At 47.2% G+C, this 288,358-nt stretch overlaps 1 protein-coding gene across 2 annotated transcripts; it reads right to left on the bottom strand.

Annotated features, from left to right (window-relative positions):
* Nucleotides 1-50,127: 50,127 nt before the first annotated feature.
* Nucleotides 50,128-258,186, bottom strand: TMEM19 (transmembrane protein 19). 2 transcript variants are annotated; one of them, XM_085652532.1, is made up of 7 exons: nt 258,089-258,186; nt 216,252-216,402; nt 202,372-202,485; nt 176,699-176,836; nt 122,060-122,314; nt 108,457-108,666; nt 50,128-52,273 (listed from the first exon to the last, which is right to left on the bottom strand). In XM_085652532.1, the coding sequence occupies exons 2-7, from the start codon at nt 216,379-216,381 to the stop codon at nt 52,110-52,112; spliced, it is 1,011 nt and encodes a 336-aa protein (XP_085508658.1). In that variant the 5' UTR covers nt 216,382-216,402; nt 258,089-258,186; the 3' UTR covers nt 50,128-52,109. The 2 variants fall into 2 exon arrangements, with proteins under 2 accessions (XP_085508658.1, XP_085508656.1); XM_085652530.1 differs by lacking the exon at nt 258,089-258,186 and adding an exon at nt 226,517-226,793.
* Between the last annotated feature and the right edge of the window lie 30,172 nt (nt 258,187-288,358).

Below are 288,358 nucleotides of genomic sequence, written 5' to 3'. Positions count from 1 at the left end.
ATAATGCAGCCTATACCCACAGGCTACACTGTCCAGTACTTCAACTAGAATTCCACCAACATCCACAAACAGCACTGCCTGTCCAGCTTTTCTCCACATAGGAAAAAACCCTGCCTCTACCAGCAAAAGCCTCTGGAATGATAGAGAGGAAGGAATGGACAGACAAGCCCCATAGGCTGCCATTATGTGGCTTAGAACAGGATACTGTGCCTTTAAGAAAACTTTCCAGATTTCCAGAACTTTCCCAGTATCCCAGAATGCCCAGCAGGTCCCTTTTACTTTCAGTCCTTTTTGAAGGCGTAGCACGCCAGACCTGTAGCATTCCTTACAAGAATAATTATCTCTCCACCGGGGAGGAGGGCAGGCGCTTATGACTATAACAGAGATACCCCTACTACAGAACTGGAGTTACAGAAAAGAAACTACTCCTTCTGTAGTAGGGGATCTCTGTGTATAGTCATAATCTAGTGAATAGAATGGCAAGCCCATCCCCACACAAGACAGAACCACTACTGTGCGAACAAATTTCGCAGCAAAGCCTGCCCAACCTGAGCATCTGCCCAGGCATCCGTGTCCAGACAGTAATGCGCAGCAAAGGTATGGACCAACTTCCAAGTGGCTGCCTTGCATATTTCCGCAATAGGAACATTACGCAGCAAAGCCGTCGTGGCAGCTTTGCCCCTGGTGGAATGAGCCTTAGGTTTACCCCCTAAGGTCTTATTAGCCTTTTGATAACACAATTGTATGCAGGACACAATCCACCGAGAAATGGACTGCTTAGAGGTCGCGAGACCGATCCTGACTGATCCATAATTAACAAACAATTGGTCTGACCTACGAATATCCTTGGTCTTTTCCAGATAAAATTTCAACACCCTCCGAACATCCAGGGAATGGAGAGACCTTTCCGCTGGCGAAGAGGGATTCTGAAAGAACGTAGGCAAAGTTATGGTCTGGTTGACATGAAAATCAGAAATAACCTTAGGAAGAAATCTAGGGTGAGTACGCATCACAACCGTAGCAGCATGAAATACAGTATAAGGTTCTTGACAACATAATGCCTGAAGTTCACTCACCCTGCGGGCCGATGTAATGGCCACTAGGAACGCCGCCTTCCAGGATAGGTGCTGCAATGAAGCCTTGTGAATGGGTTCAAAAGGCTCCTTCATCAGTCTGGACAGCACCACATTCAAGTCCCAGGAAGGCGAGGGAAGTCTGACGGGAGGAAACACTTTCTTCAAGCCTTCCAAAAAATCCTTGACCACAGGGATATGAAAGAAGGAAGTCTGTGAAGGGCATTTCCTGTAAGCAGTCAAAGCAGCCAGATGAACCTTAATGGAATGGAAATTAAGGCCAGACTGCGGCAAATGTAAAAGGTACGGAAGGATGACATCTTCCTTACATGTCGTAGGATCAACGGTCTTGGACTTACACCAGATACAGAACCTCTTCCACTTATAGGCATAGGACGTCCTAGTGGAAGGTCGTTTAGACTCCTTCAGTATGTCCATACAATCTTCTGGGAGATTCAGATGGCCATATTGCACTATTTCAGGAGCCATGCCGCCAAACTCAAAGACGAGAGGTTGGGGTGCACCATCCGCCCCCCGAACTTCGTGAGAAGGTCCGGCCTGCACGGCAACCGCATGTGAGGAAGGAGAGACCGGTGAAGTAGGTCCGTGAACCACCACTGTCTGGGCCATTCCGGGGCGATCAGGATCATCCGCGCCCCGGACTGGGACAGCTTGATGAGCACTGCCGGAATCAGGGGAATGGGTGGAAAAGCGTACAGAAAGCTGTTCGACCAATCGATCCATAACGCATTCGCCAGCGTCCCCCGCTGGTAGTACCTGGATGCGAAGCCTCGGCATTTGCTGTTTTCGGCGGTGGCGAACAGATCTACGTCTGGAGTCCCCCACCTTGCGAAGACTTCTCCTAGTACTTCGTCGTTTATGACCCATTCGTGGTTTTCCTGAATCAGCCTGCTCAGTGCGTCCGCCTGAGCATTCTGTACCCCTGGCAGATGCGTGGCCATAATCGTCAGTCCTCGGGCCAGAAGCCAGTGCCAGATCGCCTGCGCCTCCTGCGACAGAGTGCGTGATCTCGACCCCCCCTGCTTGTTGAGGTAATACATCGTGGTTGTATTGTCCGTCCGTACCAGCAGCGAGTTGGTCTGGAAGGACGGAAGGAAGGCCTTCAGTGCCAGGAAGACAGATCTGAGTTCCAGGAAATTGATGTGGTACGTCGATTCCAGAGTGGACCACTTTCCTTGAATCTGCAAGTCCCCGGAATGCGCTCCCCAGCCTTGGAGAGACGCATCCGTCACGACACTCTTCGTGGGAATGTCCTTGTGGAAGGGAACCCCCCTGAGGAGGTTTTCCGCCGAACACCACCACTTCAGAGACTGGAGAGCATGTAGAGACAGTCGTATCTTGTCGTCCCAAGAACCTGTCTTCTGATCCCACTGATCCTCCAAGCACTCCTGCAGTGGTCTCATGTGCAGCCGTGCGTGAGGCGTGAGGAAGATACAGGAGGCCATCGATCCCAGCAGCGAAGACACCTTCCTCACTGTCGTCGATGGAGCAGTCCTGAGTTCCTGAGCCTTCCGAAGGAGTGATAACCGTCTCTCCTCCGAAGGAGACACGCTTGCCGACCGTGTATCGATGGAGGCCCCCAGGTACTGTATGCACTGGACCGGAGTCGGGACCGATTTGGACATGTTGACGTGCAACCCCAGCTTGTGCAAGAGAGCGCACGTCCACCGGAAGTGTTCTTGCGCTTCCGAGAAGGATGATGCCTTGATCAGCCAATCGTCCAGATATGGGTAGACAAACACCTTGTTCCTCCGCAGGTGTGCCGCCACCACTGCCATGCACTTCGAGAAGGTCCTGGACGCAGACTTTAGCCCGAATGGCAGTACTGTGTATTGATAGTGATTGGCGCCGACTTGGAATCGCAGGAACTTCCTGTGCTTCCGTGCGATGGGCACATGGAAGTACGCATCCTGTAGATCTATGGCACAGAGCCAGTCTCCCCGTTGCAGCTGAGGGTAAATCTGATGCAACGATAGCATGCAAAACTTCTCTCTGCGAATCCACTTGTTTGCCTGTCGCAAATCCAGAATGGGCCTGAACTCGTTCTTGTCCTTCTTGCGAACGAGGAAGAACCGAGAGTACAGACCTCTTTGTAGTAGAGTAGGGTCTGCTTTCTATGTTCACCCCCACTTTTTGCTTTTGCTTGACTGGTTTTCGACTTAGATGTGGCTGTGGGCCTGCTAATCAGACCCACAGCCCTGCTGTTCTCTCTCTAAATTGATACTATGTACTTTAGGTGCATAACCCATTTGGATAGGATCACCTTATTGGCCCCTGTACAGTGTACCTTAGGTACCCAGGGCATAGGTGTACCCTAGGCCTACCAGGGGCTGCAGCATGTATTATGCCACCCCTGGCCTGGCCTTCCATTATGACACAACTGGCTGATCACTCAGCTGGGGCAAGGTTGTGTAATCACTCCTTGCTTAGGTGTAGTATTCCTATACCTAACTTACATATAGACACATGTGTACCTATCAGCCACTCCATTGGCAGGCCTTAACAGTCCTGGAGGCAGAGTGCTTGGTAACATGTGAGATGGTGCTCTAGCATGAGCTGAGCCTGTCTGCAGCTTTCGGAACCATGTCCTTATAGCTGTTCTATGATATAGCCTACCATATACTCTTAAAGTGCCTTATAATCTTAAACGGTTATGGTAACTATGGTTTGGCTTTATCAAAACATGTTGTGTAAGGTGTCTAACACTTTGGAATAATACCCCCATCCCATTTCTGGGGATGAGGATATTATCCCTCCCTTCTAGAGGGAGAAGACATGTTGTAACCTACTTACCCGGTTAAAGTTAACCAGAGCCCCAGCATCACAAAATGGATGCTGCTGCCACAGACACGAGTCTGACCTCCTGCTGCTGGGAGTGATCCCGGCAAGGGAGGCTTGGACAATAGGTTTCCTGCCTTGGGAGGTGCGAGCACCACCCCAGACAGGCCTTAGTGTATTGGGGCAGGGAGGGATGAAAAGAATGAGACATGCCTGGGGCACACAAGGTGTCCCGTGCATAGTCCAGTTCAAACCGGTGCTGGGGCACTCCAGCCCCAGTCCTGGCGCAAAACTGGACAAAGGGAAGGGGGTGTAACCACCCCCTCCCAGGTCCCACCCATAAGGCGTGACCTAGCAGGTAACCCAGCCCCCCAGATTAGTATAAGAGTGGTAGCTGGGCCCCAGGAGATTAGATTATCCTGAACCTGCAACTTGAACAGAAACTCTGGACCTTCGACATTCGACGAAAGAAGAAGACTGAAAAATCTTCCTTGTGGCCAAGGAGTGGCTACCCTGTGCAAACAGGCACCATCAAGAGACTACCCTTTGCTTTGCTGAAGTTCTACGAGGGACCGACTGCAGAGCCCGACCAGAGCCTTGACTTCCAGACTTCTCCGACCCTGATCCACATCCACAGCCGAGCTGAGATCCGTGGAGGCGACGAGCGACGTGGGACCGGCTACCTGGGAAAAGTGGCTAGTATCTTCCAGCGCAGCTTCTGAGACACCCTCGAAGTTGTGCACCGGGGATTGAGAAGCCCCAACCCCAAGCACCATCTGCACCGAAGATCAGCCCCCCACACTCCACGAGTCCTGCGTGGGGCCCTTCTACATTTTCCTGCTTGCCGCGCCTGTCCGGTTGCTTGCCCGTTGGCTAGTGGCCTCTGTGACGACGCATCCTGAAATCTTCACTGCTGGTTTGGCTCCTCCAGACTGGCTCCCGCTTCCTTGCAAAAGAGAAGCACCCCAGACCTTCCTGGTCTGCACCAGAAGCAAGTCCTCCATTCTTCGTGGGTTCCGCTTGCCAAGGCTTGGTGAGTCCTAGTTCGACTTCGACACCGCCGACAGCAAGAGCCTTCGTGGGACAGCTCGCCTCCTGGTCCTGGTCATCCTCGACATCTCCTGGTACCCGTGGCTGCAGCGACAAGCTTCACCTTCACCTGCAATCTTTACGACATCGCCTGGTTCCTTCCTGGTTCCACGTGGTCACTGGCTAGTGACCTTGACTCTGTCCCTTCTGCTTGCAGGTCTCCTCTCTTCTTGATCCCAGCCTTGGGATCCACCGGACACTCTTCACTGACTGCCTGTCAGCAACTTTCCTTCAGGCATCCATAGAAGTCCACGACGAAACCCGACGCAAGTTCACACCTATGCACCCGCAGCCCGTGGGCTAGGTAACTTGGGTACTTCGGTGCTCACAAGGGTAGTGACTATCCTAGGGTCTAGTTTCCGAGTCTCGACTCTCTAGCTGCTTCAGAAGTGTCCTTAAACAGTTATTTTCTAACTGCTAGTAATTCTATCGACTTTTACGCATTACGCGTGAGTGTTTCCACTCCGCACCTGAATCCCGTGGGCCTCCCACTTCCTAACTGTTGCTAGTGTAGTGTAGCCCCAGCGATTCCCTAGGCCTAGGCCTATTCTATTTCCGTGACAGTGGTCCTTATACCACTTCTTTAGTATATGGTTTGCGTGGCCCCTAGGGCCTAACTGTATTACTTACCTGTGTGACTTATTGTGTGCTTAAATAAGACTGTGTTGTACTTACCTCTAATCTCATAAAGAGTGCTGAGGGTTTTGACTAGAATAAATACACTTTATTTTATATATATATTTGTTGTGGTGTCCTTTCATTTGGTATTCAAGGGATTATACATGGTATCACAGCTGGCTTCACATGCCATTCAGAGTTTAGCCAAAGACTGCTCTTGTCCATGCTACCACTAGGATAGCTGGTCTATAAGGTTGACTTTACAACCAATCACCATAAGGGTTGTTTGGACTGATATAAGGTGTACACTAGAACTAGTGACATCATACATCAGGCCAACTTCTCACATTGGTGAGCAGCGGTTGGGATCTGAGCTTGCTGTTGTAATACCATTGTAATCTTGAGATACTAAATTGAAAGATCACACAGATATTGTTTAGGTACATATAACATAGATTATAATACTTAAGTCCTACTGGACTTAGTGGTTGTAGGTTGAAGGGAGTAACACACCCTGACTACAACTACCAGAGAGGTTTAGTAGAAACAACTAGTGTAGGTAGGTGCACACACCACACCCTCACTAGATCATGTCTCTGGGAGGAGATCAAGTAGATGCTCTCTCAGGAGGGGCAGGTCTGAAGAAGACCCCCTCTAGATATGATACCCTAACTTTTCAGGAGATGAGACAATTGTGTACCTCCAGAAAGTTAAAACAGGGTGCAAACCCTACCCTCCTTCAGCTGGTACAACTCCTAGAGGAGTATGATACTTTGAGGGCCTCACAGGCCAGTACCCTAGGTACAAAGGAGGGTCTACCCACCACAGATGAGTCAGATGGGACTTCAGATGAAGAGGTAGACAGCCAGGGCCAAGTAGGAAGACTTAGCCAGGCTAACCTAAGCTTACATGGGAGTTTGCATGGGGTCCCCCCATACAGACCCCCAAGTGGGCTTACACAGAGAAGCAGGAGGGACAGATCCCCTTAAAGGGAATCCATCCACTCCCATGTCTCTAGCATCTCTAATGCTTCCTCTCACAGGGGAATGACTTCCCCTGAGAGAAAGGAGCATGAAGCCAGAATGAGGGAAGCTAATCTGAGGATTCAAAGGGAAGAACTTGCCCTTGCCAAGGAGAAGCTTGCTCTGGCTAGAGAGCAAAAGTTAAGTGGGTCAGAACCCACTGGTGGCAGCAATATCCCTAAGGATAGAGACAGGCCCTATGATAATAGAAACCTGAGCAAGATTGTCCCTCCCTACAAGTGTGGGGATGACATCCACAAATGGATAACTGCTTTGGAGAGAGCTTGCAAAGTACAGCAGGTACCCCAAAGTCAGTGGGCAGCTATCTTGTGGCTCTCCTTCTCTGAGAAAGGTAGAGACAAGCTCCTCACAGTTAGTGATGAGGATGCAGACAATTACACTGTCCTGAGGAGTGCTCTAATTAATGGGTTTGGCCTAACCACTGAACAATACAGGTTGTTTTTCAGAGATACCCAGAAGACACAGACTCAGGACTGGACTGACTTTGTAGATTGTGCCACTAAGGCTCTGGAAGTCTGGCTAGTGGGAAGTAAGGTTAAGGACTATACAGGATTGTATAATTTGATCATGAGAGAACAAATCTTTAACAACTGTCAAAACCAGCTACTGCATCAACACCTGATTGATTCTGATCTGACTTCTCCCCAAGAATTGGGAAAGAAGGCAGATAGATGGGTCAGGACTAGAGTAAAGCAGAAAAACCAGAACCAGGGCGGTGATCAGAAAAAGGCAGACCAGAAGGGTAATGATCAGAAACAAAAAGACCAGAAGTCTTCACCAGGCCCCTAAAAGGCTCAGGGGGAGGGTGGTCCCAAAAAGGATAAAAAGAAAGATGGCCAAAAGAAACCATGGTGCAACTATTGTAAGTCCAACTCACATTGGTTTAGTGAGTGCACCAAAAAGGATAAGCCCCCAGCCACCATTGCCCCTAAGGCAACTGTACCCCCTAGTCCAGCTGTAAGTGGTGGTTCCCAGCAAAAGGGTGTAGTAGGGTTAACCCTGGGAACTGAGGAGGACTCTGGCCTAGTCAGAATACCTACTCAGGCTGTTCTGATCTGTGATGGGGACTTAGCTTTGTCCTCTACTGTAGGCCCCAGTAACCTGGGCAAGTACAGACAGACTCCTTTTATCAACCAAAGAATGGCTCAGGCCTACAGGGACACTGGGGCTAGTGTCACAATGGTGACACCTGCCTTTGTGGACCCTGGACAGATCATACTAGGTGAGAATTACCTAGTGACCAACGCTAGCAATGCCACTACCTCCCATAGTGTGGCTATTGTTAACTTCTCCTGGGGAGGGGTAACTGGCCTCAAGAAAGTTGTTGTTAGTTCAGACCTTCCTATAGAGTGTTTACTGGGCAATGATCTTGAAACTTCAGTTTGGTCTGAAGTGGAGTATAGGACCCATGCAGAAATGCTGGGGATAGATGCACATGTCCTTGCTGTGACCAGGTCACAGGCCAAAAAGTGCACCACTGAACAAGTGCTGGATCCTGAAACTATGGACCAGTCACAACCCAAGAGAAAGAGCAGTAGGGTTAAGGATGTGTCTTCCCCCCTGCCTCAGGTGGTGGATCAGCCCTCCCAGGAGGATGATTCTGAGAGCCCTGAAGGAACTGTCCTAGAAGAACTTGAACCTGATCAGGTTGAGTTTCTTGGGACAGGGGGACCTTCAAGGGCAGATATGAGGCAGGCTCAATTAGACTGCCCCTCTCTTGAACCCCTCAGACAGCTGGCTGCTGCTGAGGCTGCAGGGAATGCTCAAGGTACCCATAGAGTGTATTGGGATGAAGGGCTACTGTATTCAGAGGCTAGAGACCCCAAGCCTGGTGCATCCAGGAGGTTGGTCATACCACTGAAGTTCAGAGGCTTCCTGTAGGAGAGTAGGGTCTGCTTTCTATGTTCACCCCCACTTTTTGCTTTTGCTTTACTGGTTTTCGACTTAGATGTGGCTGTGGGCCTGCTAATCAGACCCACAGCCCTGCTGTTCTCTCTCTAAATTGAAACTATGTACTTTAGGTGCATAACCCATTTGGATAGGATCACCTTATTGGCCCCTGTACAGTGTACCTTAGGTACCCAGGGCATAGGTGTACCCTAGGCCTGCCAGGGGCTGCAGCATGTATTATGCCACCCCTGGCCTGGCCTTCCATTTTGACACAACTGGCTGATCACTCAGCTGGGGCAAGGTTGTGTAATCACTCCTTGCTTAGGTGTAGTATTCCTATACCTAACTTACATATAGACACATGTGTACCTATCAGCCACTCCTATGGCAGGCCTTAACAATCCTGGAGGCAGAGTGCTTGGTAACATGTGAGATGGTGCTCTAGCATGAGCTGAGCCTGTCTGCAGCTTTCGGAACCATGTCCTTATAGCTGTTCTATGATATAGCCGACCATATACTCTTAAAGTGCCTTATAATCTTAAACGGTTATGGTAACTATGGTTTGGCTTTATCAAAACATGTCGTGTAAGGTGTCTAACACTTTGGAATAATACCCCCATCCCATTTCTGGGGATGAGGATATTATCCCTCCCTTCTAGAGGGAGAAGACATGTTGTAACCTACTTACCCGGTTAAAGTTAACCAAAGCCCCAGCATCACAAAATGGATGCTGCTGCCACAGACACGAGTCTGACCTCCTGCTGCTGGGAGTGATCCCGGCAAGGGAGGCTTGGACAATAGGTTTCCTGCCTTGGGAGGTGCGAGCACCACCCCAGACAGGCCTTAGTGTATTGGGGCAGGGAGGGATGAAAAGAATGAGACATGCCTGGGGCACACAAGGTGTCCTGTGCATAGTCCAGTTCAAACCGGTGCTGGGGCACTCCAGCCCCAGTCCTGGCGCGAAACTGGACAAAAGGAAGGGGGTGTAACCACCCCCCTCCCAGGTCCCACCCATAAGGCGTGACCTAGCAGGCAACCCAGCCCCCCAGATTAGTATAAGTGTGGTAGCTGGGCCCCAGGAGATTAGATTATCCTGAACCTGCAACTTGAACAGAAACTCTGGACCTTCGACATTCGACGAAAGAAGAAGACTGAAGAATCTCCCTTGTGGCCAAGGAGTGGCTACCCTTGCAAACAGGCACCATCAAGAGACTACCCTTTGCTTTGCTGAAGTTCTACGAGGGACCGACTGTAGAGCCCGACCAGAGCCTTGACTTCCAGACTTCTCCGACCCTGATCCACATCCATAGCCGAGCTGAGATCCGTGGAGGCGACGAGAGACGTGGGACCGGCTACCTGGGAAAAGTGGCTAGTATCTTCCAGCGCAGCTTCTGAGGCACCCTCGAAGTTGTGCACCAGGGATTGAGAAGCCCCAACCCCAAGCACCATCTGCACCGAATATCAGCCCCCCCCACACTCCAAGAGTCCTGTGTGGGGCCCTTCTGCATTTTCCTGCTTGCCGCGCCTGTCCGGTTGCTTGCCCGTTGGCTAGTGGCCTCTGTGACGACGCATCCTGAAATCTTCACTGCTGGTTTGGCTCCTCCAGACTGGCTCCCGCTTCCTTGCAAAAGAGAAGCACCCCAGACCTTCCTGGTCTGCACCAGAAGCAAGTCCTCCGTTCTTCGTGGGTTCCACTTGCCAAGGCTTGGTGAGTCCTAGTTCGACTTCGACGCCGCCTGTAGGAGAGTAGGGTCTGCTTTCTATGTTCACCCCCACTTTTTGCTTTTGCTTTACTGGTTTTCGACTTAGATGTGGCTGTGGGCCTGCTAATCAGACCCACAGCCCTGCTGTTCTCTCTCTAAATTAATACTATGTACTTTAGGTGCATAACCCATTTGGATAGGATCACCTTATTGGCCCCTGTACAGTGTACCCTAGGTACCCAGGGCATAGGTGTACCCTAGGCCTACCAGGGGCTGCAGCATGTATTATGCCACCCCTGGCCTGGCCTTCCATTTTGACACAACTGGCTGATCACTCAGCTGGGGCAAGGTCGTGTAATCACCCCTTGCTTAGGTGTAGTATTCCTATACCTAACTTACATATAGACACATGTGTACCTATCAGTCACTCCTATGGCAGGCCTTGACAATCCTGGAGGCAGAGTGCTTGGTAACATGTGAGATGGTGCTCTAGCATGAGCTGAGCCTGTCTGCAGCTTTCGGAACCTTGTCCTTATAGCTGTTCTATGATATAGCCTACCATATACTCTTAAAGTGCCTCATAATCTTAGACGGTTATGGTAACTATGGTTTGGCTTTATCGAAACATGTCGTGTAAGGTGTCTAACACTGTGGGATAATACCCCCATGCCATTTCTGGACATGAGAATATTATTCCCCCCTTCTAGAGGGAAAGACATGTTAAAATCATACTTCAACTGTTAGCCTCTGACCAAAGCCTCAGCATCACAAAATGGATGCTGCTGCCACGACACAAGTCTGACCTCCTGCAGCTGGGAGTGATCCCAGCCAGGGAGGCCTGGACAATAGGTTTCCTGCTTGGGGAGGTGCTAGCACCTCCCCAGACAGCCTTTAGTGTATTGGGGCAGGGTGGGCTGAAAGGAATGAGACATGCCTGGGGCACACAAGGTGTTCCTTGCATAGTCCAGTTCAAACCGGCGCTGGGGCACTCCAGCCCCAGCTCTGGCGCGAAACTGGACAAAGGGAAGTGGGTGTAACCACCCCCTCCCAGGTCCCACCCATAAGGCGTGACCTAGCAGGTATCCCAGCCCCCCAGATTAGTATAAGAGTGGGAGTTGGGCCTCAAGACTTTAGATTATCCTGAACCTGCAAAACTGAACAGAAACTCTGGACCTTCGACATTCGACGAAAGAAGAAGACTGAAGAATCTCCCTTGTAGCCAAGGAGTGGCTACCCTGTGCAAACAGGCACCATCAAGAGACTACCCTTTGCTTTGCCCACGTTCTACGAGGAACCGACTGCAGAGCTTGACCAGAGCCTTGACTTCCAGACTTCTCCGACCCTGATCCACATCGACAGCAAAGCTGAGATCCGTGGAGGCGACGAGCGACGTGGGACCGGCTACCTGGAAAAAGTGGCTAGTAACTTACAGCGCAGCTTCTGAGGTACCCTCGAAGTTGTGCACCGGGGATTGAGAAGCCCCAACCCCAAGCACCATCTGCACCGAAGATCAGCCCCCCACACTCCACGAGTCCTGCGTGGGGCCCTTCAGCATTTTCCTGCTTGCCGCGTCTGTCCGGTTGCTTGCCCGCTGGCTAGTGGCCTTTGTGACGACGCACCCTGAAATCTTCTGCGCTGGTTTGGCTCCTCCAGACTGGCTCCCGCTTCTCTGCAAAGAAGAAGCACCCCAGACCTTCCTGGTCTGCACCAGAAGCAAGTCCTTCGTTCTTCGTGGGTTCCGCTTGCCAAGGCTTGGTGAGTCCTAGTCCAACTTCGACGCCGCCGACAGCAAGAGCCTTCGTGGGACAGCTCGCCTCCTGGTCCTGGTCGTCCTCGACACTTCCTGGTCCTCCTGGCTGCAGCGACAAGCTTCACCTTCACCTGCAATCTTCACGACATCGCCTGGTTCCTTCCTGGTCCCACGTGGTCACTGGCTAGTGACCTTGACTCTGTCCCTTCTGCTTGCAGGTTTCTTCTCTTCTTGATCCCAGCCTTGGGATCCACCGGACACTCTTCACTGACTGCCTGTCAGCATCTTACTTCAGGCATCCATAGGAGTCGACGACGAAAACGACGCATCTTCACCCCTATGCACCCGCAGCCTGTTGGCTAGGTAACTTGGGTACTCCGGTGCTCATCAGGATAGTGACTATCCTAGTGTCTAGTTTTCAAGTCTCAACTTCCTAGCTACTCCGGAAGTGTCCTAAATCTACCGTTTTCTAAACTGTACTAGTGCTATTGACTTTTATGCATTACGCGTGAGTGTTTCCACTCTGCACACGAATCCCGTGGGCCTCCCACCTCCTAACTAACGCTAGTGTAGTGTAGCCCCAGCGATTCCCTAGGCCTAGGCCTATTCTATTTCCGTGACAGTGGTTCTTATACCACTTACTTAGTATATGGTTTGCGTGGCCCCTAGGGCCTAACTGTATTACTTACCTGTGTGACTTAATGTATGCTTAAATAAGACTGTGTTGTACTTACCTCTAATCTCATAAAGAGTGCTGAGGGTTTGACTAGAATAAATACACTTTATTTTATATATATATCTGTTGTGGTGTCCTTTCATTTGGTATTCAAGGGATTATATATGGTATCACAGCTGGCTTCACATGCCATTCAGAGTTTAGCCTAAGACTGCTCTTGTCCATGCTACCACTAGGATAGCTGGTCTATAAGGTTGACTTTACAACCAATCACCATAAGGGTATTTGGACTGATATAAGGTGTACACTAGAACTAGTGACATCATACATCAGGCCAACTTCTCACACCGCCGACAGCAAGAGCCTTCGTGGGACAGCTCGCCTCCTGGTCCTGGTCGTCCTCGACGTCTCCTGGTCCCCGTGGCTGCAGCGACAAGCTTCACCTTCACCTGCAATCTTCACGACATCGCCTGGTTCCACATGGTCACTGGCTAGTGACCTTGACTCTGTCCCTTCTGCTTGCAGGTCTCCTCTCTTCTTGATCCCAGCCTTGGGATGGAGTAGTTTCTTTTCTGTAACTCCTGTTCTGTAGTAGGGGTATCTCTGTTATAGTCATAATCTAGTGAATAGTCCCGCCCATGTGCGCGGACCCCGGAGCAATAAAAAATAATCTCTAAAAGGTGACAAATCATGCAGACCTGCATACACCTTTAAGAGAGAATTTAATTTAAAGACAGATAATGCAGCCTATACCCACAGGCTACACTGTCCAGTACTTCAACTAGAATTCCACCAATATCCACAAACAGCACTGCCTGTCCAGTTTTTCTCCACATAGGAAAAAACCCTGCCTCTACCAGCAAAAGCCTCTGGAATGATAGAGAGGAAGGAGTGGACAGACAAGCCCCATAGGCTGCCATTATGTGGCTTGGAACAGGATACTGTGCCTTTAAGAAAACTTTCCAGTTTTCCAGAACTTTCCCCAGTATCCCAGAATGCCCAGCAGGTCCCATTTACTTTCAGTTCTTTTTGAAGGCGTAGCACGCCAGACCTGTAGCATTCTTCATATGAATAATTATCTCTCCACCGGGGAGGAGGGCGGGCGCTTATGACTATAACAGAGATACCCCTACTACAGAACAGGAGTTACAGAAAAGAAACTACTCCTTCTGTAGTAGGGGATCTCTGTGTATAGTCATAATCTAGTGAATAGAATGGCAAGCCCATCCCCACACAACAAAAGCGGTGGAGAACACACAAGACACTACCACTACTGTGCGAACAAATTTCGCAGCGAAGCCTGCCCAACCTGAGCATCTGCCCTGGCATCCGTGTCCAGACAGTAATGCGCAGCAAAAGTATGGACCGACTTCCAAGTGGCCGCCTTACAGATTTCCGCAATCGGAACATTACGCAGCAAAGCCGTCGTGGCAGCTTTGCCCCTGGTGGAATGAGCCTTAGGTTTACCCCCTAAGGTCTTATTAGCTTTTTGATAACACAACTGTATGCAGGACACAATCCACCGAGAGATGGACTGCTTAGAGGTCGCAAGACCAGTCCTGACAGAGCCATAATTAACAAACAATTGGTCAGACCTACGAATATCCTTGGTCTTATCCAGATAAAATTTCAACACCCTACGGACATCCAGGGAATGGAGAGCCCTTTCCGCTGGTGAAGAGGGATTCTGAAAGAACGTAGGTAAAGTTATGGTTTGATTGACATGAAAGTCAGAGATAACCTTAGGAAGGAACTTAGGGTGAGTACGCATCACAACCTTAGCAGCATGAAACACAGTATAAGGTTCTTGACAACATAATGCCTGAAGTTCACTCACCCTGCGGGCCGATGTAATGGCCACCAGGAACGCCGCCTTCCAGGATAGGTGCTGCAATGAAGCCTTGTGAATAGGTTCAAAAGGCTCTCTCATCAGTCTGGACAGCACCACATTCAAGTCCCAAGAAGGCGAGGGAAGTCTGACAGGAGGGAACACCTTCTTCAAGCCTTCCAAAAAATCCTTGACCACAGGAATCTGAAAGAAGGACGTCTGTGAAGGGCACTTCCTGTAAGCAGTCAAAGCAGCCAGATGAACCTTAATGGAATGGAAATTAAGGCCAGACTGCGCCAGATGCAAAAGGTATGGAAGGATGACATCTTCCTTACATGTTGTCGGATCAAAGTTCTTGGACTTACACCAGATACAGAACCTCTTCCACTTGTAAGCATAGGATGTCCTAGTGGAAGGCCGCTTAGACTCCTTCAGAATGTCCATACAATCGTCTGGTAGATTCAGATGACCATATTGCACTATTTCAGGAGCTATGCCGCCAAACTCAAAGACGAGAGGTTGGGGTGCACCATCCGCCCCCCGAACTTCGTGAGAAGGTCCGGCCTGCACGGCAATCGCATGTGAGGAAGGAGAGACCGGTGAAGAAGGTCCGTGAACCACCACTGCCTGGGCCACTCCGGGGCGATCAGGATCATCCGCGCCCTGGACTGGGACAGCTTGATGAGCACCGCCGGAATCAGGGGAATGGGTGGAAAAGCGTACAGAAAGCTGTTCGACCAATCGATCGATAGCGCATTCCCCAGCGTCCCCCGCTGGTAGTACCTGGATGCGAAGTCTCGGCATTTGCTGTTTTCGGCGGTGGCGAACAGATCTACGTCTGGAGTCCCCCACCTTGCGAAGACTTCTCCTAGTACTTCGTCGTTTATGACCCATTCGTGGTTTTCCTGAATCAGCCTGCTCAAGGCGTCCGCCTGAGCATTCTGCACCCCTGGCAGATGCGTGGCCGTAATCGTCAGTCCTCGGGCCAGCAGCCAGCGCCAGATCGCCTGCGCCTCCTGCGACAGAGTGCGCGATCTCGACCCCCCCTGCTTGTTGAGGTAATACATCGTGGTTGTATTGTCCGTCTGTATCAGTATGAGTTGGTCTGGAAGGACGGAAGGAAAGCCTTCAGTGCCAGGAAGACAGCTCTGAGTTCCAGGAAATTGATGTGGTACGTCGATTCCAAGGGAGACCACTTCCCTTGAATCTGCAGGTCCCCGGAATGCGCACCCCAGCCCTGGAGAGAAGCATCCGTCACCACATTCGTCGTGGGAATGTCCTTGTGGAAGGGAACCCCCTGGAGGAGGTTTTCCGCCGAACACCACCACTTCAGAGATTGACGAGCATGTAGAGACAGTCGGATCTTGTCGTCCCAAGAGCCTGTCCTCTGATCCCACTGATCCTCCAAGCACTCCTGCAGTGGTCGCATGTGTAGGCGTGCGTGCGGAGTGAGGAAGATACAGGAGGCCATCGATCCCAGTAGAGACGACACCTTCCTCACAGTCGTCGATGGAGCAGTCCTGAGGTCCTGAGCCTTCCGAAGGAGTGATAACCGTCTCTCCTCCGAAGGAGACACGCTTGCTGACCTCGTATCTATGGAGGCCCCCAGGTACTGTATGCACTGTACGGGAGACGGGACCGATTTGGACATGTTGACGTGTAACCCCAGCTTGTTCAAGAGCTCGCACGTCCATCGGAAGTGTTCTTGCGCTTCCTCGAAGGATGACGCCTTGATCAGCCAATCGTCCAGATACGGGTAGACAAACACCTTGTTCCTCCGCAGGTGTGCCGCCACCACCGCCATGCACTTCGAAAAAGTCCTGGGAGCAGACTTTAGCCCGAATGGCAGTACTGTGTATTGATAGTGATTGGCGCCGACTTGGAATCGAAGGAACTTCCTGTGCTTCCGTGCTATGGGCACATGAAAGTACGCATCCTGTAGATCTATGGCACAGAGCCAGTCTCCCCGTTGCAGCTGAGGGTAAATCTGGTGCAACGATAGCATGCGAAACTTCTCTCTGCGAATCCACTTGTTTGCTTGTCGCAAATCCAGAATGGGCCTGAACTCGTTCTTGTCCTTCTTGCGAACGAGGAAGAACCGAGAGTACAGACCTCTTCCCCTTTGAGACAAAGGTACTTCTTCTACCGCCTTTTTTCTCAACAAGATGTCTGCCTCCGCCTGGAGCTCCCTCAGCTGGAAGCGAGAGCTGACCGGCGGAATCGCTGGAGGCGGGCTGATGAACCGAAGACTGTATCCATTGCAAACAATATTCAGCACCCACTTGTCCCGAGTAATTTTTCTCCACTCTGCCGGAAAAAGTTGAATGCTTCCCCCCACTGGAGTGGGTAACGGTTGAGGGGGAAGTAGTCGCTCAGGGACGAGACCCGGCCGGGCCGGGCCCTTGGTAGTGGTAGCAGCCTGCTGGCCTCCTCTACCCCTCTGGCGTTTCTGGAAGGGCTTCCGGAACTGCTGCTGTTGGTGCTGCTGCTGTCCCGAACCCTGCCCTCGCCCTCTGCCCGTAGACCCGAACCACCTCTGGAACGGGCGCTTCTTCTTCTCGGCCTTCTCCAACCCGACAGCCGTCAGGGTCTCCGCCTCCGCCTTCATGCGGGCCATCTCATCATCCGCATGTTTTCCAAACAGGGTTTCCCCCGAGAAGGGCAGGTTGGCTACTCTGTGCTGAGCCTCCGGCTTGAGCGACGTCAGGCGCAGCCAAGAGTGATGCCTCTGATGGACACCATGACCGTAGGAGTGCGCCGCCAACAAGGAGACATCCGCTGCCGCACTGATGACCTGATTCGAAACCAGCATGCCCTCTCGCACTGTTTCCAGGAAGTCCTCCTTCCGGTCCCGGGGCAGCAGGTCCGCATACTGTTGGAGGGACTCCCACAGGGCCCGGTCGTAACGCCCCAACAGTGCCCCCGCACTTGCCGCCTTCATGGTGGTAGACGCGGTCCCACACACCTTCCTGCCCGCCGAGTCCAGCCAGCGGCTTTCCTTGTTGGGCGGGGCCGTCGATGAAGGAGCAGTCGCATGCTGCTTCCTCGCCGCCGTCACGATGACAGAGTCCGGCTTCGGGTCCATCCGTAAAAAAGCCGGGTCCAAGTCCGGGGCCCGATACTTTTTCATGAGCCGTGAGGGAGCGGATTTCGTCACCGCGGGGGTGAGGAACAACTCCAACGCGGGTTCCACCAGTCCCGGCACTAGAGGCAGCTGAGGGCGAGACAGGTGTTTTTTGTGGAGAGTCTCGAATATTACGGATGTCGTGGGCGTCGGTACCGTCACCGAGGTGCCCAACTTGGCTGCCCCCCGCAGCAGCACCTCCTGGAAGGAGACCAGATCATCCACCGGAGACACCCTAGTCCCCGGTGAGTCCGACAGCGTCGGCGAGAAGTCCCTGGCCGAGGACCGCGTGCGTGACCTGGACCTGTGCCTCCTATGGCGCCGTCCCGATGTCGACGACGACGACCTCCTATGGCTCCGCGGCCTTCTCCTCCTGCCGGAGCGGGAGCATGACCTCCTCGGCTTCGGCCTGTCCGACGGTCTAGCCGGGCCCGGCGACCGTGGGCGACGCGGCCTCGGTGTCCCCTGCGGTGGAGTCGGATACCTGGGCAGGGAGACCGACCTCGGTGGAACTGCAGGTGGCCCCAACGGCGTGCGAGGTGGCACAGAACGCGGAGGGGGAGGTGGCGGTGTCGACACAGGCCGTGGTGGCAGTGGTGGTGGCGGTGGAGGCGGTGTTGGTGGTGGCGGTGGTGGTGGAGGAGTCGGTGGCCGTGGTGGCGGCAGCGGCGGTGGTGATGGCGTAGGGTCCCGAGGGGGTGTATACACCACGGAGTACCCCGATCCCGGCGACTCCGTTTCCCTCTTACTCCTGGTCACAGGGCTCCCCCTGCGCCGTCTCGACGTCGACCGTCTCGACGTCGATCGTCTTCTCGACGCCGATTGTCTTCTCGACGTCGATCGTCTTCTCGACGTCGGTCGTCTTCTCGACGGCGAGCGTCTTCTCGACGGCGATCGTCTCGACGTCGATCGTCTCGACGTCGATCTCCATGACGTTGATCTCCATGACGTCGATCGCTTCGACGGCGACCGTCGCCTCTTCGCCGACGGCGAGCGGCGCTCCCCCTTCGATGGCGAGCGTCGACGCCGGGCTTGATCTCGGACGTCGACGGCGTCGTCGCAGAAGATGCCGATGTCATCGACGGCGGCCTGTTCAGCTCCCTCGACGTCGATCGTCGACGCCGCTTCTCCCCAGAGCCCTGGGGAGATGGCGAACAGACCGTAGTCATCCCCCTCGACGCCGTCGTCGATGCCCTCGACGTCGACGGGGAGAGGGGACGCTTGCTGGTCTTCCTGCCCCTGGGGAGCCCCCCAGAGGCCTCAGCATGGGCAGAATCAGCCCCTCCAGACCCACCTCGTGCCTTCAGCTTTCTGTCCTCCAGGACCTGGAGCCTGATCTTCTTCCTCTCTCTCAGGGTCCTGGCTGAAAAGGATCTGCAGATCTCACACTCCTCAGGCACGTGGGACTGGGGAAGGCAGACTATGCACACCCTGTGTGTGTCTGACTTAGCCTTTTTTCTTCCACAATCAGAACACTTGTCGAACAAGCCAGTCATTCTGATAACACCAGAAGGAAAAAGGACTTTCTAACACTTGAAAATTAACCAATAACCCTTGAAAAGGGAGAGCTCAATGCTCCAGGATCCTGCTAGCAGGAGCCGGAAAAAAGAACTGAAAGTAAAAGGGACCTGCTGGGCATTCTGGGATACTGGGAAAGTTCTGGAAATCTGGAAAGTTTTCTTAAAGGCACAGTATCCTGTTCTAAGCCACATAATGGCAGCCTATGGGGCTTGTCTGTCCATTCCTTCCTCTCTATCATTCCAGAGGCTTTTGCTGGTAGAGGCAGGGTTTTTTCCTATATGGAGAAAAGCTGGACAGGCATTGCTGTTTGTGGATGTTGGTGGAATTCTAGTTGAAGTACTGGACAGTGTAGCCTGTGGGTATAGGCTGCATTATCTGTCTTTAAATTAAATTCTCTCTTAAAGGTGGATGCAGGTCTGCATGATTTGTCACCTTTAGAGATTATTTTTTATTGCTCCGCACATGGGCGGGACTATTCACTAGATTATGACTATACACAGAGATCCCCTACTACAGAATCATGGCTGCACCTTCTATGCTGTTGCCCAGCTATAGCAAACGAAAAAAGAATCCTTCTTAGTGAACTATTACACCCAAGTGAAAAAGCAAGTACCTTCCTAGAGCCTTCGGAAATATGTTTTACTCAAAAGGACTCTACATCCTGGCTCGCTGGGGCGATTTATACAATAAGGGAAGTTCTCAAGCCTTGTTCCGGGCCCCAACTTCGCCCTCGAATAGTCCAAAAGGTGATTCCGGATTACTTTATAAAGAAAGCCAGCATGTACCATAGATAAGACCAGATTAAAGGAATATTCTTATCCCCCCTCTGAACAACACAACAGCAGCCAGAGCATCCAGCATTACGTTAGACCTCCGTCCCCACCCTGGAGGAAGGAATTGAGACTGGAGTTTTCCAACAAACGCTACTCACCAAAAGGTTCCTCAAATCTGGACTAAATCATAACGCATAAGCACTTTACCCGGGATTTAGTTCCAAGGATGGATCATGGGGAATTCAAGGGGAATGGGAGGAAAGGAAGACAATGAACATCAAGTGGCAGCTGGGCGTTTGGGTCCAGTCAGAGCTCAAGACAAACGTAAACACGAAAATAAGGACAGTGCCAAACCAAGGCATTAACATTTGCACTTTATTACAATGTTTAACTCTTACGTTTGGGCACGTTCAGATCTGCGACATTCCTTTTAGGTCTCGCCTGACCCAGCGCATGCGCTGGTCTGGCGAGACTTATTGAGAGGGCTCCAAAAAGTGCTACCAGCCAGCCCAGAGCTACAGTGCATGTGCGCGGGCGCGCGTGCCGCGATTACTTTCACTTTCGCAGCCGCACGGCCGCTTTGATGTTTGATCGCGATCACTTTCGTGACCCCACGGCCGCTTGGCATAGCCAATAGGTCTCGCTTTTGGGACCTTATAAGTATTTAGTTATGCAACTGTCTCTTGGCTAAACACTTATAAGGTCCCAAAGGCGAGACCTATTGGCTATGCCAATGCTTGTTTATAATGCTCTTAATTTTCGCTATTTTTATTATTGTATTGCATTGGCTTTAAATAATTTATGCAAATAAATAAGTACTTAAATACAGATGGGCACACTCAGTATGCCCCCAGCAAGGGTACCTCTTGAAAGGGGAGAAAAGGTTTCCCATGGACACCCCCAGGGTATTCCCTTGTAGGCAGGTTTAGTGACTCACTGCACTTGCCTGCAGGGCATCCTTGCCTTCCTTTCAAGTGCAGGGCTGGCTTGTCACCTTCACAATGAAGAGCGGGCCGCTAACTTAAAAAGCTGGTCCGCCTTCCTTATTGCACGGCTACCATGCAGGTACTGGTTTAGTGCCTGCACTGAGAACAGCACATTTGATGTGATATAGCGCGCTGTCCAAGTCTGCGCTCAGCACACAGATTTAAGTGGGTTTATAGTTGTACAGTATTCAAAGTATGGCCCCTGGTTCCCAAAAAGAAAAGATAAAAGCAGACCAGCAGAGTGTAACCTTCTTTTTGTCTTTCTGCATGTGCTCTCGCTTGCTAAAGATAGTGTATACACAGGGCTTACAGCCCGCCTGTCGTGTAACATTTGTTGGCTTGACTGTCACTCTTATTTTCTACCTTCTAATTGGCCAGCGCATGCCAGCTTCACTTTCTCTTCTTTTGGCTGTAGCATGGACCACGTACTGGTAGATTCAGCTTGAATGTTGTCCTTCCACTTATCATACTTTGATTTAGGCACTACTTTTAGTTTTTCCTTCTTCAATGTCGTCCTTGTTGAACCTCTTGCTGTTTGTAGCTATGTTTTAATATGCCACACCCACTTCAGAAGAGTCATTTTCTCCTTTGAAATAGATGTTTATTGTGACAACAGATGTTTTCTGCTTTTATTGTAACAGATGTTATCTGCTTTGACATTTATTTTCACTAAGGCATGAACATGGTGCAATTGCTTTCATTATGTGATAGGATTGTTTGCCAAATTACATAATTTTTAACTTTTTCACACAAGGGGGGAGTAACGGATTAACTCAGAATCAAAGGGGTGTTGTGCTGAGACCTAAAAAGCATTGACAAAGCCAATAGGTCTCACCTTTGAGACTACTGGCTCTGCCATTGCCTTTTGTTCATGCTGTATAGCAGGGACTTTGCTGACTTTGTCAATAATTTGTAGCCATGCTGTAAAGCAGCGTGGCTGAAAATAATTTAAAAAAGGACTATGATACATCCAGCGATAATGCACATTTAAATTTTTAAACAAATGCGCATTCACTCTGGCTGCATCATGGTGCTTTTTTATAAATTAGTTTTAGCCACACTGCAAAGTATCTGTGGTACTGTACAGCATGGCAATAAAACATTACCAAAGCCAATAGTTCTCAATTGTGACAGACGAGGTCTAATGGCTTTGCCAATGCTGGTTTACTAAATGGAGGTTTAAGAAGCCTTTTTTTCAAATAACAGATGAGACGATGGAGTGGAACTTTCTAAACAAATACGGTCTCACGTACAGAGACGAAGCTCTGAAAAGATAAAGAAACATATGGAGGGTAATTCCTGGTCGTAGTTCTCCACCTGTTAAAGAGATGTGTGAAGTTCCGTAGTGAATCAAATACCCACATTTCCTCAAATTTGCACTATAATTAAGACAGAAATACCAGAGACACAATGTAATGGTGACACTGAAATAATTCACACGCAAGGCAACTGGAGTCCTAACAGGACATAGTAAGCGCACAATGTGACATTCCCTCCTCCCCAAATTCCATTCACATCAATCCAAGTAATTCACCGCAGACCATTGCCAGAGAAAAGTATCCTTCTTGGATATATACAATTATTGACAGCATCACTTTTATCTGCATCGGCAGTAAGTGAATTAGGTACGACATTACACTTTAACTTTTTAACTCGGCCGTACACTAGAAATTGGCTGTACATTTGAACTGGGCCGTACTGGCCCACCAATCTTCCAATCTGCTGCGCACATTGTGCCGGCAGGCCCCAACGCACTACAGCCAACAGTAAGGAAATTAGGTAAGACATTACACCTTAACTTTTTAATTCAGCCGTACACTAGAACTTGGCTGTACATTTGAACTTGGCCATCTCGGCCCACCAATCACCCACTCTGCTGTGTTTGCTCTGCACACATTGTGACGGCAGGCCCCAACGCGCTACAGCCAACAGTTGTATTACTTGACATCCAGGGCATGCATACCGCACCGGCCCACCGGGGTACCTGAACACATGCAGTCTCCCAAGATTCTACTCAGTCCATACATTGTGGGTTAGGGCAGTAGAGTCCAGGACTACCGGCAGGCCAGTCCCTCCTCCCCACCTACCCAGTGCACACGAGGAATCTACACCTTTCTGGACTCCATCGAATGGCTGCACCTCCATTGTTGTGCATCCCCCTTTGTTGTTAACTGTCAGCGCTCCGCCTCCGTGAAGCCTTGCTCTTCTGCCGGGTGGGTGGTTGGTCGACGACGCTCCTGTAGGTCTGCTGTGGTCCGAGGGGACAAAGAACGAAACCCCCCAGTCACAGCCTTAAATACCTGCTACATTTAGTTTCTCTGCACCGCCTACCGATGACATCCAACAGCCAGCTCTTCCATGACCAGCCCCCCATTCTCAGGGCTCCGGAGGAGGCTCAGCCCCATGGCGCTACTAAGGGCACCCCTCCATTAGGCGTGGGGGGGCGCCTGCTCGAGACGGCCAGCCAGAACAAAAGGCCTTTTTGCATTGTTATGCTTGTAGCCAGCTATATGTCTGAAATGACACACCAATTTTTCAATTGGCCAGAATGTGGAATACAGATTACTTAAAAATGTTGCTTCATCAGCAGCATACATAGTTTGCCAATAAGATGCAGGTGGAGAAAATGTAGATTATGATAACTGGCTAGGAACGAACATATTAATGGCCGTATACAAGCGATAACATGATAGTAAACAGGAATTTGATTTGACTTGTATGTATGGGTTCAATAAGTAGTCCTTTTAATTTAGATCACACTGCATTTAGCTAATAAGACGCGGGCACAGTGCCCATTATCAACAACCCTGTTATCCTATTATCTGTTCTGAAACAAAGAGGGCAGGGATATTCTTGATACATTGAAATATTATCAAGGATGCTATAAGTCATACTTAAGTGAAAGCAGAAAATATTAACATATGGTGTGGAAAGGTACTATTAAGAGCCTTTCCACAACAACACAATACTCGAAGCGCGTCCATCGTGTCGTAGATGTCCCTCTCGAATAACAGCTCTACATCTATAATGTGTGGAGGCAGCATCTACCAAAGACTGGCCATATTTGATGCAGAAAAACGCGTGAGGGGACCAAACATTCCTCTGAGCCTTTCCTACAAAACATTTCGACTTATGTCGCGCATTCCCTTGGCGAGGAAAGCAAGGGACCTCATCCAAACCGAGAATCTTAGGGGCTCCCTGTAAGGTTTGGGAATTCCACTTACGTCCACTAAGCTCGGACAGCTTAATTTGTATGTGGAAAACAAGGACTATCAGTGTCAGAAAGCCTGAAAAAGACTCGTTCGATTTGGTTACAGTAAAGAAAACAATTACCTGGTGTTCTCTGCGGGAACTAGAGTGCAAAGTTACAGTACTTTTGATGAAACTGGTCCCACTGCAACTGTCGACAGACATGTAGGATTCTAAAAGGACGTCCATTAAGGCGCCTTTTTATGCTATTTTAATCATATGCTACTGCCGAAAGGATGTTGAAACTCTTATGCCATCTTGCACTTCTCTGTTGATTTGGTGACGCATTTCTTGTGTCTGCAAGAAGTTCACTACTAACTCCCCCTCCCCCCACAGTAAATAGTAACATCTAAGAGCTCGGTCAATTGTAGTTCCTGGAGGTGCACTTTTTCACTCGTTTCCCTAAGCGCTTTGAGGTAGGCCCGGGGACTTTTAACCACATGAGAGAACCATCCACTCTGCCCTCTTCTTTTGAGTTTGTGGTTTAAAACAGTAATCACTGAAGCAGATTAGACGGCTAGATTAGAGGTATTTGTATTCGCGACATTATCACAATTGCCTCTGGGTCATAAAGTGGATCCTTCACAACATCAGGCCCAGAGGTAGATTGGATTCCAAAATTGAGTGCATCGCCCTGATGAAAAATTAGAAAAAATATACTTTATGTCAAAATCAAAGCCATGTATTGTGGGTGTCAGTTTGAACTGACGCCCACCATACAGGTAAAAAACAGACATGGACAGATAATTCAGAAAACGCCTTAATTAAATGTTAAGGCAGACAAATTGGATTCTTCTGTGTGGTTAAATAAAGTTCAGAGGCAAGCTGGAGAAGTTTCTATCAAATCCCATTGCATTGGGGATTTAGACTGCTCGAACATAGTTACAGGAGTAACCCAGCACTGTACAAGCAGGATCGACCGTGGGGCAGGAAAGAATTCAGAAATCAAGTCCTATGCTACGACTATCCCAGTAGGATTGGGACTTGGTAGAATATTGTTTGGGAGTAATGACGGAAAAGTTCCTCAATGTATGAATCTCAGCTGTGTGTGAGATGTCAGCATCTCAGTTGGACTTTGTTGAGGTGCGGGACAAGGCAATCTCCAGACTGATCTTCCCATCCTCACAGCATATTACCGCTAAATTGGCCCCAGCTCCCCCAAAATGTTATGGTGCTTTTGAGGACAGCCCCTATATGTACTGTTGGACTTGGCCCTTTTTGGCTAAAGTTCCCTAAACTTTGTGCCTTCCCCCTAGACCTTTTTTCTAACATGGTGTTGCCTACTTAGATGCTTTGGACACTTTGCCACTGCTGATCACTGTCAAAGTGCAAGTGCTCCCTGTGTAAAGTGTAATGGTAATTGGTTGTCCATAATTGGTATGTTTGTCCTACTAGTAAAGTTCCTAGTAATGTGCACTATGTGTGCCAGGGCTGGTAATAGAAATGCTACTAGTGAGCCTGCAGTACTAATTGTGCCACCCACATAAGTAGCCTTGAAAAGAGATTTCAGGCGTGCCACTGCAGTGCCTGCGCGCAGTTTGTTAAACTGCCTTGTTGTCCTGACAAGTGCACCCACTTGCCAGGCCTTACCCTTCCCTTTTTATACACATCAGACACCCCTATGGTAGGCCCAAGGTGCCCACTGGGCAGGGTGCAGTTTATGTGAAAGATAGGACATGTACTAAGGTGTGTACCATGTCCTGACAGTGGAAAACTGCCAAATTCGTTTTCACTGTTGCAAAGCCATCTTGCCCATAGGACAGAATGGGGGAGGCTGTGTGTTAGAAACGGGGTAGCCTGGTGCGGAGCGGGTAGGCTAAACTCCGGAGCAATGTGTAAAGCATCTGCACAGTCCACACTCACAGGCGACACACTAGGCACACTAGACTCCACACCAGGTTGTGTAAAAATAACTTGTGTATTAGGAAAACACATTAGAGTCAGAAACACAGGCACATATAACACTGTGCCAACTGGCACCAGATAGCAGTTCACAGGGGATTATATACAGGGCAGGGCCAATCGGGCCGCTGCCAAAACCATCACAAGCGCAATTAGAATAAATGTAAGAGCATCAGTAATAAATGTGCAACAGCCAGTAGTTACTGGCGAGACCATGCACTGAGCAACCTTGCGGTAAGCATAAATCACTTTAGGCATTTATCAGAGTAGGCCTAAACATGAAGCATAAACCTCATTAGCCTGGAAACATTAACAGCATGACGGCATCATCTCAGGCATAAGAGCACATTAGGTCAGGCATAAGCCTAAAACAGCATGGCATAACAGCAGGCCTGACCATCAGCTTCTTAATGGCATAAACATGTGGGCATAACCCATGAGCATAAATCACATTTGCATAAATCGGAGTAGGCCTAAACATATGAATGGGGCATAACACATTAGGTGGAACACCAACCAGGTAAGCATTAGGGGAAAAGAAACCATTAGGAATAAATCCCATTAACATAAACCGCATTAGCATGCAACACCTCATTAGTATGAAACCATTAGGAATCAATATATGTTATCCCACAATCCTGGAGCATCACTGACATTTGGCAAGCACGGGCATGAATACCCTGGGCACCCTCCTATTATAATGGGGCATAGATGATGGGCATAAAGGCACCCTCGTTAGGCATGAAAATCCACTAGGCATAACATTGGCAGAGCAGGGCACACATAGTACCATCTACAATAAATGCCCAATCGTTGCAACTGCCCACTGTCCGGTGGGGCAGTTGAGTAAAGGTAGGTCAGCCTTGGGCCCGTTGGAGCAGCCCTTTTCCCGGGGGCTCTGGAATCACAAATGCCCCAAAAGAGTACTGGCACCCCCGTGTCCTTGGGAGCCCCACTCTGGGACTATGAAGGAGAAGAAATACTTGGGCCCAACTGAAGAGGGGGGAAAACGTTGCAGCGGCCCGCACCTGCGGCGCCGCCGTGTGGCCCCCGGGGCACTGTGGCCCAGTCCGTGCAGGTTCCCCACAGGGACTTCAAAACAACGGTGGCTCCAACATTGGAATAGCCAGAGCCCAGCCCCAGTCATCACTCCTTTGGGGCTGGGCAGATGAATCCGCCACCGGTTCGGCTCACTGGCACCAAAGCAGTTTGGCTTGGTGTCCCGATGCCTCCGGGAACACCGACGCTGCACCCGGGGAGCTCCCCACTCACCGGAGCTCCCGGGGACTCCTCTCGCCGCTCCTCCTTCGCCACCAGACTTCTTCCGGTACTGCCCTCGACTCACGGGGCTCTCAGCAGCACACCAGAGCCCCGCCCGGTGCCTCATTTCATCTGGGCCACCCCTCGTGGGGCCCGGGACTTTGGCTTTGCCACTTGCGGAGGCGGGCTAGGCTTCTGTCCTCCCTTTCTCAGCACCACGCACGGGGCTCCCCTCTGCTCACGGGGAGCCTCCACCTCTGGCGTCCTTTTCAGCACGGTGCCAGCGCGGGGTAGGCTCCCACCAGGCTTCTTTGTAGACACGGGGCACCCTCGGCACCACAGGAGCCCCTTTCCTGGCTTCCGGCTGGCTTCGGGCGAAGCCCCTTTCCCTTCCGGGTCGCTGCAGGCAGCGCGGCGGCTCCTCACACGTTCTCGGCCCAGGTTGTGGCGATGATTTTGGTGGTGACACGCAGGGTAGGCTCCCGCGAAATTAGCATAAAGGCCGCGGGGTGGGCTCCTGCTGGTTTGAATAAGTCAAAGGGCACACAAACGTGGGGTGGGCTCCCGCTGTTGGGAAAGACACCAAAATGCGGCGAAAACGCAGGGTAGGCACCCGCTGCAGGCTGCAATCATGCAGGTAGGCTCCCGCTGTATTTTCCCACTAAACAGCTCTCCCTGGCAGCATGCGGGGTGGGCTCCCGCGAAGGCAAGCAGGTGGGGGGGGGGGGAAATCCCACACGCTGGGATCCCCTCGCAGCGCATGGGCAGCCCAGCGCTGCAGAAACCAGATCTTTCCACTCCTGGGCAGTAAGATAAAGCGCTCTTCTTGGGCATGAATAAAGTTGTAGCGCTTTGTCCAGGAATGCAGAGTCAAGTAGTAGCGCTCACGAGGCGCTAGGGCAGGAGAGCAGGCAGGCAATACTGGGCAAGATCAGCAGGCAGTGGGCACTTATCAAAACAGGACAGCAGTTCCTAGGAACAGTCAACCCCCATAACATGGCACTCTTCCTGGCACAGCAGTCTTCACTCCAGTAAAGGGCTCTCACTGGCCCTGTGGACAACAGAGGGGGATAGATGGGCACAGGGGCCAGCACACAGGCCCCTGCGGCGGTACCTCCTGGGAAAGTGTCCCCTCTCAATCAAATTCCATGCAGAACTCAGCACATGGAGGCTCAGCTCCTCCATACATACACTCCTCACGCCACCTACCAGAAAGGGCCAGACGCTTCTAGAAGGTTCTCTGGGGAGACTGGTCCCAACTGGTTTTGGGGAAGGTGTAGAGCACCCTGTCTGCCAGGCTTTCCTCCAAAAGCTGGGGGTGTGTGAGACGGACACACCCCAGGGGGCGGAGTCAGCCTTGGTCACTTCGAGCACTAGACCGGCAACCCACCTCAGGCAGGCACAAGCACCCAGCTATGGTGACAGTTTAAAAGTGACATTTACACACTGGTCAAAATAAACCTACATACACCATTGTGCAGCATTTAACATTTGCATTCCAGACACACCAAACATGGCATCTACATTTTCTAACATGGAGGTCCCTAATGCAAGCCTATGTGAGGCAGACAACCCACACACTGCTAACCAGCGCTGAAGTGTTCAGAATCCTGAACCCACCAATTCCATCAGAGCAAAAAGGCTAGGAGGAAAGGTAAAAAGTTTCGGGATGACCCTGCAAGCAGGGACAAGTCCAACACTGTAATATGTTTCCAGTTTATCTTCCCATAGGTTTAAGATGGAGAGGTGAAGTTTAGTGTGCCTGAAGTCACAATTTGATAACACATCTTTTTGTGAAGGTGGTTTTTGAATTGAGTGTTTAGAAACCACGCTTTTAGAAGTGGCTGTTTTTTTTGTTCTAACAATTCTGTGTGTCTCTGCCTGGTTGTGGATAGACTGTGGATTTGAATGTGATAGGATCTGGGAAATGTCTTGACCCAGTGGAGGAGTAGGTGAGACAGCCACGGTTGACCTGCATGCGGAGTGTAGGGGGAGGAGTAGCCCCTGGAGGTGAACAGGCCTGGGTTGCTGCCATAAAATAATTGCTCCATCTCCTGAGTGATTGAGGATACAGGCCCCCACTATCAAAGGAAGAAGGTGTGCCTGGCAGGGAGACACCCAGAACTGGTTTGGACAGGGGTCAATGCCCCCTGAACACAAAGACTTCAAAGACATTTAGGGTTATAACTATGAGAGCTGAAACACATGGACTTTGGACTGATCAAGACTGAAAAGGATTGAAACTACTTCGTGGTCAAGAGGAACCTCTGCCAAGGAAGAAGAGCGGAAGAGAAGGACTGACCCTTGCTGTGTGTTCTGATTTCATTAAGGAGAGGCTAAGTGACTTTGCTGTGTGCTGTGTCCCCCGGCTTGATAGGACTTTGCTGTGTGCTGTGTCCCAAAGTAACGTGTCTCCAAGGGCCCGAGGAGAGCTGGCTCCCTGTTGTGGAAACTCAGGAACATGAGTTTCCAAGTGTGTCTCAGCAACGCTGTGTGCGTGTGCTTTTAGCAGCCTGAGTCCTTTGTAAGAATTGCAGCGTGTTCGTGTGCACCCGGAGTCCAAGTGAGGCTCAGTGACGCTGTATGCGTGTGCTTCGGGCAGTCTGAGACCTTCGTGAGGATTGCCCTGTGATCGTGAGCACCCGGAGCTCAAGTGAGTCTCAGCGACGCTGTGTGCGTGTGCCCTGTTGCAGTCTTAGACCTTCGTGAAAATTGCCCCGTGACTGTGTGTCCCAGAGCAGTCTTGTTCTCTGCTTCGATCGACAGCGTGCCCAGAAGTGCTGCGATCGTCATTGCCATCGGCCCGGACTGGCATCCCCAGAGGAGCTGTGAAAAGTCACCGCCGCCGGCCCGAGCCTGCCTTTGCCAAGGAGAGACCTTGAACCATCACCGTCGGGGGGGCCGAGTTCTACTGCCCAAGATCAACAAAGTCACACCAGAGGCCCAAGTCGAGAGGAGAGTGAGATCACATCCCCCAGGTAACGCTCAGTAAGCGTGCGTGTGTCACCGCCTGGGGTGGGGTGCGGGCTACGAGAGAAATGCTCTCAGCCTTTCCAATCTTTGCAGCACAAGCCTCTGCTCAAGACCGGATCACGGCCCGTACTTGCCGAAGAGTGGCAGTACTGGGTCCGGAGTGTGGAGCTGCACTTTGTTTTCCATCATAATAGTGTTGAGGGCATATTTTGGCAGTAGCTGATCACAAGTCAGTAAGAGTGGCATAGAGACTGTCCAGAGCACCGCGATCAGTGCCGAAGTACATTTATTTTGCATTACGAACTGCCTGATTGTTGCATTACGAATTGCATTATTTTTGCATTACGAACTGCCCGATTGTTGCATTACGAATTGCATTATTTTTGCATTACGAACTGCCTGATTGTTGCATTATTTGTGCATTACGATTTGCCGGATTGTTGCATTACGAATTGCATTATTTTTACATTACAAAGTGCCTTATTCTTGCATTACGAACTGCATAGCATTGCATTAGGACTACATTGGATCATCTAGAATTGCTCATTAATACTGCGAGAACCTACAAGTGCTTGCTGACCTAATAACCGGCAAGGTGAAATACTACAAATATGCATATGTTGGATTTTTTTTATCATGTGGTCTCATCGTATATCTTTTTTTAATATAAACATATAATTGTTTTTATGAAACTCGTGTGGAGTCCATTTGTGGTGTTATCACTGTGTTACACATTTGCCTTTGAGATAAGCCTGGCTGCTCGTGCCAAGCTGCCGAGAGGGTGAGCAGGGGCTATCTGAGAAGGTGTCCCACCTTTCCCTGACTTAGAAGGAAGTGTCCCTATTTGGACTAAGGTACCTACATCAGCCAACTAGAGACCCCCAGTGAGGGGGGCACGACCAAGATGGCCGCACGCCTGTGAGACTCCGGACGCTTGGCTCCCTGTTTTTTCATTTATCCTAGGTTAATCTGCAGAGAACATCCCCACATGCACTGACAGAGACCCTATTACCTGTCGCTGGCTGCTGATGGTGAGACCGGCTCGTGAAACCGCCGCTGGACGCGGATTTGTCACTGGAGAGCTTTGCCTGAGGGGGGAGGTGGAGCCCTGCTGCGATCTGTGGGCGGCTGTGCTGCTCAGGCGAGTGCCGGGGATGCCACGTGCCGTCTGGGCCGTGCAGCCTGTGTCGGCGCTTTGCTTCTGGCCTTCCCTGTTGCCTGGAGCGCTACGCAGTGGGGGTCTGTTGGAGATGTAAGCCGGGCCCTCCAGTGCCGCTGATCTTCTGTTTGGCAATCCAGATCCTGACCCTATACGACGCTGAAGACAACCGCGTGCCTGTGAGCCTGCCGGCGCGGCTCTTGCTTCCTGCCCACAGTGCGCGCCTCCCGCATCCGGGGTTTTATCTCCCGCTGGGGATCCGGGGGTGGCCTGCGAGCGGATTGGTGAACTAGGAGTGGGCCCTCTTCAGAATCTGCCGCATTTGAGACATCTCCGGGCCCACCTCCTCTGGTGCACTTCTGTTTTCGTGCTACGCACCCTGCTATTATTTCGGTGTGCTGGAGCGCGACGCAGCGGGTGCCTGTTGGAATTGTGAGCTGGGCCCTCCAGTGCCGCTGTTCCTCTAATAGGCAAGCCGGACCATGCACTTCTGTGAGGCTGACCTCGCTCCTGTGAGCCACTCACTGCGGAGCTGTTGTAGACTAAGCCGCCTTCTCCCCCTTAAATATCCCAGGCCGCAGCTTCTTCATTGCATCTCGCCTTCCTGGCCGGCCCCGTTTGCCCTTATCCCCTGGTGGTTCGGCTCCTCCTGGACTTTCCCGCCCCTACGTCTACTGCTGTCTTTCTTTCTTTGGATGGGGAGGGCCTGAGCCACTGTCTAACGTCCTTGCTCCCTTCCTCACTACTCCCTGCTCATCTCAAGCCTGAGCTGCCGTCATACCCTCCATTGGCGCCTGTTGCTCTGGTTTGAGCCCTACAGCGCAAGGGCTCAATCATATCTTCTTTTGTTGGGTCACTTTCTTCTCTGCACGCAGATGGTCATGGGGAAGCCCGATAGCCGTCAAACTAGGCTCCCTTTTGATGCTAAGAAGGTAACCAGCCGCTCCAGTGCAGATGATACCTACCCTCCAGCTGACATGTCGTCCTCCACCAACACCAGCAGACGAGGTTAAATCCCTTCTTCTGGCCATGCAACACAGCCTAACAGACCTCTCAAACAAGATGGATTCCATGAATCCTCGCATGGATTATATAGTCCAGAAGGTGGATAAGCACGATGAACTTAAGGAAGCAGAACGGCGCATTTCGGAGACGGAGGATGCCACCTCTCAGGTGACACAGCAGGTGGCACAGATGGACAAGCTCCTTAAGATAATTGCCGCCAAAAACGAGGACTTGGAAGCCCGAAGCAGATGCAATAACATCCGCGTTACGGGTATCCCTGAAACTACAAATACCGGGCAGATGGAAGACTTCCTTGAGCGGCTCTTACGCACCACCTTTGGAGAGGACGTTTTCTCCACCCAATTCATCGTGGAACTCGCTCATCGATCCCTGGGCCCCCCCCACGGCCCATAGTCGCTCAACTCAAACTATAGGGACCGCAACAACGCCTTGAAACTGGTCAGAGACCACCAGACCCTACAATTTGAAGACACCAACTTCTCCATATACCCCGACTTCACCATGGCGGTGCAGGATGCCCGACGTAAGTTCTTGCCAGCCAAACAGAAGCTTCATAAGCTGCAGATCGAATACGCTCTTCTTTATCCCGCTTGTTTGAGAGTCACTTACCGGGATAAACACCATTTCTTTACCAACAATCAGCAAGTAGATGACTGTCAAGAATACTCCACCTAAGGAATCTCCGGACCGCCTGTCCCGGTCTCCATCACGGAGAGCTGACTGAACAAACCGAACCTCGGACGTGGCTGGTTGACACTCGCTGGAGTGCCTTGCTTCGCTGTTACCCACACTCGCTGCCGTTGTGCTGTTTTAATCTGCTGTGCCTTTACCTCCAATCATTGCAGCCTTGGGCAGGAGGCGAAATCGCATGTCTTCCCCCTTGCCATATGTCCTTCTGGGACGTTCTGGACCTCCTTTTCCACGCTCCTCCTCCGCTGGCAGACGAGCGCCACGATTGGATGTTTTTTCTTTCCGGTCCTTAATGCTGTTGGTGCCTGTTACAGCTTCTGTATTCTTTTTTCATTGACGCTGTATGAATTTTTCACCATTTGAACACTATTCACTCTGTTCTCCAGTGCATTACTGTAGGAGTGTATATTAACCTCCAAATCCTGCTGGGCCAAGCAACCCTCCCCCTCTCTATGGTCCCCTGGCTCCCCATTCCAACGGGAAGGGGCCTAGCATCTCAATTGGGGGAATTTACCGTTGCCCACTAGTGTACCTCCACACGGGAGTTCCCCCAAGGACAATCCCTAGAACTATGACTTTTCCCTTATTGCACTGTTGCAATGGGTTAGTGGGATTGGGTAATAGTGGCAATTCCGGCACGATTGGGGTGCCGATGTGGGTGGGGGTAGTGGGAGGGTCCGAAGTTGTTGTTTGTATTGTTCCTCTCTCTCGGCAGGCAGAAGCAGGCTCTCAATTGCAGGGCACACTCTTTACCGATTTGTACAAGGCATATAACACTCTTCCTAACCTAAATTGGCATGTCATCTCACACTGAGTCCTCACACCTAAACTTAATCATTTGGAATGTCAGAGGCCTTCGTGATCCCTGTAAATGCAGGCAAATACTCACATACCTGGATAGACACCATGTGCACTTAGCGGTGCTACAGGAAACACATTTGGATCCAGCCCGTTCCCCCACATTTGCTAGTAGATGGGCTTCCACACGAATCTTCTCCTCCTATTCCACGTACTCTAGGGGTGTGATGATACTAGTAAACCAGAACACTCCCTTCTTCCTGGGTGTTTCACAGCATGACTCCCTGGGGCGTAGCTGAATATTTTGGGGCACACTGGGTATGCAGTCAGTCACGATAGTGTGCTGTTATGGACCAAACGTTGACGACCCAGACTTCTACACCACACTATGGGGTCGTATATTGCAGGTGGGCTCTACTCACATTATGGGGGGGGGGGCAGATTTCAATACCGCTTTTAACCCGGCAGTAGACAGATCTAACCCTTCCCCCTTACACTACACAAAAACACAAGAGGCCCTACAAGGAATCCTCAACGCTCACGGGCTTACTGATGCGTGGCGACATGTTCACCCTGCAGGCACAGAAGGTACCCACTACACTGCCCTACATGCTTCCTGGGCCCGACTGGACTACTGGGTGGTCTCCCGGGGGGGCCGTTCCCTGGCTCAAGCAGGCCACTCACCTCGCTAGAACTTACTCAATCACTCACTGGTGCTCATAACGATTGCCCCACCCAGTGCGTTATCCACTCTTAGTATTTGGAGACTCATGCCACAGGCATTGCTTGATACGGTGTTTAAGGCTGAGATCGGAGAGAAAATTACCAATTTCTTTCAGACCAATATCGACTCCGTCTCCTCAATAGGGGTTGTCTGGGAGGCCTTCAAGGTCACGATCCGTGGAGTTTGCATGGCCAAGAGCTTTGGGGTCCTGCGTGCTCTACGCCGTACCCTCCACAGATGGGAAGGCGAACTCAAGCAACTAGAGGCTAACCTCTGGGGAGATAACTCTGGTCCACGTCTTGCCTCCTTTCGAGAAAAACTCTCTGAATTTAAAGAGACTGCTGACTCAGAGGTGCACTTTCGGGGGAAATACCATGTCGCACGCAGATACGGGGAAGGCGAGCGCCCTGGGAAGCTGCTAGCACAAACTATTCAGCTACCTAGATTTGCCAATTACGTCCTTGAAATCATGGATTCTAAAGGGGCGTGACATAGGGATAGTCAAGAAATTCTTAATACTTTCACGGACTTCTATGCTGACCTGTATAGCACACGCAGGGAAGAGCCCACCGATTTCAGCCCCTTCTTTCAGGCTATCACCCTTGGCTTGCGCCCTTTGAGCACAATGAGATACACGAGGCAATAATGCAAATGAGATCTGGTAAGGCTCCAGGCTTTGACGGCCTCCCTATCAATTTTTACAAGGCCTACATCGCCCAATTAATTCCAGTTCTTCAACTTGTCTTTAATGAGGCACAGGAGCTGGGCTGCCTCCCGCCATCCATGAGGTTGGCATTGATCTCGTGGTTTCTCAAACCCGGCAAGCCAGCAGAGTGCTGTGACTCTTACAGACCCCTATCCCTACTCAATATACTAAGATCCTTGCAAAGGTCCTCGCTAACCGCCTCAGTTTACTAATGGAGAAATTGGTCCTCCCAGACCAAGCCGGTTTTATACCTGGCCGCACGACCTCCCATAATATCCGCACACTTCTCAGCCCTCCACACAATAGACCCGAAGATACCATTGGCATCTGTTTTTCCTCGATGCCACAAAGGCATTCAATTCTGTTGAGTGGGACTACCTCTTCGTAGTACTCCAGAACATGGGCATGCCGAAGTCCCGAGGCAAAAGTCCTTCTTAATGGCCATTCCTCACCTTCCTTTCCCATTTCTCGTGGCACCCGTCAGGGATGCCCGCTCTCACCGCTCTTGTTTGCCCTCGCGGTTGAGCCACTTGCTGCCAAGATTCGACAATATCATCACGATAAAGCTCTCCGATGCCCACTTCGGCATATTCTAATATCCCTTTACGCAGACAACATCACACTTTATGTCAGGGAACCTCAAATAAATCTTAATCTGCTGCTTCGTGAATTTGTGAGATTTGGGGTCCTATCCAGGATTCATATAAATTGGTCTAAGTCCCAACTTTTCCCTCTCTCCACGTCAGTCGTAGAGTTTACCCCAGACTTCCCGATTGTATGGTGCCCTGAAAAGGTGAAATACCTCGGCATCTATGTCACCGCAAATCGTGACGAATTACTGCGGCTAAATTACAGTCGTGCCCTTGATGGAATACGGGACAGCTTCACACGGTGGATTGCCCTACCGTTGTCCATTGCAGGACACATATCCCTGATCAAAATGGTTATTCTCCCCAAACTCCTTTATTTATTTCTGAACATACCCATGACCACGGTAAAGCCTTCTTTACTATGCTAAGATCAGAACTTATCTCCCTTACAAGGGGCGGCAAGCAACCCAGAATACAATGGGATGTCCTCACCAGACCATACTCGCAGCGTGGGTTTGATATTTCAAATTTTGAGCTCTACTTCGCGTGCGCGCAGGCTCATTATGCCCATTTCTGGTTCCACCCCCCCAGATACATACCTCCGGTAGCAGCTGAACACTGGCTATCCGCTCCCATTCCTCTGGAGGGTGCCATATTTACCACCACTGCCCCTCGCACTGCTGGCCTGTCCCCCATCATCAGCACGGTTAAGGCATGGCAAAGCATTGCTACAAGAACCCAGGCCCCCATGCTCTATTCTCCCCTGCTCCCCCTGGCCTATCACCCGAAGATGCCTGTCTTTCAGGAAGGTGTCTTTAAGAAAACCGCAGGCAAATACGGTATTAAAACCCAGGGGGATCTCTATCTTCATGGTACATTCCGCACCTCACAGCAACCTTTTTCCACACCACCACCTTCCTCCATGGACATCTTTTTATATATTCGCTTGCGCCAGGGACTCAAGGAGCATACCCCTACCTTCCCTAGGGAGCCTCCGGAGGTCACCCCTCTGCGCCTCATATTACAGAAAGTGCAGCGTCTCACTTGGTCTCTTCCCTCTACCACACTTTGTACACCACTCAGAACATCACACAGAACACAGCTAGGGTCAAATGGCCCGCAGAATTGGGGCTGGCTCTTTCTGATGCTCAATGGGACTACTGTTGTAAACAAACGGAGCAAAGCACGTCCAGTAGCAGACTCCACATTCTACATTACAAATTCCTCAACCGAACATATTACACTCCAGCCAAGCTCCACCGCTTTAAATTCCGAGACAATGACAGATGTGAACACTGTGGGCTTTCGGGGGCTGACTTCTTACATCTGGCCTGGGACTGCAGTGCAATACAGGAGTACTGGTTTTTGGTGTTCAAAGCCCTGAACCAAATGACATAGCTGCACCTTCCGTTCACTACCCTTTTGGCCCTTCTTGGTTTTACCAAGACACTGGCAGTGACACACCGGAAATTCGTCTCATTCAGTCTCCTCCTCGCCAAACGGCGTATAGCATGTAGGTGGGGTCGGGGCAGGGCACCTAAATTTAAGGAATGGATTCGAGACATGGTATTCTTGCAGGAACAAATGTATGCCTTTGCCGAACTGCTTCCCCTCACATCCCGTCCTCATGACAATTGGGGGCCCCTTACGGTGTACCTACTTTCTCATCCCCTTGATGGGCCCGGCAGCTCAAAAGACTAATACTGCGATGCCCGCTTGTACCCCTCTTTTTACATAATGTATGCCACCTCATTCCCATCCTCCCCCCCCCCCCCATGGATTCACCTCATCCACCAAACATTGTTACTGTATGCATATTACTACTGTTGTCATGGTACTGCCTCTGCGGTTTTGTACAGATTTATTGCCCACTGTATGGTTCTAGCCTACATGCCTACTTTGTCAATTTCATTGTCTTTACCTACATTTGTTCACTTGTCAAGATAAATTGCCTGCACTTTCCTTTTTGTTCTGGAAAATGCATAAATAAATTTAAAAAACTAGAGACCCCCCCCCCCCCCCCCCCCCCAGTTCTAACATGAATGTATTGTGATCTCCATTGCCACCCATGCAATGGTCCATTTCACACATCCCGGATTCCAGATCGGTTGGATGTACCTCTCACAAGTGGTGTGAGAGATGTCAGCAACACATAGGACATTTTGCACATAAAATATAGGAGCTTAGTACTATTTCGACATCCATTTAAAAAAAAATAATTATGTGTTCTGAACTAGATGGGTACCTCAGTTTTATAGTTTAGCACATTAATGCTACTTCACACCACACTTTCTGCTACACTATTATTCTTGTACCACCTGACTGAGGAGTCGTTTTTTTATTTTCAGATCTGCTCTCATAATTACTTAACACACCAAAATGTGCATTCCCTGACAATCGATGGAATAAAAACTATTACAAATGCATAAAAATGTTTTCCCCCCTGTATTAACTAAGTAGTTTTGAGGTGAACTTGCCACTTTTAAGGACTGGCGTGTTCATGTGCCAGTGGTTTGGGTAACAGAATGACTGATACTTGGCATGTTATAGTTTGTTTACAGTACAAAGCATAATTGTAATAATTATGATTTAACATGGGTGTTTTAGGGAGGAGCCAAGATGGCCGACGGGACGGACGCTTGAGCTCCCGGCTCCGTGGACCGTCTGGCTTCCTTTGATAATCCTGATCAATTCTCCTGACCTGCGCCGCTCTACCGCCGCGGATTACCGGCACTGAAGTGACTGGCGTTCTCCTGACACCTTTGTCGGCGGGTTTGGTAGCAGACTCGGTGTTTGCTTCGACCTCCGGCGCTCCCCCTGGTCCCTGCGTGGATGGCCGCCGCTGGACGCCGAGGGATGTGGACGGGGTGCTGAGCTGGATTACTGCGGGTGGTCGCGGGGGTGACAACGCTGGCTGTGCGACGGGAGTCGGACCCTTACGTCCGGGTCGGACTCCCCCCCGCGCTGGCAGTGGTGTGGACGACGTTGGAGCCCCCTAATACTAGCTCTCCTCAGCCACCCTGAAGGAAAGCGAGCGGACTCTATTTTGAAGTGTCTTCCTGCGGCGAACGGCCGGTCCGCACGGCAACCGTGGGGCGCTCTCGCCCTGTGCAGTTCCCGAGTGGAGCACGAAGTTTTTCCGGTGTCTACATCCTCGGATCTCCGGTATACATGGTCGCTTTTGTCCCGCTACTAAGTGCCTGCAGTGGAGATGACGATGGCGCCTGTTCTTCTTGCTGAGACGCTGGCTGACCCTGGACTCGCAGGGTCTGCGCGCCCATGTGCCCCGGAGCTGATTGCCGCATCGGAGGAGCAGCGGGATAGGGCGGACCGATGCTTGGTACTGAGAGACCCGACCTGTGGGGATGTACTGGCCGCCCTCGTGGCGTTAAAAGTGGCAATGCAGAGTACTTGCTGGGCGCTGACCCGGAGAATCGATGAGGCACTGTTCGCAACGGGACGTCCCCGGCTGGAGGATCCCCCGCCGCCCATGTTTTCTCCTGGAGGTGAAACAATGTTGCAGAGCGGAGGGGCGGTGGCGCGGAGTCCTCCTGGCTACAATGTAACGCATCAACCCATCGACACGGATACAGTTGCAGGGACACCCTCCATTTTGAACGCTGTGACTCTGCCTACGAACTACCTGTTGAGACCTAGCCTTTCACCTCCCTTGCCAGATGTTACCCTGAAGGCACCTATCGCTGGAGCTTCTGTGGCATGTTACTGCGGCGTTTGGGACCCTGCGGTACGATACGGCTTTATGGTCCCCTTTCCTCGAGAGCGGCCATCTTGTCTCTTTGTCCTGGCTGAAGGTGACTCGCAGCAATGGACGGGCCTGAACCACATCTGCCGGTCCGGACAGGGGTGATGGCAGGCTCGTTGTCGCTTTGGTTGGATCGGCGGACGGAGACCTGGACTGATACACGTTTTGCTATATTGGCTGAGTAGTTTTTAATGACCTGTTTTTTGCTACATGTCGCTGTGATTTCGCCCCCTGTTTCCTTCTTCTGCCGGGGGGCAGACTTGTGAAGTACTGAAGTGCTGGGGGGTATTGCTTCGGGACCACCGGGTTTACGTGGGTCTTTAGATACTGTGCTGTATATGGCGCAGGAGGTACGGGCGGCGCGGGAGTCCGGGAGTTCGGCAGTGGGGTGGGCTCCTCCCCGCTTTTCCTTTTCCTGGGAGTAATAGGGTAGTGCACTCTTCTTTTTCTATGGTTCTTTTTCCTTTCTTCTTTTCTTAATTCTACATTTCGGGTTCCTATGGGGCGACAGACACGTAGCTAGGGGGGGGTAGGCCATAGCCTCGGCATGCGTGTAGGGTGGGGGGTCTTCTTCGGCACTTTTTTTATTTCTATGGGCCTTCTTTTTCCTTTTTCCGTCCTTTTCTCACGTCTTTTCTAGGGTCAGTGGGGGGGACTGCTGTTAGGAGGGTAGCGGCTGGGAGGCACACCTCCCGGCGTTATTATATCCTGGTATTATAGTTTCGTGCCGCCATTTTAGATGTGTTCACTGTTAGTTGACTCTCCTGTTGGCTGTTACCCATTTATCATATGATCGTCTGTTCTGTACACTGATCCGTTCTAGTTTCTGTCTCTCCTTACAAAAAAAAAAAAAAACATTTTTTAAATTAACCTTGCTATCTCCTGCCACTCGGTGCACGTGAATTTATTGTAACATAGGTCGTATGCTTCTATGTGCTGCCGTGCCACCGAGTGGACATATACTTTGCTATCAAGCTTCAGAAGTGTCGAGGCCGGCCGGATGGTTGTAGGCCCGTATTTGTCTTGTACATAGTGCTAAATAAAGGTTTTTAAAAAAAAAAAAAAAAAAAAACATGGGTGTTTTATAAAGTAGACTTTGTTTAGATAATACTGAAGGGTTAATGTAGCTATGACACCGAAGATAAGTACATTGAAAATGTACATTGAACTGATATTGTGGATCTTGGTATTTGTTGGAAAAAAATGTACATCACACTATGTTTGCATATAAAAAGTTCAACGTAAACAGTTTAGTTTTCAGTATGAATTCCAAGAGACATTGTGAAATGGGATGCTGTGCTATAGCCTCTGAGCAGATAGCTTACTTCCAGTTATTTTCTTATGATTTTAAAGCTAGTATAACGATATCCTAGTGCCTGTGGTCGCAATAGGCAGTTTCTCTGTTAATTAACAATGGTGATTTTATTACAGGTTTATAGGAGATGCAGCTTGTCTTGAAGATGTTGCTGGCTTGCAGAGGCAGCTATTTTAGCTCAAACAACAGGAAGAGACAAGCCATGTGTGAGAGAACTACTACAAAATATCCAGGCGCATCTAACACTTAAAACAGAGTATTACATCTTGCACGTTCCTGGCCTATTTTGCTAGTTTTTCAACTAAGGAGACGTCCTAATGCTTGCTCGAAAATAGTCAGAAGCTGATCGTTTTGCTCAAATTGTTAAGCCAGACTTATCTAAAATGATAGCACATAAAGGATGGAAACTGTATAAATATATTGACAGCTTTAAGGGACAAGGTGGTTTCATATTTGAAGTTCCATGCCAATTTTATGTCAAGACCTGAGGCTCCTACTATGCTTTCTAATCTTGCTTTATTGCAATAGCAGCCAAGATAAACGATAAAACTACACTTCCCAGAAGGCCAAGCAATGGATTGATCAATGGGAAAACATGGAATCCACAACAAAAACCAATGAATAGGCAGTCCCAAGCATAACGTTAGCTCTGACAGCGAACAGCCCTCTTTTCTTGTTGCTCCCAGTCAAGATAAGTACATGCGCTTCTTTCTTTTCACGCTGTATTTCATTGCTGTTTTTCATGTTTGCTAGTTATTGTTCTTGGTTTCAGGTGCCAATGCCTTCTGTTGCGCTTTGCACTCCCCCGGCAAATAGTGCCCTGCTCTCCGATCGCGTTAACGGTTTCTTCAGCGCGACACGAGGCAGCCATTTTATGCTATTTCAGGCTGTTTCCTCACCTCAGCTGTGTGCCCGGTGCTTCAGGTTTTCCACGCTCCTCACGCTGGAACTTGGATTTCTACTGCTCCGGTGGCGTCCTGACCCTCTGGGTGTGGCTTTCTTTCTTGTCTAGTCAGGTTTGTATTAAGCTCACGCCCAGGGGCGGTCCCAAGTCTCAGGCTCTGTTAACCCTTTACTGCCTCGTTTGTTGCCCGATTGCATTTTGATTATGGAGCTTGACAGTTCTCAAGGCTCGGACATGCAGAATGAAGGAGAGGCACTTAAAAACGATTTGAATGTTTTTATTAATTCCTCTGTGGAACATGCTGCTGAAGCGCCTATGAAACGTTTTTCCAAGGTAAGGACAATTCTATGTAATCTTTAATGTCCAAAGCTTTGGCCCATTCTGTGGGGGATAGCAGAAAGAGAAAATTGGTACCTTACAGCTCTAAATTTGATATTTAATATGCGTCACGATTGTCAAGATAGGTTTCCTCTTGTAAGTTTGAGAACGTGGTGCCTCTCAGGCCTCCTTCTACGGAGGGGATTTCTATTTCTGATGGTAAATGTAAGGCGAAGTCAAAAAACGCTGAGGAACCTAAAAACTGGTGATTTCCCAGATCTTGGACACGGATGATGATATTGGTGACGCAGATGATTTGTTTGATATTTTTGATGCCAATGGGTCAAAAACCGGTTCTTTCTCCTCCAGACCTATTCTGGATTCGGAAGGTTCTCCCATGTTTGATCCTTCTTCTATTCGCCATCCAAATTCCACGGAATGGTTACCTGCTGTTCATGTGGGCAATTGTATTTTAGCTAGACTGCGCCTGCCTTTAGACAAATCCACCAGGTCCAAACTCAAGTCGGAATGTCCTAAGCCTTCCCTTTCTTCCAATATTACTGTTACTCCGACTATCGACCAACTTTTGTTAACCTTATTTTCCAAATTTTGTAAATACGCCCCGTAAAGGAGTGGATTAGGCTTGGTCTGCTTATCAAGACAAGTTGTTGGATGTTGTAGGGCATTTAGCTCTTATTTTTGACATGGCGGAATCTGCTCGTTTGGTTGGCACCGACTTGGATCCTCAGGATATTTCCTTATGGGTCCAAAGAGCTTTTTGTGTCCTTGGTAATGCCAACTCTGCCATTATCCACGAACGTCGCAAAGGTCTCCTGATAAAGTTGGATCCCAAGTTGGCTAACTTGGCTGCCCTAGACCCTGGCATCAAGGCAGATGGACTTGTTTGGTGACTCTTTAGCCAAAGATTTAAGCAAGTTCGTCACCACCTTTGCTTCTATTGATAAAGATCAACAATCTTTAAAGAAAGTTTTTTCTCAACTGGTTTTTGGACGGGCCGATAGAGGCAGAAGTCGCTTTGCTGGCCGTTCATTCCATGACAAAGGCTTCCAATGATCTTTTAGTTTCAACTCCAATTATCAGGAATTCAAGCCACAATTTTACCCCCAAAGAAGAAAAGGCTTCAGAGGTTGTCGACAAAAGAACTTCAGAAACAATTCCCAACAAGGTAAGTCTCAGTTCCTCCCCCCGTTGGAGGTCGTTTTAGTCTATTCCTTCCAAAATGGCGAACTCTGACTGCAGACCCTTGAATTCAAAACTCTATCCAAGGTTATTTTATAGAATTTTACTCTCCACCTTTCCAGACAGTTTTCCCTCCTCCTCTTCGCAACCAACATGTCAAATTTCATTTCAATAGAGGTTAAATCCCTTCTCCAAAAACAAGAAATTCAATTTGCCCCTCTAGATCCGTCAGGGTTTCTCAGTTCCATCTTTCTGGTTTGCAAGAAAATGCATCCTGTCATAAATCTGAAGTGGTTTATCGCCACTTCAAAATGGAAACCATTATTCATCTCAGAGATTCTCTTCGCTTACACGACTGGATGGTCAGAATAGAATTACAGGACTCATATCTCACAATTACGATTCTTCGTGCTCACAGAAAAGGTCTTCAATTTCAATAGCTAGGAGTGACCTATCAATTTTGCTCCCTCCCCTTCGGTCTGTCGTCAGCACCATGGTGCTTCACGAAGATTATAAAACCGGTTGTGACGTATCTGAGGTCTTTCGGGGTCAGATTAATAATATATCTCAACGACATCTTGATAATGAATTTGGACAAACATACTCCTTTCAGAGCTGGGTTTTCTTTTAAATCTCGATAAATCCATGCTCATTCCTTCTCAAAGAATCGAGTTCCTAGGTTTTCTCATAGATTCTTCCACTGCTTCTCTTCACCTTTCTCTGTCAAAAGTCTCAGCTACAAAAATCAAAAATCTCCCTAGTGCTTCGGACTACTCGATTTCCCTAAGGTCTCTAGCAGAAGAATTGTAGGTCTGTTGTCCGCCTCCCTTCAGGCAATCTTTCCCGGGCCTACATTACCGAGCACTCCAGCACCTACAAATCCGTCATCTGCGTCAAGGCCTGGCTTATTCCAATCTGATTTCTTTAGATCAGGAATCTCGTCTAGAACTTCAACAGTGGATAGACCATTTAGATGCGTAGAACAGCAGAACAATCTTTGCCTCAGCCCCAGGTCTTGTATTAGATACCGATGCAAGCCTGACCGGCTGGGGCACCCGTTGTGGAACAATCTCAACTGAAGGGACATGGTCACTCGAGGAGTCGAAATTGCACATAAATTGTTTAGAGATGCTGGCAGGTTCCTTTGCAAGTAAAGAGCCTCGCAAAGAATAAAGTTCACTGTTCTATCCTTCTTCGCATGGACAATGTTTCTGCGGTGCATTACATAAACCATCTCGGTGGCACCAAATCAAAACTCCTTGCGGAGTTAGCAAAGAACCTCTGGGAATTTTGTCTTCTCAACAATATCTCGGTCAGAGTGGAATACCTCCCAGGCAATCTCAATTCCATAGCAGATTGGCACTCTCGTTAGCTACGGGACTCCAGTGATTGGAGGCTTCTTCCATCCATCTTTCAATCTCGGTTTCAAAAATGGGGCCCTTTGCACATCGATCTCTTTGGCCCTCGCCTCCATCAATCAACTTCCACATTTCTTCAGTTGGTGTCCGGATCCTTTGGCTATGGTCACAGATGCTTTCCTTCAAGATTAGTCTCCCCATCTCAATTACGCCTTCTCTCCTTTTTTCATGATCTACAGGGTTCTTGCTCAGATCAGACGCCAACTTGCCTCTCTGGTGATAGTGGTCCCCTTCTGGCAATCACAGATTTGGTTCCCATCTCTGCTGGAGATGGCTCTGGATTTCTCGGTTCTCCTTCCTTCTTGCAACAATCTTCTGTTAGATCCCTTGGATCAGCCACACTATCTCATTCTAGACAACTCTTTGGATCTGTCCACTTGGAAGGTTTCGGGTCTAACCACTCTGACCACATTTCGCAAGTTTCCCTCTTCATTAGCAGAGACTGGTCTCCAGGAACAACTGAAGCCTACAAGTCAGAATGTCCTTTATGGGCAAGCTGGTGTTTGGGAAAACATATCGATCACTTTTCAGCACATTTAAATTTTATTGTCAATTTTCTTGCTTCTGAAGCCAGTTCAGGTAAGTCTTACAGAACGGTTAACCTGTACAGATCTGCGATTTCCCTTAATTACAGTCCTATTGAAGGCAAACCAGTTGGTGAACATCCCCTTATTTGTCGTCTCCTATGAGGTGTTAAGTTCTCGAAACTTCCTTTAGCAAAGTACTCCAAGTTATAAGACGTGAATTTGGTACTCAAACTTTTTTCTGATTGGCTATATAATGCAGTACTTTCTTTGAAAATGCTTTCAGCCAAACTTACTATGCTTTTGTGCTTGGTTTCTATCAAACATGTGTCTGATGTCAAAGCCATCTATGTTTCCTCTAGTCAGTTTAACCCTTCTGGTGTGATGTTTCACATTAATAAGCGTACAAAAAATAATTTGAACACAGTCCTTTAACCCTATTTTCCCTCTCAGCTTAAACTTTGTGTGGGACAATGCCTCGAAGTGTACGAACAACAGACCTTTGATCTTAGAACGTCCTCCCATTCACAACTTCTCATTTCTTTCCACAAACCTCATAATCCTGTTTCTTCTGCCAGTTTAGTCCGTTGGGTTTGCTGGGTGATGTCCCTTGCCGGTATTGATGTTTCTGTTTCTGTCTTTGGGGCCCATTCCACCAGTGGAGCCTTGGCCTCCAAAGCTTTTTGGGCAGGCTCCAGATTGGAGGACATTCTGAGATTGGCTGATTGGTCCAATGACAATGTGTTTTGGCTGTTGTATTGCAAACCAGTCATTACTGCTGCTTCTTTGGTTATTGATATGCTTTGAACAAGCATAATAGGAGCCTCAGGTCTTGAAATAAAATGTAGATTTTCCTAGTAATTTATGACGGAAAGTCTTAATTTTATTAAAGACACGGAGGCGAGTAATATCCCACTGCAACACCTTTTAGTGTGTTGTTCTCCCTCCCTACAGCGGCTCCAGCACTATCACCCACTTCTTCCTGATTGGAGCCATCGTCCTCGAAAGGATTCTGTTCTTCTACGTCCTGCTCCATTGTTCAGCAATGATTCTTCGATCCTCGCTCCGGCTTCAACTATGACTCTCAAGAGTTTTTTGTTTGAACTTTAGCCTTTTGTATTGTTCTCTCTACTTTGCCTCTGTTTATGGACAATATCTAATCTGCTTGGGTAAGAAAAGAGGGCTGTTCACATTTAGAGATATTCTTTATACTTGGTTCATTAGTTTTTGTTGTGGATTCCATGTTTTCACATTGGTCAATCCATTGCTTGGCCTTCTGGGAAGTGTAGTTTTATTGTTTATCTTGGCTGCTATTGTAATAAAGCAAGATCAGAAAGCATAATACTCGCCTCCGTGTCTTTAATAAAATGAAGACTTTCCGTCATAAATTACAAGGAAAATCTACATTTTAAGTCCATGTTGCGATCTGTTTGTGTGGGAGTGTGTGTGATGACATAGGCCTAGCTCTGGCAAAGTGGTCTTGTTGGACTTAGAAGGGCACCCAAAGCACTACTCTTACAGTGGTGGAACACTACCGCCTTCACCAGGTGTTAACCAGCGCAGGCAAAGTGGTGGCAGCATACCATGCAGTGATCAGTAGTAATGAACAGATCCTTCTTAACCTCTGTCACCGGAGTAAGGCCAACAGGCTCCCTCACCTTTTTAAAAGTCCCCCCCTGTGTGTTTAATTCACCCCTTGCCTACACTAGGTTTATGCCGAAGTGCATGCGTGATGAAAACATGTGCTGGGTGCATACGTGCTTGCAAGGAATACACTACACCTAGGGAGAAGTGTGGTTCAGTGCGCACATTGTAAAAATGTGTATGGTGACAGGGTGTTCTTTGAAAATGGAGAGTAGCAAAGGAAATGTAAGCCTGTCCCCTCCAGATGTCACCCACTCTTTCCAGACCAATTGACTCCCATTTCGTGAAGCCCGTAACTCTCCCACCCTCGCAGAAAGTTGCTGTCTCAAAGTGGAGTCATCTCTGTCAATGTATCCTCTCAACCCAGTTATCATGTGGCCTCCCTCCACACTCTCACCACTGTGTGTATGGAAAGTCAGAATCCACTCCATCTTTTTATGGTATAGGATAAGGGTATCCCCTGTCAAGCGAGGCCATTTTGTATACTCTAAAAGCCAGATCTACTTGATCCCCAAATACCCAGTCAACCAGCGAGTGACTATGTGGCCCAATAATATTTCTTATTATCAGGCACCACCAACCCTCCGTCGTAGACTCCTCTCTGCAACATTTGTAATGCTATATGGGAAGTACTGCCGCTCCACAACAATAGTCGTAATTCTGAGTTGATCTTTTGAAAAAAGTCTTGCAGGATTCAGAAGGGCATATTTTGCAAAATATATAGCAGGAGTGGGAGAGTCATCACTTTAATAATGGCTGCCTGACCCATCAGCGAAAGCAGAAGCATCCGCCAATGCTGGGCATCTCTGCGGAATCGGTCCAATTGTGCTTCCAGGTTCTTAGTGTGAAAGGTCTGTGCATCCCTAGTTACGTACACCCCCAGGTACTTGCAGCCAACCATCTTGAATAGGAACCTACATCTAGATGTCAATCTTTGTACTCCCCCCACCAGCGGGAACAATAGGGACTTTTCTCAGTTTATTCGATACCACGAGTAGTTCCTAAATGTGTGTAAGATCTGTAAAATCCTATCGATGGAGTGCATGGGCTTCGGGACTTATAAACAGACATCATTTGAGTAGAGTGAGATTCTTTCATCCCATTCTCTATCCACTGGAATGCCCCATGAGGGGATCTTGTCGCACCAATGCCGCTAATGGCTCAAGCGCCAAGGCGAAGAGCATTGGGGATGAGGGGCAAACCTATCTTGTACCCTTTTGGAGAGAAAACACCCTGACACAGAGTTATTAACTTTTACTTGTGCCAGAGGTTCTACGTAGAGAAGCATAACCCACCCAATGAACTTGCGCCCGAAACCAAGACGTTAGCACCGCAAATAAATAGCTCCACTCCACGCTATCAAATGCCATTTAGAGTCAAAGGACAGAAGAGCCGCTGTGAACGAGGTTTAAGTCATGTGCATGATCCCATGTAATCTTCAAAGATTTAGTCATGTCCCCCAATGCGGCATAAATCAGAATTGATCTGGGTGAATCACAGATGTAACCACTGTTCGCAAACGAAATGACAGGGCTTTGGTCAATACACTGGCCTCATAATTAAGCACATGTTGTATTTTATCCATTAGATTTTCCTCTCCATTGATAGCTCCCTCATCCCCTTTTACCCTCTCCCATTGTCCTTAACATACAACTTTCCAAGAGCTGTCAATCACATAGCCATTGTTTTTGTAGCTGACAAAGAGCAATTTTGCACTGGAAAGTGCGATGTTTATTAAACCTAATCTGCATCTCACGTGGAAGGAAGTTTCTTCATTATACCACTAGCAACGAGTTTTGTGTGAGGACAGCATTGACATCACCCCTCAAGCAGTGCCCAGTCAGTCCCTTCATTTCTCCAGAGGATGTCAGCCTTAACCTGATCCTGCTCGCAGTCCTGTCAGCAGAGGATTCGGCGGAACCTCGCAGCCCGCTGTACTGCAAATCTACTTTATACTGAAATATGCAGCTTGTTCTCCAGGATTTAGTGCTGAGCAAGACTTTTCTCGTCAGCCTGAGTGGAAGGAATCTTTGTAAATTACTAGCTTCCAAGTTGAGTTTGGCTAGCCATGAACAAGTGCTTAGCAAGACATCCCTGCGTCAAACTGGGTGGAAGGAACGCTGGTGCGTTGCTGGCTATTGGCAGCCCAGCTAATATCCATGACCTCACCATAATGTTTGTTGAAAGCGCCAAGCCAAGCGATAGCAAACACAGGTTTCCCTGTCCTCAATAGTATGTTCAGTGAAACCGCTACATAACAAGAGCCCCGCCCTGGGGGAATGGGATCCCCAAGGCCATTAATGGCTACGGAGGGGGGACTCTGTGGCCCCCCTCCCTTTGCAGTGCACTACCGGCCTCATTGGATAGGGTCCCCCGGATCAAACTGGGCCCACAGAGGGTGGGCGCACAGCCTCCTTTCTCCAGTATTTCAATGGCTGGGCCTCGGGGACAAAATTGGTCTAAAACTACTGGCCTGATTTACACCAATCAAACAAGCATGCTTTTGGAGTAAAGTTATAAATTCATACCACGTATAGTGTAATTCTGTTTAGTATTTTTTGCTTCATCTTTCAGTATAATTTCCATGGGAGCGAAAGTGGTAAATTGTAAACTTTTACCCCCCTTTAACTTTTTTTGCTGAGGACGGATCTTCATGAAACTTGCCATGCTTAAACTTAGCTGACTAAGGTGATAGATTGTCACGTTGCAGGCAAATCGGTCCATGGGGTCAAAAGTTAGAAGCAAATCAAAAAATGCTTTTTCAAAAGAAAGTGTGACTGAACAGTTTTTCCTAAAGAAGTGGTTAAGAGGAACTGCCATAGTAGGCAATAAACTTTTTTTCTTTTAAATGCAGTTTCCGTTTATTGGCATTAGTAGAGACACAGTAGTGTAATAGGAGTTGTCCTTGTCTGAAAGAGAAGAGACACCAGGCTCATCTAAGTCTGCATGTTCTCGGCCTATATTTAAGGCAATAAATGGTAATTGTGTATACTTTTACTCATGTAGTACAAATACAATTTATACCAGCTTATGAGAAAAAAGTTACTGTATCAATGCAAATATACACAACTGATTCACGAAAAAAAACAGCTTTCTGAATGACATTTTTTATTATTATTGTTGGGTACTCAAACTGGACCATCTGTGAAAATGGGTGTAAGTGATTACAATGACCTCTAACTGAATTTCTTCTCAGTAGAACTCAATGAAGGGTTTAAGTAGGTCATCGTTATCTTTACAATGATGAACAATAAATAAAAATTGATCGTGAAATGATGATGAAATCAAAATCACATTTCTTTAATAAAAAAAGATTAAGAAATTGCAGAGTGCATCACTGGCACTGAGCAGCATTAGGTAGGTTTAAAGGCTTTCCAGTTATTCACAGAAAAACAGTAGGTTCACATACGCACACAATAACACAATAGTACCAACGTAGGTTTCAGATTCCTCTATAGTTCAATTTCAGAGTTTAATTTGGATCTACAAAAATACAGGCAGTAGCCATCTTCTGACAAATCTACAAGCAACAATCTAATAAATGAAGCTTGCACAAAATGTACCCAAAACTAGTCAACTGACAGACCTTTTCCTGACTGTACTAAAGACTAATAACACGTACACAAATGATAAACTTATCTGTGCTAAGTTAAGATGACATTCAAGCAAAAGCTAATAAAAACAAAATCACAAACACGGATTTAGTACAGGCTGTCTATTAGTGTGTACACATGGAGCATGGTCACTCAACCTCACCCTATAAAAACTACAAGGTTTGCTAAACAGGTGTAGATTTTTCATTTCTCCTGAAAAAGTGGTTAAGAGGAACTGCCCTTGTATCCAAGAAACTGTTTTATTAATCAGTTTACCGTTTATTGGTATTAATATGAAAATTCATGTGAGCAATCTGTTTCAGAACACCCACTTCATACCAGATTACAGTCGCAATTAAAGGTATCACTATTCCAAGACAAAACATATGCAATGTGGCCACTAAGGAGCACATAGTTTTGTTTTTTAACCAGAAACAAAATATGGTGAACAAGTGAATGGTACCTTGACCAAACAGTTTGACGTTCACTTGCTAAAAAGATATTAAGGGCCAATTGGCTTGCAACCTTCCACCGCCCAAAAAACACAAAAAGGCAAATAATGCATCTGCTAACGTGTATGTACCGGGTTCTAAAAACAGATGGCGCCCTATTCACTCCTATGATATGCAACAGGTTTCTCATGCTGAAAATCATGGGAGTAAACAGTGGAAAGTTTCACACCAGTTATAATCTCGTTGTGTATGCAAAAAGGACTTTGCATCCAAAATAGGATTTGCGCTGAAGTATGTTCAACATGATATAAGAAGTGGTACAGGACGTACTTGCTGTGAGCGCTATAATAAATGGTCTACTCAGTTCTTTGGCATACACATTTTTAAACACTGTCACTTCTTGGCAGACAACAAATCTGGCATTGATTATACAATATTTTAAGCTATTGTCCAATTTCGAAAAGTCATTTTGCAAAAAAATATATTTTTGTTGAAAGTCAAGCAATTCCGAGACTATCTCTTGCATTAATGTACAAGGTTTAATACAAAACCTAAATTTATATTAAGCACTCATTTGAAATGTGTTATTCCTTTTCACACAACTGCTAGTGGAAAAAACCGTTGCCAAAATATATACATCTGCCCTGGCCATACAGTTTAATTTAATTACAAGAACCATTTTGATGCTAGCATGATGCACCACAGCCATTTTAATAGTATAAAATATCCACTGTGAAGGTAAACACTGCTTCATGAGACTTTAGATAAATGCTATAAAACACTAAAATCTAACAATTTAAAACAATCTTAACACAAATTGAAACCGTAAATTAAATGGAGGACCCGGATATGTGGACTTTCAGGAGGTAAAGTTTTAAAATACCTCTACTATCAAACACAGATTAAAAGTATGTGTTACAATGATATGTAGAAGAGCATGTATCTAGGCTTAGTGCAATATTAACTTTCAGATTAATTTCGTTAAAGGGACTCCGTTGGGATGTGAAATGTGCTTTTATGAAAGGGGTTCAGGCTCTTGGCCAGAAAGCCCAGGCAATGCCAGGAAATATCAGAGCCACAAGGATAGATGAAAACAGATTCACAGCATTGTTATCCAAAATAGGTTTCCCAGATATGAGTCTTGCTCCATTTATTGGGTAGTTTACAACTTTACCAGTGCCTTCGTCAAAACCTGTGGATATAAAATATAGGATTAGGCAGGTGGTTTCTTCAATTACAATTCCCATCTTTTATACAGCACCATTCACTCTTTGTTCGACTAAAAGTTTCCAAGATAAAATTTGCATCATGAAATAAAAAAAAGGATTATACACAAGAATTTCGATACACAAGAATGTCGATTAAAAATCCAAGATGTTAGAAAATAGACTCCCCCCCCCCCCCCCCCCCTTTTTTTTTAGAGAGAGAATTTATAACTTTTTCGGATTTTGGTGTTCTAAAAGAAAAACAAAATGGTTAAATAAATGCACTAACGACATGAAGGCATGGAAGACCATCTTCTACTCACCTGACATTTTCACAGCACTGCTAGCCTTACACAAGCATAATAAGTCAACTTTTCACAATGCAAGACTGATGATAAAATAGTGCAGCTGCATGTAGCAAAAGGTCATGCAAATTGAATGGCCCATATAAGAAAGATGATGTGTTGAATTCCTAATGGATTCTCTAGTCTAAAATAGGCTTCATCAGGAAAATCTCTTTCTGGATGAATTCCTTTTTGGATTCACCAGATGTTTGTGGAACAATGCACTGCTATGTTTGTTAAGAGCATTCTTCTGGAATCAGTAAATGCCAGAGGAAATGTATGTATAATGGCCTAAAGAATATGCGTAAATAACAGGGAAAGATAGAATTTTTTTTTTGGTCCTTTTATAAAGATGTGCTTTTTTTTTTTTTTTAAACAAATTTTATTGCGTTAAGTGTCAAATACACTGCAGCGCTCTGTAACCCAGCGGCTAACTGCTACATTTAACAACACAGATATTGTTTTGACGTTCAAAACATAAATTCTGTAGAAGAAAACATAATAAATCACCAACAAAACTCCCCCCCAAATGCACTGTATTTGAAGTCGTGCTTGTTTTAGCCACAAAAGTTAAATTTTCAAATGTGCAGTAGCACTGCAGAGAAAGTAACTAACATTTTTTAAGAATGAGTAAAAGCAGCAACTAATATGTGGTAAGAACCTGAGCAAACATCCCTAACAATTCGAGACTAACGTTATTTGAAATAAAATAGTGTTGAATGAAGAGATTAAAGACCACACGTTTGTGAAGACTGTGATAAAGAGATTAAAGACCAAACTTTAGTGAAAAATAAGATAGAAAATACCTATATTTTACATTTGAGGTCGCCACTGTGTAGGTATAGTTACAACCTAGTAACCATACGAAGAGCTTTTAGTGGTTTGCGAATAACGCTGTCTGATGAAACAGTCCCCCCCAAAAAAGAGAAAAATAATAAATTTGCCATGCAGTTAACTGGATTTTTTTATTTTTTAACAGCGCTGCAGCACAAGCAGCTGAATTGAACAACAACAAATTTGGCAGAAAGACAGATCTCGGTCCAGAAAGTATGCGGTTTGTGATTTGGTGTAAATCAGTTCAGTCGTTTTTGAGTAATCAGGGTTCATGATTTATGGATACATGGATAATTGGGTTTGCGGGTCCCGCGAGCATGAGACTTTAAATAAATGGGCCAAGAGGGTATCTTTTTCTGTCAACCGTCTCGGTCCAGTGAGTCCCATTGGAGCTCGTCCACTGAGTGGCTCCCACATGAGGAGAAATGTTGCATCTGACATTTCAGGACACATGGACTGAAAATTTAAAAAAGACAAGAAAATAAGGCATAAGAGAGCAGGGTAGGTGTACCTTGACCACCTGAACTTTGGGGGGCCCCAGAGGCCCCCATGGCTAAATAAAAACTTGAGGGTTTTCGGGATCTGCAGCATTCTCGAGGGAGCCAGTGGGATCGCCTGGTCTTGCGAGACTCCCACAGGGCCATGGTGTCACCTGCTAACAGATCAGTGGGATCCAAAACCTATTTAAATTAAAAAAAATAAAAAAGAAGGGGGCATGTCGGAGGTAGGTTGGCAGAGCACAGGTGATGACCCTATGTCTAACCCAAGACAGACACAGCCAAAGGCTGTGCATGGCAGGGGGTTGGTCACACACGAGGGCTGGGCACAGTGGCCAACACCACGCTGTGCATAAATAAGGCCAGGCCTGGTGGATACCCTACACTGCACACAGTGGAAGGATGTGTGCGAAGGGTGTTGGTTGTGCATAGAGGGTGTTGGCTGTGCAGAGGTGGTTGGCTGCCTGCAAAGGGCTGAAGCAGGGCCTGGCCATGAGGCCAAGCCCACAGTGTGCATTGCTGAAATCTGTGAGTGATGGTGGGAAGTTGGCGTCCTGAAGGGCCAGACCAAAGGCCAACGTCATGCCCTACACGGCCAAAGGCTGTATGCAGGGGGGCTTGGCTAACCACAGGGCTGGAGGGGGAGGGCTTGGGTGTGGCCAGGCCCCTGAAGCCAACCCCACGAGGCACACACCTTCTGCATTCTAGTTAGTGGAGAATGTCAGTTAAAACATAACATTTTAACCTAAAATAAACGCTGAAATTCACTTGTTATAATTATTACAACTAACTATAGCTCATGCCCTCGCCACACGCTGCTTATGACCATACACATCACTCATAAAATGTTCTCTGTAATCCTTGATAACATCAACGATGACATTGGAAATGACTAATTGAACTATACCTGGTGAATTTGTGTTCTTTTAGTTGAAAATATTTTGCTTGCACAGACATTTTCACCCAACTATAACGTCACTTTAACCTTTTTTTCAGTGAATTTCTGAGTTTTAATTTTTTATGCAAAGAAAGATATTACTACAATACCTAACTATAACGTCACTATAACCTTTGGATTTTTCAGTGAATATAAAGACAGAAAGACACACACACACACTAGACTATATTGTTTCAATATCAGACTACTCAACAGCTACCCTTATTAGTGGGGTAAAAAACCTTGGTTCATTCTGTTGGTGTATATAAACTATCCCAATTAAACCATTAAAATAAATACACCAACCACCATTAGAGACAATTCATTGTATGCTTCCGAGAACCTCCTCAAGGACATATGCCTAGTGAATCACAACATTCATAGACTAGTCCGATAGAAATTCTCCCCAAATATATTCTAAAATACCTGGGTGTGATTGTTGAACCTGTACATCAACTTTCAGGTGCCAGCACAAACATCACTTCAAATTCAGTCACTCTGTCAGGATCTCTATTACCATACATTGCAAATTTTGATAACTGCCCGGCAAGTACCCATTATCGTCCACTGTTAGTATTCCAACCAATTAATTGCAATATGTGATAAATTATTGCTAAAGCAGCAGTGAGTATTAAAATTAGCGTAAATTTGTGAATATCATTCTCCAATGGCCCATCAGTAATTATGTAGGGGGCACATGGCTAAAATATATGAACGATGACAGTTATTATGGCTGCACCACTGTATTTACAGTTAGACATAGGTCAGTCTTCTATAAGTGAGACCCTCTGGGAAACATTACAGAACTGTACCTGCAGTAAATGTTACCTAACCATTTGCAAGGAAGCATCCGGAGGGCCTGGAAAAGTGACGCCATCTCTTTCAAGTTGCCCCAATATTTTAGGTATGATACTACTGAAGAGTCACAAGTGACACTGGGTTGCATATTGCTGGTTAAGAATGTGACAGATGAAGGTAGCTCCATTTCTAGTCACCTGTAAAGCCCAAATCTTCTTGCAGTTGTGAATGATTGAGAAGTTCCTTTGCCAAGTTAAAAAAAAAAAAAAAAAAAAACAATAATGTATTGACTTTTTAACAACAATCAAGGGAAGAAGTAAACAAGAGGGAAGGTGGGGAAGAAGGGGGTCATGACTTGCATACAAAGCAGTATCATGTCATCGCAACAGAAAGATATGCACAAATTATAAGCTCAGTAAGTTTAGCGCGCACACATCTACCATTGGTAATCTGGTGCCACTCACAGTTGCGGTAAGAGGGATTTGCAGGGCTATGGGGCAGGACCTTAGGATCGGCCACCCGCAATCAGGAAGCATTAGTCCAAAAAAGCGCCAAGGAAGTCCCAGGCAAGGTGTACAAAAGTGGCAGAGGGAGTAGCGCATTGCAGGCATTGCAGGCACTCCACAAGTCCCATTCTATGCATTGTTATGGGTGTATGATACATCCTATGCAAGAATTTAAACTGTATTGATCGGAGTATGTAGTTTGGAGAGAGGGCGCTGGATTGGGCACAGCAGTAGTTGCATTGTCCCTCAGAAATAGGGGAGCAGGGAGGGGGTCGTGTATGTTTCCCAAGCAGCCTGGGCCCCAGGGGTACTCACAGGATCTTTCCCCTGCATTATGGCACATAAACGTGAAGGAAAATGTTACTTACCATTAGACGTCTGTTCTTGGCATGTAGAGCTGTACATTCTCATGCTTAGCATACTCCAGCCATCTAGAGTTGGGTCCGGATGTTTGCAAGTTGTCTTTGTTCGAAGAAGTCTTTTCCAGTCATGAGTTATGGTGACTACTCCTTTCGGTGATGGTGCGCATGGGCATTGACTCCATTGTTAGATTGTTTCCCATTAGAGGGTGAGTATGGAGTCAGTAGGATAGATTAGAGAAGTCCCTGCATATGCATGTCATAAATGATTAAGTAATTAACTGCAACATGTATAGCTATCCTGGGGGGTGGGTGGGTTCACGTAAATCTACAGCTCTACATGCCAAGAACAGATGTCTACTGGTAAGTAACATTTTCCGTTCAAGGCATGTGAGCAGTAGATCACATGCTTTCCATTGACTATACAGCAGTTTGCTCCCAACGCGGTGGCTAACCTGTAGCTGTTTGAAAAAGTGTTCCAAGTACTGTCTAGCCTACATTAGCTCGTTGTCTTGCTAACGAACAAGTTACTTACCTTCGCTAATGATATATATCTGTAAGAAACATTAGTTATTTATAGATTCCTTACCTTAGAATTACCCCAAGGCGTCAGACTGGATCCAGAAAGTTTTTTCTTCTGCAGTACCTCTGCTCGTCAGAAGGTGGAAACGGTCGGCTCCGCGTCCGTCGGTGGCGGGATGACATCACGGCAGCTACTTAGACGCCGCCCTCATGTGCTGACGTCAGTTCTGTGCACAACTTTCCGCGGCAGAAACGCAAAGCCATGCAAGACACTGACGATTGGTGCACAAAACTAGGGCCCTGAAAGGATGACCTTAACCCAGTTCGCAGGACGGGGAGGACTGGTGGGGCGGTAAGGAATCTATCGCTAACTAATGTTTCTTAGAGATATATCGTTACCGAAGGTAAGTAACTTGTTCATCTGAAAGAAACACGTTAGTTATAGATTCCTTACCTTAGAATAGATACCCCAGCAATACAAAAACCGATGGTGGGACTGCAAACCAATATCACACCAGAAAATGCTGGAGAACAGAACATCCAAAGAAGCTGTCTCTCCGGACTTGGCTGTCCAGGCAGTAGTGTTTTGTAAACGTGTGCAGCGATGCCCATGTGGCCGCCTGACAGATGTAATTTAGAGGAACGCCTCTTCCCAAGACACTAATGGCTGCCGTCGCCCTGGTGGAAAGGGCACGTAGCCCGACCGGAGGCTCTTTTTTAGCCAGAGAATAGCATGCCTTAATACACAGAACGACCCATCGGGAAATGGTGCGTTTGTGTACGGCCCGACCTTTCTTGGTGCCCACATAGCCAACAAAGAGTTGGTCATTCACACGGAACGGGTTTTGTGCGATCCAGATAGAAAGAGCGCATGTTTTGGGTCCAGACGGTGGAGCCTCTCTTCCTCCTTCGAAGGATGCGGAAAGAAGGTGGGCAAGTAATGGTCTGCCCGTTGTGGAAGGCAGTGACCACCTTAGGAAGGAAGGATGGACGGTTCCTGAGAACCACCTTGTCCGGATGGACAGACGGAAAGGAGATTTGGAAGAAAGGGCCTGGAGCTCACTCACCCTTCTAGCAGAAGTCTTGGCTACCAGGAAAGCAGTCTTAAGAGTCAAGAGTCTTAAAGGACTGTTATGAAGCAACTCAAAGGGAGCGCACATTAAATAGGTAAAAACAAGATTCAAGTCCCACTGAGGCATAACAAAGAGGATTGGAGAAAAAGATGCGTTAAGCCTTTTAAGAAACGGTTAAATAACGGGGACTTGAAAAGAGAAGTCTGATCTGGCAACCGAAGGAAGGCAGAGATGGCTAAAAGATAGCCCTTCATAGTGCCCAGAGCAGAGCCCTGCTGGGCTGAAGAAAGAAGGAACAAAAGAACTTCAGAAAGAGGGGCAGAAAGGGGATCCACAGCCTTTGCTGTGCACCATGCCACAAACTTGTTCCACCGGCAAGCGTATACCGTTCTAGTGGAGGGACGCCTGGCTGCCAAGATTACACCACAGACTTCGGGAGGCAGGTCAAAAGACATAAACTGCCGCCGCTCAATCTCCACGCAAGAAGGTGGAGACTGGACAGGTTCGGGTGGAGGACAGTCCTGTGCGGCTGCGACAGAAGATCCTCCCGAAGAGGCAGTCTGATCGGAGGATCGATGGCCATGTTGAGCAGCTCGGTATACCAGACTTTTCGTGCCCAATCCGGAGCCACATGAATGACTTGGGCCTGGTCGCGCCTGATCTCCAGCACTCTGGGCAGAAGTGGTATAGGCGGAAAGGCGTACAACAGATCGCAACTCCACTCGCGACGAAAAGCGTCGCCTAGCGAGTGCCGCCTTGGAAATTCCAACGCCCAGAATTGTGTACATAGCTGGTTCTCTTCGGTGGCGGACAGATCTTACCAAGGCTCTCTCTACTGTTGAAAGAAACCTTGTACCACCTCCGAGTGAAGACGCCATGCGTGATCCATCATGCACCTGCGGCTGAGTTCATCCGCCCTGGCGTTCAGAGAGCCTGTCAGGTTTTGAACCACCAGGGATATGCCCGATGTTCCAGCCATGCCCAGAGGCACAGGGCCTGTTGACATAGGGTCCACGACCTCACCCTGCCCTGTTTGTTGCAGTACCACATGGCGGTGTTATTGTCCGTGAACACTTGCACTACTCTTCTCGGGACAGAGGGAAGGAATGCTTTCAGTGCAAGATTAATCACCCGGAGCTCCAGAAGGTTGATGTGAAGCCTGGACTCTGCCGGAGACCAGAGGCCTCTGATCTCCGCCTCTCCCATGTGGTTGCCCCATCCCAGAAGGGATGTGTCTGTCCCCAACAGTGTGGTCTGGTTGGGGAAGGGAGAGGGATGTGCCATTGACCCAATCCTTGTTCGTGAGCCACCACTGCAGTTGTCGTGCAGTGCCCTCTGAGATCTGGACGCAATAGGACAGATTCCCTGATGCTGCGCCCCCTGGAACTTCAGGTCCCACTGCAGAGCCCGCATATGCCACCTGGCATGATCGACCAGCAGGATGCAAGAGGCCATGAGGCCCAGCAGCCTCAAAGTCATTCTGACCTAAACCCGGGATAGAGGCTAAAAGATCGGAATCATAGCCGGAATATCCCAGACTCGCTGTTCGGGAGGATAGACCCGAAACCACGTTGTGTCCAGAACCGCTTCGATGATGAGGAGCTTCTGAGAGGGAATCAGGTGACACTTCAGCACATTGATGGAGAACAGCAAATGCAGGAGGTCCGCCGTAGTCTGGAGGTGGGTAGTCTGGAGGTGGTAGATGATTGCCTGGAGCGAGCCCGCCTTTAACAGCCAGTCGTCCAGATAGGGGAACACTGAAACCCCTGATATGCACAGATGAGCTGCCACCACCGCCATCACTTTCGTGAACACCCGAGAGGCGCTGGTAAGGCCAAAGGGGAGCACGGTAAATTGAAAATGCTCGTGGCCTACCGTGAACCGTAGGTAGCGCCGGTGGGCCGGCAGGACGGTTGATGTGAAAATAAGCATCCTGCAAGTCCAACGTTACCATCCAGTCTTCCGGGTCGAGGGCAGACAAGACCTGAGCAAGCTTCAACATCTTGAACTTCTCCTTCTGGAGGAAGCGGTTGACGTTCCTGGGGTGCAAGATATGATGCAGGCCCTTGTCCTTCTTGGGGACCAGAAAGTAGTGGGAGTAACAACCACAACCTACTTCTGGGTCAGGAATGCGCTCAATGGCTCCCTTATCCAAGAGTGCCGTAACTTCCCGCTGGAGAAGAGCCAGATGATCCTCTGACATGTGGTGGTATCTCGGTGGCATGGCTTGAGCCATAGTCTTGAAGGGGAGGGAATAGCCCCTTCGGACTATTTGCAAAACCCACCTGTCTGACGTGATGGTGCGCCAGTGGAGGAGGTGATGCCCAATCCTGCCGCCCACTGTCGTTTGATGGCCCTGAAAGGTCGGACTAGGAGGGTTTGGAGGCTGGTGCAGAGTGGGGGTTGGTGGACTGGCCAGCCCGCAGGCCCTCAGAACCACGACGGTTTATCCCACGTCCCGGGCCGTGCAAAGGTTGGGTAACTTGCTGCGGCCTGTGGCTCTGGGCAGGACGTAGCGGGACACCCCTTCCGTAGTCACGAAAGGGGTGAAAAGCAGACTGCGCAGGACGGGAGGAGAGGCCCAAGGACTTGGTCGTAGCCCGCGAGTCCTTCAAACACTCTAGAGCGTTGTCTGCTTTGTCGCCAAAAAAAGGCAATGGCCATCAAAGGGCATGTCCATCAAGGTGTTCTGGACATCCCCTTAAAAGCCAATGGACCTCATCCAGGTGTAGTGACAAAGCGCTATGGACGTGGAAATGTTTCTACCCAGAGAGTCAGAGGTGTACAGTCCACAACGAATTGTAAACTTTGCTGCATCCTTCCCGGCGGCAACAGCCTGGGAGAGCACTGCCCGGGCCTCCTCCAGACACTGAGGTGGCACCTGCACCACTGTATCCCACACTGAGTGGGAATAACGGTCCAAGAGACATGCGGTGTTTACAGGCCTTAGTTACCAAGGTGGTCCAGCTTCTTGGATTCCCTTTCCGGTGGAGCAGTAGGGAAGCGCTTTTGGAAGGGGAGGCTTGGACTACCTAGCTCTCCGGGTGGGGTGTTAGGAGAGGAATGTGAGGTCTCCCAGGGCCGGGCGGTTGTGTCGGGTAAACATCCGGTCCACGGGAGCCCCCGTGCTGGGCTGGACCACGTGCCCAAAAAGACATCGGTGAGGGCCTCATTAAACGGCAGCAGGGTCTGCGAAGAGCTCGCAACCAGCTGAAGCACCTTTGTCAGGAGGTTAGTCCTGACCGCCACTGTAGGAAGCTCGAGGTTAAGTGCCTCAGCCGCCCTACACACCACCACTGCGTACGACGCTCCTTCGTCCATAGCCACAGTAGGAGGAGACAACATGCAAGGTCAGGGGAAGTGTCAAGACCACTGGCATCCCCAGTTCCTCTCTCCAGTCCTGGTCAGAACAAAGCTGATCAGATAAAGGGTCACCTGACCCCTTCCAGTCCTCCTCCTCATCGTCTGGATGCCACTCAGGTTAAAAGGGGCACAAAAATCCAAGGGGGGGGGGGGGGGGGGGCCTGTGGCGCCGGAGCAGCCGGCAGCGAAGACCTAGGCCCTCCAACCGAGTCCGTGGGGTCCGAAGGCACGCAGGAAGGGTCGGTCTGCCCAAAGATGGCATGCATCGCCTCGTAGAACGTACGAAGCTGGGCGGGAGTCACTCCGGGTCCCGGAAAGGGAGGGAAACTCAGTCGTCTTCAGGAACCGCACGCGGAGCCGAGGGAGGGGCACCACCTGCGGGCCTAGTCGGATCGGCCGACTGATGAGAAGTCGAAGAGCGACTATACTTCTTCGACTTCTTCTTATGCTTCGACTTACCCGACCCAGAGTGCGAAGACTTCGAAGATTTGGAACCGGAATGGTGGTGGCCCTGCGACCAGTTCCTCAACCTCCCTCACGACCAGGACCTCGAACGGCGCAGAGCAGACTGCCAGTGCTCAAGCAGCTTTCGGGACCGCTACCGCAAACCCTTCGGCACCATCGACCGGCAGTCGGAGCACAACTTGGGAGTCGTGGTCTCGCTACAGGCAAAAAAGACACGCGGTGCGGATCCGTCACCGACAACATGCAATGACAGGCACCGCAGGCAATGAAACCGGGCATCCCTTGTGCACATTAGGAGTCAAAGACTCTCAAAAAGAAGTCGACATAAGTCTAGAAAAACTCAGTAAAAAAATTACTGGGGGTACCGCTCTCCCCGGATCGGTGCTGGTTGGCGCAGAAGAAAGAAAGAACGGACGTCAGGGAGCGAGGGCAGCGTCTAAGTAGCTGCCGCAACGTCATCCCGGCAACCTCCATGCCAGACGTGGAGCCGACCGACGCCAGCTTCCGACGAGCAGAGGTACTGCTGACAAAAAAAAGTTTCCAGATCCAGCCGGACGTCTGGGGGTAATTCTAAGGTAAGGAATCTATAACAAACAGGTTTCTTTCAGATACATCTACACAATAATGCTTGGTGAATATGTGTGGTGTAGACCATGTTGAAGCTTTGCAGATATCTGCAATGGGAATGTTCCCTAAAAATCCATAGTAGTCCCTATTTTGCGGGTTGAATGGTCCCTATGGGGGTATTGTTAATCTTCTTTTAGCTTTTGCATAGCTTCTTTGAATGCATTTTACAATCCACCTTGCAATGACCGATTTTGAGATAGCATTGCCTTTGTGCGGTGGCGCAAAAGCAACGAAGAGTTGCTTTGTGTTACGAAAGGATTTTGTCCTTTCAATGTAGTTTAGTAAAGGTCTTTTAACGCCTAATGTGTGAACAGCTCTTTCTGCTACAGAACCTGGTTGAGGGGAAAAAACACTGGTAACTCAACAGATTGTTTTATATGAAAGGCAGATACTACCTTTGGTAGGAATTTGGGATTGGTACGAAGAACCACTTTGTCTTTGTGCAAGCGAAAAAAGGGTTCTTCTACAGTTAATGCCTGAAGCTCACCTACTCTCCCAAGTGATGTAATGGCAATGAGAAAAGCCACTTTCCAAGTGAGAAATTGTTACTCGCATTTGTGCAATGTTTCGAAGGGTGGACCCAATAATCTGGTAAGGACAATATTGAGATTCCACGCTAGTGCATGTGGAAGTGTTAGAGGAATTATTATTTTTAGTCCTTCCGTAACTGCTTTGATCACAGGCACTCTGATAAGGGACAAATGTTGCCTATTTTGCAGATATGCAGCAAGATGTAGTCTTATGGATGTGTAAGCTAGATTTGAGCGTTGTAAGTGCAACAAATAGCAGATATTTTGTATTGAAGCATTTAATGGGTTGATATTGTTGGTATTGCAGTAAATGAAAAACCGTTTCCATTTAGCTGCATAGCAAGCCCTTGTAGTAGGTCTTCTGTCTTCTTTAATTATATGCATACAGTCAGGTGGGAAGTTCCGATAACCAAACTATGACTTCAGGAGCCAAATCGCAAGGTTCAGCTCCTTTGGATATGGATGCCTTATGCCTCCATGGCTCTGAGTGAGGAGACTGGGTGTGAAGCTTAGTTTGTGAGGCAGAACTACTGAAAGTTTTAACAGGGTTGTGAACCATGGTTGCCAGGCCATTGTGGGAGCAACTAGGATTAGTGTTAGGGAGGTTTGCTTGAGATTCCGAACCACTAGTGGAAGGAGTGGGAGAGGCGGAAAAGCGTAGACATATATCCCTGACCAATTCATCCATAGGGCATTGCATTTGGATAATGGGTGTGGGCACCTTGCAGCGAAGCTTGGGCATTTTGTATTGAGGGGAGTCACAAACAGATGTATTTCTGGAAAACCCCACATTTGGAAGAAAGGGAGGAGAACCCGAGGAAGAAGTGTAGGAACTTCATCCTCGGGTTCTCCTCCCTTTCTTCCAAATGTGGGGTTTTCCAGTGGATCTGTTGATTTTGTCTGCTGTTCAGATCTGCGATTTGATTGCATTCTCTTGGTAGGTGTTCTGCTAGGAGATGGATGTTTTGTTGAATCGCCCACCTCCAAATGGTCTGCGTGAGGTGTGACAGTTGGAGAGTGTGTCCTCACCTGTTTTTGTATATAATAGATCGCTGTCATTGTCTGTGCAGACAGCTTTGCCTATAAGGCGGGTCTGAAATGCTTTGAGCGCTAGGAATATTGCTAGCAGTTCCAGTTGATTAATATGAATCTGTTTTTGCTTCTTACTCCACAGCCCCTGAAGAGTGAGTCTGGAGAGGAGCTCCCCAACTTGTGAATGATGCATCTGCCATTAGGATCGCCTGTGGAATCGGACGATGCTAGGCATTCCTGAAGGGGCATATGGAGTCTTGCGTGTGGAAAGATTACGATGCAAGAGGCCATCATTCTGAGTAACTGCATGAATACTGGAGCTTGAAGGAGTGATTGGATTGAAACTGTGAGACCAGAGATTGAACATTTTTGATTCTGGTTGCACGTGAAAAGGCTAGGGCTTTTTGAGTGTACAGATTGGCCCCCAAATATGTTTGTCATTGAAGGTTGTAGATGTGACTTTAACAAATTGACTGTGAAGCCTAGACTGTGCAGCAGGTGCAGTGTGCCTCATGTGTGCTGGAGATACCTTTAGTACATACTGGTTTTGAGGAGTAAGGCGTCCAAGTATGGGAAGACATGGATGTTTTGTCTTCGCATGTGAGCAGCGACTACTGCTAGGCATTTTGTAAACACTCTGGGAGCAGTGGTGACTACGAACGGAAGCAGTTTGAATTGGTAGTGTTTGCCCGCTATGACAAACCTGAGGTATTTGTGATGAGGGGGATGTATTGGAATATGGAAGTATTCATCCCTTAAGTCTAGAGTAGACAAAGTTGCCTTGCTGTAGGAGAACTTGTTGGAGAGCGACCATATGGAAGTGATCTGAATGAATGTATAGGTTCAATTCTATGAGGTCATATATGGGCCTGAGAGAGCCGTCCTTTTTGGGGGGAATGAGAAAGTAAAGGGAGTGCACACCTGTCCCTTGATTATGTAATAGGACCGATTCTATAGCTCCTTTTTGCAGAAGAGATTGAACCTCCTGTGTGAGGAGGTGTAGAGACAGTTTGTGTGATCGTGGAGGAATGTTTGGAGGGTTGGTGGTAAGCTCCAGGTAATAACCAGTCACTATTTGTGGGAGGGGAAGTACGGGGGCTGTTAGTTTTACCTCTTCCCTTGCCATGGTTTCCTCGAAAACTTCCTTGAAAGTAACCTCTTTAAGAGGGCAATTGTTACCTCTAAATGACGTGGAGGGACGGTCTGTTTGCATGGTCTTAGAGCCTCCCCTGTAAAAGAAGCGGCTAAAAGAACCCCGATTAGATGTTGTTTGTAAAGCTCCCATGGATTTGGCAACATCTGTATCTTTCTTAATTTTTTCTAAAGAAGCGTCTAACTCGGGTCCAAATAGGTGTTCCTTGTCAAAAGGTAGGTTTAAGATAGAGGATATCTAGCTAACAGAGCCTGGGTGTTAGCTATACGCCAATTATTGGCAGCCTGTGCCGCAGCTCTTTTGCCCGATGCATCTATTAATTTTGATTCCTTATCAGGAGGAGGTGCATCTCCTGCGGTTTGTGAATTTGCCCGCTTACGATCATTTGAAATCACTAAGGAGTCTAACGGAAGTTGACCTGTAAAGTAAATTGGGTCTGTAGGTGCGGCCTTATACTTTTTGTCTACTCTTGGTGTGATAATCCTTGCTCGCACTGGGTCTTTAAATATGTTATCTGCATGTTTAAGCATACCCTTGAGCATAGGCAGTGTAAGTGTTTTTTTTTTTAGAAGAACTTAAGGATTTGAATAAAAAGTATTCTTCAAGAGCCTCTTTGTGGAGCTCTACTCCATGTATTGAGCAGCTCTGTTGACTAGTTCTATAAACCCTACGTTATCGACAGGCGGAGAAGGTTTTGAAGGGTATAAATCTGGGTTGTTGTCAGTAATAGGATCTGTATTATAATCGATCCATGGGTCAAGATTATTGTCCTAAAGTGCATCTCCATCCCCATCATCCTGGTGATCAGGTGGTGGAGGTAAATTTGTGGGTGTAATAAGCAAATTTGGCTCTATTGGTGAAAAAGGGAAAAGGGGAGGTGGAGAAGTATTAGTACCCATATTCTTTCTTTTAAGAGGAATATGGTAAGAGTCCTCGAGGTCTGGCTTACGTTTTGCTGGTAGATTTGCCTAAAGATGGGCAGTCTTGGGGTTAATGACAAGTTTGCTTTGGCTCCTTGTTGGAAGGCGGGGCATCCAACTGAGGCTCTTTGGGTGGAGGAGGAGCTGTCTTGCCTTTAGGTGCCAACATTTTCGGTGCCGATTATTTCGGTGCCGATTATTTCGGAGCAGAGGATCAATCAATCAAACATTTGTAGAGCGCACTACATACCCGTGAGGGTCTCAAGGTGCTGTGGGGGGGGGGGGGGGGGGGGGGGGGGAGGGGGCCCGCTACTGATCGAACAGCCAGGTCTTGAGTAGCCTCCTGAAGGTCAGCAGGTCTTGGGTCTGTTGTAGGCTCAGTGGTAGGGTGTTCCAGGTCTTGGCAGCGAGGTGGAAGAAGGACCTCCGGCCGGTGGTTATTCTTCGGATGCGCGGGTCGGCGGCGAGTGCAAGGTCGGCGGATCGGAGCTGGCGGTTGGGGATGTAGAAGGAAAGCAGTTTAATGAGGTAGGCTCGGCCTGTCTTGTGGAGTGCCTGGTGTGTGTGAATGAGGAGCTTGAAGGATATCCTCTGGTTGACGGGCAGCCAGTGCAGGTTTCTCAGGTGAGGGGTGATGTGGCCGTGGCACATCGAGGATCAGTTGTGCCGTAGCGTTTTGGATGCGTTGCAGTCGTTTGATGAGCTTCGTTGGAGCTCCCGCATAGAGGGCGTTTCCGTAGTCGAGTCTGCTGATGACAAGGGCCTGGGTGACTGTTCTTCTTGTATCTTTAGGGATCCACCTGTAGATCTTGCGGAGGGGGTTGAAGCAGGAGGAGGAGATGGCGTTGACTTGCTTGGTCATGTAGAGCGTTGAGTCGAGGTTGATTCCCAGGTTGCGTGAGTGGTCGTTGGGTGTCGGGGCTGCCCCCAGTGCCGTCGGCCACCAGGAGTCATCCAAGGCTGAAGGGTTGGAGCCGAGGATAAGGACCTCCGTTTTGTCCGTGTTCAGCTTCAGTCGGCTGGTCTTCATCCAGTCGGCGACGGCCTTCATTCCTTCGTGGAGGTTGGCTTTGGCGGTGATGGGGTCCTTGGTGAGGGAGAGGATCAGTTGAGTGTCGGCAGCGTAGGAGATTATATTGAGGTCGTGCTGTCGGGCGACGTGTGCGAGCGGGGCCATGTAAATGTTGAACAGCGTCGGGCTGAGGGAGGAACCCAGGGGTACGCTGCAGATGATCTCGGAGGCTTCGGATCAGAATGGGGGGAGGCGGACACTCTGGGTTCTGCCGGAGAGGAAGGAGGTGGTCCATTCCTGGGCTTTGTCTCGGATCCTTACGGCGTGGGCATAATGTGCGGTGGCAGACGGTGTCGAAGGCGGGGGAGAGGTCCAGGAGGATGAGGGCCGTGGTCTCACCGTTGTCCAGCAGTGTTCTGATGTCATCGGTGGCGGCGATGAGGGCGGTCTCGGTGCTGTGGTTGCTGCGGAACCCTGACTGGGAGGGGTCCAGGATTCTGTTTTCTTCAAGGTATCAGGTTAGCTGTCTTTTGACGATCTTCTCGATGACCTTGGCCGGGAAAAGGGAGCAGCAAGATGGGCTGGAAGTTCTTGAGGTCTCTAGGGTCTGCCTTGGGTTTTGGGTAGGGCGTTGATCTCGGCGTGTTTCCAGCTCTCTGGGAAGGTCGCGGTCTCGAAGGAGAGATTGATGACGTTGCGCAGGTGGGGTGCGATGGAGCTGCTGGCTTTGTTGAAGAAGTGGTGCGGGAATGGGTTTGACGGGGAGCCGGAGTGGATTGTGCTCATGGTCTTGATGGGGTCACGCTGGTCCAGGCTAGCAGGGGGTCGTGGTCGATGGTGTGCAGAGAGTCTGTTGTGTTGCTGTCTGTAGGGGCTGTCTAGGTGTTGAAGCGGTCGTGGATGTCTGCTATCTTGCGGTGGAAGAAAGTGGCGGAGGGAGTCGCAAAGGGCTTGCAACAGCGGGATGTCGTTGGTGTTGGAGCTGGGGTTGGAGAGTTCCTTTACGATGTTGAAGAGCTCCTTGCTATTGTGTGCGTTGTTGTCGAGGCGGTCTTTGAAGGAGGTCCACTTGGCAGTCCTGATGAGTGAATGATGGTTGCGGGTGGCGTTCTTGTGGGCTGCGTGGCTGTCCGGAGTTTGTTCGCTGTGCCATTTCTTCTCTAGTTTCCGGCAGGCTAGCTTGGAGGATAGAAGTTCTGGGGTGAACCAGGTGGCCCTCTTGCTGGTGTCTCTGTGGGGGCATTTCTTCAGCGGGCGAGGGTGTTGGGCAGTCGTCAATCCAGCGTCTGAGGCTGTAGGCAGCGTCGTCGGTGTTGGAGGGATCGGTGGGTGGGCTGAGAGCGAGATTTGCGTGTAGTTGGTCTTCGGTGATTTTTCTCCAACAGCGGCGAGGGATCTGTTGGGTGCGGTGGTGGGTTTCTGGAAGGAGAAGTGGATGCAGCGGTGGTCGGTCCAGAGGAGTTCGGTGGTGTGGCTGAAGGCGACGTGGGGGCTTGCGGAGAAGATGGGGTCAAGCGTGTGGCCGGCGGAGTGGGTTGGCGTTGTGACGAGTTGCCTCAGTCCGAGGTTGGCAAGGTTATCGATTAGGGTTGTTGAGTTGTTGTCGTTGTTGTTCTCCAGGTGAAAGTTCAGGTCTCCGAGGAGGATGTTGTCGGTGGAGGTCAGGGCGTGCGTGCTGATGAAGTCGCTGAACTGGGGTCAGGGTCCGGGGGTCTGTAGATGAGGGTGCCTCTGAGGGTGGAGTTGGGAGTATGTGTGGATCTGGAAAAGCATGTGTTCGGCGGTGCTGAGGGTGTCGTCGGTGCTGGTGGAGACCCTGATGCTGTTCTTGTGGACGATGGAGATTCCTACTCCAACTCCGTTGGTGCGGTCTCTGCGGGTGATCTTGTAGCCGTCTGGGATGGCTATGGCGATGTCGGGTGCGGAGGAGTCGTTCATCCAGGTCTCGGTCAAGAAGGCGACGTCCGGGGATGTTGTGTCGAGCAGGTCCCAGAGCTCGACGGCGTGTTTGCGTGCGGAGCGGGTGTTCAGTAGGATGCATCGGAGGTGGTTGAGGTCTTTTTGGCGGGTTGTTCGGCGGCTCTGAGGCTGGTGTAGCTGTAGTAACGGCAGGTGAAGGGACCATGTGTGCGTTTCGGGGCGGCCTTGAAGCAGGTGTGGGTCCGTCCGGGGTTGAGAGCGTTGAGTGTGCTGGCATCGTAGCGGTGGTGGTCGTCGTGGCGGGTGCGGGGACCAGGGGTTCTGGCGCAGCGGCCGCCATATATGGGGATTTGGGAGGGAGGAGCGGCGGGAGGCAGGGGCAGCGAATGGGCAGTGAGGGGGCGGGGCCACAGGGGACGCAGCGGTGGAGCGGCTAGGGCACCTGAAGGCAACCGGGCACATATCATGGGCAGCGAGGGGGAAACAGAAGGTAAGAGGGCACAGAAAAGAATGCAGGCAGTACAGAGAAGACAGACAGCGACAGAGATACAAACCTAAGGCCTACCACTGGCCACCAGGGATGAGGTGCAGGTGGTAGCCTGCGGGTGGAGGAGGGCCTCAATTTCTACAGCAGCGTCGGGACACACAGGCGGAGCGGTGTGGTGGGGGAGCGACCTACCAGCAAGGTGTTGGGTTTGATTTCGGTGCTGAGGATTTTGGTTTGGTGCCTGAAAGTGGCCGACTCGATCCCGAGCCAGAAGGCTTCAATGTATGTTTCGGTGCCGGGCCCAAGGGCGGGGTGTTCAAAACCTTTTCTAGGAGCGGACCTTGGCCCAAAGGCAGAGGAGGGCCCGGAGCCTTTTTTATGGATGACATTTGGGGCAGGGGAGGTATCTTTACTCTGCTAATCCTGCGTGATGTCCTCTTTGATGTCGGAGTCTTTCCTGGACACGAAGGTGTGTAGTTCTTCATCCTCGGCTCCCTGTGTTTCGGAGATTTCCTGGTCGGAGCCTTCTCCAAAAAGATCTGGAGCGGAGCTGCTGCGTTGTGGATACATTTTGTGACAATTGCGCCTGGGGGGCATCGGAGTGCCTTTTTGGATCGAAACGATCGGCAGGCTTCGCAGTACTCTTCGTTGTGTTTCGGTTGATAAACACAAGTTGCACACTTGGTGCAAGTCGGCGCGGGGGTATTTTGCGTGACACCCAGAATTGGAATGGAGTCCGTTGCATCTACTGCGAGCTGGTCCAACGGCCTTCCACAAAGTTTTCGACCGAAGATTTTGGAATCGATATGATACACTGAGATGGGAAAACGCGATCAAGAAACAATACCATCGGGGGTAGTAGATTGCGCTTTGAGGGGAACAGAAGGACGGTGTTAAACCGGAGCGCAGCAATACACGGCCGAATGTGATGGAAGAAAAAAAACAATCCAACAATGGAGTCGATGCCCATGCACACTATCACCGAAAGGAGGAGTCACCATGCATCGTGACTGGAAAAGACTTCTTTGAACAAAAACAACTTGCAAACATCCGAACCCAACACTAGATGGCAAGAATATGCAAAGCATGTGATCTACAGTTCACATGCCTCGAACATGAGCTTTCTAGAAGAAGGGCTGGCTTTAATGTGATCTACAGCATTAAATGTTGAGGTGGTTTTGGGAACATGGTTAGCAAAGCGTGAAATGTGTCGCAGAGTTGATGGTAGAGGAGGATATCAAGTGAGCAAAAAGTTGTCCTATATATTATGTGACTGTATGAAATGCTCATCACAGTATAGGTCGCAGAGTGTGGTGAGCCCCAGCTCATGGGCCCTCTAGCAGGAGCCCTTATCGTTCATTACAGGGCTTTTTGACTAGTAGCATGTTGGATGCATAGAGGGAATTGATACAGGCTCGCCGTCGTAGACTGTCCCATACCAATTAAGTGCATGCAACTTTGTCCATCTCAGCATGAAGGGGCCTAATTCTCTGGCACAATACAGTGGTCAGGGAGCCACACTGTTCGCCTCCACAGCCACATAAAGCTGGAATAGTGTAGGATGCAACCAGAAATGTGCAAACTAGGCCAGCGCGCAGTAATAATAAAGATGCATGTTGTAGAGATTGAGGCTGCCCTGTTGCAATGGTAGAGTCAGAGTTTTCCACGTCAATGTGGATGGGGAATCAACCCATCGCTCATTATAGGCAAAGAATTCAAAGATCGGTGTCCGATATTTCACTTCGGAACAGTGCCACAAAGAGCATAAAAGGGCCAGTTTCCAGGTGAAGGACCGGGTGAGGGTATGGGGAGAAGTGACTTCCAGCAAGACCGGGGAAGGATCAGATAGAGTTATTGGGAGACGCAATATTTAGGTATTCAAGGTAAGCGCATCTGGTGTGATCAGCCAGTAATCTATTCTGGACCAAGTATTCTGTATAAACGTGATGCATGTACCCTCGGCCTGTTGCAAGCGCTAATTGTCTTGAAGATTATTGTATCATTTAAGTGTATGGAGTTGGGCAGTGGCTGCTGTGTCAGGGTGCCTGGTGTCACTTGACCTATCGACATCGTGGTCCAGTATCACACTGAAGTCGCCACCCCAAAGGATTGCACCAGGTCTCATTTAAGTGATCAAGTGCCTCACCTCTGCAAAGAAGTCAGCATGGTCCACATTAGGAATGTGAATTGAGGCTAGAGTTAAGGAGAGGTCACGTAGTGTACCTTTTATCATGACAAATCTACCCTTCGTGTCAAAGAGTGTCTGAATTGTGTGCCATTGTAATCTCTTTTAAAGTAGGATGGCAGAACTACGAGTGTTGTTCGAGTATAGGGAGGCATGTGTCTCCGAGATCTGCCCCACCCGGAGGCAAGGGCCAGTCGCCTTAGTCAGGTGAAATGCAAGACAAAAGCAGATGTCTATATGGTGCCTATTAAGGGATTTGTGGACTAGCAGAGCTCTGCACCTATCATTAAGGCCCCAAATATTTCAGATAGAGCATCTCATAGACGTCATCGGGTACAATGGGAGTGCAAGTCGTGTACGTGGCAAATGCGGGACTCATGCACTGAAGATGCATAGCTGCAGGAGTAGGTAGGTCTATGCGGCGTTAATTCCCCAAGTTTGTTTCCCTACAGACATTTTGTAAGAATCCCAGAACAGTCATCTCACTGGGAAGCTCCAATTTTAATATGGTCCATAGTGGACCGTTATGGTGGAGCAAGACTTGAATTTTCAACGATTTCTGAACTGTATGCACAGTAGCATATATTGCATGGAACACTGTTTTTCCAAGCCAGTAGTGATTTATATTATCGTGCATTCCTAGCCTGGTCTGCATGTATTCACTAGCGCTCTTTGTAGGTGAAGGCCGAGTGGAATAATTTAAAAATGACAAATGTATAACTGCAAACATGGAGCTTTCTGTCTCTGATGTGCACTTTCAATTCAACGGTAGAGTGTTACATTATGAGGTAGAACTCTCTGTAGGTTTACCAATGTTGCCATATTTAAGCTCATTCTTTTGGGCAAGCTCTGCCTTCCCACATGTGGCACCAGTCCATGTTCTGTTTCCAGGTTTTCAAGTCTGGTGGCATGGGCCTCCCACTCGTGGGCGACATTTCTATTGACGATCATTAACCTCCAGGTTAATGAACAACTTTGTTTCGGTGGGCTCCCTTCCCCCCAGATATTCAGTTGAACCACCAAGAGTGGATCTCCAATTTGTGCTCCAATGACCAGTCTCAGGAAGGCCTGGACACCATCCCAGAACGGCCTCAGTGCGGGACATGTCCGAAGCAAGTGGAAGAAAGTCCCCATTTGACCACATCCCCTAAGGCAAGCATCAGAGCTCTCTTGCCCCATCTTCAAAAGTGTAGTCCTAGTATAATAAGACCTAAGAACGAGCAGTAGTACTGGGCTAAAACCTCCTTGTATTTCTTTTCCTCTTCTTCGATATCTCCAATGTCTGCCTCCCAGTTTGCTAGCTGTGACATTGGTTTGTGAGAAATTAACAATTTTCCTATATGTACACCAAATGGCCTTTTCCAAGAGGGTTCTGGGAGCAGTCAGTCTTCTAGTGGTGAGGATTCCTCTATCCTAGTTCCCTTTACTACTTTTGATAGTAGGGCACGTCTAATCTGTAGATATCTATAGTGATCTGCTTCCTGCAATTCAAACTAAGTTTAGAGTATTCCCAGGGATTCAGGCCCCACCTTTCCAAATATCTCCCATTTTACTGATACCAATTCTGACTCAACTGGTAAAGCCCTTATACCAGGAGGTCCCTGTCCCATGAAAGGTGATCGGTTGTTTGTTTCTTGTTCCACCCAAGATACTAGCTAGTCACTTTTCTGGCTCTACCACCGCTCGTGTGAGGTGATAGACTCCTGATAGGTGCTGCTGTATAGAGGGCATTCAGGTAGCCTCACGTCTCCATGGCCATTCCATCTGCTATCAGCGAAAACTCCTCCTGGGGTGCAAATGCCCATTCAATGACCACTATCAGTTGAACGACCAAGTACTATTTTCTAATTCTTGAAAGTGCCAAGCCTTCCTCGTACACACCCCTCAATCTGGTTAGTACTATACCTATCCCCCCCACCCCACCTCCATGTTCATAGTTGGAGCCTGGGCTCAGATTCCAACTTCCCAAAGAAATCAGGGGGGCTTTTGAATGGTGTGTTTTTTAAGCACATAATTGTTTATGAAGGGTAATAATTTTAAACAATGCTGCTTTGCCTTTACAGCGACAGGAAAAGGGATCTCTAATGCTTCACATCATTTTTTAATTGTGCCATTACGGAGTAATACTTCAGGTTCCTTAGCCACATAAATGCCCAGATGTCAGAAGCCCTCTGGAGAAATTGTAATCTGGTCAATTTCGGGATACCCTTGAGCTCACTGTTTTAATAGGTATAGAATGGATTTCCACAATTAATTCTATAGCCAGAGTAATTGTCAAATAACTGGAACATCTGTATTAGTCGGTGTATAGTGGCATCTGGTGTTAAATGTACAGAAGAATGTCATCCACATAGAAGGAAATATGCTCATCCCACCAAATTTCCCACTGTAGCACCCACACCGGATTAGTCCAGGTGGACTAATTCGGTAATTACCTTTTTAAGCTTATTTACCAATATTTTTGCTAGGATCCTACAATTTACACTGAGCAGCAAGATTGGCCTATGTAAAGCACAATTGCTGGGCAGTTTGTCTTCCATTATTATGGTTATTATAGTGGCCGGGCACAATTCCCAGAGAAGGGCCCAGCGCTTCCTGGGTTCATTGAAAATGCAGATTTCTTTAGGCAGGCCATTTTGACCTGGAGCTTTACCCTTTAATGGCCTTATCTGATTTTCCCTTATGTCTCACCTCTCTTTTCCCTTCTCCAGCGAGAGCATAGGCGTTTTTAGGTCTCGCCTAGCGATGCAGCGCATGCGGTGCGCGCCTTGGCGAGATGTCTTGTCGTCGGTTTTGTGTTCAGAAGGGGGACAGGAGCTGTGCACGCGCCCGGACAGCCTGGTGGTGTGCACGTGCGTTTCCTCTCAGACGATTTCAGCTGCGACTTGTTCTGCAAGTGAGGCGCGTGCGTCACTTCACCCTGCCTTCAAGTGAGCAGGCCTCTGCGCCTGGACAGGCGTTGTGCATGTATGGTATGTTACTTTGTGTGCAGTCTGTTTGATCGTTTGTGTACATTGTTTTGGGAAACACCTTTAAAATAACATTTTAATAAACGCGGTGAAAAAACGGACTACTTACGTTGCATACTGTTGTGTTGATTGTAGCGCGCAGCACAGGTGCGGAGCGCTTTTGAATGTAAACTTGTTTGGGCACGGACTGTTAAATGGTAGCGGCAATTTCAGTCGATAACCCTTCAAGTATTGCCCGGCGGTAATCGCCTCTCATACCACTCGATAATTTACCAATGAAAGAGGCAGGCGCCAGAGACTGGAAGGCAGGAAACAAAGTTTTATTCCGTCGGAGCAGAACACATCAGATCAGACAGCAAGGTATCGTCACGAGGTGCTCTCACTGCATCTCTGAGGCCTGGCCTCTTATACACAGGTTTATTGCTTTATTACACATGGTACATTCTTATTGAGACTTTGATGTACGGAAAGACATTCCTTGGAACCCCCACTTCGAACTCGTTCCCACACATATCTACAGTAGGAGATGGCTATCACGCAGCTGGACATTCCGCCAATTCCCGGGGATGTGTGCAACCGGCCGGGTCTCAGGGGGGTAGGGGCTTTGATCCACTGTAATCCCTTTGATGTGGGGTGTTTCCCTTACAGTAGGGGCAATAAACTGCATCCGCAGGGCTAGGTGATGGCCTGGGATCAGTTCGGACAATGAGGCGCAGAGGAAGGGGGTTATCAAAAGAGATGCGTGACCATATATGGGATGTCGGTCAGGCGTAGGATGTGGTTCCATGGCAGGGTCGCGCAGAAGGAGAGGGTTCATGGCCCGTATATGAGAGAGCGGGGGTGGCCGGCGCGCGGGGGATGCTCGCAGCGCCAGGGGAAAGCGCTGGCGATCGAGAATGAGCGGGGAGAGAGTGGGGTGCCTAAAATGGCTGTCGTGTGCTCGCTGTGCGTGGCGCTGGGGAGAGGCAAGATGGCGCAGATAATGTTTAGTTTGCAAGCTAAATTTCCACACGGACCACAACTGACCTTATTAGATAAAAATTGTACACCATTATCAGTGATCACACGTATAGGTAATCCCTCTTCTGTGAACACTTCATCTGGAAATAGTAAAACCGTGTCAGATTTTGTAACTTTTATCCAAAAGAAGTTGTATCCATAGTTTAAGAATTTATTTATTTAGGTTTTTTTGTTCTATTTTTAAAGGGAGGAAGATGTGTTGTGTTGATTGTAGCGCGCAGCACAGGTTCGGAGCGCTTTTGAATGTAAACTTGTTTGGGCACGGACCACAGCTGACTCATGTTCTAGAGTCTGGGTCCGTGCCGGGGAGAGTTCTGGGGAGACTGTTGGAAGCTTGGTGGGAGTTGTTAGCGGACGTGTATCCAGGTGGTGCTGTCTATTCAATAAATCTACGTTTCAAACTCATTTGGTACGAGTATTCATCGTAACACATACACTTCAGAATGAGATACTACAGTTGGAACGAAAATTTAACAGGGGGCAGGAATTCCATACTGGCTTCCTGTGGCACTGCCCCTTTAAGAATGTAAGGTCTAGCTCCAGAAGAACTATATACTCTATGGTTTCGAATCTGCAGTTAGACAGAGAAGCTGTCAGGCAGCTACAAACACCTAGGCAGCTGTCAGCGCTTCTCTCCCAAGTTACTGGGTTTGGTTGTGAAGTGCGGGGTCCCACTCACTAAGAAGTTGGTTTCACCCAGCTACTCTGCTGTGCTCGGGGCGTGTTCGGTGAGATAATACAAGGGTCAGATGAGGAGCCGAGAAAGTGAAACCTGCGAGCTACCAGGCGCAGCGTGGACTGGAGAGTCAGATAGAAGACAACAGCTGTTAGGCAGAGGAGAAATCAAAGCAGATACAAAGAAAATGGCGAGTACGAGAGAAATGTGGACCCTTTCTCGCTTCTTGTTATATTTCTTTAACGAGTTGAGCCCAAGACAGGTAGTTCTTTGCACAAGCTGCAGGGCTCTTCTGTTTCCTGCTCTGTAGAGTATCAAAGCAGCCAGATGACAAACACGAGTCATTCAGTCCCGTGCTCCGCAGGACGTTCTGGTGAGTGCAGTTTTCATTCTTCTAACACTTAGGGATTTATTTGGGGTTGTGCAAGCGGGTAAGAAAGCGACCGCCCGGGTTATTTGGTTTCTGCTTGTGCACATCTCTTAAGTTTTAAGTTTGAAAAAAAACAGAGTGAGAAGCATGCTTTCTCTGTAACCTTTGGTGAGGATGTTCTGTTCTGCAAACTTTGTTAAAGGTCTTAGATGAAAATGCAGCGTGGGGCACGGCGTGCACGGTCTGCAATCAATGCAAGATTTTCGGATCATTAGACTTTGTTTTTTTTGGCTATTATTATTTTTATTTTTTAAGCAAAGGTAATATAATCTCAGATGGTTCCTTAGTAGTAATTACTGACAGTGGGTGACCTTGTCTACAAAAATGAGTTTGTGTTTGGGGAGGGAGTTGTATTTAAGGGATGCCCTCATCAAGGTGATAAGTCTCAACATTTAAACATGAAATGCACTCCAGTCAGTAATAATCGGAGGATCCTCTAGCCAAGTGAGGTGAAAACAAGACTAAAGCAGCGATGGTTAAAAAAAAAAGATAACTTAAGCAGCAGATGTGTATATGCATTCTTGTATATTTTTTTCAGGGCACAGAGGATTGTTTTGTGTCAAGGGCAGTAAAACGCACCAGGCCGCCTTTCAAGTGCTGGTTCTACCATGTGAGAGATAGATACCCATAGAATTGGGGCACGCAGGACTGTATATTAGTTCTCTTTCGAGAGGGGGGGGGGGGGAAGAGGGCTGAAAGGAGAGTAGTGGCTCCCATCTGTCTAGGCCACGAAGGTCAGCTCACATCTGAGCAGTAGCAGGCACTGCACATGGGGCCGGCCACGCTGTATTGCCTACGAGCAGCAAACACCTTGGTCCCACTGCACAACTCATTTCAACCCATGTGTGCGAGTATATAATTGCGTTTGAATAAATAAAAAGGCATTGTCATTTATAATGCCAATAGCTCAAACTCTCAAATGCGAGACCTATTGCATTGCAAATGCTTGTTATATCTATTAGGAATTTCTCAATGTCTGTTGGACTTTTTGAAGGGTGTAAACTATATAACTGGGTGTAATAACTAGCACATGCTGCTGCAATATGTAAATCCCCTCTAGTCTTTTGTCCTGAATCTGAGTTTAGTCCTTGAACTCAATCTTTATTGCGTTCCATTCTGCCAAGCCATGCCAGGAGCTTTACTGTTTTATTGCCAATCACATCTAATTTCCGCTGAGAGGCGAACGCTGTAGCTCTGGATGCATTCTACACCAGGTCTTGATATTCCCTTTGTTTCAGCCATAGTTGGTGCCATATCACTGTATTTTGTATTGGATCTATGTTTTGTTCAAGCTGTAGTATTTCTTGCTCAGGTTTAATGACTTTTTCTCTCCTACGTTTTTAACCCCAGGTTATTAAGAAAATGATTGTCCCGCAAACCTGATTTATATGCATCCATACCGGGTCAAAGGGTCTTACTGTATCCCCATTCTCCTGGAAGTAAACGTTCGTACACTCCTTTATTTTATCAGATTTTCTCTATTTCTTTAAGTACCAAAAGGTCCCTACTGTAGTCCCTGAATTCCCACCCAAGGGATGGAGTATGATCCAAGATCCTCCTCATGAGTATCCTGCAATTTCAGAAAAGACCCAACGGCAAGTGATACCTCGGGTAATAATCTGTGTGTGAGAAGGTGCAGTGGGCACTCAAAGAAAAGGTATATTGTTATATATAATTTGTGTGTGCACCATATGTCTGTAAGGCCCATAGCTTCCAGAAATCCTGCAAGTGGCGGCTGCACCCGGACCCCTCTTAGCCGCGTGCGCCTGTCTAGGTTATCTCTTAAAGAGAGACATTTCGGTAGCCCCCCATAGTTATAACACCCAGGGGTAGCTGCAGTTACAACTTTTTCAACACCTTCAATATTTTTGTGCCATGTTTGGGTTAGATAAATACAGAATAGATCACTTGTACCTGTATTACCAGGGTCAGGTGTGGTAGCCAACTTAAAAACCCTCATTCACGTACAGGAGTGGTAAAGCGGTATATCTTGGTTCCTCGCTTTTCTTAGAACTTGAAAGCTTCTGGCCTGCAGGGGGTGCGGCCGGCGGTACAGTTGCGGCTGCTGGAGGGGGGCCATGAGCGGAGTCGCCCTGTCTGCCCCGCATCGCCCATACAATAACTGACAGCGAGAGGCCGGGATTGACTCCGGGGAGGCCTGGACGGCTGGGGCTGTGGGTCTCGGCCCACCCTTGCGGCGGCCTTTCGCCCGGACTAGGTTGGCACCCTTTCTCCCCTCTGGGCTTGGATATGCTCTACCATTAGACTGGGCCGGAGGTTGGCGGTTTCTTGGACGCCTGCCCGTACGGGGTGCGGACTCTGGGCCCGGCTTGGGGCCTGATTGGGCTTCTGGGGTCGCTGGAGGCTGCGGGGACAGGCCGAGGGACCCGCTGCTTGTGCCGGGGCGGTTCTTCGTGAACGGGGTTGGGGACTGGGGGATCGGCCACCGTGTCGGGTGGCGGGGCAGACGGGTGGCTTGGTGCCCCTGCCCCCCCTCCTCTTCCTTCCTGTCGCCTTATGCCTCTGCTCCCTCTACAGTCTGCGACCAGATCCATCAGAGCCGGTAACCGGCTAGCTCTTTGATCACCACTGGCTACGCTCGCCTGGACCCGCTTCCCGGCGCTGGGGGGCTCCCAGTGGGCACTCCGGTGCTCTCAGATCCTCGGGTGCCTGGGATTGGGGGTGCTTCCCGTGACCCTCAGCTGGTGGAGGCCTCTGAAGGGGAGCGCTAAGGCGGATCTCGGCCACCGTAACGGGTGGCGGCGTGAGGGCGTCTCCTGCACCTCCTGGTTGGTCTTGCGGGCCTTGCTTCCCTTCCCCAACGTGGTCCAAGGGGGGGGGGGGGGGGGTGCTCTCCTTGCACCGGATGGTTGGAGTTTGAGGATCCCCTTCACACCTGTCTCTGGGCCTTGCCCCCTGGAACGGCCCGTCTGTTCCTGCCCCTCGGGGTGGGGTTGCTCCGCTTGAACAGGGGGCCTGGTCTTAGACATCGCTGCCACAGTGGTTGCCTGTGGGGGTGGCCCATTCCCGCTGGAGCGCAGCCTGCCATCCATCGCAACACTTGATCTGTCGGGCTGAGCCGGCCTTCCCAGGGTTGGGGGGGGGGGGGGGGGGGGGGGGGTTCTTGGGCACCCGGGCCTGAGTAGACTGTCTGGGTGTCGGCGGCTCCCCCCTCCTCCTCCGTGGGCGGATTGCTCGTTCGGCCGGTGGCTGGGGGCTCTGGCGGCCATGGGCAAGAGTCGCACCCTACAGGCTTCGGCCACCCAAACGAAAATGGACCGATTCACCACGATGGACAGAGATCCTAGGGGTGGGGCAGCCCGCCGGGTCAGGTGTGCCCAGGGGTGACCTCACCACCATCTCGCAGGCGATCGGCGCATCGCAAACATCGGTTGAGAATAAGATTGGAGAAGTAAGGGTCGATATGGCCCTCCTTCGTCAAGATCTGCGCAATGCACCGGCTCGGGTCACGGAGGCAGAGGCCCGTATTTCTACTGTGGAGGACGACATCGGCCACCTTAAGACCCAGGTGGCACGCCTTCAGACCCAGGCCTCGGAACTCCATCGCCGGGCTGAGGATGCCGAAAATAGATCAGGCGCAACAACCTCCACCATGTAGGCTTTCCGGAGGGAGTGGAACAGGGTCGCGTGGACACGTTTGTGGAAACCTGCCCGACCCATAGTCCTCAACTTCCGGGACAGAGATGCCATCCTGGGAGCGGCCAGAGCACGAGGCCCGTTGCAGTTTCAGAATGCCCACATCATGGTTTTCCCGGACTACACCAGGGAGGTGCAGGCTCAGAGACGAACCTATGACGAGGTAAAACAGAAACTCCAGAATATGGGTCTTCGCTACGGCCTCCTCTTCCCGGCCCAAGGTCCTCTTTCAAAACAGCGATCTTCTTCGATACCCCTCAGGCGGCCTGGACCTGGCTCATGGAGGAGCGGCCCCTCTTGGATCGGCCATCCTCCTCTCCCATCCAAGGGGCTCCGTCCCTCCCGTTCCCGCCTGCGCCCTGGCCTCAGCGGCGCCGGACTAGGTCCCTAGGAAACATGCTAGTCGGGGGGAGAGGGGGTCCCCGTCACCGGATGGGTCGTCTGGGCGCCCTTGCTCTCGGGCTTCGACTCGGGGCTCCGGTTCCCCCGACCCGCCGCCAGACTTGAGCGACAAGCCAGGCCCCGCAGAGGTTCCCCGTCTGGTAATATCCGACTCTGACCTTTCCAGGAGCCCCTTAAACTCTTGTGTACGACCGCTTCTACAATCTCTCAGGCAGAGGCAACGTGGCCTCAGGACCATTACTGGTATTGGGCCAGTCCTCTAACTTACTCTTTGGCCGACTGGCAGCCATCATAGCTCGCTCTTCTTATTTGTGCTGGATGAGGGGGGGGGGGGGTGGCTTTGTTCCCAAGGCCCACACGGGTTGACTGTCTTATTTCTTCTTCCTTTCCCTGGACTTGCTTGCCATCCATGATGTATGTAGTTCAAGGTGTCATTGCAGCGAGGGTTGTTTCTGTATCCGTACATAAGGAGGGGGGTCCATCTTCACCATGTTCTTGTTTCGCTACTCGTTTTAGATTAGCACCTAGTTTGTTGTGAGGTGGTTGTTTAGAACTGTTTCTATCTAGGGCGACAGATGCTTCCTTTACAGAAGTGTAGGGTGGGGGAACGGGTGGGGAGGGACCGTTGTCCTCCGGATGTTTGATGTTTTTAGCCGCCCACGGGCCGCTGTTCCTTGTTTTCATTGGTAGACACGCACGCACAATTGCCCTCGACGAGGTCACGTGACTCACCAGGCCACGCGTCCCATGCCCTGCGACCCCGGACACAAATCGATGTCCCCCTTGGGTTCTGGGGGTGCCAGCGCGATTGCCATCTGTCCCACATACTACCCACCAGGATGGCGCCCACCCTGCATAGGACCCTACACATCCTTTCCTGGAACGTTAATGGTCTGTTGGACCGGATTAAACGCACCGCGGTTCTTCGCAGCGCCCAGCGGCATGGCCCCGACATCCTACTCCTGCAGGAAACGCACCTTCTGGGCTCCCGATGTCACTTCCTCGCCTGATATGGGTTTGATAGGGTTTGGCACTCTGGCTTCACTCGAGGCTCCCGAGGGGTGGCCATACTGCTTCGGGAGGGGCTTCCCTTCACCTTGACGCGGGTTGAAGCGGATTCGCAGGGCCAGTATGTGGCCTCGACGGGTATGATCGAGGGGCTCCCCATTAACCTTCTGTGCACCTACATTCCTCACGCCTGCTTGGCCTCCACCCTTCATCACCTAACGCTGGTTTTCACCTCCCTTCCGGAGGGTCTGACAGTGGTTGGGGGCGATTTGAATGCGGTCCTGCGGCCCTCTCGCGACGTGACTGGCGCCCCATCGTCTTCTCGTTTGTCTTCCGCGAAGCAACTATCTGACCGGTCCTCCGCCCTGGGCCTCTGCGACACCTGGAGAGTGTGGAATCCCCGTACGGAACAATACACGCACACCTCAGCAGCTCATCACATGCACTCTCATATTGATTTGCTTCTGTTACCCGCCACAGACTGTCCGTTGCTATCTGGGTCCGCGATTTTACCGAGGGGCATCTCGGACCACTCCCCCGTCTCCCTCCGTCTTGGACACCTCTGTAATGGCACCCGCACGGTATGGCGAATGAATGCCTGGTTCTTGCAAGATGCGAACTTTGTTGACTCTCTCGGGCAAGAATTGAAACATTACTTCTCCAACAATGTGGGCTCAGTCTCTTCACCGGGGACCCTGTGGGAGGCCGGCAAGGCGGTGCTGCGAGGGGTGGGTAGGGGTCTAGTCCACGCGCAATGTGCGGAGCAGTCCGCCCGGCTGGCGTGATTGGAGGCCCAGGCGGCGCGGCTGGAGGGCGCCCAATCGGATCATGATGATGCTGACTCCACTCTGCAGCTCAATTTGACCCGGGAGGATATCCGCCAGCTCTCAATGGAATCTGCCAAAACGCTCTGGCGCTCCTCGGTCGCGCGAGTGTATGGGTGGGGCGACAAAAATGGCAAACTGTGACATAATTTAGTGTCTTACTCCAGGGCCAACCGTATTATTCCGGAGATCCAGGGTGAGGGTGGAGCTCTTTGCGTCACCTCCCCAGACATTGCTCGCTCGTTTGCTGACTACTATGCAACGCTTTACACAGCCCGGGCCCCCCAGTCTTCCCACACGGCCCTATTGGCTGACACTGGGACTTGCTTGCCCTGTCTTTCCCCGACGGATTCCGAATCTCTCGACCGCCCCATCTCCGCAGATTTGATTCACGGGGCGAATTCGCTGCTGCGCTCCGGCAAGACGCCCGGGCCCGACGGTTTCCTCCAGGAATATTATGCGACCTACCGAGACGCTTTGGTTCCGTACTTGGTAGAGTTGTTCAATCATGTAATGGAGGTGGGGTCCTTCCCCCCTCCTCCCCCCGAGACGGATGTGGCCACTATAGCAGTCCTCCCAAAGACGCAGCCGCCCTCCCTTGCTTGTGCAGACTACCGCCCTATCTCCCTCATTAATACAGAGATCAAACTATATGCTACTGTAGTAGCTCAGAGACTTGGTCCCTTCTTGAGAATGCTGGTGCATTCTGATCAGTGTGGCTTCATGCCGGCCCGAGGTACTTGGCACTGCATACGTCGCCTCCACCTTGCTCTGGCACACCGTCACCGCCTCACCCCGTATCTGGCCCTACTCTTCCTAGACTTCGATAAGGCCTTGGATACGGCTGATTGGAGTTATCTGGCGGACGTGTTGGAGAGGATGGGGCTCGGTCCCATGTTCCGACGTCTCATCCGGGTCCTATACTCTACTCCTAGGGCTAGGGTCCTTATTAACGGCGTGTTCTCGGAGCCATTTCCTATCCAGAGGGTTACTCGCCAGGGCTGTCCGCTCTCCCCGCTTTTTTTGTCCTGGCGATGGAACCTTTGGCTTGCCTCATCCGCCAAGACCCCCTCATCAGGGGTTGGGTCTGGGACTCGACCCAGACTGATAAAAGAGCACTTTATGCGGATGACGTTCTCCTCTTTCTCGCGGACCCTGCGTGCTCTGGCCCAAGATGTTTGGATGTTCGAGGCCTTCGAGCAAAGTTCCGGGCTCCGACTCAACTCTGCAAAATCCACGCTGGTCCCCTTGCACCCATCACGCGAGTGCTTCGATTGGCAAACATCTATCCCTTTGCGTAGGCAATCCTTTAAGTACTTGGGGATATGGATTGCTCTACATCCGGAGCTTGAGTGGGCCTGAATATCACCCCTCTAGTTACTAGGGCGAAGGCGGACCTTAAAAATTGGCAATCTCTTCCTCTTAACCCTCTTGGCAGGAGTGCCCTTTTCAAAATGTTGGTCCTTCCCCACTTTCTCTATATACTACAGAATGTTACCCTGTACCTGCCGGGGAGTTGGTTTCGGGAGCTGGAAGGGGTCCTTATCCGGTTTTTATGGGGAAGGCAGAGGCCGCGGATATCTTTGGCACACTGCTGCATACCACCGTACAACTGGGGCATGGGGGTGACTAATCTTCACCTTTACTACCTCGCCACAAGGCTTATCGTGCTCCATGACTGGTTTGCGGGCAGCTGGTCTGATCCGGCGTACAGAGTGGAGCTCCGGGCGTTGGATTTCTCGCAGCTCCAAGCCTATCTGTATGGGAGCCCAGTGCCGCAGGCTCTCCCCCTTGTCACCAGGGCGGTGCTTGTGGCCTGGCGTGCTGCGCTAAGACATGTACAATGGGACCGGAAGTTGACCAGACAGACGCCTCTGTGGAGTGGGACGTGGCTGGCGGAGGTCTCCTCCCTCCGGGACTTCCGCAAATGGGACCTTATAGGGATTTCGCTTTTGGGAGACGTTTGGGTGGGGGACCATGTCAGATCCTCCGCAGACCGTTTGGGTGGGGGACCATGTCAGATCCTTTGCAGACCTACAACACTGTCACTCCCTCCACTCCTCCCAATTCTACAAATACTTACAACTTAGACATGCCCTTCAGGTCCACATCCCCTTCCCCACATCTTTCCCAGAATTCAGTCCCCTAGAGGCCCAAGTGATGATGGGGAACCAGGGTAGAGGGGGGGGGGGGGGGCGGTGTCACGGATCTACCGATCTCTAGTGAATAACGGTTCCGCTGGCCTGGATCTCCTTCGGGCTCGCTGGGAGGGATGGCTGGGTCCCATGGAGGACGTGGATTGGAGGGATGCCCTTATGGCCCCCAAAACGCTGACGACCTCCTCCAAGCTGCGTCTCGGCCAACTTTACTATTTCCATGCAGCTTACCTCACTCCCGCGCGCTTGTACAGGGCTCGTTTGTGGACCTCTTCATCATGCGCACGTTGCCAACAGGCCCCGGCTGAGATTTTTATCACATGGTGTGGCAATGGCCTGCTCTTGCGCCATTCTGGGCGGGGGGTGGAGCTGGAGCTCATGCAGGCCCTTGGGTTGTGGTAAATATTTCTCCTTTACCGGGACTGAATTTGATACAGGAACATAGTAAAATAGCTCAATGAAATGAGAGGCAGAATCCGTGGTATTAGAGGTTCGGAATGGGCTTTATTCCGGTGATCGATTATAATCGGATGCTTCAAGTTCCATCACCACGGGGGTTCAGGAAGTGAAGTACCCACTTTATTGACAAGAAATGACTTTTATAGTACATACATGACAATGAAGTAAATGCAGTAGGCGTAACAATTGATAAGGAAAATGACGAGTTGTTCTGCGTAACCAGAAATGGGTGTAATAAGGCGAAAAAAGGAACATAATTGGGTGTGATGTCATGTATAGGTGGATCTATAAGATAATACTTGGCATGGATGCGCGCGCAGCAGTCTGACGTGTAATTGACGTGTAACTAGGGGGTGAAGGGGACTTGACATTTAGCTCTACGTGTGGAGACAAGAAGTCTGGGGGGTCAAGTCAACCTAATCCCAAATCATATCTAACATCCTATGTTTAAAGAACTATGTTATCCATAAAAGAAGGACTCTCGGACAGAATCTATTCTATACTGACTGTGCGTGCATGTACAAGCGTCTAAGTGTCTACACTGAATGCGAGGGGGTAGGAATATTCCATGGTAACAGGGCTATGAATTACTTGCATGAGGACAGAGAAGATAGGCCTTTTTTGCTTGGTAACTGGAAGAATGTTTACTTAAGCTACTAGGCAGGAATGCATCGGCTGAGGGGGAAGCAGATAATTCGAAGGTGAAATACAGTTCTTGGCAGAGAATAGTCTGATGTCAGGCTTCGTGAGCCGCGCAGAGAATGAGACAAAGTTCATGGTCACAGATGCAGGCTCGGACTGGAGCTTTCAGAGGCAGAAGGCAAGAAGAGTTTGATGACAGAATCAGGGCCTACTTGCCTGGACTGTAAAATGGCATAAGTGAACCATATGAAGCCGGTGGCCTTTCATATTTAGGAATGGAATATCCGGCCTATTCATGGCGGATCTGTCAAAGGACATGTTGACGGTGAACGCACATGTATTTGCGTCTTCATAACTGGAACTGGAGGGAACATATATGTACTTGTGATATGCACCTGGAACCGTTGGGGTCCAAGATAGGGGACATAACTGATCAGGAAAATCCATATTTCCACATTCCCTCCTTGTCCCCTACTTGCCCTTCAAGAGATATCAATCTTCATTAATCCATTGATCTGTTCATATAGCATCATTTGTTCTTCTTTCTTCTTCCGGGATCTTGAATGAAAATCTTGATGTGGAATGCACGATGTGGCACACAGACCACAAATCGCTGGTCCACATTGTAGACATAGACAGCAACTGAATAGTATGAGAAGGCCAATACCTAGGAAGGATAAAACTCTCCATCCCCAGGCTGATACCGCATTCCAAAACCAACTGGACCAAGTCCAAGTGCCTGGGTTCTGGTGTATCTGGCTTACAATCTTATGAAGGCGAGTGATGGCTTTATATACAGATGGCGAATTTTCTGGTATGAATACGCAGCAGCTTGATCCGATGACCCTACAAGCTCCGCCCCTATCAGCCAGGATGACGTCAAGGACAAGACGATTTTGAAGCACAACAATCCGCATAGCAGACTGCTCTTCTGTTAAATTGCCTAAGGCGGAAATAGTTTCATTCACTACTGCTTCAAGGGTTCTAGTTAATCTACGTATCAGCTTACTATTAGTAACAGTACCTATATAGGGAAAGATGCCTTTATTAAAATCTACATACTTGTCCCATGCCGTCTCAGTGTAATCGACAATGGGGAGATCTCTCCGTTCTCTGTTGTGTACTAAATGAATATTTCTATAATAATCAGGAGGTGCTAGGAAAACAGGTGGCAAAAGGAATGCTATGTAGCAGGTACCATCCCAATCTAGAGGTAGACGCATATATGCAGTCTGACCACATATAAAGTAGGAGTGGCGATAAGCTCTGAATGAAGATTTGCCTTGATCACTGAATTCTACTGTAGTAGTGCATTGACTATGGCCCATATGTATGGAACCAACCTTTCTTACACATAATTCACCCCTCGCTGGGAATACTGACATGGTGGGTAAGACTAGTTCAATTTCAGATACGACATTTAGAATCATGAGATTAGGTGTAAAATTACCTAATCCATATACTTCATTTTCTAGATCAATTCCTGTTCTTTTGGGGCGACCCTCCTTGTCAGGGTAACAGACCTTGAGTAAGGCTAGGTTCAGATTTCCCCATACCCAATGATCTTGGTAAACTGCTGTGTCTGAGTCTATGGAATTAATTAAACTAAACCATGCTCCACAGGAGCCATTATGTGTAAATGGATGTGGAAAGAAAGGCAGGACTCCTTCATAATTCTGATAGGGAGGGAGTCGGCCACACACCCAACAATTGGTGGCGTTACTAGTCTGATGGGAATGATGTAACATACTAATGAAAGTGTTATTGCGCAGCGCAAGTCTATAAGACAATTCATGCGGAGGTAAGTCACTAAAAGAATGTTCAGCAGCAACATTATAAACATGTCTAGAAATAGGGTAATATATGTGCAACAACATACTTGTAATGATTATTAAAAGACTCAATAAAAACAAAATTAATAATGTCACTATGCAGTGGCTACGCAGTGATTTACAATACGCCTGTCGTTTCAACATTTTTCGGGTATTTTCTCTACTCAGGTCCAAGGGATACATGTCAGAGACAATTCAACCGCTTCACCTTGGAGAGGACTTAAACAATCAAATTGCTCGACTTGGTGGGCCTAAGCTTTAGTTTGTAATTTTCAGATTTGTTAGGTTCAACAAAAGGGAGTTTTGTATCAATCTGTGAGGGAGTGCAGGGCACAATGTCTATATCCGAAGATAGTCCATGAAATTTCTTGATGTGGCTTGAATGAATCCAGCCCTTGCGGCCCTCGATCTTCACGGCTGTTCTTGTGGTGAGCAGAACCAACGTGGGTGCTTTCCACCTGGGCTCCAGCTGAGTCTTTCGGTCGAAATTCCTCACAAAGACAAGATTACCCGGAACAACGTCATGGGGTTTCACCTCAGTGTTGTCGGGAAAGGCTGCAGCTACCTGTGAACGAGAAGATTGTAGTGCAGACATCAAGGAAGCCAAGTAATCTGTCAGCATATTACAGTCAATATCAGTTATTTTACGTGGTATAGGCGTCCCCCACATATTCGGTGGTCTACCGAAGATCACCTCATACGGGGATAGCCCTGTTCTAGAGTGTGCTACCATTCTCATGTAAAAAAGTGCAACTGGTAATGCTACTATCCAGTCGACCCCTTTCTCTCTGCATATTTTGGACAGTCTGATTTTCAGTATCTGGTTATGTCTTTCTACGAGACCTGCTGCCTCGGGATGTCGGACACAGTGAAATTTCCACTGATATCCTAGCAGAAGTGAAACGTGTTTCATTAATTCGGATGAGAACGGCTGGCCGTTATCTGAGTAGACAACACGTGGTAAACCGTATCGTGGGAAGAATTCTCGAACCAACTGTTTGGCAGTAGTCGGGGCAGTGTAATCTGAAACCGGGTACGCCTCTGTCCAACGGGACAGAGCGCAGACAACTACAAGAACATATTTGAATCCTCGACATCGTTCCATCTGGATATAATCCATCTGTAGGACTTCAAAAGGGTGATCAGGAGGATGAAATCCACCCTGTTCTACGGGAACACTTTTTCCTGGGTTGAACTGGCAACAGATCATACAGGTACGGACCTTTTGTTTGGCTGCTGCTCGTAAATGTTTATTAAACCAAATGTGTTGAATGCTGTCTAGCATAGCTTTTTCTCCTAGATGTGCCGGACTATGTATAGTGTTAATTACAACTTGGACCATTGAATCAGGAAGGAACCATACAGACCTTTCCTTCATCATCCATCCTTGGTCCGTTTGGATCCCTCCTAATTCAGTCCATTTCTTTATTTCGTCTGGTGTAGCATGTGTCTGTATGTCAATTACGTCAAGAGTAGGATCTTTAACTGTCATACAATGTGTCGGTGTCGGGACTATTGTCTTAGTCATATCGGGTGTTTGAGTTTGAGCAGTCAGTTTAGCTGTTCTGTCGGCTAGATCATTGCCTTGGGAAATGGTATCAGTAACCTTTGTATGGGCTTTACATTTCATAATTGATATTGCAGTGGGTAGATGTATTGCATCTAATAATGCATGAATGAGGGGTCCGTGCTGAATGTGGGCACCGTGGGAAGTTAAATAACCTCTCTCTCGCCACAGCACGCCGAAGTCATGTACAACTCCGAATGCATAACGTGAATCAGTGTATATGTTGACTTTTTTATTCGTGGCTTGAATACAGGCTTGTGTCAGAGCGATGAGCTCTGCGGCTTGAGCTGACAAAGTATTTATACGATTAGTGTCAATGACTTCAGTATCTGTTGTGACTGCATAAGCGGCTACTAACTCTCCTGTATTTGTTCTCATGCATGAACCATCGACATAAAATGTCAGGTCTGGATCTGACAATGGAACATCGGTCAAGTCTTGTCTGGGTTTTGTCGTTACAGTAATAACTTCAATACAGTCATGGGCTAGTGGGTCTGTTCCGGTTACTGGCAAAAGTGAGGCAGGATTCAATGTGTTACAGCGTCTTATTTCTATATGTGGCTGAAACAATGTAAGTTCATACCCTGTAAGTCGTGCCACGGTCAAGTGTTGTGTTTGTGTTCTATTTACAAGAACCTCTACTGCGTGTGGTACTTCAACTGTCAATGGATGTCCTAACACTATGGCATCGCTTTGTCTGATTGCTAAAGCTGTTGCTGCCACTGATTTCAGACATGCAGGCAAAGCCTGAGCTACGGGATCTAATGTACTAGAAAAATAAGCACATGGTTTGTGTGCTCCTGCTTGTTCCTGTGTGAGTACTGACAAGGCAGTACCTTCGCGTTCTGTAACAAAGAGTGTAAACTGTTTTCTGTAACATGGTGTTGCTAAAACTGGTGCTTGACATAAAGTTTTCTTTAGGCTTTCAAAAGCTTGTGTGTGTTCCTGAGTCCAAGGGAGAACAGTCGGTGTGGCTGCCTCCTGGGTTGTCAACTGAATGAGTGGTTTTGCTAGAAATGCATATTGCGGGATCCACTGTCTACAGTATGAAGTGAGGCCTATGAAAGCCCGCACCTCCTTTTGTGTCTTGGGTATTGGCATGTTAGCTATCAACTGAATGCGGTCGGGTGTAAGCTGCCTTCCCTCCTTGTCCAGCGAGTGTCCAAGATAAACAACTCGCTGGACACAGAATTGCAGCTTAGAAGGGGACACCTTGTGCCCTTTTTCGGCTAGAAATTGTAAAACTGTCAGTGATGCTTTCTCACATTCAGGTTCGCTTCTTGCGGTGATCAGCAGATCATCGACGTATTGAAGCAGAGCAGTGTTAACTGGCATGTGGATACTGTCAAGTTCTCGTTTCAGTGCTTAGCTATAGATGCTGGGGCTTTCTGTAAATCCTTGAGGTGCGCGTGAGAATTTAAAGCTACGTCCATTTAAACTAAATCCGAACAAATATTGGCTTTCCGGGTCTATTGGGACGCTGAAAAAGGCATTCTTGAGATCGATTACAGTGAAGAATGTCGCTTCGGAATCAATAGCTGTCAGTAATGACGAGATATCTGGGACCACAGGGAATTGTGGCACAATGCATTTGTTTAACTCGCGCAGATCAATAACCAATCGATATACTGGCGGGGCCTTCGGATCTGTTCGTTTAAGAATCGGTATTATCGGTGAATTAAATATATTGGAGTCTGTTTCCACAACTACTCCTTGGGCAATGAGCTCGTCAATGATTTGTAGTAAAGCCACTACAGCATCTGGTGGTAACTTGTATTGTCGCATTCGTGGTAGCACCACTCCTGCCTTTAATGTGACTCGATATGGTGTAATATTCATGCATCCAACATCAGTAGGGCCTTGTGCCCATAGACGTGTAGGTAAAATCTGTAATCGGGGATCCATGTCTTTAGACACATAGTGACCTTTAAAATCACGTAAAAACAATCTTACTCCTTCCGGAGAACAACATATTATAGCTCCTAGAGCTTTTAACATTTTTATTCCTAATAGATTTTCTGGACATGATTTAGTAAGTAATAAATCTGTAGTTCGGGTCAAAGGTCCTATCGTAAGTGGCAGAGGTTGTGACACTTCATTAACAATAGGTTTTCCTGCAAAACCAAGGGAAATATTCTGTGAGCCTGAGAGGGGTGCCCCTGGAACTTCACTACGTTTTATGGTCGTTCGACTTGCCCCTGTATCGAGTAGAAATTTTCTATCTTGGCCTAATAATTCACTATGTACATAAGGTCCTTCTTGGTCTACTGGTATTTCAATAAGGGGTAAGTCAACTTCCCTCTCGAGGCTTGTTCATGCGTAACGCTGATACTCGGGATATTCATACTGTGCGGTCTGATACATTTGTCGTGTTGTTGTTTGTGTGGCAGCAACAGGCAATGGGGGTGCAGCTGGCACAAACTGTATTGGCTGTTGTGCGGCTGGCATGGCCTGGGCATGCTGCATAGCTCCTTGTTCATTCTGATCTTGTCTGAGTGGCCGTGATCTTTCTTGTGTTTTACCTATGGCGATATTATGTTTTAAAACTGGACAATCGTGTACGTAATGACCTGGCTTTTTACAATAATTGCATGTCCCTTTTACAGGTCCTGCTGAATCGGAATGTGTCATACCCCTTTTATGTCCTTCAGCTGGAACTGTCTGGGAAACTAACATTTTCATTTTCGTGTCTTTCATGCGTCTGTGTTCATGTTCTTGTTCCTCTCTAATTCTATTGTGATGGTACTGTAACATTTGTAACATTTGTGATGGAGTGTTACCTTGCCAGGTACTCTCGAATTTTAATACTCTATTCTTTACTGGGGGCAGAGCATTTTCTACTAATTTTGTTACAAACAGATGTGGGTATGATTCGCTACTTGCTTTTATGCCACTATTTATACCAAAACATTTTTCAAAACGGGCATAGTAATCACTAGTGTCTTCATCTTGCTTTTGCTTACAGGCTGAAATTGTACCCCAATCTTCCTTTTTCGTAGTTAATAAACGCGGCAGTACCTGTACTAGTAGTCCTGGTAATGCCTTAGTTTTGTCCCCAAGCCCTGCACCTGGACCTCGGGCCCTTTCTTCTGCTTCTAATGCTGACCATTCTATCTTTTGATCACCTACCTCCCACTCTTTTTCCTTGAGTTTCTCATAAATGCCAGCAGGCATCAACACCTTTAATATTGTCATAATGTCGGGGTAGGTATACTCTCCCATGAGTAGGAATATGCTACTTACCAGTATGCATCTGTTCTTGGCATGTAGAGCTGCAGAGTCACACACTGAGGATAAGATCGCCATCTGGTGTTGGGCTCGGATGATTGCAGGTTGTTGTTGTCTTCGGAGAAGCCTTTGGTCACGAGGTTGGTGACTCCTCCCCTGGACAACAGTGCGCATGGGCATCCACTCCATCGGCAGATTGTTTTTCGCCATGTTGGGAAAAGATGGAGTATATAGAAAAGAAAGAAAGGATGTCCATGTGTAATGTCTAAGTAAGACGGATGCTGGAACAGATACAGGTCCCGGGGAGGCGGGCGGGCGTGTGTGACTCTGCAGCTCTACATGCCAAGAACAGATGCATACTGGTAAGTAGCATATTCCGTTCGAGGCATATGAGCTGCAGATCACACACTGAGGATAGATTATATAGCAGTGCTCCCCTTAGCGGTGGTCGCCTGTATCCGTTGCAGCAGTTTGAAATAAAGTTTTTAGGACAGCCTGGCCCACGGAGGCCTGTTGTTTGGCCTGTACGTCAACACAATAGTGTTTAGTGAAGGTATGCGTGGTAGACCATGTGGCTGCCTTGCAAATGTCTTCTAAGGGAATATTGCCTAAGAAGGCCATAGAAGCCCCTATTTTACGCGTGGAGTGCGCCCTAGGGGGAACTGTGAGTGTACGTTTAGCCTTGAGGTAGCATATTTGGATGCATTTAACTATCCACCTGGCTATTCCTGATTTGGAGATCGGGTTGCCTTTGTGTGGTGGCGCGAAAGCAACAAAGAGTTGTTTTGTCTTTCGAAAAGGTTTTGTTCTGTCGATGTAATAAAGCAAAGCTCTTTTAACATCTAAGGTATGTAGGGCCCTTTCAGCTACCGAGTCTGGATTTGGGAAAAAGACCGGTAGTTCTACTGATTGGTTAAGGTGGAAAGGGGAAATCACTTTTGGAAGAAATTTAGGGTTTGTCCTAAGAACCACTTTGTTACGGTGTAGTTGTAAGAAAGGTTCTTCAAGTGTAAGGGCTTGTATTTCACTTACTCTGCGCAGGGAAGTGATTGCGATAAGGAAGGCTACCTTCCATGTTAGGAATTGCAATTCACATTTGTGCATAGGTTCAAATGGGGGGCCCATGAGTCTTGTTAGAACCACATTGAGATTCCACACTGGGGCAGGTGGCAATCTTGGGGGAAGAATCCTTTTGAGACCTTCCATAAACGCTTTGATGGCTGGTACCTTAAAAAGGGACAGGTGTTGCCTATTTTGCAAGTAGGCTGCCAAGGCTGCTAGGTGTAATCGTATAGAGGAATACGCTAGGTTGCATCTTTGCAAGTGTAGTAAATAGCAAATGATGTTTTGGATGGAAGCATCCAATGGGTGTATGTCATTATTAGCGCAGTAGATGGCAAATCGTTTCCATTTAGCGGCATAACACGCTCTAGTAGTAGGTCGTCTGGCTTCTTTTATGATATTCATACAGTCTGGAGGGAGATTGAGGTAACCGAACTCTAGGACCTCAGGAGCCAGATCGCTAGGTTCAGTGTTCGAGGATCTGGGTGTCTGATTTCTCCATGGTTCTGGGTTAATAGATCCGGGGAGAGGCGTAGCTTTTGATGTGGAACTAAAGATAGTTCCAGAAGTGTGGTGAACCACGGTTGACGTGCCCAAGTGGGAGCCACTAGTATTAGTGTTAGTGACTGTTGTTTCAGTTTGCGTACCACAAATGGAACTAGTGGGAGAGGCGGAAAGGCGTACGCAAATCTGCCTGACCAGTTCATCCATAGGGCATTGCCCTTCGACTGTGGGTGTGGAAACCTGGCGGCGAAGGTTGGGCATTTTGTGTTTTCGGCGGTGGCGAACAGGTCTATGTCTGGTTGTCCCCACTTTTGGAAGAAGGGGAGTAGAACTTTGGGGTGTAGTTCCCATTCGTGGATCTGTTGTGTGTGGCGACTTAGGAGGTCGGCCACTTGATTGTGGATCCCTGGGAGATGTTCTGCTAACAGGTAGATGTTTTGGGGAATTGCCCATCTCCAGATTTGCTGTGCCAGTTGGGACAGTTGGAGAGAGTGTGTCCCTCCCTGTTTCTGTATATAATACATTGTCGTCATGTTGTCTGTGCGTATGAGGACAGTTTTGTTCTTTAGGTGAATTTGAAAGGATTTTAGTGCTAGGAACACTGCTAAGAGTTCCAGGTGGTTGATGTGGAGCAGTTTTTGTTGGCTGGTCCATCTGCCCTGAGTGGTATGGTGGAGGAGGTGGGCTCCCCACCCCGTGAGAGATGCGTCTGTAGTTAGCACAACTTGTGGAAGAGGCTCTAAGAACGGTCTCCCTTTGGACAGGTTGATGGTGTTCCACCATTTCAGTGATCGAAGTGAGCGACTGTCCACCAACACCAGATCGGTAAGTTGTCCGTGAGCTTGGTTCCACTGTTGTGCTAAGCATTCTTGTAAGGGACGCATTTGAAGTCGTGCGTGTGGGACTATGGAGATGCACGACGCCATCATGCCTAGGAGCTGCATGAACACTCTTGCTGGAAGAGATGGATGAGTTTGAAATTGAGAGATGAGATTTTGTATACTGGCTATCCTGGCTGTGCTGGGATAGGCAATGGCTTTGGATGTATCTATGGTTGCTCCTAGATACTGATGTAAGTGGGAAGGTTGTAGGTGGGATTTGGGGTAGTTGATAGTGAATCCCAAATCGTGGAGAGTTTGAATCGTGCGATGAGTGTGGAGAACGCATTTTTGGTATGTATTGGCTTTTATGAGCCAATCGTCCAGATAGGGGAAGACATGGATCTGTTGTCTTCTGAGATGCGCTGCCACGACTGCTAGGCACTTGGTGAACACTCTGGGTGCTGTTGTTACTCCGAATGGGAGAACTGTAAATTGATAGTGTTGCCCATCTACCACAAATCGTAGATATTTTCTGTGAGCGGGATGCATAGGGATGTGAAAGTATGCGTCCTTGAGGTCCAATGTGGCGAGGAAGTCTCCCTGTTGTAAAAGTGGGAGGACTTGTTGGAGAGTGGTCATGTGAAAATGATCCGAATGTATATACTGGTTTAGTAGTCTGAGATCCAGTATGGGCCTTAGTGTTTTGTCCTTTTTGGGAATGAGGAAGTATAGAGAATATACCCCTTTTCCCTGATGTTGAAGGGGAACTGGTTCTATCGCATGTTTTTGTAACAGGGATTGAACTTCTTGTTTGAGGAGAGAGAGATGATGCGAGGACATTGGACGTTGTTTGGGCGGTATGTTTGGGGGGGATTGTATGAGTTCGAGGCAGTAGCCAGACTGGATAATTTGTCTTACCCACCTGTCTGTGGTGATGGAAGTCCAGACAGGCAGGAATTGTTGGAGTCGTCCCCCGACCGGAGTGGAATGGTCTGGGGGGAGTGGTGGCAAGTCACTGTTTGGTGGCTGGTGAGGTGCGGGTGTTGTTGTTATTGCCCCGTCCTCGACCTTTGTTATTGTTTCCCCTATAACCTCCCCGGAAGTAACCTCTGTTAGGGGATGTTTGTCCAGAATTTTTAAAGGTGGACGTGGTCTCAGTTGATGTGTTTTTGGAGCCTCCTCTATAAAAGGAGCGACGAAAGGAACCCCGGTTCTGTTGAGACTGCAGTGCTCCCATAGACTTGGCAGTTTCATTATCCTTTTTCATTTTTTCTAATGCAGTATCCACTGCAGGGCCAAATAGCTGCTCTTGGTTGAAAGGTTGAGCAAGAATTGCGGTTTGAACCTCCGGTTTAAAACCGGAAATACGGAGCCAGGCATGTCGTCTGAGTAAGACGCCAGTATTGACCGCTCTAGAAGCAGTGTCTGCTGCATCTAAGGCGCATTTAATGGAGGCATTAGATATTAATTTGCCTTCTTGGATGAGGTCAGAGGCCTGGGACTTAAAAGGTTCAGGCAGATGCTGCATAAGGTCCTCAAGTTGGTCATAATGCGCTCTATCATACCTGGCTAACAGGGCCTGGGTATTCGCAATACGCCAATGGTTAGCCGCCTGCGCGGCGACCCGTTTGCCCGAGGCTTCTAAAAGCTTAGACTCCTTGTCTGGGGGAGGCGTTTCTCCAGTTGTCTGAGAGTTAGCGCGCTTCCTGGCATTTGATACGACTAGGGAGTCTAAAGGGAGCTGGGCCTTAATGTATGCAGGGTCTTGCGGGGCTGGTCGGTACTTTTTTTCGATGCGTGGGTTGAGCACCCTAGCTCGAACAGGGTCCTTAAAGACTTCAGTAGCATGCTTTATAACCCCTTTGATCATGGGCAGTATGTGGACAGTCTTTTGTGACTGCTCAAAGGTATCAAGGAGGAAGTCCTCTTCAATGGCGTCTGTGTGCATTGTAACGCCGTGGAATGTTGCTGCCCTATTTATAAGTTGGCCGTACCCTAGGTGGTCATCAGGAGGGGAGGGCTTGGAAGGGTAGGTAGTGGGGTCAGGCATGTCAGGTATAGGATAAGACCAGTCATCCATGGGTGCTGGGTCTGGGAACGTAAAAGGGTCGTTTGGATCAGCAGGATCATCAAATAAATCAGGGTCCGCCCCTCCCCCTAAGTCATCATTATCATCCTGTGGAGGAGGTGAATGATAGGGAGATGGTAAAGGTAAAGGTAAAGGTAAAGGAGAAGCAGGAGGAGGAGGGGGGGACGGGTTAGGAGGTAAAACAGGAGAGGAAGGACGAAGTGGTGAAGTAGCACAGTCCTTTTTCCGTATGGGAGCTGGGGGAGGTGTAGTGTCCAGCTTCCGCTTTTTATATGGGATGGCAGTCACATGTCCCGTTTTAGGATTGATGTAGATCCGCTTCTGAGTAGGATCTGGTCGAAAAAGATCATCTGGCTCCGAAGGTGGTGTCTGTGACGTCCGCTTCGGGTCTTTATGAGCTTGTTTCGGCGGGGACGCAGTTTTCGGCTCCGATGATTTTTTCGGGTCCGATGGATTTTTCGGTGCCGACTGATTTTTCGGTGCCGACTGATTTTTCGGTGCCGACTGATTTTTCGGTGCCGACTGAGGTTTCGGTGCCGATTGAGGTTTCGGTGCCGAATGAGTTTTCGGTGCCGATGGACTTTTAGGCATCGATGTTGAAGAACGTTTCGGTGCCGGTGGAGACTTCGGTGCCGAGGAACGTTTCTGTGCCGAAGGAGATTTCGGTCTTGGAGCCTGTTTCGGTGCCAACAATGAGTGTTTGGGTGCCGAGGGTGTTAAAGGCACAATTAGGTGAGGTTTGCTCGAGCCCGAGCCACCCACAGGCTTAGATGTCTTCGGAGCCGGGCCCGAGGGCGGGGCTTCTGAAGAGGATTTCCGGTCGCGACTGGGCCCAACTGGCGGAGTCTTGACCACTGCTTTTTTGGATGGGGCAGGGGCAGGGGGGGTGGTACTCACACGCTGCCCTGGAGTGATGAGGTCATCGGAATCGTCGGCTTCGGACACGATCTCGAGATCTTCGGTGTCGTCTTCGGGAACATCTTGAGCAAAGATGTCCTCCGGTTCTGGAGCTGGTTTGGCCATAATATGGCGTCGAGCTCTTCGGTCCCGGAGGGTCTTCTTCGAACGGAAAGCGGAACAAGCTGGACAGGTGGACTCGTTGTGTTCCGGCGACAGGCAGAGGTTGCAAACCTCGTGGTGGTCACTGTGGGGGAACTTCGCTCCACACTGGGGGCATTTTTTGAAGGGTGTCCTGTCCATCAGCCGCTTCCGGAACCGGTCCGAGTTGATGTCGACGTCGATGGAATACAAATCAAAGAGTTAAATCGATTGCTGGAAGTTTTCTGCTGGAGCGGAAAAAAGTTCATCCGAACCCAATGGCGGAAAAAAACAATCTGCCGATGGAGTGGATGCCCATGCGCACTGTTGTCCAGGGGAGGAGTCACCAACCTCGTGACCAAAGGCTTCTCCGAAGACAACAACAACCTGCAATCATCCGAGCCCAACACCAGATGGCGATCTTATCCTCAGTGTGTGATCTGCAGCTCATATGCCTCGAACACATGTCTTTAATTTCTCGGTGAAAACCCGCTGGGTCTTTGTCATGACTGGGTACCACTTTCTTCATTTGTAACAATTCTATTTTTGATATAGGCGTATATACAAATACGCGTTTAAACTCATTGTCCTCACCCTTTATTGGGTGCACTTCTCGTAAGGGATTCTGTCTATCTATGTGATACGTAGTTCTTTCCTTGACGGACAATGGAACATGTTCTGAACATACAAAAAGAATATACTGCTTTCTTGATTCTAGAATTTCTTTAATTAATTCAGTACCTGGACCTCTCCATTTATTCATAAGTAATTCAGTCAGTATGTCAGGCAAGGGACCAGGGTCCGAATGCTGACTCCGATATAGTATAATGAGTTGTTGAATCATATAAATCCCAGCTAACCTTTGTTCATCTGAGGTAAGATTCAAAAATGTGCGTACTACTGTATCATCACTATATTTTCCGGGACTGTCCACCCAATGGACAGCTGCCCTGGCTAAATCTTGTTCATCCATAGAATCGAGGAAATGATAACCCCTTCGTTCTCGGAGTAGTTTGTCGGCGGTTTGGAACGAATGCTCGTTAGACCTTATATTAATTATAGGTATTTGAAAATTCCTGTTATTATCTGGACATATCGGATGTATTGAGTCAGTATGATATCTAGTCTTATTCCTATTACAAGATCTTCCTCTACCTACATAGGCTATGGTGTCCGACTGTCCTGTGGGCAGTCCTGACCCTTCTTCCTCGTTTTGTTCGAACTCGTCTACCTCTAATCGCTCTTCGTGTAGGCGTTCTATTTCTTTACGGATCTTACGGCACATGGCTATTATACAATTTTGTTTATCATGTCTCCCTTCTGATATATTCTGGCTCCATTTTGTAAGAATTTTCATGGCTTCCGGGTCTACCCCCGGTCGGTCTTGATTTCTGATCACACAGTTTATGAGGAAACGTAACAGTTCCCCCTGTATCTCTACTTTCTGGTATTCCATAGCTCTGTAAATACATTCTGGATCTCGCCCTGTTTGGACAAAATGATATATATTATCTAGATGCGCAGTCATTCCTGGTAACTTCGCTAAATACACTGCGGCTCGTCTGATACGCAATGATGCTAGGGTCATTTCGTCCTCCTTTCCAGGCACCGGGTCATATCTACAATCTATAAGAAGTTCCTTAAGCGCACGGGCACCAAGGAGTTTGGGTGTACGTGAATGCGCTGACTCTTGAAAAGTAAGTTTATTTATTCTGGGTGGCGTAGAAAAGACATTGGTAGCTCCTCCCGCGGCCCCATCTGGGGCGTCGGGTGTAAAAGGATTCGTCGAACGTGACACAGCAACTACAGGTGTGGACACAGCCATAGAAGTAGCTGTAGGAGCGGATACAGAAACAGATGTGCTTGCCGGAACTTGTGACTCGATTTGTTGCTGTAGGGATACAGGCACTGGATCTTGGCGTTGAACCTCCCTGGTATGCGGTCTATGTGGGGCGGAATTAGCATACTCGGGAGCTGCGTCATCTAAATATGAGGAAAGAAAAACATCTTCTGCGGTTCTAGGATGCCCCTTAGGATGTACCTTTATTGGGAACAATGGGTTTGGCAAGTCTTTTGGTGTTTCTGGAGTAGCCTTAGGTAATCCTTCGGCCAGAAGGGGATACATACCATTCATAAGGGCATTTCTTTGTCTGTCTACTTGTTCTGATTTCACTCGGATACCTTCCTCAATTAATAGATTCTCTCGAACTTTATTGGAATTCTCTTTACTCTTCTCTTCCTGTCTACGTGCTTTTTCTGTTCGTCTATGTGATTCTTTACGCCATAATTCAACGGCGTCTTTCTGTGACTGTCTGACTTTCCTTTTCCATAACTCTTCCTCGACTTTCATGATGCACTCTGCATCCCAGGTCCCCGCTGTGGGCCACCTCTGACTTTCTGGTAATCCCTTGGTATAGTCTACCCATAAATCAAGAAATAATATAGCGTCTAAGCCATGTTTGTGATACATAAAGTGCCCTGGGGTGTCCCTAGGAGGAATAGGGACGGCTTCTTCGAGAACCCCTTTTCTGGTAGTGATCTGTCTTAATTTCGAAAAGAGCGGCATATTGAGAACTGACCTTATACTTGATTTTGACCTGATACTTGAATTTGAACAGACTTAATACAATAAACACGATAATGAACAGTCATTCATACCACGATATACTTAAACACTTTAAACATTAAACATTAAACCTTTAACTGAAACAACAATGATGATCGTCTGCATAACTAATCACCAAGCTTAATTCTCGATAATAACTAGACAATAACTAGACACTTCGGAATACTTCGGAATACTTGATATACTGCTAAACAGTACAGATACACTGCTAAAACAGTGCAGACCGGATTTGTGTACCCGAACCCGTCTTGACCGGCACAACCTATGTGCACGTCGGAAATGCCTCCCCAGCAATGGTACTCACCGGGTAGCTTCGGAAACGGAAGGCCTCAGTAACTTGAACTTGACTCGGACTGGACTCGACTCGACTCGACTCGTCGGACACTGGGCTTGACTTCGGACTGGTGGGTCTCTGTATACCTCGGATCTTGCTCTCTCAGCTAGGCTCTGGTCGGGATACTTCGCACTTCTCACCGCCTCGTCTGGGTGTTGATCGCAGTCTCAGTCGCCCCCGCTTGACCGGAGGGAGATACAGGAAATCCTGCTGGTACGCGTTATTGTCCGTCCAGCTGTGGCAGGAGACCGGGCCTGCAACGCACCGCCGGCGCGTGAGATGAGAAAGTGTCCCTGTTCGGGCGCCATCATGTGGTAAATATTTCTCCTTTACCGGGACTGAATTTGATACAGGAACATAGTAAAATAGCTCAATGAAATGAGAGGCAGAATCCGTGGTATTAGAGGTTCGGAATGGGCTTTATTCCGGTGATCGATTATAATCGGATGCTTCAAGTTCCATCACCACGGGGGTTCAGGAAGTGAAGTACCCACTTTATTGACAAGAAATGACTTTTATAGTACATACATGACAATGAAGTAAATGCAGTAGGCGTAACAATTGATAAGGAAAATGACGAGTTGTTCTGCGTAACCAGAAATGGGTGTAATAAGGCGAAAAAAGGAACATAATTGGGTGTGATGTCATGTATAGGTGGATCTATAAGATAATACTTGGCATGGATGCGCGCGCAGCAGTCTGACGTGTAATTGACGTGTAACTAGGGGGTGAAGGGGACTTGACATTTAGCTCTACGTGTGGAGACAAGAAGTCTGGGGGGTCAAGTCAACCTAATCCCAAATCATATCTAACATCCTATGTTTAAAGAACTATGTTATCCATAAAAGAAGGACTCTCGGACAGAATCTATTCTATACTGACTGTGCGTGCATGTACAAGCGTCTAAGTGTCTACACTGAATGCGAGGGGGTAGGAATATTCCATGGTAACAGGGCTATGAATTACTTGCATGAGGACAGAGAAGATAGGCCTTTTTTGCTTGGTAACTGGAAGAATGTTTACTTAAGCTACTAGGCAGGAATGCATCGGCTGAGGGGGAAGCAGATAATTCGAAGGTGAAATACAGTTCTTGGCAGAGAATAGGCTGATGTCAGGCTTCGTGAGCCGCGCAGAGAATGAGACAAAGTTCATGGTCACAGATGCAGGCTCGGACTGGAGCTTTCAGAGGCAGAAGGCAAGAAGAGTTTGATGACAGAATCAGGGCCTACTTGCCTGGACTGTAAAATGGCATAAGTGAACCATATGAAGCCGGTGGCCTTTCATATTTAGGAATGGAATATCCGGCCTATTCATGGCGGATCTGTCAAAGGACATGTTGACGGTGAACGCACATGTATTTGCGTCTTCATAACTGGAACTGGAGGGAACATATATGTACTTGTGATATGCACCTGGAACCGTTGGGGTCCAAGATAGGGGACATAACTGATCAGGAAAATCCATATTTCCACAGGGTGGGAAGTGCCTCATGACCCGCTGCGCTTGATACTGGGGGTGTTTGACGGCCTTGATGGCTCCCGGGCTGAGAAGCGTTTCCTGGGCACGGCGTTGGCAGTGGCGAAACGCGACATTGCGGCAGTCTGGTCCCAAGCTCAGTCCCCAACAGTGCGGAGATGGAGGAGGGGGGTGGATTGGTGCGGTACTCAAGAGGAGCCTCTTTTCGAGGCTAGGGGTTGTCCTGAACTCTTTGGCAGAAACTAGGGCAAATGGTTTTATCTACTGCCGGCCTGAGGTGGTCTTATCTATCCTGTATATGGTCGTATATAAGCTGGTGAGTTCTCCATCCCAGGACTGTTTTTACAGATCTCTGTCATTCTTAAGGGTTGCATTGTGCGTGTATAATGAGTATGATTTGCTACAGATGAATTTTTTGTTCTCTTTGTTTATAATAACAATAAAGTTGATTTTAAAAAAAAAAATGCCTTTTCATCATCTAGGGTTAGTACAAATAACTCTTCCTGGTTATCATAGCTTTGACGTGGAAGAGTGTGGAGCATATGATTTTGGGGCATCCTGCCGAAAGCCAACAACTGATGGGTGAACTAGCACTTTAACAACTCTCCTTAATCTAGCTGCGAACACCTTAGAAAGTATATTCATGGTGGAGTCAAGTAAAAATATCAATCTTTAACTGGCACGGGCTAACAGGCCTTTTCTGGATTTTGATAATAAGGACAGCCCTATTGAACTCATCCTGTGTGGATCCAGTTTCCTCAGCTTCCTTAAATACTTTACACAGAAGGTGTGTTCTAACAGCTATGTTAGTCTCCAAATTATACAGGCAGACCATCATCACCGAGGGCCTTGGAAGTCAACAGGGATATATTCACATCACTGATCTCCGCTTCATTTAAGTCACTGGTTAGGTCAAGGGCTTCTTTCACTTCTGTCAATCATGATGGAAGCTTTAAGTCTGCAAAGATATTGTTTCTCCTCGTCTAGAAGCAGGTCAAAAGACATGGCTTACAGAGATGTGGTGGAATTGATACTCCAAACCCACTCATGCCGAATCGATCTCAGGAGAGGGTAGGCCAATGGCCCATGCAAAGTATCGGCATTGTGTGGTGTGAGGCTTTGCTCGTGTGGAGAATGCACTATGCAACGATGAAGAACATTTCTCAACAGACAATTAACTCTGAGTTTGGAGCCAGTGGCAGCCATCTAGGATATCCAGGTAGAATGTCCTTCCTGTTTCACTTTGCTAGCAATCATGATCCAATCTTGCTGCAACCATGACCTTGATACACAGATCTAACATTCGTTTGTAAGAACATTTGCTGACTTTGGAGGTTGTGTGGAGGACATTTGGGAATAAAGAGTGGAGTAGTGTTGTAAAACAAACTTTGAACTTTTCTAACCATTTAGTAGAATTTTCCTAATGACCGTAAAGATTGTTGCATTGCACTTGAGGTTACCCTTTAACAGAACAGAAAGAACTCTTAAGACAGACTATGTTACACATGCTATGCATATATGATTATGTATAAGGCATTCAGATTTCTAGTAATGCACGTGAGTTGCTTTAAGAAGAATCACAAAATATCACGGTTTGCTTATTACCTTGCAGAGGAACAAAGGTCAGGCAGAAACTGTCACTTATCTTCTGCAGAGAGTATATTGTGACAAAGCTTAAGGTTTGGTATTTTACAGACAGGGGTGTTGATGAACGTTTAAGATAGACATCTTTTTAGGTTTAATCTCAGAAGTAACATTTCACACCCAAGTACAAATAGTGGGATACACAAATATATCATTGAGGTAAGCATGGTGGCAGGGTGTATAATGCTGCATCAACTAGCAGCGTTTGTTATAGTCAATTCAAACATTGCTTCGTATGACACTTTTCCCGCAACTCCGGAAGTGTTACGAGTCTCCCATATGGCTGCATGAAGAGGCTGACGATTAAACACACAACACACTTATGTTGTATGGAGGCAGTTGGTCAGTGGATGGTTCAAAATTCGCTTAAACTGAATGGGGAGAAGACTGAGGTGATGGTGTTTGGAGGGAATCAGAACACCTGGTCAGCCAGCTGGTGGCCTGACTCGCTGGGAGTATGCCCTTCCCCCACGATATCTGCTAGGAATCTTGGGGTGATGATAGATCCTGCCCTGAATATGGGCGGACAGGTTAGTAGAACCATCTCTACCTGTTGGGGCTTAATTCACACCCTGTGAAGAATCAGGAAATATCTTTCCCTACAGTCCAGAAAGCAAATTGCTGTCGCTCTCCTCGGCTCACGACTGGACTACTGTAATGCGCTGTATGCAGGGCTAAATAGGAGCCTACTGCAGCGCTTGCAGGTAGTCCAGAATGCCGCCGCTAGATTTGTTCTGGATGTTCCCAGATGCTCCTCGGCCACTCGGGCTAGGAGAACACTGCATTGGCTACCGGTAGAATATCGAATACGGTTTAAAGTTTTATGTATGACCTACAGAGCCATTGCAAGGAATAATGACATGGGAGTTGGCTCTATCATCTCCCACTATATTCCTGGAAGGGACTTGCGTTCCTCCAGGAAATTGCTCCTGACAGTCCCCCGTATACGAAGAGCCAAGTGGGGTGGCAGGGCTTTTTCCACTCTGGCTCCTAAATGGTGGAATGATCTTCCTTTGGATCTCAGGTCGTTGCCTTCCCTACAGAGATTCCGAAGCGCCCTCAAAACTCGCCTCTTCCTGCAAGCCTATGTGTAAGGTGGTAAACTTATATTTCTATTTCTTTTTAATAGGCGCCTTGATACCTGCGGGTTATTGTCTTGCGCAATATAAATTCTCTATCAATCAATCAATCATGTTCCTGAAGGGTACAAGTTATAACGGACCAACATATATTGGATACACTTTTTAAGACTCACCGCCCAAAATTTAAGACGTTCATAAGTGCCGACCGAATTGGGCCATTACTTTTAGGAGATTCTTGTCAAGGGTGTGAACATAATTGCTTGCCCTGAAGAAGCCCGTAAGGGTAAAACGCGTTGGCTGCTGTGTAGTTAATTGTGAATAAAAGAATCTTCAGAATCAAATAGTTGAAAGACTGGCCTTTTACGTCATCACCGTCCTCCATCATTTGTGGGATTTGAACCCGAAAAAACGTTTTGTGAATAACGATGCCTTTCTCATATTGTGTGACATCATTGAGGTGCATACATTTTCTGTTACAGTCTGATACAGAACCTTCATGGCAGATTACTAAGATATCGCATACACCATGTAAATACCCACTATGCACTGCAGACAACAGTTTGCAATAGACTAAATGAGTCAGAGGTGGAATACAGTTTCTGTTTTATCTCTCAACCCAATTCCTTTGTCCTTTTCCACTTTCTACCACTGGGCCTCATTATCTTGTGTATATTGTCAATTATGTGAGACGTAAGAGTGCATTGCTATCATTTGATACAGAATACAAAAGTTAGTGATTTCTTACATTCCTCTTGCTAGGATGCCCAAAAATGTGCTGGATAGTTTTGTGCATATCCCAAATGATTCAATGCAGGGTTAGGCTCTTGAATAGAATTATCTGCAATCAAAGTACTGTCACATAAGAGGAAGTATACATGCAGTATGCATTCCACTCTGGGTAGGAGGAAAGAATCTGCAGAGAAGCTTATAGGCATCTCATAATCTATATAACACATTTAAAGGGAAATAGTAGTGTTCCTCATGGTATACAATTATATTTGGTGACAGCAGAATGTTTTACACTGTGGGCAATGTTGGTTCAAGTAGGGACATATAACATAGAAGATAGGCATACAGTAGTGCCATGTTAATTCTCAGTTTTTTGATCTGGAGACCTTCAGGTACCCTGTGTGGGGTCCTGTGTGGCAGAGATAGCCATCAAAGAGTATTCGAGCACGAGTAAAAAGTGTTCCAAGGAATCTGAGTCATATTTTGAGTGACTGCCCATTGGCACCCCTACCATTGCCTGTTCCAGGAGTCTGGCAATGGGTAAAGTCCCAGAAATGTGTGTCTTGTAAGTAATTGGTGGAGATAGGACTCTTACAGCCCTCACTGGAGATGGGGCCATCTCTTTTGTCAGCTGTATGATCTGTGTTCCCTGTTTGTGGCAAAACGCATGTGCTTTTACAGAGCCGGATGCCTCTTTCCTCTGTGGATTATGCATTTGCACTCCATGTGTTCTCTGAAAGTTCTAATAGGTGGGAGGACTTGGTTTGTAACGATTCCTGAAGTAAGCAAGAAACAACAGAATACTATGCTCTTCAGCCTCTCCTGGAACCCCAAAGATACGTATACTGCCACTCCAACTGCAGTCTTGGAGTTCACAGACTTTCCTATGAAAGGACATCTCTACCCGAGTCAGATATAGTTTGAAAACTGGCTTCATTTGCAGTCACCATGAATTATGTTGCCTTCTGTCTTCACTGAAATGCCACCATGGCAGAATGCATGTGTTTGAGTTAACTGTTGGTTTCTGTAGTAGAGTGTTCCACTCTGCTGATGGATGATTTAATGCTTTGGAGAGATGGAGACCTGATAACTGCAATGCTTTATATGTACAGCACCAGTGATGGTATTTCCTCCTATCTGTACCATGGGTAACATGTGGAATACCTGGACGTAACATGGTATACTTCTTGTAAGCCCAGTAGTATCAAACATGAAAGCTTTTAACTTTATGAATGTCAAAATCACAAATTATAAGCTGAAGAAACCTGAGCTATTTAGGATATACACATAGCCTATTAAAGGTAATCCTGTAACTTAAAATCAATACAGATCCATTGTTATCATAAATAGAAGTGAGATGTCCACTCTGGTAATGCATCTACTTTACTGATCTATGAAAATCTTTCAAGTTCTAATTTACACTAAATTCATAAGCTAGTCTAGACGGAGCATGTGAACCAAAGCATGATTTCAAAATTCATCAAAACATCTAGTAATTGAATGATATAAAAGAAACGACATGCAACCCACCCCCTCCACCCCCAAAAATGATAAAAGACGAAGAATCAGATCTTTAAAAATGAGTATTACTGTAAGGCACTGTAACACTCTCAAAGCTAGAAATTTTGTTCAATGACCTCTCTAGCTACAACATTCCTGATAAATACAGTAAGCGGAGAATCAAATGTGAAATAACAGTGGCTAAAACATTTGCCTTTCCAGCAGGTAAAACTGCTCAAATATGCAAATCACATCTGTATTTAAGGATCGGAGTTTTGAAAAGAGAAATGGAATCTTCAAGGCAATATAGACTAATTTCATATAATGATATGTATAAAAATCAGTTCCTGTAATCATAGTGGATCCAATGTATCAGGGTGTAACTAATATACAAACATAAAATACCTACATCTTTAAATCTTCAGTAAGGTACCCTGTTTTTCTGCTTTCCATCCAGTGGTCTACATTAGTATTTTATTTTAACCAGGCCTGATGGTTCGTATACTAACTATCCAATTAATAAGTGGGTGACATTTGTGGCCATCAAATGGCAGAAAGTTAAAAAGAATAGTAGGGGCTGAATTAATATGGTGGCAATGAAAAGGAATACACCTATTTGTCTTATAAATGGATCTGGTGCCAAGTATGACATTTTAAAGGAGCAACAACATTTGCTGCTAATTTATTCCCATCAGCGACCACTGTAGTTGCATGAACTTTATCGTCTCAGTCTAGTGCTGTATAATATTTAAAAAGCAGAAACAAATAAGTCAAAAACGTAAGACATTCCATATTCAATCACACGTGTTGTATAGGAAGAATATACCATACCTGAATATTGCATTGTAGCCCCTATATAAGAATCTATCATTGATCCGAAGAGCCCAGCAAATGCTCCATACAGAATTAAAGGCCACTGGGGAACTGCAATTTCCAGATCAGTCACGAAAAGCAGTTGGGAAATATAGTAGGCTAATCCCACAGCCAAACCACCAAGAAAGCTTACAATAAGACCCACGAAAGTAACACCTCCATTGGTACCTGCATTAAACAGAAATGAAAGAAAGAAAAGACTTAATTTGTATACAATTGTTTCGCAATATTTTTTATAAAAACAGAAAACTCAAAGTACAAGACAATTTTTCAGAGACTTTAACACCAAATCTCTGAAAGTGTCAGCCACTGAAAGGTATTGCATTAATAGTCTCAATGACTCAGTTAAGGAGAGACAAAAACATGTTTTTCATGTGCAATTATTGAAATAGCTAACATTTAAAGAAAGACGTGCTGCCTTTCGTATGCATTTGAATGAGTGCAGCCACTTTTTTGTGTTTTTACGGAGTTTCATATAGCGCGAACTCGACCCGAAGGTATCGGGGATCAGAGCGCTTTACACAAGCACCAGTTGCGTTACATGAGAACATATTCATTTGTGTTAGGCACGGGGAGATTAAGTGACTTGCCCAGAATCACAGGAAGTTGTGCGTCGCAGCCGAGACTCGAACCTGGTTCCCTAGCTCCGAGGTCACCAGCCTTTGCCGTTAGGCCAACTCCTCCCCTCACCTTGAATGGTATTCCTAACTTTCGTTTAATCCATATATTTATGGTATTTACATCTTGCCTGAAATCCCCACGTAGTATATACAAAAAATGCTCATGGCACATTAGTCATTAACTAAAAATTAGCTTTCAAGATTCACAATGTCACTGTAATTTGATCTGATTTCATGCAACAGCACTCTTTGAGGGTTAGGAAAGGGTATGCATAACGTTTAAGCAATGTACATTATAATTATTAATGTAGTGTGCCTCATAGGAAAGGGTACAGCTATCTACGAAGTACTTGCACAGAAGGTACGTTACAGGGTTACTTTGATGGAATCTACTTTGGAATCAGAAGTCAAAGTGTCAAATGTGGACCTAATTGTTGCCTTTTTCTCTGGAAAGTTTTGATGGAGTGGAAGGTGGTGAATTAATGGCCTGTGTAGAATTGAAAATGGGATGTTTAGTTTTTTTTCTCATGTTTTTGTGTTCTGTGCTTGGGCTGTGATAGTTTGCAGCTTCAGTGATGTTTGAGGGTAACCAAGGTGGAGGATATCCAAATGTTGAAGCAGGTTTCTTTTCAGTGATGCAAGGTTTGACCCCCTGGTTATTATTACCAGGCAGATGGGAACACCCAGGTCTTTAGTGACTTAAGGAAAGTGAGATGGCCATCCACGTTGCAATTATGTTTATGAACAACATTCCAAAGTTAGGTTTGGAGTTTAATATGCCAGGCTTGTACTAGTTTATCGGTCTTCAATATTACCATGCGCACAAACCACCGGGTATTTGAGCATAAGCATTTAAGGACATGCTATACTGAGAATAATGTACAATTGATAAGGAGTATTGCCCCTTTATGTGGGCAAAAAACGGCAACAGGCAGCATTGAAATAAAGTGTATACTGGCGGCCCCTCCCCCGCCACACTTTTTGCCAAGTTATAATTAGAAGAATGCTGTTTTACCTTTTTGCTCTCTGTGCTCAAAGGTACTGTTACATTACATGACAAATAGATTTATATTTAGCGGTTTATTTTTTATAAACGCCAAAGAACTTTTTCAATATCCCATGTGTTGTTTTATGCAGATACAGCTCTCTATAGGAACCATTTTATTTTGTGTTTCAGGTTAACAAGTTCACACTTCCCATGCCACTCTCTTTAAGACAATATTTGCCAGGGAACTTTCAAACCTAAATACACTCTTGACTGTACCTGTCAAATTTATTTGCCAAATTTATTTGCCTTTTTCCACACCAGTGAGGTCATGAATATTTATGTATGAATGATAGTAACCAATTTATTAACTAGGGCTGGCTTTTGGCATAAGGAGCAAGACCCAGGCCTGTGGGCCAATATTTAGCAGGGCTAAAGAAAACTGCATAAAAGTCCTACAAACAGCAACGCCCCTCTACCTTGGCTCCAGTGATTTCCTTTAAAATGCTTCTAATCGTTTTTAACATGCCACAGCTGTTTTTAGCATCCTTCCAGCCCCCTACCTTGCCCTCCTTTCATGGTTGAGTGCGATCCTTGCCCAACACAGCGGACACCCAAATGTCTGAAGGCATATTGTGACTTATGCAAGCAGAAGTTTGTCATAAACTGAACGTGCCTATTCACAACCTGAGAAAAAGTTTAGCAGTGGTGTGGGCTTGAGAAAATGTCCACGTATTCTTATACGGAAAGCCTTTTACTATTGTAACATATCATTAAACCTTGCTTACCATCTTTGGCAACTCAAAAGCCAAGATGCCTCCTAGAATTGAACGTTGGGGTTTGCGACTACAAGAACACGACTACATTATCGTGCACCGACCGGGGAAAGATAAAAACCCTGCTGACTATTTTTCATGAGTGCCAGTATAGTGTCATGGTATCCCTTTCAAAGCGGCTGAACCCTACATGAACTTCGTTGTAAAATCCAATACACCAACGAGCAAAGATAGGGACATGATGATAATAAAAGACATTATTGCTTATCAACTCTGAAACCGCACACTCAACCTCTCACACCTGATGGCGAATATCAGATGTTCAAAAATTTGAAAGAAAACTGTCCGTTACTCAAGAAGGTACCGTCTTAGAAGGTTCGGGAATGGTCATACCCGTGAGTCTGCAACAACAAGTAATTGAAGTGGCCCATGAAAGACATTGTAGAATTTTTGACACTAAATGAGCTCTCCAAGAAAGAGTTTGGTTTCCTTATCTTGACGAGAGAGTTGAAAGAGTTAAACCTGTCATCTGTGCAATTGCTTGTCTTCCCAAATCACTCAACATACCTTGAACATGCCGGATTTACCAAAACATGTATGGGAGAGACTCGCTGTTGATTTATTTGGTTCTCTTGACAATGGACATCACCTGATGGTGGTTATCGATTAATACTCCTGCTTTCCACTGGTAGATAATCTTTCATCTATTACTCCCAAAAGAGTCAGAGGTTGGATGGCATTTTTTGCTACATAGGGTGTTCCTAAAATTCTAAAGTCTGACACTGGCCCGCCTTTCAACAGTCGAGAATTCAGAGACTTTCTTAATCATCTCAATATGAAGCATCAAAAAAGCATACCTCTGTCCACGAGCAAATAGCATTGTCAAACGCTTTAGGAGCACCCTTAAAAAGACTGTTCAGTGTGCTAAGTTGGAGAAGCTTGATCTGACGTCAGTTCTACATGCTGCTCTTGAAGCTTACAGGTCATCTGCGCATTCAATGGCAGGTGAAAGTCGTACTACCCTCATGTTCGGGAGAGCCATGATGACAAAGTTAATACAATGGACCAACAGAAGATCTACAACAGATGGAGAACTTTGACAAACAGACTTGAGCTGTAAACATAGGATGAAAGTATATGCCAACAAGCGCTGATGTGTCAAGAACACTAATTTCAATGAGGAAGATAAGAGTATTGATGTGACAACAGAGAAAACGCAAATCTGAAGCTCCCTTTGATGCTGAACCCTTCAAAATTGTGACTGCTCACCATCCTGTAAAGTCCATTACGCAAGATTCTTTGCACTTCAGACATCTGCCTCATCCTTCATCAGTTCTCTAGATCAGCCTAGCTTGAGACTGTAGAGCACCCCCTGACTGCATCTGTCCCTACAATCCCAGTCATGGACGCTTCTCTTCACTCTCCACAGCCTCAGAGGACATGATCTGGATCTTTGGTCAAAGCTACTCAAAAACTTTAAGAAGAGTTGTAATGTACATATATTTGCACAAAAAAAAAGTTTCGTTTTTTTATTTAACAACGGAGAAGATGTCTTGTGAATTAGCGATGATGGGACCCTTTTGGTTCTTGTTGGACTTGGTAGAACTGTGACATAAGTGATGGGTGTGGTGAATAGAATTTATGTTTAGAATGTCGAGTTTGCAGTTACACGTAGAGCAATACATATAAGACCAGGCGCCGTGTGTGGCGTATTCATGTACGAGTACCCAGGCTGGGGAGGACGCTACAGATATGAACATCTGAAACTGAACAAAAAAAATTAAATTATGCAATTCGACGAATGCAGGAGGTCTACAAAATCATGTTTAAAGTATAAATTGTTGGATTTAGCCTTTCAAGTGTACACCATCAAAGCAGCTCAATCAAATATTAAATGCAACGCAAGTGATAGTCTGGCTACATTTCGAAGAATATCGCTGTAGTTGTAGAGCAAATATTAATACTAGGATTGACAAATGTACAGGTAATTGGGGCAACACTCACTACAACCATGCCGTTACAAAAAAAAATACAGATTTTAAACATATTTTACTTGAATCAGGAATGCTGATAACTTAGTGAATCCTATTTTTGAACAAATTGATGCCATCATCACTGCCAGTTTGCCAAGTCTGCATTTGTTAGATGCTCCTTGTTTTCTTTTTCAATCAAAAACCAGTGTCAAAATGGTACTATGACCAAGATTTGGCAGATCTTAGGGTTGCACTCCAGCCAAAATTAGAAATGTCTGTTCAGATATCAATTTTTGTTATTTGCTGCCAAAGTCTCTAGCAATGTTTGAAACTTTAAATAACGCTGAAGGGAGGGCTAAAGGGCAAGCCAATTGTTATGAGCACTGTTACCTAGGATCACACAATTTGGTTAAATGGAGAAGTCCGGGGTATGCTTTGTTTCCCCTACCCCACCTTAAAGGATATAACCCCTCCCCGCCCCCCCCCCACCCCCCAACCAGCCCCGACCGCACACCTGGCTGGCATCAATGCCCTCACATCACTGACCAAACTTTTTGGTCCCTGGGAAAATGTTTGCGCGTACCCATCCTCTTGAGCAGAGGTCTTCAATCTGTGGGGAACGACCCCCAGGGGGGCCGTGGAAGCATGGGAACGGGGTCGCGCTCTTCATTTGCTGAAAAAAAAATGTCCCAGACGCATTTGAAATGCTTTCCCTGGAGTTTAATTCAGGGACTCTCCTGGGAAATCGAAGCCAGACAGACATCAAACCACGCCTTTCTACCAGTGTGTTGCTGGCCTGAAAGAAATGCAAATGTGCACAACGAGTTAATCTGCAAATGTAAAGGATTTGCAGATTAACTCGTTGTGCACATTTACATTTCTTTCAGGCCAGCAGCACACTGGCAGTAAGGTGTGTTTAGCTGTCTGCCTGGCTTTGATTTCTCAGGATACGAGAGTGCTGTTCCAGTTAATAGAGAGTGGCGTAACAAAAAGTGAGGGGGGGCCTCCTGCAAGATATGTTCAAGGGGCCCTGTCACATGCGGAGGCCTTTGTTATGCACCTGGTTGCTATGAGTAGCATACGATCTGCAAAGCAAATGATGGCAGCAGGTACCAACGTTCAGTCCAACGCTGCGCCAAACCCCACATCCTTATATAGGATTATTTTTGGCGTTCAATGTTTTGTGAGGAGCAATTATCTGCATGCTGTTTATTTATATTTGGCCACTTCTAAAGCGCTATATCCAGGTAGGTACCTCAGAGCTCATTCTTTAAAGACCATTTCTGCAAATCACTAACCAGTCATAAAATCACAGGAGCCTGGTAGTGGAAAAGCCAGTAGCTCTATAGTCTACATCCCAGCAAGGAGTATTCTCTTCTTAGATTCAGTGTAAGCCAGTTCTAGAGCATTGCTGCAGCCACTGACAACCATCTCTCCCCATAAAGTTCTCTGAAACTTGGGAACCATGAATAACCAAGCTTTTTCTTGGGGTATAGGACCTAGATTTGTGGGTAAGAGGGCTATGTCTACCGCCATATAATGCTTTATGAACTAAACATATGTATTTAAAGTTAACCCTCTGAAAACTCTGAAGCCAATGATGTTTATTTAGGCACTTTGAGAAGGACGTGTGATTTTAATATTTAGTATGAGTCACGTTGTGGCATTTTGTACTAATTACAGTTTATTTGAGGCTTTTGCAGGATCCCCAGATATACAGCATTACTGTAATCAAACCTCAAAGTTACAAAAACATTGAAAATCTGTATTCTTTGCTGGATGTTGAACAGAAACCTAACCCGTTTTAGTATACTTAATTGTAAAAAACAGTTCTTAGTCATTCAGCAAATCTAGTTCTACAATGGTAGGTCAAAGTTAAATCTGATTACAAGATTCTTTATCAAATGTACAGGGGGGACTCTCATCTAAAGAGACAACTCCCATGCTATTCACAGAGGAAGTGGTCCCAACATTTCTACCTGGTTTCCCTACTATTCCTATTGTCCAAATCTTGTCTCATGTTTTGTAAACACTGAACCAAAACGGTACGGTAGCTCAGTGAGTTGAGTGCGCATTGCTGAGAGCTGTGAGACCTGTAAATTGCTGGATAAAAGCAAGAAAACGTAATTGAGTTTCATCCATCGAAAGTTGTTAAAGGCAGTGGCATTTTAAAAGGATAACACTATTAATTCTTTACTAAAATGTTCTATGTAAAAGGGCAGAAGAATTAGCAGATTGTTATACTGCTTTGTGATAATGAGAAAGGAATGTCTTTGTATGGTTATGTAAGCATATCTAAGTCCTTCCGAGCATGCACCTGACGTACCGACATGGCAGAGTTAAAAAGCAAATTGTAAAATTGTAAGATAATAGTTTCTGACTAAAGAGGGGGGTCCTTCCACCTAAAAACCTTTGATGGGGGGTCTCGGCATCAAAAAGTTTGAAGACCACTGCTCTAGAGGGACATTGATATAACCTGGGAGGGTATGCCCAACTGACCCTCCTATACATGGGCGGCAATCAAATGGACCTGATCGAACGGCGGTGTTTTACACGGCAGGGACGGAAGCGTAAGAAGAGTACACCAAGAAGGAACAGTTCGTTCCCTTCAAACAGTGGCAGTATTTGAAGGCCTAGATAGTTAAGATGGAACCGTGAAAGCGTGGAAAGCTTCCACTCTTACTGTATCGGATAGGTTCCAATTTCGACAGTTGAACCAGTTTGCAGATAGTATGTACCCTTGCCCTGAAGAAATTGGTGGCTGAAACGCGACCGCGTCGACAGCTAAAATTGAGGAGTCCAATCATTGTGAATATGGTTAAAAGCTATATGCGCACATATGGAATAGATTGAGAGGTGCGATCCCTCTTGTGCGAAGGGGACTACCACTCAGTGTATCACTTAGATTTATGAGTGTACACATATATGGGTATTCGTTAGGGTTTGTTGACATGGTGTATTTGTCCATTTACATATGTATTGTTTAGATGTTTTATTTAGGTTTGTGATTTGTTTGACAAAACTAATTGATGTGACTGTGACCTGCCCAATGGTATATGGATCTGATTGAATTAAGAATATTTATATTTGCATAAATTATTTATAACGTCAGAGTAATTTATGGTGCCTCAGACAAAAATAAAATAGTGATTCATCCCTCCAAACTTCCTTGTTATTGCATCACTAGAGGGAAATTGAGGCACAATCAACCAAAAGCGCTATATATCTTCCAATGGGGGAATTCAAGAAAGATGCGCTTGCTCACTGAGACCAGATTTTCACAAAATCCTTTCAGACCTCAACCACTCATGCCAACAATTGGTGAATTGAGTGGACAAAATTAAACTATGCACAGCAGAAGGTGCACACAAGAGGGATTAGTTGGACATTAGAATAGAGAAAAGAGATGACAGGTGCTTGCCAACAAAGTTAATGATGGGGAAGATAGTCGATGGTGGGGGGTGATGTGCGCCTCCAAGGAATCCCGGATTCTGTCACAGATTCTGAACTTGAAGAAGATCTACAGACTTTGTTCCAATCTCTCTTACAGGCCAGAGGACACAGTGGGCGAACTATAAAGGATCCACAGGGTTTTCAAATTACTACCTAACAAAAAAACAAGCTAACCCCAGACGTTCTGGGGAGGATTAATTTCTTCAGAATAAAAGAAGATATAATGAAGACATACCGAAAGACTGATGCACTCTTTAAAGGCTCAACAGTCCCTCTTTCTCAGGATGTCTCAGCTACAACTTTGGTAAAATGAAGCTCTCTCAAGGCAGCTATGGATTTCCCAGGAGTGAAGCAAAACGTTATAGATGGGGTTTCCCTTCAGGCTGCTTTTTTTATTTAGCAATAAACCAAAAGCAATATCTTCTAGAGAGGAAGCAGTGAATATCTTAAACCTAGAACTTGAGCAATAAAACACAGCCTAGACGTCCAGAGAAACATGATCACTTGGCAGAGACGATCTTCAAGAAAGTCAATGAGGAGAGAAAAACAGCAAAGACAACAAAAGAATGAACAGGCTGTGATAACATCCCGAAAGACAAATGACTCCGTGCACAACAAAATGTCATATTTCCCAGGGACGAAATCAAGATGGCAGCTAACGGAGAGACCTCCGTGAATCGCCTCCAACTCCCAATTTGTGCTGGAGCCCGGAGCCGCCCCATAAGTGCCTATTCCACAGATCCTGAGTGGGGAACGCCAGTGGCACTTTCGAGGGGGTGCGGCAGAGTATGAGAACTAATGAGCAGTGACAGCAAGGACTAGGTCCCAGACAGAGCCGCGATGCCCAAAATGGCGGGCAATGGGGTGGAGCTCTGAAGCCAGTCCAACAGCTGTACCTGGCAGTGGCGGCTGAGCGGTATTATAGCCCTACGGCGGCACGGCACTCCTGAACCTTACACCGGAAGGGCAGAGCATCTTCAATCACAGGCACAGAACAAAGAAAGGGTCCCTATTCTGCTGGTGAGGGTACACAGCCGCATCGCAACTCTCAAGAAGGCAGGCAAAGGGCTGAAGTGCTGAAGTCCTGAAGTTAGCCTGGTGTTCTGGCTTGACAGCGGGGACTGAGATGAGGTTTAGCTCCGAGGCGAAGTGGCTTCACAGGGTCTGACACCACGGGCAGAGCACCTGCAGGCACCAGCGTGGATGGCTGTACAGGACACTCAAAAGCAGCTGAATGATCATGGCTGTGCCTCTCCAAACGGCGTCCGGTGACTGAGCCCTATGCTAACATGGATAGTGCCCACATGGGAGAGCTCCAGTCTTTGTGTGCCTTCATTGCCAGGTTATAGTGTACTCTCGCAATGGTGAGGTGGTGACCAGCCTGGAAGGGGTGCTGGCACTCCCTGGGGGCTGCATCCTGTGGGGTGAGGATGCTCTAGAGCGCTGATAACCTAGGGGATTGCCCATGTGAACAGCGACCATTGGGTCTACACATCTTTCCTGCGCAACAGGAGACTTCTTGTGATGAAGGGCACTTACCCTAGAAACAAACAGTCGGGGCTTGGTGAGACTTCATGTGGATTCACCAATGGGAGTGCAAGCCAAAGAGCTCCTTTACTTTCTACAGAGGCCATAAGCAGTGAGGGGCTGCGAGATGCCATTGAGAAGGGCCCATGGACTTGAAGACCTGTAGTGGCTTGGCAGACCCACAGATGAGGTAACAACGAGCTGGGGGGCGCACCAAACCTCCCAAGGACATGTCAGAGCAGGCCCACCTGGCATTGGAGATGGGCAAAGTCAGGAACTCCCCCACCAATCTCTGGAACCCCCTGATGAGCTGGACTTGATATTTAATGTAGCTAATGCAGTACATGAGGTACTGGAGAGCAAGATAGATAAGTTATCTATGGACTTGGGGATACTATGAGATAGCCATCAGTAGCCGGCAGACAAAATCAAGCTTAAAACCGCTACCTGGAGAAGTGGAATCTACAGTCCGAGGTCTACAGTTCAGTTGCTGACCTGTACCAGTGGGTGGACCTACTGGACTGTCAGACAGAGGAAGCAGAGGGCAGGAGTTGCCAGAACAACATCAGAGTAATTGGTCTGCAGGAGAATGTAAAGGGAACAAATATGGTGTCCTTTCTGGAAGCGTGGCGGATTAAGGATGTTGCCCCCAACGTGCTATCGCAATGGGCGCCTCCGCAGACAGGGATTGTTCGCCTGTTACACTTCTGGGATACAGACTTCATACTCAAAAGGCCAGACACTTCCATGTGGAGGATGCCTCTGTGGCAATTTACCTGGGCTATGCGATGTTAGTGCAACAGGGAACAGCATAGTTTCTTGCCATCAAGGAGCAGCTAAGGACGCTGGTGTATAGCAAATGCTGATATTTCCGGCGCACCCTAAGGTTGTAGGTACATGACCATGCAACTTTCTTTGAGGACTCCCCCCAACAGCATGGGACTGGTTGTAGGCATATAAATGGGGCTACAAGTGGAAACAACACCCTAGGCCCCCCGAAGCAAGGCCAGGGTGGGGGTTGGGGACGGGGGACGGGGGAGGACGACGATTGAGCAACATTTTAATCTTTATTTGTTGATTGCTAACTACAAGGTGGCGAAGGAGTCAGTAAATCTGGCTTTCATGGGCCTCAGCACAGCCTTTGATATAGTGGACAGACAAACTATGGGCAGTGCTGGGGGATTTGGTTGTGGAGATCCCTCTTATATCCTTTTTGTGTAATCTACATGCTGGATTGATGGCCTCAGTTAGATACGGCCCTTTAGGGAAATGCACAGAGCTCTTTGGTTTGGATCGAGGAGTCTACCAGAGATGTACGTTATCCCCCATGTTTTTTATTCTGTATATTATTCAGTTGCAGCAAATTTTAGTGGATAGATGTAAAGATATCTCATGGGTATTTAATAGGCCGGTTCCAGCATTGTTGTACGCTGATATAGTGCTTATGCCACGTACAGTGAATGGCCGACAGCTCTTATTCGAAGTGTTTATGGTACTATGGGAAAATGGGCCCAACAACTATTTTTTTCTAAATCTTATTCAAAGGTGATCGGTTCTAAACATGTCAAAACAAATACGTTTATGATTGAAAACACAAAATAATTTTGTTATCTTGGTATTTGGCTGGACGGTGAATTAAATTGGGCCACTTTAATGAGAATTAAAGTGCAATATTTTACTAGGGTTACCCACAGCAATGAGGCCTTTGCAAGATGGAGTCATGTTCACGTAAAATCCTTATTAGATCTGTATAGAGCCATGTGTGTCCTATCGGTGACTTTTGAAACAGAAGTTGGAGTGTACGTACTTCCATCCTATGCAAGCTGAAAACACATTTCTGAGAAGACTCCTGAGGTTGTCTCAGTGTGCGCCTATGGAGATAGCACATGCAGAGTTAGGAGCAAAGGTTATTTTGGATCTTATTAAAATCTGCCCAATACTATTATGCATGAATAAGTGGTTAAAAGAAACTGGATCTAAATAGATCAATTGTGAAAGATTGCCCAACGTCATCATATTCCCAGTCTATATGATGTTCAAAGCACCCTAAAGCGATCTGGGTTATTCACATTTATTCTCCAATCCTGGGCAAATTACCAGGGTAGATGTTGGTCGGATCAAGGAGGCATTTCGAGCAAAAACCTATAAATTAAGATATAATAGCTTGTTGGCGAAAAAATCTGGGGCCCACTATGTTATGGTTAAATCCATTTGTAATACAGAAATGTATTTGACTTTAGATAAGTCAATTTTGCACAGATGTTTGTTATCTTATTTTCACCTGAATTTGTACCCTCAACTATTAGTAGGCTGGCAAAGATCTCCTAAACTGCCAAGTTGCCCATGTGATACGGTCAGTGAAATTGATACCTTACACATAGTTTTTATGTGTCATAGATAAGCACCCCTACGATACAAGTACATTTGCGCACTTTTTGTAAATAAATATTTTAAACAAGTCTGGCCAGCAACTGCTCCATTTGCAATTTTTGTCTAATGTTAAAGCCTGTTTTTATGTATCATGTTTTTTAGATTGAGTTTTTCACTCTGAAAGGCGACATCTGGATTTATGCTTTTATCAATGAATTTTGTACTTTTATGATTTATTGTGTCAAATCGAATAAAGTATTTTGAAATGAGTGAATGAGTCAACTTTACAGAAAGCAGAATTCATATATGTAAAAGTATTTACATACTGATCCGGAGGTTAAAGGAATATTTAATGATTAAAAGATCTCCCAAAAATCAGAAATGTATCCAGTGCAGAGTATATTTGCAGTCTTTTTAATAATGTGTTTACGATTTAGTTCATGTTTTACTTGTATGTGCAAACCTTACACCGTATCGTCGGAAATTTAGAACCCCCATATTCTTAAGAAATGTGAAGTGCTAAAGATGCTTATAAGTTAAGGCCATCGAAATCCGTTAATACACGTTATCGTTATTTTAAAACTTTTTAATGGATTTTTAGATGGATAATTCATTTAATATTTCTGGTGTGTATGGAAGAGCGACTACATTTTTCCGATAAATCACGAGATGGTATTCCAGTAAATCAACCTGCGTATGCTGGTTAATTGCAAACAAGGCCCAAAATTATCTTTGCTTCTCTTAAAACTCATTGTCTTAAGTCCCCACTGCAACAGAGAGCAGCGATGAAGTCAACAGGATTGAGGTTTGTATAAAACATGCACAAGGATAAAAACGCACTGATACACATACAGACCACACAATTTCTTTTCCCACTGTCACACACGCACACTATAGATGGCACAGCCAAAAGTCATTACTAGAAATGGAGGCACTTGTGAACATTGACAAACTATAGACAAAAGCATTGAAAGCGAACTACATCCCTGCACCTCAGAGATCATTAATATGCAAAACTTTATTGGTGAAATGGGAACACACTACCGGCCTCATTCAAAATTGGCCCAGAGAGAAAAATCGGTGGTAAATGCATTGTGGTGCTCACTTTTCCCGTAATCAGTTCATTAAAAGATCCCATATCAACACTGTACCCAAATCTGATTGCATAAAGCGCCATTCACATCAAAAAAATATTACAGCACAAGAAATTACAAAATTATGTGCAAACTGCTACATCAGGATTAGATGATTTACATGGGAAGAAACACAGCAAAATGCAAAGGTTGGCTCCGCAGTAGGAGACCATGACGCAATGCATTTAGGGTCTGCCCGTTGTGACGACACTTTACGAAACAAAAATGACAATGCGCTCTTCTAGTCGTATACTGCTGTTGGTCCCACAAACGTTTACAGCATTGCCTTACCACATGATGGCCATTGGATGGACGGAATTTTATTTAATACGATGCAATCATATCACTAAAAGCCATATGTGCAACAGTTTACTCTCCAAATTTTGCAACACACTTCCATTTACAGCAGCCATCAATCACAAAGGTTACAATTTTACATTTCAGATCAGTCATCTTTCTTAAATATCAACTAATCATTCTGATCAAATGAAGTAAACACATAACTAAAAAATATTGGGAATTGGAACATGAATTGAGACCAAAGAATTTTCAGGCATACAACTCATGTATACATGTAACTAGATGGTAACTCATAGACGACTGGACTTACACAGCAGCAGGCAAACATTAAAAACATAAATTAGCTTAGTTGTGCATAACAAGGAACTAATTAAAGCTCTTTGGTAAAAACAGATGATATAAACAGATTAATAGTACTGCTCACCAACTGGAACCTTTTTCCAGGATGTTATTAATCGTGGCTCATTCTTATTGAAGACTGGCCCAATCTCAGATGCCCATGTGTCTCCAGCCGAACATGCTAATGCTCCTAGAAGGGCCAAGCACATCCAAGAGGCAGTATATTGTTTTGAAAAATCAACTGGAATTTCCCCTGGTCCACTTTCTATCATGTACAGAAGTGCAAGTTCTGTGGGCACACCCCCATTGCAGAATACTTGTACCCAATTTCGCTGTCCTCCTATATAAAATCAAATAATAAGTACAATTAGAATAAAGCAGAGCACATACAAAGTAAAAGAAAATCACTTTTTTAAAAGCATCTTTTTATTGAACATTATCACATATGTCGGATATACAGGTCTAGCGCCCGCTACATTTCAAGCAACATCTTCATTACATTATATGTACGCATTCTCGGCGAAGGCCTGACTTTTACAGAATGAAGATAACACTTTAAACTTTTGGTCAACTTTTACAACAACTGATCCAAGCAGGTATGTTAGTGGTGCATGTGTACTCAGTGACTTGCTCTAGCGTATATTGTGTGGGGTCATATGCAGCTCAGTGAGGGGAGGCCAGTGTGAAGACAGGATTTCTGTAGTTCAGCCTTCTGTGTGTTCCAACAAAGATGGTGACCTCTGTGTGTGCTGCCCTGTATGCCTACTTCTTTCACGCTCTCTATGTCTCCACTGTTAGGAAGTTGTCCACCACCTCTTGCCATTGATCTGCTAGCGGTTTCCTACGTATCCCCTTATAATTCTTTAGGCATGTGGCAGTACCAACCACCAGGGGAAGGTCCACCGGTGTCTTCCAGCGTCTTGCTACGTCCCTACTAGCTACGCCCATCGCTAGATCGAGAAACCAGTTGAACGCTTTCCTGGTAGCAAACAATCACTTCATTACATGGATTTTACTACATTACCATCATGTCATAGACCTCACTCCGTGGCTAACGAGAGTCCGAGGTCTCAACCCTTGTTTTCCTAAAGCATGCAGTCATTACCTAAAAACTGGAGGAAAGGAAGATACTCTTCCCTTTTGATTAATCATGCGTTGGACACTTGATCTGGCAGGACCCAGTCTCACTCTTGCTTTAGTGAGGGTGAGAAGATAACAGACACTTTCCCACAGTAGTGACTTTTTGTTACTGCTTCCTGGTTCATTGACAGATTGTGAAACTGCCAGTTCCAGATAGCACAGATGCAGGACATTTCCTACAGAAAAAAACATCGTCAGCATTGAGAAGCACATAGACCAACACCTGTCAGGCAGGGTCCACTGGTGCCGAGCTTTTTATTCTGGTGTACTTTTCGGTATCACGCGGTTTCAACTTACCACTGTGCACATGGCAACAGGGAAAAGGGGGAGGAGTGAGGGTGCACTTAGGTGCGTAGTCAGCTGGAACTGTTTCTTTCTGGCAAGGCAATTTTGGTTTACAACGTGAGCCAAGATATTAGAAAAACAGACATGAAGCTCTGAGAGGTGGTGGCTTGAAACAGGAGTCAGTTTCTGAGTAGCCAGAGTAGAGTAAAATGTGCATCAGCAGGAACCCCTTTGCATGTTTCAACAATATACACATTTTGCATCTATCTTTTTTTAATATCTTTACTTGTCATTCAACTATCTGCCCCAGGTCAGCTGGCTGAGATTACCAGGAAGACATATGCATTTTTCTTGTGTTATGTCATGCCACACTAGGAGAAACTTCTGTCTTAATTGAACTACGCATACATTCGGTCCATTATCAAAAAGGACATGTTATTGTGGCACAAAATAGGTTGTATTTCTTTAAAATACAAATTTCTCCCCTCACCACACACATCACTTTTTAGTAGGCCTAGCCTGCTCTACATAGAATGGTCCCCCTAAAAAGCTCGTCTATATACAGGCGTCCTTCTAAGCAAAGCTAAGTGCCAACATGCCAGTTTCCAGTCCAGTGCATTGCAAATAGTCTTCCCCATTATTTTTGCAAGCTTCTTGTGTGTGTGCGTATATAACGCGTCATGACAGACAAAAGGGAGTTTCTAATAATTTACATAAAGAAGTATTTACCGACGAAGAGGAGTTTGTGCATTCTTTTTCCTGGGAGAAACTGACGAATGCTCTATGTTCATATATTCATATATACATATATACACACACACACACACACACACACACACAACACACACACACGTATGGATGTCACGGCTCTAAACAAGAGTATTAGGCATGAGGATGGTATCAGGGCGCTAAAACACTACTTGGGTACAAGACTTATACACTTACATCAGCATACACATATGCTTATCAGTATGGCTGGGAAGTATCTCAAAAACAACCTCTTCATGTTTGAACAGCACACATATAGACCGATGCAGGGGACTGCCATGGTTACCTGCTTCACCCCCAGCTATGCGAATCTGCATATGGGCTGGTGGGAGGAGCAGGTATTAAACCAATTAAGATGGCCTTTGTTAAATGGCTGTCACAGTGATGTCTGGCACCTCAAAGGTTTGTTTAGAAAACCCTCACACACCAACCTAGATGGTGTAATTTTTTTTTCTTTTTTTTAAAAACACTTTATTAAGTTTCTCCATGAGAAGGAGCAATGAGTTACAAATTGCATGAATCACATTAAGTATATATAGGGCAGAGGAGACAATGCAGGAATCATGTGCAAACCTGTAAATAATGTAGAACACTCGTCAATACATTCCTAAAATGCCTCAGGACGACCTGAAGTCCTCCAACCATGTACATTGCTATGTATTGCATACCCATCCTTCAAGATAATTTACCTGCGGGGAGCAGTGCCCGCCCAATATTCCCCCAATCCCACCCTGAACCTACCCACCATACCAAACCATGCCACAAAAATTCAGTCTGAGGGCCGTAGAGCATTCACCTGGGGGAGGGGGGGCAAGGGGGAAAGAGAAGAGGGGAGGAAATCACACCCCACGCGTGCGGTAGGGGAAGGAAGACAGCTGAACAGCGCAGCAAGAGGGGAGAACTAAATAAATGAAACCAAGTGAAGTACATGGGGGGGGGGGAAGGCGCAGATCACCACCTCAATCATTCGGGACACATCATCACCCAGTGCCAGGGGACAGGTTCTAGCAATCACCATGCATCACGGCTCATACGGGGGGATTCTGGGGAGCGTCCCCTGCAGCCCCCTCCACCTCCCCCACTTCACTCCTAAACAGCTCAGTCAGGTGTGCCCATTCTAGGGATATAGGACGCTTGCGCAGCCCCCGACTCTCCTCGTGGTGCAGGGCCTCTCGCTCCGCCACCGACCATCTCAGCACTTCCTCTCCCCAGGGCTCTACCCGCGGCGGGGCACGAGACTTCCAACGCTGTGTTATCAGGCGCTTTGCCAGCATTAATGTCAGATTGGCAAAACGAAGCAACAGTTTGGCTTTAAGGCGGAGCGGTAAAAGGCCCAATAAACAAGCCTCTGCTGCGTCCCAGGAGGGGCGCTCGGTGATTGTACTTAAGATTTGCGTTATCCTACCCCAGTATCCTCGCAGTGCCTGAGGAAATAAAAATTATGAGGCCTATGTGTCCCCATGTGCCCCCCAACGCTTATGTGCACATGCATGTATCCTATGCATTTCCCCTCCATGGCCTGTCTATCATGATGCTTATGCTATAACGTGGCCTGCCATCATCCAGTCTCCCATGAGAGAAACGACAAATCTGAACTGAGGCCTACACGTTTTGCATCATGTTTTCCTGTACTCGTGTCATTTCATGAAAGCCCGTTTTAGTGGCTCAGCCAGGGCCTCAGACGCTCAAAGCTGCAGCTGCGTATCCTTGGCCTTGCACACTTGGGCCTCATCCAAAGGGGCCCTGTCCGAGGTGCCGAGACAGTATTGAGCACGGTTATCTGCTTACTCCTACTGAAACCACATTCCTGCCTGGAGAAGGAGGAATAAACACGACCCGTCTGCAAAGGAGAAAGCCTAGCCTTTCTGTCTCTTTTCATGTGATTACAAAGCTCACGTCAGTGAAAAGCCCATAGCCCCCATGTAAGGCCTACGCAGTAAATGAAGAAATAGATGCCACATTGGCTCTTGGTGATGGGCAACCTATGTCACAAATCAGTCCCTGCTCCAGACTTCAGATATCAGATAATACAAGATGTGCTGGTCGTCCTGACACTGAAGGCCTCACTTCCAGACTCCCCGATTGCACAGCAGCCCTTCCCCGCGTCAATTACACGTCATGCTCGAGTTGAGCACAAGTAAGGCAAAGTTCCAGTAAAGTTCCAGCTGATCACGCAACCCCCTCCAGGTATCCACCCACCTATGACACTCACCTATGACTCATCAAGTGGACGCCCACATGGACGCCCACCTTCACGCCTACTTACACGCCCTTATCTCATTCTCTCTTGCTCCGCCTGAAGCACTCCTGCTTACGTATAATATAGAATGTATATATACTGTACTCTGTGAATAAAAGATTTAGAATATTTTGAGAATTCTGATCAGAAGACCTGTCCTGATCCCTTGTGGTGATGGAACTATTCTCCCTATAACTCGAGTTATTGGAATAAAGCCCTTTTGAACCTGATACCACAGACTCAGCCTCTTGCTTTATGCATGATCATATTGATATTATAGAAATTCTGAGTGCGTAATACTTTATTTACGACATTTAATGGCGCCCGAACAGGGACAAATCTCTTTTCCCACACGCCGGAGATGAAGGTCCAGTTTTGCCCCCTTCCACAGCCGTGACGGACTTCAAGTGCGCACGTCGCGGGTTTTCCCGCCAACTCCCTCAGGCCAACGAAGGAGACGGACTGCGACCAGGCATCCATACGAGGCGGTGAGGATTGCGGATCGTCCCGACCCAGAGCCCACCCTGCGAGAGAGCTGTGTCCGAGGTTTCTAGAGATCCACCTAAGATACGCCATTCCCTGCGCAGCGTCAAGTGTCCGAGGCCTTCAAGTTCAAGTTCAAGTTCTGCTTCCCGGTGAGTTTTTCATGGGGGTTGCAATAAAGACGGGTTCATTTAATGAACACGGTAAAGACGTGTCTCACTTGTGAGACCGGTATGTTCAAGAGCATGCATCAAGAATTAAAGAATTAAAGTCCAAGTTTTCAGGTGCACCGATATAACTGTATGAATGTTATTGTCTTAGTCAGTTTCAGTTAGGTTTGAATGTGTCAGGTTAGTATGTAAGTTTGTTTCATTGTGATTTTTGTTTTTGGGTCATTGTGATTTTTGTTTTCGGTTACATTCCAACATGCCGTTATTTTCGAAACTGCGTAAGATATGTACCAGAAAAGGTGTACTAGAGGAACCAGTTAACATTCCGCCTAGAGACACACCTGGACATTTCATGTACTGTAAACATGGTTTAGATGCCGTGTTGTTTTTGGAGCTATGGGTAGATTACACGAAGGATTTAGAGACACAGTATAGATGGCCCATCACGGGAATGTGGGATGCGGAATGCATTATGAAGGTAGAGGAAGAGCTATGGAAGAGAAAATGTAGACCTGCTCAGAAGGATGCCATTGAGTTTTGGCGCAAGGAGTCACATAGAAGGACAGAGTAAGTGTTTCACAAAGCAGAGAGAAGTAGACAGGAGTCTGAAAAAGCCAAAGAAAAGAAGTTACAGGAGGAAGGGGAACGGGTAAAAAGAGAACAGGCTGAAAGAGAAAAAAATACTGTTGTTGCTGGTATTTATCGCGTCCTTTCAGAGGAACTAGCAAGAGTGGCCCCAGTAGAAAGACCAGTTAGAGTGCCACCGCAAGTACCCCGATACATATAATAATGATATAGTAGCCCAAAGGTTCTTGAGCCTCCCACCAAACGAACAGCGCATAGCTGGTGTTTACATGGTCCAACATTTGATTACGTTGTCAAAAGGAAATTGAGAGGGGTGTAGCTAGAGAAAGAGCAACACCTGTGATTTGATGACACCCCTAATGTACAAAGTGTTAACGAAGAATAATTAGTGATCGGTTAAAAGTTTAGCTTGAGAAAAATTGTGGGTATTTCGAAATTGCAAATTGTTCAAGAATACAGGTTTGTGTTCTTGGTGGTTCAGTGAGCCAATGTGCTGGGTCCAGACGGTTGTGGGTCCTGATTCACGCTGAACATGCAGAGACTCCCACCTATTAGAGGTTGATAAAATAAGTACCATTGTGCGAAGTAATACCCAATCTCTGCCCTGTACTAGTAAATTATGTGCAGTACATTATTCAGAGTGAGCGTTTCTACAAAACTGAGATTAGAAAAATAAGATTACGACCCCCTGAGAACAAATTGTATATAAAAACGATCTTTCAAATAGGGCGAATTATTGCAATTTATATGGAATTGAGAAGACTTTTTGTCTTTGACCGCTTCAGAGTGAGGTCCGTGCGCACCGCAGCGGCCCTCCTACTCGTCGCGGCTTAGCCCCCGCTTCAGAGTGAGGAGAGGGTGGGGGCTGAATAATGCAAAGCTATGCAGAAATCGGAGACAGATTCTGACCTTGAAGCCAAAGTGGGGGCCGGAAAAGGAGCAGAACAGAGACACTGCTTAGAAAGCTTCTCTGACATAGCATCTGTGTAATGCCTGCAGCCGGAGAGCCTTGAGTGCCAGGAGTAGATAAAAAAAAAACAGATGGCTGGCAGCCCAGGCTCAAGCCGCGCTGAGGGGCTATTTTTAGCTTCTCTGATAAGACAGGGCAGCTGAGAAATGAAAGTCGAGAAACCTTCCTTTGTTCGATTCTGTGCAAGACCAGTGCCCCGAGGAAATGTCTGTTTTATTTTTTAGCAAATGTTACATTGCTTCTAGACAAAAAGTAAAATGATGCTCTTGCTTGAAATTTTAAGGGCTATATGCCTATATAAAAACGATTTTCAAATTCAGACTATTTTCACAGTGGAAATTGTGGCCCAAAGCTGCCACCAGTTGGATTGGAAGAATGATCCAATGGTTACAATGTATGAGAAGAAAGATGAGATATGCGCCTTCAAATAGGAAATGAGGGTACATTGTGTTGAAATAAATGTATTTTTTTTTGTCATAACACCTTTCCAAAAAAAAAATGTTCGTGTGTTTTTCATTTTTGATTATTCTTGCTGGTCCTATGTGTTAGAAATAACGCAGTCAGTCCAGCTGACAGCTGCTCATCATTAGGATGAGCTTCTGTCAGATGGGGGTGAATAGGGCAGGAAAATCAGTTATTGATAATAAGCCTGACAAATTAAGCAGGCCAGAATGTTCGCCTCTGAGCTGTAGGTGCGGTAATTGCGCATCACTGCTCATTTATATATGTTATTGTATGTTATTGTAATTTGTCTATGCTTTCTGTGCTTGGTATACTGATGGCTTGGCATATGTATTTTATATATGTTTTGTTTTTGTGTCGTATTGACCAGTCTGTTTAGCATTAATACAAGTTCTCCTGGGCGTTACAGAGATGGTCGTGACGACGTAAATCTTTGCGCAGCGCTTGGCTGGAACTTGTTCACAATTACTAAATTTCACAGACATGATATTACCATTATCATGCTGTCAAAATAGCAGACAACACGTTATCAGTGTATGTCTAATTGGTATTGGAGATGAATAAAATAAAAAAGGCTATGCAAGACTAAAATATGTATCACATGACTGCCTTTCTCTTATAGACAGGAAGCCTCGGTCATATGTTTCCAGATTGGTCATTATGGAACAATTATGATCTGTACACTGGCATCTTAACACTTGAAATGCCTGTTTTAAATGAGGACTGCCACCCCAGAGTGACAACTCTGCCTTTTAGAATGTTGTAAATGGGTTTCCACAAATGAGGCTTGGTACTTAGGGTAATGAGAAAATATCTCACAGGATTTCCTTTTTAAAGTTTGCTTTAGTAAGCTCATTCTTGTAAATGGTGGCGCCACAAGTTGACATGTTTTTAAATTAGGCTATTAGGTTTGAGCTTCTGAAGGGAGACGTTTGAATATGAAAGGCGAGGGATGCAGCTTATTGTATGGGTGGCAATTATTGCAAAATGACTGGTTTCTTTAGCAGATAAATTATTAATTATGAAATTATCAACATTAATAAATGTTCTTAAACTTGGTTTTCTAAATACTTAGGAAGCTTAGCATTCCTATTAGGGCCTCCTAGCATTAATATTGACTTCAGGTTGGTGTAGGTTCACATAATAGGGACATTTGCATATGAGATGTCATTTGGCCAGCTTATGAGCTGACACAATGAGGTTTGTACATTTGCTAGAAGGATTTCTCGCCATTTCAAATGCGCTGTGTATCTCCTATAATTTTGCTTACGCCCAGTAGCTACACACAGGGATTAATAGTGTTGACAAGACACAGGGTTTGATAGTGTTTGACAGCAGTGAAATCTGTTTCAGATTTCCTCCTGTCAAAAAGGGGGGAAGGTGGAGAATATTGGCTTCTTGAGGAGAATATTGGCTTCCTGCTGGCCCCTGAGGAGGTTCGCTTCCCGCTAGCCCCTTAGAAATTAAGCCCCTTGGAAATTAAATTAGCCCCCTTAGAAATTAAGCCGAGGAAATAGGTATGTTGCTCTTCCCTTTTCTCATGTTTTATTGTGATCTTTCAGGGGAATTAGTTGTGAGCAGTTTTTTTTGTTCTACTAAGCTTAGGCGACTGACACCAGAACGTATTCAATTGATTTCTGGCCTTTCACAGCCCAAGACACAAAAGGAGGTACGTGCATTCATTGGCCTCACTTCATATTGCAGGCAGTGGATTCCCCAGTATGCTTACATAGCCAAGCCCCTAAAACAGTTGACGACACAGGAGGTAGCTTCTACTAATGTCCTCCCTTGGACACAAGAACACACTGTGGCATTTGAAGAATTAAAAAGAGCTTTATGTCAAGCACCAGTTTTAGCAATCCCTGATTACAACAAATCTTTTATGCTTTTTGGGACAGCACTATCTGTCCTAACACAAGATCATGCAGGAAAACACAAGCCCTGTGCTTATTTTTCTAGTACATTGGACCCAGTAGCACAGGCTTTGCATGCGTGCTTAAAATCTGTTGCAGCAACAGCCTTAGCCATAAGACAAAGTGACTCAATAGTGCTGGGCCACCCCCTGACAGTACAAGTACCGCACGCAGTAGAGGTTCTCTTGAACCGGACACAAACACAACACCTGACTGTAGCGAGAATGACAGGTTATGAGCTGACGTTATTTCAACCACACATAGAGATCAAACGATGCAACATATTGAATCCTGCTACTCTTTTGCCCTCCAGTACAGAAAACGTTTCCCCACATGACTGTGTTGAAGTGATACATACCGTGACTAAACCAAGACAAGACTTGACAGACGTTGCACTCCCAGACCCTGACCTAACACTATATGTTGACGGCTCATGCATGAGGACGGGGGCGGGAGAATTAGTAGCAGCATATGCAGTGACCACTGCTACTGAAATCATAGAGACTAAAAGAATCGACATACTGTCAGCCCAAGCAGCAGAGCTCATCGCCCTGACACAAGCGTGTATAAGAGCTAAGCACTTGAGAGTAAACATTTACACCGACTCACAATACGCATATGGGGTAGTTCATGACTTCGGAGTACTGTGGAGAGAAAGAGGTTTCTTGACCTCTCATGGGGCCAAGATACAGCATGGCCCCCTTATACAAGCCCTTCTGGAAGCGATACATTTACCGTCAGCCATAGCTATCCTGAAATGCAAAGCACATACTAAAGCCACAGATACCATTTCTCAAGGCAATGATCTGGCAGACCGAACTGCTAAACAGACAGCTCAGACCCCACTAGACATGACGAACTCACAGATACTATCACTGTCCAAAGCCATGACAGTTAGGGATCCTTCCAGGGATGTACAAGACATACAGACACATGCTACTCTAGATGAATTAAAGAAATGGTCGGAACAAGGAGGGGTACTGACTGATCAGGGTTGGATGACTAAGGGCAAAACAACATGGTTTCTTCCTGATTCAATGGTACAAGTGATAATAAATACCGCACATAGTCCTGCACACTTAGGAGAGAAAGCAATGCTAGACAGCTTACAGAATATATGGTTCAACAAGCACCTGCGTGCAGCAGCGAAACAAAAGGTCAGAACATGTATGATCTGTTGCCAATTCAATCCAGGTAAAGGCATTCCGATGGAACAAGGTGGATTCCATCCACCTGACCATCCTTTTGAAATCCTTCAAATGGATTATATCCTAATGAACAGATGTAGAGGTTACAAATATGTCCTGGTAGTAGTATGTTCACTGTCAAGGTGGACCGAAGCTTATCCAGTCCCTGATTATACTGCTGTAACTACCGCCAGACAATTGGTGCGAGAGTTTTTCCCACGTTATGGATTACCGCGTGTCGTATATTCCGACAACGGTCAGCCTTTCTCCTCTGAACTCATGAAACAGGTGTCCCTTCTGTTAGGGTATACCTGGAAGTTCCACTGCGTACGACATCCTGAAGCAGCAGGCCTTGTAGAAAGACACAATCAGACCTTAAAGATAAAACTAGCAAAGATTTGCGCAGACAAAGGTGTAGATTGGATGGTAGCCCTGCCGGTTGCCCTCTTTTACATGCGAATGGTAGCCCATTCTAGAACAGGCTTATCTCCCTATGAAGTGGTCTTTGGTAGACCACCGAATATGTGGGGCACTCCGATGCCTAAAAAGATTACTGATGTTGATAGTAACATGCTGACAGATTGCCTGGCTTCCTTGATGTCTGCACTACTCTCTTGTAGTTCGCAGGTTGCTGCCGCCTTCCCTGACAACACCCAGGTCAGGGAACATTCCATCGCTCCTGGATGGAAGGCGCCGAAGTCAGTGCTCTGGACCACGAGGACAGCCGTTAAAGTCAAAGGGCGGAAAGGATGGTTGCACCTTCACCACTCTTTTACAAAGGAAAAGAACTTTTCAGACTTTGAGCACCATTTTCTAGAGGAGACTCCTCAGCAGGAGTACAAAGCTAAACTTAGATCTAAAAAGTCAGAACCCGTTTGATCAATTAAGTCCACTAGGTGGTGAAGCGGTTGAACATGTATTCTGGCTTGCATAAGATCTTGGACAATGAAAATGATAAAAAGAGCAAGATGAAAATGATAAAAAGAGCAAGATGAAAAACAAATACTGTAAAATATTACGTGGTAGATGTATAGTGACTTTGATTTTTTTATCTCTTCTGTGCATCACGATAATATGTATCAGCTTAATACTACATGCTATTTTTCCTCCTATTGCCTCACTCTTACACTCTTCCACTAATGATACCATAAAGCACACATTTAGTGATCTACCATCCCATGAGCTATCATATCGACTTGCCTTACGCAACAATACCTTTATTCAGATGCTGCATCATGCACATCAGACTAACAATGCTACAGACTGCTGGGTCTGTGGCCGACTTCCCCCGTATCAGAAGGTGAAGGGAGTGTTGCCTCTTTTCCCTTTTCCATTCTGCCATAATGGTTCTTGCGGAGCATGGTTTGCCTTAATGACATCCATCAACGGTGATGCCAAAGAATGTCAAGACAAGGAGTGTAGAGGCGACTGGGTATGGGGTAACTTGAATAATGTCATGAATGAAGCATGTTTCCCAGATGAAGAAGGTCTTCCCCAAAGGAAAGGTACAGATCTAGAAAATGAAGAGTATCTGCAAGGAAATGCGACCCTTGACTTTATAGTGTTGAATGTCAAGCCCATACACAATTTAGGTCCATCCTCAATTGCAGTCCTGCCAGTAAAAGGGAACTTGTGTGTCAGAAAAGAAGGCTCAGTACATTTGGGGCACAGCGAGTGTGATACTATAATAGTGTTTAAAGACAAAGGAAAGTCCTATTTCAGAGCATCACGACATACCTACTTTATTTGTGGCCAGACAGCCTATGTATAGCTGCCCTTGGACTGGGGTGGGACGTACTACATATCATTTCTTTTATTCCTAATAACGCACCGTCTGTATACAAAGCAATAACAAGGCTCCACAAGATTGCCCAAAGCATACACCAAGACCCAGGCACGTGGACTTGGTCCGGTTGGCTCTGGGGAATAATATCGGCATGGGGATGGAAAGTGTTGACCGTCTGTGGGTTAATACTACTAAATGATATTCAGTTGTTGTCTATGTCTGCAGTGTGGCCCGGCCATTGCGGCCTGTGTGCTACTGCATGTGTTCCACATCCCCATTTACAGAGCATTGAAAATGGAAAAATAATGCTGCAAGAACAGATCAACTGTCTCATGAGAATAGATGTGACATGAGGGTCCACTAGGGGACAAGGAGGGAATGAGGAAATAAAAATTATGAGGCCTATGTGTCCCCATGTGCCCCCCAACGCTTATGTGCACATGCATGTATCCTATGCATTTCCCCTCCATGGCCTGTCTATCATGATGCTTATGCTATAACGTGGCCTGCCATCATCCAGTCTCCCATGAGAGAAACGACAAATCTGCACTGAGGCCTACACGTTTTGCATCATGTTTTCCTGTACACACAACACACACACACACGTATGGATGTCACGGCTCTAAATACGAGTATTAGGCATGAGGATGGTATCAGGGAGTTAAAACACTACTTGGGTACAAGACTTATACACTTACATCAGCATGGCTGGGAAGTATCTCAAAAACAACCTCTTCATGTTTGAACAGCACACATATAGACCGATGCAGGGGACTGCCATGGTTACCTGCTTCACCCCCAGCTATGCGAATCTGCATATGGGCTGGTGGGAGGAGCAGGTATTAAACCAATTAAGATGGCCTTTGTTAAATGGCTGTCACAGTGATGTCTGGCACCTCAAAGGTTTGTTTAGAAAACCCTCACACACCAACCAAGATGGTGTAATTTTTTTATTTTTTTTTTAAAAACACTTTATTAAGTTTCTCCATGAGAAGGAGCAATGAGTTACAAATTGCATGAATCACATTAAGTATATATAGGGCAGAGGAGACAATGCAGGAATCATGTGCAAACCTGTAAATAATGTAGAACACTCGTCAATACATTCCTAAAATGCCTCAGGACGACCTGAAGTCCTCCAACCATGTACATTGCTATGTATTGCATACCCATCCTTCAAGATAATTTACCTGCGGGGAGCAGTGCCCCCCCAATATTCCCCCAATCCCACCCTGAACCTACCCACCATACCAAACCATGCCACAAAAATTCAGTCTGAGGGCCGTAGAGCATTCCCCTGGGGGAGGGGGGGCAAGGGGGAAAGAGAAGAGGGGAGGAAATCACAACCCACGCGTGCGGTAGGGGAAGGAAGACGGCTGAACAGCGCAGCAAGAGGGGAGAACTAAATAAATGAAACCAAGTGGAGTACATGGGGGGGGGGGGGGGAAAGGCGCAGATCACCACCTCAATCATTCGGGACACATCATCACCCAGTGCCAGGGGACAGGTTCTAGCAATCACCATGCATCACGGCTCATACGGGGGGATTCTGGGGAGCGTCCCCTGCAGCCCCCTCCACCTCCCCCACTTCACTCCTAAACAGCTCAGTCAGGTGTGCCCATTCTAGGGATATAGGACGCTTGCGCAGCCCCCGACTCTCCTCGTGGTGCAGGGCCTCTCGCTCCGCCACCGACCATCTCAGCACTTCCTCTCCCCAGGGCTCTACCCGCGGCGGGGCACGAGACTTCCAACGCTGTGTTATCAGGCGCTTTGCCAGCATTAATGTCAGATTGGCAAAACGAAGCAACAGTTTCGCTTTAAGGCGGAGCGGTAAAAGGCCCAATAAACAAGCCTCTGCTGCGTCCCAGGAGGGGCGCTCGGTGATTGTACTTAAGATTTGCGTTATCCTACCCCAGTATCCCCGCAGCGCCGGGCAGAGCCACAGCATATGCATCAGGTCGGCTTCCGGCGCCGGGCAACGAGGACAGGCCGCAACTGCTGTATTGTATATCTTACTTAGTGAGTGGGGTGTAAGGTAAGCCCTGTGGAGAACAAACAATTGAATAGTTTTCAACCTGCAATTGCGGGACACTTTCTTAGGGTATTCCAGTATAGAGGTCCACTCTCTATCACTAAATGCCCGGGACAAATCTGTTTCCCACCGCAGCCTGAGAGGAGCCAAGGAGATCTGTGTGTGTTCCCGGAGGCCCCGGTACAGCCAACGAACCAGGAAACGCCCATGGCCGATTATGTGAAGGGAGCGCAGGAGGTGGAATGTTGAGGGTTCTACAGGTGTCGCCTGCCACTGCGCCCGGATATACCGGGAGATCGCCGCATGGAGCAGAAACTGGGTATCGGGTACCCCACTTACCCTCACAAAGTCCACGTGTGGCATCAAACTGCCTTCCTGAAAAAAGGCTCCTATTGTCTCCACCCCCTGTTGTGTCCAATTCCGTAATCGCCCAGCACTCAGAATTCCCTGCCTCGTGGGGAGGCCACACAGCGGCATATTGGGAGAATATGGATTTTGGATTTTAGCATACTTACATGCCCTCGTCCAATAGTGAAGCGCTACCTTCAGTAGGGCCGGGGGATCCGATGGCCTAGGGGCACAGGGGCACAACAGTGACTGCAAGGTACCACGCGCTAGTTGGGTCGGGGTGTAGCCAATTTCAAACAGGTTTTTCCCGGCCAGCCAGTAGGCCAACCACTGCAGCTGACCAGCAATGCAATATGCCCTAAAGTCTGGTGCTCCCACACCACCAGCGCCGCTCGGGAGCCGCAGCTTAGCTAATGCCACCCTGCGCCTCCCTGGACCCCAGACCAGCGAGATCAGCAGTACATCCAACTCTCGAAAGATCCAAGCGGGGTATACCACCGGGATGTTGACGAAATGGTAAAGCAGGCGAGGCAGCATCACCATCTTAGATATTGCTACTCGTCCCGCGATGGTAAGGGGCAATGTATTCCAAAATGTAATTTGGGACCGTATGGAAGAGATTGTGCGTACCAGATTACCTGCTATGACATCCGGCACTGACCGAAAGATATTAATACCCAAGTACTTAAAAGTGACTGGTGCCACCCTGAAGGACAAGGGCCCAAAACGGAGCTTCGGAGCCATGAGCGCGCCACTGAAGGAATAGGCTACGGACTTAAAAGCATTGAGGTGCAATCCGGAAACCTCCCCGAAGAGAAGAAAAAAATCCGCCACTTCCCTCATGTCGGCCTGAAGATCCCGAAAATACAGCAGCATGTCGTCTGCGTAAAGCGAGACTGAATGCAGGACACCCTCCATCAGAATGCCATGGGGGATCATTGCCCGCCTAAGGTTCTGGGCCAAAGGCTCAAGCGCCATAACAAACAAGATAGGCGATAATGGGCAGCCCTGGCGCGTACCCCGAAAAATAGGGTAGGCTAAGGAGATTATCGAACCTGTCTTCGCCCTGGCTGTGGGGGCGGTGTAGAGCAGCCGAATCCAGGCACATAGTTCTGGGGGGAACGCCCATTTTAGTCAACACTGCCAGCATATAGGACCAACTTAGAGTGCCGAATGCCTGTGATATGTCTAAGGATAGACACCCTGCCCCCGCTGGACCGAGCCCGGAGGCATGCAGGATGGCGTGAAAGCGCCGAAGATTCAGCGACGTATTCTGCCGTGGGACAAAGCCGCATTGGTCTGTATGGATCAGCCGCGAAAGAAGCGGGAGAACGCAGTTAGCAAGGAGTTTACTAAGAATCTTATATTCTGTATTCAGGATTGATAGAGGGCGGTAGGATGACATATCTAAGGGATTTTTATCTGGCTTTAAGAGGGATGTGACGATCGCCTCCCGAGTGGTAGGGGGCAGTCTCCCCTCTGCGAGTGATGTCATATAGAGTTGAAGTAGTTTGGGGATTATTGGAGGAGAGAAAGTGGAGTAAAATTCGATGGGTAGCCCGTCAGAGCCAGGGTTCTTCCCACGGGCTAAGGACTTAATAGCTACTCTGATCTCGGCCGGAGTAATCAGCGCTTTTAAGTCGTGGATTTCTGCTGCGGATAGCACTGGTAAGTTCGCCTGCGCCAAAAACTCAGTCACAGCGTCTGCGCCTGGCGCTGGATGCGCCCCATAGAGTGTCTCGTAATGGGTCCAAAACGCCAAGTTTATCCCCAATTGGGTCTGGATTTGTCCGTGTTGTGCGGTGTTAATAACCAGGTTGGGAGTAGGGCAGGCAGGGGGGGCAATCAGCCGCGCTAATAATGTGCCCACCCTGTCAGCTTCCGAGTGCGTACGCCGAGTGTACGCCCTGTAATCTACTAAGCGAAGACGCTCTAGAGCCTCCGCATACTTAACTTTGGCCGTCTGTAAGGATTCCTCAGCCTGTTCGTCCAGTTGGGCCGCTACTTCATGTTCCTGCAGCGTTGCCTCCAGTTCGGTCAGGTCCCGGATCACCTCCATACGGGCCCCCACCAAGGAGCACAGGGACACCCCCGTATAGAGACCTTAAAGGCTTCCCATTCTATGGAACGTGTCGAGGCCGTGCCCTCGTTAACAGTGAAGTATGTGGTGATCGCCTTTTGTAAGGCATCACAGAAGACCTGGTCTTCTAATTGAAGGGGTTGCATCCTCCAAGCCGGTATCGGCGCCGGGGACCGGCCCCACTGAAGGCACAATTCAATAGGGTTGTGATCGGATAGGGTTTTGCCCAAGTAAGTGCAGTGTGAGACCGCAAAGGACAAAGTCGGCTAGCCCAAGAAGTAATCCAGGCGTGTATGCAAGTGATGAGGATAAGAGTAAAAGGAGTACTCCCTAGCAGTCGGGTGTTGTGCTCTCCAAAGATCTAGCAAGTTCCAACCCTGTGCCCATTGACCCAGGGCCGCGGCACGGGTTCTCGCAGCAGTACCAGCCAGTGGAGGGTGAGATCGATCTAGCTCAACATAAAAAACAGCATTCAAATCTCCACCAAGCAACCATGGACAATCACTCCAGTCAGACAAGGCTACGGAAACCCGGGAGAGGAATTGGACATGATCTACATTAGGGGTGTACAAGGAGCCCAGCACTACGGGCGATCCATCCAATAGGCCCCGCAACAACACATACCTACCCAGATCACCAATCCGGCTCTCTAACAAGGAAAAGGGGACTCCTGCCCAGAGCCATATTGCAGCCCCTCTAGAAAAGGCGGAGTATGAAGTGGCATAGAATTGACCCCTCCAACGTTTTTGCAATTTCAGGGACTCGGCAGTGATCAGGTGAGTTTCTTGAAAACATACTCTGAGCCTTGCGGCGGTGCAACTGGGCCACTACCCTGTGGCGTTTCTGAATGGAGCCCATTCCCCTTACATTCCAGGAGATGAGAACATACGACCTTGGGACTGTCATCGTATCTGGAGAAAATCAACCCCCAACCCCTTGCCCCTTCTGCCCCACCCCCATCCCCCTGCCCCATCCCCACGCCACCCCCTCCCAGACTGTGCGGCAAACCTATAAACAAAAACCTTTGTTACCCAATACTGGGTCCAACGCCCCAACCGCGTCCGACCAAACTGTAAACGAATCATAACTACAGAACCTGAACCAGTGCTATCGCCTAGTGGGGGAGAAGGTAAACTTCACACTGAGTTATCAGAAGCGTGTACAAATCGTGGAAGTGCCCAAGGCAGGGCAGGCCGGGGAACTACCCATACATGCCCGGATTATACAACATTGTCCAATGGCCCACTGAGGTGAGCAAAATGCATATGAGTTGCCTCAAACAAAGAGGGAGGGGGTGTTCACTCCCAAGCGCACCTCCGGAGAGCAAACCCTGCAATACTGAGAAGAAGTTCGAATGTCAGTCCGGGAGGCTCTCCAGGGGGTCCTTGCTCAGGTGAGTGGAATCCGACGGGAATATTGCCACGCTTCCATCCGTGTCCGAGTCTAAGGAATGTCCTACGGATGGACTAGTGCTGATCGGTGGCCGGGTGGAGCGAAAGGATGAGGCCGAGCACAGTGCCTCACGTTGGCTCTCTCGGATTTGTTGCTGCCGCGGAACACTGGAGGTCGTGCTCTGCGTTAGCATAGTCTTTTTCCGCCTACGTGGGAGTCGCTGCGATTGCGGCTGTGAAGAATCCAGCCGCCTAGCAGGGAGAACCTCCGGGAAGTGTCTGTCCAGCCAGTCCCATGCACTATCTGGCGTGTCGAAAAAAATAGCCCGGTTTTGATGGACCACCCTCAATTTGGCCGGGAAAAGCAGCGCAAAGGGGAGGCCCGCAGCTCGGACCCGTGCCTTCACCTCCATGAAGGAGAAGCGCTTTCGCTGAACTGCCTGCGTATAGTCCGGGAAGATGAGGACGGTGGTGTTGTCCACAAGTAGTGGACCACTGTCACGGGCAGCTTGAAGTAGGTGATCACGATCCCTATAATTGAGGATTCGTGCCAATATAGGGCGGGGGTTGGCTCCCGGCGGAGGTCGTCTCGCAGTGTGCCCTTTCCACAGTAAAGTGGGGGGATAGACCCGTAGGGGCCACCACCATTCGCAGCCAGTTTTCAATGTGTGTCGTGGGGTTCGGGCCCTCCACGCCCTCCGGGTATCCCACTATCCGGAGATTGTTGCGGCGTGCGCGCCCTTCTGCATCGTCAGCCCGCGCCAGTAGGGCATCGATCTGCTGGCGCATGGGGGTAAGCTGTTCGGTATGAGTCGCCACCTGGGATACCAAAGGCTCCACCGTCTGGCCCGTGTGCCGCACCTTGTCTGCCAGCTTCCTGTGATCATCCTTCAGGAGGTTCAGGTCTACCGAGATCACTCCCAGCTGGCCCTCCAACGCCGATCGAGTGTCTCTGATCTCTTTGAGGATCACATCCAGTTTGTCCGGGGACGGAGTCGGTGACCCCACTCCTGCTGATGGGCCCGGGCGTCCTTCCGCATGGTCCGGGTGTTGTGACATAGTGCCCTCATCAGACGGCTGCACAGGTACCCTGGGCCTGCCCTTACCCATTGCGGCACCAAGGTGAAAGGGAGGCAACAATCCGGGAAGGCCGGACGTATTCGTGAGGACTCCCGTCCCAGGCACTATGCCCCGCGATAGGCAGAGTGAAGAGCAACACTCCGGGCCCCGATGCGCACCTCCGTATCCGCCCCCGGATAAGGCACAAGTTCCCGTAAGGAGGGCAGGCTACCAAGCAGACACGGTATTCTGGCACGTAAGGAAATGTAAGATGGGAGCCTCTCAGCATAAAGCTAGTCCATCCAGGGTCCCCAAAGTCTCACCGGTATTAGGGCTCCACTATGGCACCACCGATACCGCTCTCCAGTTGGCAGGGTTCCAGGCGGTAACCACAGATAACCGCCCCAGCCAACAACTCAACAGCACCGATCCGCCGGTCCGCAACCGGTACGTGGCGCGAAGAAAGCCGTTGGTTTGAGGCCTGCCGCCGCCAGTGCCGTCCCCACGCGCTCCTTCCACAGCATCCCCGCACAGATACTCAGTCCAGCATAGTTCTCCAAGCGGGTGTCTACTCATGGGTTCCAGGGCCGCTACAGCAGTCCCCATCGCAGCCAGTCGTCACCCGGCAGGTGTCTTGCCCCGGAGATCTCCATTACCACCAGAGGGCACCCAGCAGGCGCACCCCCCTGCGGGCGAGCAGCGGAGCCCGGGGGGGCCCCCGGCGGGTCACCCAGACACAGCAGGTCTCCGGAGGTAACCCTCGCCACCACAAGTCTACCCAGGGCCTCCGGCCCTCCGCCACCGACCTGTGGTGCGATGGGGTCCCAGGATCAGTACGCCAACAGGGTCATCTCCGCCCAGCACGCTATCAGGGTACTCAGCGCGCTCTTGGGTACCTCAGTCCAGGCGGGCAGGACAGGTTGGACATTGCGTCGCCGCAGGCGGAGTCCCCAAGGCGGGTGCAGGCACACCGGGCACCCCAGCCGGCACCCAGGGAAGCACCCCAGAGGCGCAGCAGCGGATCAATAGGTGGGCGCAGCGGAAGCACTCGCAGGGGGGCCCGGGTCGCCCGGGTCCAATCGCCAGCCACCCTCCACCAGGCCGCAGTCCGGGAGGTCGAGTGCGATCTGCTGCCGCTCGCCGCCTCACGTCAGGGGGCCTCCGCCGCACTCCAGCCACGCGGCCGCAGCTCGCCACCATTGTGCCAGGCCCGGATTGGTGCGAAGTCAGTCACAGCACCACAGCCGGCGACGGCTGTAGGAGAGTGCTTCCTATGGTCACCCCCACTTTTTGCTTTTGCTTCACTGGTTTGACTTAGATGTGGCTGTGGGCCTGCTAATCAGACCCACAGCCCAGCTGTTCTCTCTCTAAATTCATACTATGTACTTTAGGTACATAACCCAATTGGTAAGGATCACCTTATAGGGCCCTGTACAGTGTACCTTAGGTACCCAGGGCATAGGTGTACCCAAGGCCTACCAGGGGTTGCAGCATGTATTATGCCACCCGTGGCTGGCCTCCCATCATGACACAACTGGCTGATCACTCAGCTGGGGCAAGGTCATGTAATCACCCCTTGCTTAGGTATAGTATTCCTATACCTACCTTATATATATATATATATATATATATATAGACACATGGGTAACCTTTCAGTCACTCCTATGGCAGGCCTTAACAATCCTGAAGGCAGAGTGCTTGGTAACATGCGAGATGGTGCTCTAGCATGAGCCTGTCTGCAGCTTTCGGAACCATGTCCTTATAGCTGTTCTATGATATCGCCCACCATATACTCTTAAAGTGCCTTATAATCCTCGCGGTTATGGTAACTATGTTTTGGCTTTATCAAAACATGTTGTGTAAGGTGTCTAACACTGTGGAATACTACCCCCACACCATTTCTGGCGAGGAGGATAGTATTCCTCCCTTCTAGAGGGAGAAGACATGTTGAAGACCTACTACCCGGTTAAAGTTAACCAGAGCCCCAGCATCACAAAATGGATGCTGCTGCCACAGACACAAGTCTGACCTCCTGCTGCTGGGAGTCCTTCCAGCAAGGGAGGCTTGGACAATAGGTTTCCTGCCTTGGGAGGTGCTAGCACCACCCCAGACAGGACTTAGTGTATTGGGGCAGGGAGGGATGAAAGAATCGAGACACTGCCTGGGGCACACAAGGTGTCCCATGCATAGTCTGGTTCAAACCGGTGCTGGGGCACTCCAGCCCCAGTCCTGGCGCGAAACTGGACAAAGGGAAGGGGGTGTAACCACCCCCCTCCCTGGTCCCACCCATAGGAGGGACCTAGCAGGTAACCCAGCCCCCCAGATTAGTATAAGAGTGGGAGCTGAGTCCCTAGGACTTTGGATTATCCTGAAAAACTGCAACTTGAACAGAAACTCTGGACCTTCGACTACGGAAGAAGACAGAAGAATCTCCCTTGTGGCCAAGGAGTGGCCACCCTGTGCAGGCACCACCAAGCGACCTACCGTTTGCTTTGCCCAAGTTCTACGAGGAACCGACTGCAGAGCCCGACCAGCGCCTTGACTTCCAGACTTCTCCGACCCTGATCCACATACACAGCAAAGCTGAGATCCGTGGAGGCGACGAGAGAGGTGGGACCAGCTACCTGGGAAAATTGGCTACTAGCTTCCAGCGCAGCTTCTGAGGCATCCTCAAAGTTGTGCTCTGGGGATTGAGAAGCCCCAACCCCGAGCACCATCTGCACCGAAGACCAGCCCTCCACACTCCACGAGTTCTGCGTGGGGCCCTTCTGCATTTCCCTGCTCGGCGTGTCTGTCCGGTTACTGGCCCGTTGGCTAGTAGCCTCAGTGACGACGAACCCTTAACTTTCCACCGCTGGTTTGGCTCCTCCAGACTGGCCCTTGCTTCCCTGCGAAAGAGAAGCACCTCAGGCCTTCCTGGTCTGCAACAGAAGCGAATCCTTCAGCCTGCGTGGGTTGCGCTTGCCAAGGCTTGTTGGGTCCGAACTCGACAACGACGCCGCCAACAGCAAGAGCCCTCGTGGGACAGCTCGCCTCCTGGTTCTGGTCGTCCTCGACGCCTCCTGATACCCGTGGCTGCTGCGACAAGCTTCACCTCTTCACCTGCATCTTCACGACATCGCCTGGTTCCTTCCTGGTTCCTTCCCGGCTCCTGGCTGGTGACCTAGACTCTGTCCCCTCTGCTTGCAGGTACCCTCCTTCTTGATTCCAACCTTGGAATCCACCGGACACTCTTCACTGACTGCCTGTCAGCAACTTTTCTTCAGGCATCCATAGGAGTCGACGACGAAACCCGACGCAAGTTCACACCTATGCACCCGCAGCCCGTGGGCTAGGTAAACTGAGTACTCCGGTGCTCACAAGGGTATTGACTATCCTAGGGTCTAGTTTCCAAGTCTCTAACTCCTAGCTCTTTCCGAAGTGTCCTAAAACTCTTTATTTCTAAACACCACTATTTCTATTGACTTTAACGCATTACCGAGTGTTTCCACTCTGCACCTGAATTCCGTGGGCCTCCCACTGCCTAGTAACTGGTAGTATAGTGTAGCCCCAGTGATTCCCTAGGCCTAGGCCTATCCTGTGTTCGTGACAGTGGTCCTTATACCACTTCTTTAGTATATGGTTTGCGTGGCCCCTAGGGCCTAACTGTATTACTTACCTGTGTGACTTATGTATGCTTAAATAAGACTGTTGTACTTACCTCGAATCTCATAAAGAGTGCTGAGGGTATTTTGACTAGAATAAATACATTCTATTTTCATATATATCTGTTGTGGTGTCCTTTCATTTGGTATTCAAGGGATTGCAAATGGTATAACAGCTGGCTTCACATGCCATACAGAGCTTGGCCTAAGACTACTCTTGTCCATGCTACCACTAGGATAGCTGGTCTATAAGGTTGACTTTACAACCAATCACCATAAGGGTTGTTTGGACTGATACAAGGTGTACACTAGAACTAGTGACATCATATATCAGGCCAACTTCTCACAGCGGCGACCCGTGCAGCATCCACGGGAACACCGGAGCAGTCCACCGGCCTCCAGAAGCAGTGCCCAGGAGTCCGACACTGCCCCAGCCCATGGAAAGTTAGTGAATTGCAGGATAATGGAGCCCCCGGCCCGGAGCTCGTCTAACAGTCGTCTGCCATCTCCGGCTGCTAGCCACGCCCCCCCTAGTTGGTGTCATGCTTCATCAACGGGTCCCAGCTGAGTAGCCAAATGCTACTCAGCTGTGCTGCGACACCTGTTTACAGTGGAGCGGGTTTGAGGTGTCAGTGAGTGTGATGAAGTGAGTGCCAATTAAAATTACCTCTGAGTTTCCACCTACTAATATGTATTTCAGGCAACTCAAGGTATATTAAAAACATGAGTGGATAATGCATTAAGGCTACTGTTTGTATCTTAATATTATCCTTTCATGGTCGACATGTTTCAGCCTTTATGAAAAATATCAAGGCTTTCTTCAGGACCTCTCAAAAATAAAGTGTAGGGTGAATATGGTGAAAAAAGTGAGTGGTAAAAATAGACCACGTGTTAATGCATCTTTAGTACCCACGCTAAGGAGTACTGTTTATGCTGGGAGGACTAACCGTATTATGGGTCCTCAAAAGGCTAGTACCTGTAATGAAAGAGAGACCTAACACAAGACAACATATAACATATAGAGGAATCCTGGTTACGCCATAGCCATAAAAATGAAGGTGCTCTGTGAATCTGATACAACATCAATCACTGTCAGACATACGTGCAGTACACGTTCATACGCAATTTCATGCATCCAATAAATCGTGCATATGTGATCTTGCCATACTATCAATGAATATAGGCGCTAGATTCATGTCTAATGTACTAATTCGCTTTGAAATAGTGCCGGTGAAATGCAGGTGGAAGCACTATGTAAATATGAGTGATAGTCACCTTAACGGCGGTTTTTAAACCGAGTGAGGCCGACTTGGGTGCGCCGTGTGTAAAAAGAAGTATTTTAGACCTTAAACGTGACTTTGAGAAAAACAAGCGTAATTTGGTTTATAATTACACTAATTTGTTGACTGTCTCACATATCTGGTCCTGGGAGCCATATAAGTCACATACTATAAAAGAAAACGGAAGAGGACAAGGGAGAGTCACGATAGATATCCTGGCGCTAACATCATGAAAGTAATGAGGTAGAAAATGGTTAAAACAAGATACAAGGTGCAACGTCAAAGTGCGCCACTGCACCGGATAGGGGAACGGTCTTACTTGATCTTATGGTCTCTCCCGCCTAGTAACCTATTTCGGTGTCCTCAGGATCAGGCTGGTGTTATGGCGAGGAGCTGAGATGGTTTTTAATAATTCCCGGTGAACCGTGATTGACTTCCAGTATACGCGTCATCACCTACGTGACGTGAAACGTGTGTGGGAACTAGAATGTCAACTCAGAGCCGACTGTATACAAGTAACGGCCATCTGGAGATTATGCTTGGTTGACATAAAAAGTGATTAGGTTACATATGGTGTAGGCGATAAAATCATTTTATCATCGGAAGAGACAGGTCCATCGCGCAGACTTGAATAGTCATTGCTATAGCACTTATATAACCAGAACGCAGATATAAATTGGTTACATTTGATGCGGACGAAAAGATCATTTCTTCATCGGAAAGGAAAGCCTATCGCACTGACTTGCATAGTTTTTTGCGATAGCACTTTTTATACTCGGGGTGCAGATTTTCAGTGAAAACAGGGGATATTTGTGTTTCTGTGGATAATTTAATCGAAATTTCTCAGAATTGCCAAAAAAGTAGGAGCTATGTTTTGGTGTAAAAAATAGTTCTATAAAGAACATTTCATGACCATTCACAAGTAAAACTCACATCTTGTTTATGAGATCTGATTTTCATCAGATTCTTGATCAAGTAATTGACATTCCTTGCTTAACATATATTGTTTATCGATTAAGGCTGTTCCAGGGTATATTATCATTTAGTCCATTGATGTTAGTGGACATTCGGTAGACCCATCTTTGTTCCTCATCTAACAATTGTTGTTGTATATTGTTAGTGTTAAGGTTTAATTGTTCAATTATTACCCATTGCATGTGATTTGGGGTATGACCTTGTTCTAAGAAGTGGTTGGTCATTCTGGTTGTATTTCGCTTACATCGGATGTTGCTTCTGTGTTTGCAGATTCTCGTTTTTACCCTGCGACTCGTCATGCCAACATATCTTAGGCCACACGTGAAGGTAATCAGGTAGATGGCATTCGAAGAATTACGGTTTGTGTGTCTGTGTATTTCCCAAATCTTACCAGGTTCTAGATTTAGTATCTTAGTTGGTTTAATCAGGTAGCACACACTGCAGTCTCCGCAAGGGTAATGTCCTGTTATTTTAGGCAATCCCCATGCGTTGAGTACCGTATTTTCATTGTGGGTTGGTAACTGTGGTCTCGTGTGCACCAGACTATCCTTAAGACTTTTTTTTTTTTAATAGGAGAACAGAGGTTTTTCCCATTGAAGGTTGCCAGTATTTAGTATAGTCCAATGTTTTTGGACAATTTGGCCACTTGATTCGACACAGCATTATAAGTGGTCACACAAGTTAATGGCATCGAGGTTTCTGGAGGATTGTTGGTATCTAGGAGTCCTTCGCGGTTTTGGTTTCGTGCACATTTTTGTGCTTTTTTATTAATGGTTTCAGGGTAACCACGATTTTTCAGTTTGGTAGCAAGTATCTGTGCCTGGTTTTCGTAATCTTTAATATTGCTACAATTCCTTTGTAGGCGTAGATACTGTCCATAGGGCAAATTTTCCCTTAAAGATTGTGGATGGAAACTTGAAAAATGTAGGAGGGAGTTCCTTGCCGTAGGTTTAAAATATGTCTTGGTCTCAAGTCTGCCATTGTTATGTGTTATGTCTAGGTCAAGAAAAGTAATGTTTCTCTTACTCTTGGTGTGAGTAAATTTAAGTTGGAGTCACAACTGTTGATCAAAACAAAATATTACTCCAGTGATTCTTCTGAACCTTCCCAGATGAGAAAAACATCTATATATCGTTTATAAAACCGCACGTTGGCTGTGAGCAGATTGCAGTGATTTAGCAGGAACTTTTGTTCAAAGTTATAAACATACAAACCTGCCACACTGGGGGCAAATGTACTCCCCATCGAAGTACCGTATGTTTGTAAATACAGTTTCCCTTCGAACTCGAAATAGTTCTCATTCAGGGCCAACTCCGCACATTTTAAGACAAATGTTTTGGGGGTCTTGTGGGGCCAGATGATACTGTTCAAAGATGTATGTAGAACTTCCAAGGTGTCATCTTGAGGTAGGCTCGTGTCGAGACTAGAGACTTTCTATATCTAAGCTTACTAGGAAACTGGTGTTGGAATTAAAAGATAGGTCCTTGATCTGTCCTAACAGATCCTTTGTGTCTTTTAGGTAGGTTGTAGTTGTTTGTACTATGGGTTGTAGGAAAGAGTCGCCAAACTTGGAAAGGAGGTTCCAGGACGGAACCTGTGCCCGACACTATTGGGCGTCCTGGGGGAGGGTAAATATTTCGTTACCGGTACTATTTTTTATGCGGTAAAGTCTATTAAGAATAACTCAGTAAAATGAGAGGCAGAATCCGTGGTATTAGAGGGTTTAAAAAGGCTTTATTCCTATACAAAGGAATACAATTCGAATTGTAGGCGTTCTATTCCATCACCACGAAAGTTCAGGAAGGAAGGGCATATATTATTGACAGGTAATCATTTTTATAGAAAAGGCATTACAGTGAAACAGATGCAGTAGGCGTATCAACTGATAAGACAAAATAGAATATGCATGCGTAACTAGAATAGGCGTAACTAGAAAACGTCATTATACATGATGTCACAAGTGGGTGGATCCATAAGAGAATCCTGCAATGTCAGCAGAAATATTTGGCAGAGATGCGTGCGCAGCCGTATGACGTGTGATTGACGTGCAACTAGAGGGAGAAAGGGACTTGACATTTAGCTCTACATGTGGAGACAGAAGTCTGGGGTTATGTCAACCTAATCCCAAATCATATCTAATATCCTATGTTTAAAGAACTGTGTTATCCAAAAAGAGAGGTCTCTTAGGATAGAATCTTATTCTATACTGACTATACTGACTGTTAGTGCGTGTACAAGCGTCTAAGTGTCTACACTAGATGCGAGGGGGTAGGAATATTCCATGGTAACAGGGCTATGAATTACTTGCATGAGGACAGCGAGGCCTGGCCCTTTGCACGGTAGCTGGAGGAATGTTTACCTAAACTACTAGACAGGAATGCATCGGATGAGGGGCGGAGGAGATAATCTTGAAGGTGAAATACAGTTTTTGGCAGGCGAAGGGCTGGATCAGGCACCGTTAGCCGGGCAGGGAGTGAGACAAAGTTCATGGTCACAGATGCAGGCTCAGACTGGAGCTTTCAGAGGCAGAAGGCAGGAAAAGGCTTGATGACAGAATTCGGGCCTACTCGCCTGAATCTGTAAAATGTGGAAAGTGAACCACATAAAGTCGGTGGCCTTTCATACTTAGAAAAGGAATATCTGACCCATTCATGGTGGATCTGAAAGAGGACATGTTGACGGTGGACGCACATATATTTGCGTCTTTAAAACTGGAGCAGGAGGGAACATACATGTACTTATAGCATGTACATGGAGCCGTTGGGGTCTACGATAGGGGACATAACTGATCACAAAATTCAGATTTCCTCAGGTTGTCAAAAATTGTGCTTCTTTTTTGGAAACGTGACCAAGACATTCAGCCTCTGTAACTAGATCAATAATCTGGTTCTTGAGTCTGTTAGTAGGATTTTCTTGGATAGGTAGTTAGTTGAGTCTATCATCCAGAAGCCTGAGGCATTCATTTATGTAGGTTTCCTTATCCTGTAACACTATACCACCTCCCTTTGTGTCGGTTTTATAACCACATCTTTGTTGTTTTTCAGTGTGGTCAGTGCTTGGAATTCTTTTTTGGAGGTGTTGTTGAATGTTCTTTTTTCGGTCAATGCTTCAATGTCTTTGAAGACTGCTTGCTCGAAGGCGGCTACCTCTACAGGTATGGTGGAGGGGGGAAGGTATGAATTTGGATTTGATCTTCAAGTTTGTATCACTCTCCTCTCCTGTGTTCTCCATATCCTGTTGGTTTGAGAAAAAGGCTTTTAACTTTAACTTCCTGAAGAATTCTGCCATCCCACAGTGGAGACGGAACTGGTCTAGGCGGGCAGTTGGTACAAAGCCTAAACCTTGGTTAAGTATGTCCCTTTTGGTCTGGTCAAGGTTGTGTTTAGAGTAGTTGGTGACTAACTCTTGCTCGTGCTCGGTCCCGCACGTTGGTCCTTTGACATGCTCCTCGTGTGGGTCCCTGGCTGGGAGTAGTCTTCCTAGTGTACTTGCAGTTGTCCTCGTCGTTTATCTCGCCCTCTGCGGCCATTCCCTAAAAAATGAAACCTTTGATTCGGATTTGTGTAAGGGACTTGCGGTGGAGGGTAAGAGGGATTCCAGCCATACATCATTTGAGGGGGCATTTGTTGAAATGGTTGTTGAAACTGCATCCGATTCATTGGTGGTCCTTGCTGCCATGGTTGTTGCCAGTTATTGGATCTTCCCCGGCCTCTAGATTGGTTACGAAAGCTCCCAGTGCTGGAGTTACTGCTGGTCGACGAGGCATCGTCAGAACTTCCTGATGTGTCATGATGTTTGGTCGGTTGGAAATCTGGTTCAGAACGCGGATAGGTTTTAGCATAGGAACATTTCTTTAAATCTTTCTGGAAATTTTGTATTTTAGACTGTGTGAGGTTTTCTTTGTATTCTTGCATTTCTTTATTAACCTCATCTAGTCTCTTTTTATATGCTGTTAGATTCGTTTTGAAATGGTTTTCAGTTGTTTGTATTTCTAACACAATTGCATCTGATAGTCTTTTTGCTGTTTGGATTATCAGCACAATACAATCACTGGTGCAGTGCCATGCGATCTTCGCCCAATCCCTCCGGAAGGCTGCTTCCTCAAGAAATATTCTTGGCTCGTTGGTCACTATTAGTCCCCGTGGTGCTGTGTTTGCTCGTAAATATTCTGTTAGAATGACCCCATGTAGTATTGTCCTGATAAGATTTTCTTTCATTTCTGTTAAAGTTTCCCAATCTGTGCTTTGAGCAATTGTTTTAGCGATATTAAGATCTGCCAAGAGTGGTGCTGCTGCCAAAATATCATTGACCGTTTCCTCAGAAAAAGTGAGGCCTAGATTTTCAGCCATGGTGTATGGCCCTTGGTTAGGCTTACACCTATTGGTTGTGGCTCTCGTAGCTGTACGCTGCCTATTAAATCAGATCAACAAGAAGGGAGAGCTAGGACTTGGAAATGACCGTCTCTGTCCCTGAACTATGTATTAAACCAATGAAGACGAACTTTGTTAAATGGCTGTCACAGTGATGTCTGGAGGACCTGGAGGAGCAGGTATTCATGTTAAATTATTTTTAAGAATGGACAGACAACATTGTCTTGTGGACCAGGTTTATCGATTACCCGTTTATCCTGTGGAAGGGGTCCCCGAGTCAGCCAAAATGTTTGCACAGGGACTGAACAATGAACTGAACCTCTCGTTTACAGTAAAGATGAAGTACCCTTCATTGACCTACTGGTTTACGTTGAGGGCAATAGGATACATACCAGAACATACAGAAAACAGACATCGGGTAATTCTGTGTTACATGCCGGCTGCTTTCACCTGACTAAATTGAATAGCATTCCTTATGCAGAAAGTTTGCGCATGAAGCGCAATCGTAGCAGCGAGGACACACTGAGGGTGGTACAGAGTGATCTGTGTACTGACATTGGTCCCGTTCATCTGATCACGGAGTACTCAGCTTAATCAATCAATCAATCATAGCATTTGTTAAGCGCACTACATACCCGTGAGGGTCTCAAGGCGATGGGGGGAGGGGGAGGGGGGGGGGGGGGGGGAACGCTGCGACTGTATGAAGAGCCAGGTCTTGAGGCGTCTCCTGAAGGTTAGGAGGTCTTCGGTCTGCCGTAGGTGGATGGGGAGGGTGTTCCACATCTTGGCGGCGAGCTGGGAGAATGATCTGCTGCCGGCGGTCACTCTTTGGATGCAGATGACGGTGGCGAGGGCGCGGTCTGCGGAGCGGAGCTGGCGGGTGGGGGTGTAGAGGCTGAGTCGGCTGTTGAGGTACGCTGGTCCGTGTCGTGGAGTGCCTTGTGTGCGTGGGTGAGAAGCTTGAAGGTTATCCTCTTGTTGATGGGGAGCCAGTGTAGGTCTCTCAGGTGGGGTGTGATGTGGCTGCGGCGAGGGATGTTGAGGATCAGGCATGCGGAGGCGTTCGAGCTGTTTCAGGAGTTTGGCCAGGTCTGAGGTCCTTGGGGTCCGCCTTGGGTTTCTCGAGTAAGGCATTGATCTCTGCGTGCTTCCAGCTCTCCGGGAAGGTTGCTGGTTTTCCGGAGGTGGGGTGCAATGGTGCTGCTGGCTTTGTTGAAGATGTGGTGTGGGCAGGGGTCTTCCAGGGATCCGGAGTGGACGGTGTTCATGATCTGGATAGCTTATCATGCTTGACTGCGTAACATCCTACACAGAAACTGAAAACTTATCAAAAGCGACCAGGGATGGGACCAGACATTACCCGCGCTCCCCCCATATCATTTAGAAGGGCTAAGTTGATGCGTAGGGACTGGTGCATAACTCCTCCCAGGCCAGGAGTGGATCTGATTTGCTGAGAGGAAGCAGAGGCTTCCAAAAATGTTCTAGGTGCAGGGCTCGCCGTCATGGTCGCAACACCAAGACCATACAATCACCCTTACGAGAGACACCCATTGTGATTCGAGAATTGTGTAACGGTAAAAGTTAATTCACCGTCTACTTACTTGAACATACCTGTCAGAAAGGCTATGTGGGAAGCACTATCCACATGGTCCATGTTAGGATCCTGCAACACTTTAGGACCATATCCTACGATGAGAAAAGCTATCCAGTGTCAAAACACATTCTAGACCACCACCAGGTCAATGCTAAAGATCTGGTGTATTTTGTCATTGATGTCATCCCCAAAACACCATGGGGGCAACAGAGCTCCAGCTTTGGAGACTTGAATCACAGTACATACTTCTGCTTAATAGCAAAATCCCACATGGATTAAATTCTCATGAAGAGTTATTATTACATCTCTAAGCTTGTTGCACCCACTTCAGCAGTCTTTAGGTGCACAGTATATTTCTTATTTTACTTGATTTAGTGTGTCATGGTTAATCTGCAACGTTACACAGATCAGACAATTAACATAACAGTGGTTTAAGTACTTGTTACAGCTACACTGACCTGAAGGTGATATATTGGTGTGGTTTCTGACCAAGCTGCGTGTATGCTTGTTTTCAATCTGCTCTTGATATGTAGCAATGGTGAAGTTATATAAAAATCAAAGACATTTCATTACTATAAATCATGTGTTCATATAACTTTGTAATTTAATGCCTGGACAGACAACTGTTTAATAGTGTGGCCCGGGGTACCTACCCGAGTGCTCATCAGTTGTGCATTCAACAGTATGGTTATATTTGGAATTGATTATAACCTGTGAGTTAAGCGTAACATTGCCGATTGAAAGTCTTAATTTACATGTTTTATTTGATATAATTTTGGCTAACAAGTGTCATTAACATGCTTTCTATAATTTTGCTTTACTTGTCTTCTATGTCCATGGCAGCGATATGGTTGCCATGACAACCCTGTATATAACCACTAGTTTGAATGGCGGCAGGCTATGTGATCAAGGTGGTTTGTCCACCGAAACGCGTCAGGAGCCTTCTGTTGTATTAAATCGGTTAAGAAAACCTCCAGAGTGTCGGTGCTTGCTTCTAGTATTGGGGAGCGGGATTGCCTTTTATATATTTATATTCTCGATTGAGGTGATCATGAAACTAGTCAATGGTTACACCACAGCACCAAGAACATAACATTTTAACACTGTGTACTTTTATGATAAAATGACAATGTTATTTATTGAACTATTTTTGATTAATAGTATTAGTAAAAATATACACTATATTCAACACGTTATCCTATTGAGTCATTGCTGTTCTGTGGGTGTTTAACACTGTTCACAATGCATACTAAGCACCAAGAGAAAAAGATGAAACCTGAATACTACTTGAAAAGGCAGACATTACAACTTAGAACAGTGTAAAAGGCACCAGAAAAAAATATACATGTGTGCAAATATTTTTTATAAAAAAAATATTTAACAAAAGCAAACTTAGAAATGAAGGTGTAACCAAGAAAGATGGGCATGCTGCATTAAAATTAGGTGGAAGCAAAGCGTGTAAAGTGGAGAGTATTCTGCACAAGAAATATGACCATTGTAACATAAGGAACAAGAAATTCAAGGAACTTTAACAAATGTTTTTCTGCTAAAGGGTCAAAAATAATACTCTAGGTGGCCAGGCAAGATGGCCGAACGGACGTGATCCATCTCGGCTCCCAGTCCGTGCCAGTGTCTCGGGGCGATAATAGCTACTAACCGTACCTGTAGTCTATGCTGTGATCGCGGCAAGACTTCGGCAACACCTTGTTGGGCGCTCGAGAAATCCCCTAATGACGACCCGGTGCTAACGGAAAGACTACCTTGAGCCATCACCGCAGTAATCCTGGGGTAACCGCACCAGCAGCCGCCATCTTGGGTCCGCCCGCGGCGCCTAGTGACTTTCGGCGCCCTTTGCGGGGCGATAACGATGCGGCGGGCAGTACGAGGATCGAGTGCTACTATCAGCTGCTGCCTTGCAATGAGCACATCAGGAGGAGCGGGTATTCCTCACCCACAGCTCTGAAACGGACTACCCGACTACAGCCACCCACTAGAGGTACGAGAGTTGCTTGCATGTATGCCACAAATTGGACCAGCACTATTGGACCGCCTGCACGGGCGGGGAGAGGCTGAATGCTGGTATATCCCGGAGGAACAGTGTCTATCAAGTGAGCGGAGAGATCGAGGACGCCGATGTCTGACCCTAAGATGGCGGCTATGTAGCAAGCTGGGCCTCTCTCTCGATCTGGATTGAGCACCACATGGGTTTTTCCCCCCCAGATCCAAACGCTGCATCAGGGCCCTATTGAGCGCCCTTCGCTCCCCATTGGAGATTACATAGCGGCTTTACAGGTGTAACTGCGAGGACCATCAATCCACAAGGAGACTGGGCCATCCTCCCAGGAGCTCCTCTTGGAACGCTACGCCATGGACGAAGACCTCAGCAGTGTGGAGAGGACCAGGTGAGAGACGCATGTGGTGACGGCGGCGAGGGGTGTTCGGAGAGGCGCTGCAAGTCCGGCAAGCGAAGGGTTTGGCGCTCTAAATGGAAGACCTGGGCCTTCCCCGGCCCCCCCCTCCCCCCCCCCCCCCCATGATCGATGGGACCTCCAGCTGCGATACCGGCTGCACGACGGAACTGCTGAAGGGACAGGCACGCTGTAGGAGGCTATGATCGCCCTGAACTAACTTGCTAGATTCCACAGTGCGACACCGACGGTGGGCTGAGGCGCCGAATGAGTGGAAATCGGTGGACTTGCCTCTATGCCGCCTAAGAAAGCTCCAACAGACAAGCCCCCTTCCGCGGACTGTGAAGACCACGCTGACAACATGGCCTTTACTAAAGAAGACCTCATGGCTTCACTACGAGACTTCAAGTTGGAGCTTCGGAAGGAACTAAGCCAGGACATTAAGGGCTCTATTGATCAGCTGAAAAATGACCTGAATGAACGTATGGCCTCCCTTCAGCGCAATGTGGACTCTGTGGGAGTTAGAGTAGTGGAACTAGAGGAACAGACCAATACGCGCTCCTCCAAAATGCAGCATACGATTTACGCTCTCCAGGACGAGTTGCACCTCAACCAACTGAAAACAGAGGACCTTGAAAACCGAGCACGCAGAGATAACCTACAGATTCTGCACCTGGAAGAGGGGGTATAAGGGCCCGGTCTGGAAGCTTTTCTAGTAGGCCTCTTTGCAGAAATCTTTAGTCCACAGGTACTACAAATCAACCTTGAAAGATTACATAGAGTTGGGGGGCTAGCAACTGAGGACCGGAAGCGCACGAGAGATATTCTTGCGAAATTTCATTCCTACAAGGTGAAAGAAAGCATTCTTGCAGCCGCCAGAAAAAAGAACTCTCCTTCCAGGGGCACGAATGCAGCATATTTCAAGACATGGCGCCCGTGACGTTAATGCGGTGGCAACAGTTCCGACCCATCACCTCCAAGCTGCGGGACGACAACATTAGATACCACTGGACCTATCCCTTTGGCCTGAGTTTTGAATGGCATAACAAACAGTGTCACATCACCGATTTGAAGGAGGGCCTGAACCTATTAGGTCTCCCCGCCAACCCTGAACTCACAGCGGACACTACACGAGGCTCCGGCCGTGGAGCCTCCTCCTCAGCAGGGTGGGCCACGACCTCAGGAGGGCACCACAAATGAAGTCTCTCGTATCCTTATGCTCCACATGCCTTAACCACCGGTATGGAGGAATCCTTTGGTTGCCTCAGAGCTCCAAAAGACTTCAACCCTCGCCCAAGACCTACGTTTAGTGCCCTGAACGACTAGATCTGCAGGACAGCGCCCCGAGATAGGGGGAGATGGGATTACTGGTCAAGCCATCTGCCATCCCTACTGTGTGGGTGGTCTCACCCACGGTTGGAAACCATCTTCTATACAACACGAGTTCCAGTTGGTATTGTTGGGGACTGGTTATTTTTCCTTTTTTTTTTTTATTTGATGGGAGGGAGGGAGGGAGGTGAGATTCTGGTGGTGGAATTACACACTGACTACAAAACGTCTGGAGCTGTTGCATGTCTATTATGGCTTTTTGTGGGGCGGTCGTGTTCTTAATATGCATACGGAGGGGGTGAATTCCTATTGACAAGATGGTAATCACGATAGCATTGTGGAACGTCAGGGGCCTTAACTCACTGCAAAAAAAGCAGAAAGTATGGAAATACCTTACGGATCACTATTTCGATATAGTGGCGATCCAAGAAACTCACCACCAGAAGGCCGACGAACTGAGGCTTAAAAACAAACAATATCCACTTATATTTAGATCATCAGCACTTACCAAACACCGGAGTGGCCCTTCTCTTCCACTCCTCAACGAAGTTTCAACCTCTGGATGTCCAATCGGATAAGGAAGGCAGGATGATCTTAGTTAAGGGAACCCTAAAGGGTACACTGTGCACCTTTGTTGCTACATATGCACCCAACACGGGCCAGATGAGCTTTCTTAAGCTCCTGCTAGACAAATCAGATCACTTTGTGGAAGATCCTTTCATTCTGATGGGGGGACTTTAATCTCACGTGGCAAACGGACCTTCGTAGCACTCAATCACACAGGGCTGACAATGGCTCCTGCACTGGAGACTTAAAGAAGAGACTGCTTGACTTGGGTCTTCGAGATGCTTGGCGGACCCAGCACCCACAGACCAGAGACTATGTTTTACTCTCATGTGCACCACACCTACTCACGATTAGACTATATTTTTATTAATCAAAGATTATTGGGCGCACTTCAGGGGACTAAGCTCAACTTCCACAACAAACCCTAAATGGTACTTTCCAGTTTCCCTAACACCTGACAGGGTACTCAGAACTGAGCTATGAGAAGCGATTACGGTCCGTTGTTGCAAAGTGTAATCACTCTCTAGAACTTAGAGAAGCACACTTAAAAACCCTAATGGACTGGTACAGCTCCAATATGCATTACCATGGCGGTGCGTGCCTCACGGCGGGACAGCCGTATTTATGTTACCATCAAAGTCCAAAGAACGAGGTCGCACTCTGCAGAAGATTTCTCCAAACCGGAGCTTTATTATACACGCGTAGAACTGGCCTTGACATCCAGATTGTTCAGAACGCCCGGAGGCCCACTGGAGGGCTTTTTACAATACTCAATATTTTGAAGAGAAGGTTAATCGAGCACACCCACTGGAGGGTAAAAAGTAAGCGCTATCGCACTACATGTCCCAGCATGCCAAGCGAAATTATACTCACCTGAGAGGCCTCACTGGCGGGGTTATTTGACAGGAACATGCAGACAATGTGGTGTTTTAGAGGCTGGTGCTGCGACTCCTCTTCTGTGCCTGTGAACAAGAGCCGTGTGGCTCGAAACGCGTCGGGAGAAATCTTCTGCAGAGTGCGACCTCGTTCTTTGGACTTTGATGGTAACATATATATCTCAGAGCTTCAAGTCTCTAGTTCCTTATAATATATATAACGTACTTATAGCGGTCTCTCTATGCACCCCTTAGGACCAACGAGCCACTCCACACCATATGCACCTTCTTCTAGTAGGCTAAACCTTGTGTATGTACACTTTTTCGTGTAAACAAAAGTGTGCATCAACAGACCACTTCAGACCACTTTAACAGACACATCTGTTTTTAATATGCATAGCCTATTTTACATGCATGTTTTCCTTTAACCAAGATCAGCCTTAAGAGTCAACTATTGCACCACACATCATGTACAAGAAAGTGTAATGTTTTCTATATAGAGACTACTTAATAAAAGATTGTAATCAAAAATGTCAGCTGTGCAACACATACTTTCAGTAGGGCAATTGTCATAAATATTTAATTGTTCCTCTAAGGAAAGCAGTCCATCAACATGTCACCACCCTTATAAAGACATTATATAGTACCAACTCAAGTTGCTTCTACATGCAACTTTATTCCTGAATAAAGCTCATGCTAAGCACTTAAGTACCTCAGTAAACCTATCTGGTAATGGTAATCCAAAGCTGTTCTACATGGCACGTCCGTATGTGATATTTAAACAGGTAATGAAATATGTTGTGAAATGTATTTACACCAGTTTAGAACAAGCATTTGCAATGCAATCGGTCACGCCATTAGTACCTTATATGTATTTAGCTAGGCAGCACATTAGCCTGGGTGCTGAAACATCTAGTGTTCTTTAACATGCAGTGAAAGTAAGCACCAGAAATGATCAAAGCAACAAGTGGAATACAATCAAGTTAGCAAGTCTTCCCCTCAGTTTCAGTGTCTAAGGAAGTTCAACTGAAAAGTGACGCCCTCCATTTCAACCCCATGGAAAACTTTCAGATAACTATTAAATCAGAAGTCAGATGCATAACACAAACCCCGCCTCAAGTGTTTCTCATAAAAAAAAATACTCGATAGGTAAGTATCTCCAACTCTTCAAAAGGGTTTGATACTTTCAAATCGAATAGGAAGGAAAATGTTAACAACAAAAAAACTTGCATTAGTTGCCAATCAAAGGCCATCAAACCATGGACAGTCTGTAGGGCGCTGGCTTGTCAAGACAATCAAAAAGGGGAGGCACGAAGGGATGACATTTTTGAGAAGAAGGCCATAACAGACTTATCATTATGCCTCTTCCACTATAGCATTCTGGGGTAGAGTGGCCAGCAATATTCCTCTGTTCAGCTTACTATTAGTTTGCCAGACACACTGCTTGCCACCTACAATCATAATCTCGAATTACATTCACTTTACTAAACTATTGAGACTAGCACCCGCTTAGCTGAATGACATTCTTGTACTAGTAACTTTTCTGTTTGACTCCTTTGGCAGCACACTGCTGACGAGTCTTTCTTAACGCCCTCAATACTGTCAGCTGGATGAATCATTTCGATATGAACGAAATTATTTGGCCCAGCATGATCCTCAGGTGCATTACAACATGTAGTGGCGAAATAAAAAGTATAAGCAGAATTTAGGACGGGAAAACGTGTCAAATATCGGCCACTGAAAATGTAAGGATTCTGAACTGACAATGATGCGGAACATCGCAGACATAACACCAGGAAAATAATTCCATGAAAACCCAAATGAGTAGCCGATCTATGTGGGGTGCTAAACTTAAAAGTGCTGTGAGCTAGATATTTGGAAACACGATTAAGAACCATCGGTCTACAATGCTCTCAGTTCAAACGTGCATTGTGCGGCCTTTCAGGGACTGCGGCAAGGCGGCTGCTTCCGCTGGCGTTAGGGGCAGTAGTGGGAAAGCGAGGAGCTCAGTGCCAACGTCTTATTCATTGGTTGGATCTAATAGAGCCTAGAAGGCAATGTGCTACACAAGCTCGATTTCCGTGGGATGAACATGTAACAGTTTCCTTTTCTCAAATAGTATTCTACTTTTTATTCTTGATCAGATTGTTTTAAATTTATTTATAAGACCCACGAGGATGGCATCTTGAGCAGCGCGGCGCTTAAGATAGCTTTTGGTTGGTGCTGGGATGTTGGCCACCTCCAAGAACTGTTGATTGAAGCCGCTGGGTACCCGTATCTCTATCCTTCGGTATCCAAATATATAAGAAATGTTGGCTTTGAGTTTGAGGTGAGCAGTCGGGGTGCCAGAAAAGTGTCAGACTGAGCTGTCAGAATAGAATCCCGGGATGCCAACGCCATTTCCAAAGCGTGGACACCATGACTTTTAACAGGAGAATGAAAACCAGCAATTACGGGTGCCGGGGGCTGCGGCAGCGCTCCCAGCTTCAGCGGGATGAGTCTGCGGAGAATGGCAGAGCAGAGGAGCCGAAAGAAAAACAATAGAAATCTCTATCAGAACCTATATTACTTTTGGAGAGACCTATTCAGGTTCATATCCTGCCAACAACAAGTCTATTGATTAGAGATACATTGACTACAAAATAATTTTTAAACTAATTTTATTTTTTCATTTTTTTAAAAAGAATTCATCTATAATAATGGCATCAAATGCTTTATACATAGTAGACAATTTCTGCATATAATCCACAATAACAAAATTATGTTCATAAGTATACATACACCCACCGCTATTAACCCAAATATATTCTCATCATACTCACTTCTCCAAACATACATCAGTCATCCTCATACTTTTAAAAAATAACAAAAAATACAAATGCTATGTAAGGTCCAACAAAATCAAATGGAGAAAAAACAAACACAATAATGGTTGTTTGAGGATACTGTATCTCCTGGGACCACTCCTCTATGGTGATAGTTTTAAGGTCTTGGCCTACGCGCGTTTCGGTGGATAACCACCTTCCTCAGGACCACAAATAGAGGGATTAGAGAACCCTTAAAATGACGGGGGAAGTCTGTAAGGAATTAAATAAAGTAATTAGGGTTGGCAGGAAAAAGTGAATTTAAGTTTGATAATGTATATGACTTCATATAGAGCAGAGGAGCCGTGCACGGTGTGACCTGTTTGCCGGAGATGATCATGGTTTCTCAGCCCCAGTGTAGGGAAGAAGTAGAGCCTGCTCCGAGCTCACCCCAACTCTGAGAAACCTCGGGGGAATCCCGGATCACTGTACAGACTACCGGCACTGCCAAAGTAGCCATCTGAGCTTCTGACCAACCATAGCCATCAGTGGAAGCTAAGGGGACGTTCCACTCCTGCGATACAGTTCCTCTTTCCTCATACAACCACCAGGGACGGCACTAGGAATAGGCAGAGTGGGCAGCTGCCCAGGGCCCTGCAGCATTTTAACAACAATGGGGCCCCCCCACGAGCCCTTCATCCTGTTGAAAATGTGCCATTGTGCGCGTTCCAGGTGGGCAGCAGTTCCCTTGGGGTTCGCAATAATGCAGGTATTAAATATTGGGATGCATATCATTTGATATTAATAAACCAGGATTTCAAAATCACTCACATTGTTATCATTACTCAAATGAGATTGTATGAACTAGCAAAGCGCTGATAGCAGAACACTGGACGTGGTTTCTCTGACGTACTTTGGCCAGCTCTACAGAGGAAGAAATCAAAGAATAAACCACAAGTTAAGTAAAGCACGAGTGACCATCTAATTACTTCCTCGAGCTACTCCACCCAGTAGCTGGAACCTTTTGTGCATCTGGCAGCACACACACATATAGTGACTGACTCACTGTGTCTCCCTTAAAGTTGTTGAAGGTGAAAGGAGTATTGCCCACATTCACACCCTTGTCTCTTTCTTCGATTTGTATTATTTTACCTGTGCAGCTTCCACTCCCCTCTTAAATGCTCACGTCGGGTTACGCATCCGAACGGTACCTTTCCCACTCTAGCCTCACATTGCGCATTTGTTTTTGCCCTCATAGTTTTGGTTCCGCGTGCAATCAAAAATGTATTAGACTGAGAGCAGCAACCAGGCACAGTGCATGGCTGTCTCCGGCACTCTGTCAGTGTGTACTCCATTTAGCAGCTGTCAGTCATCAGCAACATGTCCTCTACCTGTATCTGGGTGCTTTGCATCTATCTACATCAGCAAACAGTCCTCCTAAAGAAAGCTACCCAGCAGCAGCAGTTTGCCCATCTCCACATGTGTCTCATAACTACACACTACTGCCAGGCAGCGGCTGCACACTATTTTTGGGATCTTAACTTTTACCAACTTTTCCTGCATTCTACGCTAGACACGGAATTGCAGGAGTTACCTTTTTTGGGGGGGCTGGTCTCACTTTTTCCCCCTGCTGTGATTTCCTTAGTGATGCAGCGATGACAAATGGAATCACCGCTCCCCCCTCCCCTCCCACTCCTATACTGTACCGGGCAATGGGGGCGACAAGAGGTAAGCCAGCTGTGATCCGAAACGTAAACGCTTTTTAAAGACGGGATATGGGGTTAAACAGCAGACGCAGCGTTTCAAAGATAACTTTGCTGAAATCCATTTAATTCTTTCCTCGTAGTTACCCATGCTTGTCTCACCAGAAATAGGGATTTGACAGTAAAGCAAAGTTTGCATTTTTTGCTTGTTTCGCTGTACCGTTTATTTCGTGGAATGCGCAGATGTGGTTCTGTCCTCCCAGACTTAGCGGTAGTAACAGAGGCCCACTTTGTCATGGGATTTGGAGCATAAACAAACCGTCTCCCTTTACCGCCGCCCTCGAAACAACCAGTGCTAGAGGATAACCCCCAAATAAAAACAACTGGAGTTGGAGGATACTTGCCCCGCGCAAACTGTATAGTGTAAAAATGTGCGAGGTGCGTGTGTGTGTTGGGCTAGGGTGGGGGAGGTAGAGTTGGTGCCGTGCTTGTGATCGCTGCTCACGTGTATTATTACCATTAATATTGTTTAATTCCCCTGCTCTATTGTGTCGTATTTGTATAGGGCTGTGATGATTGATAAGAGGCGGACGTGTGCCCATGGTAATAAAAAAAGCTAAGCGGCTGCACCCGAAGTCGTGGCGCTCCGCGTTAGTCGGGTGTGCAAATTATTTTAATGAATAGATGCGGAGGTGTGCTCTTGCACTTTCTTGGTCAGGGGCGGTGTTTAACAAAGAACTGGCCAGTCAATTTCATAAATTCACTCGTGCCTACGGCAGACTAGCCTTGCAGGCCAGCGTCTCCTAGAAGCATGCATCATACAAGCCATACCTGATGCTACTGCCTTCGTCTCACAAGCTGACCCACTCTTTATTATACCTCCTTTGCCGTGCACAGGGCGGGCCTGTCTCAGCGCGGAGCATGAACCTCTCCACTGCTGAGCAGGAATCGGAGCGTTGTCTGAGTAATATTTGCCATCAGAAACGAAAGAAAGCCTACCGCTTTACAAAACGCATGATACGGAAAATGCTCTGCCACCGGAGACAAAACAAAGGCTAAAAAAAAAATCCAACACCGCTACCGAATGTCTTCAGACCACGAAGTGATACGAGTAAAAGGGCCAATAGCTGTAGGCGTAAACAATCTCCAAAAGGAGGGACTTTAAGACTACTTGCACCAACCACAACTCGAACGGAACTCGGGCGGTTTAAGTGACACACCAACAAAGGAATCAAAAGTCCGAGGAAGAAAGAGGCGGTTATCAACATCACATAGTGTAGACAGCATCTCTCGTCGAGACAGCGCATGCGCTGCCTAGGCGAGACCTAAAAATAGAGTTCCTCATACAATAAAAGTGAAAGCAACTGAAGAAAGCTCTACTCTACTTACAGGTTGTTCTTCAAATGGTAAAGAATTTTATAACAATTTTTTGAGTTCTCACATTTCATTTTATGTATTTTTCACAGCTCTAAAGATCCTATCACATGAAGCACAGAACATAAAGAGCTGCCTTTTTTTCTATTTTGCATAGATACAACATTTAAAAATAAATGTTATGATGAATGTTATTTTTTAATGGTTAAAACAGTGGTAACAAAGAAAACAAGCATTTGCAATGCAATAGGTCTCGCATTCACACGATTTCGAGCTATTGGCATTGTAAATGACAATGCCTTTTGTTTATGTTTCGGTTTTAAAACATAAATACATGGCATTGTTATTTACAATACTAATAGCTTAAACTATACCAACAGAAAGGGCGCTTCAGATATATTCAGGCCAAAGAGCAAACACCCCGACTGGCACAGATGAAAGCACCTTAGAATAGTGAACAGCAACTTCACCTGAACGCAGACATCGTTTGTCACAAAATGAAGGGACCCATGCACTGGCAGTATTTCATCTCAATGGAAGAAACAGGAGCTGTTAATAAAGTGCACAAACAGCAGCTGCTCTTCACACAGTTGTGCTGGTGCTTTTATTGGCAGCACTGGCAGGGGCAATAGGTGGTGCAATCTGCAGTGGCCTCCTGACGAGGGCCCTGTAAAACTGCACATTCTAAGCTGTACTGTATAACACACAAGCTGCTGCCGTTGGCTCTGCAGTAAAGCTGGAAACCTCTACCCTTCCCATAGCCAACACAATTAATGCCCAGCTCCCATAGCACAGTGTCTGGACACCCTCTGCAACTAAGGCACAAGAGGCAGTAAAATAGCAAAAGAAAAAAAACATGGGGAATAGCAAGGCAGGAAAGACAAGAAATCTTGAAAAATAAAAAGAATGAACACACTGGTTCTTCTCACCAACAGAAAATGTGATTGACACACACATACGTTCGTCTCATAGACGGGTGAGTTAATCTTTGTGAACAAGTAAATACATCCCTACTGATAACACAGATGCTGTAGATTCTTCATCACAGGCAAATCAGTTAATCTTCACAGATACACAAGCACATCCTCACACACATGCAAGTGCATCCTCACAGAGACATAAGTGCATCCCCACAGGCGCGTATGTGCATCCATTGATACACATGTGCATTCTCACAGACACAATATGTAATTAATACAAGTGCACAAATTCATCCCTGTTGTCGTAGTATATAATCATCACATGCACACGTGTTTGCTACCACACACCAACTGTTTTTCTCTCATATATTCACCTTTGTAGACACACGAGTTCATCATCAGAGATGCACAAAGTTCGCTTCTATGCACGCAGGTTCATCCTTGCAGACATTCCTTGGCACGGTCACAGAGAAGCACACACGAGTCCACTGTAATGGGTCATCCAGCTCTGCTCGAGACAGATACTTGTCTTCAATGCACTGTATGTTATCCTCACAAGCAGGAATTCAGTCTCAGAAATGCTTTACTTCACAGATGCTCACGAAAACCGGCCAGACGTGGGCAAGCACAGCGTCTGCCTATCTAATATGTGAAAATACAGTACAGTAGCACGGCACAATTGTGTACCACCATAACACAACCTGCACTGCACTGGGTAGTGGTGTCCCTTGGGGGGTGGGGCAGATGGGGGCCCTTCCCCATAAGCATTGCTCGCTGAACAGCCCCAGCCAATCGGAAAGAGCAAAACCATAAACAAGCAACACAAGCATTTACAATGCAACTGTCTCGGCATTGTTAAAGTTAGAGCTATTGGCATTGCTCATGACAATGCCGTTTCTTTACATGTTTTAAAAACAAAAACATAAACAAAAATAATGTCATGAGCAATGCCAATAGCTCTAACTTTACCAATGCCGAGACCATTGCATTGTAAATGCTTGTTTTTGAACGTCAGGGTCCCCGGGCCGCTGGATCTGTATTGCCAGGGCTGGTGTGCGTTCGTAGTCCGGCCCTGTGAGAATGAAAGAGGACTATCGGGAAAAATGCAGGGAATAGGGGGAGGGCGATGACAAGGGGAGGGTGAGTAAGGTTGGAAGTGTGAGCGAGTAGAGGAAGAGGGAGTCCAGGAGAAGGACAGAGGAAGAGGGACTGCAGAGGAAAGAGAAAGTGCTGCCTTACGAAGCTGTTGCTAAGGTAACCATCTGGACCTCACGAACATACTGAAAACCCAGATGTTCTCTGCTGGGGAGTCCCATTCAGTACCCGGTGCTGTTCACTCACCCATCTTATGTTTCACTTTAGAGGGTTGTGTTTGCTAAGAGACCTCCACATGTGAGTTTACTAAATTAGTGCAGCAGAACCTCATCAGTGCTACATACATCAAAAGTCCGTTTGCACAGCTATCTATACACGTAACTCACTGCAATGGTTTTTGCAGGAGTAAACTCATTTTATTTTCATACTAACCTACATGAATCAGTAAACTGACATTTAAAAGTTTCTGCTAGCCAAACACGGGGATAGTTGGGAATCCCAAAACCGTACGAGGGTACTCAGATTAATTAAGCGCTTAGGTGCCATAAGCAATGGTAAAAGATGTTTTACAAATGTCGATGACATCATTTGTTTCCATTGGTGGAATCTCACTCATCCTTCCATACCTGAGCCCCCAAGCCCTCCGCTTGCCAACCTCGCAAGGACGACTCAAGGAGCGCGCATGTGCCCCTCTGGCACAGGACACACTGCTGTGCGCCAGCAACAAAACACCTACCAACACACAGACCTGTTTAGCACTCTACCCTATGAGTCCCCGCAACTCACAAACACACACACACCCAAAACATAGACACAGATATCAGTGAATCCGTCCGTGTCTGACTTGCAGAAATGTACTGCAGATCGAAAATACACCCCACTTCGGATGCACCGAGCGCACATAAAGTCTTCAAGATCTATACGTAACAAAAATGTGACTGCGGGAGCTGTTATGTATTTGTTTTTGAAAAACACACACACAGTAGGAACCATAACTTTCTCTATCAGGAAGGAGAGCCGAGCCGCGCGAGCTGTTAAATGCATTAGGCAATTTACAATTAATATAGAAGTCATTTCAGAGATATCTAGCCGAGAGTACAACAGGGCAATTAACCCGCTAATACACTAGGCTATTACATCGCTATGTCTCTTATTTTAGCCCGAGGTGATTTGAAACGCACTGGATTAAAGGATATTACAGGCGATAGCATGAGAAATAGCTTAACGTAATGAGCCGTCCCATGATGGCTGCTATTAAAGACGATTTGCAGTTGAAAACTACAACATACCGCGGTTCAGCCATCTAGAGGCAGAAGTGTCTTTAACTCTTTAAGTCTTCGGTCCTTTCAGACACACAGACATAACCAAGTTGTATCACTCGCATGCCGCGCTCTTCAGAGACCGGCAACTTAAATTGATCCAAAAAACAGTAATCTGGCCAGCAATTTAAAACAAGAAGGGCTGGGCGAGAAGGGAGGGGGGAATGCCAGCAACAGAGGAGCCCGCGAAAGTGATCGTGATTACGATCGCTAGGGAGGAAAGACACATGGCGCTGCGCGCGTGCACGTTCACGTGCACTGTAGCTTTAGGCCACGGCAGCACTTTGAAAAGCCCAGATATAAAATGTCTCTTCGAGCCTTTGGCTCACGAGACCTAAAAAGATTAACGAGGTAGACGAAAAATGGTGTTTAAAGAGGATGAAGAAATGGTGATACAACTATAAACATTTTTTGTCTAATACTGTTTTTATTTTAACTACCTTTATGTACTGAAATTGCAGAAATTATAAGCACATAATTAAAACAAGGTGGATGATATTTGAAGAAGTGCCACACACACATACCCTCACACAGTCAGAAACAGATACATCCACCCAGTCACTCGCCCACATAAGCATAAATACTCATATGAATACTGTTACACCCCCAAAAAACAAATATACGCACGTCTGCATAGATTTACTCACACTTACACATGCACAAGTACAACTATACGCACATACTTATACAGACACCCTTCCTTAACATCAAGTCATACATATTCACACATACAGAACCACATACTCTGGTACACATACACTCCAACGCATACTTACTAAACATCCTTAAATGTTCACACACACACAAACATCTACATACCCAAACACGTACACTCATACTCCGAGTCACAAAAAATAATGAAACAGTCAATTCCGGAAAGCAGTCATGGACGCATGCAGTGAGCTAGAACTCTAAGAGCACATGGTCACTCAATTATGTCCTAAAGTATCCCTGTATCATTAGTACTGCTCAATCCAGTTTCGTCAATGGATCAGGGATGAGGGCAGAATTTCAGAGCAGCCAAATTTAGCCAGGGTGATATAGAGTATACAATGCGTCGGGAGACCATGGTGTTGATCATGGCAAATACAGATCCGTTTTCCGTGTCCATCCAGTTCTTCATGATGTGATGGGGTAGAGAACCTTTAGAAAAGAAAGGTCATACAGCATTTTCTGGAGTTACGGGTGAACAGGTGAGCAGACTAGGGGACTGGATGATTCACTGGATACCACCTTGACAACACTCTCTCGATTGAAGTTTTCAGATTAGAATAGTGAGGTATGTGTCTCCCGGAGAAGGGAAAAGTTCACCGATTCGGAGGCAGCTTACTCTAGAACTTTTCTTCATCTAATTTAACATAAGAGAATTTACATTCAAGAAAATCCGGTTCAGGGGCAGGTCAGGGTCTACTTGAAACCAGGGAGAATTGTATCTCAAATTATGGACAGGTTGGGAATCCAAAGGGGAAGATCCAGTAAGGATACAATCAGTATTTATTCCTGGAAGTCAGTTTGAGATGTACAGCATGAGGAAAGGGAGGGAAATGTGTGCAGAAGTCAGGCACCAAGGGTAGAAACCAAAAACAGGGCGGCGTGGGTCTTGGGCGACAGACCTACGAGGGAAAAGAAGCAAGGATTGTAAGAAAATGTGATGTATGTATTAGTGCATATATGGCATGACAATGATGTTAAATAGGTTGAAATTGTCAAGGCTTGGCAAGTGTCTACTGCTGAAGCCACAGCTGGAGTCATTCCATTCCCTTGCTCGAAACACAGTCATAACTCCATAACTGTATATTCCAGGAAATCCAGGTCAGTATATTCCTTCGGTTTGATATCAATTGTGATCAGTATTAGCACAAACTCAAGTAGATCCACATTGGATGCCCCATTTTGGAGAGGAAGATTTGGCAGAATCTCTGGGCTGGATCCTGTGAAAACAACGAAATTTGAGTGTTGAGGGTGTCAAAGCCCTATTTCAGAGAATGTCCCGGACTGCTTCCGATATCTTTCCCTCTAGCTGTGATCAGTTGAGGCAAACTTTTTTCCCGAAAGCTCTGCTTGAGGTGGAGGTAGTCATATCTCCTCACATCTACAGGCACTCTCGATGCCAAGGAAGTTCTATCCCTACAGAAGACATCCCCCCTCCTCTCCAGTGGGCGCTTTTCAATTGCACAACAGACAGAAAGCTCTTTGGTTGCTGACGATGTCCCTCTTGGTATCCATCTTAAAGGCTCGTCTGGCTGAGAGAGATGCGCTCAACTGAATGCTTTGAGCAGGAGGAGACTGATTCAACACACGTGGAAGCTTAATCATGAGGTGTTGAAGATGCTCTTTGTGCCCACTGAGGAACTTCGAGAAGAAGCTTTTTGTCTCCACTGCAAATAACCGATGGGTTCAGTTTTGTTAATGTTAATTATTGACATTTCTAAAGCGCGAACTGCTACCCAAAGGTGTACTGGCGCTACATGAAGTCCTACAGGGGTCCTGAGCGTTTTACTCCACAGAGCTGATATGATCTTCATTGGTTCAGACTGAACAAGATCTGCTTGAGTTCCGCATGTTGTCACCGAACTAACTTGCTGTTTTAACGGGCTACATTACAAGTATTGGAGCCCATTTAGCGTTTCTCTCAGAGGAGGTATTGTGCTTACATCCACAAAATCTATCACGGAGTAGCACTGGCGGAGGTTTGCTTTTTGGTTGGGCTTTCCCCTTAGTATCACTCCTATGCAGTAGACCCATTTTATTGCAACGCTCTGCAGAGTTTTGCAGTATGTGGCAAAGTGGGGGCTAAATGTAAGTTCAGCGAAATTGTATAAAAGAGGCTCTCTTTTTGATGGGTGTTCCCTACAAACCCATGGATAACTTCTTGAAAACACCGACATTGTGGCAATGTTTATAATAGCCTGTAAGTGCTTTTCAATTATCTCTCTTTATTTTGCCTGGAAGTAGGTTTTTGTGTGTTAAGAGCTACAATTTTACCAATGGTAATTTCTGTGGTCCATTTGTCACAGAAAATCAATTTACCTAGTCTTTATTTTTCTCCTCTTGCCTTAGAAACAGATAGGAGACATTGGTTCCAGAAACACATATTGAGAGTGCTGCTGCAACACAATCGGTGTGTCTGGATTAAGAGAACTATACGGAAGAGCGGTGATACCTTTTCTTTTGCTTGTATTGGATGCCTTCAAATGATGGGAAGCTTACATTCCCTCAATCCTACGAGGCGATTTGGAGTAAGGACAAGAAATGTGACTGGTATTCTGGGCCGCCACGCTAGTCATCAATGCTTTTGGTGTACATTCTGGCAGAAGAATCGGAGTGAAGTAGAGGCCCGAATTCAGCCAACATATGCACCTATAGTGTGATGCAGGCATAAACATCAGATTGTATGTCAGGGCCTGGAGGCGAGGATTAGACATTCTTTCTTCCTTTATTTTCACATCAGCCATTTTAGAACTTAAACTTTGACAGAAGAAAAAACTTAATTTCCCAAGAACCATAGGGAATACGTGTAACAGTCAAACATAGTCCACCAATCAGGAGCCAACAGTCCCATTAACTAATCCTGCCCCTCGTCGGAATCCCTTTCTTCACTGCTGCAGCGTTCAGTTAAGCCTGGAGTTCGCTCCTCCCTTTTCTTTGTAGATTACTGGTGTTACACGAGTTTCTGATAATGTTTGTGGTATTGTTGTGGTCCTGAGTAAACAAAGCTTCCGCTTCACCCCGACGGCCGCGTATGTTTATTGTGCCCGGGGCTGGAGTGCGTGGCGGTCTGCTGACTGCTAGAGGGCACGCCTCCCTTGCTGACGCTGTGTCAGAGACACGGGCTGAGAGCACGTCAGTTACGGCCTCCAGCCAAGGCCCAATCTACAGATAAGTGCATTTTTAACGCTCGTTTTTCCCTCCGGGGCTGGCAGTGGTAGAGGGTGCTAGGCTGGCCGTTCCTCTCAAGGCGCCTCCAGCAGAGGCTAGCAATCACAGAGAGGACAATGGCAGGACTCCTAGTGCTTCGGAGGTTTCTACCCAACCAGGGGGCGAGGTCGACAGAGGGGACAACGGAACAGCCCCCGTTGGGTTGGCAACACCACTTCCCACGGTGAGTTCTTTTATTATCCCATGTGTTTGCTTGGTTGAGGGGGGGGTTTGGGGCGGCGATTGGCTCGCTTTCTCGACAATTGGCCGACCCTTACCAACTATGCATGGGTCTTACAGACAGTACAAGATTTCTGCACCCAGTGGTAGAACACCTCAGAGCGCAGGGAATTAGGGTGATAGTTTACCTAGACGATATGCTGTTCATGAATCAGTGCCTAAAGGCTCTCTGATGGCAGGTGCGATCTGCGGTGTTACTTCTCCAATCCCTGGGATTCGTGATCAACCATGCCAAATCAATCCTCTTGCCTTCCTCCATGATCACATTCCTGAGATTTGTCTTAGACTCTGTAAAGGCCATGTGGAGTCTCCCGTCCAGGAGGATAACTAAGATTCGACAATTGCTAAGGAAGCCTCAGACCTCTCTTCGCAGTATTGCCAGAGTGGTCAGCCCCTTGTCTGCCTCGATTCAGGCTATATTCCTGGGCCCCTTCACTTTTGTGCCCTCCAGAGGCTCAAAGCTTCTCACTTGAGGAGGGGTCTCTCGTACGCCCAGCAGGTGCTGTTGTCGGAGGAAGCCAAGGAAAAACTCAATTGGTAGCTGGCTAACATGGAGGCATGGAATGGCTGTGCCATCTTTGGTTCCCAACCGGATTTAGTCATAAGAGTCCGATGCCAGCAGCTTCAGTTGGGGAGCACGCTGTGGAGAATTCACAACCGGAGCCGCATGGTCCACCTCGGAAAATCCCTGCACATAAACTGCCAGGAACTAATGGCAGGTTCTTTCATGCTCGGCTATTGAACCAGAGACTGGGTGAAGCCTGCGCCCTTCTCAAGATGGACAACGTAGCAGCGGTCCGCTACATCAACCATTGGGGGAGGCACGCGCTCCAAAGCTTTGGTGGATCTGGCCAAAACTTCTGGGAGTACTGTCTTAAACACCAGGTTTCAGTGACGGCAGAACACCTCCCGGGGTTGGACAATCAGGTGGCGGATTGGCACTCTCGTTATCTGCGCGACTCCAGTCTGTGGAAACTGTTTCCCCCGGTTTTTCAGGCCTTGTCGGCACTATTGGGGCCCTTCTTGATCGACCTGTTTGCATCACAACTAGTTATCCAACATAGGGATTCTACCATGTATTATGTGAATATATATGCACCCATGTGTGTGCGCTATTTTTATTTGAAGTGTTTAGTCATACGGGAAAAATGGTGCAAAAAGATCAGAGCTCCTTCTCTCAATTTGTGGGAAGGGCAATGTTTCAAAAATTGTACAATACCCCTCACACATGCATCTCAACTAGACCATCAACTCCCCAGATACTTCAGTTGGAGACCAGATCCAGGGGCGACGGCCACGGATGTCTTTCTCTAGGAGTGGGCGTCGGAGCTGGGGTATGCCTTTCCCCCTTTCGCCATGGTCATGAGATTGACGAGTCAGGTTCGCTGGCAGAAGGCAAATCTGGTGGTGGTCACCCCAGTGTGGAAGTCGCAAGTGTGGTTTCCAGTTCTGATGGAACTTTCCTGGCCTTATCCAATCAGTCTACCCCAGCTGCCTCATCTCCTGAGCAATCACGCAGGCTATCCTCGCCTGCTTGCGGTATCCGGTTCCCTCCCTCTCATGGCGTGGAGGATTACCGGACTCTATGGTAAGTTCCTGGCCTTTCGAAAAACGCTGCAGACCTCGCGAGTGTGGTCGGACGGAACAATCAAGAGATATCGTTCAGTCTGGGCTTGCTGGATGGGTTGGTGTCTGCAATGAAACCTGGATCCCGTGGGGGCAGATGTTGCCCATATCTTTTTGGGCGTATTTGGCCTCTGAGGGTATGGCCTATCGGTCAATCATCACCTTTCGTTCCGCTATTTCTGCTGGTCATGCCAATGTGGCGAACCTCCCGCTAAGTGAGCACCCGCTGGTCAAGAAACTCCTCCGGGGGATTCAGTTATCTCTTCCACAGGAGCCACGGTATTCGGTCCTAAGGGACGGGAACAAGGTTCTAAAATTGCTGTTGGGTTGTCAGAGTAACAAGTATCTTTCACGCAAACAATTGTCTGTAAAACTAGCAATGCTGCTCTGCTTAATATCGTGTAGATGAGTTTCTGATGTTCGGGCTCTAGATATCACAGGTCGTTCCCTTACCCCTGATGGGGTCACCTTCTATGTGTCATGCAGGACTAAGTGCCAATCCTGGTTCATTAACTACCCAGCCTGGTTGAAGGTACCTAAATTGTGTGTGGTGCGATGTATTAGGGCTTATGAATCCATGACAGAAGAATTACGACCCCACAAGGAACATCAGTTGCTGATCGCTTTGAGAAATGCTTTCAGAGCAGTGTCATCCCAGACCATTGTCACGTGGGTTCGATGGCGGATGTCGGAGGCTGGCACCGACCCCAAAGTCTACGGGGCACACTAGACACTGCTTCAAAAGCATTTGTATTGGGAGCTCGCGTGGAGGACATTCTGAAAGCGGCAGACTGGTCATCAGACTCAACCTTCAAAAGGTTCTACTTTAAACCAGTCTCCCCCATTGCGGTTCTAGTAATGGACAAGCTTTGAACTTGCCTAATCCTCGCCTCCGGGTCCGGACATAGAATGAAAAATTTCCTAGCTTTCGTAACGGAAAGTTTCAATTCTATTAAGGACTCGGAGGCGAGGATAAGCTCGCCCGAGATCAAGAATGACCCACCCGTGTTATCGGATCGACGTATGAATGTTGGTAACTGAATTGTCAAGTTTGTTTTCTCTCTGTAATGACGAATCATACTGATAGGATTGCTTACAGGGTTTTTTTCCTCAAATCTTCCCGGCAATCACAAGTCTCTCTTTTTTAGGAGCAGAGTCCGCGAAACCGGAGTAAAGATCTTCTATGGTCAGCATGGTCGCAGAAAGAAAGAGGGATTCTGGCCAGGGACAAGATTTGTTAATGGGACTGTTCGCTCCTGATTCATGGACTATGTTGGACTGTTACACATCATGTTTTCCCTGTGGTTCGTGGGAAATGAAGTTTTTTTCTGTCAAAGTTTAAGTTCTAAAATGGCTGCTGTGATAATAAAGGAAGAAAGAATATGCATAATCCTCGCCTCAGAGTCCTTAATAGAACTGAAACTTTCCATTACGAAAGCTAGGACATTTTTCATTCCTACACCTAACTAGGGGATTTAAGCCAGAGGTAATATATTTACAAACAGACAAAAATGTTGTACATTAAATAAAGACCCCCCAAGAGGAAGGGGGGGGGGGGGGAACTACTGGTGCACCACATCTGCAGTGCATAGCAAAAAAGAGACTGACACATTGACAGGAGGCAGAGGCTTTATGCAGTGGGTACATCACATCAGGACTCCACCGTCACTTTCATTCTGGTGACATGTAGTGCCCATTACTGGAATTGAAGTGTTTTTCAGATCCAGTCCGATTTATTGGGATTTTACATTAGATGAGAAACCGGTAGTAATAAGTATCTATTAGAATGACAAGTTAAAATTATCAGTGCTTCCCATATGTAAAAGGAAATTCTCTAATTGACGCAAAGACAAACGCATGCAGATGGCAACTCCTAGTGATAAGGACTCAGGTCTGAGACTTTACAACTAAAAAGTTCAGTATAAACAAGCAAATCGTGATAATTTTCATTTCTATTGTAAAACTGGATGCCCAGATTTGAAAATTAAATGGCTTGGACTTGGCATCTACCACCAAAGTATGTATGTATGTCGGCTTTGAAGGCAATCTTTTTGTCCCTGGTATCTAATAGAGATATACTGGTCTGGGATATTAAATGCTACTTGTGGATTGACGGTCAACTAGTCAAATTCGTTATGCCTGTTGTTGACTGCTAGCAAGGGCCATAATTTCCTACCACAACCACCCCCTTAAATATGCTTGCTACAATCAGTTATACAATTGCATAACTGCAGGACTTGTGAGGAAGATACAACTATTATAAAACTCTACCACTTAGTTGATCATACAGGGCAATTCAAACACAGAGTCTGGATCTTAAAATATCTCTATTAGATACCAGGGACAAAAAGATTGCCTTCAAAGACGACATACATACATACATACATACATACATACCCAACAGTATCACAGGTTTCACTGTGCCAGTCAGCTAACATAAGTGACTACAAACTGTCCCATATTGTCAAAGATCGGCTACTACAGGTTTAAAAAAGATCCTGGTTAAGACTTACTTTAAAATGTGATGCCCACAAAACGTATACGGAATGAAAAATTCTATGTTGCTCATGAAGGTCCAGAAAACCTATCTTTTATACAAAGGGTTTAATGCCCCACGCTCTACAATATAAGTCTACAGTGCACATATTTCTTTAAAATATATATTTTATTGGCATACTGGCACGAAAAACAAGACCTGACAGTCAAGGGAGCATGGGAAAAGCATGTAATAAAACAACTGTATTGACAAAAATTCCGAGTAATACTTATGCACCCCAAGTCTAAAATAAACTTCTCTCTGTCGCCACGCCCTACTTGTGCACCCATAGTGCTCTGAAACAAAGCATAATGCTCCCCTGATTGTACTGGTCTAAGCGACGGCTTAAGTCAGGAGACCTCATGGGGCAACGTGTGAGAGTGCTCTGCTATAACCGTAAGAGATCATGGGATTCCCTATTAGTGGTAGCATAAACCGGCTCACCCATCTGGGGTCAGAGATAGTACTGTAGAGCCAGAACATATATATATATATATTTTTAAAAAATGGAGGGGGTCGACAGAAAAGCAAAAGTCAACAAGTAAATGAAACTATGTTAGTGTGCAAACTACTGTTCCAGGGGGTATCACAGTGTCATTAGTACATTGGGGGGGGCGAAGGGGGGGAAAGAGTACAGCATAGGAGAGTGTGGGCAGGGCCGTGAGAAGAGCCCCAACCATGGTCACCATCTCCCAGGCCATTAGTGCTTGAGGATTCGAAGCCGGCAATCAGTTGAGGCAGCCCTGAGCAATACTCACTCAAGTCCGCTAAACAAGGTCAAGCAGTCGCCCCAACCCCTTCGGTCACCATTATACTGGTAATCTGCACTGTGGGAGATTCACGTTCATATACCACCTCCGACCACAGGGAAGCTATGGGCCTACGGCGGACCCCACGTGCCTCTCTGCAGTGCACGTATGACCAAGTTCTTATCATGGTTCTGTATTTCAGGAGTCTTATGTTATATTGCTACAAAAACTTTCAAACAAAATAAACTAAATGTCTAGGCTTAGAGCAATAAATAATTTTTATCAATTTCAATCAAGAAACCGTGAGTTTTATAACAGACTTAAGATGAAGAGGTTGTGTTTTCAAAAGAAGGGAGGTTCACAGGTACCCAAATAGTACTTAGAAACTGAGCTCAGAAATTACATTCAACCACAAATTTTCCAAACTGTAGGGTAGAGTTAAATACTGTTTTGTAGATTATTTGGTTTATCATTAATATACTTTGATATAATTGTGTTACCTTCCTTGTATTCGGAGTCGAAGCGCTTCTTAACATCACTCTTCCATTTAGTAAGAACAGAGGATGTGACAAAAAAGGCCATCAATGCAGAAAAAAAACTGTAATTTGCAACTGTGAGGATGAAGCCAATGATTAATCCTATAAAGTAAAATCAGATGAAGGATAACATTATGAGCAACATCAAAAGCATGAAAGAAATGATCTGTACAATGACATTAGTATGTGGTAGCATATTTATCCGTTCATAAGGAAAGAAACAAAATCAATAATGTTACATTTTGTAGCTTCACATAGATTATTGTAGACCTGCAAGGTTGTCAAGGCGTATTCTACACTGCATTAAAACAGAGTTTCCGCATCAACAAGAGTTTGAAAATACCAAATATTTTGAGTTATACAGAACGAGGAAACACACAGTTAAAGTTGCGTTACTTAAACACCATCAGACTAAAGGAAGCTGGATAAATCATTGACTGAAAATTTATTAAAAATATGCGCATTTAGAGTGGAAGGTTTAATCTATTTATATAATACACGAAGACATACCACCAGGTTTTCGAAGACTTTACAGTAGATTTTAAAAACCTTGTACAAATTTGATTCAAGAAACTTTTGTTATTAGAATCAGTAAAATATGTTAGAAATTTCACTTTAATTGAAGGAGAGGGTTTCTGTAGATAGTGCAACATTTTCATAGCATTCCAAGTAGAATCAAACAAACACAGAATTTCTTCACACCGAAAAAAGTCTCAAGATCATTTCTACAAACTAAGGTTGATTTGGCCAGACTTGATAATTTGCTAGATGCAATACAAAAAGTATCTTTATAATCTTCAGAGTTAATGAAGAAGCTGTTGACCTTGAAATCCAGTCTGGTGCACTGTTTTGTTATGCGTGGCAATTCAAATGCAAATATTTCTCATTTTGTGCTTTGTGTAGCATCAAAGGAAGAGTCATCCCAACTATGTCATTTAGACGTTAGTTCTCAGTCCTAGAGGCCATGAATGCCATATTATCCATGTGGCGACGGTTTACGGAATTTTTGCTTAGTGATCATGCCAAATGCAAGAAATGTGAGTATCTTTCCTCGCATATGGATACTGATGTGCAAAAAAGTACAGTCTACTGCATTCTTAGACAAATACAGGAAAACATGACTGCTGTATTGGACATAACCAAAAAACTAGGGTCTGAAAACACCCTTGTCTACCAAATGTTCAGCGTTATTGGTGTGATGTGAAACATCTCCTTGAGAGTAGGCTGGGCGACACTTTTAGTGACTTTGGCACTGCAACAAGTTCCAAGTTAGAATTCTTGCCCCTTTATAAGCAAAGAAATGTTTAGGCAGTAATTTAGGAAATGTTATTTTACAGTGCATGAGAAATGGCTTGCAATGATGTACAGAAATGCCCCTTCACAAGCCATGGCCTTTTCACAGATAAACATTTACATGGGAAGTAAAGAGCGAGTGCATGATCAAAGACTCACTAAAGAAGTATTGTATGGTGTACTACAATAAGTTTGGTTTGTAAAAATGTTTTTGGACATCCTATACCCTGTACACACAATGTCTATAGACATGCAGCATCAGTGCAGAAAGCAAGCAATAATAAAAGCAAAACATTTTATAAACACTGGAAAGGAAAATATTACTTACTCAGTAAGCATCGGTTCCTGGCATGTAGAGCTGTAGATTCACATGCTTTCCATACTCCTGCCATCTAGTGTTGGGCCCGGATGTTTGCAAGTTTTTTTTTCTTTTTCCGAAGAGTCTTTCCAGAAACTTAAGGTGACTCCTAATTTCGGTGATAGTGCACATAGGCATCAACTCGATTGTTTCCCGCAGAGGGTGAGAATGGAGTTAGTGAGTGTAGCATAGAAATGTCCATGCGTATGAATGTAACAAACTACAACAACCACAGTAGACCGGGGAGGCGGGTAGGCGCATGTGAATCTACAGCTCTACATGCCAAGAACACATGCTTATTGGGTAAGTAACATTTTCCGTTCGAGGCATGTGAGCTGTAGATCACATCCTTTGCATAGACTATATAGCAGTATACTCCCAAACCGGTGGCTAACCAGTAGTGGTTGTAGTTGTTTGAAACAGTGTTTTAAGTACTGCTTGGCCTACATTTACTTGTTGTCTCGCTATCACATCTACACAATATGTATGGTGAATGTGTGCCGTGTAGACCATGTTTCTGCCTTACAGATGCCGGCTAGGGGAATATTCCCTAAGAAGGCCATAGTAGCCCCTATTTTGCAAGTGGAATGTGTTCTAAGGGGTATTATCAAAGTTCTTTTTGCTTTGGAAAACATGTTTAGATACATTTTACAATCCATCTTGCAATATCGGATTTAGATATGGGATTGCTTTTGTGTGGTGGAGAGAAAGCAACAAATAGTTGCTTTGTTTTTTCAAATTCTTTAGTTCTTTCTACATAATATAGTATAGCTTGTCTAACATCAAGTGTGTGTGTGTATGTATAGAGCTCGCTCTGCTACAGAATCAGGTTGAGGAAAAAACACAGGTAACTCAATTGATTGATATGAAAGGCAGAAACTACTTCAAGGAGAAATTTAGAATTGGTTCAAAGAGCCACACTATCTTTGCGAAGTTGAAAGAAAGGCTCTTGTATAGTTAATGCCTGAAGTTCACCAACTCTCCTTAGTGAGGTTATTGCAATGAGGAAAGCAACCTTCCATAAGATGAATTGTAACTGACTTTTGTGCATTAGTTCATAAGTTGGACCCATTAGCCTTGTAAGGACTATGTTTAAGTTCCACTGTGGTGCAGGGGGAACTCTTGGTGGTATCACCCTTTTTTTATTTTTTTTAAACTGTTTATTGTTTATAAAAACATAACAAGGTCACATATGAAAATTTGTTTCACCAAAATAGCAGGGTTGCCGCAGCACCGGCGACATAAACGACAGTATAGGACTAGGCATATGTACAATAGTTCTGAGAGTAGGCTAGAGTCAGTCCTTGATCTCCAGGCCGGATAGTCGGGCCTGCGGAGGCTCACATATGTCACCTTTGTAGGTGTTCCAAAGCGACCACACCTCCCCCCACTTTCTGGGGCACCCCCGTGCCATGTATACGGTCTTCTCCTGCAACATGCACCAGTCCATGTCTTTTTGCCAGTCCACCAATTTCGACAGCGTCGATGCACCCCACAGACGGGCTATGTTCCTTTTCGCCACCATTTGCCCAAGCGTGACCCAAAGCCTCCCCCGTGTAGATAAGTCCGTGGGTTCCCATATGTTCAATATACATCGCTTAGCCTCTGTGCGAAGGTCAACCTCCCACACTTCCCGCATGCAGGACACAACTCGCCTCCAGTACCTCTGCACCCCCGGGCATTCCCACAAGATATGGAAAAAGGAGCCAGTCGCCCCACACACCCGCCGGCAGAGACCCTCCCCCCCCTGAATTCTTGTGCAAGAAACGTATACTCTGTGCAATATTTTAAGCTGCACGAGCCGGAGTCTAGCCGATATCGCTACCTCCCTTGGGGACGCCAGAGCGGTAACCCACTCCTCGTCATCAATCTCGAGTCCATCAGCCACCCACTTCTCTTTCAGGGAATCGAGTGGATCGGGGGGGCTAATTTATCAGTTTTTTTGTACGTGAGCGAGATGGCATGCTCCGGCATGTGTCCGTCAAGCAGCCGATCCTCGAGCGGGGAGGCCTGCGGTGGTCGAGTCCCCGGTGGAATGTTCGCTTGAAGGGAGTGTCTAATCTGCAGGTATCTGAAATACTCTGTGGGCGCCAAGTCGTACGTTTCCTGTAAGTAGGCAAAAGATCTGACCCCCTCGGACCCCCACAGATCCCTCACCTGGGAGATCCCGATTAGGTCCCAGCTACGGAATCCCTTTGTGTGTCCCAGGCTTCCCAGTCTCTCCGACGTCCACAGGGGGGTGGCCATGGTCAAAGTGTTGGACCAGCCCAGCTTGCGGTGTGCAGCGTGCCATATTTGCACCGAGTGCTTCGTCGGTCCGGTGAGCTGAAACCTGCCGGGTTTAGAGTAAAGCGCGACCTCGTAATTCCCCCCCGGGAGCAACCACCTGTCCATCCCGTAACCTGGGTCGTTTCCAGCACTATACTTTCCCTGATTGATCGCCGAAAGGTGAGCGGCCCAATAGTACTTGCGGATATCCGGGAGGGCTATCCCCCCATCGTACCATCCCAACGTGAGTTTCCGCAGCGCTATTCTAGGCGCACCCGACCAAAGGAGGGCTCGCTGCGCCGCCTCTATAGCCACAAAGTAAGAATTGGGCACCAAGTCTGGGTAGTTTTGGAAGGCGTACAAAAATCTAGGGAGCGCCATCATTTTAAAGAGGGCCGCCCGGCCCAGCAGCGACAATGGCAGTCGCTGCCACGAAGTTGAGTCACGTTGGAGCCGTCGCAGTGGCAGCAGTAAATTCTTTTCATACCGGAGAGTCTTATCCAGAGTGACAAACACTCCAAGGTATCTGAAGCCGTCCTCCGCCACGGTAAGCGGGCAACTGTTGGGGAGCCTGGGAGGGCTGCCATCGAGGACATAGAGGATGGATTTGTTCCAGTTAATGCGGAACCCCGAGTTCCGCCCAAAACTTGTAAATATATCCATGGCCGCCACTATAGATCTCCGCGGGTGGGATAAGTAAAGGAGGATATCATCGGCGTATAGCGAGATTTTGTCCTCCCAGCCTTCCGTCCAGCGAATCCCGGTGAGGTAGATGTCCTGCAGGATCCACACCACCAGCGGCTCAAGGGAGAGTGCAAATAGGAGAGGTGAGAGCGGGCACCCCTGTCTGGTGCCCCTCCCCAGGGCGAAAACCTCAGAAACCTTGTTGTTGACCACCACCTGGGCCAGGGGCTCCGAGTACAAGAGGTGAACCCACGCCGCAAAGCGGGGGCCGAAGCCCATTTTGCGGAGTACCGCCATCATGTAGGGCCATTCGAGGGCGTCGAAAGCCATGGTAGCGTCAAGCGACACCACCACCGCATCTTCTTGGATCGTGTGGCACCTACCCAATACACCATTCAGGCGGCAGATATTTAGTGCCGTATTGCGATGTGGCATGAAGCCGGACTGATCCGGGTGTACTAGCATGGGAAGGACGGAGTGAAGCCTATTGGCGAGAGTTTTTGCTAGTATTTTCGGCTCTGCGTTGAGCAGGGAGATCGGTCTATACGATGAGCAGGCCTCTCTCGGCTTCCCTTCTTTCGGTATTGACACTATAGTGGCCAGGCGCTGCTCGCACTGCAAGCTCCCCGTCGCTGCACTTTCCTCAAACATCTGGAGGAGGTGCACGCTAAGAACGTCGGGCTTCAGCTTGTAGAGCTCAATCGGCACACCATTGGGTACAAGTGCTTTACCCGGGCGAAGGTCCGCCATCGCACGTAGCAGCTCATCCGCGGCGAGAGGGGCCTCCAAGGAGTCACGGTCGGCCTCCGACAGGCAGGGCATGCGAATATCTGCGAGCAAGGCATCAGAGTCCTCCTACGGACAGTCTGATACCTTACTGTATACCTGCCGAAAGTGCCCCGCAAATTCCGCCGCAATCTCTCGGGGCTCCGTTATCACGTCTCCCGATGCCTTAATAATCTCCGGCACCACGGTAGTGGCCCTCTGTTTTTTCTCGAGCCAAGCAATAAGTTTGCCCGCCTTGTCGCCCTGGTCATATATCCTGCCTACCTTGTGTTGAATGGCAGTCTGGGCAGCGTGCGCGACCAGCTCCCTATATTCCACGGTTTTAAGGCGCAACCGGTGCTGCACCCCCGGTTCAGCGTCCGCGCACGCGGACTCTTCAAGTGCCCGAAGATCCGTTTCAACCGAGGTGATCTGCGCCACCCGTTCCTTACGGCTGCCGGAGATGGCCGAAAGGGCATCTCCCCGCAGCACCGTTTTAAAGGCCTCCCACAGGGTGACTGCGGAGGTAGTCGACCCGACGTTGAGCTCGAAGTACTGCTCAAAAGAGCCGGCCAGCTTTTTCCGCATGTCCTCACTCCTGAGGCGTCAGGCGGGTATAGGCAAGACACATCCCTCCCGGCCCCCCTCCCGCACGAGGTGCACGTATACCAGGGAGTGATCAGAAATGCCGTGCGCCAGGAGTGAGGCCTCCCGTATGGTCATGTCAGGCTGTGAGGAAGTCAAAATATAGTCTAAACAGGAGAAAGAGCGGTGAGGGCCAGAGTGGAAGGTAAAGTGCCTACTCGTGGGATGCAGCAGCCGCCAGCTGTCCGTGAGCCCGAAGGCGTCGAGGAAGTCCACCTTTGCCCCTGAGGCGTTTCCCTGGGGGGCTGTCTGTCAAGGGTTCCGGAGATCGCTGCGTTAAAGTCACCCCCGATGATCAACGTCCCGTCAGGGAGGGAGAGCAGGAGCCTACCCAGGTCCACATATGCTGGAGTCTGAAGGCCGGGGGGGATATAGGCAGAAAGGAGATTCAACCGACGGCCGGCCCATCTCCCCGATAGACCTGCAAAGCGGCCCAGTGGGTCTGTTTCCGTATGATCAATGTGGAGTGGCAGGGAACAGCGAAGCAAGATCCCCACTCCCCGAGAGCCAGAGGTGAAGCCAGAGTGTACCGCTAGAGTGTATCCCCATCTGTTGAGGGCCTGACATGTGTTTCCCATTAAGTGCGTTTCCTGCAGTAATACTACATCCGGGAGGTGGCGTTTGATTAACTGTAGGACAATGGTACGTTTGAGCCCATCTCCCAGACCATTAACATTCCAGCTAAGAACCCTAAGGCTATCTTCCCAGCTACTAGCCATACTCATTACTGTAGGAGCCAGCCTGTCTTAGAGTACCGGCGCCGCCCGCCAACCCCTCCATACTATCAGTGTGTGACCATAACAACCCTCTAACCACCCCCCCTCCCGGCCACCCCCCCAACAGCTCAGAACAATATACATAGCAATAGGGACTACCCATCGTGGATCCGTCCCGGTCTGGCTTCCCAGCCCGTCAGTAACCACTGTAACGTCCCTCCAAACAGACCCCCCCCCACCCTGCTCCGCAGGTTTTAAACTACCCACTGCCCCAATTAGCAGAGCGCCTGTCGCCCGACCCACCCCAGAGAGAGTAACCGCCCCCCCGGAGAAACTCTGTTAGGGAGAACGTAGGCCGTCCCCAACTCCAGCCGCCATAACTGTGTGGCCCCAGACTGATGGTCCCCTAAGTGCGTGGTTCAATCAGGGGTCCATCTCAATACCATTAAGGGAGGGAGCGGCCATGCCTGCAGCCCATCCCAGCCACGTCCACCAGGACCCCGGTGCATGCCATATACATTACTGCTCGGTGTATCCTGACCCCTTGGTCGGAAGTCTCATCGTGCCGCTGCGTCCGGAAGCGAGTCCCAGCGGGGGCTGTTCGATCTGGACCTCCACGACCCTTGACTCTGCTCGGCTCTCTCTGCTCCTCCGTCCACTGAACCAGGGGATGCCGCTCCCCCCTGCCGTGTGTGGTCACGATCGTGCCCCCTTCGCACCTCCGTCGCATCAAGCCACTCCTGGACCGCCGCCGGCGAGGTGAAGAAATGAGATTTGCCTTCCGCGATGATTTTCAGTTTGGCGGGGAAGAACATCATATATTTTATGCCCCGTTCCCCGAGTGCCGCCTTGACACCCAGGAACGAGCGGCGCTCCTGCTGAACCCGCAGCGTGAAATCAGGGAAGAATCGGATGGTGGCCCCTTCGTGCTGGAGATCTCCCTGTTGCCTGGCCACCTGTAGGATGGCTTCCCGGTCCCGATAGTTCAGTATCTTAGCAATAATTGTCCTCGGCGGGGCCCCCGGCCTAGGTCTAGGGAGCGGGGCTCGGTGAGCCCGCTCAATGGTGAAGAGCTTTAAGAGCCGTCTGGGCTTCAGATGATGTAGAATGAGGTCCTCCAGAAAGCTCTACGCTGCGCCCCTCCATTCCCTCCGGCACACCTGCGACGCGGATGTTACTCAGTCGGGCCCTCCCTTCCTGGTCCTCGAGCCGAAGGGCCATTTGGCGATGTTGGAGGACGAGCTTGTTAATGCACCCCTCAAGCAGTTTCTCTGAGGCCTGCAGGGCCTTGATGTCAGTCTCATTAGCTTTGGACCTCTCCGTAGTTTTGCCAAGATCCGTACGCAGCAGATTAACCTCAATCGAGATCTTGTCCATCTTTGTCTCAAGGTTAGTACCTAGCGTCTGTATCGCAGCCATAATGGAAGTCAGGGAGGGCTCCGCATGCTCCACAACGGTATCCATCATCGCCCCAGACTGCGCCTGGCCGGTGGGCACCGCGTATTTGTCCAATTTATTGGTTTGAGTGGGCTTTCCCACCTTCGGGCGCATGGTGAATGTGGCCCGCTGCTTCGCCAAGGACCGTGGCCCAGCCCGGGCGTCGGCCGGCACCCCCCGAGCCTCGGCTTCACCTCCTCTTCGCCCGGGTGATGCACCGTCCCCGCACCACCGGCCGGCCACGTCGTCGCAGTAGAGTCACCGGCGTTACCACCACACCAACCATCCACCACACCGCGGTCCGCTGTCCAACTCGGGCCGTGCCGCCCACCGCGGTCGGCCGCCACTGTAGGGCTCCCTCGAGTGTTCGGCGGAGGGCCGTGGGCGCATCACCGTAGCTCCCCCGGGGCCTGCCCTGCCGGCTCACCTGTGCCACCTCCAGCCGGCCCACCACCCGGCCTCAGTCCAACCAGCAGGGCCGATCGCCCGGGGCCGCCTGTCTCTCTGCTGCTCCACCGACCTCAATCAGGTGACCCGGCTTCCCTCGCAGGCCCGGCGAGTCCTTGTGCCGAGCCCCACCCCGGAGCCCGGAACGTCGCCCGCTCCCGCAGGCCAGGTCGAGAGGTGCGTGGCTCTGCCCCCCGCTCCTGCTTGCTCACCGGGGATCTCGCAGATGTCCGTCAGCGACCAGGCAGTGATGTCCTGCGGCTGCAGCTTGGTTGCTGTCCGCGATATCCCGCCCTGCGCCGGCCGCACAGGCGGCTTAGGCCTCACGCTGGGACCTCAGGTAGCCGCCAACCCGCGCCTCGGGCTCCAGCCGCCAACCAATGTCTCCGCGGCACGAACAGTCGCCGCCGCCGGTCCTCTCGTAGCCTCCGGACGCCGCTCCAAGCGCCGATCAGTCGCGCTATACTTTAGGGAGGTGGCGCTTTGATTTTGGTGCACGCCACCCGGAGAAATGGACGGATATTCGTGGGGAACACAGTAGGCTCGGCGGAGCTCGGTCTCTAGGCGGCCATCTTCGTCGGCGCCTGGCCACGCCCCTCCGGTATCACCCTTTTTAGTCCTTCCATGAAGGTTCCGATCACTGGTACTCTGAATAGAGTTAAGTGTTGTCTATTTTGCAAGTATGTGGCTACTGATGCCAGGTGTAAATGAATGGATGTGTAAGCCAATCCAGATTGCAGTAAATGCAAAAGATAACAAATTATGTTCTGTACAGAAGCATCAAGTAGATTGACATTGTTGTTGTTACGATAACAAACCGTTCCCATTTTGCTGCATTACATGCTCTAGCAGTAGGCTTTCTAGCATCTTTGAGACTATTCATACAGTCTGGTGGTAGTTGTAAATAACCAAACTATGACTTCAGGAGAAAAATCGCTAGGATGAGTTCTTTGGGATTTGGATTTTTTTTTTTGTAACAAATTTGTATTGACATTTTCAGGTTTATTGTGCTGTACAGTATACAGATCTTTCAAGCATTTATGCCGTATAGTACAGTATTCGGTATCACATCATTTTCGAAGACTGGAGGATAATTGGTAAGAAAAGAAAAAAAACGATTTGTGAACCCTATGGACCCTGATAGTGAATATGTCACTTGAACTGGTGTATAACACAGGAAAAACTAGGGGAAGGGCATGGAATTTCACATCCGGGCCTCTCAAACTAATGCTCGGACAGTTGTGTGGGTGTGGCGCCCCGATGAATTGCGATTGAACCGACTCTTAGGCCCGACTGGCAAGTGTGACAGTATGCGCTATAGCGTTACTTTGTATGTGATCATGTCCCCAGCATGTGAAGGGATTGGGCGGTTAGAATTTAAGACTGCGTTTGCAGGGCTGGTAGTGTAGGTGTGTCTCCGTTAGGGTCTTCGCCGGGGGTTAGTTGCTTAAAGCGTTACAACAACATGGCCCAATACATTGATATGGGGTGCTTGCGGATCCCTCTCACCTCCTCCTCCCACAGTGTTTCCTCCTCCACTGCCGCCCATTTGTATGTAGCTCCCACCCAAGCCGCAAGTGGGGGTCCGGTGGGGGAGCGCCAGTGCATGGCGATGCTTCGTTTGGCCAACAACACCGCCAGGGAGAGAAAGCGAGTCTGCACCATGTGTTGTTTGTGTGCACGGAAGATACCTAGGGCGCTGGCTTCCCACGTGTTCCTGCATGTGATCCCTGTGAGGTCCCCTAGAGCAGTATGGATGTGCTGCCAAAAAGTTCGGATAATGGAGCAACTTCAGAACATGTGTTGGAAATCTGCATCCTGTGCACGGCATCTGGGGCAAAGGAACTGCGTGTCGGGGTAGAATCGTTGAAGGCGTCCCGGTGTCAAATAAGCTCTATGGAGTATGTAAAATTGAATGTTTTTAAAGCGTGCATTTCTGGATACCTTCTTGGGGTACTCCAAGGCCCTCTCCCATTCCTTCTCATGAAGCGCGTGCCCAATTTCAGCCTCCGATATGGCCCGTAGGGTCACTAGCGGTGTATTGGCCAGCTCTCGTATGGTCTTATAGAGCCATGTAGTTAGATGTCGACCCGCCCCCCATATGTAAAATCGCGTAAATAACTGGATGTGTGTGTGGTTCCCCCCTTGAGAGGTCCTGGTATGGCCGGTAGCTATCTAGTAGTTGGCGGTGAAGCAGAAATTGCCCTGGGGGAAGGTTATAGTCGTCCGTAAGACTTCGGAATGGTCTAAGCTGTCCGTCCTCAAACAGGGACTCCATCTCAGTGATGCCACAGGATGTCCATGTGGTGAGCATATTGTTTGTGTAAAAGTGTTCCCGCTTGGGCCACCCAATCAAAGGGAGTAGAGGGGAATACAAGGGTGTCTCCGAGGACATGCGGTGTATTCTTTGCATGCACCGTCGTGCCACTGCCACCTGTAGGGGATATGTACGTTTCGGTTTGGTGCCAGAGAACAGTAGACGACGAATCTCCGGAATGGATACCCACCCAGTTATGGTGTGCGTTTCCTCCGTGTACCTCTCTGCCGTCCAGTGGGAGAGCCACTGTAGTTGTGCCACCAAGAAGTAGGCCTCGAATGAGGGAGCGCCCAGGCCACCCTGTGTCGTGGGTAATTGTAGTTTTTTCAGTGCTATTCTATGTCTGGTAGAGCCCCAAATTAACGCGCTGAGGAGCGAGTCCAAGTCCCGAAAAAAGGTTCTAGGTGGGATCACTGGTAAATTGGTAAAGTAGTATAATAATCGTGGGATCATTATCATTTTGGCTAAAGCAACCCGGCCTATTGGGGCTAGCGGAAGGCTTTTCCAAAATCCGACTGCGGCTCTAATGCCTGCCAACGCCCTGCTGTGGTTACCCTCAAAAATATCGCTTGCGGAATTATATAGGCGGATCCCGAGGTACCGAGGGGCATCCGCGCTCCAAAGCACTCCTTGACTACCCAGTCTAACCTTCTGAGGGGGTAGGCCCGGGTGCAGCGGGTATATCGTGGATTTATCCCAATTCACCCTCAGTCCAGAGGCTGCTGCGAATTCATTCAGTGTCACCCAAAGGGGAGTCAAGTCTTCTGTGATGTCTCGCACGTAGATTAACAGGTCGTCAGCGTACATAGAGACACTGAGCACGGTGCCTGCTATGGGAATGCCCCAGCGCGCTCCCTCCTGGCGAAGCCGTATGGCCAGGGGCTCAACTGCCAGGGCAAAAAAGTAAGGGGGACAGCGGACATCCCTGCCGCGTGCCCCTCCGAACCGCAAACTCCGCCGAGATATAACGTCCCAGGCGCACCCAGGAGGTGAGTTTAGTGTACAAAAGTTGTGTATATGCGAGGAGGGTGGGGCCAATGTCCACTCGCTGTAGGACCGTGAAAAGGTACTGCCATGTGAGGGAATCAAATGCCTTCTCGAGATCCAGGATGAGACAGGCCGACCGGGGATATATCCCCTTCACCTGGTCTTGGACGTGGAAAATGCGGCGTATGTTCTGGGATGTGCGTCTACCGGGGATAAATCCACACTGATCCGGATGGATCAGGGGACATATAATTTGTGCGTATCTATCTGCTAGTATCTTCCCGAGGAGTTTGCAGTCGGCGGAGAGTAGCGATATGGGGCGATAGGAGGCCATTTGCTTCGGATCCCGATGCAGTTTTAAGAAGGTCACGAGTACTGACTCTCTTAGATCTCGGTAGTTCTCCCTTCTCAAGCGCAGTCACGAGCATCTCTACCAATCGAGGGACCAGTTGTACAGAAAAAGTTGTGTAATATTCTAGCGGGAACCCATCTAATCCCGGCGCCTTATTACGGGCTAGGGCATGTAAGGCGCGGGTCACATCCGCCGCTATTATTGTCGTTTCCAGGGCGTCCTTATCTGTCCTTGCGATTTTTGGTATAGTCAGGGGATCGAGAAAACGATCCACTACGGCTTGTGGGGTTGAGGCTGGGTCATTATATATCCCCGCATAGTAGCCGTAAAAAGCCCCAAGAATCTCGGCTTGGGAGCGCACCAGTATACCCTGGGAGTCTAGTATTTCGGTGATGGGTTTGAGATTCTTGTCTTGCTTGGCCAGCCACGCCAATAACGTGCCCGTTTTGTCCCTTTCTCTATGCATCCAAGTAGCGTACGATCTAAAATTGTACCGGCGGAGATCCGCGCAGGCGGCTTGATTTTGCTTCGGCTAAGTGCTGGGTCTCTTCCTCGGAGGTGGTGTCCCGCTTAGTCATAACGGCGAGGTGTTGCTCAGCCTTGGTAAGCGCTTGTTCCAACACGTGCTTGACTCCTGTTATTTGTTTCATGCACTCTCCCCGGGCCACCACTTTAAATGTGTCCCATTGCACTAAAGTTGAGGAAGCTGTACCTGCATTGTGCGTAAAATAGTCTTGAATACTACGCTCCTGCTCATGCCTAAAGACTTGGTCCGAGAGACAATCCCGTGGCAAGCGCCAGGTAGGGACGGGGGGGGTGTGGGGGCCGCCAGTTGAGTCGGAGAATGTGGGCATCGTGATCAGAAATGACCCTGCCCATGTAGTCTGTGTGGGTAATTTTGGGCAGTATTGCTGCTGAGCATAAGAATCGGTCGAGACGGACACGTAGATTATGCGGGATGGAGTGGAAGGAGTACAGCCGGGTCTGCGGGTGACGTGTCAGTAAGTGTCCAGTGTGCGAGCCAGGCCCGAAATCTGTTGGTTTGCCTGTGGGCCGGAGAGTGCAGCAGAGGGGGGGGTGAGAGCGGTCTAGGTCGAGCGTGCAATTATAGTCTCCACCCAGAATCCAGGGGATTGAGGCAAAAGGGGCTAGGACCCCGGTGAGGTGATGCCAAAATTTGTCTTGTTCTACATATATACTACCAATAAGTAATGCCTGCCCGTCTAAGAGGCCCTCCAGTAACGTATATCTGCCGTCTTTATCTACCACCCTCCGGAGTTCCTGGAAGGGGGTTCCCGGTCGAACCCAGATCAGTGCCCCGCGTGCATACGCGGAATAAGTCGTGGCGCATTTGGTACCCCCGCCATTTTGCCTGTAGTTTCCCCACCTCTTTCGTAATGAGATGCGTCTCCTGTAGGAAAGTTATCTGAGCCTTGTGGCGCTTTGCATACGAGTATACTGCAGATCGCTTGCTCCGAGTGTGGAGCCCCCTAACGTTAAGGGTGAGGATGGTAACATCAGTATGTGGTGTATTTATTGCCATGTCTCAGCATCTGTGTGCGATGAGCGGGGACTGTGTCTGTCGGGGTGTATTGAGCGTGGCCGACCCAACTGAGTGAGGGTGCCTGTACCCCACGACACTGTTTGGCCACGTGTTGTGAGCGTCCGGGTCAGTGTCATTCCATGAGGGGGGTTGGGATATTGCTGACCTGGAAAAACCAACTGTATAAACAGGGGTCGGGAAACATTCCCAATGCCAAGGACCCATCACCAGAAGTGATGCGTCCAAACCTGCGTTCCCTATTAAAGGGGGTGCAACAATGTATGATGGGGGCGGCGGTGTGGGTGTGCAGGGCTAAACGCGAATCGGGCCTTAGTAGGATCGGATGTTGACAAAGGTGTCTATAGTCGGTGTGCGAAGTGGGAGTGTAGTTATACCCATTCTGTACCCGGCAGTCCCATCTTACGTCACAAGAGTTCTTGATTGTTCATCTAGGATCAGGTCCGCTGTTTGAGGAGTGACTAGAGGGGGCGTCACAGAGTCTCCGCCCGACATTGTTCCATCACTTTCGTTCTCTCCCTCAGATGAAAAAATATGTGGAGGTCGGTCTATGTCGTCCAGCTGGGGGGGACGCCTGCAGATCGATCACTGCTTGCAGGGCCTCCCTCCGTTCTTTCACAATCTGTTCTAGATCGGGAGAATCCTGGGTACGTGGTCTGGTCCCACCACCCGTACCCCACGTGGGTGCCTCTGGGTACGCCTCCTGGGTCGCGACAGTTTAGGGCTCGGATCTCTTGTGGTTTCTGCTCTGGACTGCCGTGTGCAGTGCTGATCCGCCCAATCCTGCGCTTCCGTGGCGGTAGTGAAAAAGACAGTGGAGCCGTTATGGATTACCTTGAGGCGAGCCAGAAAGAGCAAGGAGTATTGGATATTGTTTTCACGGAGTCGGCGTTTCACGCTCAGAAATGAAGACCGTTGTTGCTGCACTGCTCTCGCATAATCCGGGAACACCATGATCCGCTGTCAACCTGCATGGCGCCCGCCACACGTGCCGCTCGCAGCACCGCGTCCCTGTCCCGAAAGTGCAGGAACTTCGCCAACATCGGCCTTGGGGTCGCCCTGCGGGCCGGGACCCTGTGGGCACATTCCATAGAAAAGAATGCAGATCGGTCCTTCTCTGGAGTGAAGGATTTCACCCACGTTTCCATGTAGTGCAGAGGGTTCGTGCCTTCAATTCCTTCAGGCAAACCCAACACGCGGATGTTACAGCGTCTCGAGCGTCCTTTTAAGTCGTCTGTACGTTCCTCCATGATGGTGAGGCGGTGTAGGAACTCTTGCAGCGTCTTCTGGTGCGTCTCAATCGTGGGTTGCAGGTCAGCCATCGTCTTCTCCCAGTCTTTCACTCTGTCCGCCAATTTGCGGTGATCGTCGCGGATAAGGCTGATGTCCGTTGCCAATGTCCCGAGCCTCTCCTTCATGGAAACTCTAGAGAGCTCGATGGCCGCAAGAACCTGATCCAGTTTGGCTGAGATCGACGGATCGGCCTGCGGTGCTTCTGCATTCACCCACGTCCGGGTCTTTGGCATATTCTCTGGAGCCGTCTTGGGCACCGCCGTATGTTGGGTCGCCCTTGATTTCCCCATTGCGGCAACCGGGGTAATGTAGTGTACCGAGATCGTCCACCGGTAATACGGGACAATTCACCCCAGAGGGAAAGGGGGGGCCACTCCTTCGATGGTCTCGTTGTCACCAGAGTCAGGCACCCTCCCTAGGTGCCTCAGTGCCCCCCTGCAGAGCGTCCCAGGGCTGAGGGGTTCCCCGCTGTGTGCCCCTCCACTTCAAACAGGGGGGGAGCTGTCTATCGCGACGGCAGGGGTCATGCCACCATGTTAACATCAGGCATCCGCCCAAACCTGCGCTGCTTATGCGTTGGGCCGCTCAGCTGGAGGGGTCTTTGCGGGTATGAGGATATGGGGGGTGCAGCTCACCTCACCGTCGCCAGCCTGGTTCTCTCCAAGTCGCCTGCTCCATGCCCCGTCAGTTCTGCTGCAGGTCGGGCGCCATCTTGAGGTCAGGCGCACCGACCATGGAGAGGGGCGCACCAGGGTCCACCACCAAGCTGCACACGCACCGCTGCCTCCGTGGCCTCAGGGCTTCGCGTGGAATAGGTGCCACCCACCAGTCAGCACCGCAGCGCGACTGTTATTCTCGAGCCCGTCTCCGGTGGAGAATCTGCGCCAGTCCCAAGATGGCCGCCCTCTGCCTTCACGCCGACCCAAGTCTGGCAATGGGCGCGCGCTCGGGGATCCTGGGGGGCTCCGTCACTGCAAGCCCGTGGGCTGATGCTTCCGTTCCTCCGAGGATGCTCTGTGAGGGGCCGCGGGTGACGTCGGCATCAGGGTCCTCGCGTGCACCGTCTAGGTCGGACCTCCGAGGCTGCCAGCTGCCATCTTGTGGCCAAGAGCCCCGGTCCAGCACTTTCACCGCCGCCGCCGCTTGTCTACTCTGGTGTACGCCTGATCACCGCTCCGATGGACTCCAGACCCGTTGCGGTGTCTGAAGCCGCGTTCTTGGACACGAGCAACGCCTGGAAGCGGGCAGTCTGCGGGCCCGATCGCGGAGCCTCAGCAAGCCACAACCGCCATGGTAGCCTGCTGGGCCACGCCCCCTTCTTTGGCATTTGGTTGTCGGATTTCTCCATGGCTCTAAGTGAGGAGACTGGGTGTGAGATGTAGCTTTTGATGTGGCACCACCGACAGTTCTAATAGGGTGGTGTATCAAGGTTGACGATCCCATGTGGGGGCTACTGAGATCAGTGTGAGGGATGTTTGTCTGAGCTTCCGAACCAGTAATGGAATTAGTGGGGGAGGCGGAAAAGCGGAGGCAAATATCCCTGACCAATTCATCCATAGAGCATTGCCTTTGGATAGATGGTGTGGGAACCTGGATGCGAAGTTTGGGCATTTTGCGTTGTGTACTGTGGCGAACAGATATATCTGGGGAAATCCCCATTGTTGAAAGTAGGGAAGAAGAACATGGGGCTGAATTTCCCACTCATGAACTTGCTGCCTGTGTCTGCTGAGCAGGTCGACAATTTGATTGTTTACTCCTGGAAGGTGTTCTGTTAGGAGAAACATCTTGTGATGATCAGCCCAATTCCAAATCCAAATGCTTTGAGCAAGTCGCGACAGCTGGAGAGAGGGTGTCCCTCCCTGTTTCTGCAGATAGTACATTGCTAGGCACTAGAAACATTTTTGATAGGGTCTAAGGGAAAGTTTAATGACCTGCCACAGTTCTAATCCCCTAAATCTATAGTGTAAAACAACAAAACAAAGAACTGGGGGTCTAGTCAAATCCTGCTAACTGAGCGGAAATGTAGAAAATAACGGGCTAAAAAAGTCCCAAAGAACAAAAAGGAGTGAAAGAATGAAAGAGCAGAAGCAAAAGAGACAACCAGATGCAATCGAGAGTGAACCTTGGAGCGGAATTATTGGATACCCATCAATTATCCGTGTGATCAATCTTATCATCAGGTTGTCCAATCCAGAATGAGATGCTTCTCTTGATCATAGAGAGCATCTGAATGGAAGTGATTTCACTCGTGGGTGGTCCGAGGTTGTCAAAGGATTGAAATGGAAAAACCAGCCATAGTTGGATGATAGGACAATTGACAGGAGTGCAGTGCTAACAAAGGACAGTGAGGTGGTGTGTTAAAATAGAATTGCGAGAGAACACTAACAATTTAATACGTGTCTCGCATCCTAAATAAAACAACAGTGCAGAAAAGCAGTATTAAACAAATGACTGCTGTGTATAAAGGTCGACATGTTTCAGCCAAATGAGATACATTCACCCCTGCGGCTTTCTTCAGGACCTATGTTGTTATATATCTAGCTACTGCAAAAAAGTGAAAACATGTATAGTGTTGAAAAGAATAGATAAAGACAGACAAGTACATTTATCTCACTATCATGTGAAAATGGCACTTTGTACCACCTTATGCGTATCCTCCGTCTCAAAAGGATGCTGCGTGCAACCGTAATGATCGGGGAACGGACCTCACCTCGCCCGGATCCTGACTCAGGACTAAGAGGCCCCGCTCTCTCCGTCGTTACCTCGTTGTGGCCACAGAATCACGGCAGTCATTTGTTTAATACTGCTTTTCTGCACTGTTGTTTTATTTAGGATGCGAGACACGTATTAAATTGTTAGTGTTCTCTCGCAATTCTATTTTAACACACCACCTCACTGTCCTTTGTTAGCACTGCACTCCTGTCAATTGTCCTATCATCCAACTATGGCTGGTTTTTCCATTTCAATCCTTTGACAACCTCGGACCACCCACGAGTGAAATCACTTCCATTCAGATGCTCTCTATGATCAAGAGAAGCATCTCATTCTGGATTGGACAACCTGATGATAAGATTGATCACACGGATAATTGATGGGTATCCAATAATTCCGCTCCAAGGTTCACTCTCGATTGCATCTGGTTGTCTCTTTTGCTTCTGCTCTTTCATTCTTTCACTCCTTTTTGTTCTTTGGGACTTTTTTAGCCCGTTATTTTCTACATTTCCGCTCAGTTAGCAGGATTTGACTAGACCCCCAGTTCTTTGATAGTACATTGCTGTCATGTGGTCTGTGCCGACTAGGATAGTTTTGACTAAAACGCGAGTGTGAAAAGCTTTGAGTGCTAGGAACAGTGCTAGAAGTTTCAGGTATTTGATGTGGAGAAGTTTGCGATTGTCTGACCACAGCCCTTGTACTGTGTAATGTGAAGATGGGCACCTCAACCGGTTAAAGATGCGTCTGCTGTCTGTACAGTCTGGAATCAGTTCTATGAAGGGCCGCCCTTTTGATACCTTTGGATGGTTCCACCACTTCAGAAAGCGAGGAGTGCGGCCGTCTACCAACACTAGATCCGTTAATTGACCCTGTGACTGATTCCACTGACGTGCTTGACATTTTTTCAGAGGATGCACGTCAAGCCTTGCATGAGGTACAATCGCAATGCAAGATGCCATAATTCCCAGCAGTTGCATGAAAACTCTGGCTGGTAATGTTTGATTGGGTTGAAATTGTAGGACTTTGGATTGAATAATGTGAATCCTGGCTACATTGGGAGAGGCTAGAGCTTTGAGAGTGTTGAGAGAGTGTTGAGGGAAGCTCCTAAATAAGACTGCACTAGTGCAGGGCACAGGTTAGATTTGTGTACATTGATTGTGAAACCCAACTGATGAAGTAGGTGTACTGTTGTCGGAGTGTGTAGTATACAGTCCTGGTAAGTTCCTGCTTTGATAAGCCAGTCATCTACGTAAGGAAAGACATGTAACATTGTCTCCGGAGTTGAGCGGCTACTACTGCGAGACATTTGGTGAACACTTTGGGGGGGCGTGGTGAGGCCAAATGGAAGTACCTTGAACTGGTAATGTTTGTCTGCTATCACAAATCTGAGGGATTTGCGATGAGCCAGATTAACTGGAGTGTGAAAGTAGGAGTCTTTTAGATCTGGAGTAGACAAAGTCGCCCTGCTGTAAAAGGGGAACTACTTGTTGAAGAGTCACCATGTGAAAGTGCTCTGACAAAATGTATTTGTTTAACTCTCATAGATCTAAAATAGGTCTTAACGAGCCATCCTTTTTGAGAATCAAAAAGTATACCCCCTGACCCTTGGTACTGAAGTGGGACTGGTTCTATAGCCCCTTTGAGTAATGGAGATTGCACTTCTTGTTGAAGCACGTGCTGGTGGTCTGGTGACAATTTGCGATATTGAGGTGGAATGTTTGGAAGATTGTTGGTAAGCTCCAGGCAATAACCATGTTGGATAATTAGAACCACCCATTTGTCGGTTGTTATCGATCGCCAAATGGGGAGAAAGTCTTGAAGTCTTCCCCCAACAGGTGTGGAATAGTCGGAAGGAAGTGTGGGGAAGTAATTGTTTGTTTGGGGGAAGGGGATTAGCGGGCGTAGTGTTTTTACCTCTGCCCCTGGGACTATTTCCCCTATAACCTCCTCTAAAAATCCTCTTGTAAAAGATGATTGAGAATTACCCTTGTAGGAGAAAGTGTTTTGGTCTGTCCCTGTGGACTTGGACCCTCCCCTATAAAAGAAGCATCGAAAGTAACCTCTCTGAGGGAGATTGAAGCGCTCCCCTCGATTTTGCTACATCTGTGTCTTTTTTCATTTTTTCGAGCGCTTGATCAACTTCAGGGCCAAAAAGATGTTTCTTGTCAAAAGGTATATTGAGAATGGATTATTGGACTTCAGGTTTGAACCCTGAAATTCGAAACCATGCAGGTCTTTGGAGTAGGATTCTAGTATTCCCTTCTCTAGCTGCAGTGTCGGGCGCATCTCATAGAATTGTTGGAAATTAGTTTACCTTCTTGAACTAAATCCTGAGCTTTGGCCCTATGCTCATCTGCGAGAAACTGTAGTAATTGCTCCATTTTGTCTCAGTGGACCCCACTGTATCTTGCTAGGAGGCCTTGAGTATTAGCAATACACCAATAATTAGCTGCTTGCGCAGCTACAAGTCTGCCAGAAGCAACAATAAGCTTGGACTCTTTATCTGGGGGGAGGAGCATCCCCAGAAGCTTGAGAATTAGCTCGCTTTCGAGCATTAGATACTACTAAACAGTCAAGTGGTAACTGACCTTTAATGAAAATAGGATCTGTTGGGGGAAGAGATGTATTTTTTATCTACTCTAGACGTGAAGATTCTAGCACGTACAGGATCTTTAAAAATGTCTTCTGTGTGCCTCAACATACCCTTGAGCATAGGCAGTGTCTGACAGGACCTATGTGTTCCTAGAGTGTAAAAGAGAAAGTCTTCCTCTAAGGATTCTTTACAGAGCGCCACCCCATGGTATTCTGCGGCTCTAGCAATGAGCTCTTGATATGGCAAGTTGTCATCAGGTGGAGATGGCCTGGCAGGGTAGAGATCTGGGTATGTATCCTGTGGAGGATCAACTGTATAATCCTTCAAAGTATCTACTGGTAACTGTACGTCATCATCATCATCATCAGTATCACCTGCATCAAGGTGAGGTAGAGGAGACTGATGAGGTGTAATGTGTAAAGGATCAAGCTGTGGTGGAGAGGGAGGAGGAGGAGATGGTAGTGTATGGAAAGGACTAGCACCCACATTTTTCCTTTTCAGTGAAATTTTATAAGGGCTCATCAGGAAGCTTGTGCTTGGATGGCGGTTTAGCGTGAATATGCCCAGTGTCAGGATTAATATAGAGTTTCTTCTGTTTTGGATCCGACTTAGCTGGTACAATATCTATGTTTGGATCCGGCTGCTTTACAGGCAACTCTTTAAGTTTAGGCGCCGAAGCTTTCGGAGCCATGGAATGTTTTTTTGGTCTCTGTCAAAGGCTTCAGCTCCGAACCAATCTTGTGCTTAGAGCTCGAAGTTTTCGGCTCGGAAGTGGGTTTTGGCCGACTCTGTGCCAAGCCGGGAGGCAAAGTGTGAGAAACCTATTCTCGGTGCAGACCTTGGACTTGAGGCGGAGGAGGTGCCGAAGCCTTAGATTTTTTTATGGGATGGCGAGTGGGGGAGGTATCTTCCATACTCGTGTCCTTTTGTCCCTGAGGCACATCATCGTCCTCAAAGACAATCTGCAACTCTGATTTAAGGTCAGACGCAGCTGAGGCTTGTTCTTCTTGAGCCGCTGAGACCACCTCTTGCTTGGAGTCTTCACCAAAGAGATCCGATGTGTCGTCTAACTGCTGCCGCTGCATCTCTCAACGTCAAGCCAGACAATCACAGAGTTTTCTTAGATCTGAAGGATCGGCACGGGTCACAGTCTTGTTCTTTGTGCTCTGGAGACAAGCACAAGTTACACAACTGATGCAAGTCCGTATGCGGATATTTCACGTGGCACAGGGGTCAGAAGTTGAATGGAGTCCATTCCATTGACAAGGAGCCAGACTGACGTGGATAGGCCGGAAGGCCGCCCGCAAATCTTCAGATCGAAATGGAGATTGTTTGATGTTCGAGTCGAACCGCGGAGAAAGGGAAACACGCTCGAAAACAATAAAGTCGAGTATAGAGTTAATTGCACCCCGAGGGGGCCCCAAGGAATGCAAGAATGCACGTCCGAACCCGATGGCAGAAAAAAAAAAACAATCTAACAATGGAGATGATGCCCATGCGTACTATCACTGAAAGAAACACTTACCTTACCTTGTAACTGGAAAGACTTCTTCATAGAAAAACAACTTTCATATATCCGGCTCCAACACCAGATGGCAGGAGTATGCAAAGCATGTGATCTACAGCTCGCATGCCTCGAACAACACTGTAACCACAGTTTTTTTTAGGGTATTGAAAACACAGGGAAAAAACCACAATAATTTACCAAAAATATAAACTGAAAACAGGAAAGCCTAGTAATGGACAATGCCCATCCATCTTCTGTTATAGCACTAAATATTACTAATAGTTGCTCCACAAGCTTCAAGGAGAAACTGTGTCAGAACCCCATTCAGAGGGCCAAGGGGCACACAGGGGTTAATGGGCCCAACCGTTGTGGTTGAGGCCTTTCATTCCTTATGTCCCGAGCTCAGCATACTATGGATCCTGAGCAACTGGGCCCCTTCTGTACTGGACTCTCAGCAGTAGCTGTGGACGAGCAGACAACGTCTCCATCAGCAGTGCAGGTGGGTGGGAGTTGGGGTTGATATGTAGATACAGGCGAGTTAACACAACTCATCTCAAAGAGTATACAGCAATGCCATTAAACCAATGTTCTGTCATATTAAAATAAGACATTTATTTCTAATTCTATACATTCAAAGAAGAATTACAACATTCATAAACAAGAACACAACCCCCTTGTGGCTTCACTAGCATATCCCTGTCCCAACCGCACCTCGTCAAGTTAAGTGGTCAGGTTATTCCCCTTTTACTGGTGGCCACATCCAATGAATGCTCAGTAGGCCTTACTCAAAAGTCCACTCCAACTCTTAGAAAGTAGTCAAAAGTGTCTTTGGTACTGCAGCACCTTTAAAAGCAAGTCCCCCGGTAAGCCAGTAACAAGTTTTACCCACTCAAGCAACAAGGATGAACTCAGCTCCAGACCTACTTGGTCAAGTCCGTCTGCACGCGGGGACGCCGAAGCAATGAACAGGCGCAGGCTCTCCGTGAGCTTACGCAGCCAGCTCCAGCAGTAATCGGAGGTGCTCCAGTACTTGTTTCTGCACTGTAATTTCAGCATGCATGCACCACCAGGGGAGGAAAGTTGATCCTGGTAGTCCGGGGCACAGCGATCAGTTCTTGGGCGGCACTCCAAACGTCACAGCTCACTCAGTACCTGCATCCCCTTCTGGTATACAGGGTTGCAGTGCCGCCATCAAACAATGTGTTTGTGTTCACGGCACGGCAGTCTGTACTACAGCGTCGCCTCCTGGCACATGAGGGAGAAGTGTGTCGCTACAACGATGCAGGTCCGCTTTACTCTTCCCGTATGGTACTCAGCTCACGGCTATCTTCAAGGCAACCATCTCCTGGCATACGAGGATCACCAAGCTGAATCTGCACATCGGAAATTACCCGTTTGGGACAGCAACAGTCTCCTCACATCGGGAGTCCTCTCAACAAGGCTCCCCACTGAACCACACTTTCTCCAATATTCTCCTCTTCCTCACAGAGCGCACTGATCTTGGCAAGCAGCCAGGCACTTGTGCTCAGGCTCCAGAGAAGGTGGTTTTGGTTTCCCTGTGTAATATGCCCTTATCAAGCAGGGAGACTAGCATGCCTTGGCCCACAGTCCTGGTCATAAGTCTTGCAGAGCTTTCCCTCCTCACACAGCCTGCTGCCAATTTATATGTGGTCTGAACCTCCCCGTCTTATAGTCCATTTCCAGCCACTACATGTGATTTAGGGTCCAAGTCTTTGAAGTTTTATGCTGGGGTCTACTTCTTTTGAAGTGAACCCTTTTACTCGCTCTGGTCAATGGACTGTGCCTTGTGATCTCTCACTAAATCTGACCTTAGAGGGGAGGTGAGGTGAGGGGGTCCTCTACTGCTTGTGTTTTCACCACACAGGCCTGGGTTTTTCAAAATGGAATCCAGTGTCCTCCATAAAATGTACCATTGCAGGCACACTTGCACTCAGTGCATGTACATCTATAACCATGCAAAGGACTTTCATGTCCCAATAAACTCTACAATAATTATTCTTGCAGGCCTCCCTCTAGTCAAGGGGATGTGAAGGAGAAAGAGGCAAGAAACAAAATAATACCACTTCACAGGGACAACCTTTAGACAGTGGAGCACTATATGCATGTGCTGGTAGGCTGTAGATCACTGGTTATGCTTTTTGTCCATGTATTCCTCTGCTCTCTATAGTGCCCTGTTCTAGGTTGAGAGAGGCATCACACTTTACAAGCCGGTGGTCACACTTTAAATCTCCTTTAGTGTACATGTAGATCTTTCAAATCTGTAATAAACCACTACAAACAGCACTGCTTCATGAACAACCACGCCTCTTTGTGAGTAAAGCTGGGCTTTTCACTCTTCTGCTGACTGCAAAAGGTGCACTGCCTGTTACTATCATTTGGCCTCTTCTAAATATCCTTGTACCTAGGGCAACCCAAGAAGGATCACTTACTTTGAAAGAGTAAAATGGCTCCACTTAAGCAAGATTGCCTCTTATTACTAAAGCTCAAGTATTGTGCTGGAGTGTTTCTAAGGTCATATTTGATGAGAATTTGTCTCTATTAAATCAGACCATCAGCAACTGAGATGTTATTTCTGTCAGGTACTTTTATATACTGCTTTCCCCTCTCACCGCTCCAAGCCTAACCCTGTAACCCAGGGTCACTGTTGCAGCACCAATCATACCATAATTCAATCATTCCTGGACCTCTCCCTCCTGCCTTTAGACTGTAGCCTTTCTGCAGTGCAGTGTAGGCACAAAAGCTTTTGAAGAAAAGACGGACATGCATCAAGCCCAAAGAGCAACACCAGTCATCTTGATTTTATGATGTTAAGAAAGGACCTAGCCAATCCAGTGCTTTGTTCACTATCTTCAAATTCACATCTGCCACATAACATGGGACAAACCTTCCTGCCGCGATTTCTTTTCTCTGATTTTGCTCTGGTGAAGTTACTCTCAAATTTGGGAATGGTAGGTGATCAATAGCAGCAGAGCTCTAACTTCATTTCGACTGCTTGCTCAGAAGACTGGCTAAGGTTCGCCCCAACCTTACCTTTAATAAACCTTAAAAAAGCATGCTTTACAAAGACATGTTTTATATTAAATACATTATAATAGGACAAGTTCAACTACTTTAATGTGTGCGAGTATCTGGTAAATAGTTTACTTTTTTGCAATACCGAAGGAGATTCCTTGAAGCCACTGCCAGTTCTCTCATATCAGAGAAGAAGAAATGATAGTAAGGTTGCTAGTCTGATTTCTTCTCAAAGTTGTTCATGGTACAAGAACGATTCTACGGAGCAGGGATTTGAATTGATGAAGTATTTGAGAATGTTTAAAGGTCTGTAAACAGTGTTATTTCCTAGCTAACAGTTTCATTTCAAGTTTGTTTCAAATGCCTAGCCTAATGGTGGTCATACTGTGTTTAGTTTGTAGTTTTAACTACTCTGTCCAAGATATGAACCACACAGAGGAAAACAGCATGCCATATTCATGGAAACCAACCCACCCCACCCCCAACCCAGACTATAAATACAAATGACAAATACAATGAAAACTTAATAAAAAATTAAGATAGAGGCCAAATAAGGTTGTTTTCTTGAAAGTTGGTCATTTTTATTTCTATAGAGGTTACTGTGACATCTGGTGGACACTTGCTTACTTCAAAGAGAAAGGAGCTCGTTATTCTTTACAAAAGGCATACCTCCTGCAGCACCACTATGGTCCAGGCTCCTCTTCTTAACGCCACGAGACACTATCATAATAGAAATTATCACAGAGAAAAGCCAGCGCCAAGGAGATATGGGCCTCAAAGTGCCTGCCGAAAAGAAAAAGAAAAAAAGAGAATCATATGTTAGATTATTGATTACTTCAATAATGACTGTTTGGTAGGCCAGTACTTCCAAAATCGAACCCACAACCCAATTTCAAAACGAGAAAGCTATTATGTATGCAGGTTTTCTGCAGAAGTGCCAGCCCGTCTGTTCTAGCATACGCAGCTTAGCAAATGCTATATGATATGGTTTAGTTCAGTAGGAGTCAAGTTCAATTATTTATTATCATGTATTTCTTCTATGGGGTCGTTGCTTGGTAAGATGGCCAACAGGAAGCACAGCTAGTGTGTGCAGATGCCCTGGACTGCACAGCACCGTGCTGAGCTGCTGTGAGGAGGCTCGACTTTCTGCGCCGTTGATCGCGGCCAGGAGCGTGGCTAAGGAAGAAAGCCATGGGACCCAGCCGCTTGCCATGGTGCGGCCTTCCTTGGCTAAGATTTAGGTAGGGAACCCCAAATCGACGCGGGCCCAAACAGCGAATCGCAGGGAGGAATGCCGCAGAGTCATCGGGTGGAGGGTGGGAGTGGGTCCTGATCCGGGTGGTAGGGGGAGGCCTACTGAATCACAAGACATGGACCTGGCAGCAATTGGAGGTGATATGGGAGGCTGAGCCCTGGTCCCCTTTACAGCCTTCTTTGAGTGCGGCTCCTGTAGTCACAGAGCATGCAGAGCACTCCCAGTGGCACTTGAGACTGCCACATGTCACTAGAGTCAGCCCTGTGACGGAGTACTTCCCCAAGAAGGCTTGCTCGCACTTATTCGAACTGAAGTGGGGAGTGGCTGGACATTATGGAACACTGGTCTGAATGCAATATGCTGGGGTGAGATTAGTCATGGGGAAAGACAGAGCGTTGAAGGCATCATAGCAGACGAGTGTGGACTAATATGCTGTAGGAGCGAAATCATTGGGCATGTGGGACAAAGGTGGCAAGTTGGTGGCCAAGGATGCGGCCAAGAGCCTACATTTATTGGCAATTACTCAACTGGTTCAAGCATTGGAGATAAAAATGTATACTATCTAAGTGGAGGTCAACTTATTGTGTACCGGCTTCACAAACTTAATGAAGGGACCACAAACTGGAAGCCACAGTGGAAGTGGTGAAGGCTGAATGAGACGGAGGTCCGACCTAAGCTTCGCTTCCTGTCCAATGTAGTTTTAGAGAGATCAGAGCGTACTTCAAAGGAAAAATCAAAACACTTCAACGATCTAGTTTTCAGGGCAAGGTTTAGGATCTTTTCCTTGAGTGCGTAGGTCAAAAAGTTGACTAAAACCTTCCTGGGTTTAGACCTTGCTGGATTCAGACGGAAAGGATCTCTGTGTACTCGCTGGATATCCTTGTCCAACTCCTCGGTTGTTTCGGCAAGATTTAGGGATTCCTTCAAAGACTGTATTATAAAGCCTTTAAGGTCTGAACCTTCTTTGCCTTCAGGAATTTTTAGGAGTCGAATGTTATTACGCCTAGAATGGTTTTCCAAACCCTCGACCCTCTCTCTCATGTACTCCCCGTCTCTTTGAAGGGTGTGTATTTTGGACCTAGCGACCTCCAGGTCAGTTGTTAGAAGACCTACAGAGCTTTCCAATATATCAGTTCTTTCACATAACCCTTCCACTTTTTGGCCTAATAGCTCACATGTTGCTCTTATGTCGTTCTGATTTGACTTTGAGACTGCAAAGTCCTGTCGGATCTCTTCCCTCATTGCATTAATGGAGCTAACTCGGGCCTCAAGAGTGTTGCCCACCCCCGGAACTTCCAGATCCCGATCTACTGCCACTACTGCCTCCTCCGCCTCTGTCACTTTTTCTAGCACCGTTGGGTTTGATTCCCCTCCATTTAGCAACTTGATTTTAGAGGGATCGTTTGGAGTAGCAGTTTCTGCAGTCACCACGGCTGGAACCGCAACCAGATCTGGCGTAGTGATTTCCGAGGAGCCCTCAAACATCGCCACATCAGTAAGGAGACTGGGAGAGGAGATTAGACTTGGGGTGGCATTTAGTGTGGACTGTTGTTTCTTAATTTGAGGAATTTCTCCCTTAGATGCAGCCATACCCTGCGTAATCTTCAATACCTGGGGTAGCGTTTTAAAATATGTGCGCAATGAGGGAGGTATATCCCCTGGAGCATTCGAGTTCCTTTTTTTTGCCCTTTTCTGTCTAGTACATTTAATAACTTCTTTGGTGGGACCCCCCCTTATACTCACCCAAACTTTTTTTGTGTTCCAGCCTTGACTTTGGGCCCTCCCCCAAGATGCACTCTGGGAGTTGTGGTTTGCTGTGATCCAGCCTAAGTTCTTTATTCCGATCCTTCGTCTTGCTTCTTGTGGCACCTAGACTAGAGTTACATTTATTACCGTTGCTTTTAATAATATCTGTCTCAATCTGTCCCCTGGTAAGATCAATTGCCTTACTTTCGCCTGGAGCAGAAACTTCCCGGTCTTCCGACACCTCCAAGTCTGCTGAGTCTGCTGAGTCAGCCGCCACTTGCTCTGTCTCGAGTTCTGATGTATTAATGGCAGGACGAAACCTTCGCAGCACGGTGTCCCTCGGCGTCGGGATCTCTCCTCCTGTTCTTCCGAGAGAAGATGCGGTGTGTGCCCCGCGAGCAGCGGCCGCACGGCCGCGCTTAAGCTCCACGGCTGCTCGTCCCCAGATCGGGAGAAGGACGGGAGCCGGAGCGGAGAGAGATGAGATCACCGGTTTGCACATTTACCAGTGCCTGCAAGAACGGTAGCGGGAATAAGAATAGCTTGCTGAGCCCTTAATGCCTTATTCCATCAAATGAGCCGTAAAGTTTGTTGGCATAGCAGCGGCGGAGATCGCAGGAGGCCGGTAGGAGCGTGCGAGCCGCTTAGCTAGCGCCCGCCATGTTTTCCTCCCATCTGCCAACTACATTGGACAGACAGTGGGAGTTAAGGCAACGAATGGACAAATTCAAGTCCTTAGGAGCTACTGTACAAATGAGGTTTCCAGCATTCTTACGGATTATGCACAATAACAAGATGCATAATATTCGTTCTATTCAAGATGCTGATGACCTACTTGATTCCATTCGGAAACAGAACCAGACTACTAAGTAATCGAATACGACCATCTCCACACTGCCTTCTGAGTTCTTATGTGCTCTGGGTAGGCCTTTGAATCTTTGGCCTTCCTTCTTTGTCCAGCATAGGTTAGGTTAGGTTAGGCTTCAATGAGGATGACCACGTTAACATATTGTTATTAAATTTTTGATATGTAGAAATTATAAGCCCAGAGGGAAAAAAAAAGGAAGGGAAAAGAAAAGAAAAAGGGGATGGGGAGGAAGGAAAGGAAAAGGGGAAAAGAAGAGGAAAAAAAAAAAAAAAAAAAAAAAAAAGGGAAAGAAAGAAAGGGAAGAGGGGGAAGGGAAGAAGGGGAAAAAAAAAAAAGGAGAAAAAAAAAGAAAAAAGAAAATTATATACCTATATAAAATTGTGCATCTACACCTTTCACTCTTCTTTTTTTTTTTTTTTTTTTTCTTTTACACTCTCTATGGGCCTTTTTTTTCTATACCCATAACGGTCCATATTAGGGCAGCGGCGGGGGTTGATGGGTAAGGCTGTCGGTGGGCGTAAAGCTGGCCAAAGATCAGGCTAGTCTAGGTAGGGGAGGGTTTTCCAGGGGGGTGGTGGGGTGGCGGTGGTGGGTGGGTAAGCTATTGCATAAAAAAAAAAAAAAACTCATTTGTCTACCTGTTTCACTTTTTCAAGCAAATTTTCTCATAACTAGGATTCTCCATAGCGTTAGGGTTAAATGTTACTATATGGGGGATGAAATAAGGAGAGAGCCGTGACAGTTTATATAGAATGACACTAATACACTATATCTCCTGGAACGTTAATGGTCTGCGAGTGAGAGGCAGACGAGATTGTATTTTACAGTATCTGAGGGACTCTTAGGCACAGGTCATAGTTCTTCAGGAGACGCATCTTCTTAAATTAGAGGCCACTGCCTTGTTAAAACAACACAAGTGGATTGATAAATTCTGTTCAACAGACCACAACGCCAATATCAGGGGGGTTATATTCATATTTAAAAAATCTGCCAAAGCACAGATTTTAGAATACAAAGAGGATCATTCGGGGAGATGGTTAATAGTGAGAGTCTCATTGGACGCCCAGATTTATACCTTAGTCGGCTATTATGGTCCAAACTCTGACGAGCCCTCACATTTGGACGTGATTAGGAACCATCTAGTTCTAGTTCAGGATCCAGTGATTTGGGTGGGGGACTTTAACATCGTTCTTAACCCCAGTCTGGATAAATCTGTTAAAACTAGACTCTGTAGCTCCGTCAAATCTAGGCATACCCTCGTAACCATTATGACACAACTTGGTTTGGCGGACATATGGCGAGAAAGAGCAGGTAATAAGTTAGGAGTTTCTTTTAGGAATAGTCGCTTTAAACATAAGTCTAGGATTGACTATGCGTTTTTTAGCTATGGTTTAAGGGACTCTATATTCACGATAGATTATTTACCTTCGCATCTGTCAGACCACTCTGCTTTAGAATTCTCTTGTAAACTTGAAAATACCATTAGTCACCCATCCTGGTCCTTTGATCGGATCCTCCTGCTTGAAGATGATGAGGTGCAGTTCTTGGCAACAGAGTCCTCAATATTTTTTGACATTAATAAAGATTCGGCAGGTTTGGCAGTGGTTTGGGAGACTTTTAAGGCCTTTTTAAGAGGTCAGATTACCAATAGAGCCTCTTTTAGACGTAAGATATATAGAGAGAGGGTGGCTAGCCTTGAGCAAGACATGAAACTCCTTGAGTCAAAGATCGACTCACCTTTAGGAACATCACAGCTACAGGATAATTTGGTCGAACTGAAGCTACAATTAAACAATATCCTACTTGAGAGAGTAAACAAAAGATGGGAAGCATTTAAGACTTCCCAATTTGAATTCGGTGAAGCTGCAGGGAAACTGCTAGCCTGGAAAATCAAATCCGATCAAGCTCTCAAATTCATAAAGGAAATAAGGATAGAAGGTGAGGCAGAGCCAAGATCTACCAAACTAGATATAGGCAGAGCCTTTTTTGACTTCTTTGAAGACATATATAGGGAGGTTCTCCCTAACGACCAGCAGGCAAGAGACAGCTGGCTGAAAACTATCACGCTCCCAACTCTGTGGACAACACAAAGCAAGGCCTTGGAGTCTGAGATAACAGAGGCTGAGGTGATCAAAGCTATCAGACACCAAAAAAAAGGGAAGGCGGCTGGGCCTGATGGTCTCCCGGGGGAGATTTATAGGTCTCTGGAAACTGTCACAGCCCCTTTTTTGACGACCCTATTTAATGCCATCTTAATAGAGGGTGAGTCTCCACCTAAATCCTGGGGGGAGGCCACAATTGTGCTTATTCCAAAGCCTGGAAAATCTCCCCTGGACTGCGGGTCATATAGACCAATATCATTATTGAATAATGATTATAAAATCTTTGCAACAATTATGGCAGCTAGATTGGCCAGCGTTATGGGTGCTATAATTCACCAAGGGGCATATGTATCAACATCTCCATTTGCGATTCTCAAATAGCGATTTTTTGAGAATCGCTATTTGAGAATTGCAAAACGGGATGTATTTAAAAAATTGCAAAACTCTTGCGATTTCTTAAAATTCCTTAATTGCGATTAGCAAATTGCGAAATCGCAATTAAGGAATACCTTCCCATTCATTCCTATGGGCCAGGAGGCCCATAGCAATGAATGGGAACTCCTTCTCAATTTGCGATTCGCTATTTGCTAATCGCAAATTGAGAATAATTTCAAAGGTGCAAGGGTGTCATGATGACACCCTGATGCACCCCTGACATCAGCATCTGTGCACATATAGCGCACATACATGCCCTAAGGGCATATATGTGCACCACATGGCACTTTGAAATACGCAAAAAAGTGCATATTTAAAAGAAATCGCAATTTACCACCAACTTGAAGTTGGTGGTAATTTGCGATTTCTTAAGCAGAAATCGCACAACTTGGGTGCGTGTTACATTGCATTTAAGAAATCGCAATTTGCGATTTCTTAAATGCTTACGCAAACTTAAGAAATCGCAAATTTAGCGATTCCTTAAGATTGCGAGGCTGAAATGCCTCATACATCTCCTTTTGCGATTTTGTATTCGCAAACGCTGTTTTTTTGCGATTCGCAGCATTTGCGAATACAAAATCGGTTGATACATATGCCCCCAAGATCAAAAAGGTTTTATCAAAGGCCGACAACTATCCGATTTGACACACCAACTGATAGGAGCCATAGATATCGCCTCTGCTTTCTCTATACCTTTGGCCATTTTAACCTTAGATGCAACTAAGGCTTTTGATAGAGTCAACTGGCTCTATCTTTCTGATGTATTGGAAAAATTTAATTGTGGGATTGGCTTTCGTAGAATGATAAAGCAGCTTTATGCTGCTCCTTCGGCTAGATTGCTGATTAATGGGGTCTTGACAGAAGCCTTTGATATATCTAGAGGTACGAGGCAGGGCTGCCCGCTCTCACCCCTCCTTTTCAACTTATTTATAGAACCATTTGCCCAGCTTTTGCGGGAGGAGGCTAATATTCCACCTTTTAGCTTTGGAGAATGGGAAAGGCGAATAGCTCTCTATGCAGATGATATTTTGATTCTTACATCTGACCCAGTTAAGGCATTTCCTGTAGTTATCAAAAGGGCAGAAGAGTTCGGTCTTATCTCTGGATACGATATTAATTCGAGCAAGAGTGAAATAATGGTCTGGAACCTCCCCGATATACAGCTGGGGGTAAATATCTCCACATCCATGCGATATCTCGGCATAAGAGTGACCCAAGAATTGGATAGTATTGGGCAATCTAACTTGAATAAAATTTATACTGAGAGCAAAAAGCTTTTAAAATCTTGGACTCATCTGCCTCTCTCCATTACTGGTAGGGTAAATCTCGTAAAAATGTGTATTCTCCCTAAGTATACGTTTATCTTTAACGCAATTCCTTTGGCATTTGAACCTAAATTAATTGGAAAATGTCAGCAAGACATAAATACTTTCATATGGAATAACAAATCGACCAGAATAGCTTGGAAAAAGTTGAGGAGAAGAAGGGAGAAGGGCGGGCTCGCCCTGCCGGATCTATTGTATTATGCATGGGCATTTTTGTTGTCACACTCCAGGATGCTTTTAAAAATGCCATCTATTCTCCATCCAGGGTCAATATATAAAGCTATGTTGATGGGGGCAGAACTAGCAGCAGATGGATTTATGTTCAAATTCGGAAGTCAGAAATTTTTCAAAAAAATTAAATTAAAGATTCTGCAGTCTTGGACCAAAACCTGGTCCAGTATTAGGAAGAGACTGGGGCTGTCCTATTATTCTAATTTCTCTCCAATCTGGGACTCGCCGGGTCTTCCTCCATGCCTGAATGATAGTTTGTCATCTAGTATACAACAAGCTGGTATCATAAGATGGGGTCAGTTATTCAGGGATGGGACATTAATAGCCTGGAATGAATTATATGACTATGTGGGATCAGGGCTTTCCAGATTCAAATTCATCCAAATAGAAAGTTGGGCTAGATCCCAAAAACGTAGAGATCCCCACTTAGGGAGGGCTAGTATCTTGGAACAAGAGTTAGTAGATCGTCTAGGGGGTGAGAAAGAAGTAGCCATATGGTACTGGCAGCTCTTGGAAGAAAGTGACGGGGAGTTCCTCCTTCCAGATCAGTTATGGGGGGAGGTGACTGGCCTTCACTGTGAAGATCTTTGGTTAAACTCCTTTGCCCTGCTCCATAGAGTTGTGAAACCAGCATGGCTAAAACGAAATCATCTATTTTCAGCACATCGTGCATATATAACTCCGCTGAGACTCTCTAAATTCCTCCCAGACAAAAAGTGCAACAAATGTAATTGCATCGAAGCTTGTGACGTTCATATGTTTTTGGAATGTCCAGCCATCGCTGGTTTCTGGGAAGAAGTGAAGAATACCTTGAACTCCATCTTAAACATATCTTTGTCAATAACTCTACCACTTGTCATCTTTGGATTGGAGGATAACATCATTGGTAAAGCGAGGTCTTTCCTCTTCTATGCAATTTTGTTGGCTAGAAGGCAAATTTGTATTCATTGGACAGAGAAAACAGCCCCATCACATTCTGGGTGGCTTTCATCTTTCATCTTTATATGAAACATCTAAGGCTGACCTAAATCGATCATGTAGTAAAGATAATCTGGCTTTTTGGAATCTGCTGATCAAATGGCGATAGAATCCGGGGTTTTTTTTTTCTTCCCCGGGTCCTATGATTATGCCTTCGAATACTCCCTGGAACGGGTCCTTGGCTAGGTTTACGTATGGTCCTCCAGGTTTAAAAAAGACCTAGATGGAGTTGGTAAATCCCTTTTTGTGTTGGGTTAAACAGGCTTCCATCTTAACATACCGTGCATATGTGTGGTGTAGGGTGGTTGGCTCTCCCAATATCGAGGGTAAGGCAAATGAGGGAAAGAAAAAAAAAAAAAAAAAAGCTTCGCTTCCTGATTGAATGACGCAATTCAGAGACGGGAGGCCCGTCTAGAAGACGTTGAGGGTAGGTTGTCACTGCAATAACTTATACTTTGTTGGATTCCCTGAGAATAGAAGGGGTTTAAGGGACGAAGGGTTCAAGGATTAGGAACTCTTTATTCCCCTCCGATCTGTCCCTCCCGTTCATTATTAAGAGGGTGCACAGGATGTTGGTGCCCCCTCCACCGCAGTTAGCGCCCCCATGGCCCCCCCACGAATGCGAGCGCCACCACTGATCTCCAAAATGTTCAATTACTGAGACTTGGATTTTATCCTTCGAGACAGGAATCTCACCTTTGATAACTGCACTGTCACAATCTCCCCGGACTACATGCAAAAATATGAAGACAAATATAAATCCTGCACATGGGTTAAGCAAAAGCTCAGAGAAATGGGCCTCCAATATGTGCTGTTATATCCAGCTACGGTGTGTGTACTGCAAGATGGAGGGGCACACATCTTCACTGACCAGAAGGATGTCTGGAATTGGCTAAGCGTTTGTTGAGTCACATCAAAGGCCAAGCCCCAGAGAGTTCCTGAGACCTCAAGAAAGGACACAAAGATCTCGCAGAGATTAAAGATATGGCAACAAACTACCCCGTCCTAGTGCTCTGGGAGCAGGATGTTAGTAGTGGCCGACGATGGCACAATGAATATGGTGAGCAGAGAGGATGTCTCGGAGTAGAGCCGGGAAATGGTAAACAGCACTAGTGCCTCTGTGGCTGCTCTCGCCTCACTAGGAGCTATGGAACTGGGGCCTTAAAAGACTATGCCAGGCAAGATGGGAGAGACTTCTTCTGGTACCTGAGAGGAACAAGTGCCCCGAATGATGTGGATTTGGTGTCCTGGATAGTCGGAGGCCTGGTACTCTGAAAGGAGAGGGGTGGCTTACTGTTCTTATGACCAAAGCATTTGGCACAAATAACTATTTCCATTTTGGGAAATCTATCGGGATGGCTCTCCACTCTTGGGGACACTGAGACCGTGGGGCCCCGGAGGGAGGTGTCTATAAGTGGGTGATGGTCCACCTCTGTTACCTCTTGACACGGTGGGACTTTGCTTCTCCTCGGGCTCCCTCCTTTCACTGCTGGGGAGACAACACCTGTTTCAGGCAGCCCTGGTCATGGTTTTTGCTGGGCGCTAGCTGGGTGGTATCCTACCCAGCCTATGACAGTACAATACAACGGTGTTCTTGTTTTTTTTTATACATATACCATAGGCCTGTAACAGGCCAAACTTTAGGGGAAGGATGGGGAATCTCGAGTCGATATGTTGCGTTCCCGGGGGTAGGGGAAAACAGGACTTTCAAGAACAGTTGCGGCAAGTTTTATTGCATTTTCACAGTACGCTAACAATGAATATGTTTTCTTTGCAATAATTTACAATGGTGCTGATGAGACTGATGTTGCACGCACATGGGGATACACAGTGGATCAGAGCCCCAAACTAAGCTCCTTATCTGAGGCAGTCCCAGGGAAAGAAGGGGTAATCTACATTCACCTACTCTAAGGTGACAATGGTAACATTTTCAACATGGAACATCTGTTGTCTTAACGGTTACACGAAAGAAGACATGGCACACACGTACCTTAAGCTGTACTCAATTGACATTGCGGTTCTACAGGCGACGTACCAATGGATGCAGAGGTGCAGAAGATCCATACGAAGTGGAGAAAAAAGGTTTATGCAGCTACATATTCAACTTACACCAGGGACATGCTTATATGGGTGGCTCCTTTCAGCACAGATATTCACACAGATGTTGCAGGCGCTACATTCTGGTACATGGCTTATTAGCAACTCACCAGGCAAGGGACGCCCTGGTCGATGCGGATTACAGACAAAAACGGCATGTTGATGGGAGAGGGAAAGTAGAATGCTTCTATTGCTCTTGAAGAGAGAATTCCTTTCCTCTACTATAATGTCTTTGACGGGCCTGGATGTCTCACTGGTCACAAGCAAGTATTACCACACCATATTTCATTACCTGAAGACGCTCTACATAAAAGCAGTGACTGGCTTGGCAGACCATGTGACTTCTTACCTTAGTACTATCAGAGTTCCCAGAATTACCTGGGACATAGCAGCTAAGCTAAAACAGCTCACTAAGGAGGAATTCCTGGGCACCCTTGAGAGAATGCAGTTAGGCAAAACTCCAGGATTAGATGATTTTCCACCAGAGTTTTACCGCCACTTGTGGGTAAACCTCACAGAAAACCTCTTGGAGGTATACGAGGACTGGTATCATCGATGTGGGCACACTGACTCAATGAGGGAAGCCCAAGTCCTGATGATACTTAAGCAGAACAGGGACCCGATTGACTTAGGCTCTTATAGACCTCTCTCGATGATCAATGCTGGTATTGGACAAGGTTCGGGCTAATAAACTGAACCAGGAGGTGGCCTCTGGTCCATCCGGACTAGTGTGGCTTCATCCCTGGCCGTAACATGCAAATGGACTTACACAGACTCCACCACGTCATGGATATGGTCCAGATACGGAACTAGAGGCGGCACTGGTAGTGCCAGACTCCAAAAAAGCTTTTGATACATTAGACTGAGATAATATGCACGCGGGGTTGCCCAGTATGGAAATTTGGACAGACGTTTAGAGGTTGGGTCAAATTACTATAGGCCGAGTCAGTGGCCAAAGTAAAATCAGGGAGATGCGTTTTAGACCAGTGGTTGATAGAGAGTGGCATGAGACTAAGTGCTCCTCTTTAGCCATGGTTATTTGCCCTGGTAGTAAAATGGCATGCTCTTAGACTCCAAGACCACATGTAGAATTGGGCAAAATCGCAGTCGGGGAACCACGCACATAGTCTCGACATGCGCAGACTATACGTTGCTTTACTTAGCCCGCTCCACAGAGGTGATCCCAGTCCTGTTATACGAATTACACCTCTTTAGGAGCATGTCCAGGATGCAACTCATCGAGGAGAAGACTGTATTATTCTCACTGGCAGCATATGCCAGGTTGCTCCAGGAGGAGCTGCCGAGATTAGGGATTGGGGTGAGAAAAGGACAAATTTCGCACCTGCGTATCCAGATAACACTCACCTGAGCGCCAATTACATGGCTAATTACATGGGTTGGGTACTCATCGGGTTGGGTCATCAGTCAACTTCTGGAATTTACACAAGAGATAAGATGGAGAGTGGATAGTGCCTTCCAATTCTGGAGTTATACTTTCTAGCAACACAGCTCCAGCCCTAACACAGTGGTGTGCCGAGAAAGATAAATGGGAGAAGACATTGGTGGTGGGGGTACACAGTAGAGCTAGAAATGTTGCCCTGGTACCAGATACAGGAGACACACCAAAGCATCAAGCTCCCGGCACTGGTTATCACTAGAGTACTACATAGGCCGCTGTTCGATATCCCTGTGTGTGGAATGGATTAAACCGAGATAAACAAGATATGTCCCTGGAGAGATGGCGGGAGGGAGGATGCTTTACATTAGGCAATCTTTATCCGTCAAAAAGATTTCTAAATTTGTACATATGCCTGTGCAACTTTTGATGTCGGCAGAGGTCAGTTCCTGCAATTCACTAAATTGAATTACATGGCCAGAGACTCGAGTGTCTGCTATGTTGGAATCAATGATGGAGGGTGTTGGGGGCTGCTACCTGAACTGTAGACTCTATACAGCACTAACAGCAGACAGAGTGATGCACCTTATAGCGAGTTGCTCGAAGTGGGAGGAAAATTTGGGTGACCCCTTGTTTTTGATAAAGAGTGAATAGTTGTCCATGAGCTAGTACACACGATGGCTAGCAACCTACGGTTCAAACGGTCACATTTTAACGTACTACACCTGACTTTTTTGACCCCTATAAGACTAAACAGTCTTTTAGCAACGGTCCGCAGGCTGCCCTAAATGTGGTAGAGATAATGCAAGCTTCAGCCATGTGTTTTGAAAGTGCCAGTATGAAGCGATTGGGAGTAGATGAGACCTTGCAAAGAGTGACACGTATGACTTACCCTCACAGTGAAACAATGCCTGGTGAGACACCTTTTGAGATCCAAGTAGAGTAAAATGCCATTCAAGTTCAACACCTTATGGTTTGTGTTAGGGACAAGGCATATAGCAATCCACTGGATCTCAGCAAGAGTGCCTTTATATGAGGCTTGACTGAAAAACATGACAGAAGGGGCACTGGCTGAAGAGAGGCACTTCAAAGTGGTTAGAAATTACGACAAAGCAATGAATGAGTTGGAGCAATGGGCAGTAATGAGCCATCTGCTCAATGCCCCTACAGTGCTCTTGTATGACGAGAGGGTGTGGGACTCTGACGAACCTGCACGACAACCACAACATATTCAGACGCCTTGTGGGTCTGGGAGGCAAATAGCTGGGGTGCGTTGGGAAGCAGCAATGGGTATAAAGGGGGGTGGGTGAGGATGGGCAGGTAATGGACATTGTAGGAGAGGCCCTGAATTCGTATGTTTATTGTGTAAGGTTGTTACAACTGTCGGTTTGCTACTTAATAGACTTCTGAATGCTAATGACCTGTGTTGTAAGTGCATTTATCTTTCCGTCAGCTACAGAGATCATATTGTATGCCATGGTATTGTATGTTATTTTTGTTTTCTTTATTGTACTTTGCTATATAGCTTTAACCCCTTCAGTGCCCATGACGAGATAGTCTCGTCATGGGCACAGCGCAACCGCGCTCCATGACGAGACTATCTCGTCATGAACCCCGCCCGCTAATGAAACGCCCGGCACAGGGCGTGGAAAGGGCGGGGCACTGAAGAGGTTAAATGCATAAATGTTTTTTTAAACAAAGCTGCACAAATGTTTCTATTTCTACATATATTCTTAGTAACCTCACGCAATACTCATTACATCTTACACCTAAAAATATTTATTAGCGAACATACTAAGGTAAATATGATAAAGGTAAATATGATAAAAAAGCTATGAAGCTAGAGTTGGAAATCCCCTACCCTCCCAAAAATATGCAGATTAAAGTGAAAAGGTGAAGCTGAAAAAAATAGCAATTTTCTATATTTGCTTTTTTAAGTTTAAATTTCATTTTTTTCTAGCATCCAATACACTATAGGTACTAAATGTCTACGTCAGAGATTTTATATGATCTTAATCTCCATGCAATTGCACCCATTCTAATTTAGTCTTGGTATTTGAAAGCTAGTAAAAGAAAATATTTTTCCAAGAAAAAAGGAATTAATTGTCGCCCTTACCATAGTAAGTACTTGCAGTGATGGACACTATCCAGAAAGATAAAGATATGCATATTATCATGCACAAGATAACTATATTCGTCATCATTTTGACGTACTCTTCGTAGAGGTCGTCCTTATAGTAGGTCATGAACACTGATGAGATGATCACCTAAGTGAATAAACAGTAAAAACAATCATTTTAGTGAACACCTTATATGCAGGATGATTATCTCGAGTAACACACAACTTCAGATTACTAGATTAAAGAAAGCATCACACGTTTTTAAAAGACCCCTTGTTGGCCAATTTGCATGAGGGGCAGTAGGAAGTTGGGATTTTGGTTGAGGTGGGTGTTAACCTCCTCAAGCAACAACCCCATTACCCGTCAGGGTGAACCACAAAAAGTCACTAAATTAACCTGTGCCTAACCCACTAACAGATTGGCACAAAAGCAGTCAGGCTTAACTTGAAGGCAATGTGTAGGCATTTATGAAGCACACAATTAGTAGTACAGTGAAAACACAATGCAAGAAACATCCCACACCGATTTAGAATAAAATAGAGAAACATGTAATAAATAGTTTGACACCTAATAAAATTAAATCCAATCAGTAGAACCGTATTTATGAATTGTTAAAAAATTTTGTGAAAAATTACACCTAAAAAAAAAAAAATTAAAAAAAAAATAAAAAATCAAAGCACCACCCATGGATATCTAGTTGCGCGAGACTGGGCAAAGACAAACATATTGGCCAACCACAATGGAGCGTGGTTCTGATACAAGCTGCGGATTGGGCCTGGTTCCAGCTACATTCGACTTAGAAGAAATTTTTACGAAAAATGTCTGAACAGGTAAAATGTAATAGAGCAAGGCAGCCGGTGATGTCTGAAGAGGTGTAGTCTGGGAGATGCTGGACAAAGATGTGACTTTGTCACTTTTTAGGAAGTCGAAAATCTCCTACGGGGCAAAGCTGCAGGCGATAGCCTATGGGGGCTCTATTAGGCTGCATACCCCTTCTGAGAGGAGCCGCTGAACAGGATTGGTTGCTGTGGCTACTGCGAAGTCAGGCCAATCAGCGAGCAGTAAAGTCCCAGGCTTCTGTCAGTTCTCAATTAACTTTCTAGGTGGAAATTCTGTACGTCCTGAGTTTCTGTTTTAGGCACCATTTCCAAGGGTCCAGAACTGGGGAGGAGCCACTTGGAGGTCAGGACTCATTTCAGGCAGGGTTTAGGTGCGAGATAAAAGCGGTTGGAGCTTTTTTTGTCCCTGTAGCTCAGAGCAGGAGGCCAGTCAAATAGCCCTTGTAGTCATTTTGGTAGTCCTAGGATCAAGAAGCCCGGCAGTCCTCCGAGGTAAAAAGCAGTCCTTCTGAGGGTCCTCCGTAGTTCCAGGAGGGAACTGAAGAGTTGGTCTGAAGGGCCAATATTTATACGTGGTGCCAGTCTTTGAAGTGGGAAAAAGTTCTCGACTCCCAACCTCCCCCACATCTGGATCTGCAATTTTCCTTCCAATGCCCAGTCTCCAAGGAGGTGTAGGATGGTAAAGGACTGATGTTCAGCTCCTTTAGTGTGTGCTGGAGGCAGCACCTCTAAAATGTAAGTGGTTCAAGAAACAGTGCGGCCCCTAACATCCTGTCAGGATGGCCCATCCTGCTACACTAGTTACCTCTTTATCTCACTGTCTAGGAGGAATACACAAAGACCAATTGCTTCTCTATTCATACCCAGTATACAGGCTAAAGACCTAAATGTGAGGACAACAAAATGCCAACTTCCTAATAGTCTTAGACAGAAAGAGATACTACACACACTCAAAGAGTGTCTCACACATATACTCAAACTAAAGTAGTTCATAACCTTAAACGAAACTTCAACACCATCCCAACTTACGGCCACACGCGCTGGTTTGCAGAAGATTTTGAAGATAGTGCTGTGGTTTATCTTGCTCAGGGTTGAGTAGGTTTGTCGAGAGAGTGGTCACTCACAATTTTTGTTTTTCTCAAGATTTTATCACAAGATTTGCACTTTGTTCACTTCTTTCTTTACTGATTTCTTTCTTTTCAATTTATGTCATTTGTTCACAAGCTTGTGTTGAACTTGGGCTCACTACACAAATTTGAACATATCTTATGTATATCTACCTCACAGGACTGAGGGCCATTTGGTTTTTATTGAATGTACTCATGTGTCTTTATTTGATGTATACTTATTAGCATTATGATTTGTTTGTAGATTCCCATGAAGAAGGGTGGGTTTGACACCCCAAATGCTTTGGGATTTATGTGACCCACACCGGACATGTATGATTGATATTTGGAAGACAAACTTTTTTGGAAAAATTCGACTTGGAAGACAAACTTTTTGGGAAAAATTCGACTTTGAATAAATACACATCTACGAAGCAACAGAGTAATGGGACACTTTTGACCAACTTATGTGTTGCTTGTGATGGTGGTGAAGTTTTGGTTACGGTTATGAACTAGGTTAGTTGGAGTAGAATACGTGTGAGACACTGTGTGTGTAGTAGTGCACTCTGTCTAAGACTTTCGTCCTAGTTTTCCTCTTCAATTCTGAATAGGTGGTTGGGTAGAACCACCTCAGAGGGTGCACACTGTAATTGAGTTTAGTTTGTTTCTACTAAATACGGAGTTTATTTTGTGTAAATAGAGTGCAGAACAGCTGTACTTTTGTTTTTCAACTTTCTAAAAGTGGCATTTCCAGAATTGCGACTTAAAATCCGACATTAGAATCAAAGAGAACTTCAAATTACAATTATTTTGAGACCCAACATGACATTTCTACCAGTTCCCAATCAAGTTAGCACTTGTAAAATGTTATATGGTAACCCAATGTTATCTGAGACAAAGTGAGCACGAGTGACTGAGCCAAAAGTACTGTATTCACGATCCCCGAGGGGTCAGAGTTGTCATGTTCGATAGTTGACAGAAACTATACACTCCTTCTTAAGAGTGGCTCATAGTGGCACTGAGAGCTAGCTGGTCTACATACTAACATATCCTTTGGGGGGGTGTCTGGAATCAGTCTGGACAGCAATCCCTTAGATTATGTCTAAACGCGCAGATCCTTTATAGATTTGTATTAACTACATGACAATTTGGGATAAGATGTGAGAGCCTGCATCAAGTTGCGTCGTGCTGCAGTGGCTCTGATGAAACTCCGGTCAGGAGCTGAGAGGGGCTTCGATGCTAGGTCCTGCATTGAGTTGCATCGCACCGCGTCGGTTCCAAAGAGGCAGACGATCAGGAGCTGCATGGTGCTGTGATGCGAGGTCCTGCGTCAAGCTGCATCGCTCTGTCAGTTCATGTCCAGTTGGGTCTGGTCAGCCAGGCAGATGCAGGACAGGTCTCTGGAACACATTATGTCCCTGCAGCACACACAGGAAGCCAGCCACCTAGCCCGTTGAGCCACTCTGGTGGTCCTGGGTTCAAGGAGCAGGTCCAGTCTTCCTTTCTCAAGCAGCAGGGCAGTCCTTTTAGCGCCAGGCCAGCAACGCACTCCTTCAGTAGCAGGGTAGTTATTCCTCAGTCTTTTACAAGTCCAGAAGTGATACGATGAATAGCTCAGGAGGTATTTATACCTGGTGCCAGCCTTTGAAAGAGAGGTACTCCCTAAACTACCCCCCTACATCTGGTCTTCCCTTCCCCTGTCAAGGCTCGAAGACGTATGGGGTGATGAGAGACTAGTGTCACCTTCCTTTGTGTGTGCTAGAGGCAAACCTCTTTAAAATGTAAGTTAGGATGGGTACAGCTGCGCACCAATGACTCTTACAGGATGGCGGATCCTGCCCACACTTAGACCCCTTTGTGTCACTTGAATCTGAATACTGATCCCTGGGAGGTTGCAGCCAATATGGGTTCTTGCTTATTTAATCCTTTGAATCCCTTCAGAGGCCTGAAGAGTCAAGCGGGGTGGAGCAGAAAAGGTCCGCTCAAAGAGATCCAGTTCCTTGTTGAGTAGCACAATTCAACAAGCACAGTCCGCTTTCACTTTCGTCAGTTGTGAAAGCTTTCTTGTCTTTATGGGGCCATGTGTTTAAACACTTGGCCCCATAAAGATAAGAAAGCTTTCGCGACGCACAGAAGGCAGACGAGCCTGTCCAAATGGGACGGCTCAAAAAGCCGAACAAAAACGTCATGAACAGCTCTTTTCCAATGGCTGGCCACCGTTTAGCATAAACAGTGACGCCGGCCAATGGAAAAGAGGGGCAGGGCTGAAAGCCCTTTACAGAAAATACCACAAAACGTTAAATCTCGCCAGCGAGACTCGCATGTGCGCAGCCCATGCCTGGCGAGGCCTAAAAACTGCTAATTAATTAGGTTAACCATTCCAAGTCTGGCCTGCCAATGCGCTCAAGCAGAACAAGGCCTGTAGACTGCTACCACCATCATAATGACAAAGTGACCCCCATTATTACTCCATTTATTTAAGACACGGCAGACTCCCGACCTCTGAACGCATCGAAGGAGTGGGTTTACCAATGCCCTTGGCACTAGAAGTGTTAACGCCTCATTGCAAGCAGAAATTTGGCGTTTATAAGCTTTTGACTCATCATTATATTTTACTGTACGACATACACTTATTGCTTGAAATTTGTACATGATTGAATGTTGCCCCTTGGACAACGTTACCAACAAACTACACGGAAGAACGAGTACTGCTCTTTCAATCTAGCTTTGCAAAACGTATACATGCGATTGTTGTATTTTATTTTAGAGCAACTTAGGCATTTTCAAATAAGTCTAGGCACATGCCTGGAAAGCAGTTTTCACAGCTTACCAGGAGTGCTTCCACATAAAAACATTTCTGGACTTCTCAGGCAGACGGCAAGACTTTCAATAGGAGAATACTGGCACTCTCCAGTAGTACAATATTTCCATTTAAATAATTGAATTGATGTATACACTCGCGTTTTGATATGCCTTAATAAGAGCACGCTGCCATTCGATCTGACCATGTGCAGGTTAGGATCATGTACAACAAATGCTTTAAGAGCATTAAGCGGCTCACAACACTTTAACCCCTTGAGTGCCCATGACGAGATGGTCTCGTCATGGGCCGCGGTTGCGCTGTGCCCATGACGAGACTATCTCATCATGAGCCCCGCCCGCTAATGAAACGCCCGGCACAGGGCGTGGAAAGGGCGGGGCACTCAAGGAGTTAAGACTCAACCCACAAGTTTTTAGGTCGAGCCTACAGCAGCGCATGCGCTGTTGCTCGCCTTTTGTAAGTGGGTTTTAAAAGTGCTTCCCACCGGCATTTGCTGGCCTAATGCTTGCGTTCACGCTCGCGTGAACGTGCAATTACTTTCACTTTGGGCGCTGCTGCGCGCGCACGCACGCACCACTCGTGTGTTTGCCGGCGCACGCGCGCCTTCGCCTCTCTCTCCTGCTGCAGCCCCCATCTTTGCATTCCCCGCGACCAATGCTTGTTTAATATCTCAAAAGTACACTTAATCAAACATTAAGTACTTTGTCTCATACTTGCATTGTATACAGAGAACACGTTTTGTATTTCAACCTCAACAGGCTCTTAATTCTATTTTACATCTCAAAACGCAAGCCTGCCCTATTATCGTTGCAATGCTTCCGTAACTAGTTAAAAAACATTCTAAAGTTCCTCTGTGGTACCATCCGAAAAGGGAACTTGCAGCTTACGTTGTATGTACAGTACCATATTTCTACAGTACATCATTAAGTGTTGCATGTTTCGAAAAACAGCAACGTGGGAGGTATGCACACTCTTCTGCCGTTTCCAAAGTGTGCTCGTTCTGGTTAGGGTGGCAATTCTGTAACCACGCGATACCAGTGCCAACAGAAAAAAAATAAAAAAAACACTGCAGGAGCACATAAAGTACCAGAATATCTTTTTCAACTAGTTTTAAAGAACATACCCTACAGTGTGACCCAAATTACAGAACGTTTGTGCCAAAAAAAAGCGCTAGCACCATACCAAATGCAAAATAATTGGCAGAAACAGCCGACTGAAAGTTGGTTATTAAAAAGCGGCAAAGCACACAGCTGAATCAATACACAGGGAGCTTCAGAAAAACATTACACACCACACATAGCAGAAGGGAAGTTTCCATGTCTAAACTTTTCTACAGGAGCACAAGCGGTGTGTCATGATCGCTCCGGTGGGCAGGGCAGAAGGGAGCTCGGTCCAAGGGAGAATCACGCACCGGGACTACATCACCCACGAGGCGTAGCGACCACGCTCCCCCACGTGACCGGGAGTGCGGCCGAACAAAAGACGGAGCAACGCAGGGGGGCGGTGCCAATGATTCGTTTTCAACCTGTATCCAGTCAACGGCCCGCGACCTGCGTCGTCGAACCCAGCCGTGTTTTCCGAGCCTCGGACAGCCTGTGTTCCCCGCCCGGAGCTCCACGCCTCCAGAAGCGTCAGACAGCCCGTGTCTCCAGTCCGACGCTCCCCGCCACCAGAAGAGTCCCGATCCCCGCCGTTTCAACCAACAGCGCGAGGTGAGTGCTTTCACCACTACAAACGCCCGAAGAGACCTCGGAGGTTCCGGGCTATCCTCGGCACCCGATTGATGCATCCCGCTCCTCTGCTCCCTCCTACAGAGCGCGGGGGGGGGGGTAACGAGTGCCCTCCGTTCTGCCGCGCAGGAGCTTCTCCTGCTGTTTTGTCCTTTCTTTGGTGTTCCTCGCAGCGCCCCCTCAGAACCCGCTATCCCGGCGCTCCTCGGCCCCAAGGATTCCTGGGCTAAGAGTGGAAGCACCACCAGCGGTTACCGGGTGCTCCTGATCTCCATTTCCTCATTTCGTGAGCCTATCTTCCCGGCGCTCCTCGGCCCCACGGATTCCTGGGTCTCGAGTAGAAGCGCCATCGGCGGCTCCCGTGAAGCTCAAAAACGCATTTGGGTCATTCACGCCCAGAGCCTGGAACAAAAGCAAAATCAGAGGTCGGCTTAGACCTCACCTGCGAGCTTGTGGCCTCGCCCCAGTGCATTCAACTGTATCGAGACCTTCACTTGGGCACTGATTCCAGCTCCACTCTCCAAGGGAAGAGAGGAAGAGGCAGGTAACACTGGGAACACGTTGGGGAACACTCTAGCCACAGGGAGAGAATAAATAGCATCTAAATCCCCTCTCTTTGTCTCGTTGCAGGTATCTCTCCCAGCTGACTCCTCCCTTCCTTCCCTCGCCCACCTGTCTCCCGAGCCCGAGGGTCTTTCATACGAATCCGGGTTGGGGACGGATGGGAGGGGGAACCCTCTATAGCATCAGCGTCATCCCGAGGAGATAACCCAGGGTACGCCGCGACACGGTGCCAAGTGGAAGGCAGAGCCAAACCCTCCCATTTAAGCAGCACTGCGTCAGATTCATCTGCTCTATAGATTTGAAACTGGGATCGTCATGGAGGTCTAGAAACCACTAGCAGACTGCCACATGGAGGCTATACCCACACATCAATCTCCCATGCACATCCTGGCACCAATACATTTCAGACCACAGAGCGACATGCTTCTGGCATCTCAAGCAGCATGCACCTCCACCAGGTCATTGCTGTATTGAGTCATTCGCCCATGCCTCATATATCACAAATAAAATGGACCTGGTTTATGTGGCACACGGCATGTCTAACCCCTGGTTCAATTAAGTGCACTCACATTGCAGTTAATGGCTAGCTCCTCGTTCAGTACATGTTTTTGTGGGTCTTTCTTCCTGGTTCCCTACTGGAAAGACAGACCCTATTGAGACTGGAAATACTGCCACATGACTAGCTGTGAAAAACCCAGAGGGGTGACTGGGACATCAACACCATAGCATAAACACAACTTGCATGGGAACATTTAGGTACAGAGAAGTAATGTCTCCCTTACTTCACAAAGAATATGGCGACTTGTTAGCAAGACGTGTCTCTTCCCTTTTACAGCCAATGGATGTATAGGCCAGCTTTGCCATTGAGAATTGAATCCAAATTGCAAGACTAGCTCTTTGAGGAAGTATATTTAGTTCCAGACATTCTAGTTCCCTTTGGGAGTCCTCCACTTTAGGTGATCTTAGTCTTTTAGTGTGATAGGGTTCACAGGGGACACATGCTTAGAGAGAGAAAAGAGCAATAAAGGTCTAGGTGCCTCCATTTCTTCCCACCCTCCTTGGGTCTGTCCCGTTGCACATCTCCCACCAGTGTCACTCTTGCCTGGAGTTAAAAAGAGTAATCAAGTGTCTGATCTGGATTACAGTTGCTCTCCACTGATGGCCTTGTGTCTCTGCTTTATTTAGGGAAATGTTAGTACCACCTTCCCACCAGAACTGACATGGGATTGGCTAGGTGTGAGGGAATCCTCACCCTAGGGTTACTCACAAAACCCAATTGGGTAATTTTATTTCTTCCCTTGGATACCCTTTAAGAGGGAAGACTCCTTCGTCTTGATCTTCCGACAAATACGGCAGCTGTTCTTCTACAAAGGGAGCAAATCTTGTTCCCGACCTACATACCTCCACTCTATTCATGCAATAGTCTCTAACCAAAGTCAATGACACCTTACAGCCCCCTGAAGCCTACAAAGTGATGGATGGCATGCTTGAATTAATCTTAGTCACTGGTAATTACTTTGGGCCGCACTCCAGTCCATTGTTAATTTGCGCACCATGCCACCTCAGTTTGGATCCAACCACATGCAAATCATTTTTAGTCCTGATCCAGTGGGAACAGTCTAGCCCAAAATGCCAAGCCAGGTCCTCCATGAACAGAAACACAAGCAACCTAGGACTGGCTTCGCCCCCTGGTCAGAGCTCGTCAGCCAGATATAGATTGGTTCCAGTCACACAATTAGTCCAAAAGCCACATCTGGGAACATCTGTCCCACCAAGTGCAACACACTGAAGCATATACAAATTAATTTCAGCCTCTGGTAATTACTTGGGGCAACATCTCAGTCCATCATTATTTTGCACAATGGGCCACCTCAGTTTGGACCCAGCCATTTGCAAATCAGTCTTGACTCTGCTCCAAATGGGAACAGTCCCGCTTGAACTGCCTGGCCAGGTCCTCCTAGGACCATATAAAACCATAAAGGAATACTGATGTAGTGTCAGGAATGAGCAAAGCCCTTGCTGTTTGGTATTCTTAATGCAAAAAATGGTGACCCAGCAGTTTATACCAGAGTGCCTCAAGGGCCCAGTGAAACAATGGTGGCATAAGCCATTTCATGCGACAAGAGTTTGACTGATGAAAAGTACCAGACGGAGATGATGTTAAGAAAGGATAGCATTGAGCCTGGTTTCAGAGGCATTAGTCTGGAAGGTAAAAGATCGGGAATAACCCAGGCATCTGAGAACGGATTTGAAGGCAAAACCTTCAGGAGGGTAACAGAAGCTTTTTTAGGTCTCGCCTGACCCAGCGCATGCGCTGGTCTGGCGAGACTTAGAGAGGGCTCCAAAAAGTGCTACCAGGCCAGCCTAGAGCTACAGTGCATGTGCGCGGGTGCGCACGCCGCGATTTACCGCGAATACTTTCACGGCCGCTTTGATGTTTGATCGTGATCACTTTCGCGGCCGCTTGGCATAGCCAATAGGTCTCACTTTTGGGAACTTAAAAGTATTTAGTTATGCAACTGTTGCATGGCTAAACACTTATAAGGTCCCAAAGGCAAGACCTATTGGCTATGCCAATGCCTATCCTGATCAGGTCTCCAGGGTATGTTGTTTGGGATAACGTTTTCAATAGAGACTTAGGAGGAGTGGCTGCAGTTAAACAAGCATTGCCATAGCCAATAGGTCTCGCCTTTGGGACCTTATAAGTGTTTAGCCATGCAACACTTGATGTTGTTGCACCAAGGATATTGTGCTGGATGACTAAACACTTATAAGGTCCCAAAGGCGAGACCTATTGGTTAGGCTAATGCTGGTCATCGATTATTATTGTGTTTCTAAAGGGTATTTCCGCTCACACGCGTGACTAGCAGGACGAGAGTTTCGTTAATGCATTTGCTTTTTTCCGGCTTCGTGCATTTGCACGAACGCATTCTTTAGCAAAGAAGAAAGACAAACAAAGCGAAAAACGTTTGTTATAATATGCAGACCCAAACACACACGCGCCTTTCAGAAACGAAAGAGGAAGGTATGGAAATAGACTATGAGCCCGGACCACCATGCACGCCCCTCCCTAGTTGGGCAGCCTCCGAGTGAAACTATGAGCTCGTTTAGGGGTCACAGACACTTCTTAGTAAAGACGATGGCCAGAACAAGGGACAGGGTATGGAACCGGCACTGGCAGGAAGATAATCTTCACCATACCTAAAGAGGCCGAGCCCGCAGACAGGTCCCCCGGCGGCGCCATTCCCAATAGCAGGCAGCCACCGAAGCCACCAGCATCGGAGGCGCCTCGGGACACGGAAAGCAGTGCTTGCCGTCCGTCCGCGGCGGTGCTCGGGCTTTAGCTGTTGTTGTTCTTCAGCTATCACTCGAGCTCTCCTCAACAGACGCCATTCACTTTCGCTTTCTATCGCGAAGGTCCATGGGAGTTTTCGGCTAGGCGGGTCCCTCAGTAGCCACTAAGAGCCCGAGCCGGTCTGCCGAGCAGCGGCCGAAGTCTATTAACAAGTATGCGAACTGTGATGCTGCATGCAATAGGGGCGGGGTCAGCGTGCGGGGCGGGGTCAAAGGTATGGCAAAAAACACCAAAATATCCTGTAAGGTTTTTTTTTTTGGTCTTTACCTTTCAGGCAGTTACATATAAAATAAGATACAGCTTAAACTATTAAATAAATATAAGAGTTAATGTAACCAGTAGAAAATGCACTATAGTAAATTCCGAGACCTCTATTAGCCAATACACTACAGAGCGAAGGCAAATTGTTTGGGAGTGACCCTGATGAGAGAGGGCCAACAGGGGCAGTTCCTACAAAATATAGAAAAACATTTCTGCGCCCGATCATACACAATCTTTTTGCTTTGATGGGTAGCCGGAGATACGACAAGACAACAGTGTCTAAAGCAACAGTTTCCCCATGAGCTTCTTGAGAAATCTGTGCTGTCCTTTCCTGATCACAGGCAACAGTTTACATGGACTAAAAACACATAGCAGTTTGAAAGACATGCCCCAGTCCACCGACACAGACTTCTGTTACGAATAAGAGCTGCTTCAGTAAAAGAGCATAATCTCCATGCACATCATGGCAGAGTCACAAGACCTCCCAACTGTGACATGATGCACTCTCTTTAACAAAGGTTATGGGGATTGGAACTTGCCTTAAGAACAGATTTGTTGCCAGGTCAAACGAGCGAGACTTCACTAATGCCAGTATTCTGCTTTAATAATTGGTATGAGAGGTGGGGGGAGGCTTTCAAGGAAAATAATAGGGCCAATCCAGATACTGGCCTGCCTTACTGCATCCCTCTTTATCACACAGGTAAGCACTACCCTATCAACGGGGCCTTTCATGCACCACTAACACATATACATGCAGTGTGATGTCCACACCAACAGGACTGAAACAATCTTTTCAAGAGTTGCCCTGACAGGGGCATCAATGCACTAGTTACAGTGCAAAAGGCAGTCTTGATTAAAGAGACAGGTTTTTAGGGGTCTTCCTTTTTTAAACAGAAAATATAAATTGAGTGAGGTGACAGTAAGTTAAAGGATGTGAATCCCATTGTATGGCAGCCTAGAAAACAACGGAATGTTCACCGATTCGTTGTGACATATTCTATTGGGTGCCTTGCTCTGGACTATCCCTAGATCTTAGAAATTAACCTGGATAATACATTTGGAATAGCGTCTACAAATAGACTGGACCTCGAGTTCTGCAAGTTAAAATAACTGCCTTTAATAAAACCCTTTTATGAGTATGGAGTCAATGTAGGTCACTTAGCTGGGAAGCGATGGAGAGATGCCTAAGCAAATCCAATACAAGGTGGGCGGCCATGTTGTGGACTAGCTGAAGTCAGTGAATGTATTATTTTGGCAGACCCAGAAAAAGAGAACTTTCATAACCTAGTCTCAGAGTGATCATAGTATGAATGACCATTTTACAGCAAGTAAAAATTAGGAAGGCCAGGGTCCTTAGCAAAGACATGTGGAAAGCCTACAGAATGACAGATCATGGTCAAATTGGATTCCAAGAAGGAGTAGGACTCTGGCCCAATTCAGGTGGCCACCACGCCGGAGACCAATTGGTATTAGAATGGCTAAAGACGAGAATCTTGTTCTTTTCTGGAGAAAGCCATTATGCATCCGTTTGGCTGCGGTGATAACCGTGATACACAATCTTTTTAAAGCTCTTGGCTACAGAAGACTTGCTCGGAAATGGACACAACTGTATGTTGCATGCACAGGATAGTAGAGGAAAGCCAAAGAACTGCACAATATGTGCCAGAGGAGCTAGACAGAAAGTTAAAAGCGTGGGTCTGAGGAATTATCCCCATGTTGCTTCTTTTTTAATCCTAGAGATAGCCGATATAAACGGGCCCAAACTTACAGCTTGAGATCACTTAGATTAAAAGGAAAGCAGCCCTTTAACAGCAGTCCCACGGGTTCCCATAGCTGCTGTATATTTTTACAAGTCACATTTGAAAAATATACACAACATGACAGACACTTCTTGATCTTGCAAAGAGTGTGAATGGAACAGGTTAGCGAACTACTCCCTAGCGGTCTCCAATTCCTCTTTCCGTGGTCCTGCAGCATGCCCGCGCTCTCCTCAGTCACGCAAGGCTGCTAGCCAGTTCCAAGAGACTAGGAAGATAAAACACAAAGATCTGCAGCACTCGGAGTTGTGCTGCAAAGTGAATTTAAAATAGCTTACAGGAGCACTGTACCGACAAAGGCTGAGGGATATGCATAGATCTAGCTTAAACAATATTCCGCTGCATCCCAATGTCGCATGGCCTACCTAAAATAGGACGAGTGAATGCTAGTAAAGACTGCTGGACAGAGTAAAATGAAACGTTGACTTTCGAATAAACACATACTCTGTCTCTAGAGAAAGAAAGAGATTGAACAAAATGTATATAAGAAGATTAATTAACCTGAATTGCTTATGCATGTGTATGTAGTGGACAAAACGTAATAAAATAGTTTTAATTAAAAAATCATTGTAATACGTGTTCAAATTATACAGTTCATACTGCTCTCATAAACACACTGAGCAACCACCTCATTCTCAATGGCAATTGCAGAAATATATCCTCTGACCCACTTTGTGCTCAATACTTTGGCTTTTTAATGTGGTTTGGTATTTTCCAGCCAAAACCCATGGCTAAAAAATGGGCCTTTGGTGCATTTTTTCAGGATTCTATCCATAAACAGACAAGTAGTTTTAGTGTCAACATCAAGATAAAAGCAGATTTACAGGGAGTTTGAAACAAAAAATCTGGCAAAACTAAACTGTTCACATTTAATGAAACACAACTGTAGGTGAATAAATAAAACAACACAAAGCTGTCACCATATAGTGCCTCATTCAAGTGCCTCAGATTTACTGCTGTTAACTCTGACATCCTAGAGCAGTGGTTCTTAATCTGTGGTCGGGGGACCCCTGCAGGACCATGATATCTACTCAAAGGGTCCTTGACTACTTAGAAAATAAAATAATATTAGCAGATTAATAATGTGCATGACAATAAAGGTATAGCTAAAACATCGAAATATTCTGTAAGGTTTTTTTTGGTCATTAACTTTCAGGCAGTTACATATAAAATAAGTTGCAGGTTAAATGGGAAATAAATATAAGAGTTGAGGTAACCAGTGCACAATGCTCTATAGTACATTATGAGACCCCTATTAACTAATACACTACAGAGGTCAGTGTGTAAACAGAGCGAAGGCAAAATTAAATCTTGGTTGGTGCAATTGAGATCAGTAATTTGTGTATTTTTTGTGCTACGAGGTCCCAGCTGTGACAGAAATCCCTGTGAATATATGTCAATATTTTGAACTTGCACTACACACAGTATAAGATAGACTGTTACAAAATGCACAGGAAGTTTTAAGCTAAAATAGTGCTTCCACAATATAGATTTTAGTAATACTTAGACTATACGTAATTAATTATTTTTTATCATCATCATCAATCAACTTTATTTCGGTTTACTGTACCATAAAAGTGCATAATACAAGATAATAAATATACCTAAAAACATTATAATACAAATCTCAACTCATTGCAGTATAAATATGAAAAACAATCATAGTACATCAATTGTCAGAAGGCTACCACAATACTCAGACAAAAGACCATGGAACAGAAACCTCAGAAAAAGTCCTTAAAATGTCCTCCATGTCACCCGAATTATCTGAGTTATTGCCTAGAGTGAGGAGCTCAGATATACTCAGTGAGATAGATAAGATAAAACTGTGCACTATGATAATGGATAAAGTATAATTTGTAAGACATAAAACCTAAATATCATTTTGCTTGCGGGTTTCTCCCAGCAGTCCTTGCCTTATAATTGATTTTTTACTGTGTTCCTTACTTCATTTGGACCTTATTTCGACTTTTAAAAACCCTAAGAGTTCATTGGAACTTTAAGAAGGCATAAACCAATTATATGCAAGTTGAGATCTTTATAAAATTTAAAAACATTTGATATTTAAAATGCAAGGTCGTAAAACGTAATTTATTACTTTCTTGTCTTCCAAGACCTACTATAAACATAGAGAGCCATAGCTGCATAAGACCTGCCTTTCACTACCTACTTCCAAAGTTCATATCAGACCTATGTCCCATATCCTAGGAGCCTTTTCGTAATACACCATATAGAGAAAAGAAATCTGGGTACTGCGAATGCTATCGCACGATGGGAACCATATTTCAGTATTTTAATTGCCTCAAGATGGTTAGGAGTCCCTATGTTCCTACAAACCCGTACTATCCACGTTTTTCTTTCTCTTTTATAAAATGGACAAAAGAAAAAAACATGTGCCTCACCTGTGTTCTGTGCTAATTTCAATCTCTGTTTCCCTTTGTGAAAGGCCAAATCCATATGCTCATTAAGAGTGATCCCCAAGTACTCAAAGATGGCAACCCTCTCCAGAGGAATTCCATTCAGCACAGGGTTGGTCCTGGTGGAGTGTGCAGAATCAAAAACTATAAATTTTGCCTTAGCAACATTAACCTTGAGGCCCCGCCCAATACAAAAGGTATTGAAGCCATCGAGTATCCTTTGGATCCCCATGGGAGATTTTGAGAGAAGGAGTGTATCATCGGCAAACATCAGGGCTGGGATTTTGGTTGGACATATCTTAGGAACATCGTTGTCACTGACCCCGTTCAAGGTATCAACTAGCCCACTGATGTATAGACAAAAGAGGGTAGGAGCCAATACACAGCCCTGTCGGACGCCCCTAGTTACTGGAAATGGTTCAGAGAGCTCTTCTAATTTCCCACATCGAACCTGTGCAAGGTTCTTCTCATGCAACCACCTACGAATGTTACAGAGGTAAGTGGGGACCCCATATTAGACATGACAGACCAGAGTTTAGACCTAGGAACTAGGTCAAAATTAGATTTTAGAGCTAGAAAGATCAGATATAAACTTCCACCTTCAAGCACCACCGTTTTCCAGTAGAGGAGTAGAAGGCGGAATACCTGATCAACGGTGGAAGTTCAGTTTCTAAAGCTTGCTTGTAGGGTACTGAGGGCATCATGAAGTTCTCTTCACTCTTGAAGCCGAAATAAGATAACCCTTGCAGAAACCTTCTGCATCACATCTATAAGGCTAATGGGCCTGTAATTTCCCAGTACGAGCGGTGACCCTTTCTTGTACACAGGCATTATTTCAGCACCAGCCCATGTCTCGGGGATGGGCATACCACCCATTACGGCATTAATGATAACCAGCAAGTAGGGGCCCCAAACTTCAGGTTCTAAAAGATATAAATCCCCAGGGATTTTGTCAATACTGGGAGCCTTGCTGGGGGCTATCTTAGAAATGGCTTTGCATACTTCGTCAAGGGAGCTAATAGGAAAGTTCTCTTTATCCATAGTACCATCCCAGGCTGATGTTTTCAGATCTGCATTTTCGTTCACCTCTTCCTCTGGGCGATCCTGGACATCATAGAGAGAGCGAAAGTGGCCATTCCAAACATCGGCCGCGATGTTTGGCTTTAGATTGTTTCTCCCTTCCCAGTTACCAAAGGTGACTATATTCAAAAATGCGCTAGGATCTTTGAATTTGAGTGCCTGTAGGAGAGACTCCGTTTGGCCATATCCCACTCTATTTTGGCCTGTTTAATAGCATCCTTATACTTGGTTCTAGCACTAGAAATCTGGGTTTTATTCTTAGATTTTATTGCTAGTACTAAGCTAGATTTAGCTTTCCTACAGTGCCAATTATACCAAGTTGGAATGATCTGTTCTCTCTAGATCTTGCATCATGAAAAAAGAGGTCCCTCAGTGTGGCTACGCAGAGTGAATGAGTCTCCGCAATTTTCTTATGCCTGGTTTCTAGATTCAATATCCCCATGCAGACACTCAAGTCTCCACCCGCACCTCATCCCTGGTGGTCCAATGGGAGAGCCTTGCTCTTCTGCTGGTTCCACTACTGTCTGGATTGTGTCGTGCCCATTTTCCTGTCTGTTATTGTGCCAGTTTTTCTGTCCTACTGTTATTGTGCCATGGCGTTTCTATTTGTGATCTGTTATTTGTTGCCTTGTCATTCTCTGTTTTTGTTTCGTTATTTTCTGCCCTTGCCCTCCCCCTGCCGGTTCCCGCTCTCGCCTCCCAGCTGCGCTTTACTCCCCCTTCGCTATTTAATGGTGGCTGCTGTGCAGCCGCGCCGCTGGCGCGCCAAAGGCAAGCCAGTCTGCACCCGTCTGTGACCCGACCAGTCCCAGGGACCCTGCATCGCCGACCTCCCACCGCTATGACTCAGCTGCCCTCCTCGCACTCAACCCCGGAAGGAACAACAACTGCCAGTTGTCCACGTCTAACATCACCCACGGATAGTTCTCCTGCCGTCAATGCTGCCAAACCTTCACCATCCTCCGCACCACCACGGCCGCTGCCCCCACGCCGTACACCAACACCACCGAAGCACTTAGATGCATCCTCCTCAAAGTGCACTCCCTGCACAGGCACGCTGTAGAAATCTGGGACCTCCTCGACACCCTGTTGCCAGACATCGCCTTCTTCACAGAAACTTGGACCAACTCCACCTCCGCCCCGACATCGCCACCGCCATCCTGACTGATCCAAGATTCAGAGGAAGGACCGCCCCAACCGCTCGGGAGAAGGACTTGCCATTGCACACAAGAGCTTCCTCCGACTCACGAACTCCAGCTCGAGTGACTCACGAACTCCAGCTCGAGTGACAGCCTGCCAACTTCCACCTTGACAACTCCGCCACGGTCCTGGACAACTTCGCCAACCTCGGACTGAAACAGCTCATCACCACCCCCACCCACAAGGCAGGACACACCCTCGACCTCATCTTCGCAGGAGATAACAACACCCACTTCAGCCACACCATGCAACCCCCCTGGACGGACCGCCACTGCGTACACTTACACATTGACAAACTCACCGCACCCAAACCTGCACCCCGGCCTCCACGAAGGAACAGGAGCAAGATCATCGAGGAGCAGAGCAACTCCACCCTCAACCGCACTGCCCCCTCCACCTCGACCGACGCCAACTTCACAGCCAAAGAACTCTACAGATGGCTCACGAACTGTGCAGACGAGCTCGCACCCCTACGAAACCCCGAAAGACAGCACCCCAGAAAGGCCACCTGGTTCACCCTCGACCTCCAAGAATCCAAATGCACCCGCAGACGTCTTGAGAAGAACTGGAGGAACAGCAAATCCTCGGAAGACTGCACCGCCTACAAGAACGCCATGACAGAATACCATCAACACATCAGATCCACCAAAAGGACATACATCCAGGAATTCACCAAACCCTCCAGTGAAACCACAGACATTACCCCTTCCCAGGACCTCTGCAACAAGCTTGGCTCCAACTTCCATCTGTATATCAAGGGCCTCTATGACAACTTCAACGACCAGACACTTGACTCTTAAACCACTTCCTTCTCCAGCAACGCCAGCTAGCCCACCATCTCCTCTTGTTATCACCGAAGACACAACATCGACCATAAAAGGCATCCACTCAGCAGCCCCCATGGCCCCCTGCCCCCGCACATCTTCCACAGAGCCACCGCCATCGCACCGGCATCTTTCCTGACGACTGGAAACACACAGAAGTGAGACCCCTACTCAAGAAGCCCTCAGCAGATCCCATGAACCTCAAGAACTACCAACCCATCTCCCTCCTCCCATTTGTGGCCCAAGTCACTGAGAAGACCGTTAACGTCCAACTAACGAAATTCATCGAAGAAAACTCCATCCTCGACCTCTCCCAATCCGGATTCCGCAGTAACCACAGTCCTGAGACCGTCCTACTCACCGCAACACGGATGGCATCCACACCCTCCTCGACCAAGGACACACCACAGCCCTGATCCTTCTGCACCTCTCTGCAGCCTTTGACAACGTCTCCCACCGCACATTCACCGCCAGACTCCACGACACTGGTGTACTTGGAACCGCCCTCGACTGAATCCGCTCCTTCCTCACCGGCAGAGCCCAAAGAATCAGACTTTCACCCTTCCTCTCTGAACCCACAGAGATCAACTGCGGAGTACCCCAAGGATCATCGCTCAGCCCCACACTCTTCAACATCTACATGGCCCTTCTCACCATGATCGTCAAACAGCGCGTATCCTACGCCGTCGACACCCAGCTCATCCTCTCCCTCACCAAGGACCCCCTCACCACCAGACTCAACTTCCAGGAAGGAATGAAGCATGTCGCATCCTGGATGAGCAGCAGATGCCTGAAGCTCATCTCGGAGAGGACAGAGGTCCTTGTCCTCATACGCCTCCTCTACATGGGACAACACCTGGTGGCCCATCGCTCTCGGCAGCCCCTCCACACCCACGGACCAAACCTCAGCATCCTACTCTACTCCTCCCTCTCCATGACCGGACAGGTCAACACCGTCGCCTCCACCTGCTTCAACACCCTCCGCATCCTCAGAAAGACCTTCAAATGAATCCCCCCCGAATCAAGGAAGACCGTCATCCACACACTCAACCAGCAGACTGGACTACGGAAACGCCCACTATGCCGGGATCAACAAGTCTCAACTCCAGACTATACAGAACACTGCAGCCAGACTCCCCCTCATCATCCCTTAACACAAACACATATTCCAACCCCTGCATAACCTCCACTGGCTCCCCATCGAGAAGAGAGTGACTTTCAAGATAGTCACCAACGCCTACAAATGCCTCCACAACACCGGACCCCAATATCTCAAGGAAAGATTCCCCTTCCAGGTAAGAGGAACCTTCGATCCACTGACCTCACCCTCGTAGAAACTCCGCGCATCGGCAGAGCAAGAACGGGTGGAAGAACCTTCTCCTATATCGCGGCCAAGTGCGAGAACGACCTCCCGATCGACTTCAGACACGCCCCCAGCCTGCACATCTTCAGGAAGACCTTCAAGACATGGCTCTTCGACTGACCAGAGCTGCCTTTTCCCCCAGCGCCTTGAGACCCTCACGGGTAAGTAGTGCACTTAAAACTCCCTGATTGATTGCTTGAGTCTTCCATAGTGGTCCACATAATTTTATGAATAATAGAAATTAGAAATCGAGGACCCCTTTATTTTATCCCAGTGGATACGTCAACATGACGTTGAAAGGCGAAGTCTAATGTCAGGCGCATCACAATTCTTTCCATGGGTGTTCCCTATTTGGAATAGCATATCTAATGCCAAGACATTATGATCGCTATCATGGCATGTTAGAATGGCAAAGTCTAAAACCGAGGCTCACATTTTTGTATCCATGAGGACTTAATCAATTATGGACTCAGACCCAGCCCGGTTGAACATAGGGTGGCCATGTATGTCTAATGGTGTACGCCTATTAGAGGCCCGAACTGACTGGTTCAGTGTAAGAGCATAAATCTATAGCGCTATAGGAGACCACTTTTTTAGGGGGGGATGGTATGGCTGGTATTGCCCATTGCCTGTCTTCTTCTACCAAGGTATCACTCAAAGTAATGCCCAATAGCTCAAATTGGCAATTAAAATCGCCTCCTAAACCTTTGAAGTCGTGCCTAAGGAGGGAGGATAGCAGGATTGATAGTTTCTTCTCTACCGGGGATTCAAGGCCCCTACTGACAGTTCTTGAGTATACATTAACCAAGGCTACAGATCTTACAGAGGTGAATTCCAGAATGACACACAATAAGTCAAGGGACTCCCTCAATCTCCCTTACCGAACATTCTAGGCAGATGTCAATCCATATAGTCAATTATTGTTATTTTTTACATAACTGTCCCTTAAAAGCACACATTCCTCAGCTCTGCTGGTAACACTCTTGCACTACCACCCAAAAATAATAACTCTATGTCATCAAAAAGCTTCAAGTGATTCTAATTAGATCCAAAACTATTACAAGTAGCCTTACCATTTGCAGATGAGGGATTTGGGGGGTAGATGACTACAGGGAGGTCTGCCCCCTGAGCAAAGTGGGATGGTAGTGCAGTCCAGGACTGACATTTTGGAGTTGAGCTACATTTATAGCCTAGTATAGTCCAACATTATATGGGGGTTGCTCTGGGTTCCCTGCCATTATTTTAGGTACAGAAGACCTGATGACAGGGAGTTTTTAGTGGAGATTATCGCGAGTTTGAAGTGTATTAGCAAGTCTGTGCATGGCGCCTTACCTTGAGTTACAGCCATATCAGATTCTGCAGGAAAAGTGGCGGAGGCAATGCAACTCCTCCAGGAGTCCGGGCGCCTCGATATCCTGGTGAGCCGCAAAGCAGGGTCCCACACGGCCCGCCCAGCGCATCTGGTGTCCAGACGCGTGGCTGCAGCGGATATGGCGTGTTCACCACCGCAAAAATGGTGTGCAGTGGCATGCATAGAGAATTGGTTAAGTGCCAGGGGCAGCAGCTGATGGTAATATCACACCCATTTTGTCTTCTCTTTGATGGTTTCCCATCAAGGCAAGATCAATCTACAAGACTGCCTGTATCACCCATAAAGCCTTGCACACTTCCTCCCCTCGATACCTGGCAAATAAACTTACAATCTCTGGAGGCTCTAGACCTTCTCGAAATACAGAAAATGTACTGCTTGAGCCCCCCCCACCTTCAAAAGGGAAAGATCGATGGCTCAATCCTTCTCGGGCAATGCAGTTAGAATCTGGAACTCACGTCCTCCACTAATCCGTACCACCACCTCTACCCGGACCTTCAAAACTGACCTCAAATCTCTTCTCTTTCAAAGACACTTCCAGAACTAATACATCCCTTTTCATGTCCCTCAAGGAAGTTCCTACAATATTGTAAATTTGTAATTCTATGCCTGTACGATCCTCGTCCTAATGTGCTTTTTTTTCTTTGTGTGACTGCCATCTATTGTTTTATTTTACTTTTTCTTCTTTCTCGTTTGTATCTGTATCGTGTAAATATGTCAAATTCTCCTCATGTAACGTACTTGGTTCTATTGTGAAGCACTCTGACAACTTTGGGTAAAGTCCGCGCTATATAAAAATACATTAAATAAAATAAAATTAAAATAAATATGAGGCAGATGACAGCAGCCGACCGCGCAGGCTGTACGTGTACGAGATCACTGCCAAGAGAGGGCAGAGGAAGTGTGTGGCATCTGCTGAGCCGCCCGCAAGGGTTTATGTGAGCAATAAAGACACTGCAGTGAGAGGGGGGCACAAGAGGGGGGCACAGCGCACGGAGATAGAGGCTTGCAGGTGGGGTTTGGTGGTGAGTAACATTCCAGCAAAGCGGGCGCTGGTGACGGTGTTTATTCCAAGGAGAAGCACGTGGCCAGGGGTGGGGGCGGATCATGCTGTTATGGTAGAGTTTCATTTTAGGAGAAACACGAAGCCAGAAGTGGAGGCTGAGCATGATGATATAGTGGCACATGGGAGCACAGCAGGAGAGGAGAAAGAGCGTACGGGGCAGGCAGGGCCGGACTGGGAATCAAAACCGGCCCTGGCAAAGTGCTCGGGTGTCCCCCTTCACCCCCCCACCCCCCCACCCCCGCGGGGGGGTTGGGGGTGCCACTGAGCTCTTTGCCAGGGCCGGGTTTCTGCCGATTTTGTTACAGAGCCAATTTTGCATATATGCTGCAAAAACGGTCCTGTAACAAAAACGGCCCCCAGGGGCCCAAAACCGGCCTCCACCCGTGCGGCGCACCGGGGGATTGCCCGGTGCCCGCTACGGCCAGTCCGGCCCTGGGGGCAGGTTGAGGGCCCAGAGGTTGGGTGGCACGCCCAAGATAAGATTGCGACCGTTGTGGGGGGGCTCCATATGGAGAAAGAGCAAGAGACATGGCTTGGTTGATGGGAGGGGCTTCAGAGGGCCCCACGGGGGTTACAGTCCCGCTGGGCAACAGTAGGCCCACTGCAGGGGAAGCCAGGGTGGGAGTGAGCTGATGGATTCGGGTTTGAGGTTGGTGGGGGGGTTCAAGGAACAAGCATGGGTGGGGTGAAGTTGGGAGGGTCAGTACAAGCCAGGGAGCCTCTGCGTCTGCATTAATAGCAGCCATGTTAAAATGGAGTGGGGGTGAGGAGGAATGCGAAGTAGGAGAGCTCGGGGCAGGTGCGTCCAGCGGGGCGACAGCTCAGCTGGTTGTAGGTACAGTCGGGATGGACTGATAAGTGCGGGGGCAGATAGAAGACTGGGGTCGGCCGCAGAGGGCGCAGGGTACACCAGTCCTGTAATCTTTTACCCAGTTAGAGGAGTGGTGCAGATTTCCAGACTCAGAGTGGGGGCAGCTCGAGTGCGGCTAGTTGAAAAGAAGGCTGGGCCCAGTGCAGTTCGCTGGACGACATCGTTGGATCCCTAAGCGCCTGACAGAGAAAGGTCTGGAACAGCCTCGTCGGCCCCAGCAGGAAGGTCATGGGTGGCCTCCGGCAATCACAGAGCAACAGACAGATGGGTGGCACCAGCACAGCGGTATGGAAGGGTTCTTCTTTCGCCCCCCTTGGACGCCGTGTGTCACCCCACAACACCTAAAAGATTACCGTAACAAGACAGGAAGTGTGTGTGTGCAGGCCCCAGTTGTGCCAGTGTGGAGGACCCGTTGGGGGTTACACTGGTTGATTATGATGAGCACAGCCTTGAGGAAGGAGAGGTGTGTGACTGCAAGGAGCTGGTGTCGGCACGGTTTGATAAGGGGGGTTCAGCTAATGACATGTCTAGTGTGTTGCAGGCGAATGCAGAGATGCCAAATATGGCGACGGAGGCACAGAGGCCCATGGTGTGGCAGTAAGCATCTGTATGCCCCCCAACCTGGGAGCCAAGTAAGGGACAAGCCACTGGTGGAGGTCCAACAGGAGGGAGCAGCTGCGGAAGGGAAAGTATGTAACAAACGTAGGAGTAGGTACGGAAGCAGTAGTGGATGGCACAAAGGGTGGGCCAGGTTCAGTGACAGAGGTTAGTGGGGGTAGCAGCAGTGGGGTAGGCAGCAGGGGGATCGCAGAAGACAAGGGTGAAAAGAAGGAGGGGTAAGAGAGCAAGGAGCTAAATATCAAGAGATTACCCTACATGGGGGTCACAAAGCCTTTGGGGGCGCATTTGATGTTGACTACCAAAGAAATAATTTGAAAAGGGGAGTATGTAGAAATGCTTAAACTGTTACATAGGGAGGTGTGCTATTAGGAAGAGTCTAAGGAAGTGGAGTATGAGCTGTCAAAGTGGCCATGAGTGCCCCTGATAATTGAAAATTGGACTGCAGTGTTTTATATTTATGCCAGCGTATACTGCAAGAAGTTTCCAGAGCGCTGTGTAGCCATGTTCAAATACATGGATGTGATCAGGAAGGCACAAATTATGGGGGAACGATATGCCTGAGCTCAGTATGATGAGATGAGGAATCCTAGGCACAGTTAAAATGGGATCCTGAGGCACAGTGGGGGAGTTGGATCCGGATCTTTGGCAGATTTCCATGGGTGCAGCGAAGTCAGGCAAAACGATTTTCACAGCCAGTGGCTTGCCAATAGTGTATCACCCCTTTCAGGGCCTCCCCACCCAGGTCGGAGTGGGTATTGTGCCCAAAGGCCATAGTGGGGCTACGAGTACATGTTGGGACTACAACAAAGGGATGTGTACTCAAGAGTACTGCAAGTTTCGCCACGAATGCTACAAGTGCTCAGGCAGGCACGCCCTCATCCATTATTTTGGTGTGGTAGGCGGATATTAGGGACAGAAATTAGGGAGGTGGCAGCTAGGGGCCACAACATCAGCAACAGTCAAATGGCAACAGAGGAGAAAGGGGGCACAGGGATCTGGTGTGAAAGGCTCGTAGTCCTGTTAAATTGGACAATTTGGAGTACTGTCTAACACAAACAGGGAGTGCAGGACAAGCTCGATAAGGAGATCTTGGATGGCAGGATAAAAGGCCCCTTTAGCGACTGGCCAATGGAGGATTTGATAGTGTCACAAATTGGAGTGGCGCCTAAAAAGGAACAGAGACAGTTTTGTTTAATACAGAATCTGTCTTGACCAGAATGGGGGTTGGTGAATGATTTCATTTCAGAGGATCTGGACTAAGTGAAATATATTCCTCAGTAGACGTGGCCGTGTCACTGGTGATGACAGCAGGCCCGGGAGCACTGATGGCAAAGTGTGATGTAGGCAGCTTTTCGGCTGCTCCCGGTACATCCGGGTTATTTTAAGGTATTGGACAAGCAATTTGAAGGGCAATGTTATGTGGACAAGGCACTGATGATGTGCTGCTCAGTATCATGTGCACCGTTTGAATGTTTCAGTAAATTTCTGCAGCGGCTGTTCACATGGCATACAGGCCATCATTTGGTGACACATTATCTGGATGATTTCTTTTTCGTGGATCAACCTGGCTCAGCAGAATGATAGCAGCTGCTGGTAAGATTCCAAGAGCTCACAGGTGACCTCAGCATTCCTTTGACAGCAGAGAAAATGGTGGGGCCCAATTACGGTGTTGACTTTTCTGTGCATTGAAATAGATTCCCAACGGATGGAGGCGAGATTGTCACAGGATAAAAAGGAGACGATGCAGGCATTATTGGTTTGCATGTTGGATTGGGACAAGGTAAAAGTGAAGGAGATTCAGCTGTTGCTGGGGCACTTAAATTGTGCTTGCAGGGTGGTCATAGAATGGTAGAACATTTTGTTAAAGGTAGGGGCTAGCACTCTCAGGTTGCTCACTGCCTCATCATCATGTGTGGCTATCAGCAGGGGCCAAGGAGGATCTTTGGATGTGGTATTGTTTTCTACAGTCCTTCAATGGAATTCCTTTGGCACTACAGGAAGACATGGATTGGAATGAGAAGATATTCTCAGATGCGACGGATGGTCTGGGTTTTGGTTTGTATTGGCAAGGCAGGTGGTGTGCAGAGGAAAGTCCAGAACAGTTAAAAGACTGGGGCAGGAGCATTGTGTTTTGGAATTGTTGCCCCTGGTGGTGGCGCTCACATTGTGGGGAGCAGAGCTGGCACATCGGAGGGTGCTGTTCTGCGTTGACAACTTGTCAGTGGAGCAGGTCATAAAAATACAGTCTGCCAGGGACGCACAGGTGTTAAAGTTGATGCAGGCTTTTGTGTTGGGTTGCTTGCAGCATGGTATCCCTTTCAGAGCACGGAATGTACAGGGGGTGGACAATGGCATTGCAGATGCTTTGTCTCGTTCACAGTTGGGGAGATTCCGTGGGTTGCCCAAGGACGCAGACAGATGTAAGACAGCCATACCCGAGGAGTTGTGGTCGATAAGAAACAGCGGATGGTGCAACTGGTGGTAGGGTCCCTTGCAGGATCGATACGAAGAGCTTTTGGTCAAGCATGAGCGGAATTTCTACCATCCGGAGTGCAGAGCAAGATTAAGGGTCGGCTGAGGACATGATTCAGTTTATACTAGACTTAACCGAGAGGGGCATGTCGCGCATTACCAGTGCCGGAAAGCTGGCGGGGATCGCATTTATGGGAAAATCATTCTGGGAGTGCGCCCCGTCTGCAGGCGAATTGGTTTAAAGGATGCTTGAGAGTTAAACCTAAGAACAGGGTCGGTTGGGGTGGCTAAGGAAACCATTAACGTGGCATTTGTTTTGTGAGGTTCTGCGGCAGCTGTCGGTGGTGTACTGGGGTTAGTGGGAGACATGCCTGGCCTCAGCACTCATGTCCTGGATGCTTTGTGGTGTGTTCCTCATGTCAGAGTTGCTGGGGGTGGGCAAGGGCTGGGGAGTGGTACTGTGGGAGGACATTACGAGATGAGAGGGCAGGTTGTAGATATGGCTGCATAGCTCAAAAACAGATCAGAGAGCGCAGGACCAGAGCGTAGTGTTGCACTCTTTAAAGTTGTCGGGGCAAAGCCCGGTGTTATAGAGTGATCGATGGGCTGCTTGCAGTGGGGACACGAGAGGTATTATTTTCAGGCACTAGTCTGGGGAGAAGGTTTCGGCGTTTTGTTTGCTATCATTTCTCTGCAAAATCCTTGCAGCATGGGGGGGTTCCAACAGCTGAGTATGCATTCATTCCGCATTGGAATGGCAACTGAAGCAGGGAATCGAGGCTGAGCGCACAAAGACATTTGGGGCGCTGCTCTTCAGACTGCTATAGGCATTATGTGCAGGTTCTGGGAGCAGATGGAAGTGCGGCAGGGCATGTTTTTTTTAATCCTTACTGTTTTTTTGTTTGGCTGCAGGCCCGGCAGCGGAGGACATAGCCATTTGGGTGGTGGGCCATTCTTCCATCAAGTAAGCCTAGAGGCACGCTACACAGAGGGGTTTTGGGCCAATTTTTTTTTTTTTTTTTAAAACCTTTATTCGTATAAGTCAGATACACAGCTATTCAGCCGACATCCCGGAGGTTCGGCAGCTAATCAGTCAACACATGAAGTCCTCCATAGCTCTAATGCAGGATAAAGACAAAGGTTTCATTTTTGAAAACTACCTACAATAAACACAACAAGCAAGGCAGTATACACCACAAATTCGTGCCAGTTCCCAGCGGGGGCGCGGCCCCATTTCCAACATCAAATCAAAACCACCGATCGGGAGGATGAGGGAGAAGCAGAGGCGCTAACATTCTAATGGAGGTGCATCAGAAAGACCCAAGTCGGAAGTGAGGCTAGGGGGAAAGTTGCTCCTCTGGTGGTTCAATGGCAGGAGGCAGACATATGCCCCCCCTATATTGGTTCCAACTTCCCCATACCTTATGCCATTTCTTAGGCCTCCCCCGTGCACTATACACCGTTTTCTCCCGAAACATGCTCCAGTCCATGTTGTCCTTCCATGCATCCAGGGTGGGCGGGCTATGAGAGCCCCACAGTCGTGCTATATCTCGCTTAGCCACCATATTGCCTAGGGTCGCCCATTGAGTCTGCGCTGCGTCATAATCTGTAGGACCCCACACATTCAAAAGACAGCGCCGCGCCTCTGGGTGCAGTACAATACCCGTGACCTCCTGCATCACAACGTGAATCCGCTTCCAAAAGTCCGCAATCACACCACACTCCCATATGATATGTAGAAAGGTGCCCACCATCCCGCAGCCCCTCTTACATAGCCCATCCTCGGAAAAACCCATATGGACCAGCCGGGGCCCAGTGACATAAACTCTGTGCAGTATCTTAAGCTGGACCAGCCGTAGTCTGGCGGGGATCGCGACCTCGTAATCAGGCCCTAAGTTCTTTTCCATTGAGCGTGTTCACAGGGCGCCATCCCCCGCCGAAACCCAGTGCCCCTCCATGAACTATCATAGCCAGGATCTTCAACTACTGAGACAGGGATGTAATCCTACAGGCAGCCTGGTCCCATGGTGATCTGCTCTAGAGAACACTGCCATATGCTTCTTCCTGGACTTCACACTACAGGTTTAGTGCCAACGCCGAGGATTTGATGAAGTAAAGAAAGTTCTGAGAGCAAAAGACCTGAAATACATGATGCTCTACATATCGAAGCTGCGGGTAGTAGGCAAGGTCAAATCCTGGTACTTCCTCACACCGATGGAGGCCTGGGAATGGCTGAAGGGCTGGATTACCTCTGGCCGCCGTTCCAACCAAGAGCCAAGGAAGGGAGGACAAAATGGACAGTTGGGGATAACAATATTCAACAAGACGAGGATCAAACAGTGGATGGAGAACCGAGGAACACTTGATCGTTGTGCTGGTGTTGCCTGACGGGCTACCCGCTATCCACCGAAACAATGATGCTCCGCTACACATGGACTCTATTGGACACTGGTAACGTTATTCACCATTCCGGAACACCTGGTATGTTTCAGCTCTTCGGGTGAGAATCTTCCATTGACTAAGGGGGGGGGGGGGGTGCTTGAGGGGTCGAAAAGGGTGCTGCAAATGTGTAAAGGAGGTAATGGGAAAGCGTAGCTAAGGGGACTTAGACGCACTGGATATTAATGAAGGTTCGTCGAGGTGGTGCCGGCCAACCATAGATAGTAACTATGTTCTTTTTGGACGACAGGTGCTCTGCAAGTTGGAGGATGGGCAGTTCTGAGCTCCCTAAGCAGGGTAGCAGGGTGAGGGGGGTCTTTTAGAGGTAAACAATGCTACTGTTATGGAGGTTTAATGTTGCTTCTCATATGTTCTTGCTCTTTGACACTAGACTCTAGGAGACAGGGAAGGGAACCATGTGACATCTGGGGGATTGGGCCTGCCGGTGGGACACAGCACACTTTGACATTGCATGGAGGCCTGCGTTCACTCTGCCCTGACAGTCGTGAAGTGGAACGTCATCGGTCTAAGTGGCAAAATCAAACACACTATTGTGCTGCAGTACATTAGGAGACACACCCCGGATTTGATCCTCCTGCAAGTGTCCCATCTTAAGGGCAACCAACATAAGGTACTCATTAGGATTTGGGTATGTCCTCCTGGTTCAGGCGGGTTACACAACGGGTTTCAGAGGGACAGGTATACTGATCAAGAAGTGAATGGCCTTTGTTCCGGGCCGCACCAGGAGCGACCCGCTTGGCAGGTATGTATAGCAATCTCTGGCACATCGGAGGGCTAAACACTAAACATCTGCTCGGTGTACGTGTCCCTAAAGCTGCTGGCGGATACGCTGCTGGTACTTAGTGCCTCACTGCTCGAGATGCTGCCGGGCATCCTCATATTAGGTGGCAACATGAATGCAGTGACGGATCCACAACTGGACAGGTTGTCTAGACCCCCCCCAGTGTATCGTCCCTGGCCCACTTCGGGCCTTTGCTGATGCAATGCGACTGGTGGACCTATGGCGTGCCCATTATCCCAGGGCGAGTCAATTGACATACCTCTCTGCAGCAAATGGTAGCCACTCTCGTCTGGATCACATTATTTACCCACCACATGCACGCAGGCCTGTTCAGTGGAGCAACACAAAAGACGCGAGGCATCTCTCATCATTCCCCGGTAGAAGTACGGCTCCAGATCCCGGCTAAGGGTATCACAATGCCCCCCAGGATAGACAAGGTATTTGTAGATAAGATATGGGAGTAGACAGACCAATATTTCCAAGAAAACAAAGGGTCAGTTGACTCCGCACACACACTGGCGACACAACGTAGACTGTACGACTTGGGGGACAAAGTGAGTACACTTATAGCCTTGCTAGATAAGAGGAACAGGGGGAAGAACTGGGTCTCTAAAATCCATGATTCAGGGACAAACACACACACAATAGTGATCTTGGACAGAAATGTGTATAACACAGAATGTCTCCGTCTTTTGGGTGACAGAAGAAATTATGCAATCCTGCCTGAAGATCCAACGGAGGAACTACGAGTTATGATCAGTACATACGTAGAAGAGGCAGTTGGAAATGACTGGATCAGTCATAAAGAAGCTGCCTTCCTCTGTAAATCACACCCTACTGTGCCGTACTTTTACATCTTGCCCAAGGTGCATAAACCTACACGGCCTCCTCCTGGACGGCCGATAGTGTCAGGCACTAATTCGATATTAGAACCTCTGTCCAAATTCTGTCACGTCTTTCTACGCCCTCTTGTCCATAAAATGCCTACCTACCTCAAGGATACAAGAGAGGTTTTGAATCTGATAAAAGACTTGGAATTTGATCCTGAGAAAGACTTGATGATGGGACTCGATATTGAGTCGTTGTATACGAACATTCCCCAGCAAGAAACATTAAGGGTTATTGAGAACATACTCTTTGCTGAGGAATGGAATCACAACACACCACGGGCGTTCATCCCGAGCCTTTTGGAACTGGCTCTAACAAAAAACTTTTTTAAGTTTGAAGACCGTTTCTACCTACAAACCCATGGAACTTCCATGGGGAGTTCCTGCGCCCCTAGTTTGGCATGCCTTTATGTCTCAAATTTTGAGAATGAGACGGTATTCACGACAGCCAACCCCTTTTTAGAACATGTTAGGGTATGGCGCAGGTACATCGATGATGTGCTCATCATCTGGAGAGGTAGCAGAGACTTGGCAGACACCTTTATGGATTGGGTAAATCATAAAAATCCATTTCTATTTTTTACTAGCACACTTACAAATGAGGTTTTACCTTTCCTGGACCTTTGGATTAGAGCAGAAAATGGAGGGTTAGCAAGTAGTGTTTTCCACAAACCTACGGACAGGAACAATCTGCTATCCTTTCAGAGTTTCCATCCTCGCTCATTGAAAGAAAATTTTCCATATGGACAGTTCCTACGTTTGCGTAGGAATTGTTCTTCTATTGGGGATTACAAAAAAGAGGCCAGTGTCCTCAATGAAAAATTGAAGCACAGAGATTATCCTGAGAAAGTAATTACTAAGGCACAAAAGAGAGCAAGAAACTGCAACAGGGAATCCCTCCTACAAACACAAGAGAAAGAAAGAGTTGAGAGCAGTATTTGTGTCACGACGTTCAACACAGCATCTAACCACATGAAAAAGATAATACAAAAGAACTGGAGTATCTTGAACTCTAATGGGTTAGAACAACCTCTCCCACCATTTTCTTTCAAAAAAAGTGCAAGTATAAAAGACACTGTGGTCAACACACACCAGAGATCATCAGTGGTTGACAATAGTGGTTGTCATCAAGAACATTTTTTGCATCCTGTTATGGGACACTATGCTTGTGGCTCCTGTAGGGCATGTCCCTTGTCTTTGAATGGAAAAAAGGTGGATATTGGGACGAACTACCCTTGGGAGCAGAGAAAGCATACCACATGCAATACTGAGAATGTTATTTATCTGGTACGGTGTCCGTGTAACTTATTGTATGTTGGAATGCCCACGCGCCGAGTAAAAACTCGCATTTTGGAACACCTTAGTACAATATGATGCGGAAAAACAAATACAAAACTAACAGCTCATTTCCAAGACAAAAAACATAATGAACAAGATCTAAGGAGGACAGTGTTAGATAAACCCTTTATACCACCTAACACAGTAGATATTGCCAGTTTCCTGTTTGTCAGAGAACAACGGTGGGTCAACAGACTTAAAAGCAGTATGAGGGGTTTAAACGACTCTATCCCATGGTTCCATCTATATGGGCTATGTAAAAAATGATGTGAATTGGATGAACACAATGTGACTTTAAATATCTCTAACGCTGCCAAGTTTAAGATCATGTTTAGTAATGCTGTTAGAAGATGGATTTGTATTGGTAAGAAGTCATGGTTTGGTCGACCGTCTTGGCACTTAATCACTGTGGGATCAGATGGTCTTGTGTAAGTCATTGCTTTTCCCACTGAACTCCTTACCCGATGTGAGTTGATACAAGAATAAATGAAAAACCAGTAGGTATTTTAGGTTCGTTTTCTGTTGGGGCGACCAAAAGACTGTTCGAGGTTTTTAAACTCAATCCAACAGATTAGATACGGACAAATAAGGTGTTTCTGATTGTTTGAATATAAACATTTACAGAGATTCCGTGTTGACCTTTGGTGATTTAGCACTTCTAAAATTCCGTATTGATCGGTGGGGATGTAGTACTTCTAAGATGGCTGCGGGTATGTTCCATACAACAAGGCTCACATCTGTGAGATGTCCGTCGTTGCTTTCGCCCATTTCTTGGTGTCCGGAAGTACGAAACAACATTGCGGTCAGAGAGCGGTTACCGGAGGAGGCGGTTTCATGCGCCACCTTTAAAGGGAAGGTAACTCGGTCCCGTCAATAGACGGAGGACCGATGTGAGGACGATTAGTGCCGTGAGTCTTTGGAGTAGTAAGTAACAATAGTATATGGAGCGTGATAGTAAAACAATTGCGGTATACTGTGATAGAATGGGAAGCAGATTTGATTCACTGATGGTTCTGCATATTCCTTCCTGTCCGTTTGGCTAACAGAGTGTGACTATAGGACCACGGTCCCTCGACGGTCCCGGGTTAGGAGAATTTCCAATAAACCCTTGTAAGTCTATTTTTCTTCTTTTTTCACACTAAGGGTATTAACATGTGCTATGGGGTGTAAGTAATTAGTAGCATGGCACGTGACTACCACGAACGTGTGTCCGGATGTGGTTTGGAGTTGGTTTGGTGCAAACAACTTTGTTTCTTACATCACGGGTGTATTGGACACCTGTTTTCTCGGCCTGTGTCATAGCCACTTAGGGGTGTAGAGTGGTGTAGAATCCCGGTTGACATGGTATTGTGTGGTTAATAAAGTTCAGAGGAAAGTTATTTTTAAGGAAGGTATAGGAGAGAAGTAGAACGATAAAGAATATGTTCTACTCTTTTTCAGAAATTTGTTCGCTCTCGAAAAATTATCCAGAGTACAGGACGAAAACAGTAGCGGCTGTTTGTCGATAGAAGGTAACGAATCCCCAAATAGGGGGTAGACCAGTAAATATAGGGACCAACACCCTGATGAATGCCAGTACGACTCATATGAGCGTTTGATGGTGGCAGAAACATGTTGGTCAAAGCAGCAGGGATTTAGGGGTCTTTACCTCCCCTAACTATCCCGATAGATTACTTTTAATCCTGCCAGGGGGTGACAGGAATAAAATTGAAGATAGTCCCCCCCCTTAGGCAGTTTTAGTGTATATGTCTGCACTTTTGTGGTCCCTTCTTTAGGGAATATTTTCCTTGTTTTGTTTTTGTTGTCACTATTTGTGTTCTTTGTTGACACTTTCCGTCTTTCTGTAACCTCACCACTACATACTTCATTCTTTAAAAAATTGCGCTCCGCCCTCTGTGTTGGTCTGCACGGGGGCGTTCGACGCGGCCCTATGATGAAGCATGACACTGCAAAGTGTGTGAGGGCAGTATTAAAACAAATAATGTTTTTTCCTTCTGACAAATACCCTTGGGCTTTAGATAGTGAGGGATATAATTGTTTCTCTGTCACGATTCTATTACCTTGCAATTTATAATTTTGTGTAGTTCTTCTCTGTGTAGTGAGTTGTAACAAACACACACACACCAGGAACTGCCATAACATAGCATGTGTATTTGTCAAGCGCACGTTCACCCGGAGGCATCTTGGCGCTGAATAACCTAGGTTTATTGTTACTCAACTCAATGGTACTCATTTTATCAACCTCAGATGGATTAAAGGCGGAGTGGACCCGCCGGGATTTGAACCTGTGACCATGAGGTCAAACACAGGCCCCTGCAGTGGACACATTAGACCACTGAGCCACCTTACCTGGCTAGCTGACATAGCGGACGCCTTCGCGGCTTACTATGAGACAGAGTATAGATTCACCACCAGCAGATCGGAAGATGACTGTGCAGAACTCCTTAAAGATATTTCTCTTCTTGCTCTCTCTCTGGAGGATAGGGGGCAACTGGAGCAAGAGCTGACGGAGGACGAAACTGAGGGGGCCATTCAAGATATCCAATCCGGAAAGGCTGCGGGCCCGAACAGCCTGCCAGTGGAACTATACAAAAGTATCGCAGACAAGGTTGAGAAGCTTATGCTCAACATGTTCAGGGTGGCTAGGGAGGTGGGCTGCCTGCCGGCGGACCAGAGATAGGTGACAATTGTGGTTATCCTGAAAAAAGGAAAGCCGCCGGAGGCCTGCAGTTCCTATAGGACTATATCCCTTTTGAACCTGGAGACAAAGGTAGTGGAGAAGGCACTGGCAAACATATTGAAGATGGTAAATGCTTTGTTGGTCCGCCCGGACCAATCGAGATTAATGCCGCACAGAAGCATCAGACTTAATCTAAGGCGCCTTTATGGGGTGCTGCACATGACCCCAGCGCCGTGATCAGAGCTGGCTGTACTTCTTTCCCTGGACGCTCGTATGGCCTTCAATAGCATTGAATGGACCTACCTATTTGCCATTCTGACTAGACTAGGATTTGTTCCAGGGTTCTGCGCCTGAGTTCAGATCTTGTATCGAGACCCGGTGGCTAGAGTGAGGATCAATGGCACAATGTCTCATTTATTTGTCCTCAAAAATGGCACTAGACAGGGATGCCCACTATCCTGAATGATTTTTGATCTGGCGCTGGAACCTCTAGCAGCCTGGGTCCGTCTGGACCCATTCATCAGAGGCATCGGGGTGAGGGTGGCTGTGAGGAGAAAGGTTTGCTGTATGTTGAGTTTGCTGAAGACATATTGCTTTACGCCACATGTCCATACCACACAATTGACAGACTGCTACACATCATCCAGCTTTTTGGCAGTTACTCTGGATACATGATTAATTAGGACAAGTCCCTGATCTTTCCACTGGCTGGGGGAGCTCCTGTCCTGACGTCGAGATGCACAGCCTTGGTTGTGAGGGAGTGCTTCAAACACTTGGGCATCTACATAACTGGGGATGCTAGCAACTTCCTAGCTAAGAACCTGCTCCCCCACTTGGAACGATTGTGTCGTGATGTTGAGCACGGGAGAAGGCTCCCGGTATCCTTGATGAGCAGGGTCATCCTCTTTAAGACGATGGCCCTCCCGCGTTTGCCCTATAGATTGCAAAACACACCATATAGAATATGATAGACTTCAAAAGATTGATGGTGAACTGCATAGACTTCTTTTCGAATGGGGGCAGCTCCAGAATAGCACTGGGTAAACTCCAGCGGAGAGTGTTTGAAGTGGGCCTGGTGGTTACAGACCTCCGAAAATACTACTGGGCAGCCCAGTTGATCGCAATCACTGATTGAGTGTTTATGGGTAATGATGAACCAGCCTACAGAGTTCACCAACAGGTGATGGACAGTCGAGCCTACCATCTGATATTGTAGTGGCAGGGGAGGGAAAAGATGCTTCCAATATATATGCAGACAGTAGTCAGGCATGGCGTGAGGCCGCTAGGTTACTAGGGTGGGAAGGTAAGCTAACGGAACAAACCCACTGTGGGACAATGACCTTCTCTGGGAGGTCGTGGACCTGAAGGGATTCCAAAAATGTGGATTGCTGGACATTGACTGCTCTGGAGGGGCGGAGCTCTGATTGCATTTGAGGACTTGAAGGTGGAATACAAGATGGCAGAATCAGAGAGGTTTCGATTCTTGCAACTGGGACATGTGCTTAGACACCACATCCTGGAAGGGGAGGAGCTGCCGGAACACTCATCGGGGGGGGGGGGGACTTTGAGTGTTGGGCTAGCACTGGGGGCTAGAGCATACTCAAATTCATGTTTTCCAGTGATTGTTGTACACATGTATGCGAAAAATTATATTTGGATTTTAATGGATGTCGGTAACGTTATTATATGTTCATCCTCCTGCTGTATGAATGGTAATGTTGCAAAGAAACCCTGTCTGTATATGCTGAGCAACTTTTTAATAAAAAAGAACTAAAACAAAAAAACCTTCTATTTTTTAATCTGGTGTGGGATCCTTTTGCGGTGTGTTTCACTGTGCTACTGTTTGAAGCATTGCACAAATATTTTACACAATGCCTCTAAGTTCATCCTGACTGCTCTGTGCCAAGCTACCCGAGGGTTGAGCACAGGTTAATTTAGAGTTTGCTTGTGACTTCACCCAGTGAGGAATTGTGGTTGCTGCTTGAGAAGGGTTTACCCCCCTCAAACAGTAACCCAGTTTCTTTCAAAAAGATATGGTACATTAATTCTCTTTAGTCCATATATTACAGCTAATCCCAGCCCTAATTGGTAGACCTGTCCCGTAGAGATGATGGTAATTTCAGGATCTATTTGAAACAGGTAGATTTTCTAACATATCAGTAAGCTGTTTAAGCAACAATGAGCATGCATACATCGTCATTAGACCAATTCTAAGTCGATAACGAAGCACAATTACTTTTTATACTGCCGTTTGATAACATAAATGTGCTTTTGACGTCTCGCCTGAGCCAGTGCGCATGCGCTGCTCTGGAAGGCTTTTAGTAAGGGCTTTTAAACTCTAAACACGCTCGTGTGTGTGTGTTTTTTTTTTATCACCCTCAATTGGCCTTTGCATGCGTCTTTCTAAGAAAGACAGCATGCAATTGGCCCAAGGCGGGTTCATGTCCCGCCTTCTCTGTCCCCTGGCCTAGGATGCTCGGGAGCGAGCAGCAGCTCCAGCTGTTTCCAATTATCGCGCCCGCGTGTCGCAGTCGAGTTAATTGGAAACAGATGGTGGTCAGCGCTGGTTATCCTTTTTTTACTTTCCACAGCTCACGCCTGGGGGTGAGGTTCTTGGTCTGGAAATGTCTGGGTGTGCACGCGGAATAGAGCAGGAGCTTTTACAAACAGCTCACCCAGAGTGACCTTAGTGGCATGTGGCAGAAGTAGGAATCTGCAGAAAGCCGCTGTCTCCCAGCACACACTGGCCTCCGCCGGAGAGAATGAGACAGGCAGTCCGGTCCCAGAGACACCCCTCCTATATCTCTCGCGTAAGTGCTCAAACACACAGGTGCCCTCGCGAGAGACACATACACACGGCCCTCTCACAGTAGGATTCAGTGGTTTTGGAAAGTGAACCCATTGAAAACAATCGAGATGAACATTTTTGGGGGTTAGAGGAGGAAGATTTGTAGGGGTGGGTGACCTTACTCAAGCCAATGAGATCCTTTTACTTGTTTGGGGGTGGATGGCAGCGACAGTGCTTAATTTGAGGCAAGCACTCACACGGCCCCCTTGAAATGAGTAAGAGAGAATACAACACGTACACTACACTCCTTACTCACACAGTATTCACTCTACAGGCCTATCTCTCGCGTTGGCCTGTGCGGAAATAGAGCTATGTATTAGACGCACAGAAACACCGGCCTCAACCAGTCACTCACTGATCTCTCTCGGCGTTTCATAAATCACAAAGACAAGCACGTGCATGTCTCTTAACTTCGTGCTTGTCATAAGAGGGACTTTTATCCACATTCAAGGAACCTGTAAGTATTACAAGTGTGGGCCTTCAAATCCCAGCATGCAATATGCTGCAGTGAGCCATGACAAATTGAGAGGCACCCTGTTGTTTTAATATTATTATTCAACTACAATCCACTACCACTATAGTATTAACCACGTCTGCGCCTTTTGCTGCTGGGGCTGGTGCGCCTTGGCGACCAAAAAGGTAATTTGTTTATTTTGGGTATCTGTGAGGCTGTAGACCTGCCCTTCATTAAACATACTCTGAAGACAACCGTAATGAGATTCGGGTCACCTCTTTGATAACGCCCACACTATCATTCTGCTGTAACCCCTGGATTATGTTGGTCCTTATTTTCACCGCACCTCTTCTCCTGACATTCATGCAGGCTTCTCTTTGTGTACCCTGTCGCTAGAGCATTGCAGTCTTCACCACAATCTAGCGTAAGTAGTACCGCGGGTGCAGACAATGCTGCAGTGAATATCCGAAAGTTCTCTGCAAAGAACCCTGAAGCTGTGCTGCTCACTCCAAGCTGTCTAAGATGACATCGTGCAGTGCCGTGGCATAAAATGGCGCCCTCTCATGCAGAATGGGAAGAGGGGCCCCCGAGTCTGCCACATGATGGAATGGCACCTCTCAATAGTAGTGGGGACGTAGAGGCCTGATGGGTTGCCCCACCCCCTGCGTTGCAATGCCTGCAGGGGCGTGTGTTACTCCCCTGTCCTCATATTCAGTGGCCTCCTCTGGATCGTGTTGCTTAATCTGAGTACAGTTGATTATAACGTCGTTAAACGGTCAATGTACATGGCAAAAAGTACAATGGTGTGTTACATATGGTTGTTATGGATAATACAAAATGACAATAAAAAGATCAAACAAAAAATTAGTAGACGATATTATTTTAAATACAAAGGTGTACGAAAATAGCCAGCTTCTTGATTCACATGCTAACGGTATGTTTTTCGTTCTTACTGCTTGCTCTGAGATTTTTAGAAATTGTTTCGGTAAAGATTTGTGGCTTCTTGAGAAAGAGTTTATTTTAATTGTGATAGCAAGTATCATAAAAAGAACAAGCTGAACAATGATTTCGAGTATCAAAACAGGTCTACATTACTTATTGGATCATTTAATGGATCCGGATTCATGTCTTGCATTGCTTCGCCAAAACCAGCATTTGTGAGAAACAAAAAATATATATTTCCACGAAGTATTATTCAGATTAACATTCCGCTGTGCGGGCAAAACGCAGTAAACCTCAGATAACCTCGAGAAGACAGTAATTATGTTTGTTTTTGCCAAAAAGGTACCAGCGTTTGCAAAAAGGCATTCCAACATGCTGAGGCGCCTCCACCCCCCATAAACTTGCCTTTGACACCGAAAATTGCTTCTATGGCCACTGAATGACACCCCACAGTCCTAGAGTGCTTTTCTTTGTTCAACGCACAACAAATCAATATGTCATGTGCTCCAGGGCATACAAAATTGTAATTATTACACACATAGAGCTTGTTGTCTCTGGTCAGTGGAAAATACCAGTACTGCACAGAAAAGCAGGTTAGGAAGATGCCTGCTTGAGAACAAATATATAGTTTTAATTTTAACCACAAAATATAGTTGCGCGCAATGCAGTTGGGAGGTAGTAGAGGGCCATTATCCAAAGAAGAGTGAGACAGAAAGCAGTAAATGGTTTGAATTTGAATTGTGGAAAGTCATGAATTTTATTTATTAAACTGCACAGATAAATCTTTATATAGGATTTTTAAGCGTCAGGTAGTAGCAGTGCTGCCTGTGAATGCAGGACAGAGGCACAGAGTTAAGCAGTCCTGAAAATCATAACCAAGGTCCAGAAGTAGAAAGCTTGCTTTTCATGTGAATCGGGCAGTTTGTGGACGAAATAAAGGCCTTTACAATGTACAAAGGCCCAATTTGAGATTCGATGACCTATAACCATTTCGCTCAGTGGGTTTGGGATTCAGTATCGGGAAGGGGTGTGTTTAGGGCATCCCTTCCTAATCCTGAATCGCAGTGGTATGTTTGAATGTTTTGCACTCGAAATGCAGTTGCAAAACATCCACATTTTACCACCTACTTCAAGTAGGTGGTAACCCGTTCGCAAATGGGAAGAGGCCCCCAAGGGACACCTTTCCCCTATGTGAATGTTTGTAAGGACATTTTTTAAGAGCAGGCAGTGGTCCCACGGTCCATTCCTCTTAGAAATGCCTCCCATTTTCCTTTAAAAAAATATATATATATTGCTCAATTGAAAAGCAATTACAAACATGGTAGTTTGCTGAACTTAGCAGGCCGCCATCCCTGTGGTTCGGCGCTCAAACGGGGACTGTGCATGTTCCCCACCAGGCTGTGCATTGCAGCTTGGTGGGAATATGCAAACTGCACATGTTTGGCCGCCCTACCTGTCATGCGCACTTAAGTGCATGAACCACTCCTCCTCCCTGCGCCACGAGCCCCGCCCTAACCCAGCCCTGCAGCAACAAAAAATAAAATGATAATAATGTTATTATCATATTATCTTTGCCTTTTCCACTGATCTGGGAGCAGTGGGGCGGCGAAGCCACCCCTGTCCAAAGATACTGTCCGTCCAAGGACAATAAAAAAGCATTACATTTACACGGTCCATCCAAAGGACGTCCATTACCTTGTTAAAATGAAAGACGACTGAAGGCTTATAAATGTGCCTCTCCCAGTTGACTGACAGGCATAGACTCATCTTTTCAAGTGAACAACTTGGCTCGTGCATAAACCGAACAAGTTCTGAACGCTTCAGCCCCTATTTTGACAGCATTGTGGCTGTACAGGAAATCAAAAGTGCAATTCTCCACACCCATTGATGACTTTCCTCTAAAGTACGTGTTTTCTTTAATAGGCCTAGCCACATAGGTACAGATTTAAAGATTTCTTTGTTTTTTTGTGTACATTTCATAGCACTTAGTGCAAAGCATGACTCCCACGGCGTGCATCGATATATGAATGTTGTTTCCATGCAAGAGACTTTGCCTTCATTTTCCTAACCTTATGTGTGAATAATGTATGCTGTGCATACAAGACACAGGCATAGAGTTATGGAAATAATACATTTTTATTTTCTAATTTATGCACTCTTATTCCTCTGAAGACATATTTTTAACACTTGCCACGCCCTTCCGGCAACACTGGACAGCATGGAGTGCAGTTTCTGTATCTTCCCCAGTCTGTGCGGTTTAAGTTACGTACACAAGAGTTAGGTTTGCGCTATAGAAATACCATATACATATGTACACACGTACACACAAAAAGACTGAATTGTATGTGAAGATGTTTGTGAGTGCCCAAAAAGTTAGTTATTTCTAGCTAGTGAACACGTTGTTGTTGCCTCTACACACTCATCGTACACTCCATGGGTATATGTAGGTAACGAACGCATTTATTATTTATTCATTTTTGAGGTTCTATATAGTGGAGGCACAGACCAAGGGCACCAGAGCGCTTTGAAGAACTCGGTTTCCTTAACAAATAACAGTTGTGCAGTAAACAGAAAGAAACCAAAAAGTATACAGCAGAGCAGACAAGCCAGGGCTTCAGAAGGCTTGACAGGAGGTCATAGGTAGCTTGGGGGAATCGGAATTCGGCGAGCCCGTGACTTTAGGTGGCGCGGAGCCCTCTGGGTCTCAGCCCCGGCTGCAATTGATAACTGACATTGAAACAATTGTCCCTATCTGGCTCTATGTAAAAAAATTAAAAACACACCGATCGCTTTCTGAACAATCCGTGAAAAACCCGTCGAGGTCATCAATCTCAGCTATGCAGCGCCTGGAAACCTTCCATAGAGTTTCCTTCATCGTGCATTCCTTAGGAGTGTTTGGTTTCACCACCATGGTGTGCACATTGATCTACTGTCATGTGTACTCTGCACTGTGCAGTGACGTGGACCTTTGAAGAGAGGTGGAGTGGGGGTGAGGAGGGGTTGGGGGGGGGGGGGGGGGGGGGAGAGACTGCTGGCCATTCCTCCGAACAAAGACGGCAGGTAAGAGCGGAGTTAATGATACCGGAGGTACTGGTACTGCAGGGGTGGGCAATCTGACCCATTATCAGTTGGACCCTGAGTGTCCACTAAGAAATGAGGATTTACCGGGGTAATCTGTAATTTCGGGTCTGATTATACCTCCTTATGGGCTGGACATTCACCTGGCGATTTCAGCTACTTTTAGGTGCCAACATCTAAGAGTTCTACGGTATTTCTGCAGTTCCAATGCGGCCGGTAAAAGCATTTACCAGCGCCTTCTGAATTGAAAGGCTACTTGTAATGATGGCTTTAGTGAGTCACAAAGTTGTTCAGAATACAGGGCGAACCATGATTTTGAGTATCAAAACATGTCCGCATTACTTATTGGAACATTTAATGAAGCTGGATTCATGTTTCGCATTGATTCACCGTGAGCAAAATTAGTGAACAAGTAAAAAGATATTTCCACGACGAGGATCACACATCTAAACATTCACCAGTGCATGCAGAAAGCTGTCAACATCATGAACAGAGAACCCTAACAAGATGGTGATTATGTTTTTTTTGTCAAGAAATATGTCAATGTTTGAACAGAAGGACTTTGAATGTACATAAAATGGGAACTTACCCTTGCCACCGAGAATTGGTTCTATAAGACGTGTCAGTCGCCCGCTCTGAATGGCCACCGAATGATACCGAACAATACTGAAGGGTGTTTTTCTTCGATCAACGCACAACGAATCAAGATGGTGTCATGTGCTCCAGGGCATACACATTTGTAATTATTACACACATAGAGCTGCTTGTCTCTGGTCAGTGGAAAATACCAGCACTGCCCAGAAAGCATGTTAGGAAGATTTATGTGATTTTTAATTTCAACCAACAAAATACAGTCTCACCCAATGACGTAGCAGTGAGCCCATGTCTAAAGAAGGGTGAGACACAAGGCAGTGCATGGCTTGTGTTTTGTATTGCGGAAAGTCATGAGCTTTTGTTAAAAAAAACTGCACAAATGAGTCTAAGATCTCACAAGTCAGGAGATGGAGGGGCTGCCTGCGAGTGAGTGACTGCCAGCAGCAGAGAGGCACCGCGAGGTCAGCAACCCTGAAGATCATAACCAAAGGAAAGGATGATCACAGCATGACGAACCAGCACTGGCAGGGTGGCTCTTAACCTGTAACGGGCAAAAGAAGCAAATGGGGCACAGCGAATGAGGCAAACAGGAAGGCCACCACACGTGGCAAGTAGAGAAGTGTAAAGTAGCACATTACATCGTGAAACCATGAGAGTCACTGAAAACACTTTCCTATGCACACCTGGCCCATATCCACTCCCAAGAACTATGCAACCCATTTCAACAGTTGGATAAAGTCTCAGGTTTTTAAGAATCCTTGACTACCATGCAAAGAGGGAGGGGATGCTGACAGCGAAGCTACATGTACTCTTGGGATTTATGATTTACGGGATATTAAACCGTCTAGCTGTCTCAAAGAACAGTGGACAGGATCACCGCCATATCAGTGCTAGGCTGAGCTAGCTGATAACCGATCAGTGCAAATCTTGCACGTGGAAAATGGATTCTGTGCAATATATGCTGTGCGATTGAACAGTAATGCATAAAAGAAGGACTGGCTCTCTAAAATGTTCAGTTAGGGCAAACACAGCCTCAACTTAAGCAAAGCTTCCCTTCCCTACTTCTGGAGAATCGGGAATGCGAAGGGAGTAAGTACTTGGTCAAGTCAGCTGTCATTCAGTAGTACCTAAGGCACTGGGAAAACATGGTGAAATGAGTGTCCAGAGGCACTTGACCGACCAGTGCAAATCTTGCAAGTGGAAAATGGATTCTGTGCAGTAGATGCTGTGCGGGTGAAGTCTGAAGTCTTGGCTCTCTAAATATGCCCGCTGCTCGATGCCGCAAACATGGCCTCAGTGCTTAAGACTGCTGCTCCCAAGAGCCCTGCCAAGCGGCTGTTGTAGGAACAGGATTGCAAAGGGTGCACTTGATCAATCCAGCTGGACGCTCAATGATGCTGAAGGCACCAGGACACCACAGTGCACAGCAGGGTCCAAAGATACTGAGCACTGGGCACTGAAAAAGCATCCAACTTCAAGATCCGCTCAAGGGATGCCCACTACCTTAGTAAAATGAAAGAAGAGTGGGGGCTTACAAGCGTGCCTGTTCCATTTGACTGACATGAGTCGATTTACTTTTTCAAGTGCCCAAACTGGCTCCTGCATGACCAACTGGTTCTGAGCTGTCCCGCCACCATCATGAGAGCAGTGGGGCTGTGTAGGAAATCAGTCCATTCTGCAGCTAGCCAATGACTTTACTCCAACATATGTTTTCTTCAATCATAATAAGGCCTAGTTACATAGCTATGGACTTCGGTGATTCTTTGGTTGCTCGTGTACCATAGTGTAATTTGTGTAAAGCAAGAACCCCATAGAGCGCATCCATATATAAATTCACTGAAAAAACCATAGGTTTCACACATGTTATAGTTAGCTGGACATTTTACTGATAAAAAACCTATGAAATTCCCCCGTTATAGTTAGTGCAGGCAACTATAACTCACGCAACCGCAATCCTCTGCTGATGCTAATACTGTATTTAGACACTTATTTGCCCATGTCTTCTTCCATTAAATTTTAGCTATACATATATTACAAATATTTTTTTTTCATAAAGACACATATGTCATCAGCAGAGGATTGCGGTTGCGTGAGTTATAGTTGCCTGCACTAACTATAACGGGGGAATTTAATAGGTTTTTTTTTTTTTTTTTTTGAAAAAGTTTTATTGAGCAATAATTCGGTTACAAGTACGGGCCTACAACCACCCGGGCCGGCCGCTAGGTACAGAAGGAAATCTACACATATCAAGGCTACAATCAGTTCCCAGGGCACTGCCCTGCAGTGGCTCCAGATAGTTCTCGAGGAACAGGAAGCGTAAGTCCAACAATCACAAAAACAAAAAAACAAACAATACACAACATAAGGCGAGTTATGAGGGAAACCAGTGCGGGCAGGCTCCCCCCGGGCAACTCCAGTCAGGACAATTGAGCCAACCGCTAAAGAGAGGAGTACCGGGAGGCCGGGGACGGAGGGGGGGGGGGGGGGAGGGGGTCAAGGAGGATGAACGTCCATATGTTTAATAGGTTTTTTATCAGTAAAATGTCCAGCTAACTATAACATGTGTGAAACCCATGTTTTTTTCAGTGAATTTGCAAGGTTTTTTAAATGCTAATTCATAACTATAACGTGTGTGAAACCTATGTTTTTTTCAGTGAATTTGTACGTTTTTTTAAATGCTAAGTTACTTTACGCCATTCGTGGCGTGCGCGCCCACTTAACGCAGTTCGTTCCGTGCGCGCACTGTGCGCGCACAGTGAGCACGCGGTGCGCTTCGCGCGCCCACTTTACGCAGTTAGTCGTTACGCTGGATGGGCCATGTACGCACGATGCGCTTCGCGCACCGTGCGCACATGGAGGGCATATTATGCGCTTCGTTGTGCAAGGTAAACTTGTACATTTTCAATGGTGTGGTATATGCCATGCACAAATGGTGCCCTTCAGGCACAATTTGCACACGGGATGGGGGGAATATGTTTGATTTTTTTTTTTAAATATTTTTTACCGTACGCGTACGGTAAGCGTAATCGGCGATTTTTGGAAAAAAAAATTTGATTTTTTTGCCATTGGGGGTTTCTTTGGGGACACCTTCATCAAGGCTAGGTGGTTAGGAGCTGTCTAAACAGCCCCTTTACATGTTTTTGCCCTTTGTTTTTCCTCCACTCCCCTCAGAGTGCGAGAGAGAAAATGGCGGCCGCCGCTTCCTGGTTTCGACCGATTCGAATGTTTACTAAGATCTAACAGCCAATCAGAATCGCGCACGCGCACGTCACCGTACGCGTACGGTAAGCTTACCGTAAGCGCACGGTAAGCGCACCGTAAGCTGCCACAGATATATATATTGATTTAAATGCTATTTTCTCAGGAACTACTGAACAGATTAACACCAGACCTACAAAAGGCACTTCCTTGACCTGAGGACTACCTCTCTGCCAAATTTCCAGTAACTCTGTTCAGCCGTTCGGGCTGTAGCTGTGTCTAAAGGTCCTATGGAAAAATGCATGGGAAAAACGCGTTTTGGGACCCCCCTTTTTTCTCAGCCCCCGCTTGACGAATCCCCCCGAGACTTTCAGGGTAGGAGCGGAGCGTAGCGCCCCACCTATTTTGAAAATTTCGCGAGGATTCGTCGACCGGCGCCAAAGTTATTCCAAATAGAATGTTGCGGATTTCCTATGGAAACAGGGTCCTAACTATAACTTGCTATACAAAAGAGGGGGGGACCGGGAGCTTATAAAAGGTCCAGTGTCCACGCTCCTAATATCTGCATTAATATCACAAAAAGGACACTGTTCCTGAAAAAGTAGGGTGCAAAAAGTCACCCATACAATAAGGTGCAAACAGTCACCATATGTTAAGAAGAGGAATCAGAAAAAAGAGAAAAGAGGAAGGAAAAAGAAAAAAAAAAAGAAAGAGAGAAATACCTAGGTGAAGGGACCCTCAGATGAAAGGGAAAACCATAATGTGTCCTCTGTTGCCCTCACACACCCCAAAGGGTGTCATGCTTCATCATCGGGCAGTTGCTCCTCGTAGGGCCGGCGCTGCAATTCCCTACGGGTCCCCTGAAGGGTCTCTTTGTCGGAGATCTTTTATAGGACTGCCGGATGGTGCATGTGGGTGTGTGAGGTGGGGGGTCCAATGAGGGTGAAAACAAAAGTGCGTGCAAGTGTCAAGAGAAAATTCGTGAAGGGTAAACCTGCAGCGATTGTCTGAATTGTGTACCCTAAGCAGACTCAACTGCGAAATAAAATCTAGCCCCAAAGGCATACTATGCCCGGGTGTAAAAAGACATAGGTCAACATGTTTCGCGCCTGCGTCGCCATAAGGGTCGTTGGCGCTTCGTCAGGACCAGAACTTTAAAATGTAATGTGCAGGTGAAAACCAATTAAAATACCCTCAAAATAGATCAGGGCGGGCAGTAACCTGTATCACCCGAAATCTGGCTACAGCTGCATGATGTAACCGCTCCTGATCAGTACCTAGGACAGAAAAAACAAAACGAAGTAAAACACAAATATAAGCATCAGGAACACCTTGATGCCACATGATGTGCCACCGTTGTGTGCACATCCAGTACATGAAAAACAAGAAATAGATCGGCGTATGAGATAATAACCCACATCGAATAGTGCTTATGGACACTGTGTCCAGAGGAATCAACCGCTCTAAGATTTATACACATACCACCCCATCAAAATTAAAACAGGGGTTTTTTAATGAGTGCTTACCTCGCACTGCTGAAGAAAAAAACCGCTGGCACAAGCAATGAAACGCCCCTAATTTAACGTGCTGTGGAAAACGGGAGATCAAAAGGAGTTTACAAAAACAAACATGGGACCAAATATATATTAAGCCCCCACTAATAGTGGTGCCTGTATCCCTTTTAAACAAGGCTACTCACATTTTTCCTCGGATACTGCCGCCAGTGCACCTACCCCATCGTTGCATATGCCAGAAAGCAACGAAGCTTTACGCGGTTCAATTATAACAAATCACCGGGGTCAGGTACAGGGCGTTAACTCCATCCGGTAAATCCTGATAGTCGAAAAGTTTAGTGCGCATGCTCAAGTTTATGCATTAATATCACAAAAAGGACACTGTTCCTGAAAAAGTAGGGTGCAAAAAGTCACCCATACATTTCTCTCTTTCTTTTTCTTTTTCCTTCCTCTTTTCTCTTTTTTCTGATTCCGCTTCTTAACATATGGTGACTGTTTGCACCTTATTGTATGGGTGACTTTTTGCACCCTACTTTTTCAGGAACAGTGTCCTTTTTGTGATATTAATGCAGATATTAGGAGCGTGGACACTGGACCTTTTATAAGCTCCCGGTCCCCCCCTCTTTTGTATAGCAAGTCATGTACGGCGGCTCAGCCGTGGGACCTTACTATTTTACCTTTTTTTCCCTTTTTTATCGTAGGCGCATGAGATAATACCCTTTTGAAAGTGGTTCCCCCCGTTATACAGGCACCAGCAATTATGGACCCCTTGTGTATTCACTGGGTCTGTTAACAGTAATGTGGGAACTTTTCTCACTCTAGGAGATCTTACATATTGCAGCAATGATAATTGATTGTGAGCACGAGTTGAGTCTACACTCATTAGTAGGCATTATCGTTTGTATTGAGCGCATGATTTGCGCATGTGTTGGGGATTAGTTTGCCCTACCTATGCACTTGCGCGTTAAGCTCATAAACTCGAGCATGCGCACTAAACTTTTCGACTATCAGGATTTACCGGATGGAGTTAACGCCCTGTACCTGACCCCGGTGATTTGTTATAATTGAACCGCGTAAAGCTTCGTTGCTTTCTGGCATATGCAACGATGGGGTAGGTGCACTGGCGGCAGTATCCGAGGAAAAATGTGAGTAGCCTTGTTTAAAAGGGATACAGGCACCACTATTAGTGGGGGCTTAATATATATTTGGTCCCATGTTTGTTTTTGTAAACTCCTTTTGATCTCCCGTTTTCCACAGCACGTTAAATTAGGGGCGTTTCATTGCTTGTGCCAGCGGTTTTTTTCTTCAGCAGTGCGAGGTAAGCACTCATTAAAAAACCCCTGTTTTAATTTTGATGGGGTGGTATGTGTATAAATCTTAGAGCGGTTGATTCCTCTGGACACAGTGTCCATAAGCACTATTCGATGTGGGTTATTATCTCATACGCCGATCTATTTCTTGTTTTTCATGTACTGGATGTGCACACAACGGTGGCACATCATGTGGCATCAAGGTGTTCCTGATGCTTATATTTGTGTTTTACTTCGTTTTGTTTTTTCTGTCCTAGGTACTGATCAGGAGCGGTTACATCATGCAGCTGTAGCCAGACTTCGGGTGATACAGGTTACTGCCCGCCCTGATCTATTTTGAGGGTATTTTAATTGGTTTTCACGTGCACATTACATTTTAAAGTTCTGGTCCTGACGAAGCGCCAACGACCCTTATGGCGACGCAGGCGCGAAACATGTTGACCTATGTCTTTCTACACCCGGGCATAGTATGCCTTTGGGGCTAGATTTTATTTAGCAGTTGAGTCTGCTTAGGGTACACAATTCAGACAATCGCTGCAGGTTTACCCTTCATGAATTTTCTCTTGACACTTGCACGCACTTTTATTTTCACCCTCATTGGACCCACCACCCCACACACCCACATGCACCATCCGGCAGTCCTATAAAAGATCTCCGACAAAGAGACCCTTCGGGGGACCCGTAGGGAATTGCAGCACCGGCCCTACGAGGAGCAACTGCCCGATGATGAAGCATGACACCCTTTGGGGTGTGTGAGGGCAACAGAGGACACATTATGGTTTTCCCTTTCATCTGAGGGTCCCTTCACCTCGGTATTTCTCTCTTTCTTTTTCTTTTTCCTTCCTCTTTTCTCTTTTTTCTGATTCCTCTTCTTAACATATGGTGACTGTTTGCACCTTATTGTATGGGTGACTTTTTGCACCCTACTTTTTCAGGAACAGTGTCCTTTTTGTGATATTAATCCTAACTATAACTACCTACTGGCGACCGCCAGTAGGTAATGTGGTTACTATTCAAGAAACTTGCACCCATTTTCTTTACCGTATGTGTGAATAATCAAGAAAAAGGCAGAGGGTTAAGGAAATGTTGCATTTTTATTTTCTAATGTATGCACTTTTATTTCTCTAAAAACATATTTTTAACACCCACAACATCCTCCTGGAAAACCTGGATAGAATGGAGTACGAATTCTGTACTACATTCGCCAGAGTTTTAGGGGTTTAAGTTAGTTACACAAAAGGTAGATTTGAGCAACATGAATACTATATACTTACTGCGAGAAAACACTCCCTTTTTGCATGATCACCTTAATTGTTATTCTAAATTTTATTGCTGGTTTTTAAACTCTCCACACTATGACGCTGCTGTCCAATGTATGTGCTCTGACCACATAAACATGTACAAATGAGCTAATCTCTGATTGGCACATTGTAGTCTCCTGTAAAGCCATAATGTTTAGCATAGAAACTACATGGACTATTAAATGACACCTGTGGAGTGCAGTACTTATTGTGCCATTCACTACTGTGACAAGGAAAATATGGATTTAGGCATAACAGTGCAGAATGGCTGCTGCAGTTTAAACCTGCTATCTGACCTGACAAAATAACCCTTTTGACTGGAGAAAAACTTTCCTTTTAAATATCATTAACTCATCTCAATGCAGACCTTGTAGCCCACAAGCTAGGTCATGGTATTTAAAAATGGGATGTGTAGAAAGTTAATGTTGCCATAACCCTATAGAGAAGCAGCCTATAGCTATTCTTACTGTGGACGGCTCTGGCTGTCCTATGCTGAATACTAGAGTGCAAAAGAAAATATTTATTCTGTTGTCTCAGGTTTGGAACCAACTAGAGGAATTATTCAGCCACTATTTTTGATATCTACTAAGCACCCACACTAATGGTGAAGTTAGCTTTGTAATAAATATTTAGGAAAGTAATATTTGGATTAATTAGCATTAAACTGACTGCACCTGCTGTGTCCAGTGGGAAACAACCTTTACACGCAGTCATTACATCGCACTACCTTTACAACGCAGTCATTACAACGCAACATCCTTTACATCGCATGACATTACAGCGCAGCCATTACATCGCATGACACTTCAACGCATACCATTACAACGCATGTCACTACAACGCATACCATTAGAAAGCATACCATTACAACGCATAGTTTTTACCCTTACACTACCCAACACTTACCGTACTGTTGCACTCACTGGAGTGGAAATAGTAATTTTTACCCCTACACTATCCAACACTTACCCTACTGTTGCACTCACTGGAGTGGGAATAGTAATTTTAACCCCTACACTATCCAACACTTATCCTACTGTTGCACTCACTGGAGTGAGAATAGTAATTTTTACCCCTACATTATCTAACACTTACCTTAAATGCAATGTAATGGAATGCGTTGTAATGGTATGCCTTGTAAAGGTATAATGCGATATAATGGAATGCGTTGTAAATATAGTTTCTAAAAATGCGTTGTCATGGCATGCGATGTAAAATCATGCTTTGTAAAGGATGTTGCGGTGTAAAAACTGCATTATAAAGGCATGCATTGTAAATGCTTGCGTTGTAACATCATACATTCGTGTCCAGTGCTTGACATTAATGAGCTCTGAAAACTGCTCCAAGAGCAGAGACAGTGGCTTAGGCCTGGTAACAAGTTGGACTGGAGGTAGAGAGTGTAATAAATATCTCGGGTAGGGTACACAAGCGGTTACAGGGACTTCATTAACTTGAAAGGGACAGAAGTGGAGCCTACCCATTCATAGTTTAGTGTAAGGGTAGAACTAAGGAAGGCACAGCATTATGTCTTTATGCCCAAGGTAGCCCGTTTGTCACCAACATAATGGGAAGAGAGGTAATCCAAGATGCAGTTTGGGTAAGCTTAGGACGAGGTGACTGCTTATTTTTCTAAACACCTCTGACTGAAACACAAGCTCCCTCCAAAGGCAGAGGGCCTGTGCCATCTTAGATTACCCCTAGAAAAGTGCACTCTGGAATACTTAGCCGTAAGGTAAACAGAATGTACTGTGAAAGTGGGTGGGGTTGCTCCCAGGAACTTTGTCTCCATTGGTTACGAAGTGTCTAGGAGTCACCCCAACCCACTGGCTACTGAACACTATAAGTATGAACCTCACAACCAGCTCCTCAGAACACTTTCAGAACCTAACCCTTGGAAGATCAGAAGAGGAGTGGACCTGCCGTCTTTGACTTGAGAGGAGCCCTGAAGGACTGCACCTGCTTCCTCTCGTACCAAGGACAAACAAGTGAACTCCAAGGTTCAGTTGGTTGGCCTCCTGTGTGGCTACAAGGTTCACAGCAAGCTGCAAGTGGCCTTTGCCCTTGGCCCGGGTTTTTGGGAGGATGAGGGGTAGTTTGAGGGCTGGGGGTAGTGTTTAGTGCTCAGGGGCTTTGGGTACTTTTTAAGGCTCAGGGAGAGTTCAGGGTAGTTTTTAGGGCTCGGGGTGGGGGGGTCGGGTAGTGTTTAGGGCTCAAGTGGGTCAGGGTAGAGTTTAGGGCTGGGGGTTGGGGTAGTGTTTAGTGTTGGGGGGCCGGGGTAGTATTTAGGGCCGGGGCATCAGGGTAGTGTTAAGGACTCAGGGGGGGATCGGGGTAGTGTTTAGGGCTCATGGGGTGTTGGGGTAGTGTTTAGGGCTCAGGGGTCAGGGTTTAGGGCTCAAAGGGGGTCGGGGTAACGTTTAGGGCTCAGGGGGTTTGGGGCAGTGTTTCGGGCTCGGGAAGTGGGTGGGGTAGCGTTTAGGGCTCGGGTAGTATTTAGTGTCGGAATCGTCAGGGTAGTGTTTAGGGCTGGGGGCAGGTCGTTTTTAGGGCTCAGGGGGGTGGGGGTAGTGTTTAGTGCTCAGGGGGGTGGGGTAGTGTTTAGGGCTCGGGCGGATAGTTTTTATGGTTCAGGTTAGTTTTTAGGGCTCAGAGCGGGGGGGGTTGGGGTGTGATCTTTACCACACATCCCTTTACCACTCATCTCTTTACTACGAAATTGCATAGAAGAGGGAGGCACATGTGGTTTAGCAATGCGTACCTCTGTCATACAACCACATCAAATGCTGACAATGTCACAATGTCTCATCCCATGGCTGTGGTAGACCTTGAATAGGGAGGGCCAAAAGAAGGTAGATGTGCCCCTTGCCATCCCAGTAGAGTATCTACTGGGTAATGACCTGGAAACCTCTGCCTGGGCAGAAGTGGGAAGAGTGACCCATGGTGCAATGCTGGGTCTTCCTGAATGGGTGTGTATTACCACAACAGCATAGAAGGCTCTGAGGGAAAGTCAAGGGATCCTGTAGCCTGAAATAATGAACCAGATCCCTAGAACCAAGAGAAGGGTCAGGAAGGCTGGCCTCTCTCCTTCCAAGAGTACACAGACCCAGAAGGAGCCTAACCCTCAGGGGAAGGTCTGATGCCTGAAGATTCTGCTCCAATAAGGTGATTTACCAGACCTGGCAGAACTCCAGGGGCATTGGGTTGCGCCAGAGGAACTGAGCAAAGGACAAAGGACTTGCTAAACTCTGGAGGACCTGCAACAGTTAGCAAGGGGATGCCAGTGGTACCCATAAGGTTTACTGGGATGAGGGCCTCTTGCACAGTGAGGCAAGGTACCTCTAACTGGGAGCAACCTGAAGATTGGTGGTCCCCCAGAATAAAGAGGGCAGGCACAGAGGGAAGACCGATTTGCGTTCTAGTCTACGCGTGCGCTTCTTCGGCCGTGCCTTTTGACTCACCTGATTACTTCCAAGTCCCGTCGGCAATCGTTTGTTGGGGTCGGGCTTCTCCTTAGCGAATTCCTGGTTCTCCCACGCCGCTGGCCTCTCTATCTCTTCTGGAACTCATTATCCTTAAAAAAAAAATAAGAATGACAAAACCATTAAAGAATCCTCGCATTTCATCTCTGGCGGAATTGTGAAATATTTTTTATATTTATACTATACTTATCTAAGGTATCTCCACAGCTGTTGTTGATTCTGTTTCGTTGTGTACTGCTGTTAGCTGCAATAAGAAAGTAACGACCATTACTACAAGCTATCCTGAAGTTAAGGAATACTTATTTGTATTATATAAGCCCGGCCTATTTTTTGGTATACATTTTGTTCTCCTTACTACGCTTGATTCACTCCATCCTATTGGGAAAAATATATATTTTTTCTTTTGGTACTAATATTTTGTAAGGGTCAGTGGCGGCTCAGAGGGTGTGCTGTGGGGCGGTGAGGCAGAGCAGGGGAGGGGCAGGGAGGTAGTGGAGTCGGACATACGACGGCCAGGAGTAAAGTAAGTAAATAAATAAATAAAACCATTTACCTTACGCTAGCCAACTCGGCGATGCAGTGAGCGCAAGGTAAATAGTTTTGTTATTTATTTACTTACTTTACTCCTGGCCGTTGTATGTCTGACTCCAGTAACACCCCACCCCAACCCCCACACAGCACTCCCTCTGCAAGCCGCCACTGGTAAGGTTTATTTTAAGTGTGCTTACTCCTTCTAAAGGTTGGTTGGATATCTTATCCTCCATTATTGGTCTATGACATTTGTCCGTACCACAAAACGTAATACACATGTGCTTTTATACATAGAAAGAGAAGTGCATTCTCTGCCTCTACATACCTAAAGACCTTAAAGGAAGTGGGGAAGTTCACAGGTAGATATGTACACAACTTAAAGCACAGTCTTATGGAAGTATAACTGGAATTGTTAATATCAGTTTATGTAGTTACATATACCCCTTGTCTTTTCTGCAGGCCTTCTCAGTGATTCCGAAAATTCCTATTCACCCCAAATATCTCAGACGTGTTTCTCTTGTTGCTTTATTTTCCCCTCTTCCCCGTCTCACCATTATATGCTTTGACTTTGTTGGGCTTATGTGGTGATTGGGGGAAGTTGGGGTATAGCTACCGACCTCCATCTCACCCCAGTGGAAAATATCAAAGGTGAGAATTACAATATCCAGATATTCCCCGCAGGACAGCCACTGCTCCTGCAGTAGCTAGAGCCTTCGTTAGAATCTTCACCAGGATTGGGTTCCCTAATGAGGTCATCTCAGATAGAAGCATGAATTTCATGTGAGCCTACCTTAAGGCAATGTGGGATGAGTGTGGTGTAACTTATAAGTTAACCACCCCCTACCATCCCCAAGGAAATGGCCTCGTTAAAAGATTTAACAAGACCTTAAAAGCCATGATTATGGTTTTGCCTTAAAAACTCAGGAGGTTATGGGATGCTCTCCTCCCTTGCCTGTTGTTCACCTACCGGGAGGTTCCACAAAAAGGAGCAGGTTTCAATCTCTTTGAGCTACTCCTTGGACATCCTGTGAAGGGTCCATTAAGCTAGGTAACAGAGGTAGGGAGAGACCCCTCAAGGAGATCAATCAAGACACATTGGACTATGTGCTAGGCCTTTGCTCAAGAATGGTTGAGTACATGAAGAAGGCGGATAAGAATTTGGAGGCCCGCCAGGAGCTTATGAAGCACAGGTATGACCAGAAGTCATCAATGGTGAAATACCAGCCAGGACCATTGGTGTGGGTCTTAGAGCCTGTAGCTTCAAGAGCACTGCAAGAAAAATAGACTGGAGAAGACGGGGGAAATCACCTATTCGGTGGACACGTGGTACCTTCAGGAACCCTCACAGGGTTATCTACAACAGGCCCAAGCTACACCATGATAGGGCAGACATCAACATACTGATGGTAACAGTTGGGGAGAAGAAGAGGAGAGTGAGTCACTCCCTGACCTCTTATCCTCTAATGACCAAGATGGCACAGTGGAAGGAGTAGTTCTCTCCTCCATGCTCACAGATCAGTAATGAAGGAACTACTATCGGTTGCTGAGGTAGTTTGCTGGGCTGTTTTCACTGACCCCAGGTCTGACAACATGGTGTACCCATGATGTGAACACCGGTGACAGCCTGCCTGTCAAGGGTAAGATATACATGCTGTCAGACTAGGTCAAGGCTAGCATTAGGCGAAGGTTGCCAAGATGCTAGAGATAGGGGTGACAGAGTGCTCAAGTAGTCCACGGGCCAGTCCAGTGGTACTGGTGCCCAATTTCAAAGGAGGGAAGCCTGAGATGAGTTTCTGTATGGACTACAGAGGCCTAAATTCAGCCACAAAGACTGATGCCCACTCCATACCAAGAGCTCATTGACAGGTTGGGGTCATCAAAATGAGAACCCTCACCCCAGAAGCCAAGGAGAGGTCTGCTTTTTCCACACCAGAAGGCAACTTTCAATTCAAAGTGATGCAGTTTTGGTTTAAAAATACACCTGCCACCTTCTAGGGGTTGATGCACCAAATAATGACAGGTTTGGAAAGTTTCAGTGCAGCTTACCCTGATGAGGTAGCTGGATTCAATTCCACCTGGGAGGATCACATGGTCCACCTCAAGGAAGTACTTCAGGACCTGTGGCAGGCAGGCCTGACTATCAAGGCCAGTAAGTGCCTGATAGGAACTATTGTGTACTTGGCCCACCAAGTACATATACAGCAACTCCAACCCTAGATCCATACAATTCTGGTCTAGGAGGCTCCTAAGAATCAAGCCAGAGCCTTTCTCGGCCTGACTGGGAACTACAGGGGATTTGTGAATAATTATGGTACCATAATGTCACCACCAACTGAACATACCTTCAAAAAGCAACCGAGAAAATGTGTCTAGACTGAGCAGTTTTAAAAGGCTTTTGACACCTTCAAGAAAGCTCTTTGCTCAGCACCTGTCCTGCAGGCACCTAACTTTAGTAAGGAATTCATTGTCTAGACAGATGCTTCTGAACATGGGATTGGGGCAGTGTTGTCACAGGTGAATGATTTGGGCCAGGATCAGCCAGTTGCCTTCAATAGTAGATGACTACTCCCCAGAAAGCAGCATAGGAGTGCCTTTGAGAGGGAAAACCTTCCTGCTGAGAACCTATCTGTTTGGGATCACTTCAGAGTTCAAACTGATCACAGACCTCTCTGGTGGCTTCTGCAGATGAGGGGAGAGAACCCCATGTTATTGAGGTGGTCCATTTCCCAACAGGGTATGAACTTTACAGTGAGACACAGACCTGGGACTGACCATGTGTGAAGGGGAGGAGGGTAGTGACACCTCAGCCATTTGGCCCTTCCCCAACGCCCATGTATTAGCAGAAGTGCTTTTGTGTTTATCGTAGTCCCCTTGGAATCTCTACCCCTGTAAGAAAACCTCAGAGGAAGCAGGAAAGACTGGCATGACCTGTGGCCTGAAAATGTAACTGTGGTAGAGGTAATCAGGGGAGAGGATCATGTTCAATCGTCTGGAAAAGGAGTCGGCGGAGAGACTGGTGGCATTCAAGTTAGGATAAGGACGGACCCAGAGAAAACCGTAAGGACTGCAAGAGCACAGATTACAAAGTTTCCCAGAGATAACGATACACAGCGAGATCCTTGCCAAAAACGGAGCGAAGCCAGGAGGCCACCAGTCATACGTGCCACCCGCTACATTCCTGGAGGAACATGGCTAACCCAGGTACGGGGATGGGTACTTGGGCATACCAAAAGTTGGGAGGGGAGCAAGCGGAAAGATGCGGAGAGCCTCTAATAAACAGGAAATATAAAGCAAGCATTTGAGTCAGTGCCTCAGTTTAAGCAAGGAGAGTGATTTCTTTTTGTTGTTTGTTGTCCTGTTAAGTATTTGTTTTGAGGAATGTAGCATTTCCTAAAAGAGACAACCACATAAATTAAATAGGAATTTTACTCACTGGTGACGGGTTAAGACTACAGTGGTGACCTCCTGCACATACCCTTCCCAACACCCTAAAAACCAGAAAGCAGGCACATTTACTTGTGGCTTGTTGCTTTCTTTTGAAAGTCATCTATCCTTAATGGAGGTCACGGAGTGCTCCATACAAACCTTACCAAGAAAAAGGAGAAAAAGGACTGTATAAACCTTCGGCTGTTGAACCAGAATTGGAATAAACAACATCCTAAAAAGATAATTATCTTCTGACTCGTATATCTAGCAAAGTCTTAGTGCTTGATATAAATTACGCCCCCTACAAAAGCTGACAAGTGGTGGAAAATGCTGGCGTATTAACCTTCTGATAAAAGATGGAGAACCTTGTGTATCAACTACGGTAGGGCCAAGCCAAGTTGGAATGTTCCCTAGAAAACATATGAAATATGCAGAAATAGGTCAAACAGTCTTTGCTAATGGCATTTGTTCACAAGGAGAGAAAATGGCAAAAATTGGAGAGGGATCTGGTCGCCGCTGGTGGAATATCTGCCAGAAGGATTGCCCCTATTCGCATGCCGTCCCAGACTCCGAGCACTTCACCTATTTCACATTTAACTAATGGGGGGGGCGAGTCTTAGGAGAGCACACAAGGAGAAAGAGTTGACCCAAACCCTCGCCTGCGGAATCACCCCACCATTCGGCCCGCTTTGCAAGATACACCATGATACATTAGTTTGGTCATCATGTAGTTTTTTCTATCTTTATTTTCCTTATACTATTGTAGATTTGCCCCTCTTAGGTGCTGTGTAGCTAAGGTCCCACAGCAAGGCAGCCTGACGAATGATACAATGCACAATGCAAAAGGAGTAGATCGGGATACTTCAGTACGGTCCCGTATGGGGCTAAGACCTTGTCAACAAGCTGAGTGTATCTAGAGGATATCTGTAACTCTTGGCCTGTATGATATACTTGTTGTGATTACAATACTCTGCTATGTAATGTTACAAACTCAATAAAAAGATTATGAAACAAAAATTGGAGTGGGTCAGGCTCAAATAGCAACCGGAATGAGCAAGGACGAGCACCCGTTGCACCAGGAGCTGTAGTGCCTCTACAGAAATACGTCTCTGGGGAGCACCCAGTAGTTTTTTTACTCAATTGTGAGAGAGCTGCTCAAGCCAGTAAGTGGCCACCGGACAGATGGCCCCCTTGCTGACCGGAGAGGCACAGGCCACGTATTAAATCGCTAACAGGGATGGTACATCAACCTATGCTGATGTAAAAAAACATGTCATGGACCATTTAGGGGTAGACGATGAAACCCATATGAAAGAAAGAGGGGTACCCGGCGATACACCTAAGATCCCACTCTACAAGATGAAGGATGCTGCAGATGGGTGGCTTAAGCCTTTTGAATATACCAAAGAAGAGATAATGGAAAAAATATATCTCAAGCAGTATTTGGAAGCCCTGCCTTTTACCGCTCAAAAATGGCTCAGGCAAAATGCGGGACTTATTTTTTAAAACATGTATTGGATATGGCTACCACTTTGCACATGCTCAATCCAGTAGCCATAAATTTGAGAAGCAAACAAATAAGGCGGTTCCAGACCTGACACCGAATAAAATAGGACAACCTGACATCTTTGTAAATTCTTGTCTTCCATGTTAGGAGTGTGGGGAATGGGAACATATTGCCCGTTTTTGTAAAAAGAAAAAAGAAAGTGGAAGAAGAACCCATGGCTATCAGTTACATACCACAATCTGTTCTGATTGACCAAGAGACAGGGACTATATTTTATGTAAGTTTACGACTCAATGGTCAAAATGTAAAAACGTTGCTAGATTCAGGATGTAGGTAGTGATTAAAAGACGATTTGTTTATTGCTCACAAATCATTTCCAGCAAAAGTGTAGCGATACCCTGTGTTCACAGAGACACTAAAATCTACCTCATTGTCCAATGTGCTCTTACCAATGCTGCGGGTCAAGAAAGTGAGGTTGAGGTTTCCTTTCTCCCTTGTCTCCCTGAGAACATTATCTTAAGGATGGATAATCCTTATTTTCTTGACTGAATATTTAGAAATCTCAGAACCCTAAAATACATGCAGACCCCCATAATAGAGGGAGACATCCCTGTACAACATAATACCTTACTGACTCCCGAATTATGAGTCTTAGACAGACATTTTAGGTCCGCTCAGCTGAATGATAAAACACTTGAAATGCTTGGCACGTTTCATCATCCAAAAGGGTCTCCTCTTTCGAGTAGGTAAAGAAGGTGATAACCCTCAATTATTAGTCCCTTTTGACAGGGTAGGGATCGATTTTATGGGACTCTTACCATGCTCTACAAAAGGTTTTTAGTATGTGGTGGTATTCATAGTAGATTACGCTACCTGCTACCCTGAGGCCATTCCCTCAAGGGTCACTACAACAAAGGTCATTGCCCAACATCTCATTGAGGTGTTTATACGCATGGGATTTCCCTGCAAAATCCTTACTGACCATGTACCCTGTTTGTATCTAAACTAATGAAGCAAGTGTGTAGACAACTAGACATAAAGCATCGAACAATGTCAGTGTATCATCCTCAAACAGATGGACTCATTCAGAGGTATAACGGAACCCTTAAGCTGGCTCTGAAAAAAAATCTATCTGGGGATGGGAAAACGTGGACCCAATTGTTGCCTCTTGATTCATTTGTTTTAAGAAGTCAAGAACAGAGGAGTCTAGGTGTCTCTCCTTTCAAACTTTTTTAGACGTAAACCACGTACGCTCCTAGAAATTACAAAGGAAGCCTGGGAAAAAGATGCATAAGATGAGATTCATTCTCTTTTGGACTATACCAATTAATTAAAATCAAGATTGGGCAAATTGAGGTTGTTGGCTCATGAGAACGTTGAGAAGAGTCAACAAAAACAAAAATACTTTTCTGATAAGGGGGAACAATGGAGAGAATTGGCTGTTGGGGATTGGGCCCTCATCCTTTAACTCAGCATTAATGTCAAAACGAAAATGAAATGGCAGGGTCCCTATGAAGTAGTAAATAAAATAGGAAGAGTCAACTACCAACTATACCTTTCTTCAAAAAAGAAACAGATCTATCATATCATTATCCTAAAAAACTGGTTAGGACCCCCTCCTAAGAATGTACAGATAGCAATACCTTGTACTATAGATCAGAGCAACATCAATGATGTCCTTACCACTGGTGAAAGAAAATAACTCCTTCATGTGCTGACATCTTTCTCAGATATCTTCTCAGACTTACCAGGCAGACCCACTAACCATGCACTCAATACTTGCACCACAGGGAGTCGTTATTAAATAACGGCCCTTCCGCATCCCAGAAGCCCTTAGTCGCACTTCAGGAAGAAATTAATCTGATGCTCGAGATGGGAGTTATTGTTCTCTCCAAAAGTGAGTGGTGTTCCCCCATAGTATTAGTCCCAAAACCTGATGGCAGTATACGCTTTTGTGTCAAATCAAATAACTTTATTCGGTTTTAGAAATATAAAACCTTAAAAGTTGACAATACATTAAATAATCATAATTTTCTAAAGTATCGACACAATGTATCATAGGATATTCCATGGTGGACTAATATAAAACCATGAAAGTTGACAGTACATAAAATGTTATAGATGTGTAAAGTGTCAACACAGTTTAACATGTTAAAAATGTGTTGTATCGTGACCCCAGGCAAATGGTGACATCAAGAAATATGGTTCAGGAACCAGTGGTCTTCCCCTTTAAACTAGGTTCTCCAGTAAAAATTATCCCATTTTAGAGGTGCGTATAGGTCTTAAAAATAGTCACAAACCCTGGCCCTCATCACTTTTAATGACAAGCCCTGGACTTCACCACAGATTTCAAATTACCAACGGAAAAAAAATACATTCGTCCTTCAGCAATTGTAGATACAGGAGAGCTGGGCGAGCCTGAATAAAATTCAACTTCTTTAAGATGGGGACTAACAAAGACTTCCTCTAAACCTCATAAAATGTACAAAAAACGTAAAATGAAGCAAATCCTGTGGAGACTCCCTGTCGCAGCCACAGGATGCAAGATGCTGGCCTCTACTGCACCCCCTAGGGAAGGCAAGCAGGAGGTGAAAAAGATCCAAGCGAAACCTAGTCAATAAAAACCGTTCATAAACAGATAAAAACCCCAAGAGGTAAGGCTCGGCTGATGGAGTTGTCTTTAGCATAAAAAATTTGCGGACACTAGGTTTCCGCAACTCCAGCTTTCAGATTTTCTTAAATTGCTAAAGGACTCCCTTTTTATCCCCACATCCTTATTGGTTATTAGCTCAGGGTTGGTATAAAGTTCAACTCGTCCTAATTTATCAAAACTGCTCCTGATATATCTGAGCCATGGTATGTTGAGCACGTGATCCAGGGTCATACACTCCTTTAAAATCAAATGGCAGAGCGTTAATCCCTCGTTCAACCAAATTTTTAGCCAGAAGATTGAGGGTCGAAATGCCAGGGTATCACTTAAGTAGGGCACCCCCAGTTCCTCCACCAAATTAGACAGGCCACGGGGAACATCTAACAAGCGCTTTAAAAAGGAGTTCTCAGCCACCTGAAAAGCATCTGTGGCAATATGCTCCCATATTTCACTCCCATAGGAGGCTGTAGCTACACTCCTTGCCTGATAAATCTTCAACCGGGTAGCAATAGGTCTGTTACCCAGTTAAGAGGCAAAGTTAAAAATGGCCGTGTTCACCCCCACCAAGTCCCCCTTCTTCCTTTGTTTGAGCGGTCCCCATTTAAGCTGGTCGCCCAGTATGACCCCGAGGTAAGAAAAAACATCTGTTTGAGGTACCTTAAGTATTCCTACCCTGAAGTGAAAGCTTTTTTTCGGGTGTATCCCCACTTGCATGACAAAAGATTTAGAATTATTGATCGCTAAATCACGTTCCGTCATGAAGTCAGGAAAAGTTTCAAGCAACGATTGGAGCCCCCTGGCAGACCTGGATATAAGAACTGCATCGTCCGCGTAAAGTAATACGGGGAGACCTCGACGTCCTGCGTACGGATAATCTACCCCTGTTGATAAAAGGACTTTGTCTCAATCATTAATGTAAAGGTTAAACAGAAAGGGCGCCAGTATACACCCCTGGCGTACATTTCTCTTTATATCAAAGATCCGAGACACCCGTAGCCCATTCGAAAATCTGACGTTAGCCTTAGTTGCCTGGTGAAGATCTGGCAAGAAATGGACAACAGATCCATCAACCCCAATATCCTTCATGGTCTGCCACAGTTTTGCCCTGTTCACACGATCAAACACAAAAGACAGATCCATGAAGGCTAGATAGAGAGTACCGGGTCACGCCACCGTGTACTTGTTAAGTATTATAGTTAAGTTAAGGCATTGGGCCATGGTTGTGTGAATAAATCATTTAGGAAATGAATAACAGAGTGGACCTAAACATAAATGGACATACTGAAAGACCAGAAAGAAGAAAGAACTTATTTCAAAAATATATATTTTATTATTTTTATAAATTATGTTGTAAAAAGTTTTTAATATATTTTCACAATTATATAAACACAGAAAAAATGACATACAATTTTTAATCATAATATGGAAATATCTGTTTGTTTATAAATGGCCTATACATCATGAAACCAATGTTCCTATGAATTGTTGAAAGGCTAATCATACACACATCCATTCACACATGACCTAGGTTCATTTAACATATATCAAAACATGATGTTGTTGATATAGAGCTTGGATGTGTGTGCCAACAACAGATGACCTATAACAATAGAACAAATGAAATTAGACATAAGAAAAATAAACAGACATGGTCATGGCTATCATAATACTTAATGTCTACGCGCGTTTCGGCTCAACGCCTTCATCAGATAGCCATGATGGTCAAAGAAAATAATCTTAACCAATGAGTAGATCAAATCACTAAAATATTTCAATCAGTCACTTGCAGGAACAATGCGATGAATCGGTTTTCTTTGACGAATATTTTATATAGACCGGCCCATGGTCGAATAAAAACGCCAAACGTAGCCCTCAAAAGGTTCAGGCCGTCGCACACTATTTAAAGGAAGGCTTACCCGTGATCCTCTCTGATAAAATCGACGAACAAACACCTTCCCCGACTAGCTCTGGGCTGGCGCCTGGGATCAAGCACCGAGATCACGTGACGACAAGCTCCAACTTCACAAATTTATAAAGAACTGGACGTGTCCTGAAGGTAGAATGTACTCTCCTCGAGAACGCCGGCGAACAAGCGCCGTTGCTGTCTCTCACCGATGGACGCCGTGTACTGGTGGGCCATGGTTGAACGGCCTGGGCGGAACCTGTACTGTACCTTTGAAAGTACATCATTTTCCTCTGCCCACGTGGTCAATCTATCAAGTAACACACGTCCCAGCACCTTAACTACAGAGTCCAACAACGAGATTGGCCCATAACAATGTGAACTGCCGCGGTCACCCTTTTTAAAAACCGGCAATATAGTTGAGGTTGCCCAGGACTCGGGGCATCCATTCCTAGCCACCGCGTTAATAACGGCAGTAAGAATAGGTGCCCAAAAGGGTACATCAGATTTAAAATGGTCCGGGGGATACCTTCAGGTCCCAGGGCTTTATTACTTGTCAAGCCGGCAATGTCCCCCACAACCTGCCTCAGTTCAATAGTAAATACAGAAGCATCTACCCCTCGACCAGGCTGGCAAGACTGCTCAGACGGACTTTCAAACATAGTTTGAAAGTGAAGCACCCATTCGTCCTTGGTGATATGTGCACCCAAATCCCCACCTTCGTCGTGCACTAAGAACGGTCTATTGATAATACTCCAAAACCTGGAGCTATTCATCAGGGTGCTGTTGCACGGATTCTGCTCATGCACATAACTATGTGCAGGAAACCAGGACCTCAGTGAATTGTGGTGTACCAAAAAACTCACCTCAGTACCCAGAACCCCTACCCGACTAGCATCAGTGTCTCATTCGTTCTCCGTATCATCTCGAAGCTACCAATAATTAGACAACCCAGAACAAGCGACTTAGAGTACTCTCAGGAATGGTGGGAATCAGAAACACCTTTTCGTTATTATTCTCATATCAGTCCACAACAAGAGTAATCAAAGACACAGTAAAGTTTAAAATGTTTATTTTTAACTGCGTGCTCTAAGGTGCAGTACTTTGGCTAACATAAGCAGACAAATGATTAAAAACAAAACCATCAGCATTATTACAATACCATAGAAAATGAAGGAAGAAATCATATTACAAATGATAGTGGAAAACAACCACCCTCCCTTCGCTAGTAAACTAGTTTTATGAAACTAATACAAGGTCTCTAGGCTTGAATGGGGAACCCCATACCGTAAATATCAGCTTAGGTGAATCACATCACAGGATCAGCTCTGCTCTCCGTGTCTGGAAAGGTTTTCTCCAAGTGCCTGAATCATGCATGCAAATGCAATATTAAAGGCACCCGAGTTTCAGATATTTGCAGATGTGTGCGTGTTATGTCTAGAGCGTGGGCCGATCAACCTGAATTCAAAAGCATACATTGTTATTTGACCTGGACGGCTTCTGCACACAGTGTTCAGACAAAGGTCGTGGTGCACGTCTAGGGATGTGAACAACAGACCGTTCTCATGTGAAGAAAAAGCAAGCAAGCAGTTTTTCTTGTAATTACAGCTACCTGCAGTGTTGTGTGCAAAAGCAGCAAAGTGGCAAGATGGCGTTTTACATCTAACGCGCTTATGCTAACATAGCAATGTGTGCACATAGAACCCCATATTCACTACAGTGCTTGCCTCAGACAACTCCCTCCATGCTTCACCCTTCAAGACGGACTTATGTTTATCCAGTTTCAATGTAATAATCTTTGCAGCAGGCTCTAATCAAAATTTGGCTCCTGGGGCTCTCATCAAGGGCTTTCGCAATTTTCTTGCCGCCAACGAACAGGATGAATCAAACCATTTAGGAGCTGAAATAGCTGTTCTGCGGGCCGGGGCACTTAGGAGTTCACCTACTCCAAGGGAGATCATATTAAAAGCACTAATTACTTCTTCTGGGGGTGGGGGGGGGTACCCAACAAGGTGCACAGAACAAATTCACTGGCACAGGATTCTTTTACAGATTTATAAAAAAACATCAGGAGAGATCTGTGTCCATCTTAACCTTCTCTTACCGTCTGTTGGTCGTATGGACGCCTGTGGCTCGACTCCTATTTGAAAGGTCTGTAAGGGCCCTCCTATGTTAACACAGAGGGGGTTATGGTCACTATTAACATTATCCTGAAGAGTAAAACTTTGAAATAAAAATTGTAAAGAGGAAGAAATTAAAATAAAATCAATAAATATACCACTACATCTCCCTTTAAAGAAGGGGACAGGAGCCATGCTACACGGATCACCTAGTGACATAAGAGATATCAAATCAAATTTGTGTAGGAGGCCATTCAAAACGTCCCCCTGAACAGAATGTTCAAAGTGGAACCCCCTCACCCGAGGGCAACCCACATCAGGTAAACATGTGGTCCAAGAATCCCCACAGGGATGTATGTTAAAGTCCCCCATGACCATGAGATTATATAAATCTGTTGTATAATGTTGCCTTATAAAGGATCCCAACAGTGTGATATTACACCCGTCATTGGAACACATTGTCAAATTATAAAAGTTTACAAGAACCATTTTGTTAGCCCCCTTCTAAAGACCAAAGACTGTAAACAAACTTGTCGAGGGCAAAACCTGAATCTAGCATTCCACCGCCAGCCTTTGGTCTACCAGCCACAGAAGGGGAGGCTGGGATGAAAAAGGCCTTGTAACCCTCCAAAAGTAAGCTACAGTCCACTACCATGTTTCCTGGAAACAAATAATGCAAACTTGCTTCACATAAGCCAACCACATAGGATCTGAAAACTTGTTAGCCAGACCAGCAATATTCCACGATATTGCATTGTTAGCAGACCCACATAAATCCCCCTTGCTTTGCACTACGGAGTCCTCCTGTGGTAGCGGACTACCTGGGACCGTGAGAGGAGGACTAGTGAGTCAATCACATGCCTCCAACGTAGACAGTGGTGTGAACCTTTTAGATAGCTCCATGGGTGGGGGACCAATATTCTGCCAACGTGTTGGCATCTGTTGTGAATGGTCTAACCACAGGGACGGATTCTGATAGACATTCCTGGCAGACAGGATTTTCTGTGACAACTATTGTTGATGTTCATGTTGATATACCCTGGTGGATATGGTTTGTAAAAATATCCGAGTGGTAAAGCCACGATGGACGACTTAGAACCACTATGAGCAGGGTATGAATCAGTGAGCAAAATCCTTTCTGCTATGTGAGGTCTGTTAAAGTTAACAATAACACAATCCCCAGAACCTGATTTACGTGAGCTACCTATCCAACTGACTCTACGTACCATGTTGATATTTTTCTCCACTCTTAATCCCAATGTGGTGCTGAGCGAAAACCAGTGTGAAACTTTGTTTTCCAACTGGCAAAAATCCTCCCTAGTACCCTGTAGGAGAGTTGGCACATTCCCCAGTATCACTACATAGGGGGTGGATGCTGCTGGCAAGTGAATAACCGGTAACTGCTGGAACAGGAAATCCCTTTCCCCCTGGGTCTGACTGCCTGATGGCCTGCTAATTGATTCTCTTCGGGGAACCAAATCTGGCTGGGTCTGGCTGGGCAAGCTAACCCTGTTATAGCTTTGGCTTCCCCCATGTGTAGCTGCTGCCTTATTATAGCTTTGGCTTTCCCCTTCTGTAGCTGCTACATGGCTTACAATTACTTGTCCCCCCAGCAGATGTGACTGAGTGAAACTGTGGCTGAGGCTGGCCCCTGGAGATTTTAGGCAGGCTAGTCAATATGGGCAGCTGCACACTACATTGACCTAATTGAGCACTAGTCCGTCCCGTTGATGAAGATGAAACACCACATTTAAAGTCCTTTTAAAAGTTTTCAATCACTGTTAAGCGGATAATTATCGGTCCCAGCTTGGTATCCAGCAAATTCGTCATCAATACGTGAAAGGATTCCAGTGCCCCCGCCAGGTCAGCAGTAGGCATTGAATGAGAGGGTGCTGAGGTTTTAGGGGTCATATTAGGTTTAGATCCTTGACTTTACCCCCCATCACTTGAGATTTCCTTTTAGTACCCCCACCCGTACCTGCTGCTCCCGCCTCGGTCAGAAGTGAAGTTCCTTGCCCAATTGTGTTTAGAGTCTCCAGTTGCTTGCTGGGGGTAAGCGCCATATTCACCATGTTTGCCTGATTTAGTGTGGCCTCATTACCCTCCTTGTTGCTTATTATAACCACAGGGGAAAGGGGCAAATGCAAAGAGGAAACAGTTAGTTGGCTGGATGAACTGATGCTCTCCTGGGCTACCACCTCTGACCCTATAAAATTAGGCTGGCTCAAAAAGTCATCTTGAACTCTGATCAAGGACACGTGTGCATCAGTGTGCAAGGAATGTGAAGCAGTGATGGGTGACCTAGAAAGATGTCTGTTAACAAGTTCGATTTCCTTATCAATTACTGCTGTCGCCCGCTGGAGAAAAGAATCCATAGTTGTCACTGCTGTAGTACCGGTCACGGCCTTTCCTGCTGCTAGTGTCAGGATCCGTATATAGAGCGCCTGCCGAGACTACGGTTCCCAGAATCCCATGTGTAGCGTGGGAGGAGCCACGGGCATAAAACGCCCAGAACGTACGCACAACGATGTGCGTAATTAAAGATTTCCTGTACTGACGGGCGGCGACCCGTACAGCTCTTTCCCGCGGTATTGGAGCCGTGGGGTGTGCTGCACATTTTGGCCGAGAGCTTCGGCATTTCCGAATTCGTTTAAAACGGAGCCCTGTCTCAGTGTCCTGGGTTTCCCGGCAGAGCGACTGGGAGCTGATTGGCCATCACCAGAGCAGCGGCGCCCACCGCAATAATCGCCAGAGGGTTCCGAGATACCCGCTACCCCGGCGGAGTCCCAAACCGGCAAACAGCAAGTATCCGAAGTGTGGGTGTGTCGTTGACATACCGGAACGAGCAATTGTGCAACATAAAGGCGTTCATGGCCGGCTGGCCGTTGGCAGTTGTTTTTGTCGTAGAATCACCCGTAATTGGTCTGGAGTAAGACCTATTTCTAACAGTGTTTGGCAACAGAGTGAGAAGTCAAATAAGTAGCTTAGAGGAGATTTCTGATGCCTAGATGGGTGGGGTATCATTACTTTAATTCATTTCGGAGCTAGCGCTGGAGAGAGCATCAACCAGACTTAATGCTATAACAATTCAGAGACTAAAAAACAAAACCCACCAAAGAATCACAGACGGAGGGCTCGGTTCTCGAAGTACTGCCTTCTGTGTATTTGCACAGACCTAGGTGCCGATCACAATCCGGCAAAAACCGGGTACGAACCGTCGGACGGACCATAATCTCCGTCCGACGCGTACCCGGTCGTCAATTTTTACAAACAAGGAATTACGATTCGCACGGGTACACCAGTACCGTACGAATCGTAAAAAAGCCTGACCGACCCAAAAAAACCTACCAATGCGATCCGGAAAAGCGCCGACCTGACGTCGGGACGCTCGCAGCCAGCCATTCACGACCCAGGAATCACGATTCGCACCGACGTCACCCCGCACGGTGAATATTTTGCGGCAGCCAAAAACTGCCGGGAAATCAGGACGATGCGAACAAGGACCACCAGTACGCGACGGACAGACGACGACACGAACAAGGAGGACCAGTACGCGACAGGACGACGCGATCAAGGAGGACCCGTACGCGACAGGACGCGATCAAGGAGTACCAGTACGCGACGGACAGACATGGACCCGAACCTACGAGTCATCCCTGCCCTCATAGCAGTCCACCTCCTCTACAGGTTACGACGCAGACGCCGCAGAAGGTCAGAATAACTAAGGGAGGGGGGAAAGTGGGGTGGGGTGGGGGTGGCACGACCAGGGCAGGCCACAAAACAACCACATAAGTCACACACCACACATGGCCTGGACATACCTGACTCCCATGCCCTGGTCACCACGAGGGGGTGGGGGCGTGTCCTGATAAGCCAGCGACCGCCACAACGGAAGTCCGTCACCACGCGAACCGGCAACACAACCAGACAGGTACGTCCCGTACCCACGCCTGAAGAGCGTGGGTACGAGTCGTACCACGCCCACACACACGTCACCCCAACAATGGCGGGACGGATCGTACCCACGTGGCAAAGGCCTGGGTACGGCCCGCACAAGCATCACATAGCGTGGGGACGGATATGTACGGACCCTACCCCCACCCCATATGCATGGAGCGTACCCCCACCCCAACAGTGTAAGTACGACCCGTACCCCCACCCGCGTATGCATGGAGCGTACCCCCCATGCCAACAGTGTAAGTACGACTCGAACCCTCACCCGCGTATGCAAGGAGCGTACCCCCCACCCCAACAGTGTAAGTACGACTCGAACCCTCACCCGCGTATGCAAGGAGCGTACCCCCCACCCCAGCAGTGCAAGTACGACCCGTACCCCCACCCGCGGACTCACGGACCGTACCCCCCATGCCAACAGTGTAAGTACGACTCGAACCCTCACCCGCGTATGCAAGGAGCGTACCCCCCACCCCAACAGTGTAAGTACGACTCGAACCCTCACCCGCGCATGCAAGGAGCGTACCCCCCACCCCAACAGTGTAAGTACGACCCGTACCCCCACCCGCGGACTCACGGACCGTACCCCCCATGCCAACAGTGTAAGTACGACTCGAACCCTCACCCGCGTATGCAAGGAGCGTACCCCCCACCCCAACAGTGTAAGTACGACCCGTACCCCCACCCGCGGACTCACGGACCGTACCCCCCATGCCAACAGTGTAAGTACGACTCGAACCCTCACCCGCGTATGCAAGGAGCGTACCCCCCACCCCAACAGTGTAAGTACGACCCGTACCCCCACCCACGGACTCACGGACCGTACCCCCCATGCCAACAGTGTAAGTACGACTCGAACCCTCACCCGCGTATGCAAGGAGCGTACCCCCCACCCCAACAGTGTAAGTACGACCCGTACCCCCACCCGCGGACTCACGGACCGTACCCCCCATGCCAACAGTGTAAGTACGACTCGAACCCTCACCCGCGTATGCAAGGAGCGTACCCCCCACCCCAACAGTGTAAGTACGACCCGTACCCCCACCCGCGGACTCACGGACCGTACCCCCACCACACCAGTGTAACTAGACTCGTACCCTCACCTCGAATGCATGGAGCGCACCCCCACCGTGTATGTTACAAGCGTACATATCCAGAAATAGGAGGTGTGTGTGCAGAGTCCACCCAGCAGTGCCCAGAGGCAGGAGGGGTGTGTGCCTATCACTCCCAGCAGTGCCCTGAGACAGGAGGGGTGTGTGCAGAGTCCTCCCAGCAGTGCCCAGAGACAGGAGGGGTGTGTGCAGAGTCCTCCCAGCAGTGCCCAGACACAGGAGGGGTGGGTGCAGAGTCCTCCCAGCAGTGCCCAGACACAGGAGGGGTGTGTGCAGAGTCCTCCCAGCAGTGCCCAGACACAGGAGGGGTGGGTGCAGAGTCCTCCCAGCAGTGCCCAGAGACAGGAGGGGTGTGTGCAGAGTCCTCCCAGCAGTGCCCAGAGACAGGAGGGGTGTGTGCCTATCACTCCCAGCAGTGCCCAGAGACAGGAGGTGTGTGTGCAGAGTCCACCCAGCAGTGCCCAGAGGCAGGAGGGGTGTGTGCCTATCACTCCCAGCAGTGCCCAGAGACAGGAGGGGTGTGTGCCTATCACTCCCAGCAGTGCCCAGAGACAGGAGGTGTGTGTGCAGAGTCCTCCCAGCAGTGCCCAGACACAGGAGGGGTGGGTGCAGAGTCCTCCCAGCAGTGCCCAGAGACAGGAGGGGTGTGTGCAGAGTCCTCCCAGCAGTGCCCAGACACAGGAGGGGTGTGTGCAGAGTCCTCCCAGCAGTGCCCAGAGACAGGAGGGGTGGGTGCAGAGTCCTCCCAGCAGTGCCCAGACACAGGAGGAGTGTAACACATGTGTGTGAGGCCGGAATTACCCACATCCATACTGCCTACAAGGGAACATGTCCCCATGAACTCATGTCAACAGACTCCACACACAAGTACAGTGATCACCAAGGATGCCACGATTGTTGCAGGTGGAGACATGGCCATGCATGCATGGCCAAAGTAGAAGGGCTCCGTCACACACACAGCTCATGTAGACACTGCTCTGCGCTAAACATTGGGAACACCCTGCAGGGAAGAAATCTGGGTACACAGAGGAAGGAATACACCCTGGGACAATTGCACCATGCAGTAACTGCTTACATGACCAAAGGAAGTTAGCCAACACCTTGTGATGGCACACAGATCCCAGGGTCCCCCCAATGAGCAGAACACTACTACATATCCCACACACCCAAACCCTTAAACACCACCCAAAACCATGTAGCAGCCCCACCAACACCAATACCACCATAGCAGTAGTGTGATAATGAAAACAAAATTAAGCTTTATTCAGCATGAGCACAATGTCCGTGGATCGCAGGCAGTTCAATATTCACAAAGCCCATAGGGCAGTCAATGATTCGCAGCTGGATGGGGGACACAGTGGGATGCGTGTCCCCTACCTTGCCTGCACAGTCAAATGGCATCGTCTTCCATACTGGTGAGGGCATCAGGGGGGGGGGGGAAGCACCAGGCACCGCAGGGACATCAGGGCAAAGGGGCGGCGTTGTGGGTGCAGGGATGGAGGACTCAACCACAGGGGGTGTGTCATGGCCAAAGGCGGAGGCCAGGATGGCACTACACACCTTAGCAAGGTCCTCCAGGGACTCCCCTGCACCCGAAGGGACCTCAGGCCCCAAGGAGGGGGGGGGGGGTCAGAGGGATGGGTCGCAGCGCCACCGGGGGAGGGTGGAGACAGGGGGGGAGACTCAACCACCCTGACCGAGGACTTCCTTGACCGCTTGCGTGGTGGTGTAACTGTGGGGCTCAGGGACAGAGCGGCCATGAAGGAGCCCTTGGGGGAGATGTGGCCAGGAGAGCTGAGGGGAGGGGATTTGGAGGGAGTGGACTGGGTGGAATGCGGACTCCCACTATGGCTGCGTGTCACACGTTTGCCCCCGACCCAGTGGGTGTGCCTACCTCACCCTGTGTGTGCGTGTCAGGAGGAGTGCGGTGGACCTTCCCTGCTGGTGTGGTGCCTGTGTCTGTTGATGTGGGTGCATGCCGATGTCTGGGTGTACGTGGGACAGGCATGGGAGTGGGAAGTGTGGATGGGGCAGGGGTAGGTGGGGGGAGGTCGCGCTGCAGGAGACCCACTGCTGCAGTCAGTGTGGAGTCTATGGACCTCAGCAAGTTGCGTTGGTCAGCCTGCAATGAATGAATGCCCTCCAAGAATGCCTCGATGTTGGTGAGGGTTTTCCCGTGGGCATGGAGGACATTAAGGATCGCAGCCTGACCAACCTGCAGTTGCCGCTGGATGTCCACAGACTCAGCATTGGCGGCAGC

The sequence above is a fragment of the Triturus cristatus genome, chromosome 4_1, assembly GCF_964204655.1.
Source record: "Triturus cristatus chromosome 4_1, aTriCri1.1, whole genome shotgun sequence".
Classification (NCBI taxonomy): Eukaryota; Metazoa; Chordata; class Amphibia; order Caudata; family Salamandridae; genus Triturus; species Triturus cristatus.
Note: the sequence above shows the minus strand (reverse complement) of the source record. Positions and strands in the feature narration are given on the sequence as shown.

Coding starts and splice junctions, on each gene's coding strand:
- TMEM19 (XM_085652532.1), bottom strand. CDS start 216,381: ATGACCTACTATAAGGACGACCTCTACGAAGAGTACGTCAAAATGATG. Junction 176,837..202,371: donor CCATAGTGGTGCTGCAGGAG/GTATGCCTTTTG, acceptor TTTACTTTATAG/GATTAATCATTGGCTTCATC. Junction 52,274..108,456: donor GGCTACAATGCAATATTCAG/GTATGGTATATT, acceptor TTATATCCACAG/GTTTTGACGAAGGCACTGGT.